The following is a 288,358-nucleotide window of genomic DNA, read 5'->3' as shown; positions in this document are numbered from 1 at the left end:
GACAATACCACTATGCCACCACCTCCCCTAGGACACTATCGTGAGGAGCTCCTGCAGTGATGTCCTGGAACTGAGATGACTGACCTCCAACAAGAACAACCACCTTCCTTTGTGCTAAGTACGACTCCAACCAGTGGAGAGTTTTCCCCCTGATTCCCATTGATTCCAGCTTTGCTAGGGCTCCTTGATGCCACACTCAGTCAAATGCTGCCTTTGTGTCAAGGGCAGTCACTCTCACCTCACCTGTGGAATTCAGCTCTTTGGCCCATGTTTGAACAAAGACTGTAATGAGGTCAGAAGCTGAGTGACCCTGGCAGAATCCAAACTGAACATCAGTAAGCAGGTTATTGCTAAGCAAATGCCGGTTGATAGCAGAGTCGATGACCCCCTCCATCACTTTACTGATGATAGAGAGTGGACTGATGGAGTGGTCATTGCCCGGGTTAGATTTGTCCTGCTCTTTGTGTACAGGACATACCTAGGCAACTTTCCACCTAGCTGGGTAGATGCCAGTGTTGCAGCTGTACTGGAACAGCTTGGCTAGGGGCACAGCAATTTCTGGAGCACAAGTCTTCAGTACTATTGCTGGAATATTGTCAGGGCCCATAGCTTTTGCAGTATCCAGTGCCTTCAGCTGTTTCTTGATGTCACGTGGAGTGAATCGAATTGGCTGAAGACTGGCATCTGTGATGCTGGGGACCTCTGGAGGAGGCCGAAATGGATCATCCACTCAGTACTTCTGGCTGAAGATTGTAGCAAATGCTTCAGCCTTATCTTTTGCATTGACATGCTGGGCTCCTCCATCATTGAGGATGGGGATATTTGTGGAGCTTCCTCCTCCAGTGAGTTGTTTAATTGTCCACCACCATTCATGAGTGGAGTGGCAGAACTGCAAGAACCTCAACCCTGATGGACAATTGCAAGGGCTGAAGCTCTTCCAGTGTTATCTTTGGATCCCCATACCTGCCTCACTCGCAGTCACACTCCCCTGTCCCTGACCATGGATCAAATTCTGTACGTAGCCTAAGCAGTGTGACTGTCTCTTGGAACAAAGTGCCCAGGTAACTTTCCCCCTCCCTGAGGCATCACAGTGTCCAAAGCTTAGACTCCAGCTCATCAGTTCTGAGCTGAAGTTCCTTAAGCTGCAGACACTTAATTCAGATGTGGTTGCCATGTATCACACAGGTATCCAACTTCCCACATGCTACAGCTGCAACACATTACCTGCCCTACCATCTTAATTGTAGTTTATTTAACTAATTAAGTTGAGAAATATATTATTCAGCAATTTCTGCAGTTATATCAAGTGGTTTAACTTGATATATTAGCTTAAGTTATCTTATAATATCCATTTTATAATAGCTATTGTTAAGCGGTAAATATTCCGGACAACTGGTGTTTCCAGATTTTGGAGTCCGGACTGGAAAGGTTACAGTGTAATAGAATAAAAAAGTAAGCTCCTACCTGGTTTGCAACTGTATCACATGATTCAAACTGCCCCAATTTTGTAGCATGTTTCTCAGACTGTCGTGAATGTTAAAAGAATTGATATATTTTGTAAATATTATATGCATATGTTCTTGGCACATATTGCATAACTGTTCTTTTTTTGCAAGATAAAGACTGGGAAGATATTCGCAAGATGCCTGAATACCCAACTCTGCAGAAAGACTTCAGGAGGACAACGTAAGTTTTGGAGTCCCCACCAGTGTCTGATTCTGGTGTCTGGGATGGATATTGCACAATAATGATGTGCTGAAGGACATTCACAACACTCACAGAGTGCTATATTTCCTATTTTCTTCAGTGGGAAGCAGATTGTTCTTGTTTTTGGAGCTGCTTTGAGGAAATTTGAACCAGTTTTTGCTGAACAGACCTTACAAAATCTATGAAACAGCAAAAATATAAGAAGTTGCTATGGAGCTTTGCTTCTCATGTTTGAAATTCCAGAAAGTTATCCAAAACAAATACTGCTAAAATGTATTAGTATTCCTCTGCAATCCTGAGGAAATTAGAGTCTCTTCTTCTCATAGGCAATCTATTTCTCCATGCTGAAAATGCTCATTTTGTAAAAAGTTAGCTTTTATCAACAATTTCCTATCCAGTAGCACTGACAACAATAACTCCTGCTTTGCACACTCAATACTGTTTTGTCTTTAAGGTACAGTAATGTAGTATTGTTAAACTCCTGACAGCCAGTTAGTGAAGTAGGGGACCAGTAGCTTATCTTTATTCAGTTTTAGATTTTTTAACGGAGTGAAACATTACAAGTGCACAGCACCAAACTCTATTTCACTACCAATGTCATTGACTATCTCTTTATATGTCATTGACTACCTCTTTAGATGTGCCCAAACAATTATCCAATCAATGCCCTGCTACCTGTATTTACTTAACCTTAACTTATACAATTAGCAGTTATGATGCTAAACTAACTATGCATAGCATGTTGTGAAACTGTATTCGATAAATCTGCTAATTTGTCAATTTGTCAACTAGCACCAGAGAAAATGACCATTCAACTCAACTGGTTCATTTCGTGCCTTTTGGTGAAGGGAACACACTTATCCAGCCTGGTATAAATGTAACTCCAGTCCCACACTAAAATGTCCTAAAAAAGTAATCGCTGTCACAGCTACACCTTCTCAAGATAGCTAGGAAAGGGGAATAAGCTGAGTCTCCTACATCACCCACATTGTGAGAACAGCATTTTTTAGAAAAAAAACATTATTTGTTTCTATTTCTTCCTTCCTAGCCACAAGGAAGAATATCAGACTGACTCTTTCATGCTATCAATTTTCTAAGATTTTTTAGAAGTTTTTTATGACTGAAGCCATTGTAATTTGTTTTCATCAGAACTATTGTAATGGGAGTTACAACAAATAATAATCAATAAGAAAAGACCTTTGTGTGCTATTTTGCTTTCTCTTCCTTTAATTTGGTTTCCCCAGGCCCTACACTATACCTTGAATAAGAGGGAGGGCAAGCATTTGTGGCTGTTAAACAGCTGAGAGATGTGTGAGTGTGCACCAGATTTATCATCTGCTTGTTTTTGGTTTGCTGGTGATGTCACTCACATGGTGAAGAATGGTAAACAATGCAATTAAATCATTATTTTCTGAGCAAATTATCTATGCTAAATATTGCTTTGTCTTGTCCAGTTGGAGCTAAGTAGGCAAGGAAGTCTAACTTGTTGATCTTCTCTTATATTCAGCTATGCTAACAGCAGCCTCATTAAGTACATGGAGAAACACAAAGTCAAGCCTGACAGTAAAGTATTTCTTCTGGTGAGTTTTTCCCGCAAGTGTTTTCCAAAGAATTGCTCAAAAGGATCTTTGTTATGGTGGACAAATGGGAAAGCCTTGTGGAGATTCACCCTTTAATAAATGTTTCATTTATATCAGGAGTAGGAAATGTCCATAGAGACCAGGGAGCCAAAATTCCTGAATAACAGGCAGAATAGAAGTTTGAATCCCACCAGCAAATTTTGAGCTTGACCTTGGCAGAGTACCTGAGAGTCTGAGACCAGGGCAGGGTCTGGTAAATATATAAATCGGGCAAGTGTCCACTACAAAATGTGAGCACCTTGAGTTCCTGATAGAGGTAGGAGAGGATGACAAAGCACTGGAAATCTACCAGGTGGAGAAGCTTGTATAATCAGCTAAAAATGCCAGCAGTGGAAATTAGCATCATTTATGATCAAATTGGCAAAGGCAGCCTGGAGGATGAATTCATATAGCGTATTTGGGACAGTTTCTCAGAACAATACATTTGGAACCAATCAGGGAGCAGGTTATATTCGACCTGGTGATGTATAATATGGGGAGGTGCGTTCATAGCGCAGCCGAACATGTTGATTATCAACCTGTAAATTCTTCCAGTACACCTATAGCAGGCGATAAGACTCGTGGTCAACCATGCTTGATGCAAGAAGCCAAAGCAACATGAGGAAACTTTTTCATTCAGCAAGTGGTTAAGGTCTGGATGCACTGCCTAGGAGTGTGGTGTGGAGGCACGTTCACTCAAGGTATTCAAAAGGGAATTAGACTGTTATCTGAAAAGGAAAAATGTGCACAGTTATGGGGAGAAGCCAGGGGAATGTCACTAGGTGAATTGCTCATTTGGAGAGCCGGTGCAGATCTGATCAGTCATATGGCCTCCTTCTGCGCTGTAACAATTCTGTAATCCTGTGATCTGTCTTCAAAATAGAAGGCAGAAAAACCGTTGCAAGAATAGTAGAAAATCAAAAGGCAAAAGGGAGGGAGGAACTTATAATGATCACGATATCTAGAGAAAAAGTACTGGGAAAAGTAATGGGACATAAGTGCAGCGATGCAACAAGTTCCCTGGACCTGATGGCTTGCGTGCTAGGGCCTGAAAAGAAATGGCTGAAGAGATAGTGGATGCATTAGTGGTAATCTTCCAAAATTCACTAGATTCCAGAAAGATCCCAGCGGATTGGAAAAACAGAAATGTAACACCACTATTGAAGAAAAGAGGTAGACAGGAAGTAGGAAACTATAGGCCAGTTAGCCTAACACCTGCCATTAGGATGACAGTAGTACAATAGAGAGAGATGACCTTAGTTCTAAAGATCAAGATGTAGAATCAGTTTAGGTAGAAATAAGAAATGGTAAAGGTAGGAAGTCACCTCTGGGAGTAGTTTATAGACAACCCCCCTAACAGTAACCACACTGTGGGACGGAGTTCATAGACTGTTTTCAGGACAACCTCTTAGACCAGCACTTGTTAGAGCCAATCAAAAACAGGCTACACTAGATCTGGTAATGTGCAACAAGACCGGGTTAACTAAAGACCTCATAGTGAAAGCATTCACCTAGGTAGCAGTGATCGTAACATGATTGAATTTCGCATTCATTTTGAGGGAGAGAAAAGTGGGTCTAAGACTAGTGTTTTGAACTTAAATAAGGGCAATTATGAGGGTATGAAGACAAAACAGACAAAAGTGAACTTGGAAATTAGGTTAAGGTTTAAGTCAGTAGAGATGCAGTGGCTACATTTAAGGAGATATTTCGTAATACTCATTCCAGTGAGAAAGAAAGATTCTTAAGTGAAGGACGTACCATCCGCGGCTAACTAAGGAAGTTAAAAATAGTATCAAGTTGAAAGAAAAAGTGTATAATTCCAAGGAGATTAGTGGCAGGTTAGAAGGTTGGATAGATTATAAAAAACAGCAAAGGATAGCTTAAAAAAAAGGGGGAGAGATTAGAGCATGAGCAGACACTAGCTAGATATATAAAAACAGATAGTAAGAGTTTCTACAGGTATTTAAATAGGAAAAGACTAAGGCCGCAATTTTCCAGCCCCGTCGTAGGCGGGACCTGCCGTGGGCGAGGCAGCGCCCCAGCCAGAAGTCCATTGACTTGCGGCGGGACTAGAAGATCACGGTGGTGGGCACGTGCGGAAAATCCCACCCTAAGTAAAGTGAATGTTGGTCCTCTACAGAGTGAGTCTAGGCAATTAATAATGGAAAATAAGGAAATGGCTGATGAATTAACAGATATTTTGCATCTGTATTTGTTACAGGACACAAATAACATCCCATAAATAAGTGTGCATCAAGAGGTGAAAGTGAGGGAGAGCTAAAAACAATTACAACCACTGGAGAAAGAGTACTGAGTAAATTATTAGAATTAAAAGTTGACAAGACCCCAGGTCCTGATGAACTTCCAAAATTCCCTAGATTCTGGTAAGGTCCCATCAGATTTAAAAATAGCAAATGTAACTCCTCTATTTAAGATAGGAGAGAGATAGAATGTGGGGGGAGATGGTGGCATAGTGGTAATGTAGTAATCCAGAGGCCCAGGCTAATGCTCTGGGGATAAAGGTTCAAATCCCATCACAGTAGCTGGTAGAATTTGAATTCATTAATAAATCTAGAATTGAAAGCTAGTTTCAGTAATGTTGACCACAACAACTATCATCAAAGAAAACCTGCCATCCTTACCCAGTGTGGTGTACATGTGACTCCAGGTCCACAGCAATCTGGTTGACTCTTAACTGCCTTCTGAAATTGCTGTCCAAGCCACTCAATTCCAGGGGCGATTAGGGATGGACAACAAATGCTGGCCTGGCCAGCAACACCCACATCCCATGAAAGAATAAATTTTTAAAAAGGAAATTACAGGCCATTTATCTTAAAATCTGGCATAGGGAAAATGCTGGTATCTATTATTAAGGAAATTCTAGCGGGGCACTTATAAAATCTCAATGCTATCAGGCAGAGTCAACATGGTTTTCTGAAAGGAAAATCATGTTTGACTAATTTATTAGAATTCTTTGAGCAAGCAACAAGCAATGTGAATAAAGGGGAACCTGTGGATGTGCTGTACTTGGATTTCCAGAAGGCATTTGACAAGATGCCATATCAAAGGTTACTGCACAAAATAAGAGCACATGGTGTAGGAGGTAACATATTGCCATGGATATCGGTCATTTTCAGGTTGGCAAGATGTCATGAGTGGAGTGCCACAGGGATCAATGATGTGGCCCCCACTATTTACAATCTACATTAATGAATTGTATGACGGGACCAAATGTATGTTTGCTAAATTTGCTGATGATACAAAGATAGGAAAGCAAGTTGTGAGAATACAAATAGTTTGCAAAGGAATGTAGATAGGTTAAGTGAGTGGGCAAAAAATTTGCAGATGGAGTATAATGTGGGAAAATGTGAACTCGTCCACTTTGGCAGGAAGAATAAAAAAAACAGCGCATTATTTAAATAGGGAAAGATTGTAGAACTCTGAGGTACAGACGGATCTGGGTGTCCTGGTATATGAATCACAAAAAGTTACTATACAGGTACAAGTGATAGGAAGGCAAATGGAATGTTGTTGTTTATTGCAAGGGAAATGGAATATACAAGTAGGGATGTTCTACTACAGTTGTATAGGGTATTGGTAAGACTGCATCAAGAGTACTGTGTACAGTTTGGTCTCCTTATATAAGAAATGACATAGTTGCATTGGAAGCAGTTCACAGAAGGTTCACCCAACTGGTTCCTGGGATGAAGGGGTTATCCTATGGGGAAAGGTTGGACAGGTTGGACCTGTACCCATTGGGATTCAGAAGAATGAGAGACGATCTTATTGAAACATATGAGGGGACTTGATAGGGTGGATGCTGAAAGGATGTTTCCCCTTGTGAGAGAGATTAGAACTAGAGAACACAGTTTAAAAATAAGGGGTCTCCCATTTAAGATGGAGATGAGGGTAAATTTTTTCAGAGTGTTGTGAGCCTGTGGAACTCCCCCATGGAGCAGAGGAGGCAGGGTCATTAAATATTTTTAAGGCTGAGTTAGAGAGATTCTTGATTGACAAGGGAGTCAAAGGGTTTAGGGAGTAGGAAGGAAAGTGGAGTTGCAGCCACAATCAGATCAGCCGTGCTCTTATTGAATGGCAGAGCAGGCTCCAAGGGGTGAACGGCCTACTCTTGCTCCTAATTTGAATGTTCGTATGTACGAATAAAATAATAGCATGGATAGAGGATTGGTTGACCAACAGGAAACAGAGAATCAGGATAAATGTGTCACTTTCAACTTGGCAAACTGTAACTAAAGAAGTGCCACAGGGATCAGTGCTAGGGCTTCAACAATTTATGATCTATATTAACAAATTAGATAAAGAGACTGACTGTATTGTAGCCAATGACGGAGGAGGGTGAAGGGCTGAATGGTCGAATTGCAATCTTTTATAGTATTTCAGTTTTTGAAAATACCCCTGGACCCCACTTCTATCTCTCCATGTCCAGATACTGGCATCTTACTGGTGTCCAGGTCTTTAAGACCAAGAGCAGGATTTTCTGGCCCTACCTGCTGCCAGGATCGTCTGGTCCGGGTAAAAGTCGATGGACTTTTGGCTGGGCTGCTGAATTTCCCGTGGTGGGTCCCGTCATGACGGGGCCAGAAAATCCTGGCCAAAGGAGGGAGGAGCAGCAGGAATTGCTTCAAGTGATACCGCCTGTAGAAACACGCTCTGGGAGGCTTCTTAGTCAAACAAAACAAACTTTATTTTCACGAGAGCTTCTGTGGCTGCTTGTATCTCGCCAGCTCCTCATACAACCAGTTCCTAGGAAACTTCTCCCATAGAATTTATTCCCCTGTGCTAGCTACACATTGGTTGAACAAATCACGTGACCCCTACTAAGTCGAACTGATCTTAAAGTGACAATGATCACATCCCTTCCCCCTTAACTCTTTTGTACATCTTTTCAATTAACAATTGCTTTATACATTTGAACCAAGAATTTTCTGAATTCTAGAAATAATTACATATGTCGTTAGCCCGCAGTTCAATTACACAATACGTACAATAGATCCCCATAGTTATAAGTTAAGTCTTTGGGGTGGTTTTCGAATTTCTGTTGAGTGGCGTAGTTCGACATGTTGTGAAGCTTTTACTGGATCGACATTTTCTGGAACTGTACAAATGGGTACCTCCTTTGGTACAGACAATTCATTATCATTAACTTCCAGAGGTTGTCCTTGACGTTTATTACAGGTCGACCAGAATCTTCGGTGCACACAGGTTCGCCAACACTCGGTGGCAACACTGACTGCGGAAGTGCCTCTCTGCCCCTCAAGTGGTCAATGTGCTTCCGAGTGATCCGTCCCTCTATCCTTACTTCATATGAAAGAAGTCCGGGTCTCAGAGACTACCCTTCCGGGAATCCACCTAGGACTGCTAATGAAGTTTTTCACGTACACATTTTCATTAGTCAAGAACTTCCTAGCTCTACTATGAGAATCATGACTTGTCTTCTGATTGCACTGACTTGACTCTACCCTCCCCTGCTAATTTGCAAACACAAGACTTAACCTCGTCCTGGGACACAGGATCAATGGTCGAGAGTCGAGGAGAAAGTTAGGGCCATAAAAGAAGCGCCTAGAAATTCTAGTGACCTAGAAATTCCTACATATAAACAGGAACCAGCTGGGTGACATTGCATTTTCAAAACAAGATAATTTTTGAATAACTTCAAAGATACAAAATTTTGATAGTCAGTACCTCCGGAAGACAATGCCCCTATATCCGTGTGAGTTGTAAAACATTTAACTTGATGCATTGTCCACATGTTTAAATTTCACTACGCTTCTAACTAATTGTTATAAATTAAGAATGAGGAATTGTTATAAATTAGAAAATGCACTAAACTAAAAAACAAGGGAACTGACTGACTAGCATGCTATCCTTTTAGCTCTGACAGCCTAGGTGAATGAGTTCAAAGTCTGTTTGCCAATTACAGGGAACCTAAATGAAATGAACCTGGGTTTTCGCAAGGAGCAACTGTCCACATATATCAGTCTGTAATTTTACATTGAATTGGCAAGCATTGAGAGAGACAGAATTATATGATTGAAGTTATAAAAGCCTCAACAATTATGGTAGAAGGGTGCCCTTTTAGATTTCTGCTTGACAGAATAGTTGCAGGGTAGATTAATTATTAATAATTTTGATTAAAAAAGTATCCTTATGAACTTGAATTTAACAATTATGGAGAAGAAATTTGTTCACATGAAGTACCACTACAAAGACTTAGGTCAGTTCCCCAGGGGCAAAATAGTGCTGTGGGTCATTGTCTGCATAGCTTTCTTCATTCATATCATTGAAGAAAGCCCCGTGTAAAGCTACTTGCGCAACCTGTATGGCTGCCTGCCACTAGGAAGTCAGTGTGGTTTTTGTAGCGCTTTGAGGAGTGGAGTGACACTGTACAAATGAATTGCTTCTCCTACAAGATTAAAAAAAAACTTTTTTTAAGTTTACCACAAGGCTGCTTACTCTCAAAGCATCACTTTCCTGGTGGTTTAAAAACTAGATACAAAAGTACCATATTTTGTAATTTGACTTCTGCTCTGTGAAAGCAGTGAGCAGTTATTGTGTTCACTTTTGGAATAGAAAATAATTTTTACTCTGTATCTTAATGGTAATTTGCCTGCTTTATGATTACAGAATGCTGTAATTGATTAGAGTTGTGACAAAAGATCATCAACCTATAATGTTAACCCTAGCTCCTTGTCACTGTAGATGACCTGCTGGGTGTTTCCACCATTTTCTGTTTACTTTTCAATATTTTCAGCATCAGCAGTATTTTGCTCCCCCACCACCCAACTTCCATCTTAGTTTAAACCTGGATGTTGCATTAGAGACGATTATTGATGCTTTAGAATTGGTGTTTGTGCTTCTGGTTTCCCGACGCAACCATTATAGATAGTTCTAGCTGTAGCTCACTAAAGCAGTAAGCCTTGACATATCAAGGCTCCACTCCACTGGAAGTGACCATGAGTCACAAAATATGGCATGCAGGTGAGGTACTGTAGTTTTTCAGTGAAGAAAAATGCTACAATTATCAAAACTGTGCTGGTGACAAACACAGCCATTCTTGTACATACATATTTTATTTAAATGAGTCCCAAACTGGAACTTGCAGATAACTCATTGGCAACGCATTGGCCCATTTCTAACTGGCACTGCAGTAAATTGGCAGTCTGGCTGTGGAATTAAACCTCTTAAAAGGTAAGTATTAATTTTGATTTTGGTTGGAATTTTTTGAAACTTATTTTGTTTTATTTGCATTTTCATTGGAGACCAACCAATTGGCAATATGTACTGCAGGCTATGAGAGTCACTATTTCCTTTAAGCTTCATGCCATTGGACTGTTCAAAGCCTTTTGTGATATAGGCCACAGATGCATCAAGCAAATTACATGGGTCTTGTTTTAAAGGGGCAACGTATTCATCACTCCGGAACAGAGGTAGAGGCATTACCTCAACAGAACATAGGGCAGAAATTTTCACTCAGTGGGCAGGCATGTGCCCGACCCGCTCCAGCGTGAAATGATGCATGTTGACGTCAGCTGAGTGTACCAACATCAAGGCGCAGTCGTGCAATAGTTTGGGCGGCAGGCGGGCACGGAAGCCGGCAGTGCACCCGCCGACAATTATAAGGCCTGTAAAGACCATTAAGTAATCAATTAAATTAAAATTTTCGCTGCCCATCCAACCTGACAGTTGGAGGGCAGGCGAAAAGGCTAAGCGGCCTTTGCATTTTTTTGGAAACCTCATCCATGGGCAGGATGAGGTTTCCAAGAGCAAATAAAAATAAAATAAAAACTTTAATTTTTCATTAATAACATGTCCCTGCTCAGGGGATATGTTTCATTACTGTTTTATTTTATTCTATTTTTTTTCATATGTCTTCATCTCCCTGAGGCAGCTCTGTGCCTCAGGGAGATTATGCAGCCCTCACTCACGCACATGCGCGAAGTTCGCGCTCGGCCAGCTCGTCCCCCTCCCCCCCTGTACATGCAGCGCTCAGCACTGCCACTCGCGTTTCACGCTGGGCGGACCTTAATTGGCCCGCCAATGTGAAATCGCGGTGCGGTCCTGATCGCGGGTGGCTTCCCGACCGCCCCCACCGAGCCCACCCGTCAAGGGCAAAATTCTGCCCATAGAGTTTTCCTTGCTGTCAAAATTCCCAAAAGTGCAGATCATTATCAGATAGCAACTAAGGACTGTACGGAGCCTGGTGTCACTTTTGGACAGGCAAGGTGTACAGCTTTCTTCTGGGGAAGGTGCCCTGGAATGCCAAACAGGGCAACTACCCCATACCAACCTCACACAGCAACATGCCTACTTTGCCAACCACCAAACAGGAGCATTGAGTGCTGTTTTGCATCATCGCTTTTATATATGGACTATGTTTGTGCCTCAATGTTGAGTTTCTTCTCTCTTCATTTTTACCTAGTAGATGTATCGTCCTGCTGCTTACCACCACCTTTCCCTTCCCCTCCATTACTCCTGTCTCCTGATTACAATTCCTGAAGGCTGACCGATCTTTGAAATCTACTTTTCTATCTGTCTGAAGTGTGGGAATAATATTTGCCTTAGCGTGTGGCGTAAATGGGCTCCCCTTTGAAATTTGAGCTGCTATCCAGATTTTCCACAAGCCCATCAGGTTAGCTGCTGGTGCAAATCCAATTCAGTGTTGGAATTTCAAGTAGAGTATAAGCTTCAGGATCATTTAAACACAAATATATTTATATTTGTTGCTCCATCAATCAAATCTAAATGTAGCTGACCAAGTTTCATGAATACTGAATTAAGTCTAAACAATGAAGTACTATTAACAATAAAAGAAAACTGCTAGAAATATAAATATACATTTGAAAAGATGAGAAAATCTAGATTTTCCGTTCCAACCTTGCAAGGATTCTTGTTTATCTTTTAGTTTTCAGGTCTAATAGAGGGTATATTCAAATGCTAACCTGCCATTACAAAGACCGATGAACCTTTTGTGTGTTCTCTGTTTTTGTTTGACTCGACTGTCTTAGATCATCTGCTACTGAAGGCCTCATCCATGCTTTTGTTACCTCAACTAATCCAACGCACTCCTGGTTGATCTCCCACATTCTGTCCTCCGTAAACTTGAGGTCATCCAAAACTCTGCTGCTCATGTCTTAATACACAGCAGTCCTGCTCCCCTATCACCCTTGTTCTCGCTACAATGGCTGCCGGTCAAATAATGTCTTGATTTTAAAATTCTCACCCTTTTTTTCAACTTCTTCCATGGCCTTGTCCCTCCCAATCTTTGTAATCTCCTCCAACCCCACAAACCCCCAGAGATATCTCTGCTCCTCTAATTCTGGCCTCTTGTCATTCCCAATTCTAATTGCTCTACCATTGGTGGCTGTTCCTTCAGTTGCCAAGCCCTAAGCTCAGGAATTCCTTCCCTACAACTCTCCACCTGCCTGCCTCGCTTTCTTCCTTTAAGATACTCCTTCAAACCTAGTTCCTTGGCCAAGCTATTGGTTATTTGATCTAGTATCTCCTCATGTAACTTGGTATGCATTGTTTACTTCGATATTTTCATACTTTGTTTTGTAATAGTCCTGTGAAGTGCTTCAGGATGATACAATATGGTAAAGGCACGATATAAATATATGTTATTGTTGTTTGATTTCATACATTTGTAGCTTGCTGGCCGCTTTTTATTAAGAAGATGATTTTAGTGGTTAATCATCTTTTCTTCATTTTGTACCATTGAATTTTTCCACTTTGAAATGGCCTAAACATCATTTTTCAAACTTTTCTTTTGAGTACGGAACAAATGCAAATGTTGCCACACACCCAGGGACAGCCAGCCAATTTTTATTCTTTCATGGGATGTGGGCATCGCTGGCCATGCCAGGATTTTTATTACCCATCCCTAATTACCATTGAAAAGGTGGTAGTGAGCTGCCTTCTTGAACCGCTGCAGTCCATGTGTTGTAGGCACATCCACAGTGCCGTTAGGAAGGGAGTTCTGGGATTTTGACCCAGTGACAGTGAAGGAATGGTGATATAGTTCCAAGTTAGGATGGTGTGTGACTTGGAGGGGAACTTGCAGGTGCAGCTGTTCCCATCCATCTGCTGCCCTTGTCCTTCTAAGTAATATAGGGCGTGAGTTTGAAAGGTGCTGTCAAAGGAGCCTTGATGAGTTGCCGCTGATGGTACACACTGCTGCCATTGTGCATCGGTGATGGAGGGAGTGAATGTTTAAGGTGGTGGATGGGATGCCAATCAAGCAGGCTGCTTTGTCCTGGATGGTGTCGAGCTTCTTGAGTGTTGTTGGAACTGCATTCATTCAGGCAAGTGGAAAGTATTCCTACTTGTGTGTTGTAGATGGTGGACAGACTTTGGGAGTCAGAAAGTGAGTTACTTGCTGAAAAATTCCCACCCTCTTCCCACTCGTTCTTGTAGCTACATATGGCTGGTTCAGTTATGTTTCTGATCAATGGTAGCCCCCAGGATATTGATGGTGGGGGAGCTTTGCGATGGTAATGCCATTGAATATCAATAGGGAATTGTTAGATTCTCTCTTATTGGAGATGATCATTGCCTGGCACTTGTGTGGGAGAATGTTCCTTACCACTTATCAGCCCAAGTCTGAATGTTGTCCAGTTCTTGCTGCATATGGACACGGACTGCTTGAGTATCTGAGGAATCACGAATGATACCAAACATTAAAATATTGACTTGTATTCAAGGACCCTGTCCTAACTTTCAAATGGCAGTCTTATCTTCCAAAGATAAAACGGCTATCATTTGCAGAAAATGTTTCTTCTTATTAATATGCAGCTATAGAATAACAATTTAGCAGATCAACAAACAAAGAAATATGACAGCAGAGGGACAGAAATCTGCTTTACCTTGTGGACCCCAATGGTGTTTCTCATTGACCCTTTAGAGTGCAGGGAATCACTGTTTAGAAACCACAAGACTTGTCACGTTTTTAAGAGCAATGCTTACAAGGATGCATTTATTCCCCATCCTTTGCTGTCCAGAGAAGCTGGTGGTGGCCTTCTTGAACTTCTGTAGTTCTCTTGGATATGGTGCTCTGTACAAGAACTAAATTGGCACAGTGTAACAAAGGTTTGTGTTCATATACTGTAAGTGTTTAAGTTGGGTCCCTAACCTACTCTTTAGAAACAGTTTAACCCAATTTTGCAACTGAAAATCTATATCTGACTAATTAATACAAAACCATTATTTTGAACCTTGAACATAATTGTTTTAAATTTCACCCTTTTCTGCACAAGAATGTGAAGTCCTACTTCTGGTGTTGCACAGACCTCATTACTAATGCTTACCTGATTCTTGTTTCAGCTGCAAAAACTCCTGACTATGGATCCAACAAAAAGGATCACTTCTGAGCAAGCTCTACAGGACCCGTACTTCTTGGAAGAACCTTTACCAACTACAGAGTAGGTTTATCTCTTGACTTTGTGCAAAAGGAAAGACAGTTACCGGTATTTATGTTTTCAGGCTTGATGCAGTTAATGTAAATTGCAAGCTGTTATTACAAGGACCTGTTAGTTGTTGTGAGACGATTGCGAGAATTATTAATATCTTCATAGTTTAGATGCAGCATTGTGATGGAGTCTGTTGGGACATCAGCTCTGTAGATTAGAATCATATTGCACAGAAGGAGGCCATTCAGCCCATCGTGCTTGTGCAGGATTGCATATTTGCTTCCAACCTGGTACAGCAGTGAGGCACAGTGAGGGAAAATCAGTATATATGCTATCAATAACCCCTGCACATATGGATAACTGGTGAGTGTGGGATCAGGCACAGCTGTGATAACAATATGGTTGAAAGCCCCTCACTGCACTCATCATCAAGGTTCACACAATAATAGTCACTTAAGCAAAGTACAGGGTGGTGCCTGGTGAATGTGGCATTAGACCCAAGCAATGAGTTAACACCTCCAGTGGGGCAAGGGAAGGTAGAAGATTGATGAGAAAAACAAAATACAATAAATATTTTTTACATTTTGTTCAAGAATGCGCTTGGTTTTTGGAAAAACAAAGTTCACTGTTATCAATTATTCAGACTGAATGGGACCAACATTTTAGGATATGTGAAAAATATGGATACCTAAACATAGATAATTCTATATTAACACAACAGAATTGCAGTTCACGTTTCCGTTAAATTGCAAAATTTTGAATTGCATTTACACAATACCTTTCTCCCTTCTTGAACATTTGCTACCTAGATTGGATTTACATTGAAATCAGTAACAAGCCAATTTTGTGGTAATTTACCTGGGGACAAATTTTCCCTCCATCGGGGGAAGTACGGGAGCGGACACAGGCGGGCTCACCTCCGATCGGTGCCCCCCAACCGGGGGCATGCCGCCATTTTACATGGGCGGGCCAATTAAGGCCCGCTCAGCGTGGCGTCCGCCAGGAAGCGCTATGCTGCCTCAGCCGGGAGTGCGCTGTTTCGCGCATGCGTGCAGGCTAAGCACTGCCTCAGGGAGATCGGCTCAGAATTAACATTTTTAATAGAGATTATAAAAAAATTTCCCTGACATGTGACACTGTCATATGAGTTGGGACATATCCATAACTTTTATTGAACGATTTGATAAAAATTTAAATACTCTCATGAAACCTCATCCCACCCGTGGATGAGGTTTCATGCTTTTTCCGAAGCCCGCCAGGGCTCCTGGCCTGCCCGCCAATCTTAAGGTTGGATGGGCAGGTCCATTAATTACCTTAATTAGTTTTTCAATGGCTGCAATAGGAAGTTGACAGGTCGGTGAGTGCGCAGCTGACTCGGCTGCGCCCCTGCCGACCTGAAAATGGAAATGACGCGGGGTGACGTCAGGAGCTCCACCCAGCCCCACCCCCGCTCACCGACCGGAAGATCCTACCCCTGGTCTCCACCCAATACCCCAATTTCCGGTTTGCACATGCACAAAGCTGCAAGAAATAGCTCTCATGTGGGCGAATTATGTGAATCAGAGAAGTCAGAATTTGCCATCTGCTCTGGATATTTTCTCTTCTCTTTTAAAATGCTGCACATTGATGGGAGAGAATGCAGCTCTTATTATTGACCCAGTACTAAGGCTTGCTTTTTTGACCCATCTCTGGTAGGTTAAATATATTTTCCTTTTCTTCCTCCCAGTCGTATTCATCATTCAGGCAGACCAATAAGTCATTATAACATGACTATATAAGTACACTATATTCTTGCAGCTCCATAGTCTGTTCTGAGACTAATAGCAAAGTCTTTGCCTCCAAAGGTGTTAGTGGGAGGAAAACCAAAAATAGTTTCCTAGCTTGGACTTTACATTTTAAAATTTAAAGCGTCAATGAATTACTGATCCTGTCAATATGATTCCTAGTCACATTATACCATTAATATCTTTCTCCTTGTCACTTTTGAATGTATCTGAAAGTCTTTCTCCATGTTGTTCTGGAAAATACTCCCATTTCTTTCCCTAAGGAAGTGATATGCCTTGCCATACCATTTCTCACACCACACTGCTGTCAGAGTCTATCATATTAAAAAAAAACATGCAATTCGGTTTGTTGATGTAAATTGAACATTGTTTTTGATATGTATGAGTAGAGCTCATGCAGAACTGATTTATTTATAGATAATTACTTTTAAAGTTTAGAAAACATTATTGAAGAGAACACAGGAAGGAAAGGACGAAATATGTATATATTTTTAAAAGTCTATTATATGGTTCAATTAATCAGGAATGTGCAGCCATTCAACCCAGGGTTCCAGGCTCTGTTTCTTATCCACTGAATGTCACTACAATAGCAGCTTTGCTGCCTTGATAAATTCCAACTCCTTTGTTGCCTGTCCTGTTTCTTCCACTCCTCTGTATGTTATAATCCCTTCCTAAGAGCACTGTGGGTGCACTTACACCACATGGACTGCAGCAATTCAAAAAGGTGGTTCACCACCACCTCCGCAACAGCAGCTAGGGATGGACAATAAATGCTGGCCAAGCCAACGACTATCGCCTCCCATGAAAGAATTTTTAAAAATCCTTTCCAAGCATCTATTCATTCTTTTTTTCCAGTTAAATTGTGTGGTCCACTGATGATTCCTATAAACGTGAATTGGGTTCCTCCTCACTTCAAATCTCTTAATCATGCTACTTTGACATTGTGACAAGTGTCCAAAGGAAACAAGAGATTCTCTAATTGATTAATCAACTGCAGTTTCAAGGCCTGTTTTGGCCACTCTCCATGGTCCAAGTCAGTGCAGATTTTCTTAATAAAAGGTGCAGGCTATAATTTATTTGCTGGCATTCCTTATGAAAAGCATGGACTTATGAATACAGACCTTAAACCTAATGGGCTGAATTTAGTGCAGTCCGCTGGAGCTGGCAAAGGAGGGGAGAATCATGCCGGAGGCCTCATATCAGAATTCTGGCAGTGGGAAAAGTGTGCACGTCAGGAAGCTACCAACACAGGAAACTCGCCTGCTAGCGGCTGGAACCTCATTGAAATAATTAATGGTCCACTTGAATATGATTTGTATGCAATGCAACAGTATTTAATGCTGTTTCAAGAATTCAACTCGTACGGGTCTCCCGTGCCTTCAGTAAACCACCCAGTGAAAGCTGGTGACTTATAAGTGGTTTCCCTGACTCACCATGAGAGGCCTTTTTGCTTCCAGGAGATTGAGTCAGTCTAATGGATCGACCTAAGCGACTCTCTTGTTTTAAAAAGTTGCAGACCTGCGAGGCTAACTCAGCAGGTTTGGCAGCATCTGTGGAGAGAGAAACACAGTTCAAATTTTGAGTCCAATATTCAAAATCCAAATGTTCTCTTGAGTTCCGAAGAAGCATTATATTGGACTCAAAATTTTAACTCTGTTTTTATTTCATAACTCCAGCATTCGCATTCATTTTTATTACATTGTGAGTTCTTTCAAGATTACAGTAGCATATACACCTGTTGCTGGAGAGCTTACTAGTGTTATGAAAGCCCACTTACCATGAGAAGGGGTCAGGAGCTCCAAGTCCCAACAGACGTCGGAGTTTCCACAGATGCGCAGACCAGGAGTGGGCTGCAAATGCGCAGTTCTGTGTTTTTAAGTTCTTTGGCCCCAGTGAACCTGTGCATGAAGGAACAGTGCAAAATTTGGGTTATGTGACTGGGAGCAGAGCACCATCAAAGGCAAGAGTCCCAGGCAGGGTTATGTTAAAAAGAGAGGAGATGAGAAAGAGGCTCCAAATAGGAGAAGGGCTGCAATAAGCAAATTTTAAGTGAAGAGAGCTCAGAAGAAGCCCTGGCAATTGAAGAGGGGTCGAGAAAGGCCCTGAAGATCCGAGGAGGCAGCAGAAGTTTGGTGACTCTGTGCTGCGGGCCATTGGCGTGAAGGTTATCCCTTTGGAGCAGTAGTGTTCTGTTCAGCACAGCAGAATAGCTGAAGTTGTGCTTCTGAATTGGTGCTTGAGTGCAGACTCAGGAATCCAGGAGAATGGAGTTGCAGGAGACAAGTTTGAAAGCCTGTGAGGTGGGCCATTGTTGAGTCCAAGTTGGAGCGACTTTTGCAGAGAATTCCAAGGCGAGATCTTCGAAGGTGCAGACTGGAATCCCTTGTGAGAGAGAGATTTTTTCAACAAGATTTGTTGACTCACAGTGTTTACTGACGTCTGGGTGGGTTGTTGAGAAATCCATGGACTCTGTCTTGGTCGCATTTGGTATGCAATGTGGGTGTTTGACCACAGTTTGTCTGTTAATTCATGTGTGCCTTTATATTAACCCTGAATGTTAAAGTATAAGATAGTTATTGTAAATTATTTTATCTTTCTGACCTTGTATAGTAAAGTTTATTTTTGTTTGTTCAAAATCCGTGCAATCTTGTGGCTTTATTCTCTGAGCAAGTGTCTTGAATCTCAAACTTTGTCTACTTTAAACAAAGTGTTATTGGTCCCTAACCAATCTTACCAAACCTTGGAGGTCTGGTCTAGGATCATAACATAGTACGTCTTGCAACATCTGTGTCATGTGACATATGACATCATCCTGTCTGATGATATATGCAGTTTATGGCACCATCTTCAATGGTGCGCCACTCCCAGTCACATGACCCAAGTTTTTGCACTATTCCTTCATGCACAGGTGCACTGGGCCCAAAGAACTTAAAAATACAGAACTGCGCATGTGCACCCACTTAAAGGTAAACTACAGCATTTGGTACCTGCCCCCCACCACCGCAACCGGTCACCCTTTCCTTGGGCCCTTTTATCCTGCAAACATAAGGGGAAAGCTACTGAGGTTTCAAGTGAAGCTGAGGCGAACACCTGTTGCCGGACTGCCTCTTTTCCATGAAATGTCACGATGTCCATCTGTGCCTCCAACTCATGCTCTCACAAAAGGTGGGTGACATGGTGCCCAAAAGCATATTTAACATTGGAACCTTGAGTGGGGAGGTTCTTCCAATGGGACCGAGGGTCCACAAAGGAAGTCTCTCCCCCACCCCCCGGCCGGACACCAGCCCACATAGCTAAAGCTGCTGGGTTTCCCACATGGCGTGGGCCTCCCCTTGCAGTGGGAAAAACACTGGTGGTAGAAGGATGAGGCCCTTAAACGGCTATAACGTGGCCATTTCAAGGCCTCAGTATGTCCATGGGTGAGTAGGCCACTTCCCCCGCACTCCCCTGCCCCAGTTAAATTTCAGACAGATCTCTGGGACAGACAGGTAGGCAGCGGGAAGGCTACCCGCTGGATTTTACATGCTTCCGGCCTTCAAACCCGCTGGCAGAGGAGCGTAAAAACCAGCCCAATATTTATGGCTTCAAAAAAGTAAGATTTTGTGTCTTGTGCATGGCAAAGCTTAACTTATTTTTTAAAAAATGTAAATATTGCACTAATACCACTAACATCTACTCTCCAAAACACCAAATCCTGGTCAGGCACTTCCCAGGTCTCTGCCATTGTCACATTTGGATTGCCTTCTGGGAGTTGTGCAAGAAGAAAGGTAAATTTAGGACATCAAATTAAACCATGGCAGCAGGACATGAAGACACAGGTTCAAACCAGTAAAAAGGAAATTTAGAATTGATGTCAGAAAATTAAGTTTTCACAGTGTTCAACATGTGGAATAGATTACTGAGTAGTGTATTGGAGGCAAAATCTCGATATTTAAGAAATCTCTTCTTCCCTTAGACAGTCCCTTGGGATCAAGAACGACTTGCTCCAACTCTGGTTTAATGGGTTCTGAGATGTTGGATCAGTCCAAAATAATTAGATATTATCCAGGGATAGCACATTGTTTTTCTGGACAGATGAGCTATGATGGGCCAAATAGCCTTCCACTACTGTATTGGGTGTGATTAATGAGAGTGACCTGGGTGTTTCCCCTCCATTTCTTTTTTTCTATCCATAGTGCATGATCTCTGTCCAGTGCCATTTAGATTTGATTTTTAATGTTTGATTTTTGTTTGAAAATTGAGGTTCTGGGGATGAAAAGCATCAAGTGATGAATAAGGTCAGAACTGCCAATGGCAAATTATTAATATAATCAAAACTAATTCCCAAATAGTCAGGAATGGTATCATTTGTGTAACATGACCTGGTCAAAATTGCAACAGTAAAGAGAACTGTACAGCATGGATTGTTTTTTAATTACAAAAAATACTGCTCTTGAAGCATACTACACTTCAGTTAGTCTCCAATTATGTGTTATAGTGCATTTGTAACCAAGGCAACAGGTTGGAATTGGGAGAAACGGTGGAGACTTGGGAACTGGATAATGCCTAGTAGGCTTTGTTTCAGCTTGAGCAGTCAAATTTAGAATTGTTTGCAAGTGGATTAGGAGGCTCTACCCTGTTTGTGCATGTGCATGTGTATGAATTGATGTTATCTCTTAATGCTTTGGTGCTAAATATCACAGAGGAGGGTCTCGGGAATATATTAGCAGTGCAGAGCTAAACATCCACTCAAAGCCCAAATTATAGTTAGCTATGAGCAAGATTTGCTGAGAAATACTGACCAAGAAATTCCCCAGTACAACTTTTGGTATGTACACAGTCAGCTAATCTCAACCAAGTCAGCCGAGTAAGTGCAATACAATTGGCTACAGAGTTCCTAAATTAAAGAAGAGAAAAATAAGCTGCATTTCCTGCTCCTGAATTGCAACCAATGCTCGAAGTCAGCATGTTTAAACATCTTGTGAAGATGTCACCAGGGCCTGAATTTTACCTTTGGCGGGTATGGCGCGCGATTGGCAGGCCCGGGAACGGCTAGGAGCAGGACCATCGACCATGATCGGCCCCCGACCGCAATTTCATGCTGGCTGGCCAATTAACGGCTAGCCACCATGAAACGTGTGCTGAAAAGCTCAGTGCTGCCGGGGTGTGGGTGGGAACAGGCCGGGTGATGATGTCACCGCGGGTGCAGGTGAGCGCTGTGAGAAAGCTGCCTGAAGACAGACGATGATGAAATAAAGGTTTAAAAAGATGCAAAAAAATGTTAATGCATCATAATCGAGTACCTGAAAATATACCTCACAAAGTGTTGTCCACAGATATTTAATTTTATTTTATTTCATAACGGAGATTTCATCCCACCCTTGGATGAGGTTTGATGAAAAATGTAAAGGCCCCCTGGCCGATTCACCCGTCCGCCAACTGTACGGTTGAACGTGCCGTGAAAAATTGGAGCCAATTGTGCCATTATTGGGCTTAATCGCGTCCTTAATTGTCGATGGGCGCACTTACGAATTTTGCATGTGCCCACCGAGTGAAATATCGCGCGAGTGCGCAATGACGTTGGGACCCTCACCCTACATCATCTCACACGATTTTATGCCTGATCGGGTTAGGCGCACCCACCCACTTGACATAAAATTCTGCCCCAGATTTCGCTGCAATAATCCCCTCAGCTGAATTAAACACATAAATTGCTGGAAATACTTAGCAGTCTGGCAGCATCTGTGGAGAGATAAACAGAGTGACCGTTTCAGGTATTGACCTTTCATTAGATCACGACCTAACAAATGTTGGGTTGGATTTCCCCGAGATTCCTGACCCCATTCCAGGGTTTCCGATTTTCAGCAGTGACTTTTACGGGTGCAGGCTGGTTCAGGCCATGAGCCCGCACCCTGCATCCCCGAGCTGGCCAGCCCCTGTGCTGGAAAAGGCATGTCCTTGTCATCCACAATTTTCACGGAGTCGTGCCCACTTTTCCAAGAATAGAGAGGTGAACCATAGTCTGCATGGGATAACCGGTTGAAAGGTAAGTTCAAAGGGTCCTCCTCACACTCCCCATGCCAAGCCTCATTATGCATTCTTGGCTGAGAGCCCAGACATCCATTAGAGTACTGAAACACCGCAGGGAAAACATTGCTTGATTGACAGCTCTGGCTCTTTGATACAGAAGATAAGGCTGAAGCATTTGTAACAATCTTCAGCCAGGAGTGCAGAGTGGATGATCCATCTTGGCCCCCTCCGGAGGTCCCCAGCTTCACAGATGCCAGTCTTCAGCCAACTCAATTCACTCCACATTTAGTTATTTATTTTTTTAATTCATTCATGGGACGTGAGCCAGCATTTATTGCCCATCCCTAGTTGCCCTTGAGAAGGTGGTGGTGAGTTGCCTTCTTGAACCGCTGTAGTCCATTGTATCAAGAAACTGCTGAAGACACTGGATACTGCGAAGGCTGTGGGCCCTGACAATATGATCAGGCAATTGTGCTCTGGAACATGCCACGTCCCTAGCCAAGCTGTTCTAGTACAGCTACAACACTGGTATCTAGCCGGCAATGTGAAAAATTGCCAACATATGTCCTGTATACAAAAAATAGGACAAATTCAACCCAGCCAATTACCGCCCCATCAGTCTACTCTCGATCATCAGTAAAGTGATGGAAGGGGTCATCAATAGGGCTATCAAGCAGCACTTGCTTAGCAATAACCTGCTCACTAATGCTCAGTTTGGGTTCCGCCAGGATCCTCTTCCATCATAGGGTTAGAAGTGGGGATGTTCACTGATGATTACACAATGTTCAGCCCCATTCGCAACTCCTCAGCTACTGAAGCAGTCCATGTCCAAGTGCAGCAAGACAATATCCAGACTTGGGCTGATAAGTGGCAACCAACATTCGTGCCACACAAAAACCAGGCAATGACCATCTCCAACAAGAGAGATTCTAACCATCCCCGCTTGACATTCAATTGCATTACCATTGCTGAATCCCCCACTATCAACATCATGGGGGTTACCATTGACCAGAAACTGAACTGGACTAGCCATATAAGTACTGTGCTACAAGAGCAGGTCAGAGGCTAGGAATTTTGCAATGAGTAACTCCCCTCCTGACTCCACAAAACCTGTCCACCATCTACAAGGCACAAATCAGGAGTGTGATGGAATACTCTCCACTTGCTTGGATGAGTGCAGCTCTAACAACATTTAAGAAGCTCAACACCATCCAGGACAAAGCAGCCCGCTTGATTGGCACCCCATCCACCACCTTAAATATCTGCTCCCTCCAGCACTGACACACAATAGCAGCAGTGAGTACCATCTACAAGATGCACTTCAGCAACTCAGCAAGGCTCCTTAGACAGCACCTTCCAAACGTGCGACCCCTACCACCTAGAAAGACAAGGGCAGCAGATGCATGGGAACACCACCACCCGAAATTCCCTGTTCTTTCTCTGTCACTGGGTGAAAATCCTGGAGCTCCCTCCCTATCAGCACCATGGGTGTGCCTACACCAAGTGGATTGCAGCGGTTCAAGAAGGTGGCTCACCACCAGCTTCTCAAGGGAAATTAGGGATGGGCAATAAAAATGCTGGCCTTGCCTGGCCCACGCCCTGTAAAAAGAATAGAAAAAGAGATTTTGAAGAAAGTGGAAAGTTATTAATGAATTTTTTTAAAGCTTTAACATCTAGTATTGTCACTGTTGCGTTCATTGGTTCTATACAGTGTATAGAACATTTTAAACAGCCCGCCTCGGCACCCAGCAGCCCCTGTTACTCTTGGGTCAGCTGGCCTCACTGAAGCCCACACCTGCCCCTCCCGCCCCCCAGGAATGAAAATCCCTCGTTTGTGCGTACTTTCTCCCAAGGCAGGCTGGCCAAACCAGGAATTTTCCCGACTTCTGCTATCCGCCTCGAGGAAGAATATCTAGCCCATTAACTCTGTTTCTCTGTCTCTTCAGTTGCTTGACTACCAATATTGACCATCGAGTCACACAAGAGTATGGTAGCTGCTCGCACTGGGTACTAAACACCAACAATATCTTTGACACCTTAAACTAGCATGGAATCAACTTCAGAAGGGAGGTAGAGGGAGAAAATTGGCAAGATAAAGAAATAACTTTTAACATATCCTGTAAGCACGTTCCCAGGTTTCAGTATGTAGAAGTTGACATCACAGAACCCCATCTATGAGATCCTCGATGAACCTATAAAATGTTTACAGTAATTAGTGTTTTTTAATTAGAACTTCAAGCGAATGAAAAATGCAATAGTAGGTAAGATCAGCTAATTGAAAAAAATGTAGGTTGAGCAATGGAAATGGCTCAGCACTGACCTCGGAAACATCTCCTTCAAAACCTCTTAACAAGCATATGAACGTAGATCATGACTATAGTGGTAGAGTAATGTTTGGGTATTTTGTACCCTGTGTACTGTAAATACAGCTATTTTCCACAGACTCTGTTTTCTTCATTTCCATTGTTTTGTTTTTTGGAAGAACTCTACGGAATAGCAAAACTGTGTATGTGGTTGTTAATAAATTAGAAAAGATTTAACTGTTAATTGATCAAATCCTAAGATTGCTTTGGTGTTAGATATGACCAATTCAAACAATTTTGAGAAAATAATTTGCAGGGGAATGCAGGTGGTAAAATAAGAAGACCAGGTCAATAAATGAAACCTGCAGACATTGTTACAGACATGTCCCATATACGCCAGCCATCATTGTTTCAAACTGTTTGTTAGCGTTTTATGCCCACTTGTTTTATGTGAAGATTTATTTTCTTGAAAACTGATTGCACCTGCAATTTTAAGATAAGGTGCATGTTCCCTCATGTGTGTATTAAATATGTTTATTTGCAAATTCTTGTCACTGCACTTGAAGGAAAAAAAATGGTGAGTGAAGTTGGTAGGGTGCTGCATTTTAATTAATGTAAAGAATTATGTTGAGATTTCCACTTAGGATTACAATAGGCTCCAATATGCCAACTTGCATGAAAATAAGTATTAAAAATCATAATGTTTTGATGGGGTCTCACGCTTCAACATTTACATTCCCCCTTTAGTCATTTCTGACAAGCTGACATTTAAAAAAAGTCTTAAGAGCAGATTAATTAAATTTAAGACTTCTACAGATCCTTTTAAATAGCAGTGAGCAGAAGTGTTCTTTGTTGACGTATACTTTGTACACATGGGGCAGAATCGTCCCAGATTTGCACTGTGTGGTAGTGGGCGGGAAAAACGATGTTTTACCCATCAGCCGCAATAACAGCTTTTCACGCCGTATCGTCCTAAACCCACTGCATTAACTATGCATTCCCGGGATACACGCCGTTTCCATGACGGGTAGGCTCCAATTTGCCTGTCATGCTACCACCTTGCGCTTCATCATGCCAGGTGCCACATTTAAAGTACAGCCACGCTCAATGCTATCAGCCCAGGACTGCTGCAAAGAAGACATGGCCCCGAAAGGCAAGAAGACTGCAGCCCTCGAGCACCGTTTGGACACCATCGAGGTCCGGTGTGATGTCCTCTACCTTCTCTCTGGCTGCAGGAAGGGCAGCAACATTACCACTTGGGCTTAGTAGGCGATGGCAGTGGTGATCAGTGCCAGTGCTGCACAGAAGAGGTTGGCCATCCAATACCAGTAGACGATGAATCATGTAATCCGTGCAGCCAGGTATGGTAAACATCTCATCACTCTAAACTCACATACTCAAGCCCACCACACATGCACTGGCATCTCACTCACTGCCAGCTCAAGGGACATCACCACCCATTCTCACACACATACCCTCACATGTCCTCAACTCCTCTGGAGACTGCCTCCTCAGCCCTCACCATCTTGAGGCCACTTACACAGATCAATGTGTGCCCCCACACACATCCTGGGTCACCTTCCTTCCCCAGTATAGCCCTTGCCCTGCAGCCACTTCTCCCCCTTCGCCAAGCAAGGCCTAGCCCTGCAGCCATTGAAAAGCTACATATGGCTGATCTGGTAGGTGGGGACCTGCCGTGAGTCCCCTTAAAAGTGATGTGGTGCTGTCTGTGAAGCCTGGTGCTGATGACTGCGAGTGCTGACCGAAGCAAGGTAGGCAAACAAACCTTGAAGTCCCGAGCGAAGTGCAGCCCGCCAGGTGCACGGTCGCTTATGTGCTGTTGTGAAACACGTCGGCGTGCTTTCCCGCCGATGCGGGCGGATGATCCAGCAGGGGGGGGCACAATTCCAGCGGGCTGGCCTGATAATGATATGCAGATGTATTACAATGAGGTTCCCAACGTCCGATGACGGGAAACATGGCCCGCCATTGGCGGGCTGAGCAGACGATCGCAAACTGGTTTCACGCCGTCATGAAACCGATTGCGCCATATTGTCCGCACACGCCACCAAATGCGCCCGATGCCAGCAGGCACGGAAAATCACAGCCATGGTAAAAATCACTACAGATGAATCAAAGTTGCACAGAAGCATCTCACATACATTATTCCTAATAACTGCTCTGAAGAATCTGTACTTCACTCAATCTGCATCATCTATGGATGACCTGAAATAATTAGTTGCAAGTTAATGTATCAGCTGAACATTCTTCCTATTTCTGACAATAGCACATTTTATCACGAAGGAGTGCAAGGTTTTTATTATTATTATTATCATCATTTCTTTCTCTGCATACATATGACCATTAAGGTAAGTTGTAATAATCCTGGGTATTTTTTTTGATTTAACAGTTATTTTAACCCAGACCCCACTAAGTCATCTGATATTGCACACTTGCCTACTTGAACCTAGAGAATGTAATGGATACCTGTTCCCCAGATATCTATTAGTGCCATTGAAAACCTTCCTGTGAGAAGCTGCTTGATAGCAGATCCTACCCAAGATAATAGCTTTGGATTTTGTGAGGAGGTATCTGTTCTGTACTTCAACATGTTGGCAGAGCAGAGACTGACCATGTAGTGAATTATTTGCTCTGTCTGTGGAATGTGCAGTGGGTCAGCATTCTCAAATGGAAGTCCTGGAAACCGAATACAATGCATATGCTGACCCATGCTTCTGAAAGGTGTAATATTTGATCCTCTGGTAGCTGTTCATTGCCTGACCCTGTGAACAATAGAATTGTGTATTGTATATCATGAATACTCACTTCTGACGATTTTTGAAGAACATTGAATAGCAAAGCATCAGTAAACATGTGAAATACTTGTTTATAATCATTTTAATGCCTTGACATAAAGCTGATGTTTAACTTTAGTAATTCCAGTTGATGATGTAAAGTAAGTACATTTTCTCACACAGAAAGGAATTTTCTTAAGGGAATGAGAAAATAATAGAGATGAATGCAAAGGTTAAAAGCAAATAATTGTGTTACGCAATTGCGATTGTCATTTATTTGACAAGTTTTCATCAAGTACTTCATTTCCCAATGCCTCAGTGAACTTATGCAATGAGTAACCTTACAGAAAAGTTAGATCTCAATTCTTATCTCTGGTCTGTGCTCAGTTGGGTAGCAGGAGCTTTAATTCCCTGTAGGATTCTGGGTTAAGGTTGGGAAATTCTTCAAATAAATTGCTCTTGGTTGCTGGAATGTTAACACACATGGAATTTGAGTAAGGAAATGATCAGGCTCACCCAGCCCAGTCATTGAATTGCCTGCTAACATTCGTTGTAAGGGATCAAACAGGAATAATGACCACTTAGATGAGGTACTGGAAGGAAACTGACGCCTTTGGAACCATACCCCAACAGCAGGTCACCATCTTCAGAAGAGGAATGGCAGAGAAAATTGGTAAGGAGAAATATAGAAAAAAAATGACATTTCTAATTGTTGAAAAAGAAATTCCTGACCAAATCAATCTTTAAAGGTAATCAAACAAGTTCCAGGAGACTGCAATAACATGGGGACATCCCCCAATATTTTTTATATTTATGGTGGTCACTGTTAGGAGGTCGTCTAGGTACCAGTAATCATGGAAATAGGAGCAGGGGTAGGCCATTCGACCCCTTGCTTGCTCTGCCATTCAACTAGATCATGGCTGATCTTCTACTTAATGCCATTTTTCACATTGTTCCCATATCCCTTGATGTCTTTACTGCCTAGAAAAATATTGATCTGTCTTGAACACACTCTACCCTCTGGGGTAGAGAATTCCAAAGATTCACCACCCTCTGAGTGAAGAAATTCCTGCTTATCTCAGTTCTAAATGGCCTACCCTTATTCTGAGACTGTCCCTTGGTTCTAGAGCCAAGGCAAACATCCTTCCTGCACCTACCTTGTCAAGCTCTGTAAGAATTTTATGTTTTAATGAGATCACCTCTCATTCTTCTAAACGCGAGAGAATACAGACCCAGTCTCCTCAATCTCTCATCATAGGACAACCCCGCCATCCCAGGAATCAATCTGGTGAACCTTCATTGCACTCCCTCTATGGAGAGTATATCCTTCCTTAGGTTAGGAGACCAAAGCTGTATGTAATATCTAGGCGCAGTCTCACCAAGGCTCTATACAACTGCAGCAAGACACCTTTATTCCTGTACTCAAATCCTCTTGCAATAAAGGCTAATATACCATTTGTCTTCCCAATTGTTTGCTGCACCTGCATGTTCACTTTCAGTGACTCATGAACAAGGACATTCAGGTCTCTTTGGGCATCAACACTTCCCCATCTTTCACCATTTAAGAAATACCCTGCATTTCCATATTTCCTATCAAAGTGGATAACTTCATATGTTTTCATATTATTTTCTATTTGCCATTTTCTTGCCCACTCACTTAGCCTATCTAAATCCCCTTGAAGCCTCTTTGCATTTTCCTCAAAGCTCACATTCCCACCTAGGTTTGTGTCATCAGGAAACTTGGAAATATTACACTTGGTCCCCACATCCATATCATTAATATAGATTGTGAATAGCTGGGGTCCAAGAGGCTGATCCTTGCGGTACCCAACTAGTCACAGCCTGCCAACCTAAGAATGACCAGTTTATTCCTCTGTTTTCTGTCCTTTAACCAATCTTCAGCCCATGTCAGTATATTACCCCCAATCCCATGCACCCCAGTTTTGTTTACTAACGTCTTCATGGGACCTTATTGAAAGCCTTCTGAAAATCCAAATACACCACATCCATAGGTTTCTCTTTATCTATTCTGCTAGTTACGTCCTCAAAAAACTCCAGTAGGTTTGTCAAACATGATTTAATTTTCATAAATCCATGTTAACTCTGCCCAATCAAATCATTATTTTCTAAGTGTTCAGATATCACATCCTTTATAATAAATTCTAGCATTTTCCCTACTATTGATGTCAGGCTAACAGGTCTGTAATTCCCTATTTTCTCTCTCCCTCCTTTCCTAAACAGTGGGGTTACATTTGCCACCTTCCAATCTGCAGGAACCATTCCAGAATCTGTAGAATTTTGGAAGATGACCACCAATGCATCTACTATTTCTACAGACACCTCTTTCAACACTCTGGGATGTAGATCATCAGGTCCAAGGGATTTATCAACTTTCAGTCCCATTAGCAGTTCAAGAAGGCAGCTCATCACCGCCTTCTCAAGGGCAAGTAGGAATGGGTGATAAATGCTGGCCTAGCCAGCGATGCCCACATCCCATGAGTGAATAAAAAAATTCTCCAATACTACTTTTTAACTGATACTAATTTCTTTCAGTTCCTCATTCCCACTAATCCCTTGGTTTTCTAGTATTTCTGGGAGGTTTTTGTATCTTCCATCATGAAGACAGACACAAAGTATTTGTTTAGTTTCTCTGCCATTTCCTTATTCCCCATCATAAATTATCCTATCTCTACCTGTTTTGGGCCCGCATTTATCTTTGCTAATCTTTTCCTTTTTACATACTTATTGAAACTTTAACAGTCTGTTTTGGGAAAATTGGGATGTGTTGATGTCCAAAGGGATCTGGATGTTCTTGTTCATGAGTCACTGAAAGTGAACATGTAGGTGCAGCAAACAATTAGGAAGGCAAATGGGATGTTATCCTTTATTGCAAGAGGATTTGAGTACAGGTGTAAAGGTGTCTTACTGCAGTTGCTAAGTGAGTGGGCAAGAATATGGCAAATAGAATATAATGTGAAAAAATACAAAGTTGTTTCTTGCTAGTTTACTTTCATATTCTATTTTCCCCTTTCTTTATCAATTTCTTGGTCCTCCTTTGCTGAATTCTAAAAAGCTCCCATACCTTAGGCTTACTATTTTTTTGGCAATTTTATAAGACTCTTCCTTTGATTTAATACAATATTTAATTTGTTAGCCATGGTTGGATCACTTTTCCTGTTGGGTTTTTTTGCCTCAATGGAATGTATATTTGTTGTAAACAATGCATCTTTAAATGCTAGCCATTGCCTGTTTACTGTCATACCTTTTAATGTAGTTTCCTAATCTAGCAAGCCGATTTGCCCCCCATACCTTCATAGTTTCCTTTGTTTAGATGTAAAACCCTAGTTTCGGAATGAACCGCATCACTTCAAACTTTGTGTAAAATTCTATCATTATGGTCACTCTTCCCTAATGGCTCCGTTACAACGAGATTATTAATTAACCCTTTCTCATTGCACAATACTAGCTCTGAAATAGCCTGTTCCTATGTTGCTTCCTCAACAAACTATTCTAGAAAACCAGCATCCATTCCAGGAATTTGTCCGCCACAGTATTAGTGCTAATTTGTTTACTCAGTCTATATGTAGTCATGTCCCCCATGATTACTGTATTACCCTTGTTACGTGCACTTTTAATTTCCTCATTTATACCGTGCCCTACATTACCACTAATGTTTAGTGGCCTATAAATAAACCCCAGCAATGTCTGCTGCACCTTTCTATTTCTTCGCTCTACCCAACAGATTCTACGTCTTGATCTTCTGATCCAAGATCCACCCTCACTAATGTATTGATCTCATCCTTTATTAACAGCGCTACCCCACCTCCTTTTCTTTTTTGCCTGTCCTTCCTAAATGTCGAATGTCCTTGGAACATTCAGTTCCCAGCCTTGGTCACCCTCTAGCCATGTCTCCATAATGGCAATTAGATCATAGCTGTTTACTTCTATTTGTTCCATAAATTCATCTACCTTGTTGCGAATGTTGCATGCATTCAGAAAAAGTGCCTTTAATTTTGCCTTTTTCTGTATTTTCACCCTATTTAATGCTGGCCTTTGTTTCTGCTGCCTTCCAATTTTGCTTACTACTTTTCTTCCTACCGTTACCAGCTTTGTTGCTGAATTCCCTCTCTGCTTCCCATGCCTCTGCCAAGCTTGTTTAAACCCTCTCCAACAGCACTAGCAAATCTCCCAGTGAGGATGTCGGTCCCTGTCCTGCTAAGATGTAACCCGTCCACCTTGTACAGGTCCCACCCCCAGATCTGGTTCCGGTGTCTCAGAAATCTAAAGCCTTCCCTCCTGCACCATCTCTCCAGCCACGCATTCATTTACTCTATCATCTTATTCCTGTACGCAATACACTAGCATGTGGCACTAGTCTCAGGAGTAATCCTGAGATTACTGTCTCTGAAGTCCTGCTTTTTAATCTTTCCTAGCTCTCCAAAATTTGCTTTCAGAACCTCATCCCTATTTCCACTTATGTCATTGATACCAGTGTGGAACACGACCTTGGCCATTCACCCTCCCCCATAAGAATATCCTGCAGCTTCTCAATGACATCCTTGATCCTGGCACCAGTGCGGTGGGAGGGGGGGGGGCAACATACCATTCTGGAGTCATGTCCGCACCCTCAGAAAGGTTTGTCTACTCCCCTAACTATTGAATCCCCTGCTGCTATTGCCTACTCTCCTTCCTTTCAGCATGTGCAGCTGAGCCAGCTGTTGTGCCACAGACTTGGTTGGCTGCACTCCTCTGAGGAACCATCACCTTCACCAATATCCAAAAGGGGAAACCGGTTAGTGAGCGAGATGGACTTAGAGGACTCCTGTACCACCTGCCTGGTCCTTCTAGGCTGCCTGGCAGTCTCTCTGCAAGTTCTCTCTTAACCTGCAATGTGACCACTTCCCGTAACATGCTGTCCACGTCATTTTCAGCCTTGTGGGTTTGCGACAGTGACTCCAGCCATCACTTGAGTTCCGAAACCCAGAGCTCAAGTTTCTTCAGCTGGTGATACTTCCTGCACATGTGGTCATCTTGGCCACAGGAAATGAACACTACTTTCCACGTGTTACAGAATGGGCATTCAACGTGGCCAAGCTGCCCTGCCATGTCTTAACTTTACAGACTATTTATTATAAACCTGGAGACTAAAAACCTAGATCCTACTGCTCCTAATAAGCTGATAGTAAACCTTACTAGTACTGATAAAACCTTACAATTACTACTAAATTACCTGAGTTTTGAAAGATAAATGAGAAAAATACTCAGCAACCCATCATGTACCTGTGTCCCTGTGACATCAAATTTTGAATTTTGCTCAGAACATGGCCAGCCCACAGACTGAGCCACCTAGCTCTTTTAAATTGGTCCACTGCTCTCTACACTCTTTTAAACTCAAAGTTAAGGTAGCTACTTAAATGAACAGTAGCTCCTCCCTCACTGCACCAAATTCCCTCATTCACCAAATTCCCAAGCTCAAACTCTGTGACTGGCTATGAGTCAGCACTACAGGCTAGAGAAACTAGTTCAATCTAATTACCTAATTAACTAACTACAGCTGCCTCTCTTGTAAGGAGCTTGTTTGTCCCTAACTAAGATCAGAAGAAACTTAACTTTAACAGTAAATTGTAGTTGAATCCTAAATGCAAACTAGACTAGATTTTAGAAAGAAATTAACCCTTCAAATTCCCTCACTCACCAAATTCTCAAGCGCTCACTCTGTGAATAGTTGCACTCAGTGACCAACTGCTATCTTCATGCTTGCTTATAGCAAGCATGAAGAATTTTTACAGAGAAGTCACAATCACTTCTTGAGCTGGAAAGTTGTCCCATGGCTCTGTGTAAAGAAATGCCTCCTGACATCTAACCTAGTTAATAGTTATGTAACTCATACTTGTGTCTCATGGGCCTGCATGATCTGTCAAACTTAAATAATCTATCCTTTCATTATTTTAAATGACAATCGAATCTCCTTGAGTTCTATACTTTTATAGAGTAAGAAGCCTAAAGGCGTTAAACTAGGTATAAATCTAGAAGCCCTCCTCTGAACCATTTTCTATACTTTTTATTCTAATATTCTAGAAGAATAACCAAGGTCTCAATTAAAGACAGTATAATGTTTTTGTTTAGTATTTGTTTTTCCTGACAATACGATCTAGCACTGTATTCCTTTGCAACAGCCTTGTGGCACTGGTCAGTATTGGAAAAATATCTACATAGCATAAGATAACCTCATGACATTTTCTTCCTACTCTTACCCCACACCACAAGACACATAGGCTGGCTTTTCACACTCCCCACCACCCCTTACCCAGGATGCAGGCTGCCAGGCAGTTGTCATCAATTCAATTCAATTCAGTTCCACTTTATTGTCCATTTGGAAATTAATTTCGGGTACGTTGCTCATTAATTTAAAAATTACATATAACTGAATAATAACAGTAAAAAGAAAGGAAATTACCCAGCCACGAAGGTCTAACTTTAATTAAAATATTTATGAAAAATGATTCCAATGCATTAAAATGATCAGTCAGTCCCACCATGAGTGCATATCTTCATCCATACATCAAATGTCTGTTAAAAGTTCTTATAGAGAAGGTCACAAACTATTTTCCTACATCTGAGAGATTTTAGCCTTTTCCCTGAATGCAACCAGCAGTAATACTGAAACAGAGTGATTCTCAATGTTCATGACACTACTTTTGTCAAAATTCTGAGAGCAGATTTTGTCAAGAAAGATCTACTTTTTAAATACCCTACATGCCTGGTTCAGTAATCCTTGTACCCTTAAACAGTCAGCTTTCCTTAGACCACAGTACCAGGAGAGACATCCAAAAGGAATAGCACTCTCAACATCAGCCGTATAGAAGAGTTTCATGTTTGTGGGATCTACTTGAAAGGATTTTAATTTTCTGAGATAGTATAATCGTGTATGCTCCTTGGCCACCACATCTGTACACCAATCCCTCCAATTCAACTTATCATCTATTTTGATATCTAGATACTGTAGTTAGTAACTATTTCAATTTCCACTCCATGAATCCTCACAGGGATAATATCATTAACTGGCTTTTCCCTAAAGCCTATAACTAATTTTTTGTCTTGTTTTCGTTCAATTTAAGAGAATTGTTTTCAGACCATTTTACAAACTTCTTCCACAGGATGGAATGGCAGGGGCACCATGCATGTCACCTTCCCACCTCCTCTGGTATTCTACCAGCAGCAGGGTAAGTGGCGGGCAGCCTGCCTACCTGCCCTTGCGCCAACTGAGGCCCTTCAGTGGCCAATTAATGGCCACTTAAGGGTCTCCTCCAGCACGGCCCACTCGGGCCTGCCTGACCGGCCCTAGCAAGGCTGCCCCACTTACTTTGACCTCCAGCAATGCTACTGTTCACAATAGCCACTGTTCCTGTGCTACAGGGATTGGAGAGATGATGGTCATTTGTTTGGCCTGCAGTTCTTGGAGGTGGGACATTCTCTGTAATGGGGGCAGAAGCTACGACCTCAGACAATTAACTGCCTGGCAACCATAAAATCTGGTCATGGCAGGCTCTCTCCCAACTTTTCAGATATTGGTCGAGGCCACCGCTTCCAGGTATAATTCAGCCCATAACTTCACTCATGCCTGTATTGTTAGCAATGACATTTCGCCCTCCCAGGTTTCCTTCCCTCCCACCATGTAGGAAGCATTGACTTCCAATTCAGATCTCCCCACCGCCCCCAGCCATTTCACATTAAAAGCACAGCTAGGGATTTGGATAACCGGAAATGAAAAGATGATTTAACGTTAGCAATAATAAAATACAGTCAAATATCATTAGAGCAGGTTTTTTATAGCTGACAAATGGTTCTCATCAAGCGTTCATACTATCAAAGTTTAAGCCTTTGTTCTGATTATAATATAGTTTAAAATAGGACTAAGATCACATTTTTTCAAGCTGGTAATGATAAAGTTTACAGTAACTTGGTTTCATTGTACATTTTTACAGTGCAGAAGGAGGCCATTCAGCTCACCAAGTCTACACAGGCTCTCTGAAAGATCATTCTACCTAGTCCCACTCCCCTGCCTTATCCCCGTAACCTTACACATTCATTCTTTTCAGATAGCAATTCAATTCCCTTATGAACACCTCGATTGAACTTGCCTCCACCACCCTCTCAGGAAGTTCGTTCCAGACTCTTAACCCCACCGGGTGAAAAAACTTTTCCTCACTTCACTATTACTCCTTTTGCTCATCATTTTGAATCTGTGCCCTCTAGTTCTTGATGCTCTCTTGAGTAGGAACAGTTTCTCCCTATTTACCCTGTCCATACCTGTCTGGATCTTGAATACCTTTATCAAGTCTCCTCTCAGTCTTCTTTTCTCTAAGGAAAACAGCCCCAACCTCTCCAATCTATCCTCATAGCTATAGTTCTTTATCCTTAGAATTATTCTTGTGAATCTCCTCTGTACACTCTTCAATGCCTTCACATTCTTCCTCAAGTACATTGCCCAGAACTGGACGCAGTACTCCAGATGAGGCCTAACTGGTGTCTTATACAAATTCAACACAACCTCCTTACTCTTGTACTCAATGCCCCTATTAATAAAGCCTAAGGTACTATATGTTTTATTAACTGCTGTTCACCATAGTTTATTTTGACATCTGACGTTGCACAATAATGTCCGTAACAGCATAGTGCAATGGGAAGTTATGTTCGATTGGTTACAAATATTTGAATATGCTATTTAATGTGTGCTTTATTTCTGCGTTTGAGTTTTAAAAATATATGTAAAACCAGTAAAAATGATATAATTTTTGTGCTGCTCCTTGCAAATTTACAATTTTTTTTTTAATCTTAGTGTCTTTGCAGGTTGCCAGATCCCATATCCTAAGCGAGAATTTCTAAATGAAGATGAACCAGAAGAGAAAGGTGAAAAGGTAAGAGAAAAAGCAACATATAGAACTCGCAGCTTAACACAAATCTAACTAAAGTCAGCCTAACCTTTGTATCCTTGTGATGCACTTTTCAATGAACATCATTTTATTCATATTTATCTAGATTTCCAAAAGGCCTTTGATAAGGTACCACATAACAGACTAATGAATGAGGTCAGAGCACAGGTTTTCAGGGGTTAAGTAGCAGAAAGAACAGCTTGCTGACTGCAAGACAAAAAGATGAGAGTAGAGGTAATTGGTAGCTGTTCAGAGTGGCAGAAGGAGGAAAGTGGGGTTCCAAAAGGATCAGTAATGGGGCAAATGTTGTTCATAATTGACGTAGACCTTAGAATCAAAGACACGGGGCAATTTTACAGCCCCCTGCAATGGGCATGTTTTCAGCTGGGGACATGTAAAATAGGTTGCATGGGTAGCCCACTGCTTTCCTGCACACTCCCAACCCTGTCCTCATAATCTGGTCTAGGATTTTGCCCTCGTTGGGCGGGCTTGGCCGGGGGCGACCTGGAGTGGTTGGGAAGCCGCCCGCAATCGGGCCGCGACTGCGATTTCACGCTGGCGGGCTAATTAAGACCCGTCCAGTGTGAAACGCGCTACAGTGCTCAGCACTGCCTGTGTGGAGGGGGGAGGAGGGCGAGCAGGGAACCTTGCGCATGCGTGCAGGTGCACACAGGAAAAGCTCCCTGAGATACAGAGCTGCTTCAGGGAGGTGAAGAATAAAAAAAATTAAAAATAAAGAATTTTAAAATGTAAAAAAACGTGTCCCCTCATGTAACTCTGTCCCATGGGTAGGGACATGTTATTAATGAAATGTTAACATTTTAATTTGATTTTTAATAGCTGTTGGAAACCTCATCCTGCCCGTGGATGAGGTTTCCTAAAAAGTCCAAAGGGCGCTTGGCCTTTTCGCATGCCCACCAGCCGTAAGGTTGGACGGTCAGCGAAAAGTTTAATTCAATTATAACTTTAGTGGCCTTAAGAGGCCTGTTAATTGTCAGTGGGCGTGCTGCTGACTCCCACACGCGCTCACTGACCGAAATATCACTCAAGTGCACGGTGACATTGGGACGGTCGCCGACGTCATCGCGCTTCATTTTACCCTTGTTCAGGTCGGGCACATATCTGCCCGACGAGCAGAAAATTCTGCCCCTTGGGTGGAGCACTGGTGTGGGTAAGGCATCCACTAGGCCGCCTGCTCTTAGACCTGTTGAGTACTTTAACTACCTAATTAAATGGCAGTTAATGGCCTCAATCCCCCTTCATTGCCATATGCTGGGCAGCGGAAAGCGGGTGAGAGTGGTAAGGCCACTTTTACACTAAAGTTGATGAAAGGCCAGGAAGTGGGTGGGGCCACCTCCTGCACATTAGGAGCACATTGCCCACCTGAAGATCATACCATCTTACCTCACTTGTGTCTCCTTGCCTGGCTTCCAAAACGCACCCCTTCACCCCACCCCCCCTGCCCAGAGTGCCCGATCCCTCCCTGCCCAAGAAACCTCACACTCACCTTCACCAGTTCTGGCATTGTTGCAACTGGTTGGCTGGCAGCTTTCGAGGGCGGGACTTTCTTCCACTGAGGGGTGAAAGTCCAACCCTCAGCTTGTTAAGGCCACTCACAGTGTATTGCCGCTACAGGGCTGCCTTTTTTAAAGTCTGCAACCGATTTTTCTTCAGGTAGTGAGGCGAAGGAGGTCCACAAGGACAACACCAGAGTTATGAGATTATACCTATAAGGAAAGGTTGATCAGTCTTGGCCTTTTTTCTCTTAAAAAGAGAAGACTGAGAGGTGTCCTAATACAGTAGAGGCTTTTAAAATTATGAAAGGTTTTGATAGAGTACACACAGAGAGATCGTTTCTAATTGTGGGGAAAAGCAAAACTAGAGGCCACCAAGATTAGATAGCCACCAAGAAATCAAATAGGGAATTCCATAGAATCTTTTTTTACTGAGAGTGGTGAGAATTTGCAACTCGCTACCACAGGGAATAATCGAGGTGAGTAGTATAGATGCGTTTAAGGAGAAGATAGATAAGCATATGAGAAAGAAGGGAATGGAGGGTTATGCTATTAGAGTTGACGTGGAAGGATGAGAGAAGGTACAAATGGAGCATAAACTGGGGCATGGACTGTTAGGCCACATAACCTGTTTCAGTGCAGTATATTCTATAGTATGTCCTCAATTAACGTTGTCCAGTTTAACATTGTTTCACTTTCACATCGGTAAGTTAGTGTGCCCTGTAATCTCAATGAGCATCACAAGATTAGTCTTAACGTTGTTTCCCAAGTACCCGATTGGTGCTACTTTGGAGTGGCCTCCCCTGCTCTCTAACACTGACTGGCAGCTGTCCCCGTGCCTGACCTCTGACTTGCAGCCTCCCCTTTTCTCAGCCTCTGATCTCTTCCCATTCTGATCCCAGACTTGCGGCCTATCCCCAATGTAAAGTATTTCCTGCAAGTGGGGACATTTTCAAAAAAATTTGGACCATAACAGCTCCAGCTTGGTACTTCTGCACTATCGGGACTCACTCTTCCACAGCCCAGGGGCCCTGGCATTGGATTGGACCTGGATCTTGAATGGGAATGTATGTTCAGGAGAGGGAAGCGGAGAGAGGGTGAGTCAGGGAATGGGAGGTTTGGGAAGAGGATGTGTCAGGCATGGAAGAAGTCACAAGTCAGAGCTTGAGGAGAAGTCAAGGCTGTAAATGGGAGGTTGGGGAGGGGAGGGGAGAAGCTGCAAGTCGGAAGTTGGGGGAGGAAAAGGCTGCAGGTCAGGGAGGGAACAGGCCGCAAGTCAGGGAGCGAACAGGCTGCAGGTCAAAGGGTCAAAAGGAGGAGAGGCCACAAATTGGAGGGTTGGGGAGGGGAAGGATCTGCAGGGAGTGGGAGGTTAGGGAAGCAGGATCAGCGGCGAGTAGGTGGTATTGTAAGTAAAAAATTACATTTTTTGATAACTTTTAAAATAAAATAAATTTTAAAATATTTCATTTACCAATGTAAAGTATTTCAACTTACAGGGTACAGTATAATGTTTTAATGTTTTCTTTCTCATAAGGAAGGTCCTACAGAACCTAACTCCAGTTTTAACATTGACTCCTATGGGAACCTATTGCACTTAAAATCTTTTCACTTAAAATCATAATTTTCTGGAATGTAACCACAACTTTAAGTGAGGACTTACTTGTATGTCATTTTATGCATTTGACTAAAAGCCATTGCCTGAATGTTTAAAATTAAATCTCCATTATGAATCTGATATAGGTATTGTATACTTTTATCTTCTAACTTGAAAAAGTTAACAATTTTTGTGTTTAGTGCATAGATGAATCTATATAAACACGAATGCAAGTTCATTGATTAATTCAACTAAACACGTCATACTATGACACTTAGGACATTAAGGATATTTTCTTTTAATTGTCTAGATTGCTAGAGATTTAAGGAATGGAAGGTCAAGGTTTACTACATATTTGTTTACATTGAATAGAATTAGTTGATAAATAATATTATTCTTAATATTGTAAAACGATGACATGCTGCTAGGGTTTAAATATAGAAAATGTATCATCCACATATCGGAAATATGCAAGTGCGTCCGCATTAGAACGGGCTGCCCAAGACGTACAAAAGTGTTATCCCTTTACCCCTATCTTATCTATGACCGGTTCTGTACAACATGAATTGGCCAAATGTTGGATGAATCATTACAACTAGTTTTGAACAAGTTTTCCAAATACACGGTGAAGGATTCCTTCACATTTGCGAAGGCCATACAGAATTTGCATATCGATAGCAATGCTGTGTCCACGTGCTGATTTGACATTGCTAGCCTATTCACCAATATTCCACTTAAGGAAGCCAAAGATATTTGCACTGCAGCACTATATCATGGCGATCTAGACTCGCCACCATTGTGTGAACCAGCATTCGTTGAGCTTAGGAACTCAGCAACTCACGCAGTTGAGTTCAGCTTTAACGACACCATGGATGCCCAAATAGATGGTGTTGCCATGGGATCCCCTCTAGGCCGAGCTCTCGCAAACATCTTTGTTGGGTTCCATGAGAAACATGTCTTTGATGGAATGACACCTAACCCCCACCCTTTGCATATTTCCGATATGTGAATGATACGTTTGCTATATTTAAATCTGTGGCAGCATTTAATAATATCCTTGCATGTCTCAATGAGCTCCATCCTGCGCTCAAATTCAAGTTTAAAATGGAGCAGTCAAATTAATTCCCTTTCCTTGATGTACTAGTTGAGGGTTCTCTACCACGGTCTACCACAAGCCTACCTTCACTGGTCAATACACGCTTTGGGATTCTTACAGTTCCATGTGCTATAAGGCTAACCTTATCGGTAACCCAGTAAATAGGGCTAAAGACACTGCTTACCATGCAAGCTTGATGCTGAAATAGGGCGCATCAGAGATATCCTGGAGGTTAATGGCTACCCTGATCAGATCATTTCACGTTGTATATTGCGCAAACTCATGAACAGACCTAAGGCCATCACTTTTGGCCCTGAAAAGTACCCAGTCTGCCTCAGATTACCCTGGAAGGGCAAGGTATCTCAAAAATTTGAGCAACAGGTGAAGCTAGCTGTTTCACACTGCTACTATGCAGTAGCAACACGAGTGGTAATCGCCATTAACAGGATGCTACTGTCAAGCCAAAAAGACATTCTGCCTATCACACAAATGAGTAATGTGGTATATGAATTTCAGTTCCAGTGTAATGCTAGGTAGGTGGACCGTACGTCCCAAAGACTGGTGGATCGTATCAAACAGTATGTCCCTTCCACTGTTCATAACAGGCAAGGTACAGACCGTACTCAACCAGCCCGTGCTTGCAGAACTCAAAACACAGTGTCCAACATTAGATGTGATTCCGCAATTGGACAACATTCGCTAAATAATCCTCAATGTGCTAAAAATTACGCTGACAACCAATTTAAGATTGTCAGTCAGGCTTGCAGTGTGGCACATTTGCGTGTACTGGAAGTGACATATATTAATACACAGGGCCTTATTCTTTGCAGACCAGAAAGAACATGTACACAGATTGGGCTGAATTTTCCGTTCGTCGGGCGGGCGGAGCTGAACTAACCGCGCCACCATTTTGCATGGGCCCAGTGTGACGTCCGCAGGGAAGCGCTATGCACTTCCTGTGTGGGCGGGGGAATCCCTAAAATTGAGGGTGCGCTCTTTTGCGCATGCGCACGAAAGAGCGCATTCATCTCCCTGAGGCTAAGTGCTGCCTCAGGGAGATCGGCTTTACTTTCAACAATATTAAAAATAGAGAAAACAAATTCCCTTACATGTCCCCTCATGTGACATTGTCACATGAGTTGGGACATGTTCATAATTTCCATAATAACTTTATTAAAATTTTAAAAACTCTACATGAAACCTCATCCCGCCGGTGGATGAGGTTTCATGTTTTTTCTAGTTGCTGCCGGGTCTCCTGGCCTGCCGGTCAGCCTTAGTGTTAGACGGGCAGGTCCTTTAATTGCTTAATTGATCCTGTCAATGGCCTCATTTGGCTGATTTTGCTGCGCGCCCGCCTTCCTGAAAATTTAAATGGGGCGGGGTGATGTTGGGAGTTCTGCCTGATGTCATCCCGCATCATTTTATGCATCGGTGAGCGGGCCCCGCCCCCGGCTCACCAACGGTAAAATCCTGCCCATTGCATCTGTTTCAGCTAAACAAAATAAGTGATTGCCATTCACTGGTTCATTCTTTAGGGCAATGCCTTGACCAGTCAGAGTCAAGCTGCCTGGTTTAAATTTCAAACAGTGCTTGGTAGTTAACTGTGAGTCACTTGGTAGTTAACTGGTGCATTCTCCATGGCAACGCCTCTACCAATCAAAGTCCACTTGCCAATCAATTAGTACTCTCTTCTCATACAGCATAAAGTTGTTGCTTCCCCTAACATTGATATTCTTGTGATTGTCCTGATAAGTGCTGTCATGAAAGTATAATCATTTTCATAACATTTTTCTGGTTTATTGTAAAGTAGGTTTATGGGGGGTTGTGTTGTTCTGCCTGTGTGTGAGATTTAATTGCATTTTGTAGCCAAGCAGACTGCACATTGATGTTATCAAAAGAAGTAAGGTGTAGAAGTCTTCAATATGCTAATGAAAAACATGGTTGGGGTCTTAGCATGTAAGGTGTAAAGGGAATTTGCATTTTTAGATAGATGAAGGGGGATTTGAATTTCAAAGAGGTTAATGAGAATAGTAGTAACATGAAAAGATTTATATTATGAAAAAGGTAAAAGTTCCAAAGACATATTAATCATTTACATATTAAAAAGGGAGAAACATGTATAAAGGAGAATGAGGCTATGTGTCAGGAGAAAGCATTGTAAGATCTAATAGAAGTGTGCGAAGCCTCCAACATTTGTGCATAAACCTACAGAAACCAAAGCTGGATAGAGCCATTTTGAATTCCACTGTCCAGGGTATTGTGTTGCTCTGCTGGATCTGTTCAAAATCTAAAATCTATTTTTGGACCGTTGCCTTAAATGCAGTGTAACGGGGGGCCAGGTTAATTAGGGATATTAGGAGTTATAGTAGTAGTTTGTAGTTCTTTGAATGTGCTTGAAATCTTCTCTTGTTAATAATTATTTTAGTTTGTTAAAAAAAATCTCTAAAGTCTTGGTGGACTTATCACTTCTGAATGCAGGGCATGCATCTCAAAATAAATACAAATTGCAAAATCGTTGTGATAGTGCAATCAAGTTTCCCTCATGGATTTGATCTGCCTGGCATGCATCATCTGCTTCATCGTAACAGTGCAAGATGAAAAGCTTTGACAAAATGTCTTTTTTCAGCAATACTCAAGTTCTGTACTACCAAATGACTATAGGAATATATTTCAGCCAGAAGACTGACTAAGAGCTTAGCTATTTGTGAAATTCAAGCTGAAAATTAAAACTGAGGCTTAAGTTTCATGAATGGATTTCAGAAACTTGTTTTTTTAGAAATATATGCCATACAGAGGAACACCTTCAATGGCAAATAGACAGACTCCCTCAAGCCATTAACAAGTTTGGTTTGACCATGAACATCAGGAAGAGAGATGTCATGGTCCAGGACATTACCATTTCACCATCTATCAGCACTGACAATGTGACACTGGAGGTTGTGACAGCTTCGCATACCTAGGCTCTACAATCAGCAGCAATCTGTCACTTGATACTGAAATCAACACATGTATAGCAAAAGTTGCAGCTATTTGTGTCCAAACTGAGTAAGAGAGTGTGGCACAACAGCAAGCTGACTGAGAACATCAAGCTGCCAGTCCACCAAAACTGCATCCTCAGCACACTTCTCTACAGTAGTGAGACATGGACAACTGATGCTAGACAGGAGAAAAGGCTGAACAGTTTTCACCTTTGCTGTCTCAGATGTATCCTCAGCATTTCTCGGCAGGGCAAGATCACCAATTCAGAGGTCCTGGATTGTCCTAATTCTATCAGCATACACTCATTGCTAAACCAGTGACATCTGTGCTGGCTCAGCCACATTCATCAGATGGATGATGGCCATGTACCCAGTGATCTTCTGTATGGTGAACTAGGCACTGGGTCACGACCTCCTGGGCCTCCATACCTCTGCTACAAGGACATCTGCAAGTGAGATATGAAGATGGCAGAAATTGACACTGACAACTGGGAAAATGGCTGTGACATCTGGAGGCTGAGTATTTGGAGGGACATTGGAAGAGCGGAGCAGAAACAAAAAGCTCAACTGGCAAATAAGAGGGTCCAGAGAAAACAGAGACCAGCGAATTGTACACCTTCTCAGCCCACTGTCTTCCTCTGCAGCAAATACGGCAGAGACCGCCATGCCAGAGTGGGGCTCCCGAGCCACACCAGGCGACGCTTAACACAGAGTTGACTATCACAGCGCAAACCATTGTCTCACAAGACAGAAGGTTGTCAATGAGCCAATTAAAAAACCAAAATTAACTGATTTTGTTTCCAACGACTGCTCGCATTGTGGCTTCTGCCAATGTTGCCTGCCATCCTGCCAAAAACTATACTGTGCATTTAGTGTAATTCATACTTTATTGAGAACCACCTGACCTCAGGACAGCATATTTTCCTGTGAGCACTGCTAAGCAGATAGATATCCCCCATCCTTGAGGAACAAGGCAGATGATGAGAATGGAGCATACATTCTTGATTATTTCCAAAAGATAAGGTCATACTGTAAAAGTTAAAAAGGCAACAAGTGACATGTGTTTCACTTTGCCATCATAATTCTTTCAGGATGCAAAACAATTGCAGTGAAGACCATGTTATGGCAATAGCATCTTATCTTTGTTAACCCATATTGAGTAAGCAGGAGCTTCATATGACTGGAACAAAGTATCTGATATTTCCACAGTTGATTTAGAAACAATAAACATTGTGTCAGTGGTTTTCTGTTGAAATACAGTACTGTTTATCATAGAATGGTTGCAGCAAAGAAGGAGGCCATTTAGCCCTCCAGCCCTCTTATCCGTGCTGGTTCTGCAAGAGCAACTCAACTAGTCTCACTTCCCCTCCCTTTCCGTGTAGACCTGCAATTTTTTTCTCCAGTTGCTTATCCAATTCCCTTTTGAAAGTTACGATTGTATCTCCCTTCACCACACTCTCAGGCAGTACGTTTCAGATCCTAACCACTTGCTGCAGTTTTACCTTGTGTTGCCATTGTTTCTTTGGCCAATCACCTGAAATTGGTGTCCTCTGGTTCTTGGCCCTTTTGCCAAAGGTAACTATTTATATATATCTATCTAGATTCCCTCATGATTTTTAATACTTCTATCAAATCTCCCCATAACCTTCTCTTTTCTAAGGAGAACAATCCCAGTTTCTCCAATCAATCCACGTAACTGAATTTCCTCCTACCGTGAATTATTCTCATAAATCTTTTCTGCACCACCTCTAAAGCCTTCACATCCTTCTTAAAGGGTAGTGCCCAGAATTGGACATGATACTCAAGTTGAGGCCGAACCAATGCACAAGCCCGACCCCAGCTTCCGGTTGCCCGCCATTTTAATTCTCCACCTTGCTCTCACGGTGATATCTCCATCCTCAGCGTGTTGAATGCTCCAACGAAGTTTCACGCAAGCTCGAGGAACACCACCTCATCTTTCGATTTGGCATTTAACAGTCTTCTGGACTAAACGTTGAGTTCAAAATTTCAGACCATAAACTTGGTGTTGTTTCTGGATATATTTTTTTGCATGTGCTAATCTTAATCTTGTTTTTCAAGTTTTTGCTTTTGGACACAGCTGTTCATTATTCAGCATTTACATCCACTCTGGACAAATCTTTTGTTTCTTTGTGAAAGCCATTACCATTTGCTTTGCCTTTTCTACCATGAAATCTCTTTTTTCATTCTTTCATGGGACGTAGGCGTCGCTGGCTAGGCCAGCGTTTTTTATTGTCCATCCCTAATTGTTCTTGGCAAGGTGGTGAGCTACCTTCTTGAACTGCTGCAGTCCATGTGGTGTCGGTACACCCACAGTGCTGTTTGGGAGGGAGTTCCAGGATTTTGACCCAGCGACAGTGAAGGAATGGGTATATATTTCCAAGGTTAGGATGATGTGTGGCTTGGATGGGAACTTGCATGTGGTGGTGTTCCCATGTATCTGCTGCCTTGTCCTTCTAGGTAGTAGAGGTTACAGGTTTAAGGTTCTGTTGAAGGAGCCTTGGTGAGTTTCTTCAGTATATCTTGTAGATGGTATACACTGCTGCCATTGTACATCAGTGGTGGAGGGAGTGAATGTTTAACGTGATGGATAGGGTGCCAGTCAACTTGGCTGCTTTGTCTTGATTGGTGTCTCAAGTGTTGTTGGAGCTGCACTCATCCAGGCAAGTGGAGAGTATTCCATCACACTCCTGACTTATACCTTCTGGATGGTGGACAGGCTTTGGGGAGTCAGGAGGTGAGTTACTCGCCCCAGAATTCCCAGCCTCTAACCTGCTCTTGTAGCCACAGTATTTATATGGTTGTTCCGGTTCAATTTCTGGTCAATGGTAGTCTTGTGGGATATTGATAGTGGACTGGATTTTCCACACCCGCCCACCACCGCGATCTTCCGGTCCCACTGCAAGTCAATGGACTTCTAGCTGGGGCACCACCTCGTCTGCAGCGGATCCCGCCCGCGACGGGGCCAGAAAATCCCGGCCAGTGGGGGATTCAGTGATGGTAAAGCCATTGAATGTGAAGGGGAGGTGGTTGGATTCTCTCTTATTGGAGATGGTCTTGCCTGGCACTTGTGTAGCGCGAATGTTACTTGCCACTTATCAGCCCAAGCCTGAATGTTGTCCAGGTCTTGCTGCATATTGGCACGGTCTGCTTCAGTATCTGAGAAGTCGCGAATGGTGCTGAATATTGTGCAATCATCAGCAAACATCCCCACTTCTGACTTTATGATGGAGGGAAGGTCATTTAATCTCTCCTGCCCTCTACCTTACTGCAGACCTTCCCAATTGTTCTTCCTCTACCACTTTTCACTTGCATAAAACCTATTACATTTCTATCTTCCTTCAGTTCTGAAGGAAGGTCCTTGACCTGAAATGTTAGCCCTGTTTTTCTCTGCACAGATGCTGCCTGACCCAAGTATTTCCAGCATTTCCTGTTTTTATTTCAGATTTCCAGCATCCGCAGAATTTTATTTTTATTGCAATGGCTCTTCATAACTTCCTTATGCCTCTATTTGTGAAGGGCAGTTCCTGTTCGCCTTTTTAGCCACTTTCTCAACCTGCCCTGCCACCTTCAAGGGTTTGTGCACGTGTACCCCCAGATCCCTCTGTTCCTGCACTTACTTCAGAATTTTGCCCTTTGGGCTGGATTTTACCAACGCTCTAGGAACAGTCTTGGAGGTGGGGGAAGGGGAACTGTAAAATAGCGAGGGAAGGCGGCTGTGTTGTCCATCGTCTTCCTGCCATCATGGCATTTTGCCAGTGGCAGTGAAGGTGGAGGATAGCCTTACCGCCCAGAGGGCAATTGTGCCACTTGAGTGACCAATTAAGGGCCTCTTCCTGCTGCCACTGACATTTTACCAGTGACAGATGGGCCCTCTACTGCATGGAGAATTTGACTTATGAACCCTGGCTGCCTCCTTGTGGGCTCAGGAGGGACCCTCCTATGCCTGTTGCCTTCACCAGCCTCACTGAGCCTGCCTGACTGGCCCTGGCAACGCCCAATCCCTCACACCTTGTTCCGAAGGTAGCATCCATTGCTGTGTCACCCAGCTGGGTCCAGTTCCAGCACTGGCCACCACTCAGGGTGACCAACCTTGCCAGATTTCCCGGGACCGACCCATACTTGAAGCGCTTGTCATGCATCCCGGGTTGTCTGCATGCGGGGCAATATTTGTCCTGCACTCTCGGTCTCTGGATTTCGTGCATTGCAGCAAACTCCCATCCTGGTGGCTTGCTCCCACATTACCACAGACTTCCCAGCAACCCAACCCCTGCTCTCACAGCTTCGGCAGTACCCACACCCCAAACACCTGGCAGCATTTTCCCCCCCGCAGGTACAGGTTTGCCAGCAGCAGCACCTGCCCCTTTGCCACTCAGGCCCAACAGCACCAGCACTTACCTCCCTAATTTGGGGTCAAGCCCCCATATCGGGCCCTCCAATTATCCTGCAGCTCTTGGAGGCGGCCTCTCATCCCTATAAAGGGGCAGGAGACCTGATAGCAGCTAATTAGTTGCGAGATGGGTCTAAAATGTGGCTGGGGCAGGACCCCTCACAGCGGAGGCAGTGTCGTCCTCGGCTTTCTGACCAGTCATTGGGGTCCCCCGCCACCCTGACATAACAATGCTGCTGCAACAATGTTTTGGAAGCCCATTATTTTAAATTGCCTCTCCAAAACTAGAGAATTTAAATTGCAAAATAGTTTGAGGCTATTTCATAATGTGAGAATCAATCAGGAATATGATATGACATTTTTATCCCATCATCTAATCCTTAGGTTACTAAAATGGAGAATTTCAGTGAACTAACAAGAGCTGGGTTTATTGAAACTGTTCAACAGAATATCACAACAAAATTCCTCAAGTTCAATGGAATACATTTCATCTCCAACTGCTTGTTCTGCTGAATCTAAAAGTCTCCCCTAACTTCACCCCACCCCCGCCACCACTGTCCCATTTAATCTGCAGACAGCTTTCGATTTTATCAGCAAGAAGAAGACACGAATGTCACCTCCCCTGCTCATTTTCTTCATCCTATTAGCTTGCATCCATGTGCTTTGGGTTTTCGCACGACTTTGGTCCAGTTAAAGAAATGTAAAAGATGACAGTAATTTAACAATTTTTTACGTTTCACTTTTATCCGTTTGATCCTGTGAAGATGTTCAACTCAGTGAAGTAAAAACCGTGACGAGGGCTGCAAATCAGTTATGGACAGGTCACCATGGTCAGCAGAGATGATCTTCGGTATTTGGGAAGCCCATGTTCTTCTTTAATGGCCAGTAAACAGCTGAAGTTCAGTTATTTCAGCCTGAATCCACATACTGATGTGGTTATCAATTCAAAGCCTGGATGTATTCCTTGAGTTTGACTCACTTAATGTCCCAAAAGGGTGTCATATTCAGTCTAATTAATTTGATTAGTATTCCAAGTATTCCAAAAGAGTCTGATCCTGAGTATTAAAGAGTTTGAAAGATATTCCAGGGACGAGGAGTCTATGAGAAATGTTTTTGCCCTGTTTGACTTATTTCCTCATAGTTTGGTATCTATTGGGTAATCTCAACTAGTGGTTTACATAAGGAAATAGAAATATAATGTATTTGAGGGAGGTATATGCTTGGGCAAATCTAAGGAAAAAGCTCTGCATTGCATCCAATCTGTGCTTTTCCCAACCCAGGTGTTCTTGATGCTAAGAGGAAACTAACATCCTATTGAACAAAACGGTATTGCACAGCACATAAATGAATAAGAAATATATTTGCTTTATTAACATGTCGCTAAATAGTTATGTTAGATGACTTGGCAGGCCCAGCTAGCTTTTAGTTTGTGGTTTCATGTTCACCAAGGTACTGAGTTCCTGTAAATAAGTAGTACTACGTTTATGACATTCTTTGCATTCATCAAAGTTGTAAAGATTGCCTGATTAGACATCTTATAGTTTCAAATGTAGACACATGTAAACTTGCATCATATGTTGTTGAAATGTACTCCAACAGACCTTTTTATCATCAGTATATGTTTCACAACAACTGCCCCATTTCTACTGCTGCCACAAGATTGTAGCCACCCATTCAGGTTATCCTCCCAGCTTTCTGCACTAAACATTCAAAATTCTTATATTTCCATCACAAAAATTTGTAATTATTGAAAACGCAGCCATCTTCTTCTCGAGAGGGAGAGGTCTCGTCCATATGGGACCTCAAACAAGTCCTGATTCTGAACGGGCGGACAACTGGACCACAGCAGCAATCTTCCAAGCGACAGCCTCCTTAATGGCCACAGCCAGGCCGACAGCGGACTTGCACTTCACACTGATGGCCCAATCAGAGGGCAGCGGCTCTGCAGCTTCCGCAGCACTTGGAGGCGGGCCTTCTTCCCTTTAAAAGGGACAGGAGACCTGATGGCAGCTAATTAGTTGCAAGATGATCTAAAATGAGGCTGGGGTAGGTCCCCAAGCACTACCAAGAAAGGTTGCTTAGGCTGCAAGGAGAACAAGAGGGCGCCTCCATTTTATTTGCCCTTACAGGGGTGGCAGGCAGGCTCTGGCGAACAGAAGGGGCCTTTGGGGTGACTGCCTTGGTTCATGGAGTATCCGGTTCAGAAGGTCCCATCCTGGAAAACCGCAGAGACATCATTTCCTTGCAGTTGGCTGTTTCCCCATGCAGTAGTGGGCCACTCCGCCAGCGGCCTGTGAAGATTGCCCTCAATTGGGCATTTAATTGGTTAAATTGACTGAGCTGCTGTCGTTCTGACCACTGGTAAAATGATTGCATTGGCCGCCTTTTAACCCATCCCCCCACCCCCAACCAAGGATGCCACCTGGGGGCCAGTAAACCTTTGCCTCCATGTGCAATGGTGCCATGCTACTAATAATAAAAGCTTAAGTGGATACTGGAAATAAATTTGGAATATAAACAGAAAATGCTGCAAATACTCAGCAGGTTAGACAATGTTTGTGGAGAGAGAAACAGTTAACATTTTAGTTCAATGTCATGAAAAAACAGCTTCCCAGGTAGCAAAGAGCGTATTGACAAAAATGTTATGCTGCCTGAACAATTGCAAAGGAGAAAATAGCAGATGGTATTAAAGGTAAGGTAGGATTCAATAATTTGCTTGTACTGTAGTTTTGCAGTGTGCCAAGGTTACTGTTGCTCTGAAATCCACACAATTAATATTGCAATGTTGATTTCAGACCAGAGAGAAGCAGAAAGATAATAGGTGGGGCAGTTGATAGTGTTTCAGGAAGTCATTTGATATTTTTCAACACAGCATACTGATTGTCAAGGTATGTACCCATAGGAAAAAAGTCAGAGGATTAGGCTGATTTGATGCATGGCTGGAAACTAGACATCAAAGGATGCTGGAAAGTTGGAGGCCTTGAACTGTAAGCTGGTTGCCAATGGAGTCACATAGGGTTCATTGTTTATATTTTAATAAATGATCTATAGGGCAGAATATTATCCATGATGACTTAAGTTTGCAGATTTCACTAAATTAGTGCAAAAGCCAATGACGCTAGCCAATGTGTGATATTCTGAAGCAAGCTGGGGTGGAATTTCCTGTGGAAACATTGTTGGGAAGTTACACCCAAAGCTAAGTCCATTCATGTGCCCATTTTGCCGATGTCCATCTACACCTGAATTTCCTGCTAACCTTATTAATATAATCCATAAAAAATTGAGTTCAAAAAAGCAGAAATCAGCACAACCATTAGAGCTCGAGAAAAGTGCCGAACTTAGTATCATATATTTATTTTTAAAGCCATCGAACTATCATTCATGCATACGTTTAAGAGTATGTGATTATGAAATCTTTTCAATTTTTAATGTGGCTCACACTGATGCCATAGAACTGCATTCAAAAAGCCAGTCTTTGCTAGGATAATACACAATAAATGGGAGGATACTGAGAGGTGTAGAGGAAGTGAGGGACCTTGGAGTAATATACACAGATCCCTGAAGGTAGCAGGACAGATCGATAAGGTTAAGAAGGCATACGGAATCCTTTCCTTTATTAGCCGAGGTATAGAATATCAGAGCAGGGAGGCTATGCTGGAACTATATGAATCATTAATTTGGCCACAACTTGAGTACTGTGTGCAGTTCTGATCACCTCATTACAGAAAGGGTGTAATTGCACTAGAGAGGGTACAGAGGAGATTTACGAGGATGTTGCTGGGAGGATAACCTGAATGGGTGGCTACAATCTTGTGGCAGCAGTAGAAATGGGGCGGTTGTTGTGAAACATATACTGCTGATAAAAAGGTCTGTTGGAGTACATTTCAACAACATATGAAGGTATAGTTGCAAGTTTACATGTGACTACATTTGAAACTAAGATATCTAATCAGGCAATCTTTACAACTTTGGTAGTTGTTTGATACTCACTGGAAAAATGCAGCTATGCGGAAAGATTAGATAGGCTGGGGTTGTTTTCCTTGTAGCAGAGGAAGCTGATGGGAGATTTGATTGAGAGATGCACAAAATTGTGAGAGGCCTGGATAGAGAGGTCAGTGACTCGGGGCCATAGATATAAACGATCGGTAAAAAGATTAGAGGGAGATGAGGAAAATCTATTCCACCCAGAAGATAGTAGGGGTCTGGAACTCATGCCTGGAAGAGTAGTAGAGGCAGAAACCCTCAACTCATTTGAAAGGTGTCTGAATATGCACCTCAAGTGCCGTAACCTGCAGGGCTATGGAACAAATGCTGGAAAGTGGGATTAGGCTTGGTGGCTTGTTTTTGGCCAGCATAGATATGATGGGCAAAGTAAAATCAAATAAAAAGAGTTTAAAAATAAGGGAAACATGTCCCCAAATGTGACTCAGTCACAAGAACGGGGACATATTAAAAATGATGTTTAAAAATTTAAATTTTTTTAAAAATTACTGTTGGAAACCTCATCCCGCCCGTGGATGAGGTTTCCTAAAAAATCTAAAGGCTGCTTGGCCAATTCGCCCACCCGCCAACAGTAACGTTGGACGGGCAGCGAAAAATACTGCTTAATTAATTAATTAATGGGCTTAATTGCCCTCCTAATGGTCGGCGGGCACGCTGCCAACTCTCGCACGCACCTGCCAACCGAAATATTGTGAGAATGCGCAATGATGTTGGGACACTTGCCCGAGGTCTTCGCGCACTATTTTATGCCCAATCGGGTCAGGCGCATACCCGTCCACGAATGTAAAATCCTGCCCCATGATTCTATGAATACAAACTATTACTTCAGAAATTGAGGTAAAACAGCAAAAAATTACTGTTTCCTGCTGTGCCTAAAATCTTGACCTTAATTTTACGTCCATTTTGAACCTGTATAATTATAGGATAGCTCTTTAAACATGGGCCATGTTACATTCAGGCGCAAAGATCAATAGACGTGTGTAAAAGCACGAGGAAGAATGGGTGTGCGAAATACCCTTGTGCCCAAGTTTCCTCAATCTTTTATAGTAAGTATTTGCTTTATGTTCCTATTGCACATGTCTCTGGGTACAAATGCGCAGAAAATTCCAAAAAATAGGCAACTTATTTAAGTAGTAAGGTGATAGACTTGTGGAACAGATTACCATTAAAGGTAAATGGAATAGAAAACCATGGCAGTCTTTAAAATTCCTATTAGGAAAGGCGATACAGGATCCAATAAGGGCAATTGATATGAGGTTTGAATGCGTATGCTATTAATGAGTAGTCTTCTGCCAAAACATTGTTGCATTGTTATTACAGCATGTAGGCGAACTTGCACGTACTTAGTTGTTAGCAAGCAACATTTGCAATTTTTATCTTCTAGGTCTCAGACACAGTCAGGCCTCTAGAATTCAGAACCCTTATATTGATGATTACAGTCAATGATGAAATTACTGTGTATCTGCTGTCAGTTGTGTTTCTTCAATGCAAATCTAAGATAACGTGTATATATTATCAGGGTTATAAGTTTGTTGGGGATGCAGATAGATTAATTAACCTGTACATTATCTTGAATAACAGAATCAGCAGCAAACCCAGCAACACCAGCAGCAGACAACACAACAGAATCAACAGCAACAGCAAGCACCCCAGCAACAAAGCAGTACACAGACAAATGGAACAGCTGCTGGAGGAGGAGGTGGTGGAGGAGGAACTGGAGGAGGCCTACAGCATAACCAGGACAGCAGTCTCAACCAGGGACCTCCAAACAAGAAACCACGATTAGGTACATCAGCTACAACTTCTGGTGGATCTGCCATGCCAACCGATTACCAGGTAATTGCGAGTTTGGTGAGTGTTGCTTTTCAAAATTGCAATAAGAGTCCCTCTCACACTAACTAACATTTTTTTTTCGGAAAAACTTATGTTATTGTTATTACTTGCAAACAAGAAATTGTACAGCAGTAAACATAGCAATGCATTGTAAGTGCACTTGGATCAATACCTTGAGAAGAATATTGATCAAAGACACCAAGCAAAGTTCTAACCCCTTCATCTTAACTCCTTGTCAAGGAACATAAGAACAAAAGAAATAGGAGCAGGAGTAGGTCATTTGGCCATTCGAGCCTGCTCTGCTATTCATCAAGGTAATGGTTGATCTTCTATCTCAACTCCACCTTCCTGCACTATCCCCATATCCCTTAATTCCCTTAGTACCCAAGATGTTATCGGCCTCTGTCTTAGATATACTCAAAGACTGAGCATCCATAGATGTCTGACGTGGAGAATTCCAAAGAATCACAATCCCTTTAGTGAAGAAATTACTCCTCATCTCATTTCTAAATAGCTGGTCCCTTATTCCAAGAATGTGATCCTGTGTTCTAGATTTCCCAGCAGGGGAAACATTCTTTTCAACATTTATAATGACAAGCCGCATAAGAATTTTATATCTTTCAATTTGATCAATTCTTATTCTTCTAAACACCAAGGAATATAGGCCAGGTCTACTACTGCCCTTTACGTCAAGGCAGCATTTGACCAAGTGGGGCATCAAGGATTCCAAGCAAAATTGAGGTCAATGGTAATCTCTACACTAGTTGGAGTCATATCTAGCATAACAGAAGATGGTTGTGGTTGTTGGAGGTCAATCATCTCAGTCCTGCACAATTTCCTCAGGGTGGTGTCCTAGGCCCAACCATCTTCAGCTGCTTCATCAATGACCATCCCTCCATCAAAAGGTCAGAAATGGTGATGTTCACGGATGACTGCACAATGTTCAGCACATGGCTCCTCAGATATTGAAGCAGTCTGTGCTCATATGCAACAAGACCTGGATAAAAGCAAAATACTGCGGATGCCGTAAATCTGAAATAAAAACAGAAAATGCTGGAAAAACTCAGAAGGTCTGACAGCATCTGTGGAGAGAGAAACAGAGTTAATGTTTCGAAAACGTATGACTCTTCTCTAGAGCTGGATAAAATTCAGGCAAATAACATTTGCGTCACACAAGTGCCAGGCAAAGACCGTCTCCAACTAGACAGAATCTAACCATCTTCCCCTGACATTCAATTACATCATCATCGCTGAATCCCCTACCATCAACATCCTGAGGGTTACCATTGAGCAAAAACTGAACTGGACTAGCCATATAAATACCGTGGCCGCAAGAGCAGGTCAGAGGCTGAGAATTCTGAGGTGAGTAACTCACATCCTCAGTCACCAAAGCCTGTCCATCATCTATGAAGCATAAGTCAGGAGTGTGATGGAATACTCTCCACTTGCCTGGATGAGCACAGCTCCAACAATACTCAAGAAGCTCAACACCATCCAAGTCAAAGCAGCCTACTTGATTGGCACCCCATCTATCAGCTTAAATATTCACTCTCTGCACCACCGATGCACAGTGGCAGCAGTGTGTACCATCTACAAACAACAGGACCTTCCAAACCTGTACCTGTACCACCTGGAGGGACAAGAGCCGCAGACACATGGGAACACCATCACCTGGAAGTTCGCCTACAAGCCACACACCATCCTGACTTGGAACTATATTACCGTTCCTTCACTGTCACTGACTCAAAATCCTGGAACTCCCTCCTTAACAGCACTGTGGGTGTGCCTGCACCACATGGACTGCAATGGTTCATGAAGGCAGCTCACCCCCACCTTTTCAAGGGCAACTAGGGGTGGGCAATAAACGCTGGCCCAGCCAGTGAAGCCCACATCCCGTGAATGATTGAAAAACACCTAGGGGTATTCCATTTACGCTGGATATAGCTAGCTTCTGGTAATCTGCTCAAGTGGAGTGTTATTCAGAAGCTCTATTCCCTACTGTCACAGATGCTTTAAAGGGTGATTCCCTAAAGTTGTCTGTGAACAATGTATTTGTAGATTTTTGTGTATTTTCTTACCAGTGGAATGAGAAATTACTCTAAAATAACCCAGCAGCAAAGCCTTTATACTTAAAAAAAAATGAAAAGGTTAGTTTATTACACTCTATTCCTCTGGAAGTTTTTTTTATTCATTCAAGGGATGTGGGCGTCACTGGCTAAGCCAACATTTATTGCCCTTGAGAAGGTGGCTGTGAGCTGCCCTCTTGAACTGCTGCAGTCCATGTGATGTAGGTATACAAACTGTGCTGTTAGGGAGGGATTTCCAGGATTTTCACCCAGTGACAACAAAAGAACAGTGATATAGGGTAGAATCCCCCCCCCCACCCCCCCAATCAGGGGGTTTGTGCGGGGGCGGGCGCGGACCCAATCGGCGCCCCAAATTGGGTCTGCGCCGCCATTTTACGTGGGCAGGCCAATTCAGGCCTGCCCAGCGAGACGTGTGCCTGGAAGCGCTGTGTGCTCCATATGCGGGTGGGGGTGTTCCCTGATTTGGGAGTGCACTCTTTCGCACATGTGCATGAAAGAGCGCAGAAATCTCCCTGGGGCACAGAGTTTCTAAAGTTCATTAAAGGAGAAAAAAATCTTTATACTATGTTCCCCCATGTGAAACTGTCACATGAGCTGGGACATGTGTATTAATTTCATTTAAAAAATTTCCAAGATTTCAAAAACATCCATGAAAAGGTTGGACGGCCAGCTTTCTCAGTAGGGTTAATTAGTTAATTAATGGCCTTAACAGGGCTTTGACAGTTTGGCGGGCACGCAGCTGACTCGGCTATGCGCCCGCCGAACTGAAAATCTAAATGATGTGTGGTGATGTCAGGGTGCACGCCCGACACCACCCCGCGTCATTTTACGCCTGGGCGAGTGGGCCCCGCCCCCGCTTGTTGAACCGAAAATTCTCCCCATAGTTGTGATATAGAATACTCTCCACTTGTCTGGATGAGTGCAGCTCCAACAACACTCAAGGAGCTCGACACCATCCAGGACAAAGCAACCCGCTTGATTGGCACCCCTTCCACAAACATTCACTCCTCCCACCACTGATGCACAATGACAGCAGTGTGTACCATCTACAATAAGCACTGCAGGAACTCACCAAGACTCCTTGGACAGCACCTTCCAAACCCGTGACCACTACCATCTAGAAAGACAGGGGCAGCAGACACATGAAAACACCACCACCTGGAAGTTCCCTTCCAAGCCACTCAACATCCTGAGTTGGAAACATACCGCCGTTGCTTCACTGTCACTGGATCGACATCCTGGAACTCCCTCCCTAACAGCACTGTGGGTGTATCTACACCACATGGACTGCAACGGTTCAAGAAGGCAGCTCACTACCACCACCTCAAGGACAATTCAGTATGGGCAATAAATGCTGGCCTCGCCAGCAACGCCTACATCTCGTGAATGCGTACAAAAAAAATCTTTCCATATAGGACAACCCCCTCATTCCAGGAATCAGGCTAGTGAACCTTTGTTGCACTCCCTCTAGCTCAGCTATGTCCTTTCTTAGGTAAGGAGACCAAAACTACACAGTACTCCAGGTGTGGCCTCATCAGTATAAATGTAGTAAGACCTCTACTTTTATACTCCGATTCCTTTATATTTTTGTTTGTTATTATTAAATTAGGGGTATGTGGGCGGCGCTGGCTGGGCCAGCATTTATTGCCCATCCGTAATTGCCCTTGAGAAGGTGGTGGTGAGCTGCCTTGTTGAACCGCTGCAGTCCATGTGGTGTAGGTACACCTACAGTGCTGTTAGGGGGGGAGTTCCAGGATTTTGACTCAGCAACAGTGAAGGAACAGTGATATATTTCCAAGTCAGGATGGTGAGTGGCTTGGAAGGAAACTTCCAGGTGGACATGTTGCCGTGTATCTGCTGCCCTTGTCCTTCTAGATGGTACTCTCTGCCTCCACCTGCACCTCAAGCAAGTGTAAAGTGCCCTCATCATGTGCACCGACAATGCAGCCGACGATCTAACGCCCACTGAGGTGCTGATGTCTGCGCTGGTGCCTGGTTCAGAGAGCGGGTGTGATGCAGGTGCAGATGAAGCCCGACGGCCCTCTGGCGTCAGGGATGGCCCTTCGGGGTCCTGTGATTGAGTGTGTGCTGGCGAATCTAAAGGACAACAAGGAAGTGTCATTAGTTAAAGTCATCACACTGTCACTGTACATGCCAGGCATCCTGGTGAGACAGTGGAGATCTGTATCATGGTGCCATCGTCTTTCAATGATCAATGGGGACCCCAGGTTTGAGGTTCCCATCAATGAAGAGACTACGCTGGAATGGTTGCACAGGCCGCAACTCTCACCTTATGCGCACTGCGCTCTTACCTTCGTCTGACACCCCAGCCTATCCACGACCGGGTGTACAGGGAACTTGCCGGCTCTCCAGCTCACGGGCATCCTGCTCGAAGCTGGTTAGCAGCAGCAGGTTGGGCGGATCTCTGCCGATTTGTTACCTCTCCAATTGGTTATGGCTCGTCTTCTCCTGAAAGAACAGAGGAGCTTTGCTTAGTCTACTCTCTACCTCCAGCGCCATTGCAGCCTGGCCAATCCCACCTGAGGAGCACCTTGCAAGGCACATCCGAGTTGTGAGCCCTTGAGCCACAAGGCACTCAGTCCAAGCAGCCAGGGCTCACCCCCTTGGCCAGCTCCAGCATTAACAGTTGGCACTCAGACTCTAACACCCCTGAGCTTCACGGGCAGGGGCGACAGCCAGCCCTTAATATTTTTGCACACTGATCCATACCAACATGATACTCACCCTTCCTGAGCGCAGCAGGTCATTGAACCCATGTGCACCGCACCACGCCATGGCTGCTGACCTGTGCTGCCACCTCCTCCCAGGTTTTTTTCATCAGGTGTGGTGGCCTCCTCCTTCCGTCCCTTGGTACAAGGGTGTCCCTCCTGGCAGCCACCTCCTCCAGGAGCACAGCGAGGCACTCGCCTGAAAAGCGGGGGGCCGAGTGCCCACTCGACCTGCAGCCTTGCGTCTCCAATTGCTGCTGAGGCCATAGGTACCGTCTCCGCAATGCAGACAGTATGCTCCTTCGCTGGCAGCCTTCAAGGGGTTGCTGTGCCGTTTGTAAACTGTCCGTCAGGTCGCCATTGGACCCGGAGCATGACACGCCCTGCCCGTGCCTGGCCCTTCCTGACCATTGGGAAGCTGCATTTCACGCTGGGCAGGCCTTAATTGGCCAGCCAGCATGAAATTGCGGTCATGTGCCGATCACGGGTGGCAGTCCATTTCCCAGCCGATCCCAGGCCCGCCGATTACACACGCCCACTGACCTGAAAATTCAGGCCCCTAGAAAATAGGAGCAGAAATAGGTCATTTGGCCCTCTGAGCCTGCTCCTCCATTCAATATGATCATGATTGATCCTCTAACTCAATGCCGTACTCCCGCTCTCTCCCCATACCCCTTTACTCGTTTAGAGTCTAGAAATCTATCTGTTTCCTTCTTAAATATATTCAGTGACATGGCCTCCACAGCCTTCTGTGGTAGAGAATTCCACAGGTTCACCATCCTCATCTCAGTCCTAATGTCCTACTCAGTACCCTAAGACCGTGACCCCGTGTTCTAGACCCCCTAGCCAGAGGAAACAGGATCCCTGCATCCAGTCTGTCCAGCCCTGTCAGAATTTTGTATGTTTCAGTGAGATCCCCTCTCATCCTTCTGAACTCCAGTGAATACAGGCCCAGTTGAACCAATCTCTCCTCATACGACAGTCCTACCACCCCAGGAATCAGTCTGGTGAACCTTCACTGCACTCCCTCTATGGCAAGTATATCTTTTCTTAGGTAAGGAGACCAAAACTGCACAAAATATTCCAGGTGTGGCCTCACCTAAGACATCCTTGCCCCTGTACTCAAGTCCTCTCGCAATGAAGGCCAACGTACCATTTGCCTTCTTAACTGCTTGCTGCACCTGCATGCTTGCTTTCAGTGATTGGTGTACAAGGACACCCAGGTCTCTTTGTACATCAACATTTCCCAATCTATTACCATTTAAATAATGCTCTGCCATTCTGTTTTTCCTAACGAAGTGGATAACTTCACACTTATCCACATTATACTGCATCTGCCATGTATTTGCCCAATCACTCAACCTGTCTTAATCGTCTTGAAGCCTCTTGACACCCTCCTCACCACTCACATTCCCACTGAATTTCATGTTTTCAGAAAACTTGGAAACATTACATTTGGTTCCCTCATCCAAATCATTGATATATATTGTGATTAGCTGGGGCCCAAACACTGATCCCTGCAATGCCCCAGTAGACACCGCCTGCCACTCCGAAAAAGACCTATGTATTCAAAGAACAAAGAACAAAGAAAAGTACAGCACAGGAACAGGCCCTTCGGCCCTCCAAGCCTGCGCCGATCATATTACCCGTCAACTAAAACGTTTTGCACTTCCGGGGTCCGTATCTCTCTATTCCCATCCTATTCATGTATTTGTCAAGCTGCCTCTTAAACACCACTATCGTACCTGCTTCCACCACCTCCTCTGGCAGCGAATTCCAGACACTCACTACCCTCTGCGTAAAAAACTTGCCCCGCACATCTCCTCTATAGTTTTCTCCTCTCACCTTAAATCTATGTCCCCTAGTAATTGACTCTTCCACCCTGGGAAAAAGCTTCTGACTATCTACTCTGTCCATGCCACTCATAATTTTGTAAACTTCTATCAAGTCGCCCCTCAATCTCCGTCGCTCTAGTGAGAACAATCTGAGTTTCTCCAACCTCTCCTCATAGCTAATAACCTCCAGACCAGGCAGCATCCTGGTAAACCTCCTCTGCACCCTCTCCAACACCTCCATATCCTTCTGGTAATGTGGCGACCAGAATTGCACGCAATATTCCAAGTGTGGCCTAACCAAGGTTCTATACAGCTGCAGCATGACTTCCCAGCTTTTATACTCAATACCCCTGCCAATGAAGGCAAGCATGCCATATGCCTTCCTGACTACCTTATCCACCTGCGTTGCCACTTTCAGTGACCTGTGGACCTGTACACCCAGATCCCTCTGCCCGTCAATGCACTTAAGGGTTCTGCCATTTACTGTATAATTCCTGCCTGTATTAGACCTTCCAAAATGCATTACCTCGCATTTGTCCGGATTAAACTCCATCTGCCATTTCTCCGCCCAAGTCTCCAACCGATCTATATCTTTGACAATCCTCTTCACTATCTGCAACTCCTCCATTCCTACTCTCTGTTTCCTGTCTGTTAACCAATTCTCAGTCCATGCCAATATATTACCCCAATCCCATGTGCTTTAATTCTGTGCACTGGCCTCTTATGTGAGACTTTATCAAAAACTTTTGGAAAATCCAAATACATGGTATCCACTGGTTCTCCCTTATCTATTCTGCTAGCTACATCCTCAAAAACCTCCAGTAGGTTTGTCAAACATGATTTCCCTTTCATAAATCCATGTTGATTTTGTCTACATGTTTTCTAAGTGTACTGTTATCACATCCTTTATAATAGAATCTAGCATTTTCCCTACTACTGACGTTAGGCTAACTGGTCTGTAATTCCCTGTTTTCTCCCTCCCTCCTTTTTTAAATAGTTGGGTTACATTTGCCACCCTCCAATCTACCAGGACTGTTCCAGAATCTACAGAATTTTGGAAGATAACAGTCACTGCATCCACTATTTCCATGGCCACCTCCTTTAGTACCCTGAGATGTAGATTATCAGGCCCTGGCGATTTATTGGCTTTCAGTCCCATTAATTTCTCCAGCACTATTGTTTTAGTAATACTAATTTCCTTCAATTCCTCCTTCTCACTAGGCCCTTGGTTCGTTAGCATTTCTGTGAAGTTATTTGTGTCTTCCTCTGTGAAGACAGAACTAAAGTAGTTGTTTAATTGCTGTGCTATTTCCTTGTTCTCTATTATAAATTCTCCTGTTTTGGACTGTAAGGTTACCTACACTTGTCTTCACATCTTTTTCTTTTTACATACTTAAATAAGTTTTTACAGTCCGCTTTTATGGTCCCTTCAAGTTTACTCTCATACTCTATTTTTCCCCTGTTAATCAATCTCTTGGTCCTCCTTTGCTGAATTCTAAACTGCTCCTAATCCTCAGGCTTGCTCCTTTTTCTAGCAGCTTTATACGACTCCTCTTTGGACCTAACAATATCCTTAATATCTTTTGTTAGCCATGGTTGGGCCACTTTTCCTGTTGTGTTTTTGCACCAGAAAGGAATATATGACTGCTGCAATGCATACATTTGTTCCTTAAATATTAGCCATTGCCTATCCACCTTTTAATGAAGTTCTTCAATCTATATTAGCCAACTCACACCTCATACCTCACCTGCCAAACAGTTCCCAACTCCAGACTGAGCTGGTGTGAACCACGTCACCTTCAGAAGCTGACCCAACTCCGTCAAAATTGCATGGGGTCTGAAATGTCCACTTGCAACGGAGCCAGCAAAATCGGGACTGCTGTGTGCTGGTTCACTTCCTGCGCCACTGAAAAATGCCAGCGAAAGCAATGGGGGCGGGAATCCCGGATTGGGTCCCATCCCACCATGTATTTTGCTGGCCCACCCCCATTCTGGCACGGACAGAGGTATGAAAATCCCGCCCAAGGTATCTATTTAATGTCTCTACCATTTCCTTATTACAGATTATAATTTCACCTGTCTCTGCCTTTAATGGGTTTGTGTTTACTTTCACTAATTTCCTTCTATTATAAACCCATAGAAATGGTTATAATTTGTTTTTATGTCTCTGGCTAGTTTACTCTCACATTTTCATTTTTCTTTCCTTTTCAATATCTTGGTCCTCCTAGGCTGAATTGTAAAATGCTCCTAATCCTAAGGATTACTACTCTTTTTGGAAAATTATAAATTTCCTCCTTTGATTTCATTCTATCTCTTGTTAACAGCTGTTGGACCACTTTTTCTGTGGGGCTTTGTGCATTAAAGGAATGTATATTTGTTAGAAATTATGTATTCATTCATTAAATGATAGCCATTGCTTATCAACCATAATATCACTTTAATATAGTTTTCCAATCTACTTTAGTTAATTTTCCCCTCATGCCAACATAGTTTGCTTTGTTTAAATTTATGATCCTAGTTTCGTACTTAACTGAATCACTTTAAAACTCAATATAAAATTCTATCATACATGGCCACTCTTTTCTAGAGGCTCCTTACTACAAGGTTATTCATTAACCCTTTCTCATGGCACAATATTAGATCCAAAAATAGCCTGTTCCCTAGTTGGTTCCTTGACATAGTGTTCTGTTCTATAAAACTATCTTGTATACATTCCATGAATTCATCCTCCACAGTATTACTGCAATTTAATTTACCCAGTCAATAGGAATATTAAAATCCCCCATGATTACTGTTTTACCCTTATTACACACACTTCTCATTTCCTGATTTATCCTCTGCCCTATTCAACAACTACTGTTTGAGGAGCCTATAAACAACTTCCACCAATGTTGTCTGCCCCTTGCTGTTTCTTAGTTAACCCAAACTGATTCTACTTATTGATTTCCTGAGTTAAGATCCTTTACCTTTACTGTCTTCAACCCATCCTTTATTATCAGGTCTACCTCGCCTCCTTTTCATTTTGCCTATTTCTTCTAAACGTTAATGTTTCTAACCTTGGTCGCTTTGCAACCGTGTCTCCGTGGCTATTATTTGTGCTATTAATTCATTCAATTTGTGCTGAATGCTTTGCATTCAGATACAGTGCCTTTAGCTTTAACATTTTTCTAATTTCCCCTGACCTCACTTTAGTCACTAATGCCATATTACATTTGTCACTCTCGCTGTCCCTTCCTCACCCACTCTGGTTATTTTTACATAAAATGCTGCTCTGCTTTAGAGACTTAACAATTCCCTTCTGCTTTAGAATGTAACCTTTCCTGAATCCTCCCATTTCCATTGTTACTTTAAAGCTCCGTCGACTGCCCTAGTTATTCGATTTGACAGGACATTGGTCCCAGCTGCAGAGAACAGTATCTGTTCCCCTGACTTATACTGTCCCCAATCACTACCACATTACTTTCCATTCCCCCACTTGATTGGCCTTCTGCATCGTTTTACTGTGGTCAATTTGTCCATCCATCCTGCTGTCTTTGTTCATCCACACCGGTGGCAAGTAGCTCATAAATCAAAGTCAAGGGTTGAGGCCCCTCCATCACTACGTCCTGGATCTCCATACCTGCTTGACTTGTAGTCACATCCGCCTTTCCCTGACCATTGACCAACTGTAAAGTTCTGTTTAACCTAAGGGGTGTGACTGCCTCCTAGAACAAAGTGTCCAGCTAATTCTTCTCCTCCTGATGCCCAGAAATATCTGCAGATCGAACTCTAGCTCAACAACTCTGAGCTGACGTTTCTCAATGTATAGGCACTGACCGCAGATACAGTTGTTCAGGATTACAACACTGTCCACAAGCTGCAATATGCTGCAGTGCGCGCACGATCTGCCCTGCCATGGCATGTCTATCTAACGTAACCTTATTTAGTTATTTGATAAATTAATTAATTAATTTTTAAAATTAAATTGATTTTAATTTTATTAATTAATTGATTTATCTAGTTTACGTTATTAATCTAATGCAACAAAGCATAGCAAGCTCCTAGCTTAGAGACAAAAGAAAAGCACTCATGAGCTAATGGAGGATATAAAAACATAACATCCTTCCCCCCTCTGCACTGGATTCCTACTTGTACTAAATTCCTGACTTTAACACTCTGTTAACAAAGCACTCACGACCACTTTGTGCTCCATCATTTGGGCCTGAATTTTTCAGTCAGCATGCGGGGGCGGGCCCGACACGCCAGCGCGTAAAATGATGCGCGATGACGTCAGGCGTGCGTCCCGACGTTATCACGCTGTCTCGCGATGTTTTGTTCGGTGGGTACGTGCCAGCGTTGGCTGCTCGTCCGCCGATATTTAAACAGCCTATTAAGATCATTAAGGAAGTAATTAAGGTCAACTTTACGCTGCCTGTCCAACCTTACGGTTGGCGGGCAAGCAAAAAGGCCAAGCAGCCTTTACGTTTTTTAGGAAACCTCATCCACGTGTGGGATGAGGTTTCCTAAAGCATTTATTAATTAAATTTTATAAAATTCTGAAATATAAAAACATGTCCCATCTCATGTGACACAGTCACATAAGGGGACATGTTTAATTACATTTTGTATACCATTTATTTATTTCAAAATCGCTTCAATCTCCCTGAGGCATGATTAATTGGCCTGCCCGCGTAAAATGGCAGCGTGGAGCCAATTGCAGGTGGCTCTGCAACTGCCCTGCCCGCCTGCTCCCGCTGAGCCCGCCCGCTGACTGAAAAATTCAGGCCCTGAAGTTTATGCCCATGAGTCAATGATGACTAAATATAGCTCATTGAGCTGTCTTACATCAAGCAGTTTAGTTATAAACAGTTGCTTGGTCGTACAAAATTTAAATATTGCTGAAAAGAGAGATGTGTTGCCAAAACTTTTCATTTTGCACTCATCAGGACAAATGTACGAAAGCCAATTTCAAACGATCATAACAATTTAAACTCCAGGAGAAAACGTGTGCTGATTGGTAGGCAAGCTGACTCTGGCCGAGGCATTGCCATGGCGAAAGCATTGGGGTACAATAGGCTCCCTGAACCCCCGGGTAATTCAAACAAGGTGCAAGACTTGAGCATATTCTTCTGTTTGTAGAGAACAGGCCCTTATGTATGAATGTCTGAGGTTTCTAGCAAGCATAAGTGAGCTACATTAGAATCTTAACTGATTATCTCAAATCGATTTTAGTGTGACTATTAGCACATTCAAGATTGTTCAGCAAATGTTTGCCCAATTGCGGAATCACATCTAACAGCAGACATTTTGTTTTGGATTTTGCAAGAATGGGCTAGTTGAGTATGGTCTGTAGTCTGCCCATTGCAAACAGCTGAAGGAAAGTGTTGTTTGATTCAATCAGCCAATTGTTGGGACATGTGGCTTATGTACCAGGCAAAGCAGCAGCACTGAAATTCATACACAACATTGCTCAATTGTGCTGGCAGGCATCAACTGCACTATCCTCATCTACACACCTGGTCACCTCCTCAAAAAAATTCAATCAAATTTGTTAGGCATGACCTCCCCCTGACAAAGCCATGCTGACTGTCCCTGATCAAACCATGCCTCTCCAAGTGGAGATAGATTCTCTCCTTCAGAATTTTCTCCAATAGTTTCCCTACCACTGATGTGAGACTCACTGGCCTGTAGTTCCCTGGCTTATCTCTACAACCCTTCTTAAATAGCGGAACCACATTAACTGTCCTCCAGTCCTCTGGCACCTCACCTGTGGCCAGAGAAGAATTAAAAATTTGGGTCAGAGCCCCTGCAATCCCCTTGCCTCCCTCAGCAGTCTGGGACACAAATCCGGACCTGGAGATTTGTCCACTTTTAAGCCTGCCAACGCCTCCAGTACCTTGTCGCTCCCCATATCAATTTGCTCAAGATATTATAAAAATATATATTGAGGTCTTGGTCCCTCACAGTACTCGAAGTCTCGGAGAAAAAAAACATGGACCAGAATTTTACATCCTGTGGGTGGGGACGTGCCTGACCCGCCCAGCCGCAAAATAGCGCGAGATGACATCAGGCGAGCGCCCCGACATCATCGTGAACTCATGTGATATCTCGCTCAGCGGGAGCACGTGGTATTCAGAAGCATGCTCGCCAACAATTAAGCGGGCCATTAAGCCCATTAAGGAGGCAATTGAAAGCAATTTTTCGTAGCCCGTCCACCTTTATGGTTAGCAGATGGGCCAATCGGCCAGGCAACCTTTACATTTTTGCTCAAACCTCAACCCAGGGTGGGATGAAATTTCCATAGGGAAATAAAATAGAGATACCTGGGGACTTTTTTCATCAGGTATGCTTTCAGGTGCTTGATTGTGCTACGTGGACATATTTTGCAACATTTTTGTTATTTCGTTTATTCTGTGGAAGTCTGCAGCTCCCCGAGGCAGCTGTCTGCCTTCAGGGAGCTCAGTGGAAGCGCTCACCAACACCTGCGGTGACATCAATGCCTGCCCTCTTCCCTCCCCCACTGGCAGTGCTGAGCCTTTCTCAGCGCGCGTTTGATGCTGGCCGGCTGGCCCTTAATTGGCCAGCCAGCGTGAAATTGTGGTCGGGGGCCCATTTCCCATCTGCTTCCAGGCCCGCCGATCACGCGCACCTGACGAGCAAAAAATTCAAGCCATGAATTTAATTTCTTTTTTTTTATGTGGTCTTATGAAGGAAGAACAGGAAGTGAAGAAAAATGCATTTGTTCTCTCATTCACACTGACATGTCAAACACACAGCTAGCAGGACCATTGGCAGCTCCCTGCTGCATTTTTCTTTCACAGTTTAAACCTGGGTTAGTGCATCAGCAAGGACATCTCGGGAAAGCTGAGATGAGTAATGTTTAGGTGACCTAAAAAGATTCAAAACCTTTCTTTATGGGAGAGTCTATTTCCTTAGTATTCTGAATTTCCTCTGTTGGGGATCAGGCACAAGCAAAGCCATCGTTTTCAGAACTCAATGTCTGCCCAAACCCTGATTAAGTATCTTCTAAAGGGTCTGCAGGTTTTACATGGTGGTTAGCACACAGGGGATGAGTAATAGTCAAGCTGCTCTGGGCTATCTGCAGGGGAATGCTGGGTATCTCCCTCTGTGAGTGCCAGGTCTTTTGATCATAGAGCTGAGCTGCTCTTGTCCAGCCCAGTTCATCCCTGTCCACCTTGGTAACCTGTGGGTTCAGCTCTTCAAACCCAGGGGCTGTTTTTAGGCTGATGGTCAGGAGATTGGCATGTTTTATTGGGGCTTTGGCCTCTTTCAGGGATTCTGCTTCAGTATCCAGCTCGGGCGCTAAGCACAACTGGGGTGTTCCAGGTACTGTCGCTAGGTGCTATGGGTTGGCACAGAAACAAGGGGGCAATCTGCCCCTGGGCTTGGGCTAGCCTTTCTGGGCCCAGATGATAGGGAGACTGCCTTCTGGAAGGTGTCTCTCCTACGACCATACCAGGTAGGTCTACAGTGCTGCAGTCTGGTGTGCTGGTATGAGTCATTTTAAATGTAGTGGGCAGCTTTGTCAGGTTGCTTCATTATTCTGCACTAAGGTGGGTGAGTATGGGATCCAATCTGGTTGGAATCCCTCTGCTGGTCATATGGGTTGTAGACTCCATGGGGAGAATTTTATGAATGTTGGGCGGGCCGGTCGGGAGCGGGTGCGATTGGCTGCGCGCCAACATTTTACATGGGTGGACCCACCCAGTGTGACGCACAGCCGGTAGCGCTCAGCACTACCTGTACGGGCGGGGGGAGGAGGGAGTGTTGGGGCGCACGAAAAAGCACAGAAATCTCCCTGAGGCATGGAGCTGCCTCACGGAGGTTAAGTACGTAATAAAAGGTCATAAATAATAAAGTTAAACATTATGTTCCCTCATGTGACAGTGTCAAATGAGCTGGGACATGTTTATGAATTGTGCAAAAAATATTTATTTATTTAATAAAACCTTCAGGAAACCTCATCCCACCCGTGGATGAGGTTTCCTGAATAACGCGAAGGCCGCTTGGGCTCTTTGCCTGCCCACCAACCTTAAGGTTGGATGAGCAGCGTTGTTAAGTACTTTAATTGGGTTTTTAATGGCCTTAATAGGCTGTTGACAGTTTGGCGGGCGCACAGCCACCTGTGGGGCGTGCCTGCCAAACGTAATAACTAAATGACATGCGCTGACGTCGAGATGCACGCCCGACATCACCGCGCATCATTTCATGTGTCAGCGTGCCGGGCCTGCCCCCACACACCGACGTCAAAATTCTGGCCCATGTATTTTGGATCACTGCTGCCCTCTGGTGGATGGTCAGCTCTCACTGTACCTTCCTGTGGTTTTTCAACTAAGTGAGGCATCACCCTCATTCTTTCAGGGTCGGTTTGGGAACTTTCCTGGCCCCCATTCAAATTTGCTATAAAGCTGTCGGCAAAGACAATCATTGGCTTCCTAGCTGGGGCCTTTAGCTTGGGAGTGGGCGCTATCCTAACTTGTTCTCTGTCCTCTGGAACACTTCTGCCCTTAAGTGGAGGTGCAGCTCTGGCTGTGCTCCCTCGTGGCTTTTCACCTGGGTGAGGCATCTCACTCCCTATCTGCTCATCTGGTTGGGGACTCCCTGGGTCCCTATTAAATTTGGAAAGAAGGTTTCTGCCAGCCATACTTCCAACAATTCCTTAACCTTTTCCTTTCCTGGTTTAATAATTTGCCCTCCTTCAGTATTTTCGACTACGTGGGGCATCTTTCCTGGCTCTGGGACTTCCCTGTTTAATTCTAGGATATTCTGTAAGTCTGTTTTACATTCTGTTGGCCCTTCCTGGACCTCCTTGGCCTGGCTTTGGCCTTGTTACATTCAAGGAGCTCTCGCTCAATGGTTAAGGATTTTATTTCACCCATTTGGGCCTCTGAACATTCCCCAGCCTTCTGCACTCCTGCAGATTTCTACTGCTTGACGTTGGCCTCTTTTCTTTCGCTGGCTAACACTTGCTGCCAGCCAAATTTTTTCCAAGGAGGAAATTGATCCCTGTTAGGAGTAGTTCAGGGACAGCTCCCACTGTAACAGGCCCTGAAACAAGGTCACACTCCAGGTGAACCCTATGGAGGTGGGGAGAACACAGATGCTCCTCCCACTCCACTGAATGGGCTTTAGCCTTCAGGGAGGACTAGGTGGGTAGGTTTAGGTTCACTCCGGCATTAAGGACTGAGTGGTCCCCGTGGCCCGAAACAGTACAATGGACTTGCTCACATTTTGGAACGAGTAGGGGGACACTGTTCCTGAAAGGACAAAACTCCGGAAGCTCTCTGGGAATTTGTCCAGCTCAGACACACATAGTGCAATGCTCTCCAGAGGATCCCTGCCTGCCCTGCCACACTACCCATCGGGACATCCTTCCAGGGTCTGCTCATGTGGAGCCCTATTAGACCTACAGGCTTTCTTCACAATTTCCTGCACTCAGGTCTGGAATGGCCTATGTTTTTTACAATAGGAACACACCGTTTTGCAGGCGTTCTCCTTTCAGGCTGTGGGAGGTCTTCTCGCACCTTGTTTTGTGCTTTCTTTTCTGGGTGGGGGGTCTTTTCTATCTAGGTCACCCGGCTTATCTCTCCAATGTTCATGGGAATGGCTTGGAAAGGGTCTGCCTGGGTGAGATAATAGCTTTCTGCTGTTACTGCTGTATCCAGAGCTGTGAGGATTCTCTGATCATCCAAGTGTGTCCTCAGGCTGGAGGGTAAGCAGTTTTTAAATTCTTCTATCAATATCAACTCAGGCAATCCCTCATAGGTGCATGGAATCTTTAAGGACCATACCCATCGATCAAATACGATTTCCTTCAGCCATTCAAACTCGATGTAGGTTTGTGTGGGCTTCTTACGAGCATTCCAGAATTGCTGGCAATACGTCTCCAGGTCTAACTTGTAGGCACTTAGGATGGCAGCCTTGGTCTGCTCATAATTCATGGACTCATCTCTCTCTCGCTCTCTCTCTCTCTCTTGCACTCTCTCTCGTTTCCTTTGAGCTACTAGCTCCATTTCCACTTCTTGGAGCTGGAATTCTCTTTCCCTTTCCAGTTCCCTTGAAATCTGTCTTTCTCCTTTTCTCTCTCTCTTTCTTTCTCCTGAGTCTCTCTTTCTTTCTTCTGAGCCCCTCTTTTTCTCTCTCTTTTTCTCTCTCCTTAAATTCTAGCTGCATTATGAGCTTTCCCAGCTCTAATTCGGCTAGGGGAAGGGATTAGGAGCTATTTTTGGGCTCTTCTTCTCCCTGCTCAGTCGGATACGTGAGATCCAAGTGTTTTACCAACAACTGGATCAGTTTGCTTCTCTTTACTTTACTGGGTAATTTTAACTGTACCTCCCTAGCTACAGCTCTCAATTGCCCTGTGATAAGGGATGCTAATGTTTCGCCATTCAGGTCTCCTCGTTTGACCCACTTCTGGGCATCAAAAGTTGCCATTTTTTTAGTGTTAGGGAAAAGGAATTTGCTGTGGTAACTTACTGTGTTTTAAAACTCATTCTCACCATCGGGTTTTTCCTTTTGGCTTCCAGTTGTCTGTTTATATCAGATTTGGCTCATGTCTTAAACTTGGATTCTGGTCAAATTCAAATGGGTGATCCTGGGTTTGAGCTCCTAATTTCTGTTATGGACTGGAGGGTGGATTAATTTAAACAGCGCTAATTTCTCCTCTCATCACCCATCCGTAAACAGAAAGGTGTTTTGGTTTGTTTCCCTCTTTATTGGTATTTCCCAACTCCTTGGATTTGGTGTGATCCAATTTGCTATTAATAACCCCACAGCAAACTCAAGATAGGATGAACTTAAAGGGTTAGTTTATTTGCACACACTCAAAATGTGGAAAGGAAGGTCACAATGTTAACTTGTTCAATAAGCCAGAAGTCTATGTCACATGACCCCTCCCCCCACCTCTTCAAACGGTCTCCAACAAAGGGGAAGGCGATGGTATAGTGATATGTCATTGGACTAGTATTCCAGAAACCCAGGGTAATGCTCTGGGGACCTGGGTTCAAATCCTGCCATGGCAGATGGTGGAATTTGAATTCAATAAAAATCTGGAATTAAAAGTCTAATGATGACCATGAAACTATTGTCGATTGTTGTAAAAACCCATCTGGTTCACTAATCCCCTTTAGGGAAGGAAATCTGCCACCCTTACCTGGTCTGGCCTACATGTGACTCCAGACCCACAGCAATGTGGTTGACTCTTAAATGCCCTCTGAAATGGCCTAGCAAACCACTCAGTTGTAACAAACCGCCACAAAATCACAAAAAAGGAATGGAACCAAACCGGACACCTGGCATCGACCGAGGCACTGGAAACGGCAACGGCAAACTCAGCTTCCTGTCGACCCTGCAAAGTCCTCCTTACTAACATCTGGGGACTAGTGCCGAAACTGGGATAGCTGTCTCACAGACTAGTGAAGCAACAGCCTGACATAGTCATCCTCATGGCATCATACCTTACAGATAATGTCCCAGACTTCACCACCACCATCACCATCACCATCCCTGGGTATGTTCTGTCCCACCAGCAGGACAGACCCAGCAGAGGTGACAGTACAGTGGTATACAGTCGGGATGGAGTTGCGCTGGGTGTCCTCAGCATTGACTACGGACTCCATGAAGTCTCATGGCATCAGGTCAAACATGGACAAGGAAACCAATCTCCTGCTGATTACCCTCAGACACCCTCACTTCTTCAGCTTTACTCCTCCCTCCTTCCCAACTCCTTCCTCTAGCCTTACTTCTTCCTCCCACTGGACTCCTCCCCCACTCTGAACACCTTCCCTTACACCTTCCACCCTCCTGTACACCTACCTCCCCAGTTGCCATCTTCTTCCCTGTTACCCACTCCTCCACCCGTACTCCCTCCACCCCCCCACCAACCTCACCCCCCAACACCTTCATTCCCCCACCGCCCAACCTCAGCCCCGACACCTTCATTTGTGCCCCCTACCAACACTTTTTCCTCTCCCAGTCGATCCTCCTTGACCAAAATCCGTTGTGAGCATCAATGGTGACTTTCCAACTTCTGTGAGCTGCTTCACAGCAGAGCCATGTCCATGAGAATCAACCCAGCATGTCATGGACTTTCCTCCAGGATCCCATTGCTGTCAGTCTCCAGCATCTTCTGCTCCTCGGATGTCCACGATGTGAGCAAGGCCCTAGCAATAAGTCCCGACTTCTGCATGTCACAGTCGTCAAGACGTGTTCTATACCGGCGTGTTTTCCTCCTGATGTGGGTGGACAATCCAGCAAGGGCGGGGAGGGGGAGGGGATCGATTCCAGCGGGCAGGACTTATAATGATATGCTGACGTATTACAATGAGGTTCCCAATGTCTGATGAATGCGGGGAATGTGGCCCGCCATTGACGGGCTGAGCGGACAATTGCTAACTGGTTTCATGATGTCGTGAAACCAATTTTTGGCCTTCTCACCATATTGTCCGCTCACGCCACCGAACTTGCCTGGCATCAAAGGGCACAGACAATTCCACCCACTGTTAGGGGACCTATAAACTACACCCACAAGTGACTTCCTGGCTTTGTTATTTCTTATCTCTACCCAAACTGATTCTACATCTTGATCTTCTGAACTAAGATAATCTCTCACTATTGCACTCATGTCCTACTTAATTAACTAGCTTCCTGTCCTTCAACAATGTCAAATACCCTTGAATATTTAAGTCCCAGCCTTGGTCAGTCTGCAACCACATCTCTAAAATGGCTATCAGGTCATGCATATGTATTTCTATTGGTGCCATCAATTCATCCATTTTGTTATGAATGCTGCGCGCTTTCAGATACAGAGCTTTTAATTCTGTCCTTTTATTATTGCAAACTCTGGCCTTATACACCGGTGCAGTCTTAAGTTTGTATGCGCTGTCCCTTTCTGCCACACTCGGTTATCGTTACCCTGCTTTAATGACACCTTTGCTCTTTAATTTGCCAGGTCTCCCCTCACGTGATCTCTCCCCCCACTATTTAGTTTAAAGCTCTCTCTACTGCCCTGGTCATATGACTTGTCAGAACACTGATCCCAGCATGGTTCAGGTGAAGAAAGTCCCAACAGTATAGAGGAGGGGTGGGACAAGTAGAGCTGGATAAAGGGCCAGTGATAGGTGGAGATAACCAAAATATGTCACAGACAAAAGGACAAAGAGGTGTTGAAGGTGGTGATATTATCTAAGGAATGTACTAATTAAGGGTAGAAAGCAGGACATAGCCCTAGTGGGGGTGGGGTGGGGTGAAGGAATCGAAAAAGGCTAAAAGGTAGAGATAAAACAATGGATGGAAATACATTTAAAAATAATGGAAATAGGTGGGAAAAGAAAAGTCTATATAAATTATTGGAAATAAAAAGGGGGGGAATCAGAAAGGGGGTGGGGATGGAGGAGAGAGTTCATGATCTAAAATTGTTGAACTCAATATTCAGACCGGAAGGCTGTAAAGTGCCTAGTCGGAAGATGAGGTGCTGTTCCTCCAGTTTGCGTTGAGCTTCACTGGAACAATGCAGCAGGCCAAGGACGGACATGTGGGCATGAGAGCAGGGTGGAGTGTTGAAATGGCAAGCGACAGGGAGGTCTGGGTAATGCTTGCGGACAGACCGAAGGTGTTCTGCAAAGCGGTCACCCAGTCTGCGTTTGGTCTCTCCAATGCAGAGGAAACCGCATTGGGAGCAATGAATGCAGTAGACTAAATTGAGGGAAGTGCAAGTGAAATGCTGCTTCACTTGAAAGGAGTGTTTGTGCCCTTGGACGGTGTGGAGAGGGGAAGTGAAGGGGCAGGTGTTACAGCTTCTGCGGTTGCATGGGAAAGTGCCGTGGGAGGGGGTTGAGGTTTTCTTCCTTAACGAGGTTTTCCACCCATGGTGGTTGACAGGGCCCTCAACCGTGTCCAGCCCATCTCCCGCGCATCCGCCTTCACACCTTCCTCTCCCTCACAGAAACATGATAGGGTCCCCCTTGTCCTCACTTATCACCCCACCAGCCCCCGCATTCAAAGGATCATCCTCCGCCATTTCCGCCAACTCCAGCATGATGCCACCACCAAACACATCTTCCCTTCCCCCCCCCCCCCCCCCCCCGGCGGCATTCCGCAGGGATCGTTCCCTCCGGGACACCCTGGTCCACTCCTCCATCACCCCCTGCACCTCAACCCCGTCCCACGGCACCTTCCCAAACTGGAGGAACAGCACCTCATCTTCCGACTAGGCACTTTACAGCCTTCCGGTCTGAATATTGAGTTCAACAATTTTAGATCATGAACTCTCTCCTCCATCACCACCCCCTTTCCGATCCCCCCCCTTTTTTTCCAATAACTTATATAGATTTTTCTTTTCCCACCTATTTCCATTATTTTTAAATGTATTTCCATCCATTGTTTTATCTCTACCTTTTAGCCTTTTTCGATTCCTTCACCCCACCCCACCCCCACAAGGGCTATCTGTACCTTGCTCGTCCTGCTTTCTACCCTTAATTAGCACATTCCTTAGATAATATCACCACCTTCAGCGCCTCTTTGTCCTTTTGTCTGTGACATTTTTTGGTTATCTCCACCTATCACTGGCCCTCTATCCAGCTCTACTTGTCCCAACCCCCTTAAACCAGCTTATATTTCACCTCTCTTCTATTTTTAATTAGTTCTGTTGAAAGGTCATTTGGACTCGAAACGTTAACTGTGCTCCTCTCCGCAGATGCTGCCAGACCTGCTGAGGTTTTCCAGGTATTTTTGTTCCCAACAGTATAGCTCCCACTTTCCCGATACTGGTGCCAGGGCTCCATGAATCGAAACCCATTTTCCCACATCAATTTTTGAGCCAAGCATTCAACTCTCTAATTTACCCTACACCAATTCGCTCATGGCTCAGGTAGAAATCCAGACACCATTACCTTTGTGGTTCTGCTTCTTAATTTAGCCCCTAGCTGCTCATAGTCCCTAAAAGGAAATCTTTCCTAGTTCCATCTATGTTGTTGGTGCACTGGTGAAGCACAACTGGATCCTTCCTCTCCCACTGCAAGTTCTTCTCCAGCCCAAGCAAATGTCCCAAACCCTGGCATTGGGCAGGCAATACAACCTCCTGAACTCTTTCTCTCACTCGCAGAGAACTGTCCCTACCCCCTTGACTATACTGTCCCCTACTACCTATTTACTCCCCCCACTTTAATGGTTCCCTGTACCACATGCCACGGTCCGATCACTGATCCACCCTTCAGCCCCCGCTATCATCCATACAAGCTGCAATAACCTTGAACCTGTTGGATAATTGAAAAAGCTGAGGCTTCTCCACTTCTATTTCTTGATCTCCATACCTGCCTCACTCACAGCCACACTCCCCTGTCCCTGACCATGGATCAGATCAGAATATCCCATCCTAAGGGGTGTGACTCCCTTCTGGAACAAACTTTCCAGCTAACTTTCCCCTTCCCTGATGCATCACAGTGTCCGAAACTCAGCCTCTTGCACATTCACTCTAAGCCAAAGTTCCTTGAATGGTAGATACCTACTGCAGATGCAGTTGCCGTGGATCACACTGGTATCCACTAGCTCCCACTTACTGCAGATGCAATACATCACCTGTCCTGCCATCTTTATTGTGTTTACTTAATTAATTGTTTTCTTAGTTAAATTTTTGTTAATGGCTCCGGTCCTGCTTGTGCTTATGTTATTATTTCACTTAATGTTCTACTTACTCCGCTTGAAATACAGTAGCTTAGATAAGATAAAAAGAGAAAATATTCTGAATCAGCTACCTGCTTCTCTGTGAAGTTACACCTCAATTTTTTTTCCAAACGTGGCTCTGAACCTACGGACTGGCTTCTAGCTAATTCTCCATACCCTGCTCTGTCCTTTCTCTTCCCCAACGCTCAGCAAGAGAAGTCTCGCTCTCTCTGGCGCTGTCTATATCCCATTTCTGTCCTCGCTCTTTCCTGCCACTCACCAAGTAAAGTCTCGCTCTCACCTCTGATTCCTGGTAACTTTCAAATAACCCTTCCTGTTATGTTTTACGATGGGGTTGCTTTGCTCGCGAACCGGTTGCACACTTACCTGTCAGCAGGCAAGTTGAGGGCTCGAAACGTTGACTGATTTCTTCTCCGCCGATGCTGCCAGACTTGCTGAGTTTTTCCAGGTAATTCTGTTTTTAAGTTGATTACAATACACTGCAGACGCAGAGACCAATATGAAATGAAGCACATGCTATTTTTTTACACAAACAACAGAGCACTAACATGATGTGTGCTTCTCCAGCCAGGCCCCACTCTAGACTAATATTAACGTGGTAGCCCACGCTGCACAGCTATTGGGTCTCACAGCACATGTCAATCCACTCACCTTCTCTTAAAGGTGTATTACACCTCAGATTACCACACTTCCTGAAAGCATTCCTGTGTAGGCATTGGATGAGGGCAGAATTGCCCATTCCTTCCTTCCTTCCCACATTCACCATCCAGACTTTCAAATGGAAACTGGCCAGGCGGATGGTGGTACCTGTGGAATTGTACCTTAGCTTAACCTGCTGGCTTAAGGAAAAGTAAGATACTTTTGACAGTAAAAAACAATATCCCAGTTACATTTGAAAGCTCATTTAAACTGAGTTTTCACTCAAGGGCACTGAGCAAACACAAGGGAGTACAGGAGACAAAATAGATTGTTTCATATTGATTTGCATTCAAACTTGGACATTTTTAGTTACTTAATACTACTGTTATTTCAAATTATTATCTAATCTTTCGTTTAAAGTACTTCTGGTTCAGCGCTAACTGCAGATCAGCATAGAGCACATGAAAACATAATGCAATCTTGACCTGTTTATGAAAGAAGCTTTGCTGTGATTTGTTTGTTTGATAGTTTACTTCTGTTACTACCTCTTAGACAGACTAATCTTTTGTGCCTTAAAAGTTTCTGTTAAGTGAGTAAGGAGATATATTCACAAGTTACAACAGTGAAATGCAAACCATCTCTAATGGACAAAAAGTACAAGTCTGTCGAAGTCTAATTCCTTTGAGTCCTTGGATTTAAATTTAGCATAACTTATTTAATTTATATGTTTTTAATTTTTGCAGTAATTGACCACTTGATCATTGCCCCCAGATTACCATTGTCCTAATGGCCAGGATTTTGTCAGGCCAATGTGACTTTCGCCCACTGGTTGGACAATCAGCTGGGAACCCTGCCATTTACATGGGCAGGGCCAGTACAATCCACTAGGCAAACTTGGCAATTGCCTAGGGTGACAAATTTGGGGGACAGCAAAAAACTGCCAGCTTTTCAAAAAGAAAACGGAACTGACCGTTCCGATTTTTTATTTAAAGCCAGCCAACGAGCCATGAAGCTGCCCGCAGGTCTGTCAGGTTTTTGTAACAAAAAACAAAATTAACATTAAAATGACAGTTGCTGAATGCTGGAACTGACTGCAGGATTGTGATTGGAGGAACAGCTGCTGCTTCTCCAACCAAAGAATCTGTATATGGAGGAGCAGTAAAAGCGACAGAGAGGGAATCCATGATTGGAGGAGTTGAATAGCAAGCACGGGAGAGACAGAATCTGTGACTGGAGGAGCAGCTCCCTCTTTCCCGCGCTCGCTGCTCCTCCAATCACAACTCTGGCCCGTCCCAGGAGACTTTCAGCTTGCCCTGTCCCACTGCCAGGCCGCCAATGACAGTGGCTGAAGTGAGGACTTTGCCATCTCGCTCTCGGTCCCTCTGCTCCTTGGGAACCTTACCCCTGTTGTGCAGCAGTGTTGCAGTTGGCAGCAACAGCGAAATCTTCGCCCAGTATAGAAGTACTTGTTCTTGGAATAGGCCCTCTTGTTAATGTTGAAGCAACTCTCCATATGGACTCAGTGCCTGCATTGTGCTTTAATTTGAACTATTACTTTAAACTATCAGTTACTGAATAAGTTATCAGTGACTTTAGTCATTATTCTTATTAACGTTTAGATTTCAGATTCCTATCTGATCTGTTAATATTGGTAGTTTAAAAGTGAGACTAAGAAAAACTAAAGGCATTATTCACATAAGGTGTATTTAAAGTATTTTTACAGTATGCTAATACCATCGGCCTAGAGGACCTGCATGTTGGGAGTTGGCAGCACTAGCACAATATAAAAGCGGCTTCAAAATTTGAAGTTAAAAACATTGTCCACTTAGTTTCAAGTGATGTTTAATAGCTTCTTTCATCAATATTCCCTGTGCCCTGTCCATTGCATTGCTGGTCAGTGATTCCCTTTATTGTATGGATTTGCTTCATAGAATCATACTCAAGGAAATTATAGTCCTTTGCAAATGCAGCATGCTCTGATTTCTTGGTACTAAAGGAATCTCATGTATCTGTATGTGTGTGTCTTTGTGCAAATGTGTGTGCTTGTTTGTTAATGCAAAGTCCCTGCTAAGTAATTAAATGGGTCATGTGGCATCATGGGGGTGTGGGGAGGGGTGCACAAGGCTGAAGTTCACCTACGGTGCCTAATACTGTTGCACCAGCCCTGTACATGGGGGAGGCCAACAGAATCAAATGCCTTTCAGGAACTTAAGTGGCCGCTGTCAGGCCTTCCCCGTGACTGAGGTCCCCAGCGACAAAAGTCATGCCTGCCAAGAGCTGCTAGCCAATCACAGGCTGGTAGCTCCTCATGCTCCCAGCATCAGTGGGAGCAGTGGTAGCTGGAAGCAATATACCTATCAGAGGCCCAGGGTCCTCCTGGGACCCCAGACCAAAGGGGAATGAGGGTAGGATGGAACCATGAGAGAAAGCAGGGAGAGACTCCGAGGCAAGGGCAGTGATGTAGCTTTCAGCGGCCACAATTGGGGACAGAGTGCTTGGCTATGAGGGATCCCCCCACCCCCGCCCCACCAGGGTTTGCTGGGCAGCCTTCTGAGGTGCAGGAAAGCCGTGCAGCCCCCATTTAATCCCTGAGCCACCCCTAAATTGCAGTGGCCTCAAGGATAATGGGTTTCAAATGACTCATTAATGAAACTAATTGACATCCTGCCAGGAATCCTGCTTCAAACTCTTCCGCCCTCCCACCTAATCGGAAGAGGTTTTGCCGCCACTGGGCGACTGACACAAGGCCTCTCCCATACTTATGTGGGCCCATATATCATGTTTCCCGCCATGACGGGTTGCATTCAATGCAACCCATTATGATTCAGACACAATGAGTGTACAGTGTATTGTTATTTTCTTTGTAAGACACACATCAGAATGCATTTGAAAAAGGTTTGGGCAATCAATTTGTTAATGAGTTCTTTGAGGCTCAGCATGCTACCTATACAGCTCACTATTTAAGAGTTGATGTAATCAGTATTGTTATTTGTGTTACTTAACTTTTTTTAGCAAGTGAACTGTGATGTGTGGAACAAAAACAAAAATACCTGGAAAAACTCAGCAGGTCTGACAGCATCTGTGGAGAGGCGCACAGTTAACGTTTCGAGTTCGTATGACTCTTCACCAGAACTAAGGAAAAATAGAAAAGAGGTGAAATATAAGCTGGTTTAAGGGTGGGGGTGGGGGGGGGGACAGGTAGAGCTGGATAGAGGGCCAGTGATAGGTAGAGATTGCCAAAAGATGTCATAGACAAAAGGACAAAGAGGTGTTGACCGTGGTGATATTATCTAAGAAATGTGCTAATGGTGACATTAAGGGTAGAAAGCAGGACGAGCAAGGTACAGATAGTGAGGGTGGGGTGGGGGGAAGGGATTGAAATAGGCTAAAAGGTAGAGATAAAACAATGAATGGAAATACATTTAAAAATAATGGAAATAGGTGGGAAAAGAAAAAAATATATAAATTATTGGAAAAAGGGGGATCAGAAAGGGGGTGGGGATGGAGGAGAGAGTTCATGATCTAAAATTGTTGAACATAATATTCAGTCCGGAAGGCTATAAAGTACCTAGTTGGAAGATGAGGTGCTGTTCCTCCAGTTTGCGTTGAGCTTCACTGGAACATTGCAGGAGACCAAGGACGGACATGTGGGCATGAGAGCAGGGTGGTGTGTTGAAATGGCAAGCGACAGGGAGGTCTGGGTCATCAATGACATCTTTTTGTTTTTGTTTCGGATTTACAGCATCTGCAGTTTTTTGCTTTTATCTGTGATGTGTGGAAACTTGGTTGACTCTAATCTGCCCTCTGAAGTTGCCTAGCAAGATATTTAATTATATCACTGCAACAGAGAGAACTGGGGATATAGGTATGCAAAGCTTTGAAGGCTCAGGACAAGTTAAAAAGACATTTGGGACCCTTGGCTTTATAAATAGCAGCACGGAGTGAAAAAAACAAGAGTTATTCTAAACTTTATAAAAGGCTAGCTAGATTATTTTCTGTTACTATTATGCCTAAATATTATCATGTCTACTGGACTACTGTTATTTATCTTTTTAGTTACCCAAATATTTTGGGTGTGAATTTAATCTCCAAGAGCTACCCCCATTGGCACCATAGGGGCCTAGTGCTGCTTTGCTGGGACTCAGCTGCTTCTTCCATGGTGTACCCTCTTTAGAAGGGTGCCCATTCTATTGGCAGCCTGTGAAGGAGTGCTATCCTGATGTCACACAGCCTAACTGGCAGGATACCTAATTTGGACCACCGACGCCCAGGCAACAAATTTGTGTGTCACTCTGAAAACAACAAGTGCTAAGTTGCAAGATGGCACCTGCACTAATGTTCTTTAATGGGCCAGGCACCCAAAATGCAGGTACGGCAATTTCTAGAAACTGCTATTTCAGAGTTTCTGGAAGTATTCTGGAGTGTTTTTGAAGGTTTTGTGGTAAGTTCCTGGATTTGCCAGAGAGGGTTGCTGCATCCTTGCAGGGAGGGCAATGGATTAGGGGATTTGTCCACACCAAGGATAGAGAGCACAGAAGGAGGCCATTCGGCCCATCATGCCCATACCAGTCAACAAAAAGATCTGACTACACTAATCCCATTTTCCAGCCCTTGGCCCATAGTCCTGGAAGAATGTGGGAGCAGCAGCAGCTATACTCCTTGGTCTGCAGCACAACAGGTCAGATAGGAAAAAAGAGACTGCGGAGGGAACAATCTTTGCGCAGTGCCCTCCTCCATGCTCTTGACAGCAACAGAAGGCTGTCTGGCAGGCCAGCCAATGTACCTAGCATCCCAGCTTGCATACCCGTCAGCACTGTCCTATGTGCCGTATTGAGGTCCTCATCTCAGTCTCTACAGCAGAGCATGTTTGTAACCTGGCCCTCTGGTGGGCTGGCAAGTGAATCATTTCCCTCTGGCCTAGCTGCAGCCCACTTGTACTCAGTGACTCACCACATGCTGATCCAACTCTATACTTGTCTCCAAGGTACGTGCAGTGCCAGTATCTGAGCTGATGGTTACAAGTGTGATATTCGGTGTTGGTGCCTTTTCATCAGTGCTATGCTGTTTCTCTGTCTCGGTGTGTTGTTGTGGCTGGGCAGGCAGCAGCTCGTCTAAGTTAGAAAGCAGGAAATCAGAAGATGAAGGTTGATGTGAAGGAAGGGGGCAGCAATGGGGTGGGAAACAAGAGGTATATGTTCACACCATCAGCAAGTCACTCAGCATGCCATATAGCAGGGTGAAGGTGTGCTGGAGTTGAGAAGGAGCGTAAAGCAGGAACATATTAAATCTTTATTTTTAATAATTTGTGGGATGTGAGCGTTGCTGGCAATGTCAGCATATATTGCCCATCCCTAATTTCCCTTGATTAGGTGGTGGTGAGCCGTCTTCTTGAAACACTGCAGTCTATGTGGTGTAAGTACAGTGCTTTTAGGGAGGGAGTTCCAGGATTTTGACCCAGCAACAGTGAAGGAGCGGTGATATAGTCCCAAGTCAGGATGGTGTGTGACCTGGAAGGGAAGTTGCAGGTGGTGGTGTTTCTGTAAGCCTGCTGTCTTTATTCTTCTAGGTGGTAGAGGTCATGGACTTGGAAGGTGTGTAGATGGAGCCTTGGTGAATTGCTGCAGTGTGTCGTCTTGTACATTGCACATAGTGGCAGCAGCATATACTATGTTTATGATGGTGGATGTGGTGCCAATCAAAGCGGGTTGCTTTATCCTGGATGCTGTTGGTCTTCTTGAATGTTGTTGGAGCTGCACTCATTGAGGCAAATGGGGAGTGTTCCATCACACTCCTGACTTGTGTCTTGTAGATGGTGGACAGGCTTTGGGGAGTCAGGAGGTGAATTACTTACCACGGAATTCCTAGCCTCTGATTTGTTCTTGTAGCCACAGTACTTATATTGCTGCTCCAGTTAAGTGTTTGGTCAATGGTGACCGCCCCCCCCCCCCCCCCCCCCCCTCACCCATCTCCAGGATGTTGATGGTGGAGGATTTAACGATGATAATGCCATTGAATGTCCAGGGGAGATGGTTAGATTCTCTCTTGCTGGAAATGGTTATGGCCTGTTTCTTGGGTGGCATGAATGTTATGAGCCACTTAGCAGCCCAAGCCTGAAAGTTGTTCAGGTCTTGCTGCATATGGATTCAGATGGCTTCCATATCTATCGAGTTGCTAATGGTATTGAACATTGTGCAATCATCAGCAAACATCTCCACTTCTGACCTTATGATGGAGGGAAGGTCATTAATGAAGCAGCTGAAGATGGTTGGGCCGAGGAACTCCTGCGGTGATGTCCTTCTGCTGAGATGATTGACCTCCAACAACCACAACCATCTTCCTTTATGGTTATTGGCCATATTGGCATAGATAGAAGATTGGCTAGCTAACAAGAAACAAAGTTGGCAAAAATGGGTCTTTTTCTGGTTGGCAGGATGTGACGAGTGGTGTGCCACAGGGATCACCGCTGGGGCCTCAAATTTTTACAATTTATATAAATGACTTGGATGAAGGGACTGTAGGTATAGTTGCTAAATTTTCTGATAACACAAAGATAGGTAGGAAAGTAATTTGTGAAGAGGATGTAAGGAGGCTACAAAGGGACATGGATAAGTTGTCAGTGGGCAAAGATCTGGCAAATGGAGTATAATGTGGGCAGATGTGAAATTGTCCATTATGGCAGGAGGAATATAAAAGAAGCTTATTATCTAAGTGGTGAGAGATGTAGAGCTCTGAGATTCAGAGGGATCAGGGTGTCCTAGTGCATAAATCACAAAAGGCTAGTATGCAGATACAGCAAGTAATTAGAAAAATTAATAGAATGTTATTGTTTATTGCGAAGCGAGTAGAATACAAAAGTAGGGAGGTTATGTTTCAGTTGGCATTGGTGAGACCACATCTGGAGTACCGTGTACAGCATTGGTCTCCTTATTTAAGGAAGGATGTAAGTGCGTTAGAAGCAGTTCAGAGAAAGTTTACTAGACTAATACCTGGAATGGGCGGGTTGCATTATGAGGAAAGGTTGGACAGGCTCAGCTTGTATCCACTGGAGCTTAGAAGAGTAAGAGGTGACCTGATTGAAACCCTTAAGATCCTGAGGGGCCTTGACAGGGTGGATGTAGAGAGAATGTTTCCTCTTGTGGGAGCATCTAGGACTAGGGGTCACTGTTTAAAAATAAGGGGTCGTCCATTTAAAACAGAAATGAGGAGAAACTTCTTTTCTCGAAGGTCATCAGTCTTTGGAACTTTCTACCTCAAAACACAGTGGAAACAGAGTCTTTGAATGTTTTTAAGGCAGAGGTAGATAGATTCTTGATAAGCAAGTGGGTGAAAGGTTAACGTGGGTAGGCGGGAATGTGGTGATGAGGTTACAATTAGATCAGCCATGATCTTATTGAATGGCAGAGCAGGCTCGAGGGGCCAAGTGGCCTACTCCTGCTCCTAATTTGTATGTTCGTATGTGCTAGGTATGACTCCAGCCAATGGAGCGTTTTCCCCTGATTCCCATTGACTTCAATTTTACTACGGCTCCGTGATGTTACGCTTAGTCAAATGCTGTCTTACTGTAAAAGGCAGTTACTCATGCCTCATCTCTGGTCCATATTTGGACCAAGGCTGTAACGAGGTCTCAAGCTTAGTGGCCCAGGTGGAACCCAAATTGAGCATCGGTGAGCAGGCTATTGGTGAGTATGTGCCAGTTGATAGCACTGTTGACAGCAGCTCCCATTGCTTTGCTGATGATCAAGAGTAGACTGATGATATTACAGGCACTGTCACTGCTGGAGGTATGCAGAGGGACGAAACATGGATGTGAGACTGGCAGCATCGGTAGATATGAGGGTTATTTGGGGTATCTGGATCTTAGGCATGAATCCTGAGTGCTAGGGAGTGTTACTGGATGAGTAATGGTGGTGGTGCATTGAGCAGCATGAGGGATTGGTGGTGTGAAGGGAGATAGATGTCATGTGAAGATGCATTCACTGAGAATTGACCTCTCTGGCCACCAATTCCCACTTCCTACTAAGTGTAGTCCTTGAGGCCTCCTAGTGCCTTTTGGACCCATGCCCATGACCACCACTAATGCCTCTATTGCTGCACCTATCTACCTGAAACCCTGGACTGAATTTTTTTGCTGTAGGTCAAGTCCCTCCACCGAAGCCCAAAGCGGGAGTGGACCCTGCTCCATCTGGCGGTGGGTTGTTAGAATGGCATCTTGCCAATGGCAGTCAATTAAAAGGCTGTTGTCCAATTGAGGATGGCAGCCCATCCACGAGGGCAGCCAGGCCAATCAGAGGGCCCCAGATTAGCGGGCTTGACAACACCTCTGCTAACACTGGCCACTGCTGAGGCTGTGGCTGCAGGATGAAAGTGCCTCAATGGCAAAGCACTTTCAAAAAGCAAATGGGTTTTTGTCAGGAAGCCAGGGTTAGGCAGGGAGGCCTCGGGGAGTGTTGGTGGGGGAGGTTGAGTCATGGTACACCAATGTCGCTATTGCCACTCCTGCAGTTATTGCTGCCAAGGGAAGCTATGGAGTGTCTTATCAAGGAGGGTCCCCAGGAACCCATGGAAAGCTGCCAGGGTTTACCTGACAATCTCCTCCATGTGGTGGGGGACTCTCCTTATGTGCACAGACGTGGGAAGTGCCTTCATTTGGGCCCTTAAGTGGCTCAATTGGCTGCCATTGAGTGGCCAAGCCACTGAATTGCCAACCGCTGGCAAATGTCATGCTGTTGGGAAGATCTAGGGCTCCCTGCTCAAAGCCTTCCCCTGCTATATTGCCAGCCTTCTGGCCTCTCAACCTGTCTCCATAGGCCAGGAAAATTCAGCCTCCTCCCTCTACCATTTTCTATGTTTCAAATTCAAGCAACATTATTTAGTCCAGCGTCCCTGTAAGAGGAACAGCCAGCTTTGAAGGAGAGCAGGCTGCCTGTGTCACATGCTCTCAGCTACACTGTTTGGCACCCCCATGGATCATGGAGGTCGTCGACAGAATGAAGAAGATGCCAGCAGCTTGGCCCTTTGCTATGATCATGGTAATAAGGTAGTAGCACCAAATTTGTGTGCTACCCACCTGTAAAAGATCGGCGTGGGCAGATTGTGTAGCGTGCATGCAAAAACAGGGCAAAAGGATTTTTAGCCTATTTCATCTACTGCATTACCCTTATCTACCAATTCTGTTACAAGTTTTGATATAGAATGTGTCACTACAGGCAGTGTATTCAATTTGCCAAATTTTAGTTCTTCTGTCAAGATGTGACACGAATTGCTCTTTGAAGCATGAGTCTGACAGTCTCATCACAACATCAATTTAGGGTATTTAGTGTAACCATCACTCAGTGATTCATGCACACAAGATCCTTATTGAGGCATTCCAGAAGGTTTCCTTATTAATATAAGGTGTGTCACGGTTAAAAAAATTTAAAAATGGAAACCTTTTCTCCAGTCCGCACAGTTCTGGTTTTAAAGGAGGCGGATTATGAGGTGGGGTGGAGGGGGAATACACATGTGACCAACACACTCTCAGGAGATGAGTCCATCACTAAAATATTTTAAAGGAGCCTGTGGATTGGCAATCTTCCAATAGCATTGACCCTATCCCATCTCATCTAAGAGTTAACTCAGCATAGACCACAGATTAATCTTGCAAGATCCTTGGTCAGTATGGCTCAACTACCCTGGAGAAACTGGAGAATGTAGGGGGAGTTTTATGGAGTCTGCAAGACGGGAATTATGGGATGACTTAATTAGGCGGGTTGTGAAATCGCAACTTCCCAACAGTGGGTTGAGATGCAAAGATAAAGTCAGCGGCGTGTTTGTGATGTGTTGAGTTTCACACTTGCCTGCGGCGAGTTGATACTTGTAATACATTTGCATGCCAATGAATACTCATTAGCATGAAACATTTTTTAATTGCGCCCTACCTTCAGGATAAAATCAGCAGCACACGAGAGTCTTGTGGCACCCAGTTCCGGCATAAGGGAGGGGAGCAGGAGAATGGCAGCTTGCATGGAGGCTGGCTGTCGGCAAGGGTGTCTGTAGTGTGTTGTGGAATGGGATCGGGGAAGTGGAAGAGGGACAGGGGATGGGGTCGGAGGCATGGAGTTTTGAAGTGGTAAGGGCCTGGCGTCCTGGGTGTGGTTGGGGGGCAGCGGAGGTGGGTGGGGGAACCATAGGTCAAGGTAAGAAAATGAGGGGCCTAAAGGGCGTTGTCCAAATGTGTGTCCATCCCCAGGGTGTTGGCTGGTAGAGTCCTTGTGGGGCTTTGAGTTCCCCTACATCATTTCAATTATCCCTGTTGGGATTGATCTCGGGCTATATCCTTTACAATGTATAGAATGAGGACTAACTGAGCTTGCAAGTTCAGCCATGTCCTACAGAGTGGCCAGTATAACGCTAGATACTAATATGAGCATTCAATAAAGTGTGAACAAAAAAAACACAACATTGTTTCTTCCACAGTGAAGGGGATGTATCCATCAGTGTGTGCCAACCATGTAGCAAGCCAGTACATTTAGGTCTCTGACTAAGCTAGTTTCAACAGATAACGATGATGCCAACACGAATAAAGTGAAGCCAATGTAATGTGAAATATTCACAAGCGAAATTTAATTTTGAAAAACATCCGTGCCACCTTTGTGCTCTAAAGTCCTATGTTAATGGCAATGGAGTTGTGCAGGAATGTTGTGGCCGTGGTGAAGCGCCTCCCTGTTGGTCCAGGAGGCTCTTTTGTAACTTGCCCATGCCTGCTGCATTGTCAGTTGTTGGTAGATTTGACCACTGAAAAGCTTCCCCCGCCGTGTGATCACGTGTGCCCCGGACACACCACTGGCGCCTTCAATTTTAATCGTAATCTTGTGGAAAATGGAACAAAGCCAGAGAGTGGAGTGGCGCACACTTCCAATTACACTGTCGGGAAGGGCACACTGTTGACAAAGTTCCCCCCACCCCCCCATACATGTGTTATTATACAGTGCTTGTGGGAAGAGTGCATTGATAAATCCTGCCTTCTGGAATATGCTATGGGAGCAGTGATAGGTTAAGGCAGCTTTATTTGTCTTGGTTTCTGGGAAATTAAATGGGTGTGGTGACATGGATCTAGTGATCATTTTGTTTGTGTCATTTCTCTTCACTCGATAGCTTTTCTGGGTCGAGGGAATGGGAGCTAATGTGGTAGTTTGAGCTGACTGAGCCTCCAAAAGAAGATTTTCTCCAGTTCCCTGGGGGTGGGGGGGCTGCATATTATTTGTTGCAATTGGCACACATTCTTATGTTTCACATGTTCTTCTGGGGATGGGCCTGTTGCATGTTCTTGCAATAGCCTTATGACATAAAGGCAAGAGTGCAATGTTTGTATGGGGTGAATTTTCCTGTGGGCACCAGCATGTTTCAGTAGCTGGCTTAGTTTTATGGGAGGTGACCAATTAGTTGGCTGCCTCCAGCATCCAATTAGGGATGCAGGAGGGCTAATGGAGGGACCAAATGGAGGGCCGTTGCACAGCCCCAGTGGAAAAGTGAGCGCTGCTCAGGCACACAGAGGGTGAGAGGGCACCACAAAATGGAGGTGCTCACCTAAAGGTTCAAATGGTGTCCTATAAATAGCGGCCTGAACCATCTCAGGGATCAGCGTGCAGGGAAAACAGCTCTAAAATGCTGCATATGGGCTGCATACAACCTTTCTGCTTTCTTATGCATAAATCAGCAAGATCATGTGCTGTCACTCCACCTCCTGACTGAAGTTGCCCCTGATGCGTTGCAGGGCTCCTGATACTGTATGCTGTTGGGAAAATGTCATTGCTTTTTTTTTATGGGATATGGGTGTCGCTGGCAAAGCCAATATTTGTTGCCCACCCCTAATTTCCCTTGAAGTCAGTGGCTTCATTTCAGAGTCAAGCACATTGGTATGGTCTGGAGTCACATATATGCCAGACCAGGTAAGGATTGCAAATTTCCTTCTTTAAAGGGTATTAGTGAACCAGATGGCTTTTTACGACAATCGATGATTGTTGCCATGATCACCATTACTGAACCAGCTTTATATTGCACATTTTATTAATTGAATTTAAATTCCACCAGCTACTGTAGTGGGATTTGAACCTATGCCCCCAGCGGCATTAGCCTGGGCCTCTGGATTACTAGAGTAAAGTGGAGAAGAGTCTGAAGAAGAATCATATGGACTCGAAATGTTAACTCTGTCTTTCTCTCCACAGATGCTGTCAGACCTGCTGAGTTTTTCCAGCATTTTTTGTTTTTGTTTTTGTGTCCTCTGGATCACTAGTCCAGTGACATTACCACAACATCACCGTCTCCCCATCCCTGTGCCAGAGTATGGTCTAATTACCCTTTAAAATACCCTAATTAGCTACCCACCATTGACAAGAGGGTAGCTGTTGCCGCTGGGATCTCACATCCAGGAAAAATGCAAAGAGGCGAGAATAAGTCAGTGAGCTGACCCAATGCACTTTGATCAGAATTTCCACGCTTCCCACCTCCAAAGCCACCCCCCACGTGGCTGGGAAAATTAGGGCCATTAAGTCTTTAATGAAGAAGAACTTCCCAACTTGATTCACTGGCATGATCACACAAAAATGGACACTGCTTCATGAGGAACACCCAAATTTGATGTACTTATCTCCACTTTAGTCTAGTAAACTCTGGTTGCATTTTTGTAAGTACAATTACTCATCTTTATAAAACTGAGGAAAACAAATGGAGTTTGAAAAATCAGCTGACTGTTGGAATTTGTTTGAAGCTATTTGGTTATATTTTGGTTTCTGTTAATGTTAAAAAAAAACTGGTTCCACAAGTCCTTGGTTTATTTTTAGATTCAAATTGCAATGACAGTTTCGAGTTTGATTGATATCGAGAGTAAAATGTCAGCCCTTGAAAATACACTAATCAAGTCAGGAATCATTAGAAGCAGACAAGAGTCACTCCCATTTGAACCACTAATAATCAAACAAAATACTCCAATTCTGAATTCCCTGTTCACTGCTTTTTAAAAAAAAAAAATTCTCAAATCTCCTATAAAATACATCAATCTCTGAATACTAGATAATTTTCCATATAGTCCCCCTTACTAACATCTGGGGCTCATGCCAAAATTGGAAAGCTGTCTCACAGACTAGGCAAGCAACAGCCTGACATAGTCATACTCACGGAATCATACCTCACAGATAATGTCCAAGGCATCATCATCACTATCCCTGGGCATGTCCTGTCCCACTGGCAGGGCAGACCCAGCAGAGGTGGTATACATTCAGGAAGGAGTTGCCCTGGGAGTCCTCCACATCAGCTCTGGACCCCATGAAGTCTCATGGCATCAGGTTAAATATGGACAAGGAAACCCTCTGCTGATTACCATGTACCGTTCCCCCTCAGCTGATGAATCAGTGCTCCTCCATGTTGAACACCACTTGCAGGAAGCACTGAGGGTGGCAAGGGAGCAGAATGTACTCTGGACAGGGGAGTTCAATGGCCATCACCAAGAGTGGCTTGATAGCACCAAAACAGACCAAGCTGGCTGAGTCCTAAAGGACATGGCTGCTAGACTGGGTCTGCAGCAGGTGATGAGGGAACCAACAAGAGGAAAAACATACTTGACCTCATCCTCACCAACCTGCCTGCTACAGATGCATCTGTCCATGACAGTATCAGTAAAAGTGACCACCACATAGATCTTGTGGAGATGAAGTCCTGTCTTAACATTGAGGGCACTCTCCATCGTGTCATGTGGCACTACCACCGTGCCAAATGGAATAGATTTTGAACAGATCGAGCAACTCAAGACTGGGCAACCATGAGGTGCTGTAGGCCATAAGCAGTAGCAGAATTGTACTCAAACACAATCTGTAACCTCATGACCCAGCATACCCCCCACTCTACCACTACTACCAAGCCAGGGGATCAACCCTGGTTCAATGAAGCGTGCAGGAGGGCATGCCAGGAGCAGCATCAGGCATACCTTAAAATGAGGTATCAAACTGGTGAAACTACAACACAGGACTACTTGCATGCCAAACAGCATAAGCAGCAAGTGATAGACAGAGCTAAGCAATCCCACAACCAACAGATCAGATCTAAGCTCTGCAGTTCTGCCACATCCAGCCGTGAATGGTGGTAGACAATTAAACAACTCACTGGAGGAGGAGGCTGCACAAATATTCGCATCCTCAATGATGGGGGAGCCCAGCATATCAGTGCAAAAGATTAGGCTGAAGCATTCGCAACAGTCTTCAGCCAGAGGTGCCGAGTGGATGATCCATTTTGGCCTCCTCAGGAGGTCCCCAGCATCACAGATGACAGCCTTCAGCCAATTTGATTCACTCCATGTGATATCAAGAAACGGCTGAAGACACCGGATACTGCAAAGGCTATGAGCCCTGACAATAGTACAAAAGACTTGTGCTCCAGAGCTAGCCATGCCTCTAGTCAAGCTGTTCCAGTACAGTTACAACACTGGCATCTACCCAGCAAAGTGGAAAAGGTAAGTCCTGTAAATGTCTGGCACTTGCTTAGCAACAACCTGCTCACTGACACTCTGTTTGGGTTCCGCTTGGGCCACTCACCACCTGACCTCATTACAGCCTTGGCTCAAACATGGACAAAACTCCCGAGGTGAGGTGAGAGTGACCGCCCTTGACATCAAGGCAGCATTTGACCGAGTGTGGCATCAAGGAGCCCTAGCAAAACTGGAGTCAGTTGCAATCAGGGGTGAAACTCTCTGCTGGTCGGAGCCACACCTAGCACAAAGGAAGATGGTTGTGGTTGTTGGAGGTCAGTCATCTCAGTTCCAGGACATCACTGCAGGAGTTCCTCAGGGTAGTGTCCTAGGCCCAACCATCTTCAGCTGCTTCACCAATGACCTTCCTTCCATCATAAGGTCAGAAGTGGGGACGTTCACTGTTGGTTGCACAATGTTAAGCACCATTCACGACTCCTCAGATACTGAAGCAGTCCATGTCCAAATGCAGCAAGACCTGGACAATATTCAGGCTTTGGCTGACAAGTGACAAGTAACATTCGCACCACACAAGTGCCAGGCAATGACCATCTCCAACAAGAGAGAATCCAACCTTCACCCCTTGACATTCAATGGCATTACCATCGCTGAATCCCCCACTATCAACATCCTAGGGGTTACAATTGACCAGAAACTGAACTCAACTAGCCATATAAATATTGTGGCTGCAAGAACAGGTCAGAGGCCAGGAATCCTGCAGTGAATAGCTCACCTCCTGTCTCCCCAAAACCTGTCCACCATCTACAGGCACAAATCTGAAGTGTGATGGGACACTGTCCACTTGCCTGGATGAGTGCAGCTCCAGTAACGTTCAAGAAGCTTGACACCATCCAGGACAAAGCAGCCCACTTGGTTGGCATCCCATCCATAAACATTCACTCCCTCCATCACCAACGCACAGTAGCAGCAGTGTGTACCATCTACAAGATGTACTGCAGAAACTCACCAAGGCCCCTTAGACAGCACCTCCCAAACCACTACCATCTAAAAGAACAAGGTCAGCAGATAGATGGGAACATCACCACCTGGAAGTTCCCCTTCAAGTCACTCACCATCCTAACTTGGAAATATATCGCCGTTCCTTCACTGTCACTGAGTCAAAATAATGGAACTCCCTCCCTAACAGCACTGTGGGTGTAACTACACCACATGGACTGTAGCGGTTCAAGAAGGCAGCTCACCACCACCTTCTCAAAGGCAATTAGGGATGGGTAATAAATGCTGGCCCAGCCAGCGAAGCCCACATCCTGTAAATGATTAAACAAAAATTAACAAGGTGGGGGATTGGGACAATATGGTGTGAAAAGCTGCCCTTGTGGCCAGCGGGTAAAACATCCTCCTTCCCCCCCTCCATCTCACTTTGTGCAAATCTGAGTCGATTTGGCCCTGTCTCATCACATTGAAATCAGCCTTACGTAAGGCTTTGTAACTGTTTCACATTTCTCCTGTTCAAAATGAGGTTGAACGAAATCAATGTTCATGCACCATTAGGCTGTTAACTAAATCTGGCTCATTGCTAAATCTAATGTAAGAGTGCCTTAGAGATAGTTGGAAAATCTACCACTTTGAATCTGTAACTGTGTTCACTTCCCTATATTTAGATACAGCAATGCAAGTTATGGACAGCTGAATGGTCCCAGTCACTATTCAGCAATACTATAAATAACTAATGGACTTTGCTTTATTCCTTAGAATAGTGAATTATATATGACTCTATCTCTCTATTCCTGCTATTGTGAACCCTCAAACTGAACATATTGTTGATTCCCCTCTCCCAGTGAACATAGGAGTACTTCAACAACACCAAAAGTGCTGGAAAAACTCAGCAGGTCTGACAGCATCTGTGGAGAGAAAGACAGAGTTAACCTTTCGAGTCTTCGGAATTGAAGAAGAGTCTTACGGACTCGAAACTTTAACTCTGTCTTTCTCTCCACAGATGCTGTCAGACCTGCTGAGTTTTTCCAGCACTTTTTGTTTTTGTTTCAGACTTGCAGCATGCATAGTATTTGCCTTTATTATAGGAGTACTTCAACTGGCAGAGCATATTCTAATAAACCTAAATCCGGCCTGCAGGCCAGGCAAACCTGGGAAGTTAACCATTTGATTCTTCACTCGAATGTCAACCAGCTGTGGTAAAACTAGTTGTATTGACCTTACATTTCTGTTTGTTTGCAGCACTCTGGCACACGTCTGGGTTACCAAAGCAATGTACAGGGTTCTTCCCAGTCCCAGAGCGCTACAGGATATTCTTCTTCAACTCAGCAGAGCTCTCAGTATTCACACCAGTCCCACAGGTACTGATCGGCACTGCTGGCAGAAAGGACTTCAAAGGAAAGCCTTCAGCAATATTACGGTAGAAGGTTCCAATGAGAGGAACCCAGTGAACTTGCCTGATGCATGTAAATTTTCTTGTATTCAGAAGTATAAACTGGGATTATATAGCGAAAATTATTAGAGAAAAAAGTGTTCACAAAATAATGTTCTGACTGTCTGGAAGTTTTCAATTACCAATGCCACTGGGAAGGTTCCAGTCAAAACCATTTCTGTGAAGTTGTGTGTAAATATCTTTTGAAAAGCAAGAAAATAACTTTGAACTCAGCAGTTGAATTCTTCAATTAAGGAGCAGGTGAAATGCGTTCACTGTTTTTAGAGCACTTTTTGATGCAGTGGCAGGGTTTCCTGTTGCTTGTCCTAAGATCTAAATGTAGGAATTCTATTTTCTAGGCATACAGCTTAAAAATGTTTAAATCACACACATACACCATTAATCAGTTAACTCTTCAAGCACTATTCAGTATCATGTGACTGTTTCTATGTTCTTAAACCTGTACTTTTAATTGGGACTTTTTTTCATTTTGCTGCATATCTGAAATGTTCTGCAGATATATAATTTGGAAAGGCTTTCTTTATTTGCCCTGTGTAAAAGTTTCAGTTTTAATAATGTTAAGTGTAAAAGGTTTCAAAAAATGACCTTGGCAGCAAGTGTGAAAATCATTCTTTATTGTTTTAATCCTGAAGTGCACAGCCCAATGTGCACATGAAACTTTCAGCTTTAGTCCACATAATCTGCCTGTTGATTACACTGAATGTTCCCAGCACTGCAGGCTAAATTTCGGTCTTTTGTGTTCCCAGTATAGAGCTTCATGCATCTGGAGCACACATGCAGAATGTGGGTGTGGAGGACAGCTCCCTGATTGGTGGGGTGAACAAATTTCTATCCATGAACTGTGGGAGGAAAATTGTGGAAGCTGCAAAGTAGTTGCACCAAGTTGCATAACAAAAACAAAAATACCTGGAAAAACTCAGCAGGTCTGGCAGCATCTGTGGAGAGGAGCACAGTTAACGTTTCGAGTCCGCATGACTCTTCAACAGAACTAAGGAAAAATAGAAAAGGGGTGAAATATAAGCTGGTTTAAGGAGGGGTGGGACAAGAAGAGCTGGATAGAGGGCCAGTGATAGGTAGAGATAACCAAAATATGTCACAGACAAAAGGACAAAGAGGTGTTGAAGGTGGTGATATTATCTAAAGGAATGTGCTAATTAAGGGTAGAAAGCAGGACGAGCAAGGTACAGATAGCCCTAGTGGGGGTGGGGTGGGGTGAAGGAATCGAAAAAGGCTAAAAGGTAAAGATAAAACGATGGATGGAAATACATTTAAAAATAATGGAAATAGGTGGGAAAAGAAAAATCTATATAAATTATTGGAAAAAACAAAAAGGAGGGGGAAAATCGGAAAGGGGTGGGGATGGAGGAGAGAGTTCATGATCTAAAATTGTTGAACTCAATATTCAGTCCGGAAGGCTGTAAAGTGCCTAGTCGGAAGATGAGGTGCTGTTCCTCCAGTTTGCATTGAGCTTCACTGGAACAATGCAGCAAGCCAAGGACGGACATGTGGGTATGAGAGCAGGGTGGAGTGTTGAAATGGCAAGTGACAGGGAGGTATGGGTAATGCTTGCGGACAGACCGATTTTGTTTTCACTGGCCCTCCATCCAGCTCTTCTTGTCCCATCCCCCCCCCACCCCTTAAACCAGCTTATATTTCACCCCTTTTCTATTTTTCCTTAGTTCTGTTGAAGAGTCATGCGGACTCGAAACATTAACTGTGCTCCTCTCCACAGATGCTGCTAGACCTGCTGAGTTTTTCCGGGTATTTTTGTTTTTGTTTTGGATTTCCAGCATCCGCAGTTTCTTGCTTTTAACCAAGTTACATGCCTGAATTGCTAATATGTGCTTCCATTAAACAAAACACTGGCCGAGATTTTAACTCAGTCAAAACCCAGCCGCTTACATAGAGTTAAAATCACACCTTCTGTGCCTGGAGCACCAAATTGTAAATATAACCAACCCTATATTTCTACCATATCTTTTAAAAATTCATCCCAGTGTTTCTCCCCTATCTTCATAACAATGTCTCATCTCTTTGAGCCTCCAGTTGGCTAGTTTCTCAGGGAATCTTTAGTTTAACGTATTTTCACCTTTGTCTTTCCTTCTTGCTATCAAACACATAAATTTCAGATTTTGTTTCACTTCCAGCTGCAGAATACAAATTTCCAGTGTTCTAGTTGTCTATGTCTGTGTGTGTGCCTGTGTGCGTGTCTGTGACTGACGCTGCTAATAGCCATATCTCAAAGAAGTTAATTGTATGCCTGGGTGTGGTTGCAAGGCTACAAACTAACTGAGGTACACAGAAGGCGCAATATATGAATAATGCTTGAAACCTTCTTCTAAACTGAAGATTAGGTTAAAGTTCTGCTATCTTGTTTTTTTTCTAGTGTGTATGGTTTCCAACGTTCATAGAGTAAAATGTTTACTTTTTTGAACTTTAAGGGCTTCTTATTTTGGGGAATGTTTAATATTCATGCAGTTCTAAATGAAATTCACAAAAGTGTAATCACTGTATGCATACCATTTACCATTGGAAAACAAAAGTAGATGAAGGGAAATTTCTATATTTGTGTTAATTTAATGCCAGTAAAATGCCAGGTTGGTAAATTGACAAACTGCCATTTTATCTATTATATCAGTGCATCTTAACAATTGGAGTCTATCTATCTTTAGACAGTAGCTGGCTCCCACATTTCTATTTATGCTATTACGACATCTTGAACTTACTACATGCACAGATTTGCATCAAATGTACATATCTGATCATGTAATATTTCTGCCTGACTCTTCACTAGGGGCCCATTTGTGAAACCACAGGTAATTAACTTGATTGTTGACTTAATTTAAGTACTGCTTAAAAGCCAGGTTCACAATTTTGTAGCTAAGTCTTCTAAAACAAAGTGCCAAGAGAAATGAGAAGCAGAATAATTATAGAAATACATCCACTATTTGTTGACTATTTTGGAATGGTGTCTTATCAAGTTTAAGAAACAATTGATTCAAGCATTCAGTATCAATGATTTGCATTATTTGATAACTTTAGAATAACTGTATAAGGCAAAATGTCCTTAATACCTTATTTTCACCTCCATTGTTTGACAATATTGACCTAAAGGCTGCAGATGATATTTCATCTGGTCACAGTCCTGTAATTATGTTGGTATAGAATAAAACATTTCTGCCATCTTCAGCAACATTTTATTCAGTTTTATTTAATTATTTCAAATATTGCTAATTCAGTTAATTCGCATTAACAGTTGATTCATGTTAACTGTCCATCATTTTGTTAATCAGTTCTCTAAAATTAATAGCCAGAAAGGGCTTCTGGTCCTTTTCATGTTGATTTATTCATACTATTAGTAAAAGACATGGGAAGATATACTTCAAAAGTAATATTAACTATTCCTCATTTACCCAACTCCAGTATGTAAATACACCAGTTCCATTCTGGATTAAAGTTCAGAAAGATGATTATAGCATGAGGTGGTCAATTGCCAAGTGTTTTAATCAGCTTCCAGCTTCCATGCACCATTAACTCATCTATGAGATTGTAGATCAGGCCTTTGATAGATCAATCTGACAGAGTGTGTTACTTTCTCATTTTTCTACTGTTCAAGTCAAATGTGGATCTTTGCTGAGAATTTGTGATCAGCAAACAATGTAATCAATAGATTTTATTAACTATTTTCTGATAGTTTGTGATCTTTTCAAAACATTATTAGAAACATTAAGAGGCATTTTGATTATCAACAGGCCTATCTTTGATGAAGAAACAAACTTAATTTGAGAATTAATCAGCAGCATTTCAGACTGCTCAGGGAACTATTTAAAAAAGTACAGGCCATGGAGAACGACTACCTGTGTGTTGTCCACCTAGCTAGACATTGATACTGAGGTTAAATGTTTGACAAGTTGCAACAGTTAAGACATAAACAGAATTACCTGGAAAAACTCAGCAGGTCTGGCAGCATCGGCGGAGAAGAAAAGAGTCGACGTTTCGAGTCCTCATGACCCTTCAGCAGAACTGAGTATAGTTAGGAGAGGGGTGAAATATAAGCTGGTTTAAGGTGGGAGGGGGAGAGAATTTGGGGGGTGGGGTGTGGTTGTAGGGACAAGCAAGCAGTGATAGGAGCAGATAATCAAAAGATGTCACAGACAAAAAGAACAAAGGGGTGTTGAAGGTGGTGATATTATCTAAGAAAATGTGCTAATTAAGAATGGATGGCAGGACACTCAAGGTACAGCTCTAGTGGGGGTGGGGTGGAAAGGCTGACAAGGTATTACAGTTGTAGATTTAAAAATAATGGAAATAGGTGGGAAAAGAAAAATCTATATAAATTATTGAAAAAAACAAAAGGGAGGGGGAAGAAACGGGGGAGGGAGTTTAAGATCTAAAGTTGTTGAATTCAATATTCAGCCCAGAAGGCTGTAAAGTGCCTAGTCGGAAGATGAGGTGCTGTTCCTCCAGTTTGCGTTGGGCTTCACTGGAACAATGCAGCAAGCCAAGGACAGACATGTGGGCAAGAGAGCAGGGTGGAGTGTTAAAATGGCAAGCAACAGGGAGGTTTGGGTCTTTCTTGCGGACAGACCACAGGTGTTCTGCAAAGCGGTCGCCCAGTTTGCGTTTGGTCTCTCCAATGTAGAGGAGACCGCATTGGGAGCAACGAATGCAGTAGACTAAGTTAGGGGAAATGCAAGTGAAATGCTGCTTCACTTGAAAGGAGTGTTTGGGCCCTTGGACGGTGAGGAGAGAGGAAGTGAAGGGGCAGGTGTTGCATCTTCTGCGTGGGCATGGGGAGGTGCCATAGGTGGGGGTTGAGGAGTACGGGGTGATGGAGGAGTGGACCAGGATGTCCCGGAGGGAACGATCCCTACGGAATGCCGCCGGGGGGGTGAAGGGAAGATGTGTTTGGTGGTGGCATCATGCTGGAGTTGGTGGAAATGGCAGAGGATGATCCTTTGAATGCGGAAGCTGGTGGGGTGATAAGTGAGGACAAGGGGGACCCTATCATGTTTCTGGGAGGGAGGAGAAGGCGTGAGGGCGGTTGCGAAGTTAAGAAGACATGTTGAACTATTCCTACTGTGCATCATACTTTGTAGTGCAAAGACTGAAACCTGACTTTGCTGCATCTGCAAATATTTACATTATTCTGTATGCTGTCTTTCATGCTTATAAAATACTCTTTAAAATCCATCACTATTCTCAAAAGGGCTTGTGAATTAATAAACTCCAGTTGATAAATGCTGCAGTATGTTCTGATGAAGGGTCATCACCACCTCAAGCGTTAACTCTGTTTCTCTCCACAGATGCAGAGTATTTCAAGCATTTTCTCTTTTTATTTCAGATTTCCAGCATTTGCAGCAGTTTGCTTTTGTGTTGCTGCAGGATGCCTGTTCCTTGCTGCACTTTCAGTATTGACAGTATATTTAGATATATGTTCAAAAGAGTGAATTGAAGTAGAATTGTATGCCTATTATTTAATTCAAATTATCTCAATTTTAGCCAATAGTTTTCCACTTCACTGTGTTATTTACATTGCTTACTTCAAATTCATTTTTAGGGATGGTGGTGTAATGGTAATGTCACTAGAATGGTAATGCAGAGGCCCAGGCTAATGCTCTTAGGAAATGGGTTCAAATCCCACCATGGCAGTTGGTGGGATTTAAATTCAATTAATAGATCTGGAATATAAAGCTCATCTCAGTAATAGTCTCTGTGAAACTATCATCAGTTGTCATAAAGACCCAGCTAGTTAATGTCCTTTAGGGAAGGAAATCTGCCATCCACCACCCTTACCTGGTTTGGCCTGGCCTACATCTGACTCCAGACCCAGTAATGTGGTTGACTCTTAACCGTCCTCTGAAATGGCCCATCAAGCCACTCAGTTTCAAGGGCAACAAATGCTGTCCTTGCCAGTGACACCCACATCCAATGAATAAAGAAAAAATATTATTTGATAATTCAAACTTTATTAGCATAACAAATGACTGAACCATTAGGATTAGATTATACTTACAGTAATCTGTTTGTTGTTGTCTTTACTGATTTTACTGGTCTCTCTACTGATACTAAGCATCCTTCAATAATCAGCAATGTGAAGCCGTGATTTCGATCTTCTTCCTCCTTATAAGTTAGAAAATGAAAGAATAATGTAATGTAGACTGTACATTTAATCTGATTTCTCAACCCTTGGGTGCAATTTAATGCGCCCCCCCCCGCCCATTGGATGCAAATTCCAAGACGGGGGGTTTATTGTTGTTTGATCTGGCTTGATTAAGTCCAGGGTGCTAAGCCTGATGTTCAACCAGCGGTGATCGGGGTCTCACCAGGCAGGGAGACCAACAAGCAAACCCTGTCAGGGTTGCTTGCAGCCTAGTGGGGAGGGGTCCCTCATTCAAAGGCATTCCGCGCCTGATTGAGGGACCCAGCATTGGGAAGGGGGCTCACTGATAGCTATGCCCCTGCCCTTTCCTGAAACCCCCCCTTCTCAGCGACCCCCATCCCACTGTCACTTACCTTTCTCCAGGGATCCCATGATGAATGCTGATGAAGGTTGATGATGATCAAGTGAATTACCAACAGCAGCTACTGCACCAGTGAGGGAGGAGGTGGTGGGGTGGCGGGGCCGAGTTAGAAAGATTTTATGAGTCCCTCGCCTTCAAAGCCGCTGGCCAGAGGGCTGTTAAATTCGGCCGCATGATTGGTCCAGTATATTTTGTGCCATTGCAGCAACATTGATTAAAAAAAGCTGCATAAAGCTTTGTGTTGGCTATCCATTTTAATATCGGGTTATTTTTTTAAAAATCAATTTTTCTCAAGACTCATATGGTTCTTCAGGGACATGTGCAACCATGTGCATTAAATTTGTGCTGAAATAAGTTACTTGATGGTGCTTAAAGAGTTAACTGATTACAAACACAATCGTCCAGATACTTAGATTCTTGCACTAACAGTACTGACTTTTCAAGCTCGATTAATGGGGTGCTTTTGCAGGGTTGGAGGATTCGGTTACACTTATGCATGTGGTGTTTCATTAAGCATTTCTGCTGATAGTGTAAAACTAAATTACAGAGTAGCTTGAACATACAAGACATTTTATTTTTTGGTTTAATGCTACTGGGCATGTTAGAATTTAAACATAAACTACCCATTTCAGTGGATCACAAGAACTAGTGAAACTACGAGCAACTTGGACCTAAATTTTCACAAGTTTCTCATGCCATAACTTTGGCAAGAGATCAGCTGAACCACTTGAAAAGCAATGTAAACGGCCATTTGGATTATTTGTCCAGATGTTCTGGTAGTCTTCCACCAGAGAATCCCTGTGGAAATTTCAGGCTTCCTATCATTAAATGTCTTTGTCAAATAATTATGGTAACATTGTGTTATAAAATGTGTTTTTTTTTTAATATTGTCTCAAGCAGTGAAAAAAATGCTGTTCATTTTCCTCCCATGACTGAATATAAACTCCATATATGATTCCTTTATTCAATTCTTTCATTTTATGAGACCTTTTTACATTTTCGAAATTTAGTTTTAACATTTAAAAATGTAAAGTGTGAAAAGCGATATCTACAGTACACCATTTAAAAAATCAAACCATTGCAAAGAATTATGATTAGCCTCACCACTTCTTGTTTTCGTTGAGAGGAGGAAGGAACATATTTATAAGCACTTGAGATTGATCAGTAGTTGGCTTCACCCAATAGTGCAATAGTAGGAAACACACGACTATTTTCTTTCGACTGGATAGTTATTACAATGGGTTTGAATATATCTGGCTCTGACAGGTATGGAGATGCCCAGAATTTTAGAAAGAACTCCACAATTGAAACCAGCATTGAGGCTGGATAGGAGCAGGGATGGAGACTGTTACAATTAGAACAGGAGAGAGATTCTTTAGTGCTATGACAGTGAAAGCAATGTGGAACCCAGAAAGTAGATTTGTTCGAAGGCAGTCCTAGCACAATGTCCAAGAGGGAGTCCAGAGTACTGTAGTACCAAAGTAAAGCTAAAGAAGTTCCTTTTGAAAGGATTATAATAATTTTGGCTGTGCTACTGGGAAGGAAAGCCAGATATAACTTTGCCCCTGCTCTTAGGAGGGCTTGCAGTGACATGGACACTCTGGCCAAAGTCCTGACATTTTGCATTATGCAACAAAGATGAAGCCAGCAGATGTGACACCAGCAGTTCACATATCCCAGGTTAAAGAACAATATGACAGGTAAGATTGAATAGCTTAGAAACAGAGAAATTGTTTCCTCTTATGGAGAAATCACAAACGAGTAGAGATGAGCCTCATTATGCATGCTTAGCTGAGAGCCCAAATTTCCATAAAGACTTTATTGAAACAGGTGCACAGAAGAAGGGAATGCATTGCTTGATTAATTAATTTACAAGCCTTTTTTCTGTGACCTATTTAGTTTCTAGATCACTGTTTAGTTACACAAGATAAAGTGGTGTTGAGTGCTTATTGTTTCTGTTTTGATACTTTAAAGATCTGATTGATTGACATTTTTATAGGGTTATCGCAGCACCAGTTTTTTAAAAGCTTTTCCCAGGAGATGCATACCCCAACAATGGTGCCAGGAATGCAGGGTACAGGCTCACTGCCTGCACCCTTCTCCTGTGCCAGTGAAAATTGTGGGTGCCAGGAATGAGGGCGGGAATCCAAAAATCAAGTCCTATCCACCATTTCTCAAGGTCTGCGGAGCAACCACGACTCTGTAAAATTTTGTCCCCACGTAAGGAGTATTAGTCAAATGGTAGCAGATGAATCTTTAACCCGTTCCTTCAACTCAACATCAGATAACCTTTCATATCAAAGGACAGCTTATTTGAGCTTCTTTACAGTAACTAGTTCAAAAGTAAACTAGGCTAGACAAACACAGTCAATCCCAGCTGGAACACTACACCACTGAGTAAATTAGTTATCCTTTTCCCAGTGCCATCAAAAATTAGGGCAGACTCAGTATACCTGAGCTAATGTTACTTCATTAACAACACAATTATATCCATAAGATCATGAAGCAGCACATTGAGTATTATTAACTGGCAAAAGGTCAGAACTTACAAGCTCCAACATAAGGTGGAATCTTCCGTTGGTGGCAAGGGTCTTGTCTGCTGGAGAGCCGGCAAGAGACCCATGCTGGTCTGCTGGACCTTATGCCAATCAGGCAGATCCAGTTCACCAGCGGGCCTTCCTCCAGAATCCAGGCAGAAGTTCTCCTGGCCAAGAATTGCCAGCCAGTTCGAACAGCCCCACCTCCCCCCACATCCCAGGACCCAAGAGAAAAGTAATGTTTTTTTTTCGTGGGGTGGGGATCGCAGTGAGAGCAGGACAGGGGGTGGTTCTCAGTTGGTATCCCGTTGCTCATGCCCTCAATCAGGCACTGAGTGGCTTTGCTCAAGGGAACCCGTCCCCGGTGACAAGCGGCCCACACTCTGGAGCTGGGTTAATCCCAGCAGTGGCGGAAAGAGGCCCTTAATTGGCCACAAGGGTCTTAATTGGCAGCAGAGCAGGAAGGTCGACCATGGGCCTTCCCGCCCAGAACATAATCCTGATAGAGGCAGGAAGGCAACAGGGTTTAAATACACCACCACCCCATCTAATTAAGTGTTCTTCCTGCCCCCAAGCTCGCCACCTCCGGGAAGGTAGATTCTACCCGTTGTTTATTAATATGATGATGACAGCTGAGTGTTGGCTGGGCTCTATTTATTTGCTAATTGGAGCAAGCTGCTAATTGCAAGAATACTTGTTAGAATTAGGAAAGCTTACAGCACAAAAGGAGGCCTTCAGCCCATTGTGCTGTGATGAAGGAGCTTTCTAATTTAGTCTCACGCAATCCAGCATTTTCCCCATAACCCTGCAAATTAGTCCTCCTCAAGTACATTTGCAGTTGTCGTTTGAAAGTTCCTATAGAATCTGACTCTACCATCCTTTCACCTGGTGTATTCCAGATCTTAACAACCCTCTGTGTGAAAAGATTTCTCCTCATTTCCCTTCTAGTTCTTTTCCCAATTATTTTAAATCTATGCCCTCTGCTTACCAACCCATTTCCCAGTGGAAATGGTCCCTCTCTACATGCTCTATCAAAACTCCTCATAATCTTGAATATCTCAATTAGGCCTCCCCTTAACCTTCTCTACTCAGAGAATAATCACAGTTTCTCCAATCCCTCTATGTAACTGAAGTTCCCTTTACCGTGGTACCATCCTGGTCAACCCCCTCTCTCCCCTCTCCACATTCTTAACAACCTTCCTGAATTGTGGAGCCTAGAGTTGTTAGGTATTATGTAAACCTCCTAGTGTGCTTAACATAGTTCTTTGAGTCATCCTAGGGTACTGTATAATGTCATTTTTAAGGTCACTTTCCCAACAAAGTGCATGAGGCGTGTTTGAGGCCTCATCCATTGTAAATATCAAAGGTGTTGATGGGAGCTATAACTTGAACATGAGAAACCATTATGCACCACGATGCTCACTGGAGCTCCAGCGCCAATGGCGGCTATTATCACAATCGGAGAGGTGATTTGGCGACAATTGGAGAAATGAGGTTTAGCTGCAATTGCCTTGTATTCAACTCCCACAAAGAAAGCTACCATCAGACTTGATATGTTAAGTAATATTGCATAAATACCTGTGACCTCCCTTCCTCTCCCTCCCAACCTCTCTAAGGAGACAGCACACTCTTAAAAGTTACAAAAAGGTCCTTTTGGTAATAAAGTAAAACCCCTCAATGCCAGGACCTACATTGTCTCTAATTGAAATTTCTCATAGTTAATATGAAAACCAAGACTTTGAAAGATACATGGATTGCCTTGTTAACTCATTAAGCAGATCGATGGGAAGGCCAGACCCAAAGAGAATTTGGGAAACCTTCTAATATAGGAATCCTGCTCATTGGGTATGAAAGCAGACTATCCAGTCACCTTGGCAAAACTACACTCATCTCCAAAAGTCCAACCTTCTGAATTCCTTCGCTCAAACAGGATTTTTCCTTATTTTTTTGCTCCCAAGATGTGGGCAGTGCTGCCAAGCCCACATTTATTGCTTATACTTCTTTGTTTTAAGGTGATGGGGCCTTCTCCTTGAACCTTTATTGTCCTTGTGGGGATAGTGCTCCCACTACCAACCACAACAACTTGCATTTTTATAGCACCTGTAATATGGTAAAATGTCTGGAAGCACAGGAGCTTTGTCAAGCAAAATTTAACCACATAAGGAGATATTAAGGCACGTGATCAAAAGCTTAGTTAAAGAGGTAGGTTAAGGAGCACCTTAAAGGAGGAAATGGAGAAAAAAGAGTTGGAGGTTTAAGGAGGGAATTCCAGAGCTTAAGGCATAGCCACCATTGGTGGAGTGATTAAAATGGGGGTGCTCAAGAGACCTGAATTGGAGTAGGCAGATATCTTCAAGGGCTGTAGGGCTGGAGGAGGGTACAGAGATGGGGAAGGGTGATGCCTTGGGCAGATTAGAAAACAAGGATGAGAATTTTAAAATGGAGGTGTTGCTAGACCAGGATAGGTCAGCGAGCATGGCTGATGGCTGTGTTAGGTAGGGAATACTAGGTTATTGACTTAGTGTTATGATCCCAGCTGATGTTAATATTGGACAAGTCAGATCCCAGAGTGAAATCTGGTTTGGTAGATCCTAACTTTGTTTTTTTTTTAAACCGTGGAGGTCAGTTACTGAACGGATTCACAAGAGTCTGCCAGTATACTGTTAACACAAAGAATAAAACATTTATTAAACAAGAAAACATGAACTATATTGCACTAGACAAAAAGGTTGGAAAATGATTCAAACTCACACTATGCCTTTTATTCCAGCAACCCTTACAGACACAAAATCCCAGTGAAGATTTACCACTGTCTCAACACCAAGGTTTCTTGCTTGGGTTAGCCCAGTTTCAAACAGTTTACTTCCGGCGGACTGCTGTGCATTCACTAGATGCTTTTCCTCAGCTGGTATTTTTCCCTGAGACACCCAAAACCTGCAATCTAAACTCACTATTACTTCAACTTCAGAGCAAACACATGAGTTCCCTAAACTCGGTTCCCCAGCAGACTTGCAGGACTTATTATTAGAGAGATTAGACCTTCAGCCTGCACTCTCTAGTATTCACACACTAACTGACCGCCCTTCTGTGTTTCCCTGTCTCTCTGAGTGTCTCTGGATCCCTGTCACGAGGCAACAGCACAGGTTTTTCTACTTTTTTTTAACTTCACTAAACTACTAATGCCTTGATAACCCATCGCTTCACTTCAAGAGTTGTAAAACCTCATTAAAAATGCATGCATACAAACAGGTTCCCAGACTTTCCGGCACACAATTCACAAAAACCTTTTAATGAAACTAAAACCAGGTTTCACTTTACTTAACACCCAAATACAAAATATAAATTAAACTTAAAGCTATACATTGTTCCTAACACTTAGTGACAAGGAAAGAACAGCGATGTATGTTCAAGTAAAGAGGAAATGTGCCTTGGAGATAGATGATGGTGTTCCATGCATTGTCCTCCTTGATGCTGGAAATTGCAGAGAATGGAGGTGCTGTTGAAGTGACCACAGTGAGTTGCTTCAGTGCATCCTGTAGATGCTACAGTCACAATGCTTTGGTGATGCAGGAGTGGGTTATGGTTTATTACCCCAGTGACAGGGGTGTTAATACCCTTGGATGGTGTTGAGCTTCTTGTGTAGTGCTGCACTCACCAATCCAGGTGCCTGGTGAGTATTTCCACTGTCTAACTTAAACCTTGTAGATGGTGGAGAGACATGAAGGGTCAGGAGTATCCAGCCTGTGCCTTGCTCTTGTAGCCATGTTCATAGGTCTACGTAAGCTTCTTTTCAATGGTGATCTCCAAGATGTTGATCCTGGGGAATGTAGCAATGCTGATGGTACTGAAGACTGATTTCAGTTTGTTCAAGACGGTCATTACCCAGAAGGTGATGGGTGCCAATTGGCTGCCTTAGCTTGATCCTACTTCTTGTGAATAAGACATGCCTTTGAAATCTTCCACATTGTCAGTTAGGTGCAAGTGTCATAGCTGTTATGGAACAATTTTGTCAGAGGAACAGTTAACTCTGATGCCACATGTTTTCAGCACTACAGCCAGGATGTTGTTAGGGCTCAAAATCTTTACTGTGTCCAGTGAACTCAGCTACTTATTAATGTCATGTGGAATGAATCAAATTTGAAAAATGCTGGGCATCTTTAATGGGGAACTTGGGGCGGGGGGGAGGGGGCGGCCACATAAGATCATTCATTTCACAACTTATCTGAAGATACTTGTAAACACTTTAGATTTGTCTCTGCTACTCATGCTGGGCTCCACCAATGTTGAGAATGGGAATGCTCATGGAATTACTTCCTCTTGCGAGTTGTCTTGTCCATCACCATTCTCAACTGGATGTGGTAGGGGTCTACAGTACTCTGCTCTAACTCATTGGTTGTGGGACTATTTAGCTCTGTATATAGCCTGTTATCTTTGGTCTTTAATATGCAGGTTAACTCTGGTGTAATAGTTTCATTAGGTGGATACCTCATTAAGGATTGACAGGTTACATTACTGAGGTGATGAGCTCAATTTTACATCTTTATGAATGCGACATTGAGCATTTGATGAGAGATTCCATTAGGAGTCTGGTGGAGCAAACAACGAGTTACCTTATCAGCAACATTGTATTGTAATGCTGCAGTTATATTTACCTTACAGTGTGAGTCAGTGTGCCTTGGTCTAAATATTGTAATGCCAGCTGGGTTGTATTTGCTATTTACCTTCTCTGTATTGGAGAAACAGTCACACATGAGAAAGGGACATATGTAATGCATGTTGTCACATATTCTGTGTATGTTTGTCAAATCATGGTGGTGGGAATGTTTCATAATTCTGAGAACTCGCTGCCTGTGTCACCAGCCAACATAATTTGACCTTATCGACCAGTCCAACTACTGTCAGTCTGAGGAATCTCATTAATATCAATAAGTAAGTGTAATGGTAACACTAAAATGCACCATAATGTTGTGACATGCAGTCAGCTCTGGCATACCATGTTAGATTGGATTTGTGGATGCTGGGGGTCAGTGGAAACTTTCAAGACTGAGAGCCATAGATGTTTGCTGGGGCAGGGTATCAAAGGATATGGAGCAAAGGCAGGTAAATGGTGTTGAGGTACAGATGATGGAACAGGCTTGTATCAGGTCTTGTTCCTTTATTTATTCATTCATAGGATGTGGGCTTTGCTGGCTGGGCCAGCACTTTTGCCCATCTCTAGTTGCCCTGGAGAAGGTGGTGGTGAGCTGCCCTCTTGAACCACTACAGTTCATGTGGTGTAGATACACCCACAGTGCTATTAGGAAGGGAACTCCAGGATTTTGCCCCAGCGACAATGAAGGAACGGCGATATATTTCCAAATCAGGATAGTGAGTGACTTGGAGGGGAACTTCCAGGTTGTGGTGTTCCCATCTATCTGCTGCCCTTGTCCTTCTAGATGGTAGTGGTCGTGGGTTTGGAAGGAGCTGTCTCAGGAGCCTTGGTGAATTCCTGCAGTGCATCTTGTAGATGGTACACACTGCTGCTATTGTGCGTCAATGGTAGAGGGAATGAATGTTTGTGGATGTGCTGCCTATCAAGCGGGCTGCTTTGTCCTGGATAATGTCAAGCTTCTTGAGTGTTGTTGGAGCTGCACTCATCCAGGCAAGTGGGGAGTATTCCATCACACTCCTGACCTGTGCCTTGTAGATGGTGGACAGGCTTTGGGGAGAACAGCCCTGTCTGAACAGTTAAGAATGATACTGCCTGCAAGCCTTCAATCGTGTTGTATATACAAGCAGAGCACCATGGACACATTGATAAACACTCAGGCTAACAGAGGCACTCAAACTGTATGCTGGTCTCAAGTAGCTGGATTGATCCAGTACCTAAATTGTTCCTTTGAACACATACCACATAGAACATGTAATTTTTCTTTTCAATAAATCTATCAAGCTCCCCTTCCCCAGCCCTGTAGCCACAACTTTATTTTGTTTAATTTCATCATATGGAATCATATATAGAATCATAGAATGGTTACCACACAAAGGAGGCCATTCTGCCCCTGAAGCCTGTGCTGGTTCTCTGCAAGAGCAATTTAGCTAGTCCCACTCACTTCAAGCCTTTCAGACACCTCTGTGATTTTTTTTCACTTCAGGTGCTTATCCAATTCCATTTTGAAAGCCTCCACTTCTCTGCCAGGCATACTAGATTGTAACTACTCACTGTGGAAAAAAATGTTTTTTCCTCATGCCTGTGTCCTCTGGTTCTTGACACTTCTGTCAATGGGAACAGTTTCTCTCAATCTATTCTGTCTGGACCCCTCATGATTTTGAACACCTCTTTCAAACAGAAACATAGAAAGATTTATATCACAGCAGAAGGTTATTCAGCCCATGGTGCCTGTACCGGCAATCTCCTCTCAAACTTCTCTAAAGAGAACCTCCCCAGCTTCTCCATCTACCACACAATTGAACACCCTCATTCCTAGAACCATTCTTGTAAATCTTTTCTGCAGCCCCTCTAAACCTGTCACATGCTTCCTCAAGTGTGGTGCCAGAATTAGACACAATACTCCAGTTGAGACTGAGCCAGTGTTTTATAGGAGTTGGCCATAACCTCCGCTTTTGTACTCTACGCGTCTATTTAAAAAGCCCAGGATCCTGTATACCTTTCTTAACCACCTTCTCAACAATTTGTGCACGTATACCCTCAGGTCTCTGCTCCCGCACCCCCTTTAGCATTGTATCCTTTAGTTTATGTTGCCTCTCCTCTTTCTTCCTACCAAAATATATCACTTTGCACTTTTCTGCATTAAATTTCATCTCCCACTTGTCCTCCCATTCCACCAGCCTGCCTATTTCCTCTTGAAGACGATCACTATCCTCCTCACGGTTCACAATACTTCCAAGTTGCAAATTTTGAAATTGTGCTCCATGCACCTAAGTCTAAGTCATTAATATATATATCAAGAATATATGCAAACTCAAATAACTCAGTTTAACAACAAACCTTTGTGAAAAGTATAATTTTCTAAGAAAATTGTTGCTGTTTCCAGGTGATAGATTGTCTTTACTTTCAGCAAATGGCATAACAGAATAAAATATCTTCAAAGCGCTAGCACTTTGCTGTGTCCTAACTTTCAAAAAAAGAATATTTTATTACTTCCATACTATTTGCAGACAGAAAATGATATTCAGTGTGTTACTGACGCTAAGATCACACCACATGAAATTCTCAATTTCTTCTATGCACTAAGGAATTTATAGCACTACCCAATAAGACAGTTTTCCCACCTTGAATAGCGAATTTAAATTTGTTGAGACTATGCAGATGAGACTTTTTTTATGATAACAGTTTTCAAATCACTGGAGGAATAACCTTTTGCATGTGGCCATTTCTCCTGCCACATGATGTCCATACAGTAAATTCTGCTGGTGCTGAGCACAAGTAGGAAAGAAATGTGAGATTGCTCAGGGACTGCTTGTGCCCTGCAACAAATTCATGTTTGCACTTGTGCATTATAAAGTAGAAATATGTCCCATTGTATTCCTGCATTACATTAATACGCTGCTGCTATTGTTCATTGGGTAACAATCTGGTAGCAGGTACAGGGCACAGCTGTTCATTCACTCACAAAAAAAGGTTTCATAGCTCAGTGGTTCGGTTTTAAACCTGTCAAAGTACAATTATGGTACACAGTCTGTAATTTAATATCCTGTTCCCCTGATGTTTACACCCTGCATTTCTGAAAATGCACCACTGTGGCACACAATCAAAGTGTAATGGCTTAAAAAATGTAATCACAGCTCGAGACAATGCCTTCTGATTTCAGCTGTACAGAAATGTATTTCTTAGAAAAGCTACCCACTACATGGTTTGAAACTGCTCGGTAAGCATAACCATAGAGCAGATCGGGCAGCCTATAATGAACTCTACAACAATCTCTTAAAGATTCTAGCTGCACAAACAAATAGATTTCCACAAGTCTCCCTTTCATCTTTTACCTCAGCAGTAGCCTGCTTATACATAACTGGAGCAGCTAAGGCTTTCAGAAATAAAGCTGTGTTTGAATTTCAGGCATATTTGTAAAAAAAAAACAAAAGTTTAAAAACAAAATCAATTTAATTGCAATCATTTTTTAAAAATTAGTATTCTACTTATTGAGATTGACAGTAGAAATATTATTTTAGAAAGCTTTTCTCGTATATTTTATAGATCAGACAAGCACTACTTACAAAGGCAAAAAAAATTTGGAAGGTATTGCCCTGAGACAATTTTTTTTAAAAAAAAGTTAATTTGTTTATAGATTAATAAAATATGCTGTGTATATGCTACGATATTAGTACTAACCTACAGAATAAAGGACTTCTCTGCTTTGGCTTAGTTTTTCCTTAAAGCACTGTTATCTCTATAATCCTCCAGATAAATTATTCCAGTATATTTAATTTTTTTATTAAAGTAATTGTCGTATCGGACACTAAAAACAAAAAGAGTGTTTGTAGTGGAAATAAGGGCATGATGAACTTCATCACCATCAAAAATTACATTTTGAATCACAAATTACTGAGCATTTGGAAATGACATTTGTTTCTTTTCCCAGCTTTCCCTTGTAAAGGTTATGTGCGTATCATATTTCCCCTTTTTATGTATTAGCAAATGAATATGAACATTCACCTTAGTTTAACTACTGTGTAATGTATCAGACGTGTGAATTTCTGAAGCTTTGTTACTGTGATTTCATAGCTTTCAACAATGGCAATACAAAGATATCATCGTGAGAATAGAAAAACTTCACTGGAATTATAAAGCATATTATTAATTGCTTTTGGCATTAAAATGTAAAAACAACTTTGCTGATTTAAAAAAAAATGACTGTTATAACTAACTTGGAAACAAGCTCTGTGAATTTATTTTATATCCTCTGTTGTAATAAAATGCTTGCTTGCTACTGTTTCTGAGTCTGAAAGTTATTGGAAGTTGGGCTATCAAGCTCAGGTAAAGGACCCTGCATGTCTTTATACCTTGGTGCTCCTGCTTTGTGTCTCATTAAATCGTCATATCGCACGTGGTAACTTTCTGATTTCAATCAGTGGAAGAACCATGGAGAATGAAGGTAAGTCTCCACAGAAAGGAAATTAAAATGAGAGGGAGAGCTGCTTCTTTGCTGCTTTTGGCAAAGATTTGTTATCCAGTTGTTTGTAGCCTCTCAGCCAGGGAAAGACTGAATAGGCTGAAATTGTTTCCTCTAGAAAAGAGGGGTGACCTAATGTAGATAAGATCTTTCCTATTGTGAGGGGCTCCCAAAACTAGGTATTGTAGGTATAAGATGGTCACAATAAAGACTGTAACGTAGGAGAAACTTCCTTAGCCAGATAGTGGTTAGAATGTGGAACTTGGTACCACATGTAGCAGTCGAGGTAAAGGCATTGATTCCTTTACGGGGAAGCTAGATAAGTACACAAGCAAGAAAGGAATAGAATGAGATGAAGTAGGTTGGGTAGAGCATTAAGCACTAGCACTGACTATTTGGACCAAATGGCCTGTTTCTGTAAGTTCAACGTAATGGAGAGACCAAGGATAAACCAGTACACAGAGGGGAAAATAGTATTTTAATTTTCTTTAGAAAAGTAATTATAGCATAATAAATTGATAATGTTTTGAAATTTTTTAGTTAACAATCTATCAGCATTGTATATATTGAACCAGCTTTGTTTTGCTTATTGCAGAATGGCAAGGGCCAGCAACATTTAGTTGCAGCAAAATATGAATGATTTGCAAGAGGGAGTTGAAATATTTCCCTACTTTACAACAGTGACTAACGACAGTGGAGGATTACACCTTTTAAGGGAAAATGGGTAAAACTATTGGATTGTGTTTTTTTCAACAGGTGCTGCTTGGTAGTGGAGGAGTCAGTGGCCCAGCTTGTATGGAACTCCTGCTGGAGGAGGAAATGTGGTGGTAAGACAGGAAGCAATGATCGACAACCAAAGCATGAGAGCATTGATTTTTTTTAAATGACTTCGCTTTTTAAACAAAAGTTAGTGTTTGTTTTTTGTTGAAGTTCCTGACCAAAGTTGGAAACTTCCTACTTTAGACGAGTGGAAATGGTGATTTTGGCCAGAGGACTTTTCCAAGGTAGGAAACTAACAGCACTTTTTCCCCCTTTTTTGGCATTTAACTAAGTTGCTCCTCACATGGAAGCTGTTGGTCTGATCATGTTTTGTGTTAGGATTCATTTGTCACCGATCCCAGCTTTTAAACATTGAGATGTTTCCTGTAGCAACATCGAATCTTCACACACAGCAAAGGCACAAAGACCTCAGGGACAACAACATTCTGCTTTACGCAGAAGTGAAATTCTGCAGATTCGCTGGAAATTCCTCAAAAATTTGTTGTCCAAGAAATAGAACTAAAAATACTTCAATAAAACCTGCTAAATTAATTCACTCACAGCTAAATAAAGGAGCCACAAGAAAGAACTGTCCATTATTAGGTCATCAGCAGCTGAGAGAAAAACAGTTTTCCACTTTTCTTACCCAGCTTCAGCATTGAGATATTCAGTAACGCCCAGCAGGAACAGCACCAACCAGCTGTTTCGTACAATTGCTGATTCGTACCCAGCCATGTCCCAGAAATGGAAATGAGATGATGAACCAGTTTTAGTGATGTTGGTTGAGAGATGAATGTTGGAGAGAGAACTCCCTGTTCATTTACTACTTCCTGCTGAGTGAAACACGAGCAGGTGTTTAATGACCGTTGGTTCTTCAGATTGCCAGGAGGGGTGAGGCCTCATATCTTTTCATACCACACCTTGTACAGAGCATAGATATAGGAATGGACTGTTGGGGTGATGGTCTGTTTCTGTACCGTATACTCTATGTTGCACCCTATCACTGCTTTTCCTGAGTTGTGGCTATGTTGCACAGGCCTTTGATGTATGCTCAATAGCAACAGGGTCTTTTTCGATTGCAACAATCTCCTTTCGTAAACTCCGCACTGCCGTGGTGAAAAGCCTGTGTTTTAAAAACCCATAGATTGGAAATTTGTTGGTGTAGTCCTGGCTTACTGTTGCTTCTCAAGCTGCAATATGCTGTCAGCGCTCTGCTTTATTAGAATGGCATGAGGAAGTGCATCTCCCACATGTGCTGAAAGATCCTGAATTTAGCTATCCCAGTGTCGCCCAGCCTGCAGCACCAGAATTGGAAACTTGAATCTTGCAGGTCCAGCCCAGGGATTCGAGCATCACTGAACATGCATCATACATAAAGCTGCAAGGCAAGACCTGAACCTATGCTAATTAAAGGGTCACATGTTGCTGCCGATGGGCTATCACAGAATCACACAGTGCAGAAGAAGCCCTTCGGCCCATCGAGTCTGCACCAACAGGTGAGAAACACCTGACCTACCTACCTAATCCCATTTACCAGCAGTTGGCCCATAGCCTTGAATGTTTTCAGTTAGTTTTGCTTAGGCAGCATGAGTGGAAACACTGTGCTGGGTCCTTGGTGGGAACACAGCTGAGGAGGGGCGAGGACTACCTCACCCAGGCATGGGAGCAGTAATTGCAGAGCCTGCTGGTCTGTAACATGACCAGGAAATGGAAGGGAGGAGACAGAGAGGGGAAGCTCTGTGAGGAGAGAGGCGGGAGGTAAACCACAGACTTTAATCTCCAACCTGAATGTTTAACCTATTCATAACATCTTATATTACCGATAAACATCGGATGGTTTAGATTACAGTAATCATCACTGCAACTTTTTTCGATCCGAGAAATTGGCAGCAAATTGAACAACATGAAATGAGCTAAAGAGTCAATACTGAGATGAAACACACAGCGCAGGATCGGCAATATCAGAAGGATCATCACCATCGTTTCTCTCTCCACAGAAACTGCTTCATCTGCTGAGTATTTGCAACATTTACGTTGATATTTGAGACATTTAACCTGGACAGATCTGTTCTCGATCTACAGAAATTGGTTCCTTCCAATGAAATTAATTCATTGCTTGAGATTGCACCGTGTCCCGTTCCACAGCCAGTCGAAAGCTGCTCAACAGAAGTTCCTGTAGGTTTGGCGTGAACTCACAACCTCGGCATTACACATGCCTCAATCCTGCCATTAGTGTAGCATGTGCTAACTGATTGTGCCATGAGAGCAAAGCAGCGCTCAGTTGCACACACGTTTTAAGTTGTATCATTTTGTTAGAGGCACTAAGTTTTTTTGATTGAATGGCAAGAGACAAGGTTATATGATCGTGTGCAGAAGTAGTCACGTGACTGAAAAAACTGATGAAATAACCAATGGGCTTTGGGTTGTGTCTGGGGATGGGGGGGCCGTTGGGGGGGGGGGCACCAAAAATGAAGCTGAGCACAGGGCCCCACTAACTAAATCTGCCACTATGCTGCACCACCTGGTCTTCTTGTCAACACTGCTGGGTCCTCCTGCTGCCAGCAGCATGGAGAAAGGGAAGCAGCACGGGACCACCTGGCCCAATGCTCCAATCATTCAGATGAGGTGGCTCCAGCAAATTCGCATGTTGCCCACCTTGATCTGAATGGGCTCAGGCAGGTCGCGAATCGCAAAATCCCGTGTCCAAAGATCAAGGCTGTCCAATTTCTAGCTCAGTGTGTTCTAAACTTGTCAACTCTCCACATTATCCAACTGACTTATTTATTTAATAATCCATACGTTTCTATCCTTACAGTACAAAATGTCTTTGGTCCTTCCTGAAGTTTATCCTCCAAGGTATCCACCTTGTAGGTGAACACATGCAGAAGCTATCAGCTACTCCAAGGGCAGGATTTTCTGGTTAAAAACAAAAAGCTAAAAGCTACTGCGGATGCTGGAAATCCAACACAAAAACAGAATTACCTGGAAAAACTCAGCAGGCCTGGCAGCATCGGTGGAGAAGAAAACAGTTGACGTTTCGAGTCCTCATGACCCTTCGGCAGAACTGAAGTATAGTTAGGAGAGAGGCGAAATATAAGCTGGTCTAAGGTGGGGGGCGGGGGGAGAGAGAAGTTGAGGGTGGGGTGGTTGTAGGGATAAGCAAGCAGTGATAGGAGCAGATAATCAAAAGATGTCACAGACAAAAGGATCAAAGAGGTGTTGAAGGTGGTGATATTATCTAAGAAAAGTGCTAATTAAGAATGGATGGCAGGATACTCAAGGTACAGCTCTAGTGGGGGTGGGGTGTAAAGCCGGAAGGCTGTAAAGTGCCTAGTCGGAAGATGAGGTGCTGCATTCGTTGCTCCCAATGCGGTCTCCTCTACATTGGAGAGACCAAACGCAAACTGGGCGACCGCTTTGCGGAACACCTGCGGTCTGTCCGCAAGAAAGACCCAAACCTCCCTGTCGCTTGCCATTTTAACACTCCACCCTGTTCTCTTGCCCACATGTCTGTCCTTGGCTTGCTGCATTGTTCCAGTGAAGCCCAACGCAAACGGGAGGAACAGCACCTCATCTTCCGACTAGGCACTTTACAGCCTTCCGGGCTGAATATTGAATTCAACAACTTTAGATCTTAAACTCCCCCTCCCCACTTCCCCATCCCGTTTCTTCCCCCTCCTTTTTTTTCAATAATTTATATAGATTCTTCTTTTCCCACCTATTTCCATTATTTTTAAATCTACAACTAATACTTTGTTAGTCTTTCCACCCCACCCCCACTAGAGCTGTACCTTGAGTATCCTGCCATCCATTCTTAATTAGCACTTTTCTTAGATAATATCACCACCTTCAACACCTCTTTGATCCTTTTGTCTGTGACATCTTTTGATTATCTGCTCCTATCACTGCTTGCTTATCCCTACAACCACCCCACCCTCAACTTCTCTCTCCCCCCGCCCCCCACCTTAGACCAGCTTATATTTCGCCTCTCTCCTAACTATACTTCAGTTCTGCCGAAGGGTCATGAGGACTCGAAACGTCAACTGTTTTCTTCTCCACCGATGCTGCCAGACCTGCTGAGTTTTTCCAGGTAATTCTGTTTTTGTTTAGGATTTTCTGGTTGTTGGGTGGGTGTGGTGGACGGGCCCTGGAGCAGCCAGGAATCGGTGCGCTGCCCACGATCGGCCCCTGACCACAATTTCACTGGTAGTGGCCAATTAACGGCCAGTCAGTGTGAAAGACGCTATGAGAAGCTCAGCGCCTCCGGGGTGAGGGCAGGAGGGCGAGCGCAAAATTCTGCGCATTTTTAAAAACACATTCACGGGATGTGGGCTTCGCTGGCTGGGCCAGCATTTATTGCTCATCCCTAGTTGCCCTTGAGAAGGTGGTGGTGAGCTGCCTTCTTCAACTGCTGCAGTCCATGGGGTGTAGGTACAGACACCGTGCTGTTAGGAAGGGAGTTCCTGGATTTTGACCCAGTGACAGTGAAGGAATGGTGATATATTTCCAAGTCAGGATGGTGAGTGACTTGGAGAGAAACTTCCAGGTGGTGGTGTTCCCCTCTATCTGCTGCCCTTGTCCTTCTAGGTGGTGGTGGTCCTGGGTTTGGAAGGTGCTGTGCAAGGAGCCTTGGTGAATTCCTGCAGTGCATCTTATGGATGGTACATACTACTGCTACTGTGTGTCGGTGGTGGAGGGAATGAATGCCAATCAAGCAGGCTGCTTTGTCCTGGACGGTATCAAGCTTCTGAGTGTTGTGGGAGCTGCACTCATCCAGGCAAGTGGAGAGTATTCCATTACACTCCTGACTTGTACCTTGTAGATGGTGGACAGGCTTTGGGGAGTCAGGAGCTGAGTTACTCATCGCATGATTTCTAGCCTCTGCCCTGCTCTTTTGGCCATAGTATTTATATGGCTAGTCCAGTTCAGGTTCAGGTCAATGGTAACCCCCAGGATGTTGATAGTGAGGGATTCAGTGATGGCAATGCCATTGAACGTCATGAGGCGATGGCTGAATTCTCTCTTGTTGGAGATGGTCATTGCCTGACACTCGTGTGGTGCGAATGTTACTTGCCACTTGTCAGCCCAAGCCTGGATGTTGTCCAGGCCTTGCTGCATTTGGACATGGACTGCTTCAGTATCTGAGGAGTCACAAATGGTGCTGAACATTGTGCAATCATCAGCGACCACCCCCACTTCTGACCTTATGATGGAAGGAAGGGCATTGATGAAGCAGCTGAAGATGGTTGGGCTGAGGACACCACCCTGAGGAATTCCTGCAGTGATGTCCTGGAGCTGAGATGACTGACCTCCAACAACCGCAACCATTTTCCTTTATGCTAGGTATGACTCCGACCAGCAGAGAATTTTCCCCCTAATTCCCATTGACTCCAGTTTTGCTAGGGCTCCTTGATGTCACACTTGGAGAAATGCTGCCATGATGTCAAGGACAGTCACTCTCACCTCACCTTAAGAGTTCAGCTCTTTTGTCCATGTATGAACCAAGGCTGTAATGATGTCAGGAGTTCAATGGCCTTGGCAGAACCCAAACTGGGCATCAGTGAGCAAGTTATTGCTAAGCAAGTGCCGCTTGATAGCACTGTTGATGACCCCTTCCATTACTTTACTGATGATCAAGAGTAGACTGATGGGGCGGTAATTAGCCGGGTTGGATTTCTCCTTTTTATGTACAGGGCAATTTTCCACATAGTCGGTAGATACTGGAACAGTTTGGCTAGGGGGTGGCAAGCTCTGGAGCACAGGTCTTCAGTACTATTGCCGGAATATTTTCAGGCCCTATAGTCTTTGCAGTATCCAGTGCCTTCAGCCGTTTCTTGATATCACGTGGAGTGAATCGAATTGGCTGAAGACTGGCATCTGTGATGCTGGGGACCTCCGGAGGAGGCTGAGATGGATCATCCACCCGGCACTTCTGGTTGAAGATTGTTGTGAATGCTTCAGCCTTATCTTTTGCACTGATGTGCTGAGCTCCTCCAACTTTGAGGATGGGGATATTTGTGGAGCCTCCTCCTCCAGTGAGCTGTTTAATTGTCCACCACCATTCCTGGCTGGATGTGACAGGACTGCAGAGCTTAGATCTGATCCGCTGGTCGTGGGATTGCTTAGCTCTGTCTATCACTTGCTTCTTATGCTATTTGGCATGCAAGTAGTCCTGTGTTATAGCTTCACCAGGTTGATGCCTCATTTTTAGGTATGCCTGGTGCTGCTCCTGGCATGCCCTCCTGCACTCTTTATTGAACCAGGGTTGATCCCCTGGCTTGATGGTAATGCTAGGGTGGGGGATATGCCGGACCATGAAGTTACGGATTGTGTTCGAATACAATTCCTACCGATACTGTCATGGACAGATGCATCTACGGCAGGCAGGTTGGTAAGGGTGAGGTCAAGTACGTTTTTCCCTCTTGTTGGTTCCCTCACCACCTGCCGCAGACCCAGTCTAGCAACTATGTCATTTAGGACTCGGCCAGTTCGGTCAGTAGTGGTGCAACCGAGCCACTCTTGGTGTTGGATATTGAAGTCCCCCACCCAGAGTACATTCTGCGCCCTTGCCACCTCAGTGCTTTTTAAAGTGATGTTCAACATGGATGAGCACTGATTCATCAGCTGAGGGAGGGCGGTACGTGGTAATCAGCAGGAGGTTTCCTTGCCCATGTTTGACCTGATGCCATGAGACTTCATGGGGTCTGGAGTCGATGTTGAGGACTCCCAGGGCAACTCCCTCCCGACTGTATACCACTGTGCCGCCACCTCTGCTGGGCCTTTCCTGCCGGTGGGACAGGACATACCCAGGGATGGTGATGGTGGTGTCTGGGACATTAACTTTAAGCATTATTCCGTGAGGATGACTATGTCAGGCTGTTGCTTGACTAGTTTGTGAGACAGCTCTCCAAATTTTGGCACTAGCCCCAGATGTTAGTAAGGAGGACTTTGCAGTGTTGACAGGACTGCAATTGCTGTTGTCGTTTCTGGAGCCTAGGTCGATGCCGGGTGGTCTGTCTGGTTTCATTCCTTTTTTTGTGACTTTGTAGTGTGAGGGAGCACGCACTGAAACCTCCCTGAAGGCAGGGAGTTGCCTCAGGGAGCTGAACAATCTTAAGATCAAAAATAAAGATTTTTAAAATATGAAAAAAATGTCTCGACATAGGACTCACTCACAATAACATGGACAGAATAAATACTCTGCCCAAAAATTTATATTTCTTCTTTATTTATTTGTGGAAACCTCATCCCACCCGTGGATGAGGTTTGCTAAAGCCTAAAAGGCTGCCTGGCCGATTTGCCTGTAAGGTTGGGCAGGCAGCGAAAAATACGTTTAAATTAATTGATTAATGGCCTTAATAGGCCTCTTAATTGTTGGGTGCGCTGCTGCCAACTCTCACACGCGCCCGCCGACCGAAATATTGCGCGAGTGCACGATAGCGTCGGGACGCTCGCCCGATGTCATCGCACAATCGAGGTGGGCGGGCACTCATCTGTGGGACGTGAAATCCTGCCCCGATTTGATCGTCGTCTATCTTTGTAATTCCAGCTAGGAGCTGCCCCCTTTATGAAGAAGGAAACCAGCAAGTGACCTAAAGTTTCCCAGTGACATTGAAGAGCACAGTTGGAAAGCTGTTCACGACTCTCATGATGAATTGTAGTGCCACTCCAAACCCTGTGCAAATGCCATATGATTGCAAACCTTCAATTAGCCCAGAGTCGAGCAGATTAGGGAATTAAACGTGTGTCTCAAAGAGGGGTGTGGGAGGAAGGGGTTTCGAATCATGGGCCATTGGCAGCAGTAATGGGGAGAATGGGAACTTTTCAGTTGAGATGGGCTCCACTTAAACCAGAAGTAGAAAACAGCAAATGCTGGAAATACCAGATCAGGCAGCATCTGTGGAGAGAGAAACAAAGTTAACGTTTCCGGTCGATGATCCTTCATCAGAACAGTTAACTCTATTTTTTTCCACAGGTATTGTCTTGATCTCCTGAGTACTTGCAGCATTTTCTGTTTTTACTTCAGGGGCAGGATTTTCAGGTCGGTGAGTGGGCCTGGCGGGTGGGCACGGTGGGCGGGCACGATGGGTGGGCATGGTGGGTGGGCGGGCACAGCGAGCGGCACGGTGGGTGGGCATTGTGGGTGGGCACGGCGAGCGGGTGGGCACAGTGGGCAGGTGGGCATAGCGGGCAGGCAGGTACGGTGGGCAGGCAGGCAGAGCGGGCAGGTACAGTGGGCAGGCACAGCAGGCGGGCACAGCGGGCGGGCATGGGAGCAGCCAGGAAACAGCCTGCCGCCTGCGATCGGACCTGACCGCGATTTTACACTGGTTGGCTGGGGTGGGGTGGGGGTGGGGGTGAGAGGAGTGCCAGTGCAGAAGTCTTGCACCTGCCCGGGGAAGCACACACTGAAAGCTCCCTGAAGGCTGGGAGCTGCTTCATGGAGCTGAAGGATTTTAAAATCTAAAGTAAAGGTTTTGAAAATCGGATAAAAATGTCGTCACATTGGACTCACTCAGATGAACATAAACATAATAAAAATTATGTCAAAACATTTTTATTTTAATTAATGTCGGAAACCTCACTCCTCCCATGGATGAGGTTTCCTCAAAAATGCAAAGGCCACCTGGCCAATTCGCCCGCCCGCCAATCGTAAAGTTGGACGGGCAGCAAAAAATCTGCCTTAATTGCTAGTAATGGGCATAATAAGCCTGTTAATTGTCGGTGGGCGCACTGCCTGCTCTTGTGTGCCAGCTCATGGGATGTGAAATTCTGCCCCAGATTTTCAGCATCTGCAGTTTTTGGCTTTCGTCCACATAAACCAGGCTGGGTTATAAACATAAACTGGCAAATTGTACATCTAGGAATGTGGATAAAGCTTTAAATGAAAAGGATGGGGGCGGGTTGGGTGAAGGGAAATTATCATGGAGAATGAGGAAATGGCAGAGACATTGAACAGGTATTTTGTGTCTGTCTTCACAGTAGAAGATACAAATTTCATACCAGAAATAAAGGGTAACCAAGGGGCTAGTAAGAGTGAGGAACTTAAAGTCATTAACATCAGCAGAGAAAAAATATTAGAGAAACTTAAGAGGCTAAAAGCAAACAAGTCCTTCAGGCCTAATGGCCTACACCCTCGGGTTTTGAGATAGTGGGTGCACTGGTTTTGATTTTCTAAAATTCCCTAGATTCTAGAATGGTCCCAGCAGATTATAAGTTAGCAAAGATAATACTGCTATTCAAGAAAGGAAGGAGAAAGAAAACAGGAACCACAGGCCAGTTAGCCTAACATCAGTCATCAGAAAAATGTTGGAAGCGACTTTGAGCAAGTCTTAACAATGCACTTAGAAAATTATAGTCTGATCGGACAAAGTCAAGATGGTTTTATGAACAGGAAATTGTGTTTGACAAATTTATTGGTGTTTTTTTGAGGACATAACTAATAGGGTAGATTAGGGGGAACCAGTAGATTTAAGGCGTTAAATAAGGTGTCAACAAAAGGTTAATGTGCAAAAGGGTTGTGAGGTTTTGGAGAGGAGATCTTGTGGCATAGTGTAGTCTCCCTACCCAAAGCCAGAAGCTCTGGGTTTGAGTTCCACTCTGGGACTTGATGATCAAGGAAGTTATGTTAATAATGAGGCCAAACTGGTTGATTATCAACATACAAATCCTACCAATACGCCTATGGCTGACTGTAAGAGTGGAAGAATCTCCTGGTCAGCCAGAACCATGTGGTCACTGCAGCACAACAGCCTCTCCACATTATAAGACTCTAGGTGTTGGTTCTTACTATGGGATGTACTCCATGGCAAGTGATCTCCTTGCTTTGCAGGACTACTAGGGAGAGAATATTTGGAATTCTCTACACCAGAGAGTTGTGGATGTGCCATCATTAGACATATTCAAAGCTGAAATAGATGGATTTTTGATCTCTCAGGGAATCAAGGGATATGGGGAGCAGGCAGGAAAAAGGAGTTGAGGCAGAAGATCAGACATGATCGTACTGAATGGTGGAGCAGGCTGGAGGGCAGTATCGTCTACTCCTGCTCCTATTTCCTATGTTTTTATGTGAAAGGAAGTACAGAGCACCAACTGTGAAGGACATTTGTTTTGCAGAATCAGGCTGTGTAGCGCAATGGACTGACAGGAAGCAGTACAGAAAGTTTACAGCTAAAGTGACAAACCTACATCTTGAGATTGCTTTGGAACTCAGCACATGCAGTTTCTGGCTAAAGAGTGTCCCTGAACAAGATTAGTCAGCTCTTCAGCAGCGACGGCATGCCATGAGTCCGGTTTGTAGCTGGAATGATAAGGACATGACGAGTGGGGAAGATTAATAAAAATCAGTTCCCTGACCTCAAAAGTGATATAAATATTGCTTTGCTAATTCAGATAGCGTTTCGCATCTGCAGGCAACCAAGGACACTGAAGTGTTGAATTTATAAATTAAAAATGTGAGGGCTAAGTGTAGTAAAGATGGAAGAAAGTTGCATCAGTTATCCTGAGGGGAATTATATACAACTACAGTTGATTGCAATTTTCTTTTCATATTTGTCAATGCATGTGCTTTTTCTCTTATTGGGTCACCTCAGCTGTGGCTGCAAGTATGCTCAGCTATGTCTGTATTCTCTTGTTATTGTCCGTTTGTACTCCCACCCATGTGTCTGATTTTTTCAAATGGAGGTTCTCAACATGCAACACTGATACAAAGGGCTTCTTGTGTTATTTGTAAGTTTGTTATATTGGACAGGAGTCAGTGAACTCTATAACTAGCTTCGTAAGGTCACTATCAGATACAAAATAATATGTTAATTTTTCCATCTTCGAACGCAAACTGTACATTTGGTGTTTAGCAACATCAAATTATAAACAGGTTGTTTTAATTTCAGATGCAATGATCATTAATGGCATGTGCCTAGGCTGCCACCTACTGGCTAGTCAGGAACATTCTGGTTCCACTGCACACATGTGCTGTCCTTGTGGGCTTAACATGGCTGGATATTAGGAGGCGCCATAGACCCCGCCCTCCCCGGCTAAAACATCCGGGCAGGAACCTGCCCACGATCCTGACGGTTGTCCTGCAACAATTTAACACCCGGAGCAGCGTTAATTGCTTTAAGGCGAGACTTTCGCCCCCTTCTTGGGAGGACTTATAGAGCTTCTGGCCAATCAGATTGGCTGGCAGCTTTGTTGTCCCAGCAGTGCCACCAGAAGTGTTGGTCACTGCTGGGACTACAGGCAGTTCCCAATGTGGAGCTTGGACTGACAGCTTAAGTCCAGGGTTGGCTTAAGTACTACAGAGAAGGGGTTGGGGGAGGGGTGGGGACCAGGTTCAAGAGGCCAGGGGGATGGATTAAGAGGGTGACCTTGACGGAGTTAGTTGCCTTCACTGGACCCAAGGGGACCCTCAAAAGAGAACACCCCCCCTCCTACCCGACACCATATGTGTAGCTAAGTGGCAGGGCTTCCTGCATGGCGTGGGCCTCCTCCCACTGTAGGTAAAATACTAGCAGGGCTGGTGAGGCCTTTAAGTGGCCACTAACTGAATACTTAATCGGGCCCAAGGGCAGGCAGCCACCTGGCACTTCCCCACCCACCGTAAAGGTTCAGATAGGTCGAGGTGGGGCGGGCGGTGGTAGGTGGCAGGAAGGCCGCCTGCTGGATTTTACACACACACTAGCCCCCACCCCAGAAGCAAAGTCAGCATGGAGCCAATCACTCCACACCAGGCCGCCCCACAATTATAATGCACTGCGGACAGGCTAAACCAGGGCAGTGTGGTGCTTCTGCCCCTCACTGGGTATGAGGTCCCGCCCTCGGGAGCTGCCAGCCAATCCAATTGGCCGGCAGCTCCACCAGTTCCTGCAGTGCCAAGAACACATTAGAGGGTGCTTTTTAAAAAAAGCGGCCTGCCCACTCCCGCTCGACTGCCCACGCCAACTGTATTATGGGATGAGCTCAGGGGTGGGTGGGTAGGTGGTGGGTTAGGTACCTGGCCTATTTTATGTACCCCTTGCTGAAAACACGTGTGGCAGCACCAGGTAAAATGCAGCCCCGTGTTTTAAAACAGATTTAATGAAAATATTAGCTCTCAAGTTTGTAGAAGGATGTGCAAGTTTTTAAATTCTGTCACCCAGACCAGGCCTGTCATCTTATTGTCTGAACAAAATGTTCTTCTCCGATAAGTTTAAACATTTAAAATTAATTTAATATATTTTATTTCTAATTTTATATTCCTTTCCTGCAGCATTTAAAAAATGATTTTGTTCTTTGCTGCAGTTTCCCCCCCCTCCCCCTGGGCCAGCCTATACTGCTATCTTTTTGACCCTTCTGTCCAGTCAAGCACTGCTCCTCCCCTCTCATCTTTCAGCCAAGTACTTACTTTGTGGTTCATGTTCTGGTCTGAACACTGTTCCCCTCTCCAGTTACTTTCAGGTCACTCCTGATGAGCTAGTCTCTTCCGCCCCCTTTCTAGGCCCCACATATTGCTGCTTCTCACCGAACTTTATCCATTAGCAACGACCTACCCTGTCACGTCCTACTGGGTCGAATACAACCATTCTTCCCAGTCCTTCAGTGTCACTACTGCTTCAATTTGCCTGCAAGCTTTTCCCTCAGCTTCCTTGCTGGTCTACACTCTGCTGCTTTATTGTTAAGATTATAAATACCCATACAAATGGTGCATATATAAACATATCTAAAACATGAATATACTTATCAAAATCTAAATATCAATAAATAAGTTTTCTTCACTTCAATTTGGAGTTTTTATTCAGGCCTTTCACCCTATTTTTAGTTTAAAATCTAACCTGAAATCTTCCTCCATAATTTCTGATAATTTATACAGCTACAGGGAAAGCCAAGTTAAAAATAGTTCCAGCCTGCTCTCCCTTCAGGTGTATGATTAATTTATTAATGCCCACTGCTTTTATTTCATTAATACATTTTGCAGTAGCTATGGTTTATTTCTTACTTTTATTAAATTTGCTTAAGCATATGGATAAAATGCCCACTGCTTCTATTCAATTTATAAATTGTGTCTGCATTGGGGGTGGGGGAGGCCCATACCTTTTATTTAAATAATTAAATTTTCAAGGATATTGTACAGTTCTTCTAACATTCCATTCATAATCATTTTATTACAAAACCCTTTAGACTTTGCAGATAAGTGCACGAGGAGCTGTTAACTAGCATATCAACAAATAAATCAGCCTATCATGAAAATATAATAATTTTCATAATGTTATTGGATTTATTGTAAATTAGGAATAGTGGGGTCTGAATAGTCTGTGTGTGTGTGTTATGTGGGGGGACTTAATTGAATTAAAGACAGCTGGTCTGAAGGCTTTGATGTATCAGGAGAGAAGTTAGGTTTGAAATGCTAAAAAAGTAAACATGGCTGAAGTTTTAGAATGTGAGGTGTAAAGGAAAAATTTGCATTTTTAGGTAAACCACAGTAGTTTGAATTTCAAAAGAGGTGGTGAAATGTTACACTGAGCCAGAAGAAGCCAGTGTGTTTATTTTTCTCAAAGCTTACTGATAAAAAATCTTTCATAGCACCAGTTTTATTATTAGAAAGGTAAAGTCCAAAGACATATTGAAACAATGAAATTTGCATTCAATGGGGAAAATATGTGTAAGAGGAAGGCATTCTAAGATCTTATAAGTGTGAAAAGCCTCCAGCCTTTATGTACCAAGCTGCTGCCTATCAGAACTGAAGCTAAGAGAATTCACTGTGAGTATCCCTGTCCAGGGCATTGTGTGCTTTGCCTGGGTCTGTTAAAATCTATTTTGTTTTTACTGTTGCCTTAACTAAGGTGCAACTGGGAGTTAGATTGATTAGGGGAGCTAGGAGTTATCATAGTAGTAATTTGTAGACATTTGTATGTGTTTAAAATTATTTCTTTTATGATTAAATGTTTAATTTAGTTTTGTAAAAAACCTCCAAGACTTGGTGCACTTATTACTACTGAATTCAAAGTACACATCTCGAAACAATAATACAAATTGCAAAACAGTTGTGGCAGTTTCAAGTTTCCCTCTGGGATTTGAGCAGCTTAGTATTTACCATTCGCTGTGCCATAACACAGCCTTTGCATCACAACTGATGCCATGATGAATTTATTTGCTGAAATTGCAGCTGCTGTTTGGAAAAATGATATAAAAAGCTGCCAGGTAACACTTTTAACTCAGCCTTTTACAAACATCTCAGTACAAAACACCTTATCTTAAAAATCATTCACTTGGAAATGTGTGTATTGCTCTCAATATTGAGCCAAAACAAGGAGATAATTCTTCCACTCAATAAATCATTAGTGCGACTGCACGACAAATGCTGTGTGCTGGTCTGGTTGCCAAAGTACAGAAAGGATATTGCAGCTACTGAAAGAATGTAGGAGAGGACAACCAGAATGATTGAGGGGCTGGAGGGTTGGATTACATGGAGTGATTACATAGGGAAAAATATTCCTCCCGTTGAGGGGGGGAAGCGTGGGAGTGGGCGGACACACCTCCGTTCGGTGCCCCCAATGGTGGGGGGGTGCCGCCAATTTACGTGGGCGGGCTATGCGCTCCCTGTGCGGGCAGGGGGGGGAAATTCCCTCAGCCGAGAGTGCGCTCTTTCATGCATGTGCGCGAACGAGTGCACAGATCGCCCTGAGGCTAAGTGCTGCCTCAGGGAGATCAGCTCCGCTTTAAAACTTTCATTAAACATGTTTAAAAATTTTCCCTGCCATGTCCCCTCATGTGACACTGTCACATGAGTTGGTACATATCCATGTTTTATTGAAACCATTCTTAAAGATTTAAATACCCTCATGAAACCTCATCCCATGGATGAGGTTTCATGCATTTTTCCGAAGCCCGCCAGGGCTCCTGGCCTGCCCGCCAACCTTAAGGTTGGATGGGCAGGTCCATTAACGACCTTAATTACTTTTCCAATGGCCTCAATAGTTTGTTGACAGGTCAGTGGGTGCGCAGCTGATTCGGCTGCGCCCCCGCCAACCTGAAAATGGAAATAATGCAGGGTGAAGTTGGGAGTTCCACCTGACATCATCCCGCGTCATTTTATGTGTCGGTGAGCGGGCCCCGCCCCCGCTCGCCGACCGGAAGATCCTGCCCAAAAATTCGGCATGTTCTCACTGGAGGTTGAGAGGTGAGGTAATTGTTCTTATTAGGATTCTGAAGAGTCTAGATAATGTAGACCATGACAAGCTCTTTCACCTTGTCCAGAACTGTAGAAGCACAGGGCATGATTTGCACTGTCAGTGAACGAGTCATCAATCTATGGAAGAGGATGCTTAATGAAACAGTCAAAGCAGTTAGTTTTGATTCATTCAAATACAAATTTGATGGATTTCTTTCAGAAATTAATATTTTGGGTTACAATAAACAGTAATTTCAGACATGGCATTGGGCAGGTGCAGCATGCTTAGGAAGAACAGGTGACATTGCCCTGTGGTTCTCAAAGCTCTCCACGCCACTGGGATTTTTCTTCGGTCATGCCTATGTTTGCTGTAGACTGATTGACAGATATTAATTCATCCTGAGATAGCCACAGGCATCGGGGGCTGCACTCATGGAAAGCAGCTATTCACATTGCCTGAAATGAAGGAGGCAAATATCTTCATTGAATGTGCATCCCAGAGGACCAAGATTGTTCAGCCTATCAAGCTTGTTCCACCATTCAATAAGATCGTGGCTGATCTGATTGTGCCCTTTACGCCACTTTTCTGCCTTCCCCTTTGTAGATCAAAAAACAAAAAAGTACCTTCTCATTTTAAAGGATCCTTCCCATCATTGTGATTCCTGCTCTCTCACCAACACAAATCTATGACTAAACTATGATTGGCACCAATGGAAAGTCCAACAGCTTTGGAGGCACATCGACACATCAACACATAGACTCCGACAATTTTGTGGTTTCCATTCAGTTGCTTTCACAATTCTCACAGCTGCCCATCCCCTGCCCCCACCACCCCATCTCCAAGCGGATACCTAGACCCTCTTCCATGAGGGCTGCTGTGGATCCAGCAGTGACTCCATTTTCCTTCACTCCTTTCTTTGCTGACGGAGTGCAACACTGCTCCAAGTCTATAGCAATGAAGCCTGAGGCCCAATATCAGGGATGCCCCAGCTCTCATCATTCTGGGGCAGGGCCTGTACCCTGCACCATCCCTCTATCCCCTGAAAGCCCTTGAATTTCTAGGCCAGTGACTGTAAAAGAAGCACAGCTCTCCACATAAACCATAAGGATAGATGTCAATCAAGCATAAAAGCTAGCACTGGATCTTCTTTTAAAACTCTGTTTATTAATACAAAGCATCCTAGGCAGAACAAAATGCAGACACTTTAGTATAATACATGTAACTTCACCTTTGATGATCTTTATGGATAAACTACCATTGGCAGAAATGGAAAGTCCAACACTTATGAAGACACATTGGCTGTCCTGGCAATGCTGTGGTTTGCATCCAGTTGTTTTCACAATTCTAATTTATGCCATTAATCTGCAACAAGGCTGGAGTATCACTCCATGCGATGCTGCTCTCATACTGGATCTCAGCTGGGCAGTCAAAACAGAACTGCCTCTTGTCAGTATCATCAATGGTAGATTCATGTACAAGGGGAAATGATTTAAGTATAGCAGTAAGACCACAGTTAACCAGAAAACTAAAGGCTCTCTGGCCTACTCTTGTGTCATTTCTTCAATTGCATCTGCAAGTTTCTGGTACTGCTTCAGTTCATTGTAGATGTGTATGGAGATCCGAACATAGAGCTTTCCTGCCAATGCTTTAACTGGCACCTGATCAGAAACAAGAAGATCAAAGTTTGTAAAACAAATGTTGTCAGTCAGAAAAGTAAAATGAGTTGCAATACAGTGTGGGTAGCAAAGAGTGAATACCGGCTAAATGCAAAATTAATGTATAATATTCTCTATTGAAATTTGTATGAATAAATAGAAAATATACAATGGAAAAGCAGCATAACCATTTTTTTCAAATTGAATTTTTTTTCATGTATTTTTCATCCCTTGAGCTGGGTAAGAGATCGAAAGAGGTAACCTATTTACATGCTAATGAACAGAAAGATCTGTACAGGCTGACCCTTAACTGTGCTTCAGTTTCCCTTTCTCACTATAAGGACTTAAAGCAATTTTGCTCCCCTAGTGGGAAGGTTGAGAACATATCGCTGTAGGAAGAACTTCTGAGACAAGCCTGTCCTTTACTTCATATTGGCGGCATTAAAAGAATAACAGTAGCCTGCACTTTCCGTGAAGAGAAGAATCTAGACCTAGAGAACTACTGGCGAATTTTAATCCAGCTTCAGGAAGCAGCACTTTTCTTTGTTGCAAACTAACACGTAAAGGCTTCTCTAGGGCACTGACTTTCAGAAAAGTCTGAATAAGGCTAATTAATTAATAAACTTGCCAGGCTGGTGATAGGTGCACACAAGGCAATATGGATGTAGACAAGTAAATTTTCCAGAGTGATAAAATATACTAAACAATGTGCAGAAATCAAGCAACAGTATGAAATAACGAACCAATAGCTAACCTACAATTAATGCATCAGCCGACTGAATAGTGATGGTGAGGGATCTTCCTGCTAGTTAGCATCACATTGTGCTGTGTGAGTTCATCATGTGGCAAGAGAAGCAGTGGGGCATTTGAGCAGAGAAATGCTGGAAATGTTCGGGGTTGGTTACCTACAGGAGCTCAGGCCTGAGGGTCTTGGATAGAGATCACAGCATCTCTGCTGCTGCCAGGGCAATCTGACTAACCTGGTTTTGTCCATTGGTTGCTGGGGTGAGGGAGAAGCTGACATGCTGTCATCCTGAAGAGCCATTCCTATTGTGCCACTGCCAGTCCCGGAAGACTCATAACATCCACTGATCTATTTCTCATCTACATCTATCCTTGGCATTATCATTGTGAAACATATACTGACGACACACAGCTCTATCTCACCACCACCTCTTTGGACCCCTCCACTGCCTCTGATTTGTCACACTGCTTGTCCAACATCCAATATTGAATATGTAGAAGTTTCCTCTGATCAAATATTTGGAAGACTAAAGCCACTGTTTGGACCTCACCTCAAACTCCTTCCCCTGACCACCATTTCCATCCCTGGCACCTGGCTTAAGTTGAGTAAGAGTGTTTGCAGCCTTGTGTTTGACCCTGAGAAAAGTTTCTGGCTACATGTCAACACCATTACCACAGCTGCTACTTCCACCTCTGCAACATCGCTTGACTCCAACCCTGCCTCAGCATATTTACTGCTGACACCCTCATTGTTTCTTTTGCCTTTGTTTCTTCTAGACTTGACTATTCAGATGCTTTCCTGGTTGGTCTCCCTTCGTTCACCCAACGTAAATGTGCAGGTCCAAAACTTAACTGACCATATCTAAATTTGTGCCAAATTTAGGGGCGATGTGGGGTTATGAACAGAAGTTTGCTTTTATAAGATTAACCATTGAGGAGATATAGAAAGTTTGAAAGGAATTTTTTTCTAATGTATTATAATATATTATTATAATTTTAGTATTATAATTTTCAATTTTATTTCATCCCAACATGGTGAATACTGGGTAAGTTGGCATGGAGGGTGTAAGGGCCATGGGGTTGGTGGGGAGCATGAATTGACATGAGTTAAGTTGCCATTGGGGCTATAAGGAGCCATGTGGTGGGTGGGGTACATGAGTTGACATGGAGGATATAAGGGCATGGGGAGTGGATGGGGTGTTGATGGGTTGTGAAGGGTGACGGCTGAGGTACCTAAAATTTAACGGAACAACTGGGACAAAGTCCCAGAGAACTGAGGTGGGCCTTTTAGCCAGCCTGCCTCAGCACTTGGCCGCCCCTGTGGATGTCTCCGATCTGCTTCTGAGGCTGGCAGGCCTGACTCTATCCCGTACCCACCCACCCCTGGAGTGAAAATTGGGTCTGACGGGCACTTTCTACCGAGGTGGCTCTTCCAAGTCAGAAAATTTCCTGACTAGAGCACCTGCCCCGGTAGCAAAAATCCAGCCCACAAGGGCCCTTAGCTGCCCTCAAGGCTAGGGAAGAGAACGTCGCTCATCTCCCACTGGAATGTGCCTTTGCAAAGAAGGTCTGGAAGGGGAGACAGTGGTTATTATTGAGGCTTATCCCAAGCAGCTCCGTAACGCAGGACTTTGTGCTTTATGGGCCGATTGAAACTTGTTAGTCTTCCAGTACAAAGACCAACTGGCACATTTCAAGATCCAGAACTATGTGCTGAGGGATGTACTAAAGCTCAGGGCAGCCGCCATAAAGGCTCAATGGAGAAAGGTCACAGTCTAAGGCCCATAGTACACCAAGGGGCTGGAACCTGTGGTAAAACCCCTCTGCTGTATGTTTGACATGAAATGTATATTGTAAATATGACCTGCAATTGTAAGTGTAGTGAGGTACCTCAGAGTGCCATATATTGTATTGAAAGAAATGGAACTATATTGCACATTATGTAATCAATTAAACTATTGTGCAAAGTACTATTACAAATTTTATGAATAAAGTATTTTTTAAAAAACCTTTCTTCAGCAACATGAAGAGGAACAAAGGTTACAATGGTTTCCTTATAATCAGAGTTTTCAAGTGACTTACAGTGGGAAAGGAATGTTGGAGAGGGGGAAGGAGGGAAGGGCCTGCCAAGTCTCTGGGATGTGCCTCAGTGTGTGTGTTTGTGAGTGGAGGGGGTGGGGGGGATGGTAGGGGCCACTTTTAATGCCTCAGTGATTATGGAGGTTGTTGACTGTTAGAGGGAGAAGATGGAAGCCAAGAGAGGAGGAGGGGGAGGGATAGGATTATGTTGTTTCCTCTTCTTCCCCATTTCACTGCCAGGATGTTGCTTACTCAAGGCCAACCTGTGGGCTGGGCTCTTTATTTCTCATGCTTTGTTGATAAATTCCATTCTAATTCAAACTTTCTCTACATTTTTAAAGTGCTTTTGCTTTCTCATGATCTTTTCAGACTTCTTTTTAAAACTGTTAACTATTTGGGCGCAACCTGGGTTTGTATTTTTTCCTTAGGTGATACCCTCACTACAATGCAACCTGCTCACTGGTGTTCAGTTTGGGTCCATCATGGACATTCAGCTCCTGACCTTGTTAAAGCCTTGGTCTAAGCACAGATAGAAGTGCTAAATTACAGAGGTAAGGTGAGTGTGACTGCCCTTGACATCAAGGTAGCATTTGACCAAAAATGGCATTAAGAAACCCTAGTAAAATTGAAATCAATGGGAATCAGGGGGAAAACTCTCCATTGGCTGGAGTTATACTAAGCACAAAGGAAAATGGTTGTGGTTAATGGAGGCCAATCATCTCAGTCCCAGGACAATGCTGCAGGAACTCTTCAGGCTCGTATCCTAGGTCCAACCATCTTCGGATGCTTCATGAATGACCTTCCCTCCAACGTAAGGTCAGAAGCAAGGATGTTTGCTGATAATTGTACAGTGTTCACTACCATTCACAATTGTTCAGAGCAGTCCGAGCCCACTTGCAGCAAGCCCTGGACAACATTCATGCTTGGGCTGCTAAATGGTAAGTAATATTTTGCGCCAGACAAGTCCTGGCAATGGCTATCTCCAACAAGAAAGAGTCTAATCACCTCTTCCTGACATTCATACCATCAAAATCCTGGGGGACACCATTGACCAGAAGCTTAACTGCACCAGCCACATAAATATTGTTGCTATAAGAGCAAGTCAGAGGTTGGGAAGTCTGCGATAAGTGACTCACTCCTTAATTCCCCAAAGTCTACCAACTATCAACAAGGCACAAATTGGGAGTGTGATGAAATACTCTCCACTTGCCATTGATACTGCGTCCACAGCCTTAAACAGTTACTTCCTCTATCACCAGTGCACAGTGGCAGCATTTCGTACCATCTATAAGATGCAGCAACTTGCCAGGCCTCCTTCCATTGCACTTTTCAAATACACAATCTCTACCATCTAGAAGAATAAAGGAAGCAGACAAATGGGAACACCAGCACCTGCAAGTTCCCCTTCAAGTTGGACAGCATCCCGGCTTGGAAATGTATTGGTGCTCCCTCATCGTCGTTGGATCAAGTTTTTCGAACTCCCTCCCTAACAGCACTGCAGGTGTACCTGTACCACATGGGCAGTAGCGATTCAAGAAGGTAGCTTACCACCACCAACTCAAGGGTAAATCAAGATAAGCAATAAATGCTGACCTTGTCAGTATTGTCCACGTCCCAAAAATGAATAAAATAAAAGTTTTATGTTTACAGTGCCATATACTGGTGCAGTACTTTTACAATTTGGCATTGGCTCACAATTTGTAAAGATAATGGATTTTGCTGAAAAGAGAGACATGTTGCCGAGGCTTATCGTCTTATACTTGTCAGGACAAACACAAGCTGATGAGCGCATGATGAAAAGCTTCGGCGACTTGTCTTTCTCTTTTCAGCAATATTCAAATCCTGTATTGCCAAGCGACTGTTGATAATAGATGTGTAGTCTTGCCATTTGATAAGAGTCAAACTCATTTAATATGCTAGCAATCTCTAATATAAATTGTCTTTTCCAGACAGAATGTGTGTGAGAGACAAGGGAGAAAGTAAAAGAAAAGCTTGACTGCTGATCTGATTTTATATCAATTATTTAAGGTTGCAGGGCAGGTTGAGAGCATGGTTAATAAAACACACGGGATCCTGGGCTTTGTAAATGGGGACATAAAGTACAAAAGCAATGAAATTATGATAAACCTGGAGAAAACACAGGCTTAAACAGGAGTGTTGTATCCAATTCTGGCACCACACTTTAGGATAGATGTGAAGGCATTAGAGGATGCAGAAAAGATTCACAAGAATGGTTCCAGGGACAAGGAACTTCAGTTACATAGATAGATTGGAGAAGCTGGGGCTGTTATCCTTAAAGAGGACAAGGTTGAGAGGAGATATGATAGAAGTGTTCAAAATCACAAGGGATCTGGACAGAATAGATAAGGAGAAACTTTGTGGAAGGTTCGAGAACCAGTAGACACCTAGTTAAGGTGATTGGCAAAAGAAGCAATGGTGACGTGAGGAAAAATATTTTTATGCTTTGAGTGGTTAGGGTCTAGAATACACTGCTTGAGAGTGTGGTAGAGGCAGATCCAATTGTAGCTTTCAAGAGAATTTGATCATTATGTGAAGAGGAAAAAACTGCAATGCTATGGGGAAAAGACAGGGGAGTGGCACTAGATGAACTGCTTTTGCAGAGAGCTGGAACAGACATGACGGGCTGAATGGCCTCCTGAGAGGACTCTGAGAGGACACCCGGGCAGGTTTGGGGAATGGGGGGAGCACCCTGATGGACAGATGGCCTAGGATTCATAGAGGGAGGCACCTGCCATGGGCCTCATTCACCCAGGTCTTGCCACCCCCATTGAGGAGAAGGGGCAGCTGAGAGTGACAGAATTCCACGTTCTAGCAGGGGCACACCACCAACCTTATGACCGGAAAGAGAGTCAACCTTGAAATGGGCATGGCACAGAAGGACATAGAGGGGTGCATCAATAGCCACATGCATGTAGAAAAGCCCCAGGAGAGAGTCTACTGCCCAAGGCTGAACTTTCTCCACATGTCCAAGTGGCAGTGTCATCAAAGACTGCAGGCCTTCACTGATCTCTACACCATGCTGCAGAACGAATTGAGACCTATGGGGTTGATGGACACTCAATGCCAGTGGCCTTGAAGATCACCGTGGCTCTCAACTTTTGCCCTTTGTCATATTCCTAAGACATGGAAGAGGTCATAAACTGTTTCAATCAAAACTTACTTTTTTGCTTATTTAAGAAGTTGACTTTGCTGAACAAAAAGATGGCTGCTATGGGTCACATGATTCACATATTGGCTACAATTTCTGGAAGTTTCCAACAGCAGTTACAGGACAAAAGCTCAACCCTCATCCTTGTGGAATCTCACACCTCTCATTGTGAGGACACATTACCATCAACAAAACCAGGCACTAGCAGACGATCTGTCTCCCCAGCCTAGTCCTATAACAAAGGGAGAGCCATCAAAACTCATTATACCTGCAGAGATGCTAATAGCCACCATCTATCCCCTAAGGTGAACAATGAATTTTGACCAAAGGCACAGAAACTGCTTGTTAGCCTGCAACTGACTTATTAATGGGCAACATCACACAACCCAAATTTCTGGCTTTTGGAAAGTTTTAATTTTTGGCTCGTCGGGCAGGTGTGCACCCGGACTGAACGAGCGCAAAATGACGTGCAATGGCATCGGGCCAGTGTCCTGACATCATCACGCACTCATGCAATATTTCGGTCAGCAGGCATGTGCAGGAGTCAGCAGCGACAATTAAGTGGTCTATTAAGGCTCTTAATGAACTAATTGATGGAAATTTTTCGTTGCCCGTCCAACCATTTAGTTGGCGGGTGTGCGAAAAGGCCTTTCCATTTTTGGCGAAACCTCATCCATGGGTGGGATGAGGTTTCGACCAGTGATTTAAACATTTTTTTATACGTTTCAAACTCATCTGTAACATGTCCCTGCACATGTGAAAAGTTTCTTTATTTTTTATTTTAAAAATCTTCAGCTCCCTGAGAGAGCTCTGTGCCTCAGGGAGGTTTTACTGCGCGCACTGCACGCATGCGTGAACTTCCATGCTCGGGCTCCTCCCACCCCTGCCTTGGCAGCGCTGAGTGCTGCAGGGTGCGTTTCATGCTGGCTGGACGTTAATTGGCCAGCCAGTGTGAAATCGCGGTCGGGGCCCAATCGCGGACCGCAGTCCGTTTTGTGGCTGCTCCCGCTCGCCTCCGCTGAGCCTGCCCGATAACTGGAAAATCCCGGCCAATATTACATTTTCTAGACTCACAACTTGGTCTGCTGTTTAACCTCCAGCCTGCAAACGCCACAGCAGGAGTCCAGGCTGAGCAGCAGCCTGCATCAAGTCTAAGCCTCCTCGAAGTCTGTTTCTCTGGAAGATTCCTATGATCGCCTGCTGAACAGACCAAAAATCTCTGTATACCAACCTCACCTTGCTGTGTCACCATCAACTTTAAAGGAATTTTGCAACTCTTGCTTCAGCTAACTGAACCCGCCTGAACTGTAACTCCTCCACGAAGGACCCCCTCACTGGACTCTGACTTTCTGAACTCTGGAAATCACGTGAACTGATATCTACATCTGTGATTCTTTTTTTCCTTTTAAGTTATTCACAGTTGTAAAAATTCCTCTTTCCTATCTTTGTATTGTGCACTTGGGGTGGTGTATGAAGTTGCAACCATTCTTTGGGTTTGAATCTGTGAATAGCTATAGTTCTGATTTAACCCTATAGAGTTTGCTGTGAGTCACTTTGACCTCACAAACAGAGGGTTTGACACTAGATGAGTTGCTCATTTGGACAGCCGGTGTAGGCGCAATGGGATAAATGGCCTCCTTCTGCGCCGTAACAATTCTGTGATTCTGTGGTGGCCACACTGCAGTTGTACATTGAGTGAATGAAACCCTTCCTGTTCACCACAGCCTATTTCAAAAAAATAAAATGTCCCTGCTTACGGACAGACAGAAAGTAAATAAAATAAAGCAAATAAAACTCAGGTTTGCCTCTCTTCCCTGTCCATAACACCCTTAAATCTTTCCAGGGATCCACTGAGAACATGTGTGGGACCCATCAAGGAGGAGACCATTGTCATGTTCATGAGGGCTGGTGACCATGTGCGCCACTGCACTGATCTGGAAAGTCAGGCATTGGGTTTGGGGCCATTGCTAGATTCCCCAGGTGCAGGGTGTCATCGACTTCACACATGTGGCACACACATAGCAATCAAGGCTCCCACAGACCAGCCAACAGGAAGGGTTTCATTCACTCAATGTACAACCGTGGTGTGGCCACCACAGAATCACAGGATTGTTATGGCACAGAAGGAGGCCATTTATCCCATTGCGTCTGCATCGGCTCTCCAAATGAGCAATTTATCTAGTGCCATTCCCCTGCCCTCGCTCTGTAATCCTGCATATTCTTCTTTTTCAGATAACAATCTAATTCCCTTTAGAATGCTTTAATTGAATCTGCCTCCACTACACTCTCAGGCAGTGCATTCCAAACCCTAACTATTCACTGTGTAAAAAAGTTTCTCTTTTGCTTCTTTCAATCCAGGCCTGGGAGGCGGGGCAGCGGCAGTCAGAGCCACCGGAGCACAGAAGAGGATTGCCATCCAGTGCAGGAAGAGGATGAATGGTCTCATCCATTCTGCCAGGCCAAGTTACTCTTCTCATCACTATCAACTCTCACATTCACAAAGCCATCACACATCCACAGGGATCTCACAGCTGAAGGGACTACACCACTAACTCTCACACACACCCGCACATCTCCATCAGGCTCATATCCTCTGAAGCTCGTGTCCTCATCCTGTCCATGGCTCTGCTCACCACACAATCATTCCATGCAGTGCCATACATCCTGCTCACACTCTGTCCCTCTGTTTTCACACAGGAGAAGCTGGCTCACAACAGCAGGGAGAGGTCCCAGACCGGGGGTGGAGTGGTCCACATTAGTGCATGCACTGCTGAGCATTTTTCAAAATTCTGAAGATTCCCCGACCTCCTCCTTCCTACTCTCAGGGTGCACGTCTGTATCCGAGTCCCCTCCAACCACCCTCGCCATCCCTTCTACCGTTACTGATGCACCCTCACCCTTCCATCCTACCGGCTCCTCCTGCCCCCTCTCATAATCACCATTGCCTCTTACCACGCCCACCCTCAGTTTGCTCCCCAGGAGGCAGTCATTGATTCCACAGACCCCTCCCTTGCATTTTCACCTGGACAACCACCTCCACCTTACTCCCTCCCCCACCCTTACTCCCTCCTCCACCACCCCCCCCACCCCACCCCACCCCCACCCCACCCCACCCAGACACCTTCCTTCCCCCTCCCAACCTCACCCCACCGACACCTTCGTTCCCTCCTCCCAAACTTACACCCCCGGTACACTTTCCTCCCCCATTCATAGCCGGACCTTCCTCTCCCCGCCCTTCACCGATCATCCGTAGCAGCCCATGGCCAGGACTATGATGTTCCAAAGTAGACTCGAAGCATCAACAGAGATCTCCCACCTTCCGAGAGCTGCTTCACGTGGAGTCATGTGTATGAGGATCCACCCAGCATGCGATGCACGTGTTCCTCCAGGGTCCGATAGCTGTAGGGCTCCAGCATCTTCTTTTCCTTGGATGTCCGCAATGTGAGCAAGGCCCTAAAGGTAAGTCCTGACTTCTGTACTTCACACTTGTCCAGATGTGTTCTGGGCCAGTGTGTTTTCCCACTGGCGTAACAGTAAATCAGGCGTAAGGGGAACGATTCAGTTTGGGCTTTACTCTACATCCCATCACCGGGATGCAAATCATGTTCACGCCGGCCTCCAGTGGCATTCATGGTCCACGGACACCATCGGATGATCCTGCTGTGATTTCACGCTGACGTGAAATCGATTTCTGCTCCTCGCGCTGAATTATTCCACCCCCATGCACCATGATGCCTGCTGCCAATGGGACCAGATGATTCCACCCAAAGCAGTTGTTTAGTTTCTCTGCCATTTCCATATTACCCATCATAAATTATCCCATCTCTGCCTGTAATGGGCTCACATTTGTCTTTACTAACCTTATCCTTTATCCTATAGAAGCTTTTACAGTCTGATTTTATGTTCCTCGCTAGTTTATTTTCATATTCTATTTTCTCTTTATCAATTTCTTGGTCCTCCTTTGCTGAATTTTAAAATGCTCCCAATTCTCAGGCATACTTTTTTTTGGCAACTTTATATGCCTCTCCCTTTGATCTAATAGAATCTTTAACTTCTCTTGTTAGCCATGGTTGGATCACTTCTCTTGCTAGCTTTTTGCATCTTAATGGAATGCAAATTTGTTGCAAACCATGTATTAATTCTTTAAATGCTAGTCATTGCCTGTCTACTGTCATACCTTTTAATGTAGTTCCCCAATCACCTCAGCCAACTTGCCCCTCGTACCTTGCTCATCCACCCTGCAGCCACCAATCTTGTGTGTACAGGTTGTAAGCACCTCAGACCTGTTGGACAATTGCAAGGGCTGTGGCTCCTCCACTTCTACCTTCTCGATCATCTTACCTGCCTCACTTGCAGTCACACCCTCCTATCCCACTGACCAAAACAGAAAACTCTATCCTCCTGGAACAAAGTGTCCAGGTAACATTCCCCCTTCCTGATGTCGTAGCGTCTGCAGCTCAGCCTCCAGCTCAATGACTCTGAGCCAAAGCTCTTCAAGCTGCAGACACTTACTACAGATGTGTTTGCCCTGGATCACAATGGCATCCGCAGTTGCAGCACATCACCTGCCCTGCCATCCTTATTGTTTCTTAATTAAGTAACTAATTAATTATTTTATTAATTATTAATTAATTCTGAATTAAATTAATGCCTCTCTCACCCCACTTACTGTGCTAATTTAAACCTTAGTAATCCCATAAACACTATCAGTTAAGAATAAAGGAAATAATGGACACACTAGTTTCTTATTTCCATTCTGCTAGTGTTTTTAAATCAATTATAAGGAAGCAACTTTCAGGTTATTTAAAAGTTTACATTCTTCTAAATTCCGGCTCGATACAGATAGTCCATAACAGCAGTTACTCACCAACCAATCCAGTTATGGCTTTCCTGTGAGGGTACTTGGTGAATTTTTTTCTCTCAAACGAAGCTGAAGCTGCGTTCCTTTGCAGGTCCGACTCCCTGCTGCTGCTCCTCCCAGCTCCCTCTGAGCAAGTGACTTCTCAGTGAAGTCTTGCTCTTTACACCCTGCTCTCCTCGCTGAAGTCTTGCTCTTTACACCCTGCTCTCCTCGCTGAAGTCTTGCTCTTTACACCCTGCTCTCCTCGCTGAAGTCTTGCTCTTTACAACACCTGCCATGGGTCAACCCGAGCAAACAGACATAGCGGCAGGAGTTCCTCAGGGTAGTGTCCTCGGCAAAACCAGCTCCAGATTCTTCATCAATTACCTTGCTTCCAACATTAGGTCAGAACTAGGGATGTTTGCTGATGATTGCACAACTTTCAGCATCATTCGCAACTCCTCAGACCTCAAGCAGTCTGTGCCAATATGCAGTAATACATGGACAACATTCATGGGCTGATAAGTAGCCAGTAACATTTGTGCCACAAAGGTGCCAAGCAATGATCATCTCCAACAAGAGAGAATCTAACCATCGCCCCATGACATTCAATGGTATTACCATCACTGAATCAACTATCAACAGGGTAGTGATATTGTTGCTGAACTAGTACTCCAGAGACCCAGGATAATGCTCTGGGGACCCGGGTTTGAATCCTGCCATGGCAGATGGTGGAATTTGAATTCAATAAAAATTTGGAATTAAAAGTATAATGATGACCGTGAAACCATTGTCAATTGTCGTAAAAACCCATCTGGTTCACTAATGTCCTTTAGGGAAGGAAATTTGCCATCCTCATCTGGTCTGGTCTACATGTGACTCCAGACCCATTCTTAACTGCCCCTCTGAAATGGCCCAGCAAACCGCTACAAAGCCTCAAGAAAGGAATGAAACCGGATGGACCATCCGGCATTGACCAAGACACTGGAAATGACAATGGCAAACTCAACCCTGTCAATTCCTCCTTACTAACATCTGGAGGCTAGTGCAAACATTGGGAGAGCTGTATCACAGACTAGTCAAGCAATAATCATCCTCACGGAATCCTATCTTGCGGATAATGTCCCAGGCAGCACCATCACCATCCTGGGTATGTCCTGTCCCACTGGCAGGACAGACCCAGCAGAGATGGCGGCACAATGGTATAAAGTCGGGAGGTAGTTGCCCTGGGGGGCCTCAATATCGAGTCCAGACCCTATGAAGTCTCATGGCATCAGGTCAAACATGGGCAAGGAAACCTACAACTGGTTGCCACATACCTCAGCTGATGAATCAGTGCTCCTCCACTTTGAGGAAGCACTGAGGGTGGCAAGGGTGCAGAATGCACTCTGGGTGGAGGATTTAAATGTCCATCACCAAGAGTGGCTCGGTAGGACTACTACTGACTGAGTTAGCCAAGTCCTAAAGGACATAGTTGCTAGACTGGGTCTCCGGCAGGTGGTGAGGCAACCAACAAGAGGGAAAAACACACGACCTCACCCTCACCAACCTGCCTGCCACAGATGCATCTGTCCATGACAGTATCGGTAGGAGTGACCACCGCAAAATCATTGTGGAGACGAAGTCCCGCCTTCACATTGAGGATACCTTCCATCGTCTTTTGTGGCACTATCACCGTGCTAAATGGAATAGATTTTGAACAGATCTAGCAACTCAAGAATGTGCATCCATGAGGACCATGCTGTGGACCATCAGCAGCAGCAGAATTGTACTCGAACACAATCTGTAACCTCATGGACCAGCATATCCCCACTCATATCATTACCATCAAGCCAGTGGATCAACCCTGGTTCAATGAAGAGTGGAGGAGAGCATGCTAGGAGCAGCACCGGGCATACCCGGCATGAGGTGTCAACCTGGTGAAGCTATAACACAGGACTACTTGCATGCCAAATACCATGAGCAGCAAGTGATAGACAGAGCTAAGCAATTCCACAACCAACCAGAGCCTAAGCTCTGCAGTCCTGCCACATCCAGTCATGAATGTTGCTGGACAATTAAACAACTCACTGGAGGAGGAGGCTCCACAAATATCCCCATCCTCAATGATGGGGGAGCCCAGCACATCAGTGCAAAAGATAAGGCTGAAGCATTCGCAACAGTCTTCAGTCAGAAGTGCAGAGTTGCAGAGTGGATGATCCATCTCAGCCTCCTCCGGAGGTCCTCAGCATCACAGATGCCAGTCATGAGTCAACTCGATTCAATCCATGTGAGATCAAGAAACAGCTGAAGGCACTGGATACTGCAAAGGCTATGGGCCCTGACAATATTCCGGCAATAGTACTGAAGACCTGTGCTCCAGAACTTACCCCCTGTTCCAGTACAGCTTCAACATTGGCATCTGCCTGGCTGTGTGGAAACTTGCCCAAGTATGTCCTGTACACAAAAAGCAGGACAAATCCAACCCAGCCAATTACTGTCCCACAGTCTACTTTCAATCATCAATAAAGTACTGGAAGGGGTCATCAACAGTGCTATCAAGCGGCATTCGCTTAGCAATAACCTGCTCACTGACGCCTAGTTTGGGTTCTGGTAGGGCCACTCAGCTCCTGACATCATTACAGCCTTGGTTCAAACATGGACAAAAGAGCTGAACCCCCGAGGTGAGGTGAGAGTGACTGCCCTTGACATCAAGGCAGCATTTGACCGAGTGTGGCATCAAGGAGCCCTAACAAAACTGGAGTCAATGGGAACCAGGGGGAAAACTCTCCGCTGGTGTCAAACCTAGCACAAAGGAAGATGGTTGTGGCTGTTGGAGGTCAGTAATCTCAGTTCCAGGGCATCACTGCAGAAGATCCTCAAGGTAGTGTCCTCGGCCCAACCATCTTCAGCTGCTTCACCAATGACCTTCCTTCCATCATAAGGTCAGAAGTGGGGGTGTTTGCTGATGATTGCACGATGTTCAGCACCATTCACGACTCCTCAGATACTGAAGCAGTCCATGTCCAAATGCAGCAAGACTGGGACAATATCCAGGCTTGGGCTGACAAGTGGCAAGTAACATTCGCACCACACAAGTGCCAGACAATGACCATCTCCAACAAGAGAGAATCCACCCATCGCCCCTTGATGTTCAATGGCATTACCATCACTGAATCCCCCACTATCAACACTCTGGGAGTTACAATGACCAGAAACTGAACTGGATTAACCATATAAATACAAGAGCAGGTCAGATGCTGGGAATTATGAGGCGAGTAACACCCTGACTCCCCAAAGCCTGTCAACCATCTACAAGGTACAAGTCAGGAGTGTGGTGGAATACTCTCCACTTGCCTGGATGAGTGCAGCTCCAACAACACTCAAGAAGCTTGACACCATCCAGAACAAAGCAGCCCACTTAATTGACACTCCATCAACCAACTTAAACACTCACTTCCTCCACCACTGGTGTACAGTGGCAACAGGGTTTATCACCTACAAGATGCACGATGGTAACTCACCAAGGCTCCTTCAACTGCACTTTCCAAATCCATGTCCTCTTCCACCTGGAAAGACAATGGCAGCAGGTCATTGGGAATACCACCACCTGCTGGTACGCCACCAAACCACACACCATCCTGACTTGGAACTATTGGTGGTATTCCTTCACTGTTACAGGATTAAAATCCTGGAACTTCCTTCCCTGTGGTTGTACCTGCACCACATGCACTGCAGTGGTTTAAGATGGTGGCTTACCATCACCTCCTCAACAGCAATTAGGGATGGACAACAAATGCTGGCCTTCCTGGTGATGCCCATATCCCATGAAAGAATTGATCGATACAGAATGCCTCATAAATGGTGTCATATATCTTGGTGGTCTGCTGTGCATTACACATCCTTGCACTGCAGAGAGGGCAGGTGCTGAACAAGGGGGACTCCACTGATCATGATCCCTCTTCCAACAATGTGCATGTGGAGGAGCCTGCTGACCAGGCGATGCAAAATGAAGCATCCCGCGGACCACATGCATGGTGAAATAAGATATCTGCACGGGAGGCTAGGGACGCCCTAATACATAGCCATTCCTTTGACCTTTGTGCTCTTTTAGGTACATTCCAATAAAGCCTTACTTTTAATCAGTCTTGCTGTTGTCTCCTTCAGTCAGCACTCAGTTGACCAGTGCTCAGGTGCACAGTGGTAAGGCTGAGGAGCTGAACAGATACGCCTTAGTTCACCACTTCAAGCCCATTGAGGGAGGAAGGGTGTGCATGCGATTTTAAAGGGAACCAAGAGTTAGAATGAGAAACACATGGCTATGCTGGTGGGGGGCCCAGCAGTCCATGATGTGGGACACATGGATACCACCTACATATGGCCACTCTTGGGATCCATTGTGGGGGACGACAAACACAGACAGGTGCCTCTCACTGAGATGCAGGCATATCTGTGACAAAAAATGTTGCTGCCTGACCCCATTGCCACTGACTAGGTGGTCACTCCCTTTGCATCAAGCGCTCCCTCTCACGTTACCAACTAGGAGCCCCAAGGGGAAAAGAGTTCTGGAATACTCACCTTGGAGGACTGAAAGAGGTCATTGACAATGCTCTTTTGACACTCAATCCAGGTTCTGGGATGGTTGCTGGCAATCACCATCCAGGTTTGCTTTGTCAGGCGGGACCCTCTCCTCCTGCCACCCCTTGGGTAGAGGATCTCCCACGTTGCCCTTACAGCCCAGAGGAGAAACTGGAGGAAGATATTGCTGAACCATGGGGCCACCAGGGGTCTTCCTTCTGAAATTATTGGTGATGCCTTCTGGTGAGCTCCTTGGATGCTTTCAGACTTCAGTAAGCAGCAACAGCAGCAGCAGGATGGTTGATGGCAACAGTGGCAAAGTGCCTCAAGGCAGCAGCAGCAGGACAACGCAAGGCAGCAGCAGCAGGACAACCCAAGGCCATAGGAACAGGAGAACTCAAGGCCGCAGGAACAGTAACGACCAAGATGTTCAGGCAGTAACAACAGTAAGGCTGGCAGCCGTTTAAATATGGTGCCAGCAACAGTCAGCTGACGCTGACCTTGCCACCCGCATTGCTGCCTTGGAAATGAAGGCTGCTGTGAGATTGTGTGCAGCTGGCCGCTAACTCACAAACAGAAAAGGCACCTGCTTCCATGAGTATGACTTGCGCCAATGAGATAAAATTTGCCCTCTGATTTCCACAGGTGATTGACTTCCAGCCCAGTTCTTCCAACCCATTGTCACACTTTAAAACAAAATTGTTTTTGGAATGTAGGTGAATGACATAGTCAACAATGAACACTCAAGTACAAGAGCTGCACTGCTCCACCAGAACATTTTACAGAGAAAACTTACAACTGTATCATCTTTCGTTTTTGAAATTATTTATATATCTATGAAAAATTTCAATCACTGTTTCCTCTCCATTCCAACTGTCCCTTCTTCATATCTCACTCACCAACCATTCTTAAACTCACGGTTAATGGTAGAAATGGCATAAGTATTAATTGCTCAATTTTTACTGATGACCACTAGAAAACTTGCGGACCGGGCCATTATGTGACAATTGAACTTCAACATTGATAAATGGGAGATCATGCACATTGGTAGGAAAAGCAGAAACAAATCACCAACAGCTTAGAAAATAATAAACTGAATGGGGTAGAAGAGCAAAGTGATCTATCAATACAGGGCACTGAGGTCAGCAAAGCATTTAAAAATGCTAACAAAGCACTGAGTTTTATTTCTAGGCATGTAGAATTCAGAAGGATTAAAGTCATGTTAAACTTGTATAGGACACTGGTGAGATTACAATTAGAGTACTATTCTCATTTCTGGCTCTGTGCAGTAAAAAGGACCTTGGAGAAAGTGCAATAAAGATTTATAAGAATATCACCAGAATTGAGAGATTACAGCTATTGGAAAACATTCAACAAGTTGGGGCCTATTTCTGTAGCAAAGATAGACTTAAGAGGAGTAGCACTCTCATCTCTGAGTTAGAAGGTTTTTAAAAATTCTTTCATGGGATGTGTGAGATTATCGGGTCATGATCACATGACTGCATAAGGAAACTTTCTGTAAGCAAATTGGCTGCTACATTTCCTACCTTATAAGAGTGACAACTCTTCAAAAGCACTTTGTTAGCTGTAAAGTGCTTCGGAATGTCCTGTGATTGTAAGGCACTATATACATGCAAGCCTTTTTTTTCCTTTTAGGCCTCATAGAGGCCTTTAAAATTATAATTGAATTGGACAAGGCAGGTGCAGAGAAAATGTTTCCATCTGTGCGGCCATAAATATAAGATAGTTACAAATTAATCCAAAAGGGAAATAGGGAGAAATTTCTTTACTCAGAGAGTGGTGGGAACTCACTGCCACAGGAAGTGGTTAAGACAAATTGCTTAGATGCTATCAAAATAGAAATTAGACAGATACATGAAAATTAAATCGAAAAATATGCTGAAAGGCTGAGATCAGGTAGATGGAATGGAAGGAACAGCAGCACCAACCAGTTAGGCCAAACAGCCTGTTTGGAAGCTGTCTTATTTTATTTTAATACAATTTGTTCTCTGCTTTTACATTGCCATTCAAGCTATAAATAAACTTGTGACTTACCTATAATTTCCTATGTTACAACAATGTCTACACTTCAAAAGCAATTCATTGTCTGTAAACAGCTTTGGGATATCCTGAGGTCATGTGGGTGTGAGCCACATCCTGTATGTTTTGGACCCACTCTCAGACCGAGGATTAATTCCCAAGTAATCAGAAAGATATAGCACTAAAGCTGCATATATTCACACTCACTCGCCTACATAGTGCAATGGTACAGTACACATTTTAAACAATTGCGCCACTTTTATGACCAAATTTTGCAGTGTTCCTTTCCCATCCTTCACAGCCCTACCCAGTCTTTTCAAACCAAGTGATCCGCATTGGTGCATGTACCTCTACTTCCCATAATGCTCTGCATTGATATATTGGCTGAATCTTAACTCCCAAAAATGTATGGGTTCGGGTCGTGTCAGAGGTTAATATGCAAAAAATCTCAAACAGGAACTGAACCCACCTTGAACCTGCCTAACTCTGGTTTGAAAGCAGTCAGGATGAGTGGTGTGTGGCAAGTGGGTTGGTCATTTAAATATAATAACACCTTCATTTTAACAGTTATCCTATTTTTAACAACAGGCTGCAGGGTTACCTCAGCCTTCAGAAACTTGGCAGCTGAAAGAAAGTAAGATGGGCTGAATTCATGAGGTGATTGTCTTTATGGCATTGTTTGTGGGCCAAGAGGACAAGGGGTGTTCCTTCCAGACATGGAAAACTACCCTAAATCTATCTCCCAATGAGCTGTCAGGTTCCAACCATTAGACCCCCAAACTAGCATCTGCTCCCCTTGACTTCTATCGGAACATCCCAGACCACCATTGCACCCCTTCTCCACAGTCCCCACCCCATGATCTTTTTCACTTCCCCAATGTGTCTACCTGCTGCTGTAGGCTTCAGCTTTGATAATCTGGCTTCTCATCAAGCTGTCTGCAGGCAGGACCCCTACAGAAAATAAGTTGAAGCAGCCCTGCAGTTAAACACTGCAAGACACTTGAGACACCCATTCTTCCAGATTTTACAACCTCACAACGATTTCTCCCACTCCACACAGAACTTGCCTCTAGGCTAAAATCAAGGTCACTGCCTCAGTACTCACACAGAGCACTTTCATATTCTGTCATTTTGAAACTACCCACCTCATCAAATTTATTCAGTTGCTATTAACATGTAATAGCAAAAATTAAGAATTTACTCATTACATTTACATTTCTCAGTAAATTTTAATACTTATTTACTCACTACACACATGAACAATTTTTCAGCAATCAATTTCACCCGAACAGTAACCTTCTTTTAATTTGTAGCTTCACCTCATGTTTTGTTGCGATTGTGTTTGACAACATCGCAGGAAATCAACTGGTAATACATTAAAAATGTTATGTGAACACTCCAGGTGCTACACTTTGTTATAGAGGCAAAAAAATTAAAATACTGTGTGCTGATGCACATTTCAGTCTCTACTGTGCCATGACCTTTCAGCCTGTGTGCACTTAGTACCGAACAAAATAGTTCCAGTTTGACCTGCAACCAGCTCTGGCATCCATTCTAAGAATGCACAGCAAAAACGCATTTTGTGTAGGGGATACACCAACATTTCAGCAACAGAATTCTAAATTGTGCCTTAAATCATATAAAGCTTCTATGCTTAGAAACCAGTGCATTTTAAATTTTACATATACTTAAAAAAAAACCTGCTCCAGAGTTAAATACTCAATTTATACTCTGATTTTGTGTCATAAATATTAAACAACAAATTAAATCAATTTGAAGTAATGAAAAATGATTGTGTTGTGACTTTCAATGCTCATAAACATCAAAATGTAACAAATGCCCCCAATAATTGCTTAAACTGGAATTTTCAGTTCACTCTGTTTAAGCTGTACAGTTCTTTTTTAAAAATTCATTCATGGCATGTAGGCTTCGCTGGCTGGGCCAGCATTTATTGCCCATCCCTTGTTGCCCTTGAGAAGGTAGTGGTGAGCTGCCTTCTTGAGCCGCTGCAGTCCATGTGGTGTAGGTACACCTAAGTGCTGTTAGGGATGGAGTTCCAGGATTTTGACCCCGTGACAGTGAAGGAACGGCGATATATTTCCAAGTCAGGATGGTGAGTGACTTGGAGGGGAGCTTCCAGGTGGTAGTGTTCCCTATCGCTGTAATATTGCTAGGTATTCCCATGCCACTTGAACTATCTTTTGTTATGGAAAATTTGTGTAATGAAGCTGCAGACTGTGCTGAACTATGCAATGTACAAGTGCCACCTATGGAAAAGCTTTACCTTGGCTGTAGCCCACTTGGTTGGGAAGCAAAAAGTGTGGCAAATCCAGCAGCTTTTAAAGGTCTGTAGTTGGTTAAAGAGCATAATGACATAAAAAATAGGAGCAGGTATAGATCATATGTCCCCTTGAGCCTACTCCACCATTTAATACGATCATGAATGATCATGGCCCTAACTCCACTTTCCTGCCTGCTCCCCATACTCCTTGATTCTCTACAAGGTATAAAAGCTGTCTATCTCAGCCTTAAATACGCTCAATGATACAGCATCCACAACCTTCTGGGGTAGAGAACTCTAAAGGATTCACAACTCTTTGAGTGAAGAAATTTCCCCTCATCTCAGTCCTAAATGAATAGCTCCTTATCCTGAGACTGTGCCCCTGTGTATTAGATTCCACAACTAGGGGAAACAAACTCTTGGTGTCTCCCCTGACAAGCCCCTTCAGAATCTTGTATGTTTCAATGAGATCACCTTTCATTCAAAATTCCAAAGGATCTAGACCTAATTTGCTCAGCCTCTCATCATAGGACAACCCTCTCATCCCAGGGTCCAATATAGTGAACCCTCGCTGAAGTACCTCCAGTGCAAGTATATCCCTTCTTGAATTATGGAGACCAAAGCTACACACAGTGAGCGGAATTTAGTTCCTGCGATGGGGGTCCTCCCCACCGGTTGCAAAAATTGGAGCGGGTGGTGGGGGAGTCCAGTGTCACTTCTGTCCAGGAGGCCCGACGCTATTTAATTGCAATCAGGCATTTAACTGGCTAGCATCCGGCCTCCCACTAAATTAAAGCCTCAGTTGGCTGGAAATCCCATCCTGAGAGCTGCCAACCAATCAGAGGTTGGCAGCTCTCCATTGCTGGCAGTGTCACTGGATTGGTGCTGGTAGTGCTCTGAGGCTTTCACAAGGGATCTTCGCTGGATACCTGGAGGCAGGTGAGTGGGTTGGGATGGGGGTTGTGGGTAAAAGGGGAGGGAGGGTTGTTAGATGCAAGGGCAGGGAAATGGCTTTCAGTGGCTCCCCCCACTTCCCAATGCTGGGTCCCTCGATCGAGCACTGAGCGGCCCTAACCGCCCTTCCTGACCCCAGTAGGTCACTGACAAAACAGGAGCCACGAACACCATGTGAATCCCATTAAATTCCTGAGCCAACATTAAATCCTGAAGCTGGGACTCGGACATGGGTACCCCCGCCCTATTCTCCCAGCACCCCTCCCCCACCATTGTTGGATCAGAAAATAGTTAACTCACAAGGAGCTCAACTGCTAATTATCAGTTAACCCTAACCCATTTGGATGTAAAAAAAAAAGGATAACAGATAAGGCAAGTTCTCTCTGTAGAGTTTTATGCACCAAAAATCAAACTCTGTTGGAAGAAGCCAGTCTTTAATCCCTTAGTCTTACAAATAGGTATTGTGACAGGCAGGTATTGTGACTTTATCAGTGGTAACAGAGGATGGTTCCTGCTTATAAATAAGATTGGAAATTAAACTTTCTTCAGACAAAACTCTGTATTTGGAGTTAAATTTGAGAAGAGTAATTTGGATTAACTTTGGAGAATGGCTGAATCAAGATGTCGAGTTTTGGGGTATGATGACCCACCGATGTTTTGAGAGTGAAGCCTATGAGCAATTGAAGAATGAAGTAACTATGCAGACACAGGTTATGTCCTTGCCAAAGAGAAAACAAGGAATGGCCTTGGCACTTTCGTTACCATACAAAAGCAAAATAAGATGCAAAGTATTTTCAGAGTTGGAGCCTGGGTGTTTGAACATGGATGAAGGTTTGGAAAAGTTATTAGATTTTATGGATAGATCTATTGGAAAGATGGCTTATTACGTGCTTATGAAGTGTGGTCAGATTTTGACAAATTTAGCAAGTTGGAGGATCGTTCCATAGAAGATTACAGAATGGAATTCAGTAGACTATATGCAAGATTTCAAACGTTCCATCTAGAAATTCCCCAATCAGTGCTGGCATTTAAGTTACTAAACTGTGCCAAGGTATCGAATATGGACAGACTTCTAGTTTTGACGGGACTTAAATTTGCGGAAAGGCACACAATGCTAGAACAGATGCCAGAAAATCTAAAAAAAACCTTCAAAAAATATTCCTTTCCAGCAGTGTTCATGGCACAAATGGGTCATTTGCCAGTAAGACAGAAAATGGAGGATACAATGTTAACAGGATGGCGAGATTGTCTAGAAACAGGATGCAGGTGTAAATATGAAAGGAGATTTATAACTAGAAACAAAGAGGGCAGAAACACCTTTGGCAGTTATGGCAGGAGAAAAGAATTGGGGAATTACAACAAAAGGATGAACCCCAGAAATGCCCTGGGTGTGGTTAATCGATGTTTTAGATGTGATTCAAAATGCCATTTGAAATAACTGTCCTAAACGATATAATGTCTTCGAAATTAAACATGAGACAGAAGACTCAGAAAAAGAAGAGGGAGATATTGACCAAGGAGAGGGCACTGTATTGTTACAAGAAGTTTCACCCTGGTGATGAATGTCTTGGTTGCAGAGTCCTTCAACTGTGCGGCGCTAGATAGCGGATGTACATCTACAGTCTGTGGAACTGACTGTTTAAAATGCTACCTGGACGCCTTAAATGACAAGGACCAGAATAAGGTTAAGGAATTTGAGAGTTCCACCAGTTTTAGATTTGGAGATGATAGTACCCTAAAATCTTTAAAAAGGGTAGTGATTCCCTGTAAGATAGCTGAGTCAATCATTTTATCAGTAGGGACATAGTGTTTAGCGAAACACCATTACTGTTGAGCAGGCCATCGATGAAGAAAGCACAAATGAAGCTGGACATGGAGAATGACAAGGCTATTGTATTTGGAAAACCTGTGGATTTGCAATTTATGCAATCTGGACACTGCAGTATTCCTCTAATGAAACCTAACTTTTCTACTAAGGAGATTAAAGAAGTGTTATTAGCGTCAGGGGATAGGAATTTAGATGACAAAGCTAATTGTGTTAAAATTGCACTGGCAGTTTGCCCACCCTTCTTCACAAAGATTAAACATTTTGCTAAGGGACAGAGAGTACACTAAGCTTAGAGGAGATATGTGATATTTGTAAGAAATACGGAAGGACACTATCACGGCCCACAGTGAGGGATTTCAATGAAGCTGTGGCGATGGATTTAAAGGTGTGGGATAAAGAAAATAACTTTTTTATTTTACATTTCGTAGATTTGGCCACAAGGTTTAGCCAGTCAACAATCATGCACTGTAAAGAAAATAATTGTGGATCAGGTGATGGAAAAATGGATAGGGACTGGATTGGGAGCACCGGCAAGATTCCTCACTGATAACGGAGGGGCAATTTGCTAACGTTCAGTTTCGGGATATGTGCGAAAACATGAATATAATGGATATGAATACAGCAGCAGAAAGCCCTTTTGGTAACTGTGTGAAAGGAATCACGCGGTGATAGATAAGTAAAATATGGGCAGATAGTCCAAGCTGTAAATTAACATCAGCTCTACCATGGGCTGTCCATGCCAAGAATTCGCTGCAGGTGGTTGCGGGCTATAGTCCATATCAGTTGGTTTTTGGTAGAAAGCCCAAAATTCCTTCAGTCCTGAGTGATCATCTTGAGAGGGAACTACGATTAGGTCTACCTTTCCTGAGCATTTAAATGCACTACATGCAGGTAGAAGAGCGTTCCTTAAAGCCAAAGTTTCAGAATTTGGTGAGCTCTAAGACACCATGTACGACCATCAAAAACTATTTTTAAGCAGGAAGGCATAGTGTACTATAAAAGAGGACTTAATGAGTGTAAAGGCCCTGGAAAGGTTATAGGTAAAGATGGTAAAACGGTCATTTTACAGCATGGGAACTAGGCTTTTGGGTACATTCATTGAGGTTAGTTGGCGCAGATTACAAATTTGCGGGTCTGGAAGGGGTTGTAGGAAGGGATGAGGAACCATGTACTTCTCAAACCCATGTGTTGCATGATTGTGAGGACCAGTTTGGTGAGGTTGACAGGGTATCTGAACATGGACACAGTAATTCAGACAAACAAGATGAGGCAATTTGTCCCAGAGGACAACTGCCAAAAGCTGGCACTAAAGTTACATACTTGTCAGAAGGGGTTAGCCAATGGAGGGATGCACTGATTGTAGGTAGAGCAGGGAAGGCCACAGGAAAATAGGAAAACTGGTTAAATGTACAAGAAAGGGCAGGAGGTTAGGCCTATGGGTTGGGAACATGAAGTACAAAAATGGAAGGCACGGAAACGTAGTATCAGATTGGACAATGGGTCTGCGAGTGAATGTGCCTCTAGGAAGAGATCACGAACAATTGAAAGAACATCTATAAATAGGAGAGGCAGATCAGGCAGTAACAGCCTGGAGCATGACAGAAGGCAGAATAAAGGATGTAGCTTAAGGTCAAGGAATATGGCACAGACCAGTAATGCTACAAGGAGCAGAAGCCCATGTGATCGAGAACTCTTAGCAGCTTCAAACAAATTAGATGATAAATTAATAAAGGATGCCAAACAGCAAGAACTACATACACAGTTAGAAAGAATTTGGGGTATACACAGAGGTGCCAGATAGGGGGCAACCAACTCATAGATAGATATACACAGTAAAGGGGCTTCCTGATGGGACTTATAAAGCTAAAGCCAGGCTAGTGACCTGAGGTTTTAAAGAAAAATTGGGTGACAAGGATATCAGTGGATTCACCTATGGCAGGAAAAGCTATTCTGAAGATCATCTTGGCTCTGTTAGCTACAAATACAAAAAGAATACAAGTCAACTGATATTAAAGCTGCCTTTTTGCAGGGACACCAACTTCAAAGGGAAGTTTTCTTCACCCACCGAAGGTGGCAAACGCAGAAGGGACACTCTGGAAGCTAAATGAATGTGTATACGGTTCAAATGACACCTCCAGAATTAGGTATTTCATACGGACTCGAAACGTTAACTGTATTCCTCTCCGCAGATGCTGTCAGGCCTGCTGAGTTTTTCCAGCTATTTTAATTTTTGTTTTAGGTATTTATCAGTCAGGTCAGTTTTGTTAAAGTTGGGCAGTCTTCAGCTGGAAGCAGATGCCTCCCTCAGGCACATGCTGGGTGCAGTGGAGGCCTGCAGTGAAGTCCCCTGTTCTGCAGGCCCCAGCAAGCAAAGTCACCAATCCAGTATGGAAGGCGGTGGCAGTGGTGGTCAGTGCCAAAGCCCTGCAAAAGAGGACAGCCACCCAGTGCCAAAAGAGGATTAATGATCTCTTCCGTTTCGCCAGGGTAAGTCACTCTTCTCAAAACTCTCAACCCTATCATACATCCACAGGAATCTCACTTACTACCAGTTGAAGAAACATCACCATGCACTCTCTCACACACACACACACACACACACACACCTTCATCTGCCCTGCGGATCGTGTCCTCATCCCTTCCATGGCACCACTCACCACCCACACGTGCCAGGCATCCTTCTCATCTGGCCTGACAGGCATCCTGCTTGCACTCTCTTCATCTGTCTTCATGCAGGACAAGCTGGCACACAATAAAAGGCAGAGGGCACAGACTGGTGGAGGAATGCCTGACATCAAGGTCCTCACAGACTTTGAAAATAGAGTCATCCAGCTGGCCGGTGAGGATCTGCACCGTTCCTATGCTGATGGTGAAGTCGGCGGTGCTCAACCAAGTGAGGATCCAGCAGTGCAACATCCATTAGACAACCATGCTGTGAGTGAGTTCCCCTGTTCTGCAGGCCCCTGCCATGCACTGATTATTGCTCCTTTTTTCGCAGGCACATCTAGGAAGCAGCTGAGGGGGTCCACATGCCTCGATTCAAGCCCCAAAGACACCTTGGAAGAAGAATCTGATGACGCCCTAATTGAAGACCCATCACAGCGCTCACCCACACCCTCCACCAGCGCAGAGACACACCTCAGTGGGACCTAGTTCTAAAGTAGCCTTAGGGGTCACAATCTGGTGAGCACATCGTGCTGGCTGATCCACAACAGGACCTGGTTTTGGAATTGTTTAGCTTTGCCTATCGCTGCTTATGCTGTTTGGCACACAAGGAGTCCTGTGTTGTAGCTTCACCAGGTTGACATCTCAATTTTAGATATGCCTGGTGCTGCTCCTGGCATGCCCTCCTCACCTCCTCATTGAACTAAGGTTGATCCCCTGACTTGTTGGTAATGGTAGATTGGGGGATATGCCGGGCCATGAGGTTACAGGTTGTGGTTGAGTACAATTCTGCTGCTGCTGATGGCCCACAGCGCCTCATGGATGTCCAGTCTTAGAGTTCCTAGATCTGTTCAAAATCTATCCCATTTAATATGGTCGTAGTACCACACAGCACGATGGAGGGTATCGTCAATGTGAAGATGGGCCTTCATCTCCAAGGACCGTGCGGTGGTCACTCCTATCAATTATGTCATGCGCAGATGGTCTGGCACAACACTCACTTGACACATTAGTGATGTCTGCACCTCGATGGTGCTTGCCATTACTGTCAATGTCGTGGACAGGTGTCAGAGTTGTCATTCTCTCTATGTGTGCTCAGCATCTTTTTGTGGTGCGGCACACTTTCATGCTTTTGCCCGCAGCTCTGAAAATGTTTTCTCTGCAGATAATTATCCAATACCCTTTTGAAAGTCACAATTGAATCTGCCTCCACCACACTCTCAGGCAGTGTATTCCAGATCCTAATTACTATATGTGTAAAAAATGTTTTATCTCATGTTGACTTTGGTTATTTTGCCATTCATCTTAAATCACGGTCCTCTGGTTCTCAACTCCTCTGCTGCTCTGTTCAGATGCCTCATGACTGTAAACACCTCTATCAAATCTCCTCTCAATGTTCTCTTCTCTAAGGAGAGCCACCCCAGCTTCTGCAATCCACCTTTGTAATAAAGTCCCTCTTACCTGGAACCATTCTTGCAAATCTTTGCTACATCCTCTCTAATGCCTTCAAATCCTTCCTAAAGTGTGGTGCTCAAAATTGGTCACAATACTCTGATTGAGGCTAAAGAAGTGTGTTATAAATGTTCACCATGACTTCCTTCCTTGGCTTTGTATTCTATGTGTCTATTTACAAAGTCCAGGACCACATACGTCTTATCACTGCTTTCTGAAACTGCCCTGAAACCTTCAATGACATGCGCACATATACCTCCAGGTCCTGTGCTCCTGCCCCCCACTTTTGTATTGTAGCTTTTATTTCATATTGCCTCTCTTTATTTTTCCTCACAAAATGTATCACTTGAAATTTCTGTATATTAAATTTCATCTGCCGCATGTCCACCCATTTCACCAGCTTGTCTATGTTCTCTTGAAGTCTACCTCCACCCTCCCCACAGTTCAGAATACTTCCTAATCACCCCTATTCCTCCTTTTACTACCCTTTTATCGAAGACTTTTGGTTTCTCTTTTATGTTAACTGCTGCTCTCTTCTCATACTCTTTCTTTGTCTCATGTATTTCCCTTTTCACTTCCTCTCTGAACTTTCTATTCATATTGTCTGGCCCTCACTTATATTATCAACCTGACATCTGCACCAGTTTTTCTACTTCATCTTACTCTCTATGTCCTTCATCATCCAGGGAGTTCTGACTTTATTTGTCCTACCTTTTCCCCTGGTGGGAATATACTGCAACTGTACTATCTACTCTGTATAGGCAGCCCATTATTCTGTTACTGATTTTTGATTCAAATTTACTTATACCAGATCCATTCTCACCTGTGAAATGCCTTTCACTCTGTGTTGATTACCTTGCCTTTGTAGCAACAAGAGAATATGCAGCAAAGAAATTGACAAAATAAAGTGAGGGGGAGCGAAAGAGTGCACAAGTGAGCAGCAAAAAGCTTGTCCATCCATTGTGTGGCAGAGTGAATGTGGAGAGTGGTGATGTGAGCAGCCTCTGCTGGCAGAAAAAGCCTACTGCACCTGGTATTCCCAGGCTGTCTGCCATCCAAGTACTAACCCAGTCTGCTTAGCTTCTGAGATCAGGCATTTTCAAACCATTATAGCTGCAAGCATCTATAACCTGGCTTTCTCTTAAGGCATGCAGTTCAGTTTTTTTTGCTAGCTTATAGCTCATATAATCATACAGCACAGAAGTATTTTGGCCAGATGGAGATGTGAGGGTGTGTGTGAGAGAGTGAGTGGTGATATCCCTCGAGCTGGCAGTCAGTGAGGTGCCAGTTAAATTGTGATGGGCTTCTGAATGTGTGAGTTTAGAGCGATGAGATGGTTGCCTTATCCTGGCAGCACAGATGAGATCATTCATCCTCTTTCTGCACTGGATGGCCAACCTCTTCTGTGCAGCGTTGGCAGTGACCACCACTACCACTGCCTCCCAAGCTGGAGTGGTGAGATTGCTGGACCTCTTGTGGCCAGAGCAGGGGTGGAGGACATCATGGCGGGCCTCCAAAAGGCATCGCAGTGACGGGTCACTGAACTCTTCTTGGCTTTCAGGGCCACGTCTTGACTGGAGCAGTCCTGGGCTGCAAGTACTGAGAACTGTGTGGGCAGCTGCAGTTTAGATATGGCACCCGGCGTGAGGAAGCAGTGAGGTGACAGCATGGCGGGCAAATCAGAGGCTGCCCTCCACCGAAACCATGTGTTTCCTAGGAATACATAATTAATGCGACAGGATTGGGACGATATGGTGTGAAAAGCTGCCATTGCAGCCAGCGGGAAAGCATTCTTCAGTGCAAATCTCGGATGATTCCGCCCCATGACTTTTTATAATAACAGAAAGTTATAAATTTAATAACAAAACAACCAAAATAAACCTAATTCAATTCACTGATTTTCAACCCTACCATTGAAGCACAGCTTCAGGAAGGTGAGATCCAGTGCTCACAAAGAACCAAAACTATCTGATTCTTGTAACACAACACATAATACAACAGCACAAATCACAGGCCAACATGAACACTCCCTCCCTATAATTCGTGCAGCTCTCTCCTTCTCTCTCTCTCCTAGTTTGCATTTCTGTCCCCTTCCCTCTCCAATTTGCACTGTTATCTCATGTCTCTAGTTGCTCTGTCAGGACTCAGTTTCCAGGTAATTTTGGTAGTAGCAAAACTCAGCTCAACAGAGTACTTACTTAACTTGGGGAATTTGGTGAGTGAGGGAATTCAGTGCAGCAGGGCAAGAAATGCTGTTCTGGACCCTTACGGAACAAGGAGTGGTCTGAGTGAGGGAGTGGGAGACAGCAAAACCTGAGGGTTGAAGTCTTGAAGCATTAATTAGGTAAGTAGGTGGTGATTGGTTGGTGAGTTTTAAGGATTCTTTCTTTTTCTAAACTGGGGCAGCAGTTTGAACTAGTACCAGGGAGACATAATTATTGTATTAGATTTAGAGCTTAACTAGTTAAACTACTTGATTTAACTACGAATAATCGTTGAGTGATATCTCAAAACTTGAAACCCTAATTAGTTAAATAAAATACAACACCGATGGCAGGGCAGGTGATGTGTTGCAACTGTAGCATGTGGGAGCTGGTGGACACCAATGTGACCCACAGCAACCACATCTGCTGTAAGTGTCTGTAGCTCAGGGAACTTAACCACAGAGTTGATCAACTGGAGTCCGAGATCCAACACTATGTTGCATCAGGGAGGGGGAAGTTCTCTGGACAGTTTGGTTCAGAAGGCAGTCACACCCCTTAGGCCAGATACATTAGGTTTGGGCCATGGAAAGGGACAAGAGGGTGTAACTATGAGTGAAGCAGATTTGGGGATCTAGGAGGTAACACTGGAGGCTCTTGCAGCCCTTGCAATTAACCAACAGGTTTGAGGTTCTTGCAGCTAGTGTGATAGATGAGAACAGGGACTCTAGGGGGGATGAGTGTACTGACCATAACACTGTGGTATTGGGAGCCATTCAAGTGGGGGGAATAAAAAGGAACTGTAGCAGTAGTAAGGGACAATATAGTTAGGAGGGTAGATACTGTTCTCTGAAGTCAAGAGTGTGAGTCCCGATGGCTGTGTTGCCTGTCTGGTCCTAGGGTTAAAGATATCCCCTCACAGCTGGACAGGAACTTGGAGTGGGAGGTGAATGACCAACAAACATACAAACATATGAATTAGAAGCAGGAGTAGGGTACTTAGCCCCTCAAACCTGCTCCACCATTCAATAAGATCATGGCTGGTCTGACTGCAACCTCAACTCCACATTCCCGCCTACCCCTGATAACCTTTCACCCCCTTGCTTATCAACAATCCATTTACTTCAACCTTAAAAATATTCAAATATTCTGCTTCCATTGCCTTTTGAGGAAGAGTTCCAAAGACTCATAACCCTCTGAGAGAAAAAATTTCTCCTCATCTCTGTCTTAAATGAGTGACCCCTCATTTTTAAACAGTGACCCCTAGTTCTAGATTCTGTCACAAGAAGAAACATCCTTTCCACATCCACCCTGGCAAGACCCCTCAGGATTTTATATGTTTCAATCAAGTTGCCTCTTACTCTTCTAAACTCCAGTGGATACAAGCCAAGCTTGTTCAACCTTTCCTCATAAGACAACCTGCCATTCCAGGTATTAGTTTGGTAAACCTTCTCTGAACTGCTTCCAATGCATTTACATCCTTCCTTAAATAAGGAGACCAGTACTATACACAGTACTCCAAATGTGGTCTCACCAATGCCCTGCATAACTGAAGCACAACATTCCTACTTTTGTCTACTGCATTCGCTGCTCCCAATGCGGTCTCCTCTACATTGGAGAGACCAAACACAGACTGGGTGACCACTTTGCGGAACACCTTCGGTCTGTCCGCAGCATGACCCAGACCTCCCTGTCGCTTGCCATTTCAATACTCCACCCTGCTCTCGTGCCCACATGTCTGTCCTTGGCCTGCTGCAATGTTCCAGTGAAGCTCAACGCAAACTGGAGGAACAGCACCTCATCTTCCGATTAGGCACTTTACAGCCTTCCGGACTCAAAATTGAGTTCAACAACTTCAGACCATGAACACTATCCTCTATCCACACCCTTTTTTTTCAAAATTCATTTTTATTTTTTATCTACTTATTTTTATTTTTATTCATTTTTATTTTCATTCATTTATTCATTGTTTTATCCCCCTTTCTTATACCATTTTCGATCCCTCTTTTCCCCCCACCCCTCCCCCACCCCCACCCCCACCAGGGCCACCTGTTACTTGTTCATGTTATTCTTTTCAGGGTGCTTACCCTTGTCCTGCTATTATCACATTCTGCTTTCTTACCTTTATGCCACTATCAGCACCTTTTTAGCCCTTATCACTGCCATTAACACTCCCTTTGTCCTTTTGTTCATGATATCTTTTTCAATCTCTTCTTGGTCCCCACCTATCGTTGGCCTTCTTTCCAGCCTCGACTGCTCCACCCCCCTTAAACAGTATAAATTTCATCACATTTCTACTTCTCTAGCTCTGAAGAAGGGTCATATGGACTCAAAACATCAACTGCTTCTCTCTCCACAGATGCTGTCAGATCTGCTGAGTTTTTCCAGCATTTTCTGTTTTTGTTTCAGATTTCCAGCATCCATAGTATTTTGCTTTTATTCCTACCTTTGTATTCAATTCCCCTTGCAATAAATGATAGCATTTTATAACATTCTATTAGCTTTCCTAATTACTTGCTGTACCTGCATACTAATCTTTTGCGATTCATGCACTAAAACACCCTCTGATCCCTCTGCATCTCAGAGCTCTGCAGTCTCTCACCATCTGGATAATAAGCTTCTTTTTTATTCTTCCTGCCAAAATAGACAATTTCACATTTTCCCACATTATACTCCATTTGCAAGATTTTTGCCCACTCAGTTAACCTATCTATATCCCTTTGTAGCCTCCTTATGTCCTCTTCACAGCTTACTTTCCTACCTACCATTGTGTCATCAGCAAATTTAGCAACCATACCCTCGGTCCCTTCATCCAAGCCACTTATGTAAATTGTAAAAAGTTGAGGCTCCAGCACTGATCTCTGTGACATTTTGCCAACCAGATGATGGCCCATTTATGCCTACTCTGTTTCCTGACAGCTAGCCAATCTTCTATCCATGCCAATATGTTACCCCCCACACCATGAGCTTTTATTTTCCACAATAACCTTTGATGTGGCACCTTATCAAATGCCTTCTGGAAATCGGATACCAAGGGCATAATTAGGAGGTTCTGCTGAGGGACAATGAGCAGCTGGTTGCTAAATTAAAAAGCAGAATAACAAAGGCAATAATTTTCTTTTATTCATTCATGGGGCATGGCTGTTGCTGGCTAGGCCAACATTTATTACCCATCCCTAACTGCCCTTGTTCAGAGGGCATTTAAGAGTCAACCACATTGCTGTGGGTTTGGAGTCACATGTAGGCCAGATCAGGTAAGGACAGCAGATTTGCTGCCCTAAAGGACATTAGTGAACCAGATGGGTTTTTATGACAATTGGCAATGGTTTCATGGTTGTCATCATCCGACTTTAATTCCAGATTTTTATTGAGTTCAAATTTCACCATTAGCCGTGGTGGGATTTGAATCCTGGTCCCCAAAGCATTACACTAGGGCTCTGGAATACTAGTCCAGCGACAATACCACCATGCTCCCACCTCCCCCTTTAGGATTACTACCTGAGCCAAGAGTAAATTGGCATTGGATAAATAAGATTAGAGTTGAAAGCGTGGCTCAAAGATTGGTGTAGGAGAAATGGGTTTCGACTCATGGGACTCTAACATTAGGGGAAGAATATTATGCTCGTCATGCGGGCGCGCGCCCAATATGCCAACCATAAAATGACGCATGATGACGTCGGGCGTGTGTCCTGACGTCATTGCGCACTCGCATGATATTTTGTTCGGCGGGCGCGCGCCGGAGTCGGCTGGCAGGCAGGCGAAAAGACCAAGCAGCCTTTACGTGTTTTAGGAAACCTCATCCACGAGCGAGATGAGGTTTCCTAAAGCAAATAAACATTAAATAAAAACTTTATTTTGGAATTAAAACTATGTCCCATCTCATGTGACTTAAGGGACATGTTTTATTAAATTTTTACTGTATTAATTTTTTTTAAAAGCGCTTTAATCTGCCTCAGGGAGATTGAAGCGCTCTTTTGCACGCATGTGCGAATTGCATGCCAGGTCCAGGTCTCCCTCCTCCTCCCGCCTGCACAGGCAGCGCTCAGCGCTGCTACTCACAATCCACGCAGGGTGGGTCTTAATTGGCCTGCCCGCATGAAATCGTGGTGCAGGGCCGATTGCGGGCGGCAGTCGGCTCCCGACCGCCACCGCCGAGCACTCCCGCCAAGGGCCAAGTCCTGCCCTAGGACTGGGAGAAGAGGGATCTGTACCAATGGGACACTTAAACTGCCCTGGGTTCAGTGTCCTGGCAAGGGTTCATATGAGAGGAGATTTAGAAAGTTAATGAGAAAGGACAAGGCAATTGAGTAGCGATAATGGGGAATGATAACCAGATAGGAAGGGTCAGAGTGTACAAACAATAATACACAGCAAATAGTGTCAGAATCAGGAAAAATGGTAAAGGCAGAATTAAAGGCTCTTTATCTGTATGCATGCAGCATTCATAACAAGGTGAATAAATTGATAGCACAAATTGAAATAATTGGGTGTGATAAGATAACCATTAGAGAGTTGCGGCTGCAAGGCAACCAAAGCTGGGAACTGAATATTCAAGGGTATTTGACATTTCAGAAGGGTAGGAAGAATGGGAAAGGAGGTGGGGTGGTAGCTCTGTTAATTACAGTTGAGGTCAATACAGGTAGTGACAAATTATCTTGGCTGGATGATCAAGATGTAGAATCAGTTTGGGTGGAGATACGAAATAACAAGGGAAAAATGTCACTGGTGGGAGTAGTTTATAGACCCTGCTAACAGTAGCTAGCTGCACTGTAGGGCAGAGTATAAATCAAGAAATAATGGAGGCTTCTAAGAAAGGTACCCCAATAATCACGGATGATTTTTATCTTCATATAGATTGGATGAATCAAATTGGCAAAGGTAGTTTTAGTTGAGAATGAGTCCATAGAGTCTATTTGGGACAGTTTCTCAGAACAATATGTTCTGGAACCTATTTAGACTTGGTAATGTGTAATGAGGCAGGATTAATTAATAATCTCATAGTAAAGGATACTGTAGGGAAGAACGATCATGGCATGATAGAATGGCGGAGTAGGCTCAAGAGGTGAAATGGTCTACTCTTGCTCTTACTTCTTTTGTTATGTTCTTATGCCTCAAGGATGTCATCCTCATAGCCGACAATCAAGTGATGTTTCCAAATAGTAGGGAGACTAGTGGGCTCATACATAGAAAAACATAGAAACACAGAGAATAGGAGCAGGAGTAGGTCATTTGGCCCTTCAAGCCTGCTCCGCCATTCAACATTGTTTGGTTGTAAGCCATGATACCCAGGGTACTGCACATGCAAAATCTACGTAAACAAGAACTCTTTCTCCCATGCCACCAGCAGCAGCAGTCAGGAGCAATCACTCATTGTGGTAGAGTCCCATCCAAAGTGGGAGGGTTAGCACCCTTACCCACCCATACCACGCTATCTTTCTTTGTACCCACATGTAGTTCCCCGTTCCCTTACCTCCTGTTTAGAACTACAGTGTCACTATTACTTATTCCTTATAAGGAAGATTTCAGGCGTGCCCAGGCAGCTGCTGCTATCTCAGCCATGGCATAGCAGCATGATCTCACTCACAGGGGATTTAAATAAACATTAACCCATGGACGTATCAATTATACTTCTGGTAGGTCAATTACACTTCTGGTAAACATATATTAATTTAAAAAGACCACTGGTCAGAAACTGTCCAGATAAAAATCCTGCACTATTACCTGTAAAAATGAAAGTCAGAAAAATTCATTCAGGTAGAGCCACTTAAAACGGCACTACGTAGACTATGTCAATTCCCCAGGAACTCACAGCGCCAAGGGGCTGCTACCTGTGTGGCCTACGCAGGTTTCCTCAATGGCATCAATGGCCTTTTGTTACATGAAAAAAGGACAACTAAAATATTTTATGCTGACAATGTGAAAAATAAACAGGAATTATGTGATAAATATCATCTACCATACCTCAATGTTATACTGGCTGTAAAGGACATTCTGGATGATCTCTGCCTGCTCATAATTTGCATATCCATTGTTAAGTAGACATTCTGGGAGTCGAACACATGCCATAGAGCCAAACATTTCTCTTGGGGCCAGCAATCCAGTTTTCCAACGATTCACTAGTAAATCCACTGAGGAAAGACAAAAAGGTTACTTGGGTATTTTAATATTAACTGCAAATCAGTTCTATTTCTACACACACAAAGAGATGGAAATATGAACAAGTACTTGTGCACAATAAAAAGGAAGGGAAAAAGTACTATGAACATACACACAGATTAGAAGAAAAATCATTGAGAAATGATTTCCCAACCCCATTTCTATCTTGAACCTTCCTCTACAAAAGAAGGAAAGATGAACTAAATGTGCTCTAAAGAAGAGTCACACAGGCTCAAAACGTTGACTCTGTCTTTCTCTCCACAGATGCTGCTAGACCTGCTGAGTTTTTCCAGCATTTTCTGTTTTTGTTTCAAATTTCCAGCATCTGCAGTATTTTGCTTTTAACTAAATGTGGATTTTGATTTTACACAATCTGAACGTCTGAGCTGCAGGTTTTAATTAGGTGACATTGTAAATGTCACAGGACATTTACAAACCAAATAAAAACATAAAAACGCTCGAAAAACTCAGCAGGTCTGACAGCATCTGTGGAGAGAGAAACAGGGTTAACGTTTTGAGTCCGTATGATGCTTCTTCAGAGCACTGAAGAAGAGTCATATGGACTCGAAACATTAACTCTGTTTCTCTCTCCACAGATGCTGTCAGACCTGCTGAGCTTTTCAAGCATTTTCTGTTTTGTCACGACTCACTGGGAATAGTGTGCTGTCATATCATGTCCCATTGCTAACCGAGCCGTGACAAATGTGAGAAGTTTAATCAGACCACCAGATTGCCCCAATTCTACCTAACTGTTTAATTTAGGTTAACAGAATACGAGCACCAGGTTTGTAAACTTAACAATTAAATAACTGTTTATTAAACAAATTGTCTGTAACCAGTGGCAAAAGAAAGAAATATGAACTAAATTTTAACTCTAACTTAAACCACTATACACAAACACACACACACACACACATATGACACACAAAACATGGATTTTAAGGGTGAGATTCAGTTCAATAGTACCAATCTGGAATTCAGGATTAGATGGGTTGTCTTTGATTGCTTTCTTCCAAATTTCTTGCAGGATGTTATGACTAACACGAGGTGGTCTCCCAGCACTTGCAGTCTGAGGTTCTCTGGTTGAAACTTGCTTTTAATGTCTCTGCAGGTGATTTTTCTCCTTTTCCTCCTGACGGGTTTCTCATAGAAAGTAGGTACAGCAATATGAGGAACAGCCATCTAGTTACTATGGCAGGATTACTGAAGTCTTACAAAACACAGGAGAGATTCAGGTCTTTTCTCTTTTCAGGCTAGGAGTTGATCTACTGCACTAACCTGACACAGAACCTGGCCATTTGGTCAGGAGCCAATCAAAACGCTGTCGCTAGGCAGTTCCCTCTTAAACCAGATCTCCGTTCCAGCACTATTCTGTCCAGCCTGGCACACACTGTTCTAGGAGATAGCAGCATTGTAGATTTTCTTCTTCCTGCTTCATTGAACCTCTTTTAAACTGCAGCCATGGTAGTTTTTAAAGCCACAGTCCAATCTTAAAGCCACAGACCAAAAAATAAAAATATGTTCTTTACAATTTTTATTTCAGATTTCCAGCATCCGCAGTATTTTGCTTGTATTTTGAAACCAAGATTGTAAACCAAGATTCCCGGTGCAGTACCCTTCTGTCACACCCAAAACTGCTCCTGGACAGTGCTAGGGGAGGGAATAATAGCCCGCACAAAAGCAAAATCACAGAGATGCTGTAAATCTGATATAAAAAACTAAAATGCTGGAAATACTCAGCAGGTCAAGCAGCATCTGTGGGGAGAAGGCTAATGGAATGCTATCCTTTATTATGAGAAGGATTGAACATAAAAGTAAGGATGTTATGCTTCAGTTATACAGAGCATTGGTGAGGCCACAGCTAGAATACTGTGTGTAATTTTGGTCTCCTTATTTAAGGAAGGATGAAAATGCATTGGAGGCAGTTCAAAGGAGGTTTACTAGATTGATAGCTGGAACGAGTGGGTTGCCTTATGAGGAAAGGTCGTACAAACTGGGCTTGTTTCCACTGGAGTTTAGAAAGGTGAGGGGTAATTTGATTGAAGTGTACAAGATCCTGAATGGCCTTGACAAGGTGGATGTCGAAAGGATGTCTCCTCTTGTGGGTGAGTCCAGAACTAGGGAGGCACTGTTTTAAAATTAGGGGTTGCCCTTTTAGGACAGAGATGAGGAGAATTTTTTTCTCTCAGAGGGTTGTGCGACTTTGGAATTCTCTGCCTCAGAAGGTGGTGGAGATGGGGTCAGTGAATATTTTTAAGGCAGAGGTAGATAGATTGTTGTTAGGCAAGGGAATCAAAGGTTATTGGGGTTAAATGGGAATGCGGAAATTGAAATACAAGAAGATCAGCCATGATCTCATTGAATGGCAGAGCAGGCTCAAGGGGCTGAATGGCCTACTCCTGTTCCTATTTCTTATGTCCTTATGTTCTTAGAAACAGAGTTAACATTTCAAGTCAATGCCCAACATCAGAATTCTGATGAAGGGTCACCAATCTGAAACATTTTTTTATTCATTCATGGCTAGGCCAGCATTTATTGCCCATCCCTAATTGCCCTTGAGAAGGTGATGGTGAGCTGCCTTCTTGAACCGCTGCAGTTCATGTTAGGGAGAGAGTTCCAGGGTTTTGACCCAGTGACAGTGAAGGAACAGCGATATATTTCCAAATCAGGATGGTGAGTGGCTTGGTTGTAGGTTTGGAAGGTGCTGGCCAAGGATCCTTGGTGAGTTCCTACAGTGCATCTTGCAGATCGTACACACTGCTGCTACTCTGCGTTGGTGGTGGAGAGAATGAATGTTTGTGGATTGGGTGCCAATCAAGCAGCTGCTTTTCCCTGGATGGTGTCAAGCTTCTTGAGTGTTGTGGGAGCTGCACTCATCCAGGCAAGTGAAGAGTATTCCATCACACTCCTGACTTGTGCCTTGTAGGTGGTGGACAGGCTTTGGGGAGTCAGGCAGTGAGTAACTCGCTGCAGGATTCCAAGCCTTTGACCTGCTCTTGTAGCCACAGTATTTATATGGCGAGTCCAGTTCAGTTTCTGGTCAATGGTAACCCCAGGATGTTGATAGTGGGAGATTCAGCGATGGTAACGCCATTGAATGTCAAGGGGCGATGGTTAGATTCTCTCTTGTTGGAGATAGTCATTGTCTGGCACTTGTGTGGTGTGAATGTTACTTGACACTTGTCAGCCGAAGCCTGGATGTTTTCCAGGTCTTGCTGTATTTGGACATGGATTGCTTCAATATAGTGCTGAAAATTGTGCAATCATCAGCAAACATCCCTACTTCTGACCTTAGGATGGAAGGAAAGTCATTGATGAAGCAGCTGAAGCTGGTTGGGTCAAGAACACTACCCTGAGGAACTCCTGCAGTGATGTCCTGGAGCTGAGATGATTGACCTCCAACAACCACAACCATTTTCCTTTGTGCTAGGCATGACTCCAACCAGTGGAGAGTTTTCCCCCTGATTCCCATTAACTCCAGTTTTGCTCGAGCCCTTTGATGCCACACTTGATCAAATGCTGCCTTGATGTCAAGGGAAGTCACTCTCACCTCACCTCTGGAGTTCAGCTCGTTTGTCCATGTTTGGAGCAAGGCTGTAATGAGGTCAGGAGCTGAGTGATCCTGGCAGAACCCAAACTGAGCATCGGTGAGCAGGTTATTTCTAACTAAGTGCCGCTTGATAGCACTGTTGATGACCCCTTCCATCACTTTTCTGATTATCGAGAGTAAACTGATGGACATTAAACGACCAGGTTGGATTTGTCCTGCTTTTTGTGGATGGGACATACCTGGGTAATCTTCCACATTGCCAGGTAGGTGTCAGTGTTGTAGCTGTACAGGAGCAACGTGACTAGGGACGTGGCATGTTCTGGAGCACAAGTCTTCAGTACCATTGCTGGAATATTTTCAGGGCCCATAGCCTTTGCAGGATCCGTTGGCTTCAGCCATTTTTTGACATGACATGGAGTGAATCGAATTGTCTGAAGACTGGCATTCATGATGCTGGGGACCTCCAGAGGAGGCCGAGGTGGATCATTCATTCGGCACTTCTGGCTGAAGATTGCAGCAAATGCTTCAGCATTATCTTTTGCACTGATGTGCTAGGCTTCCCCATCTTTGAGGATGGGAATATTTGTGGAGCCTCCTCCTCCAGTGAGTTGTTTAATTGTCCACCACCATTCACGACTGGATGTGGTAGGACTGCAGGGCTTAGATCTGGTCCGTTGGTTATGGGATCGCTTAGCTGTGTCTATTGTATGCTGCTTATGCTGTTTGGAATGCAAGCAGTCCTGAGATGTAGCTTCACCAGGTTGGCACCTCATGTTTAGGTATGCCTGGTGCTGCTCCTGGCATGCCCTCCTGCACTCTTCATTGAACCAGGGTTGATCCCTGGCTTGGTGGTAATGGTAGAGTGGGGGATATTCCAGGCCATGAGTTTACAGATTGTGGTTGAGTGCAATTCTGCTGCTACTGATAGCCCATAGCATCTCATGGATGTCCAGTCTTGAGTTAATAGATCTGTTCGAAATCTAACCCATTTAGTAATGTGGTAGTGCCACACAATAAGATGGAGGGTATCTTCAATGTGAAGACGGGACTTTGTCTCCACAAGGACTGTGCGACGGTCGCTCCTACCGAAGCTGCCATGGACAGATGCATCTGCGACAAGGCAGTTTGGTGAGGAGGAGGTCAAGTATGTTTTTCCCTCTTGTTGGTTTCCTCATCACCTGCTGCAGACCCAGTTTAGCAGTTATGTTCTTTAGTACAAAAACAGAAAAACAGAGCTCTGAAGAAGGGTCATACAGACTCGAAACATTAACTCTGTTTCTCTGCCACAGATGCTGCTAGACCTGCTGAGTTTTTCCAGCATTTTCTGTTTTTGTTTCAGATTTCCAGCATTTGCAGTATTTTAATTTTATCTTAATGTTCTTCAGTACTCAGCCAGCTCAGTGACTAGTGGTGCTACCGAGCCACTCTTGGCGATGGTCATTGAAGTTCCCCACCCAGGGCACATTCTGCGCCCTTGCCACCATCACTGCTTCCCCTAGGTGGTGTTCAACATGTGAATTAAATTCAGCCCATTGTTTCTGACAAAGCTGTGCCATGCTGTGCCACAGACTCAAGCTCATGTCTGCAGCTCCCTACAGAGTGATTTCTGATTTCAGTCATATTGTTGGGGAAACTGCCTGAATACTAGCTACCTAGTGCTACTCTAGTATACAGCCTTTACATGATAGGGGCAAAAGTAGTGTTGGCTACTATTTTGAGCCTTTAATCACTCTTGCAGTCAGCTATTGGTGGTGTATCTCTGGAGTAGGACATGAATCAGGACTGAAAAGGTTAGAAGCTATCTTATTTCTCAAGAAAAACCACTATTGTGTGCTAGTATGGTATGTTCTTTACTTTGTATAATTACCTGAAAATAAGTTGTGCCATTTGAATTAAGTGAATTTGGTCATAATGGCTATTCTTACTGAGATAAAGCACTTTAACAATTTATATCTTAGTTTGTCACCAAGGCCTGAATTTTCAGCTCGGCGGGCCGGTATTTGGCTGGGAATGGAATGCTGATCATGACCAGCCCCTGATCATGATTTTGTGCTGGCTGGCCAAATAACAGCCAGCCAGCGTGAAGCGTGCGCTGAAAAGCTCAGTGCTGCCGGGGTGGGGGTGGGAGGAGGGCGGGTGATGATGTCAACATGGGCAAGCGCTGAGGAAGGCAGAGAGCTACTTCAGGGAGCTGCAGACTGAAAACCATGAAATAAAGTTTTGAAAATCAGAAAAAAAAATGTCCAAACATCACAATAATTCACCTGAACATATAGATGATAAAAATGCTGCCCACAGATTTTTATTTTTATTTTATTTAATAATGGAAACCTCATCCCACCGTAGGATGAGGTTTGATGAAAAATGCAAAGTCTGCCTGGCTGATTCGCCCGTCCACCAACCGTAAGGTTGGATGGGCCACAAAAAATCGGAGACAATTGCGTCGTTTGTGGGCTTGATTGCCCTCGATTGTCGGCAGGCGCGCTTCCGACTTTTGCATGCGCCCACCGAGCGAAATATCGCGCAAGCGCAAGATGATGTCGGGATGCTCGCCTGACATCATCTCGTGCGATTTAATGCCTGATCGGGTCAGGCACACGCCTGCCCGCGGGACATAAAATTCTGCTTGGTGCAAATTAAATTAGGCCACAAGAAGTACTGTTGTTTTTTAAATGAATTCTTGGGATATGGGCATCGCATTTATTACCTCTCCCTGAATGCCCTTGAGAAGATGGTAGTGAGCCACCTTCTGGAACTGAGCAGTTTGTGTGGTGTAGGTACACCCACAGTACTGTTAGGGAGGGAGCTCCAGGATTTCAATGTAGCGATGATGAAGAAATGGCGAGATATTTCCAATTCAAGTTGTTGTGTGACTTGGAGGGGAACTTGCAGGTTGTGGTATTTCCATGCATCTGCTGCCCCTGTACTTCTGGTGTAGAAGTTGTGGATTTGGGAGATGCTGTGAAGAAACCTTGGTGAGTTACTGCAGTGCATCTTGTAGATGGTACACACTGCAGGCACAATGGTGGTGGAGGGAGTGAATATTTAAGCCAGCAGAAGGGCTGCCAATCAATCGGACTACTTTTGCCTGTCCATCTCCCTACCTCTCCCTCCTCCTGTAACTTGTTTGTTAAAACCTACCTCATCTGCCCTCATATCTCTTTACGTGGCTCAGTATCAAATTCTGTTTGATAATGCTCCCTTGAAGCACCTCGGGATGGGTTACAAAGCTGAAAGAGCTATATTAATGCAATATGCTGATACTACCACAAAAATAAAATGCTCAGACCACATGCAGAGAAGTGCCATTGTTTCTCTGTCAAACTCAAAGTATAATAAAATCACAAAAATGAAAATGCCCTGCACCTACACCACTGGGGAATATTTTACAAAAAACACAGAATAAACAATTTTGTTAGAGCTATACGCGTATTCATTCTAACTCAGCTGGCTGTCCTTCCCTTGAGATAAGATAAAGACGTAGGTATGATAGTGAGTTTATGACATTTTTCTGTTGGGTCCCCATGAACTCATAGATGGCAAAATACAGTTGCATGTACACCAAAATGGTTGTTTCTTTCCGCAGTTTTCTCTTTCTGTAACTTCAGTCTTACCTCTTGTTGCAGTTATGTCTCTCTCTCTTTGCTATCTTTTCCTCCTCTATTGATAATTCTTTCTCTTTCTTTTTACTGTCCATCATTCTTTTCCTCTCTTTTTGATATCTTCTTTTTGTATTTTTGCTTTCTCACTCTCTCTTTGATAGCTTTCTTTTTTCTCTTCTTCCCTCCCCTGTACCTTGCTAACCATGCTACTTCCGTGAATCAGCAAGTTACAGAGAAAAATTTAATAATCATAAAAATATCTGTATAAAATAGAACATCAAGAGAAATGGACAATTATTAAAAACATTTAACAAGGAAATAAGGAAATGTGATGTGAGAGCTTAGCAATCTAAAAGTGTCATGATTTTTAGCATTGTCTTTGAATGATCAGCACATTATTTGAGCTCTGAAGGCTGCTCATACTGCAGCTTTATATGGTTGAACTTTCCCATGGTTAAATGAGTAACCTCTGTTTGACCCCTTGCAGGAATAAGGAATGCCTAGATAAAACCAGCCTAATGTTGCAACTGAGCTTTTTTCCCCTGAAGTTCTTGACTAACTTACAAAATACTTCCCATTGTTAATTTATCTCATGATGCTGCATAAATTGTCAAGTGGGCGTTTTAAAAGAAAGAACTAGCATTTATTAAGTGCTTTTTATGACTTCAAAATATCGCAAAATGCTTCCTAGCTAATGAAGCAGTTTTGAAGTATAGTCAGTCATATGTATGAGAACACAGCAGACATTTGCACAGGCCAATGTCATGGATTAGTAACAAACAACTAGATAGTGTGTTTTAGTAGCATTGATAGAGAGAAAAATGTTGACCAGGAGATGAGGAGAACGCCCTTGTTCTTCTTCAGATACTGCCATGAGATGTTTCACGTTCATCTGAAAAGGAACTGGGTCTTGATTTAATGTCTCATCCGAAAGATGGTGCCTACAACAGTACAGTACTCCCTCAGTACCGCATTGAATGTCAGGCTGTGCTGTGTGCTCACGTTTCTGAAATGGGGCTTACTAAATAGCATTAGCAATGAACTATTGGATCTTCAGTCTGGAATTTACTGATATAACTTTTTTTCCCTCATGGAATTATGAACTATTTCAGTAACAGAACCTGCTGTTTTATTCTTGGAACCTAACATTTTTTATATATTGGCCCCAAATTCCTGAAGGTCTACCACTGGTGTAAATGTACCACAAAATGAAACCGCGTAAATCACACCTTCAAGCCAGAGAGTCTGCCCCAAATTTTTAAATTTGCATGACTAGCGAACACCAGCCCCACCTCGATCTGATGGCCCGTCAGGACTGCAGAACCTTGCTGGAAAAAATTCGATAACCTCACAAAGCCTGGCATTGGGCACTCTCTTTTTCCTCTTTACCATTGGCAGTAACACACTTTTCAACTTCTTAAAACAACACTTCTACAACCACCTCACACTGCACTACGGTATAGGGTAGCTCTAACTCTAAAACCTTCATTATGGCTACTCTCCTTGCATCAAAACTATCACGCACAATCTGAAAACCCAATGGCCTGGACTTTCATCTGAGTCAGGAATTGCGAGTTGGGCCATTTCCCAACACTGACATCATTTTATGATACTGCCCCCTGCCTTGCAGTACCCACCCATGCTATTTTCTTCATAGGGTGGTGGGGGTGGGCTGGAGTTGGGGCAACTGCCTCCTGAAGCACGTCTGAGGGAGGAACGGAGGCAGTCAGGTTAGAAGGGTCATCAGCCCTATTCTGTACATGCACCCTAGCCCTCACCCCATACTCCCCCACCCACCTCACCATGCCCGCTCCTTACCTCTATACCCTCTCCATATCCCATACTCCCTCCATAATCCCCAATGCCCACCCACCTACCCTCATGCCAACTGAACTAGTATCTACAGTGGACAGAACTCATGCGTCCTATATAACATTGGGAAGGCTTTGAGATGCTCATGAAAGTGTCAAAATAAACTAACACTCATTCAAACTCCACTTGAAAAAGACTTTATCCTATTAGGGGGTCATAAATCTGTCAAAATAAACAAACAGTAATTAATAAACCTTTTCAAAAAACATAATCCCTGAGGAGCTCATAAAACTGTCAATTTTTTAAAATTCACATTCCATTTGACAAATGTAACAACAACCACTGCTGAGCTTAATCAATAGTGGGGTTTGGAGCTCAGCCAAACTTTCATAATGAGATTCCACTGTGTCAGCAAATCCTCAAGAGCTGAATACGTTAAAGGCTTTGAAGTAGTGGAATGATGGCCATTTGTTGCATTGCTTCAAAGGCTGAACAGATGGCTGACCTGTCAATCAGTGGAAAGATCAAAGCACAAAGTACAATTGACACAGTAAATCTGAATCTCACCATTGTTCAAGGCAGAAGAGCACTTTATCCAGTGGATAAAGCACACTAATGTTTCTGAAGATTTTTCCACTTTCACAATGCTGTTCAATTTAATGGTCGAATGTTCACTTACCTTTTCTAAACAAAGCCCCATCAAATATCACTGTATTAAGAATATATTTAACTTATATATCACTACAACATTATGACATGTGAAGTTGGCAACACTCATTGAACTTAACTGTCAAAGGTTTCCGGCTCCAGACTAGGGTTTTCTTATGGTTCACAACTCACCTGAGGTACTGAGAACCATGACCCCCCCTACAAAAATAGGCCCAACTCCATGAAAATATCAGTGGAATATAAAATGCCAAATCCCTTTAATGGAACTGGCAAGTTACTGAGTGCTGTGTGTGGGTTCACTGCCTGCACTCTCATCCCATGCCACTAAAAGGAGCCTGCGACAGGATTGGGGGTGGGAATCCTGGAATGGGGTACTGCCCACCATTTTTAAAGCCCAACATGGATTGAGGCATGAAAATCTGACCCCACATCTCTAACATCACCTCTCCCATGTCACCTGGTATGCAATACTCATCTGCTAGCTTTACTCGCAATTACTTTCTTTTTACAGGGCAAATAGCACACAATGACAATGAAAGATAGACTCCTAGAGGGGATATCCCTATATTCCATCTGCTCACCCACTTGGAGGAAAAGCCACAGAGCTTCTGAAATGGCAAGGTCAGCAGAACTGGAAGAGTTCAGATTGCAGAATGAGTTGGACAAAATATCTACATGGGCAGAACAATGGCCGATGAAATTTAATGCAGAAAAGTGTAAGGTGCTGTATGTGGGAAGGGAAAATAGATATGTGTACTTTATGAATGGCATTGAAATAGCTATGTATAAAACTAAAAGCAATCTCAGAGTCTTAACAGACTCTGCTAAACATGTTGAACCAATACAGAGCATCAACCAACAAGGTCAATAGGGTATTCAATGCTATAAGAAAATCAGCAGAATGTTAATCGGCCAAGGTAATGATCAAACTTTGTAGTACCCTTGAATATTGTTATCTATTTGGATTGCCAAGAAATGAAAAAGAGATTTAGCTGCTTGAGTCTGTGAAGAGAACAGCTACCAGGCTGATCTGCAGCATCAGGGGCTGTATTATGAGAAAAGACAGGAGAATTTTGGGTTTTGTATTTTTAGAAAGGCATCATCAAGGATGTGATCTTGAAGAGATAGAGAAGATTGTTAAGATTATAGAAAATGCTGACCTGGAAGTAGCACTGGGGATACATGCTCAGATTAGTAAAAGGTAATTTTAGATCAATTATCAAGAAATTCTTCTTCATACAAAATGATCAACATTGGGATAAATTTCCAGAAAGAAGTAGACCCTGGAGTTGCTGAAGAAACATTTTGATGTTACAATTGGTGGGAGGCAGTAGTTGCTTTGGACCTCTGGATTATGTTATGGCTAATTAGTATAACTACTGCCTCTTCTACCTTCCTCATCCTTTCTGAATATGTTAGAACCTGTAATATTTAACTGCTAGCCCTGTTCTTTATGTTAGCTTTGTTTCAGTTCTCTCTGCTATATCTGTTTCCTCGCTACTTATTATTGCCCTTAGTTCTTCTGTTTTGTTTTGGATGCTATGCACGTTATTGTACAGGCAATTTAATTATTTCTATTAATTGTTCCTCTGACTTTATTTTTAACAGTTCATTTATACTTAGGAACAGATACAGTTGTAGTACCTAACTATTTATGTTACCCTTAGTCCTCACCTTGGTCTGACCTTTATTCTCATCTCCTATTTCCTTTATCATCAAGAAAACTGCGTCCATGGGACAAGGTGTTGCATCTCCAACCCGATCACCCCAAATTACATCCCACTGGAAGTGGTTAGCAAATTCTGCTACCATAGGCCCACAGTGATAGACAATCTGTCCCTTGATGCAGAGCTCAATACAAGCATAGGGAAAGCCAATTTACAAAACGCACATGGGATGACACCAAGCCAACCCTTAGGACCAAGCTGATGGTTCTTAAGGCCTGTGTCCTCAGTACCTTGTTGTATGGCTGTGAAACATGGACGACTTACAGCTACAAGGAAAAGCATCTCCATAAATTTCCATCTTCACTGTCTGTGGCGCATTATGGGTACAAAATCACAAATGCATCAGTCCTCTCAAAGGCAGAGCTCCCAGGTGTGTTGGCACTAATCAAACAGTGACAGCTTCAGTGGATCAAGCATGTCCGCAGAATTGGAAAAAAAAACACAGGTTATGCCATGTCAGGCATGTATCCTTCACAACCCGTCTTTTTTGTTTTATAGATGCTGCCATGCATTTCCAGTATTTTTAATTTTCATTACAGTGATCTATATCAGACATACAGATGTATGCATGAGGTCAAAATAGACCACTATCAACGCTCCGCTCACGTATGAATAATGGTGACTTGAACAAGGTTGGACACAGGTATCTTCAGGAGAGCAGCAGAGAAAACTGGTGGGAATAGCTTTTAAAAAGCAGTCAGCAGTGACTTAGCAAGACCCAGGAGGAGGATTAGTGGTGCAGCGTGGAAACCTATATCTGTATAAGTGGATGCCAACTGAGAAGTGACCATAGAATTAGATTTTGGTACTGACAGGTCAAGTATATTAATAACTCTCACCAGCTTGGGACACAAGGTCTTTGATATATCCTCGAATTCTCTCCAAACCCACAGATTCCCAGAAGTCCAACACAGTATGAAGAGCCAGGAAAGCTGTGTAGTCTTTTAAACCTGAAATAAGTCAATTGTTTTTCAAAAAAATACTAAACAATAACCTAACCAGGTCATTAATTTTTGAACTTCAATTTACAAATTGCTATTTCAAATGAAAGATTGTGATTGTTGAACTATTTGTTCTTTGAAGTCAGATGCAATATAGGGCAGAATTTTCTGTGCCCACTGGCGGCGGGCATCATGGCGGGCATGAGCAGACAATATGACAGGAAGATCAAAAATTGGTTTCGCGATGTCATGAAAACAGTTTGCAATCATCCGCTCCACCTGTCAAAACTGGGCTACGTTTCCCGCTGCCGCACGTTGGGAACTTCATTGGAATACATCTGTATATCATTGTAAGCCCAGCTCACCGGAATCATCCCCCCACGCTGGATCATCCGGGCAGTCGGCATATTGCGCAACTGAACATAAACGACGTACACCTGGTGAGCTGGACTTTGCTCGGGACTTTGAGGCTTGTTTGCCTACCTTGCTTCGGGCAGCACTCGTGGTCGTCAGCGCAAGGCTTCGCAGGCAGTACCATATCACTTTTAGGGTGGCTCACGGGCAGGTCTCTACCTAATAGATCAGCCGTAAGGCAGGGGCGGCTTTTCAATGGCTGCAGGGCTTTGGCTTGCTTATGGAAGGGGGAAAAGGGACCTCAGGGAAGGGAAGAGGCTGCAAGGCTCGGGCATTACCGGGGAAGGGGGGTATCCCAGGGCGTGTGTAGGGACACATGTTGATCTGTGCAAGTGGCCTCAAGACGGTGAGGGCTGAGGAGGCAGTCTCCAGAGGAGATGAGGCCTGATGAAGATGTGAGGGTGTGTGTGAGAGAGTGAGCGGTGATGTCCCTTGAGCTGGCAGTGAGTGAGATACCAGTGAATGTTTGATGGGCTTGAGAGTGTGTGAGTTTAGAGTGATGAGATGGTTGCCTTACCCTGGCGGCACGGATGAGATCATTCATCCTTTTTCTGCACTGGACGGCGAACCTCTTCTGTGCAGTGTTGGCACTGGCCACCACTGCCACTGCCTCCCAAATCGGAGTGGTGACACTGATGGGCCTCCTGAAGCCAGAGCAGGGCTAGAGGACATTGTGGCGGGCTCCAACTGTGTCCAGAAGGCATCCTAGGGATGCGTTACTGAATGGGGGGCTGCAGTTGTCTTGCCTTTCAGGGCCATGTCTTCAGTGCAGCAGTCCTGGGCTGGAAGCACTGAGAGGTGTGCGCACAGCTGCACTTTAAATATGACGCCTGGCGTGAGGAAGTGGCAAAGTGATGATGCGGGGGCGAATCGGTGGCTGCCCGTCAGGGAAATGGTGTGTTTCCTGAATATGCATGATTAATGAGGCAGGATTGGGACGATACGGCGCGAAAATCTGCCATTGCGGTCAGTGGGTAAAATGTCCTTTCTCCCACCCACTACTGCACTTATTGCAAATCTGGGATGATTCTGCCCATAGTAAAAATCGTCATTTATGAATTAAATAATTGCCAGTCAGGCCCTATTGGGTAAAATGCGAAGGGAACATGTAAATGCGTTGGAGGCGGTTCAGAGGAGATTTACTAGATTGAAACCTGGAATAAACGGGTTGTCTTCTGAGGACAGGTTAGACAGACTGGGCTTGTTTCCACTGAAGTTTAGAAGAGTGAGGGGTGACTTGATTGAAGTATATAAGATCCTGAACGATCTTGACAAGGTGGACGTGGAAAGGATGTTTCCTTTTGTGGGTGAATCCAGAAGAAGGGGCACTGTTTTAAAATTAGGCGTTGCCCTTTTAGGACAGAGATGAGAAATTTTTTCTCTCAAAGGATTGTGTGACTTTGGAATTCTCTGCCTTCGAAGGTGGTGGAGGTGGGGTCATTGAATATTTTTAAGGCGGAGGTAGATAGATTCTTGTTAGGCAAGGGAATCAAAGGTCATTGGAGGTAGATGGGAATGTGGAATTCGAAATACAAACAGATCAGACATGATCTTATTGAATAGCAGAGCAGGCTTGAAGGGCCAAAAGGCCTACTTCTGCTCCTATTTTATATGTTTGTATGTTCATAACATATATAAGCTGTAAACACATCAGTCTGTGAGGAAAATGTAGACTCACCTTTGATCTCGCAATAGAACATTCAAAACTCAATATGCTTTTCTACCATCACCTCAGCACTTCCTCACTCCGGATGCCATACTTAAAGCACACCAGAGTGCAATATTTTGCTTTTATCTTAGGTAAGAAAGTAAGTTGTGAAGAAGACATAAGGAGTCTGTAAATGGACATAGGTAGGTTAAGTAAGTGGACAAAAATTTGGCAGATGGAGTATAATGTGGGAAAAAATAAACTTGTCCACTTTGGCAGGAAGAATAGAAAAGCATAATATTATCTAAATGGAGAGAGATTGCAGAACTCTTGAGATACAGAGGGATCTGGGTGTCCTGGTACATGAATCAGGAACAGTTAGAAAGCGGGTACAGCAAGTTAGTCGGAAGGCAAATGGAACGTTGTCGCTTATTGCAAAGAAAATGGAATATAAAAGCAGGGGTGTTTTGCTACAGTTGTATAGGGTATTGGGGAGACCACATCTGGAGTACATTGTATGGGATGTGGCTAGTTTTGGTCTCCTTATTTAAAAAAGGATATAAATGTGTTAGAAGCAGTTCAGAGAAGGTCCACTCAACTGATATTGGGATAGGTGAGGGTTACCTTACAAGGAAAGTTTGCACAGGCTCGGCCTATATCCATTGGAGTTTAGAAGATTGAGAGGTGATCTGATTGAAACATATAAGATCCTGAAGGGACTTGACAGGGTGGATGTTTCCTCTTGTGGGAGGGACTAGAACTAGGGGATACAGCTTAAAGTAAGGGGATCCCATTAAGACAGAGCTGAGAAGAATTTTTTTCTCTGAGGGTCGTGAATCTTTGGAACTCTCTCTTCCCCAGAGAATGGTGGAGGCAGGGTCATTGAATTATTTTAAGGCAGAGGTAGATAGATTCTTGACTAACAAGGGAGTCAAAGGTTGTTGGGGGTAGGCGGAATGTGGAGTTGAGGCCGCAATCAGATCAGCCATGATCTTATAGATTGGCGGAGTAGGCTCGAGGGGCCAAATGGCCTGCTCCTACTCCTAATTCATATGTTTGTATGTCTGTATATGCTGGGTGATCTAATAGCCTATAATGTATTTTTTCCAAGTCAAGAATTGCCTACTTTTTTTTAATATTCATTCGCAGGATGTGGCTAGGCAAACATTTATTGCCCATCCCTAATTGCCCTTGAGAAGGTGGTGGTGTTTTCTTTCTCTGGAAGAAAGCATTAAACTGCGAAAAAAAGAACAGTGCTTCATGGATTTGTAGTTGGAGGTAAAGTGGTTTCAGTTATATAACCATGGTGGATCTCCAAGACAAATCAGAAAAATGTCAAGAAGTCAGTTGCTGGCTTTAAGGCTAAAGTGGATACTGCTCATAATGGAAATTTAGAAGTTCCATGCTGGAATCACAAGATTTTACACTACAGCTATCCAGAAACTGCTAAAGAAATTACCAGCAATAGACAAAATTGTTGAGGTCCTGGGACAGCTATATTTGTCTAGAAACCTACTGCATGATTTTTTTTGTTATTCATTTACAGGATGAGGGCTTCACTGACTAGGCCAGCATTTATTGCCCATCCATAACTGCCTCTTGAGAAGGCAATGGTAATGGTAGAGTGGGAAATATGCTGGGCTATGAGGTTGTGTTGTGCCACAATTAACAATGGAGGGTCTCCTCAATGTGAAGACAGGACTTCATCTCCACAAGGACTGTGCGGTGGTCACCCCTACTCATACTGTCATGGACAGATGCACCTGCGGCAGGCAGGTTGGTGACAATTTTGTCTGTTCCTTCACCACCTGCCGCAAACCCAGTCTAGTAGCTATGTCCTTTAGGACTCAGCCAGTTCAGTCTGTGGTGGTGACTCTTGATGATAGACATTGAAATTCCCCCACCCAGAGTACATTCTGCCCCCTGCCACCCTCAGTGCTTCCTTCAAGTGGTGTTCAACATGGAGGAGCACTGATTCATCAGCTGAGGGGGCATGGTATGTGGTAATCAGCAGGAGATTTCCTTGCCCATATTTGACCTGATGAGACTTTATGGGGGATGGAGTTGAGGTTGAGAACTCCCAGGACAACTCCCTCCCGACTGTACACTGTGCTGCCGGGTCAGGACAGGATCAGCGATGCTGATGTCTGGGGCAAGATATGTAAGATATGATTCCGTGAGTATGACTATGTCAGGCTGTTGCTTAACTAGTCTGTGAGACAACTCTCCAATTTTGGCACAAGCCCCCAGATGTTAATAAGGAGGACTTTGCAAGGTCAACAGGTCTGAGCATCAGCTGTTGTCATTTCCAGCCCTCAGGTTTCATTCCTTTTTACTAACTTAGTAGAGGTTTGATACAACTGAGTGGCTTGCTAGGCCATTTCAGAGTCATTACTTCAGATCTGGAGTCACATGTAGGCCAGACCAAGTAAGAACAGCAGGTTTCCTTTCCCAGGTGGGTTTTTATGATAAAAAAACAATGGTTTCATAATCATCATTCCGAATTTTTATTGTCTTTATTGGGATTCAAGCCCTGGTCCCCAGACCATTACCCTGGGTCTTTAGATTATCAGGCTAGTGACAATACCCCTACACCACTGCCACCCTTTTGATGAGAACACAATTAGCCCACTCACGTGATTTCCACCTGTAATGAAATCTGATGATAAAAAGCTAACAATTGTCAGTAAGTGGAATCAGTATCAAGTAGATTCTGAACTGCTTGATTTCCAGGTGTGGTAACAAAACTGGAAGGAGTGGTGGAGAAAGTGCTGGATTGTAACAAAATGGGAGCACAAACAAAAAATGGTATGCAGCTTTTTGGAAAGTGTTAACCTTCTGATTGTCTTTTATGATCAGGCTACTCTGGAGCATGTTTTCTCTTTAACATGGAGAGATCAAATCATTTTCTGGTCTAGATTGTGGAGCCAAGTTTTATCTGTTACACTCATAAGAAAAGTGGATAGAATGGACTGCTGTGATCTGGAATCTTTCCAAAAGCCACTGGAAGTTCAGCAGGTGTTATCTGAATCAGTCATGATAACCTTAAATTGAGGTACATGGCAATGTGGTGATAACAAGTGAGACTTTTTAAAAGTTATTTGGAAAGCATTTCAGGTGCTGTAGTATAGATGTTATAGAACTCTGACCTATTAGAGATTAAGTAAGCCATTGATGAGGTTTGGAAACCAACTGCCAACTGGTTTATGTCTGGACAAAAAGGAACTTATGATTTTTGTGGCAAGTCTCTTGATTTACAAGTTGATGGGGCTGGCACACCAGACACACTAATGTGTTCTACATACTCATGAGTTCACAAAATCCTCAACAAAACAGTTTTAGTGAGCACAAAGCCAAGATATGCTGCCTGCCAAAAAGAAAAGGTCAAATGCTGAAAATGCTAAATTACATTTTTAAGGAGATGTTAAACTATTACATTGTTCCAAGTGGTGGAAGGAGAAACTGTTTTCAGAGTGTGGGACATGGAATTTATCCTACTCGTGACCTGACTGCAAATTGTGGATCACTCATGAACTGTTTGTTAGAACTGATCCCTCTTAATAAGTCCAATATCCTAAATGTACAAACACATTGGACTGAATTTTCTGGTGTGTGTTGACCAAATACGAGTCCCAAGCCTGAGGCAGTCAGAGTCCAACAGCTTGTGCAATCTACTTGGAGGCAGCCACTTAAAAGACTGCCTCCTGGCACCTGTCCAATTAGGAATGGTGGGTGGGCTGCACAGCCAAGAGGGACAATTGGAGGGCATGAGGCTGTGGCAATTGCCAGTCCAACAGGAGGGAAAGGCACAGCCTGTAGGGAATTGCAAGGATATCTCAAAATGGAGCTGCTTTCTGAAGGCTTCTAAAACTTTTGAAATAACTGAGGCCACAGCTGCCAGGCTGTGGAGGGGTATTCCCACTGCTTTGGGAGTGGAGAGGGGGGGGGGGGGGGGGTGGGGGGGAGGTGGTTATTAAAGGAGGTCTCAGTGGTTCCCAGAGACCACCTCCAGGCAAGAGTCAGCTTTGGCTTCCACGCAGCACCCATACACCATTGGAGAAACTGCAGATAACAGGAAGTGGACCACTCAGTTGGATTTTTAAAAATTCTTTTACAGTGGGCATCACTGGCAAGGCCAGCATTTGTTGCCCATCCCTAATTACCCTTGAACTGGCTTGCTAGGTCATTTCAGAGGGCCACCACATTGCTGTGGGTCTGGAGTCAAATGTAGGCCAGGTCTCCATCTCTAAAAGAACTTAGTGAACCAGATAGGTTTTTACAACAATTGATAGTTTCATTTATTCCAGATTTACTAATTAAATTCAAATTCCATCAGCTGCTATGGTGGGATTTGAACCCATGCCCCCAGTGCATTATTCTGGGCTTCTGAATGTCCAGTGACATTACCACTACATCACTGCCTCCCTCAATTAATAATGAGCCCAGCAGGTAGCCCTCCTCTCTGAGATGCTGCCTCTGGAAAAAAAGCAGAGAGACAGCAACATATCAGGCAACAGGCATACTGAATGTGGAATTACCAGCACTCCTACCTCCGGCTCCATGGCAAAATCCAGCTCATTATTTAAGCATTGGGTATGAATTTAGAGTCAGATACAGTCTATTGAAATGAATGGAAATAAAAATCTGGCCATTTCTATACTAGGTGGATGATCTAGAACAACAGTTTTAAGCCTGGGCAGCATTGAAAATTTACTCCATGGACATTGGTTAAAATTACCAAGATCAGCCATGACCCAACGAAAAGGCAAAAGGGACCGAGGGGTTGAATGGCATGAATCAGCATGGAATAATAAAAGGTAAGGCCATATTTGGCCAACTTGTAAAATTCTGTGAAGAATATTATGAAGAAATAACAGAGAATAGACAAAAGAAATGGGTCAAATGTAGTTTATATTCAACTGTAATGGCACTTCTCAGCATGGATAATGCATTGCTTTTTAAATGCTGAACCATTATATAACATAATGTACCATGTATTATCTGCTGCTAAGATATAAATATGGTTCATTTTTCCTATTGTTTTAAGGAAAATAATTGTTATTTATACAGGACAGCAGAAGGCGATTGGAAGGTGCGTTTGAATTTTTAGCTCCTGCTCAGAAGGGGCTAGCAAAATGCCTCTAATATTTTCTCTTTTTTATACTTGTTACACTTTGAAGTGTGAAAATCAGCCTATTCTGAAACAAATGGCTTACTGAGGCATAGTCACTGCCGGCCATCTGGTGACATCCTACATGACCATGGCAATGGATGGGAGAGAAAAAGCGTGATAGTCAAGACCAAACCTATCCTTCTCCAACTTTTGACGTACACTGAACTTTTTTTTGTGTGTACTTAGCTTGGAGTTGCTGAGGCCAACAGTAACAATGTCTCAGTCATCTGAGATTGGCTAATTTAGCACCAACAAAGACTCAAATACAGCATTTTCTGCGGTTGTATGATTCAGCATGTCATATGATCCGCCTTTACGAATGTAATAAGTTCATGAGCTAGTTGGTTGAGGGACTGTTTATATTTATTTGCAAACAACATTTGCAAAAGCATCTTATTGGAAATATCTGTTCACAGTAAATATGTTGTTGAATGTCTGCTTTACCTGTCCAGATGTACTCGGAACTGAAGCCAAAGCCGAATCCATGTGAAATCACAAGTGGCTGCAAGCAGTTTTGGAGCTCTTGCTTTACATACAAGAAAGCACAACCTTTTGGACTACAGAACCATTTATGGCAATTGGATGTATAGTAATCAGCACCTAGAGAGCTGAGATACAGAATTATTGTAATTAAACATACTTCATTCAGCAGCAATGTAATTTTACTAAGGATAAAGTAGTGTAGCAATTTTGCTCCAAGACTGACAACCCAGAGGCCATGAGTTCAAACAGCTGTCAAACTGAGCTGGTTTGAGGTCAAGAAATCAACATGATTAAATCACCTTGAAACATAACAGCTTTCTAATAACTGGCAGCTAAAATTAGCAGTGTGGGTTTACTTGCCTGAGCTTCAGATCCATTACACCAAGTGCGTGGGCTCCATCGATAAGTACTTTCGTACCCCTATCAGATATATAACAGATTTCACTATTTAAAAAATGCTGTCCAAGTCACAGATAAATCCACATCAAAGTTGCTTAGAAATATTATTTTAATAAGGAAAGTGTAGAAGAATGACACAGTAGTATTGCACACTCACACATCAGAATTATGGTTCTTGGGGCTGAGAATGTTGCCCTATGATGTAAGGATAAATAAATCAGGCCTATACTCACTGGAATTTAGAAAAATGAGAGGTGAACACTCTGTGTTAAAAGTAGGGGAGATCACAAAATCACAGATTTGTTATAGTGCAGAAGGAGGCCATTCAGCGCATCATGTCTGCACCGGCTCTCCAAATGAGCAATTCACCTAGTGCCATTTTCTCGCCTTCTCCCTGTAACCCTGCACATCTTCCTTTTCAGCTAACGGTCTATTGAATAGTAACATTTCTCATCAACTTGGTTTCAGTTCAGTGTTTGGCTGACCAAACAGTAATGCCTGTCAAGGAACAATCTGTTTTATCTATTCCTAATGTAGAGGATATGTGAAGGTGAGAACCTTGACAAAAGGTAAAAATAGTGGGGTAGGAAAAGTAGCGATATATAAAAAAGTTAAAATTAACAACTTAGTAACCAAATTTCAGTTTCAATATATTATTCAGCAGAAGAAAACAACAACAACTTATATTTATAACTTTAACCTTTACCTTTTGTTACATTAAAGATCTCAAGATACTTTTAAAATGAAAACCAAAAACAAAGTTCAGGGAAACCAACTTTTTAGCCACTGGTGGCTATGATTTAGTTTTAGCTCATTTATAAACACACAGTATAATCTGGCATCATTATTCAAGTGAAAAATGAAAATTCTTCCTTTGATATCAGTTAATTTTGTAAAAGTGTCATCAATGAAACCACGTTGGCACTAGCGCATAAAGCAAAAGAATAGGGCAATGTTCACATTGGTTGGTTTTTAAATTAACATCTCAATCTCCGAAAGCTACAAAACACTGTTTTATTCACCTTGAGGCAAATTGTCTCTGGGAAGAATAAAGAATGCAATAAATGTTTTCAAACATACATAATTTTATTCCATAATTTTTCCTCCACAGGGTTGCCAACCCTCTAGGGGTATCCTGGAGTCTCCAGGAATTAAAGATTAATATCCAGGACACCGCTACAAGCAATCCAACGGAAAATCACAGAGGCATTAAAAACATATGCTTTTTAGTTTCTCTGAACATTTTAATTTATCAGTTGAAAAAATATTGGAGATGGGCAATAAATGGCAGTTTGGCTTGGCAGCCAAGATTAATCCAAGTGAATAAAAGAAGATTCTGTTCATTTTCTAAATGGCATGGGAAGGCTGTGTACCTGGAGCACGGACCAATGGAGGGAATGTGTGGGTGGGATGGTTCAAGGCAGAATGTCATGTGTTGCAATCTCCAGGGATACGCAAAACCACACTTGGCAACCCTATACGTCCCCGAAAATGAATTACAAAATTACTGCATGATACAGTTGGATTTTCTTATACATTACCTTTTGTGACAGATGTCAATGATTTCTGGCAATGGATTGATAAATGATGCATTGCTGGGAATGTGATCAAACACAGCCAATTTTGTCCCAGGCTGCAAAGACTCCTTCACTTTTGTAATAATCTAAAGAACAGAAAAAAAATACTGATCAAGTCTGCTGTACTCTACATTTCTCTAATTTTGAGATTAAATATTGTCTAACATTCTATCTACTAATCTCTTAGCTTGAAAAATTCAATCAAAAGAAACTTCAATCAGTGTTAACAGATGGCACAGGTCTAGAAATTGATGTGTGAGCTATCTATTTTTTTAAGGGCTAATTGGATTACTAAGACCCCAATCTGACAACCAAGAAGCATTCTTACAATTGTGGCTGCAAGTGCTTAGTTCACCTTTTGGGTAAGGAAAATCACAAGAGACATCGTATACCGATGTCTGAAGCAGGTTTGACCTGTTGTACAAGCAAATAAGGGCCCTGATACCTACTTGAGGACCCCACTCCCAGGCAGGTTTGCCCTGAGGCAGCCAGCTCCTCTGTGACCTGCATTCAGTGAAACAAGCTCTAGATGTTGCCGCCAACAATCAAGGTTTGTAAGTTACCCTGAATGTGGAGCAAGGAACAGGAGTGCACCTCTTGACTCCACGGCTCTCTGCCCCCATTACTGATTCCTGAACCCCTCATACAGCCACTGATTCTGGCCTCAATTCCTGTGACCAACCCAGGTCCTGACCCACAACCTTGAGTTCCATCAACCCCTAGACTCACAGGTTACCAAGCCCTGGTGCCAATATCTGGAGAGCCAGCTTCAGATCTTGCCTTTCTGGTGCAATGAAAGTATACTGCACAGTCAGAACTTGCCTGAATTTCTGGGACAGGATGCTTCAGCGCTTGCTTAATCTGGAGCAATTTTAACATATACACTGTTCATTCTAGTTAGACTTGGTATTGTTCTGATAATTAAAATAGACTTTCATTCAGTTTAAAGTCAATGTTTATAATTATTGTATTTAATATTTATGTTTCCACAAAATAATTGTTTCTATAGAATGCAGTCATCTGGAATATGTTTTCATAGTACTGTTAATCTTATGCCAATTTTCACGATGAAGGCTTTGGAGAAGGTACAGAGAAGGCTTACTAGGATGATGTGAGGTGATACAGTTACGGGGAGAGATTGGCGAGACCGTGATTGTCCTCCTTGAAATAGAAAAGGCTAATGGAAGCCCAAATAAAAAGTGTTCAAAATTATGACAGGTTTTGATGTAGCAAGTAGGGAGAGGCTGAGGTGGGATCTTACTGCCCTTGACTATTTTCTGAGTTGGGACCAAAGTGGGTCTTGACTCCACTGGTGATGTTGTGCGGAATGCCTGTGCGATCTTACTAGAGACAGCTAATTAAGAGTACACCTCCAAGAATGCCATCCAATGTACAATGGCGGACAGAACAGGCACTCAGCTGGCTCAATGGGAGAGCCCGCAGTTATGCCCTGCTAAAGGGTGTTGTCCAAAAATATACACAATACTTCAGCTGAGGGCTAATCAATGATTTAACATGACTTTCTTGGTTTTGTATTCTATTCCCCCCTACAAGCTTTCTTAACCACCTTAAGAATTTGCCCTGTCATCTTCAAAGACCTTTGAATATGTACCCCTAAGCCCCTTTGCTCTTGCACACCCCTTGAAATAATACCACACAGGTCATTCTATGGGTTGAATTTTACATGCTCCCGCTGTTTTCAGTGGGGTGACACATAAAATAAAGTAGGTGACCACCCAACCACCTTCCCACTCACTTCCAAGCTCACCCTCATAATATGGAGCATGGGCAGGTGCCAAAATCAGCAGCCCGCCCGCCATAGTTAAATAGATAATCAAGGGTCAATTAAGTTTGTTATCAGCCAATTGACCCTGATAATGCACTGCCCATGCCATAAAACGGTTGGCATCGGAAGTCGGGCAGGAGTGGGCTGCCCGATTTTTAAAAAATCTTCATTAGGCGGGGAGGGGATTCTATCTTTGGGGGCTGCCCTTTGCAGATCGAAGAGGCAGCCCTCCTAAGGTAGAAACCTCCCCCACCTTGCTTCCTACATGCCTACTGCCTTAAACCTACTACTTCCACCCCCCTCCTTAACCTGCCCAAATCTTCTGTGCCCAAGATCCCAGACTTTCATGTTTCCAGGGATCCATTGGGCCACCTTCTGCTACTGCCAGGACTGATGGAGCTGCCGGCCAATCGGATTGGCTGGCAGCTCTGAGTGGCGGGACATCCTCCCTGGTGAGGGCGGAAGTTCAACTTTGCCCTGTTTATCCCGCCCACAGCATGTAAGAGCTGCAGAGTTAGCTGGCATGGAGCGGGTCGGCTCCAAGCCGACTTTGCTTCCAGGGGGCAAGCCATCCGTCCAATATTCCGCCCTATGTCTCTATGTTGTTTCTCCCAAAGCATATCGTTTCACTTATCCACATTAAATTGTATCTGGTATATGCTTTTCCATTTCACCAGTCTGTCTAAGTCCTCCTTAACTCTGGTACTATTCTGTTAGCTTTTTTTTTCATTCATTCATGGGATGTGGGCTTCGCTGGCTGGGCCAGTATTTATTGCCCACCCGTAACTGCCCTTGAGAAGGTGGTGGTGAGCTGCCTTCTTGAACTGCTGCAGTCCGTGTGGTGTAGGTACACCTGTGGTGCTGTAAGGAAGAGAGTTCCAGGATTTTGACCCAGCGGTAGTGAAGGAATGGCGATATAGTTCCAAGTCAGGATGGTGAGTGACTTGGAGGGGAACATCCAGGTGGTGGTGTTCCCATCTATCTGCTGCCCTTGTCCTTCTAGATGGTAGTGGTCGTTGGTTTGGAAGGTGTTGTCGACGGAGCCTTGGTGAATTCCTGCAGTGCATCTTGTAGATGGTACACACTGCTGCTATTGTGCGTCAGTGGTGGAGGGAGTGAACGTTTGCGGATGTGGTGCCAATCAAGTGGGCTGCTTTGTCCTCACAGTGTCAAACTTTTTGAGTATTGTGGGAGCTGCACTCATCCAGGCATTCCTGACTTGTGCCTTGTAGATGGTGGACAGGTTTTGGGGAGTCAGGAGGTCGGTTACCCGTCACGCGATTCCTAGCCTCTGACCTGCTCTTGTAGCCACAGTATTTAAATGGCTAGTTCAGTTCAGTTTCTGGTGAATGGTAACCCCCCAGGATGTTGATAGTGGGGGATTCAGTGATGGCAATGCCATTGAACATCAAGGGGCGACAGTTGGATTCTCTCTTGTTGGAGATGGTCATTGCCTGACACTTGTGTGGCACAAATGTTACTTGCCACTTGTCAGCCCAAGCCTGTTTATTGTCCAGGTCTTGCTGCATTTAGACAAGGACTGCTTCAGTACCTGAGGAGTTGCAAATGGTGCTGAACGTTGTGCAATCATCAGCGTACATCCCCACATCTGACCTTAAGATGGAAGGAAGGTCATTGATTGAGCTATTAGCTCCATTGCCAGGTTTTGTATCATCTGCAAACTTCTAAACTGCACTCTCCATACTCAAGACCAGGTCATTCATACGGAACAAGAAAAACAATGCTCCTAATACTGATCCATTGTGTGTGCTTCTCTCCAGTCAGAAGAGCATCTCTTCCCCACTACTCTCTGCCTCCTAACTCTTAGCCAATTATGTACCCAAGTTACCACCGTACTTTAATCTCATGTGCTTTGATTTTCTGTATAATTTTGTTATGCAGTTCTTTATCGAAGGCCTTTTCAAAGTCCATATATGCATTAATTGCACCACCTTCAAAAACCTTCTGTTACTACATTGAAGAACTCAATCAGGTAGTTAATACCAAATCTTATTTTCTCAAGTTGGTTACCTCATTTCCTCCAATTAATCTTTGGAATACTGAAACTATTGTTTTCCGATGCTGTTCCAAACTCTGCTCCCTAGCTACCGACTCGATCCCGTTTTTATCCACCTCTGTAACATCGCCTGACCTCATCCCTGTCTTAGCTCATCTGCTGCTGAAACCCTCATTATTGCCTTCATTACCCCTCGGTTATTCCAACGCAATCCTGGCTGGTCTCCCACATTCTATCCTTTGTAAACATGACATCATCCGAAACTCTGCTGTCAGTGTCTTAACTTGCAGTAAATCCCATTCCCCCATCATTCCCCCCAACACCTCAACCCCCTCCCACAGCACCTTCCCATGCAATCACAGAAGGTGCAACACCTGCCCCTTTACTTCCCCCTCCTCACCGTCCAAGGGCCCAAACACTTCTTTCAAAAGAAGCAGCACTTCACTTGCACTTCCTTCAATCTGGTCTACTGCATTCACTGCTCCCAATGCGGTCTCCTCTACATTGGAGAGACTAAACACAGACTGGGTGACCGATTTGCAAAACACCTTCAGCCTGTCCACAAGCATGACCCGGACCTTCTTGTCACTTGCCATTTCAACACACCATCCTGCTCTCGTGCCCACATGTCTGTCCTTGGCCTGCTGCAATGTTCCAGTGAAGCCCAACGCAAACTGGAGGAACAACATCTCATCTTCCGATTAGGCACTTTACAGCCTTCTGGGCTTAACACTGAGTTCAAAAATTCAGACCATGAACTCTCTCCTACATCCTCATCCTATTTTTATCCCCGTTTTTCAATATTCATTTTTATTTTTTTATTTTTATTTTTTTTCATTTTTTTTTTTGTTATTATTTTTTCAATTTATTACCATTATTATTCATTGTTTTATCCCCAGCTTTTAGCCTATTTTCGATATTTTTTTTCCCACCACTGTCCCCTCCCCCCACCCCACCTCCACTAGGGCCATGTGTCACTTGTTCATGTTGTTCTTTCCAGAGTGCTTACCCTGGTCCGGCCATTATCACATTCTGCTTTCTACTCTTAATGTCACCATTAGCACCTCCTTCAGCCAGTACCAGCACTATTAACACCCCTTTGACCTTTTGTTTATGACACCTTTCACAATCTCTGCTTTGCCTCCACCTATCACTGGCCTTCTATCCAACTTCATCTATTCCAGCCCCTTTAAACAGTATATATTTCACCACATTTCTGCTTCCCTTTAGCTCTGAAGAAGAGTCATATGGATTCGAAACGTTAACTCTGTTTTTCTCTCCACAGGTGCTGTCAGACCTGCTGAGTTTTTCAAGCATTTTTTTTGTTTTTGTAAAAGGATAGAGGTGTTAAGTTTAAGGTACAAATTAAATAGGTTAGATCTAACATTTGTATTTATAGATAAGCTGAGGGTTTGTTTGAATATTAAAGGGGAGTCGAGAGGTAACAAGAAAAATGTCTGCATCTTGCAGTTCCATAGGTATTTAGTGGTGGGGACATTGTACTTAATTGATCCGAAAGCAAAGACAAGACAGAGACATAAAAGATTTTATATTTGGAAGGATTTGAGTTTCAAAGAGGTGTGGGACGTGGTGGTGTAGTGGTATTGTCACTAGGCTGGCTGGTATTCCAGAAACCCAGGGGTAATGCTCTGGGGATCTGGGTTTGAATCCCACCATGGCAGATGGTGGAATTTGAATCCAATAAAAATCTGTAATTTAGTCTAAAGGTGACTATGAAACCATTGCTGATTGCCATTAAAAACCCATCTGGTGCACTAATGCCCATTTGGGAAACCTGCTGTCTTTACCTGGTCTGGCCTACATGTGACTCCAGACCCATAGCAACGTGGTTGACTCTTAACTGCCCTCTGAACAAGGGCAATTGGGGATGTGCAATAAATGCTGGCCAAGCCAGTGACACCCAGATTGAAAAAAAGAACAATGGAACTGGAGATGAAAGGAGAAAAAAGGTTGTTTAGAGTTCCTGTGGAGCTGAGGTGGGAGCTGTTAGTTCTGGGCTGAGAGGATGCCGTTTATACCAGCTATCCAGTCAAGCTGCAACAAAGCAGTTTATTCTGAAGTGGATTCCACCAGAGTGGAGAGGGTAGAGTTCATGTGGTATGCCTTTATTGAAGCCACAGTTTGCCTCGTGTAATATAACTGGATTTTTTTTATAGTTAACATCTAACAGGGAGTGTTGCCTGGAAGGAGTTAATTGTAGGTTTGACCAAGTAGAGAGTCTTTGGGGGAATATTTTGTAAGACTAAGGGCGGAATCGTCCCAGATTTACACTAAGTGTGATAGTGGGCGGGTAAATTGACGTTTTACCCTCCGATTGTGATGACAGGCTTTCACGCCATATCATCCTAAACCTGCCATATTATCTATGCATTCCCAGGAAACACGCCATTTCCATGGAGGGAGGGTGGGTGAATTGGAGCCCGCCCGCCATCACCTTGCCGCTTCATCACATTTAAAGTCCAGCCGCAAGCACACATCTCAGTGCTTCCAACCCACAACTGCTGCAGGGAAGGTGTCCACAAAAGATAAAAAGACTGCAGCCCCCAGGTTCAGTGAAGAGTCACTGGAACACCTTTGGGTGTCATGGAGGCCGGCCAGAATGTCCTTTACCCCCGCTCTGGCTGCAGGATGGGCAGCGGCATGACCAACTAGGCTTGGAAGGCGGTGGTCAGTGCCAATGCCCTGCAAAAGAGGACAGCCACCCAGTGCCGCTACAGGATGAATGATCTCACCCATTCTGCCAGGTTAACTCACTCTTCTCATCACTCTCAACCCACACGCCACAAACCCTTCACACATCCACAGGCATCTCACACCTCAAGGGACAACACCACTAACTCTCACACACACCCTCACAATTCCATCAGGCTCATACCCTCTCGAGCTTGCGTTCTCATCCCGTCCATGGCGCCGCTCACCACACAAACATTCCACGCAGTGCCATGTATCCTGCTCACACACTCTTCATCTGTTTTCATGCTGGAGAAGCCTGCTCATATCAGCAGGGAGAGGTCCCAGGCTGGGGATGGAGTGGCCCACATTAGGCACCTTGCTCACTTTGAGGAGCTTGCCATTGTGATGACTCATGAGGACGTGGGTCCTGCCTGTGGCGATGGTGAGGTCGATGGCGAACACCCACCTGAGGATCCTGCACCATATCATCCCTCTCTCAACACAATTGTGAGTGCTCCCTCTCCTGCTTTTGACTCTGCTGCCATGCACTACTTACCACTACTTTGGTTCACAGAGAGCTCTGCCAAGGGACCAACACCCTCAGCCAGCCAGTCCCTCAGCTCTATCCACGTCCTCATCTGCAGCCAAGGGAAGACCTCCTCCAGTGAAGAGGTAGAAATAAGCAGCCCAGAAGACCCGTCATTGCAGAGGGAGCAACCAGCCCATAAGTGATTATGGAGGGAAAAGTTTGTGTGAGGCAGGACCTTTCAGGAGTCTCATGCAAGCACTCTCCCACGCACGCGGATCCTTCACGTTTCACATTCATCTCAAGTCCTGAACATTTTGAACGCTGCCTGCTGGGGTTCGCTTTCAGTTGTCCATCTGATCCGACCTGCATCTCCGCCCAACCACTGATCAAATTCCCGTGCAGCACCTGATCTCGCCCACCACGACTCTCATTTCACTTTCGATTTGGACAGCATGGTGCTAATTTGGTTTTACTTTTGCTCCCCCATCCTTTACCCTCCCCAGTCACCCATTTCCTCTCCCCCATCACAGATGACCCCCCCCCATCATTCCATTTCCCCTCCGTTACCTACCAGCTACAGACCTTTCCCTTTGGGGGTGTCAAGGTGAATGTGCACATTCCCTTCCTTTCTGAAAATCTCACCCCCATCTACATCCCCGACCTCCTCCTTCTCACCCGCTGCCTCCTCCTTCTCACCGCCAAGGTCCGTGTCTGCCTCCAGGTTCCCACCAACCACCCTCACTGTCCTTTCTATCGCTACCGTTGAACCCTCACCCTTTCACCCTACCATCTCACTCTGCCCTTGGTCATTCTCACCTTTCCTCCATACCATGCCTACCCTCAGTTCGCTCCCCAGGTGGCAGACATGGACCTATCTGACCCCTCCCATGCACGTTCACCTGCACATCCTCCCCCCTCTGCATCCCTTTCCCCCTCTGAACCCCTTTCCCCCACTGGAACCCCTTCCTGCCCCCAGTCCACCCGCCCCGCACCCGGACTCCCCCCACACTTAGGGAGGGGGAGGGACTGAGCCCTTCCTCCACCCTTACCTCTTCAGCCACCCTGAGTTCCTCCCTTCTCCTGGCTCCTTCCTCCAGCCTCACTTCTTCCTCCAGCCTTACCCCTACCCCACTTCCTGACTCCTTCCTCCACTCTTACTTCTTCCTTAACCTTTACTCCCTCCCCTCTCCGCACCCTTCCTTCCCCTAGCACCCTCCCCACTCGACACCCTCTCCTCCCCCCATTCTCCCTTACCCCTCCCAACCTTCCCCCGTCCTGACACCTTCATTCCCCACATCCCAACCTCCCCCCGTCCTGACAACTTCATTCCCCCTCCCAACCTCACCACCCCCCAACACCTCTTCCTCTCCCAGCCAATCCTAGCCTTTCCTCTTCCACCCCCTCAACCATCACCCATTGTGAGCATCAACGGTGACTATCCAACTTCCATGAACTGCTTCAAAGCAGAGCCATGCCCATGAGAATCAACTGAGCATACCATGGACATTCCTCCAGTGTGCTGTTGCTGTTGGGCTCCAGCATCTTCTGCTCCTCTAATGGACGCGATATGAGCAAAGCCATAGTGGCTAAGTCCCTGCTTCTGCACGTCATACTTGTCAAGACGTGTTCTACACCTGTGTGCCTCTCTTTCTTGCTTTCTTCCTTTAAGATGTGCCTTCAAAACATCTTTGCCCAAGCTTTTCGTCAGCTGACCTAATATCTCCTCACGTGGCTCAGTGTTATACTGTTTTTTATAATGCTCCTGGAAAGTGCCTTGAAACATTTCATAATGTTATATAAATATAAACTGTTGTTGTTAAACAATTTCTGCAAAGAGATTAAAAAACCAAGCTAATTAGATGGAAATGGATCCAATCTACTTAAGTGTTAATGAGGTATGACATACGTAAATGAAGGATCTGTTTCAGGATTCCTGCAGTGAATTGATGAGCGATAAGCAGAGCAGGCTCTGGGTATAATAAAGCTCGTAGCGCAATCAGACCAGGAGCAGAAAGGAATAATGCACAAATGGAGGAAGATTACACTGCATTGCTCCTGGGGAAAAAAATTACAGATGCTGCATTACTCCTGAAAAAAAGCATTCACAGGTGCTGAATAAATTACATCCTGTTTTTCTTTCTCTGGGTGTTCAAGTTACAGCATCGTAAATTTCTTTATTACATGTTTCTTTAATTTAAGGCGTGATTTTGCTGGTAATAACCTGAGCACTGTCCACCTTTGTGCAGCAGGTTCTAGAAATCTAGTGAGTTAATGCATTATCTATGAATCCTGAGGGGCGGTTATCAGGCAGCAAAAATGTAGTGCTATTTCTGACTTGCCAGCATATAGGGTGCGATAAGAGGACACATATATGGATGAGTGCTGTCAATCAACCTGATGAATTATATCAACCATAAGGATTTCTATTCTTTCAACATTGGAGGTAGGTGTCACACCCAAGGGAATCAGCTGGGAGACGGAGAGGGGTGAAGGATGTAATTTAGAGCAGGAGTTTATGGGGTATCAAGAGCACTCTGCTACACCAGGGCATTGCAACATGAATGGGTTAAATTATCTGAAGGGTGGGCTCAATATCTTAGGAAGTCCTGGAACAAGATTATGCTTAGGCTCTATGACACTGAATACAGGTTGTAGATTTGATAGTTGTTGACTCCATGCACTATAGTTCTGCTGATCCTGAATCCTGCCACTAATCTGGTTGAGGCCAGATTGAATGTCTTTGCTCACTTATGCAATTCTCATGCTCGCTCACTTCTCCTATTTCTATAAACTTTCCATTCAGAGTGAATTGGAGAGGTGAATTTAAGGTTAGTTTGCTGTATTCATTAACAACACTCCAGTGCTGAAATTTTCTTCACTATTTCTCAACAACAGTCTACATTATATAGCACCTGTAATGCAGAAGCCTTTAATGCAAAAAATGCACAGTTTTTTCACGAAGGTGTGAAATTAAAATGGATGCTGAGCCAAAGAAAGAGACTAAGAGGGTTAGCTTGATTAAAGATATGAGTTTTAAGGACAGCCTTTAAAGGAGGAAAATGTGATGGAGGGACAGATTTTGTTTAGGGAGAAAATTCCCAAAGGCAGCTGAGGCATGCTGCCTATGAGTGTAGCAGTGGTAAATAAGCTGAGGTAGTGGCACAGATGAGCAATACTACAGAGGCAGAAATAGGTAAACTATCAGGTGAACAGGATATGGAGTCAGACACTCAACTTGGGTTTAACAAGGCACCAAAGATGTGGAAAGTCTGGTTCAACATAAGAAAGTGACCAAGGAGATGGATACTGATAGTTACGAGGGTGCAATGTTTGTGTAATGGCTCAAGACCACAGCTTTGGTCTTTCCAATGTTGAGCTGAAGGCAAAAATGACTCGTTTGAGACTGAATGTCAAACAACAATATGACAAAACAAAGATAGTGGAGGGATCAAAAAAGGTAGAGCTAGGTGGCATTGGTGTACATATGGAAGTTTACCCAATATCCTCAGATGTTGCTGTCAACAGACAGCTTGTTGATGAGGAAGAGGAGGGACCAAGGATACATCTTTTCAGGACTCCCAATGTTACAGTGCACAGGTCGGGATGAGAAGACATTTCTAGAGATGCTATCTCCACTAACGGAAAGAGTGAAAGGAACAAAGTGAGTGCACTCCCACAAGAATTTTCCTGTTCTGTTGCCATAAATTCAGCAAAATCCCTGGATGAGTGGGTGATACCTTCTCAAGAGCAACTAGGGATGGGCAATAAATGCTGGCCCAGCCAGCAAAGCCCACATCCCATGAATGAATAAAAGAAATTTGCTGTGTACATATTAATTTGATAACCCTCCTCTTGATATTCCTTACCATGCAAGAGGAACCAACTGGTTTTCTGGTCTTATTCCAGTCTCTTATAAAATACCGTATTTCTAATTTGGTCTTTCCCTATACACCCTAACACTTCATCTGCATTCAGCTTCATATAGCTTCATGACACAGACCATGTGAACAACAGATCTCAAAGTTTCTCCATCTCACTCACCATTATTAGAGCCCAGCTCCCAACATTGCTCTCATGCCCCCTAAATTTCACCCTTCACGCTTCCACCCACCCTTATGCCCCCTCCATTCCCCCTCATACTCCCCAAGCCATCTCCATGACCCCACATGGTACTCCTAGTCTGGCTGGCAGTCACTTATTCCCTCTCTGCCAGCATGCTCCTAACCTGCAGTGTGATCACCTCCTTAAACATGCTATCCACGTAGTTCTCAGCTTCGTGGATCTAGCACAGTGACTCAAGCCATCACTCAAGTTCTGAAACCTGCAGCTCAAGTTTCTGCAGCTAGTGACACTTCCTGCACATGTGTTTATCTAGGCCACATGAAGTGTCCATAACTCCCCATGTCACAGGATGTACATTCCATGTGGTCGAGCTGCCCTGCCATGTCTTTACTTTACAGACTATTTATTATAAACTGGACACTAGAAAGTAGAAAGCAGAATTACTGACCAGCTACCCAGGAAATGTTGGACAGAAGAATCATAATCTAACTCGATACAACTGACCGCCCCAATCACCCACACTGACCCCGCCCACCCTCCAACTAACCTCCTGATCTCCCAACTGCCCCACTGAGCTGGCGACCAGGCCCGACTCTCCCTCCTGACCCAATCTGACTAGCTCCAACGCCTGCCTACACCCACAAACAGAACTGACTAGCCCACTACACCTGGCTACACCCCTGATCAGGCCTGACTAGCCCCTGCCACCCAACTACCTCTGACCCGATCTGACTAGCCTCCACCACCCAACTCCCCTGACCCGATCTGACTAGCCTTCACCACCCAACTACACCTGATTCGATCGGACTAGCTCCCACCACCCAACTAACCCCCAGACCAGACTTCACCCACCACCCAACTACCCCCAACCTAACCTGACTAGCCTCCACCACCCAACTACCCCAACCCGACCTGATTAGCCCCCACCGCCTGACTATCCCTGCAGGCCAGACATGACTAGCCCCTACCACCCAACTACCCCACCGATCTGACCTGACTAGCCCCCACCATCCAACTACCCCTGACCCAACCTGACTTGCCCCACCACCCAACTACCCCCTGACCTGACCTGACTAGCTCCCACCACCTAACCACCCGTCAACTAGACCTGACTAGTTCCCACCACCTCTCACCTATCTCGTAGACCAGATTTGACGAGCCTCCACTACCCGACTACCACTCATCCCAACCTGACTGGCCCCCACTACCTGATTACAACCCCCACCAGACCTGACCAGACCCCACCACCCAATTACCCACTCTGACCAGAAATGACTAGCCCCCACCACCCACCTACTCCCCCGACCCAAACTGACTAGCCCCCACCACACGACTATTCCACCAACCTCACCCGACTGCACCCAATACACCTACCCACTCTCCTACCTCACCCACCCGCAACCCTACCCACCTGGCTCCCTGCCACCCTGCCCACTTGCTACCCTGTCACCTCACCCACCTGCCACCCTACCAGCTCACCCATCTTTCTCTCTACCCACTTCCACACTCATCCATTCACTCACCCATAATGTCATAGACTCATTCACTAACACACTGAAAAACTTTGGGAACTTTAAACACTTATCAGGATACAGCAGGTAGTGCTGTAAAAAAAGGGGGCATGGCTTCTGCATTGATTCACTTCACTGTTCTCTGAGTGGATTCCTGCACTGGGGGAGTTCTTCTGCAACATGGATTGGAAGTTTTGCCAGAAAAGTTGTAAGCAGGTAAGTGGGTAGTTTTCTGTCTGATCAGTATGGGATGAAGCGGTTCCAATGTTGATCATGTGATTTGAGCAAATGTAGTTGAAATAAACTGTGTGAATCCTCTTCACACCTACTTGCTGTAACTGGTTAGGGAGCCTGTATGATTCAAAAGCTGGGTTAAGACGCCACTGGCATACAACCTGCTGAAACGTCTGGGTTCTCCACAAGCTACCGTGAGTGGGTTGGAAAGTTAAAATTCAGGTCATTGAATGAGATTGGCTGAAAAAGTTTGCATTCTCTTTTTCTTCAGACACAAAAGAATTATCTTTTGCTGTTGAGAATGATCAAACAAAAAAAAATTTGTAATTTAAACCATTCACAACCTTGGGTTTAAACTTGTTGCTATAAACAATAACTTGTTTTTAATAGTTGACTTATGAACTGTTAACTTCATTTGCTAAGGGCTAAAGCTCAGGGTATAACTGGTACAGCAAAAGTTATGTTCTTGGAAGGAAAGAACAGCAGCTACATAATGTACACCCTGCTGCTGCAATGTTCATTTTTCTGGAGACTCGTACTTCATTTGTGAATACAGCAGCAATTAAAGTTGACAACATGATCAACTATATATATATTTTGAATCATGCTTGTGGCATTTTTATAAAGGCAGTAATCTAATATTTTAAACTGAAAAATATATTGCAGAATTCAAAAAAGTTCATTATATCCGATAAAGCTTTTAACCCAATCTCAGCATCAATTTGGAAAAATCTGACCAGATGTCATACTAACAATAATGGATAAGAAATGGAACCAGCTCTTCAAACTTATGTTTTCCCTTACACCATGTCCAAATACTTTGATAACAGGATACCAGGTCTTTGTCGATAATACTTATAACCAGCAGCAGATTGGACATTAGCAAATGTAACACTACTATTCAAGAAAGGAGGAAGAGAGAAAACAGGGAATTACAGGCCAGTTAGCCTGACATCCGTCACCAGGAAAGTGCTGGAATCTATTATTAAGGAAGTCTTAACATTAAGGAATGCAATTTGTTATGGCCGAGGAGAGATGTGGGATAATTTTCCCCCACTCTCAGCTCTCAGTTGACTAAAACAAGATGTATTTTAGAGAATGAGTGTTATAGCCCTTTGAGTGCTGTGACTTTAAAGAACAGGCAAGAAACAGGCCTTCTTGTAAGTTTAAATGAAAAGAAAGGATAAACATTTATTCCTCACAATACCCAAAATGTAATTGCAACAACACTCAATCCTCACTCGTACTAGATACACACACAAGAAAAGGTGATTTCTAAAGATATAAAATGCATTTTAAAATGGTTAAAAAAACCAGGTCAGTAATCAGTCCTCAAGATGGTAGTTGAAACATCGCAGGCCTGAAGGATCTCTTCCTGGTTCTCTAAAGAGAAATGAAGGTTGGCCGTTTCTGGTGATGAATTCACACTGGCTCAACACAAACAATAGCAAACTTCTGGCTTTTCAGTTGAAATTGGTCTGTAGTGAAGAACTATAATCCCGCAGGAAAAATGAATAAAACCCAATTCTTTGCCTAAGGTGACTTTTGAGGTAGGGTCCTCCCTTATACTGGATGAGAGATGGTTTCTCTCTAGTCTTCATATCACTGACTGACCTGCCTTGGCCTGAACAAAAACAGAATTCCTCGAAACGTCAACTCTTTTCTTCTCCGCCGATGCTGCCAGACCTGCTGAGTTTTTCCAGGTAATTCTGTTTTTGTTTTGGATTTCCAGCATCTGCAGTAGTTTTTTGTTTTTATCTCTGCCTTGGCCTGTCCTTGTGGATTAATAAGATAAATTCCAGGTTTTTCTTATCACAAGCCAGCTTCTGTCATGTGACACCAGTATCGGTGCTTTCCATTGTCTACACAATGCGTTGATGGCTAAGCAATTTGCCAAACAATGGGCGGTATTTACTATCTCATCAACATTCCAGCTCTGATTATCCTCTGAAATGTCTTTATTCGAAATTCAATCTTCATGGGGCCAGCCAGTCTGGCAGCCATTGTTATTTTAAATCTCTTCCATTGATATGGTGAGGGGTAGTCACTCAGCGCCTGGGAAGGCCATTTTCATTTGAAATAACTTCCCAGAGATATGTTTAGACATGTCTGTCTCTGTCTATACAGAAACCATAAAATAAGTCACCTGACTCTCTGGAGTCCATTTTGTGAAAGTAGTGTTCAAATCCCATGTTGCTTTTTAAAAGTAAAGTATACATCTCCCAATAAACTTTATGAGCATATGACGTGACCGTATCAACTCAGAAAATCACAGTATGATCAGATAAAGTCAACATGGTTTTATGGGAGGGAAGTCGTGCTTGACAAATTTATTAGAGGTTTTTAAGGATGTAATAGTAGGGTAGATAAAGGGGAACCAGTAGATATGGTATACTTGGATTCCAAAAGGCATTCAAAAAGGTTAATATACAAAGTAAGGAAAAAAATGTTGTCTTTTTTTTCATTTAAACTTACAAGAAGGCCTGTTTCCTGCCTGTTCTTTAAGGTGGGGACTCATTGAGATGGGGATAATAAATTAGCATTGGTAGAGGATTGGTTAATGGACAGGAAGCAAAGAGTAGGGATAAATGGGGCATTCTCAAGTTGGCAGGCTAGTGGAGTGCTGCAAGGATCAGCACTGGCGCCTCAGCCATTTACATTCTATATTAATGACTTAGACGAAGGGACAGAGAGTAATGTATCTAAGCTTGCTGAGGATACACAGCAAGTTATGAGAAGGCCATAAAGAGGTTGCAAAGAGATATGGACAGGTTAAGTGAGTGGACAACAGGTGGCAAATGGAGTATAATATGGAGAAATTTGAGGTTATTCACTTTGGTCATAATAATAGAAAAAAGAATATTTTTAAAAAGCATGAAACTTGTAGATGTTGATATTCAGAAGGACTTGGTCATACTTATGCAAGGAACACAAAGTTAGCATGCAAGTAGAGCAAGCAATTAGAAGATTGGTCCATGGGATGAGAGGGTTGTCCTATTTTGAGAAGCTGTGTAAATTGGGTCTATATTCTCCGGAGTTTAGGTGAATTAGACGTGATCTCATTGAAACATATGAGATTCTGAAGGGGCTTGGCAGGGTAAAGACAGAGGTTGTTCCCCCTAGCTGGGGTATGTAGGATGCAGGGGTGGGTACAGTCTCAGTATAAGGGGCTGATCATTAGGACTGAGATGAGGAAAAATTTCAAAGGGTTGTGAATCTTTGGAATTCTCCACCCATGAGGGTTGTGGACGTACCATCTTTGAATATGTTTAAGGCTGGGATGGACAGATTTTTGATCTCTCAAGGAATCAAAGGATATGGGGAGCTGAAGCTGAAGATCAGCCATATTCGTATTGAATTCTGGAGCAGGCTTAATGGGCTGCATAGTCTACTCCTGCTCCTATTTCTTATCTTCTTATTTTCGGAACATGTTCTGACTGGAGATGCCCTCCCTTAAGGCCCAGTGACCTGCGGACCTCTCTCCACCCCTGGCCTATCCCCCGAGACCCCAACTGCCCCCTTGCAACCCCCAAGGCCTTCTCTACCCTCCCTGCCCTGGGATCCCAGACACTTACCTGGGTCTCTGGTTCCTGGGATTTAGGGCAGGAATTTACCGTCGGCGAGCATGGGCGGGGTCCACTCACCGACAAATAAAATGACGCGCGGTGACGTCGGGTGGAACTCCCGACGTCACCGCGTTCCATTTAAATTTTCAGGAAGGTGGGGACGCAGCAAAATCAGCTGCGCGCCCGCCGACCTGTCAGTGGCCAATTGAGGCCATTGACAGATCAATTAAAGTAATTAGTGGATCTGTCTGTCCAAGCTTAAAGTTGGCGGGCAGGCCAGGAGCCACGGCGGGAAGTAGAAAAAACCATGAAACCTCATCCACGGGCAGGATGAGATTTCATGTAGGGTTTTTAAAATTTTAATGAAGCTTTTTTGGAAATTATGAACATGTCCCAACTCATGTGACATTGTCACAAGAGGGGACATGTAAGGGAATTTTTTTTTTCTATTTTTAATATTTTTGAGAGTAGAGGTGATCTCCCTGAGGCAGCACTTAGCCTCAGGGAGATGAGTGCGCTCTTTTGCGCGCATGCGCGAAAGAGTGCACTCTCGATTTTAGGCATTCCCCCCGCCCGCACAGGGAGCGCATAGCGCTTCCCTGCGGATGTCATGGTAAGGTCCACCCATGTAAAATGGTGCCGTGCCTCCGATCAGGGGCGCTGATCGGAAGCGCGCCCGCACGCGCTCGTCCATCAATGTCCCCCCCCAACGGGGGGAAAATTCTGGCCTTGTGTTCCCCACCATCATAAAAATTCAGGCCCATAACTTTGTTACAATTCTAGTGGGGAAACAATAACCAAAATAACCAAATTTGTCAAGTGACTCCTCAAATAAAGAAGTTACTAACACGATTTCACTTTTTGTAACTTCTACTTTAACTCGAATCAGAACCAACATAAATTAAACACGAATTAACAGGTAAATGATACTTCAAATAAAAAGGAAAACTTCACTTTAAATAGCCAGTACAACAAAGGTGTGTCTTACACAACCACAAGCACTTGCATCACTCCCTGCACACATGAGGCACCCCTTGCAGTTCCAAAGTTCTCTAACTTGGCCTCCAATATGGAGGATCTTTCACATTCCCACTCAATTGATTCAGCCCTTGAGTCACATTCATTGGCAACCGTATTTTGTCCAAGGTCTCCTGATACAGTTAACATCAACAGGGCGCATGTCTATCAACACTGGTCATGTCAGTTCTGTTGGCTTAAGTTTCCAGAGTTCCTTTTCAACTGACCAACCAACAATACCTGGTTCACACTCTGGTCCTCTGATACAAACTCTCAGCTCTTTTGCATGCCTGAGCTATTCACAACGCTGTTAGGATACAGTCCCCTATTGCCTTCTCTTTCCCAAAAACTGATCTTTTCATAGGCAGCTTTGCCAGTTTCTCCTCACACGAATTCTATGTTCCTCTTCCTGTCTCTGTCTGCTTTCTCTTCCAGGTCAAAGATTGTCACACCCACACCGCCCCTTCCTGCCTCCTCATCCACAGTTTGAGACGGAACCAGATGCCTACAATCTCTGTATCCTATTGGACTTCAACTGCGCTTTCAACCACTTTCCATCATAAAGACTGCCAATTTCTACCTCTGTAACACAGCTCATCTGCACCTTTGGGGAGACCGTAGCATTGTGATAATGTCACTGGACTAGTAACCCAGAGGCCAAGGCTAATCACAGAATCACACAATGCAGAAGAGGCCCTTCGGCCCATCGAGTCTGCACCGACACGTGAGAAACACCTGACCTACCTACCTAATCCCATTTCCCAGCACTTGGCCCATAGCCTTGAATGTTATGATGTGCCACGTGCTCATCTAGGTACTTTTTAAAGGATGTGAGGCAGCCTGCCTCCACCACCCTCCCAGGCTGTGCATTCCAGGCCGTCACTAACCTCTGGGTAAAAAAGCCTTTTCTCACATCCCCCCTAAACCTCCTGCCCCTCACCTTGAACTTGTGTCCCCTCGTGACTGACCCTTCAACTAAGGGGAACAGCTGCTCCCTATCCAGCCTGTCCATGCCCCTCATAATCTTGTACACCTCGATCAGGTCGCCCCTCAGTCTTCTCTGCTCCTACGAAAACAACCCAAGTCTATCCAACCTCTCTTCATAACTTAAATGTTTCATCCCAGGCAACATCCTGGTGAATCTCCTCTGTACCCCGTCCAGTGCAATCACATCCTCCCTATAATGTGGTGACCAGAACTGCATACAGTACTCCAGCTGTGGCCTCACCAAGGTTCGATACAACTCCAACATGACTTCCATACTTTTGTAATCTATGCCTCGATTGATAAAGGCAAGTGTCCCATATGCCTTTTTCACCACCCCACTAACATGCCTGTCCGCCTTCAGAGATCTATGGACACACACGCCAAGGTCCCTTTGTTCCTCAGAACCACCAAGTGTCATGCCGTTCATTGAATATTTCCTTGTCAAGTTACTCCTTCCAAAGTGTATCACCTCATGCTTTTCAGGATTAAATTCCATCTGCCACTTATCTGCCCATTTGACCATCCCGTCTATATCTTCCTGTAGCCCAAGACATTCAACCTCACTGTTAACCACCCGGCCAATCTTTGTGTCATCCGCAAACTTACTAATCCTACCCCCCACATAGTCATCTATGTCGTTTATATAAATGACGAATAATAGGGGACCCAGCACAGATCCCTGTGTTACGCCACCGGACACTGGCTTCCAGTCACTAAAGCAGCCTTCTGTCATCACACTCTGTCTCCTACAACTAAGCCAATTTTGAATCCACCTTATCAAATTACCCTGTATCCCATGTGCATTTGCCTTCTTTATAAGTCTCCCATGTGGGGCTTTGTCAAAGGCTTTGCTGAAATCAATATAAACTATTTCAACTGCACTATCCTCATCTAAGCACCTGCTCACCTCCTCAAAAAATTCAAGTAAATTTGTTAGGCATGACCTCCCTCTGACAAAGCCATGCTGACTATTCCTGATCAAACCTTGCCTCTCCATGTGGAGATAGATTCTCGCCTTCAGAATTTTCTCCAATAGTTTCCCTACCATGGACGTGAGACTCACTGGCCTGTAGCTCCCTGGCTTATCTCTACGATCCTTCTTAAATAGCAGAACCACGTTAGCTGTTCTCCAGTTCTCTGGCACCTCCCCGTGGCCAGAGAGGAATTAAAAATTTGGGTCAGAGCCCCTGCAATCTCCTCCCTTGCCTCCCTCAGCAGTCTGGGACACAAATCATCCAGACCTGGTGTCCACTTTTAAGCCTGCCAATACCTCCAATACCTTGTCACTCCCTATATCAATTTGCTTAAGAACCTCGCAGTCCCTCTCCCTGAGTTCCATACCTTCGTCCTCATTCTTTTGGGTGAAGACGGATGTGAAGTATTCGTTCAACACTCTACTGATGGCCTCTGGCTCCACCCACTGATTGCCCCCTTGGTCCCTAATGGGCCCTACTCTTTCCCTGGTTATCCTCATCCCATTGATATACTTATAGAATATCTTGGGATTTTCCCTACTTTTACCAGCCAGAGCTTTCTCATATCCCCTCTATGCTCTCCTAATTGCTTTCTTAAGCTCTACCCTGCACTTCCTGTACTCCACTAATGCCTCTGCTGATTTGCTTCCCTTATACCTGCTAATGCCTCTCTTTTCCTTCTCATCGTATCCTGAATATCTCTGGTCATCCATGGTTCTCTGGGCTTGTTACTCCTTCCTATCACCCTAGAGGGAACATGTTGAGCCTGTACCCTCCCCATTTCCTTTTTGAACGCCCCCCACTGCCCTTCTGTAGATTTCCCCACAGTTAGCTGTTCCCAGTCTACCTTGGCAAGATCCTGCCTTATTTTACTAAAATCCGCTCTTCCCCAATGCAAAACATTTTTTTGCAACTTGTCTATTTCTTTGTCCATAACAAGCTTAAATTGTACCATAAAGATAAAAACCAAAAGCTAAAAGCTACTGCGGATGCTGGAAATCCAAAACAAAAACAGAATTACCTGGAAAAACTCAGCAGGTCTGGCAGCATCGGCGGAGAAGAAATCAGTCAACGTTTCGAGCCTTCATGGCCCTTCGGCAGAACTGAAGCATAGTTAGAAGAAGGGAGAAATATAAACTGGTTTAAGGTGGGGGGGGTGGGGGGGTGGAGAGAGACGTTGAGGGTGTGGTGATTGTGGAGATGAGCAGATAATCAAAAGATGTCACAGACAAAAGGGTCAAAGAGGTGTTGAAGGTGGTGATATTTGTCTAAGAAAAGTGCTAATTAAGAATGGAAGACAGGATATTCAAAGTACAGCTCTAGTGGGGGTGGGGTGGAAAGACTAACAAGGTTTTAGTTTTAGATTTAAAAATAATGGAAATAGGTGGGGAAAGAAGAATCTATATAAATTATTGGAAAAAAAAAAGCGGGGGGGGGGGGGGGGGGAGAAACGGGGTGGGGATGGGGGGAGGGGGAGTTTAAGATCTAAAGTTGTTGAATTCAATATTCAGCCCGGAAGGCTGTAAAGTGCCTAGTCGGAAAATGAGGTGCTGTTCCTCCAGTTTGCGTTGCACTGGAACAATGCAGCAAGCCAAGGACAGACATGTGGGCAAGAGAACAGGGTGGAGTGTTAAAATGGCAAGCGACAGGGAGGTTCGGGTCTTTCTTGCGGACAGATCGCAGGTGTTCCACAAAACGGTCGCCCAGTTTGCGTTTGGTCTCTCCAGTGTAGAGGAGACCGCATTGGGAGCAACGAATGCAGTAGACTAAGTTAGGGGAAATGCAAGTGAAATGCTGCTTCACTTGAAAGGAATGTTTGGGCCCTTGGACGGTGAGGAGAGAGGAAGTGAAGGGGCAGGTGTTGCATCTTCTGCGTGGGCATGGGGAGGTGCCATAAGTGGGGGTTGAGGAGTAGGGGGTGATGGAGGAGTGGACCAGGGTGTCCCGGAGGGAACGATCCCTACGGAATGCCGTCAGGGGGGGTGAAGGGAAGATGTGTTTGGTGGTGGCATCATGCTGGAGTTGGCGGAAATGGCGGAGGATGATCCTTTGAATGCGGAGGCTGGTGGGGTGATAAGTGAGGACAAGGGGGACCCTATCATGTTTCTGGGAGTCGGTAGGCTTGTAATGACTCCCACAGCTACCTCGACTACAGCTCCTCACACCCCGCTTCTTGTAAAGACTCCATCCCATTCTCTCAGTTCCTTCGCCTCCGTCGCATCTGTTCTGATGACGCTACCTTCAAAAACAGTCCCTCTGACATGTCCTCCTTCTTCCTTAACCGAGGTTTTCCATCCACGGTCGTTGACAGGGCCCTCAACCGTGTCCGGCCCATATCCCGCGCATCCTCCCTCACGCCTTCTCCTCCTTCTCAGAAACATGATAGGGTCCCCCTTGTCCTCACTTATCACCCCACCAGCCTCCGCATTCAAAGGATCATCCTCCGCCATTTCCGCCAACTCCAGCATGATGCCACCACCAAACACATCTTCCCTTCACCCCCCCTGACGGCATTCCGTAGGGATCGTTCCCTCCGGGACACCCTGGTCCACTCCTCCATCACCCCCTACTCCTCAACCCCCACTTATGGCACCTCCCCATGCCCACGCAGAAGATGCAACACCTGCCCCTTCACTTCCTCTCTCCTCACCGTCCAAGGGCCCAAACACTCCTTTCAAGTGAAGCAGCATTTCACTTGCATTTCCCCTAACTTAGTCTACTGCATTCGTTGCTCTCAATGCGGTCTCCTCTACATTGGAGAGACCAAACGCAAACTGGGCGACTGTTTTGTGGAACACCTGCGATCTGTCCGCAAGAAAGACCCGAACCTCCCTGTCGCTTGCCATTTTAACACTCCACCCTGTTCTCTTGCCCACATGTCTGTCCTTGGCTTGCTGCATTGTTCCAGTGTAGCCCAACGCAAACTGGAGGAACAGCACCTCATCTTCCGACTAGGCACTTTACAGCCTTCCGGGCTGAATATTGAATTCAACAACTTTAGATCTTAAACTCCCCACCCCCCCGCCGCCCCCCCCCCCCCCCCCCCCCCCACTTTTTTTTTCAATAATTTATATAGATTCTTCTTTCCCCACCTATTTCCATTATTTTTAAATCTAAAACTAAAACCTTGTTAGTCTTTCCACCCCACCCCCACTAGAGCTCTACTTTGAATATCCTGTCTTCCATTCTTAATTAGCACTTTTCTTAGACAAATATCACCACCTTCAACACCTCTTTGACCCTTTTGTCTGTGACATCTTTTGATTATCTGCTCATCTCCACAATCACCACACCCTCAACGTCTCTCTCCACCCCCCCACCCCCCCCACCTTAAACCAGTTTATATTTCTCCCTTCTTCTAACTATGCTTCAGTTCTGCCGAAGGGCCAAGAAGGCTCGAAACGTTGACTGATTTCTTCTCTGCCGATGTTGCCAGACCTGCTGAGTTTTTCCAGGTAATTCTGTTTTTGTTTTAAATTGTACCATGTTGTGGTTGCTATCACTAAAATGCTCCCCCACCACCACCTCAGCCACCTGTCCGGCTTCATTCCCCAGAATTAGGTCCAGCACTGCGCTGTCCCTTTTTGGACCCACTACATATTGACCTAAAAAATTCTCCTGTACACATTTCAAGAAATCCACTCCATCCAAGCCCTTAACCCTATGTCTATACCAATTAATGTTGGGAAAGTTGAAATCACCTAAAATAATTACTCGATTGTTATTATTTTTACACACCTCCACGAATTGTGCACATATTTGATCCTCAATTTCCTGCTATCTGGGGGTCTATAATAAACACCTAACAATGTGGCTGCCCCTTTTTTATTCCTAAGCTCTACCTGCAAAGCTTCATTCGATGCCCGCTCCAAGGTATCATCTCTCCTTACTGCAGTAACTGACTCCTTAACTAATAATGCAATACCTCCTCCTCTTTTACCCCCTCCCCTGTCTCGCCTGAAGATTCTATATCCCGGAATGTTGAGCTGCCAATCCTGCCCCTCCCTCAACCACGTCTCTGTGATGGCTACTATATCACAATTCCACGTGTCAATCCTCACCCTTAATTCATCCGTTTTACCTGTAATACTCCTGGCATTAAAGTAGAGGCTATCCAGCCTTGCCTTACTCCCTTGAAACTTAATGCAGCTGTACTCCCTCTAACTTGATTGTTGTATTATGATGTGTTCCTATTCTGCTAATATTCTGTGTCCCCTCCCCCGTTTAGTTTAGTTTAAACTCCTCCCAACAGCACTAGCAAACCCACCCGCAAGGATGTTAGTTCTGCTCTGGTTCAGATGTAGACTGTCCCGCTTGTACAGGTCCCACCTTCCCCAGAAACGGTCCCAGTGATCCAGGAATCTAAAACCCTCCCTCCTGCATCAACTCTTGAGCCATGTATTCATCTGCGCTATTCTCCTATTTCTGTGCTCGTTAACACGTGGCACTGGAAGTAGTCCAGAGATTACAACCCGAGAGGTCCTGCTTTTTAGTCTACTGCCTAACTCCCTGAATTCTTGATGCCTCATCCCTCTTTCTACCTATGTCATTGGCACCAACATGTACCATGACCTCTGCCTTATCACCCTCCCCCTTCAGGATGCCCTGCAGCCGTTCAGTGACATCCCGGACCCTGGCACCAGGGAGGCAACACACCATCCTGAAGTCACGTTAACGGCCACACTAGTGCCTATCTGTTCTCCTGACTATAGAATCCCCTATGACTATTGCTCTTCCTCTCTTCCTCCCCTCCTGTACAGACAGGCTGCTTGTGGTGCCAGAAGCTTGGCTCTGTCTGCACTCCCTGGAGGAACTAGCGCCCTCATCAGCCTCCAAAATGGAATATCAATTTGCGAGCGGGACCCCAGGGGAATGTTCTGGGGCCATGGGTTCAAATCCTACCATGGCAGCTGGTGGAGTTTGAATTCAATTAATAAAGCTAACTTCAGTAATGTAACCATGAGAACTATCATCAATTGTTGTAAAAACCCATTTGGTTCACTAATGTCCTTTACTGAAATAAATCTGCCATCCTTACCAAAGCCTGGCCTACACGTGATTCAAGACCCAGATCAATGTGGTTGATTCTTAACTGCCCCCTGGAAAGGCCTAGCAAGCCACTCAATTCAAGGACCATTAAGGTTGGGTAACAAATGCTGACCTTGCCAACGATGCCCACATCTCATGAAAGAATTAAAAAAAACCCTCATCTGCTAAAACCTCAAGCAATTCCTTTGTCACCTCCAGATTCAATTACTTTAGTATTGTCCTGGTCGCCCTGCTCTTAAATTTAAATGGCACCATGGCTTTACCCCCATTTTTGTAACAGTACTGTCACCATTTTTTCAATTTTCTTGTCCTTTGACTTCAGCTTCTTTGTCATCTCACTTTTCATCACTCCACCATTTGTGGAGATGCCTTCAGCCATCCAAACCTCATGGTTTGAAATTCCCTCCTTGATCCCTGTCATGAAGATTTTAATGTATCTAATATTATTGGAAAATAGTTTTCTTTTAAAATAGAGGTTTAGTCTGTGGGTGTGTCTTAATTGGATTGAAGCCAGCTAGTCTGGGTGCTTTGATATATGCTAGTTTTCAGATGTAAACAAAGAGGTGGAGTGCATTTGCATTTTTTGAATAGAGCATTCAAGAAGTGGGGTGAAAACTGACACCTATATAGTAGATACCAAGCAATATGTTTATAGGCAGGATTTTAGAAAAAAATTTCGTAAATATAAAAATATGTCCCATCTCACGTGATGCAGTCACATGAGGGGACATGTTTAAATAAACTTTTAATCCATTTATTTAATAATTTCAATAGCGATTCAATCTCCCTGAGGCAGCGCCATGCCTCAGGGCGATTGAAGTGCTCTTTTGCATGCATGCGTGAAAGAGCGCTGGCCTTGGCTCTCTCTCCTACCCCGCCCACACAGATAGCGCTGAGCACTACGGCTCGTGTCTTACGCTGGGCGGGCCTTAATTGGCCCACCCACGTAAAATGTCAGCGCAGAGCTGATCGCGGACGGCGATCAGCTCCGCAACCGACCCCACCAGCTCCTGCCGAGCCCGCCTGCCGACTGAAAAATTCAGGCCTATATTACTAATAAAATTGGTACTATGAAAGGGGTTTTATTATTAGAAGAGGCTGGTGATACAATGAGAATTTAATTCAGTGGGCGGTGGTAGGTATAACTTCAGCAGTGTTGTGTGTATACAGCAGAAGCGATGTGAGATCAAAAGGCAGCCGTAAGCCTCCAGCTGTCTCCACAGGAACCAAAGTAAAAAGAACCTCGTATGGTGAAAATACTTTGCCTGGTGTTTGGTTAAGTCTATGGGTTGCTGTTGCCTTAATGGAGATTAGTTTGGGAATTTGTTATAAGTTATAATGGTAGTAATTTGAAGCCATGTGTATATAATTAACCTGTGTAAATTAATAAAATGTTTAATTTAGCTTGATGTAAAACCTTGAGAACTGGTGGTCTGATTCCTGAATTTAGAGTCGCATCTCAAATGTAACACTTAAAATTTTAGGCTATGACAGCTGTTTAAAGTTTCCCTCTGGAATTTTTAAATAACTCAGCTGTACCAACTGCATCGGTCATAACATTCCCATTCTTATCTCTTTCTTTTTCTAAAAAGAGCTGAACTCTTTGACAAAACTTTTGGTCAATATTTCCATTTACAGCTCAAGCATCTATATTTTTCTTTATTCTATCCAAAAATTCCTGCACAGGCTATGCACAAGTAGGCCCCTTTAAATTACTGCGTATGTGTAGGCACACAAAAAAGTGTAAAGTGATGGCACACTTCACCAAATTGGCCACAAACTACAAAAAAAAAATTAGAGTGTATGTTGGAAAGCACAACAGAACCAAAAAACAATAGAACTGTGCCAAAGCTTGGTATCTGACACATCAACCCAAAGAAATCAGACCTTAGACTTAGGCCCTTGTCTGCCCTCTCAGATGGACGTAAAAGATCAGGGGAGTTATCCTGGGGTCCTGGTCAATTTTAATCCTTCAATCAACATCACTAAAATAGTTTATGTGGATATTATCATATTACTGTTTGTGGGAGTTTGCTATGCACAAATTGCCTGCCATGTTTCCTAAATACAACAATGACCACACCTCAAAAATATTTCATTGGCTGTAAAACATACTGGGACAATCAGTGGTTGTGAAAGGCGCTATATAAATGGGAAACTTTTTTTCCAATTTTTATCTCTGAGTTTAGCACACCTCAGGAATGCAGAAAGAACAGGACTTGAGCTATTGCCCGTGTAAAGTTGCCTGAAAAATAGCACCTGACTTGGTCCAAATAACGGAAATTCCAGACTTTCTTCCTGCAGTGTTGCCCCTCGTTTTTCACAAACATGTTGAAGAAGCTTTTTCACAGCACCTGAGGAACACAAAAAGATTGACTAAGTACTCAGAAGAATGAAAGAGTCATAAATTGCTGTAGCAGGGCAACAAATGGCATCCATTGTAAGTTAGATTTCAGCATGCCTGCTTAATAGTGACATTTTGCGCTACAAGTTGCTGAAATCAGAGCTAATAATTTTGTAGCGAGGGAAACCAGGCATCCGGGATCTGAGTGAGCAGGACAAGCAACTACATAGATGTTTAACCAATCAGATTAAAGGATTGTGAAATTAACAGCACCGGGACTGAGAGGAAAATGTTGATTAGAGTGGGTCTCTAATTCAATGTCAAACCAGGTACAAAAAGGGATGTGGATTAAGAGAGAGAGAAAAAGAAAAAGTAAAGAGGATAATCATTTTATTTTAGTTTTAAAATCTCCAACAATCAAAATCTAAAGGACTAAGAGTCCACACTTGTAATAGTTAATTTTCAGTGCCTGAGAGTATATATCCAATGAATTAAAATTTAATAGGTTGTTAAATGAGTACCTAGGCTGAAATAGATGAAACATAACCTTCTGTGGTGAGCTTAGTTTGTATCTACTGCGTAAGTCAGTCATATCACATTCGATGCATTTTAGTGGTGAGGCAGGCAGAGAGATGTCGTTTCTCGCTGCTAATGCTGGAGTGGCACATCTTGGACAGCAGCATTTGGATTTCTGTGTTTAACCATGCATCTGTCCTCACCTGAAGTTGTTGTAGCATCGGTGCTTAAATAATGGAGAGTGCCATGAGCCTCACCATTATGTTGACAGCAAATTATGGTCTATTATTTGGAAGATAAATACAAATAAAGTTTACAGTTGATGGAAGCAGCCATTTTCCATTAAGAATACAACTAGGGATTTGCTGGGCAGGTTTGTTTTTACCTGGACTACTGGATGGGCACTTTAGGACCGCAAAATGAACTGAGCATTGGGCGGAATTTTCCCAAAATTGCACTAAATGCAGTAGCGGGCGGGTAAAACAGCGTGCTGCTCACCAATGGCGATGGCGGGTTTTCACACCATATCAACCCGAACCCACCTCCTTATTTATGCACTACTGGGAAACACGCCATTTCCATAGCGGGCAGACTCCTCATTCGCCCGACTGCCATCACCCCGCCGTTGCATCACGCCGGGTGCCACGTGTAAAGGCCAGACTCAAGCACAGCACTCATTGCTTCCAACTCATCACTGCTGCCTGGGAGACATGGTCCTCAAAGGCAAGAAGACTGCAACTCCCTGGTTTAATGATGGGTCTCAAGTGCCTGCTGGATGCTGTGGAGGCCCTCCAGGATGTCCTGTACCCCTCTCTCTGGCCACAGGATGGGCAGCAATGTGACCAATCTGGTTTGGGAGGCGGTGGCTGTGGTGGTCAGTGCCAACACCCTTCAGAAGAGGACAGCCACCCAGTGCTGCAGGAGGTTGAATGATCTCCTCGATTCCACCAGGGTAAGTCACTCTTTTCATCACTCTCAACTCACACACTCACAAACCCAGCACACATCCACAGGGCTCTCACTCATTGCCAATTCAAAGGACATCAATATTCACTCTCTCACACTCATCAACATTGTCCTCATCCCACCCTTGGGACCACCCACCACCCACATAGGCGAGGCACATTTATCATCTGGCCCGGCAGGTGTCCTGCTTTCACTTTCTCCATCTCTATCCACGCAGGACAAGCTGGATAAGGACAACAAGAGAGAGGTCGAAAACAAAGCCATCCAGCTGGCTGGTGAGGATCTGGACTGGTCCTGTGCTGACGGTGAGGTTGGCGCTGCTCTACCAAGTGAGGATCCAGCAGTGCAACATTCGTCAGACAACCATGCTGTGAGTGATGTGTCCTCTTTCACAGGCTCCTGCCATGCATTAATTATCTGTCCTTGCTTTGTCAGGCACATCTTCCAAACGGCTGACAGAGTCCATGACCCAGGGCCTCCAATCAAGCTCAGAAAAAACTTCTGAAGAGGAATCTGGAGGCACCCTCCCTGAAGTCCCTTCACAGCACTCACCCTCCAGGAGCGCAGAGACACACACCTTAATGGGACCTAGCTTTAGAGTAGCTCCAGTATCACAATCTGGTAAGCACATCGCACTGTCTGATCCACTGCAGGTGGAGGCAGGGGCTTCCCAGGAGTTCGGCACTCGAAGGACTGCTGGAGGCCATAAATTTGCTGAGTCTGAGTCAGATGATGAGCCTCTGGATTCGGTCATGTCACAGTTGCTGGAGCTGCAAAGGCAAGCTGGGGAACATCAGGAAGGGATGTCCGCTGCACTCCTCAGATTGCAAGGCACGATGGAGGAGTCCGTCCATCTTCAGTCTGAGGTGATAGCTCCGGCATGTCAACGCAGCGAGGTCAACATTGGTAGGATGGCAATCGCCATGCAGACCTTGGTCCCAGGACTTCGCTCCCGCACTGCTGTGCGGGTTCAACTCCATCGATGATGCCATAGTTGGCCTCCAACAGTGTGGACATGAGGTGTGCCGGGCAGCTCGATCTCACTCCAGCTACCCATGCTCCTCAAGGAGTCCGCCTGGGGCTCCCGGGCACCCATATGGAGGAGGATCCGCAGGTGCACACTCCGGGCCCATCCACCCCGCTGACTCCGGGAGCGTCCAGCCCATCTGACTCCCTTCTTCCTGTGACCGTAGCAGCTCTAGCTCCGCAGGCTGAGGAGGGTGCCACTGCCACACAGCAGGACCCTGAAAGCAGGCCGGGGCCCTCCAAGTCTCGGCTCTCCAGAGGATACCTGCCAAAGTCATCATAGAAAGGGCATCACAGTCAGCAGGCTGCCTCCACCTCCACTGTGGATGTCCGGGGAGCACCAAGATGTAGCAGTAGGGTTAGGACAGTTAAGGAGAATTAGTTACACAGCCTGGACATGGGTGTTAATCATTTGTACATACTGTTCATTATTGTCAATAAACTCCCAAGAATGTCTCTCTGCCTATGGCACCTTGTTCTGATGAGCAGTGTTCTTGTCACTCAGATGTGAAGCCTTTCTGCACAAGATAAAGGCAGGTGTCTCAGTCCAGGGCCTCTTCCCTGTGCTTTGTGCAGCCTTCAGATTAAAGTGGTGGTCCGGCCTCACACTCCAAGGAGACATTACTGATGCCTGCACCTCAGCGGTGCTTGTCATTGCCGCCAGAATGTAGTGGGCAGGCGCCAGAACAGAGTTCTTTCATTCTCTCGTGCGTTCTTAGCACCTTTAAGGAGGGACTGACCCCTATCTCTTCAGAATCTGTTACCACTGATGCTGTGCTCCAGCTCCTGAAGGGCTTAGGTGCTGAAGGTGGACGAAGCATCAGATGATTCTAAAGTTTCATGCTGCGTCTCTATGATATGACCCTGATCACAGAGCGCAAGTGAGCTGCCCTCGGCCAGGCAGGAGTCAGACATTCTCAGAGGCTGTGTGAAGATTTATGGGGTGTCCTCAATGTACGTCGTTATCATCTTCCTGCAATCAGGCGATGAATAGGGCCTCCACCACCTCTCCATGACAGGAGCATTCTCACAGCGGGTATTCACGCTGTCATAAGCCAGACTGGAGTCAGATGTTCACAAATGCGATGTAAGGAACTATGGGGTCATCTCACTGCATGTCGTCATCATCCTCCACAAATTTAGCAGCTATGAGGGCCTCCTGAGTGTGCCTGTCTTGTCTAGCCAGTGCAAGGGCCTCATCCTTGTTATCGTCGCCTCCGAGGACCTCCTCAGCCTCATCCCCATCGGCAGCCTCCTCATCGGAGGAGACATGCAGCTCCTTCATCTCCTCCTCAGCCAGCTTGTCTCCCCATTGGAGTGCCAGGTTGTAAAGGGTGCAGCAGACGATAACGATGAGTGACACCCTCGGCGGACTATATTTCAGGGCTCCACCAGACCAGAACCTCATCTTCAGCATTATGATGGACTGATCCACCAAGTTACAAGCTGCTGCATGAGCCTCATTATACCATCGCTCTGCTGCAGTCTGAGGCCGCCGCATGGGTATCATCAGCCACGGCCTCTGTGGGTAGCCCTTGTCTCCGAGGAGCCATCCCTGTAGCTTCTGTGGACCCTGGAAGACTCCAGGGATCTGTGACCAACTGAGGATGTAAGCGTTGTGTGCACTCCTTGGAAACCATGCACACACCTGCAGGATGCTTTTCTGGTGGTCGCACACCAGCTGCACATTCAGCGAATGGAAGCCCTTGCAGTTGATGTAGTCCACCGTGTGTTGCGATGGAGATCAGAGCAGCACATGAGTGCAGTCAAGCGCACCCTGCACCTATGGGAAACCTGAGAACTGGGCGAATCCAATTGCTCTTGCATCCTGGCTGTCCTGGTCCCAGGCAAAATGCGCAAAATTGTGTGACCTCGCAAAGATGGCAACTGTGACCTCATGGATGCATTTGTGGGTGGAGGCTTGAGAGATCCCACAGAGGTCACCTGTGGAGCCCTGAAAGGAGCCACTGGCATTAAATTGAGCACTGCGGTCACTTTCATAGCCACTGGCAGTGGATGCCCTCCAAGTCCCCATGGTGGCAAATCCTGCAGTAACTGGGCAGAAGTGAGCGACCACTTCCCTAGACATTCGCAGTCTTCGGCATCACTGGTTCTCAGTCATCTGCAGGAATGAAAGGAGGGGTCTATAGACCCTAGGTGTCACTAGGCGCCAGCTCGCTGTGGCTTTTGGGCAGTGTGTGTGGGAGCCCCAGCCGCCCCTTCTTCCTCAGGTTGCTGCTCCTGCCTCTGTGCAGCCAGGAGACTCAGTCAGTCTCTCCTCCTTCTTCTTCACGCTCTGTAGGCCATCAGGCATACAGTTAGTTCATCAGGCTCCATGATTCTGATGTACTCCTCCTGCAGGATGAAAGAGAGAGACATGTGGTTAGCATGAATGTACTAGGAACCTGTCCTGGATAAGTGTGTTGGCCCCTTAACACTTCCCAGAGAGTGCTGGCCACCACTTGGATGGCCAGAGATTAGTGCGCTGCATGGCTGCCCTGTTAGCTTGAACCATGGGGGAGACTGGTCCAAACCAGGATGCTGACATTGCGAGGGGTTGTGAGAGCCTCCAGCAGTGACTGCTACATGGCCAGCTTTAGCGAGGAGATTATACAACGTGTGCAGTCCAACTGCTCTGCAATCCACCAAAGTGCTCATGAATTTGCAGTCTGTGCCAGGGGTGGGCGAAGGGTTAGCTCTGGAGAATTTGGTGGCACTTTGATGCCTCTGCATTGCTTGAGTGGGCAGATAAGCTAGGAGCCCGACCCCAATCATATCAATGTGGCTGCGTCTGAACTACTTCAGTTGCAGAGGAATGGTCGCTTTCTATAGGTTTCCCGAATGTGTGGCCACTTCCCTCGCCCACCCTACTCCTCCACCCCGAATGCTTGTGCGCTATATTCAACAACAGGGCTGCCCTTGCCCCCCAGCTCTGCCACCAATCGCCTCAACGGCAAGGGTGCACTTGCCCCCCGCTTCCCCTTCAAAAGTCACCGCAGAGGCAGGACGGCACCTGCCCCCGGTACCCCATCACCCTCAAAAGTTGCCTCCGAGGCAGGGCGGCACTTAACCCCGACCCCTTGGCACCCCTGGAGCCTGCAAAGCAACAGGCGACCATGGCGAGCTCCGCAGAACATTGCTGTGCACTCACCTCCAGTTCACCCAAAGTGCAGGCCACCAAGTGCATGTTGCCTCTGTGCTGTTGTGAAACATGTCAGCGTGCTTTCCCGCCGACGTGGACGGACGATCTAACGGGGATGCAAGAGTCTGTCGGGATGGCCTGATAATGATATGCTGATGTGTTACAATGAGGTTCCCGTCATTGGAGGGCTGAGCAGACAATTACGACCTGCCTTCCCGCCGCCGTGAAATCGATTGCGCCATATTGTCCGCTCACGCCACCTATCACACCCGCCGCCAGCGGGCATGGAAAATTCTGCCTATTATTACAATCATTATTATGTTTTGAGCAGGAGAAAACCAACAGCCTGGCCATCAAAATACCCTCTTTTCCCTGTAATATAGCTCTACATGCATAATTCATAAATGTAATAATGCTTTGTCTTTTTAGATGCCAGGAACTTGTCTATTCCTTTGCTAACAGCCTTAGTTTCCCATTTCACCACTCAGTAGCAGTTTGGTCCAGATTTCAGCACATTTTCTGAAGAATTCTGGGTGAATGCCTTTTTATTTAGCTTTCTTATCTTTATATTTCTCTTGTTCTGGAGTTCTGAATACCATATCATAACCTATGTTTCCAACTTAATGAACTCCTTCAAAATCATGTCCTTAGTCTATTCTCAAATAGGTATCCCATCAGTTTTAATGACTCAATTCTCAAGATTTTGATATTAAACCTGGAGTCTCTTGAATCCTCTCCAATAATGTGATATCCCAACTGAAAGAGAAGCCTCAAAAGTAGACATTATAGGGAAGAAAATGGCTCTGGCTTGTCCAGTTTACTCTCTCTTTGGGAGTTAGTGACAATGTTAGAAATGCAGGTTCCTTTAAGGGTAAACCAGGACAAGCGTCAGAGTGAATTGAGAGCATGTGATGCTCATTGACGTCTGTACTTAAGAGCTGGGTTGTGTATCCCAGTCAGGGTGTTTTGCTTCTGGGCAGGGAAAGGATCGGAGAGAGAGCGAGAGATATTTGTACTGAAGTATAGTTTAATAATGAAACAATTGTAATTCACAGAATGTCTCCTGCTGCCTGATTCGGTAAATAGACATCCACCTCCAATAGACAGTCTGGACTGCTTGCTTTACCTGGGCCTTACAAATGTGCTTGCTTTACCTGGACCTTACAACAACCGTGTCCTCAAAAATTTAGCCAGAAATTTCCTGGTAATTGGCAGAGCCAGTACAACCAGGTCTTTGCTGTTTTCCTGGGGCAGGGTTTGGTGGGTAGGGGGGTGGGGTTCTAACAGTCTCCCACCAAAATTACAACAGGGGAATTACTGAACTCTCCAAGGAATTTAGGGATCAATAAATGACAAAAACAAGCTTTGTTTTTTATCGAATAACATCAGTTAGAATTTAATTAAAACAGAGTGTACATACCATAGGTCACATTTAGCATGAATACTGTGTCTCCCTGCTTCAGGTCCTGACTTCTTACAACACAGTTCATTGCCATGGTAACATTTGGTACCAGCACTAAATCAGAGGGAGAGCAACCTAAAATACAGCAAAAATAACCTCAAACAGATGTAGACAGTTATAGAAAATTGTCAAAAATATCAAAACAATGTGAGACAGAAACAGAGATATTATTCAATATATGAGAGCGAGAGAAAGAAAAATATAATATTTCATACCCACAAACTCAGCTAATCGCTTGGTGACAAATACCAGATGAGGAAGCAGCTCTCTGTCATAAAACCGGAGTGGTTGTCGTTCAATATGTACTTGCCATTCCTGTAGGAGAGTTTGAAATAAATAAGTAACTTCTGTTCTTTTGAATGCCATGATCATTTAAAACAAAGATAAATAAAAATCTGTGTCACGGACAGAATTTGTGTGTTTTCTTATTGTATGTGATCAAAGTGTTTTGTGTGTGAGGTATAGAATAGTTTTTCCCAATTTAAACAACTTCAGCAGCAAGCTTTTTTGTGAGCTTCAAAGGAAAGAAGGTTATTTGTTATCCAACACTTGCCCCGGGGGTTTAAAAATATGATGTCTCACCCACAACACTATCACTCACACAAAAGATAGGTACAGATGAAGAAAAAAACAATACAATTACAACTCAGGATTATTTCAGTCTCTTCCATAGCAAGCCTGTAGTTTCTTAGATGAGTTGATGATTTGGCTGAACTGAAGGTCTTGAAAAGCAGACGATTCTCAGTTAGCTACAAGGCTTCTTGTAGTTGAATTGCCAGGAGGTTGGTTTTCAGGTGAACTTGAAGTTGGAACACGCTGGAGAGAGTCCTTACCCCACTTTCAAGGTATGGCTATTGATTACCTTGGCTGCTTAGTTGACTACAGCTGGTTTATAGCTTTCTGTTAGTCTCTCTTGGTCTCTCTATCTCAGAACATTTTCTGTTGTTATTATCAAAAGCAGGCAACAAACATGGCTGTCTTACCCATGTGACCTTTTACAAGTCCAAAGTCCTTTTCCAAATAAGGTAGTATATTAGACCAATACACATCCTGTGTTGTGACTCTTCGCACCTTGAGAGTTTGAGACAGCCAAGGTCTTTGTGTTTGGATGAGTGCCATCACAATACAATGAAAAGTTGATGGACAATTTCACAACTGTCTAACATCTTTTGAGTTCCGATGTCTCTCTTATCCATGTTGAAACATGGAGTTGAGTTGTCTGCAAACTCCATTGTCTGTAGGTTTTGATCCATCCTTAAACAATGAGATGAGTGTGAATTTCACAAGTGGTTGTGAGGTTCCTTCTCTCAGGCCCATATTTAATCAAGTATTGGCCTCAGACTCTATTGTCTACAGTTCAAATGTCAAAAGTCACATGGCATGCTGCAGACTCCTTAACAGCTTTTGCGTTTACTTTTTTAAAAATATAGCTTTAACATTTGTAATATCTTCATTCCTATACTGGGCATGACACCCAAAATAATAACAGAAAATGCTGGACAATCAGCATGTTAGGCAGCATCTGTGGAGAGAAGGAAAGAGTTAATGTTTCAGAGCAATGACTTTTTTATCAGAACTGGGAAAAGTTTGAGATATAATAGGCATTAAGCAAGCACAGAGGCAGGGATAGGATGAAGGGTAGAAAAACCTTGTTATGCAGGGAATTGGGAAGCAAGTATACAAATATACACAGTGCTCTGCAGTGGTTGGAAAGCTCATTGCTTTCAGAGACAGTACCTAATGTGGTGCTGTACAAGTGGCACAATGATACAGGACTACTGGTTACATGAGTTAGAACCAGCTGCTTCACACATAACATTGGTGAAGTGGCCTTCTTTTGATGGGCACTGATCTATAGAATAGTCTCAGAAACACTCCTTTATTTCCGACATCACAAAAGTGGCTATGCATTGAAAAAAATAGTTCTGAAAAGTGCTTTGGGGTGTTAATTATTTATCAATAGTGTTTAATCATATGTAGGTGGAAGCATTAATTGAAATTTCACTTAATTGAGCACATATAAAGAGACACTTGGACTCCCAGGCCGCTTGTGTTTTCTGCAGCCTCAAGGAGTCCATGGACCATGTTTACATAGGTTGCCATAGGTTACAGGGCCTCTTTAGTTATCTAAGGAGGCTTCTACTTAATTTTTGGTTGCACTTCAGCCCCACACTCCTGCTCTTGGGTGCAGAGGGGGGGCGGGCATGTCGAAGGATTTCCTCGTGGGTCTGCTCCTGGACGTGGTCAAGGTGGCCATTAACAGGTCCAGGCAGCGGGCTGTGGAGAGGTCATTGCGCCCAATTGCCTGCCTCTCTTTCGAGGTTATGTCCGCGCCTGAGTGTCCTTAGAGAGGAGCATGTGGTGTCTGCTGACACGCTGGAGCCCTTCTGTGACCGGTGGGCACCGTGGGGGTTGGAGTGCATTATCAACCCTCACAATGGCAGTTGAATTTAATTTGTTAAGTTTCCTTTAAGAATTTTTTTGTCTTTTGTTACACTGCCCCTTGAAAAGATATCCCCTTAATTGGTTAATTTAACCATTTATTAATTTGACCTTTTTTACTCATTTGCTAATTTGTTTATTTGATGTCCTCAAAAGAATATAAAGAAACACTCATTGAAACAGTGGTGTGGTTGAGTTAGAAGGCATAAGCTTTGAATTTCACTCTGTAAATAAATGTAAATACAAGATTGGATCTTGTATCAGCCTTCACCGAATGGCTTTCCAGAGTATAACATGGGATTGTCCTGAGGTTGTGAAAGATGGTATCGATATGCAAGTTCTTTCTTTCATGGTTGTCTTGTAACCTTTATCCAAGCCAGTTGAAACCCAGCATGACTGCAATAAGGAATTTGCACTCCAAAGCTCCACTGCAGCAGCTGGGGTACTCACGATTAATGATTCTACTGTGCCTGTGGCCAGTCACTATGACGCATAGGTATTGCCATATTATCAATGACAGCCTGCAATCCTTACAACTGTTGTCTAGCCAAACAATATCAACTTCCAAAGCTGTATGTATGGAAGCAAATAAATAATCAGCATGGGCACAGTATAGTAACATTTTCTGTCGGAAAACAGTGCTGTAAGATCATCACACAATTCAAAATGCTGGACCCCTGTCTTAGAGCAGATCAGTCATTAGTCCCCATCGCTGCAGTGCCTTCATCACAAATAGTTTTTGCATCTGTACTTCAATCTCATCTTCACTTATTTTCTCCTGTGTTGGCATCCTTCTATTTACGAGAGATGATGGACGCATAGCAAGCAATTGATTTAGGTGGGTGTCTTCATTTGGTGCACCTTTGCTGATGGTTCTGAAAGCCAATCCTGGAGAAGCAGGTTCTCCCAGAAGCACACACATGAAGCTGCTAAGTGACGTTGTGGGTTGTTGTTGCCTGTTGGTGTTTTGGTGTTGGTGCATGTTGCCAAGCTGCTGTAGCCACTGGTGGTCACGGCAGTGGACGCCAGCCCACAGCAAGCGTCACCATTTCCCTCTTTCACAAGCTAGTGATTCCCAGGTGCAATAGTCAATGTTTAGAGCCTTCATGTCACGCTTGTAAGCATCCTTGAAGAGGAGCCTTGGGCACCACACTCATCATCTGGCTCTAGCTATCTCACTGTACAGAAGGTCCTTGGGTATGGAAACGTCTGTGAACATGCCTAATCCACTGAAGCTGCTCTGAGGAAGATTCAAAGCGTTGACTCTGTTTCTCTCTCTACAGATGCTGCCAGACCTGCTGAATTTTCCGGCATTTTCTGTTTTATACCACTGAAGCTGCCTCTGTTCGATTAGTACCAATGTACTTAGGAGCTCTGCCTGTGAGAGGACTGCAACATTCGTGATTTTGTCCTACCAGGATATACCCATAAGACAGTGAAGATGGAAATTTAGTGAGTTGCTTTTCCTTGTAGCTGTAAGTTGTCCATGTTTCACAGCCATACAACAAGGTACTGAGAACACAGGCCTTATAAACGATCAGCTTGGTCCTAAGAGTTGGCTTGGTGTCATCCCATGTGCGTTTTACAAGTCAGCCAAAGGTAGTAGCTGCTTTCCCTATGCATGTATCGAGCTCTGCATCAAAGGACAGATTGTCCACCACCGAGAACCCAAGGTAACAGAATTTGCTAACCACTTCCAGTGATTTAGTAAGATCAGGGGCGGTAATACAATGTCTTGTCCCATAACCACTGTTTTATTGACGCTGATAATCAGACAGAGCAAGTTACAGGCATGGGAGAGACAGTGGCTAAGTTTCTGTGTGGGCGACTACCGCAACATCATCAGTGTAAAGGAGTTCTCTGATCAGGAACGCGATGTGTTTTTGTCTTCGCTTTTAGTCTTGATAGATTGTAGAGCTTGCCGTCTGACCAGTGTGCAAATAAACTCCTTCCATACCTGCAGCGAAGGTGAAGGTCGGGAGAATGGAGAAGAAAATATCAAATAGAGTGCGGGCTAGAGCCCTGTTTCAATCCATTTTTCACTCTAAAACTGTTGGGAGTGGAGCCATAAAACTATACAGTGCAGTGCATTTTGTCATGGAAGGAGAGGATGAGACTGAGGAGCTTTGGTGGACAGCTAAATTTTCCCAAAATCTTGTAGAGCCCTGTTCTGCTGAAGCCGTTGAATGCCTTAGTGAAGTAAGGTAAAGGGGTATGCCCTACATTTCTCTTGTAGCTGGTGTACAGAGAAGATCATGTCCACGGTAGATTTGCCAGTGCCAAAACCACACTGTGCTTCCGGGTACACTCTGTCCACAAGTGGATGGAGTCTTTAAGAATGACACTAGCGAAAGAGTGCGCTAAAGAGTGAGGTTCCTTTGTAGTTGTTGCAGTCTCCTCTGTCGCCTTTGCGTTTGCATTTGATTTTGCTATTATGCATCTCCTGTGGAATGGTGCCTACCTTCCAACATAGAAGGAGAAGATCATAAAGATGTGGAATTGATGTGAATTCCCGTGCTTGAACAGTTCGGCTGGAATTCTGTCCTTGCCCGGTGCCCCTCTGTTTGCTAGGCGGTCTACGGCCTTCTCAAGTTCACGTGATCAGGGTTCTTCATTTAACTCATCTAAGACAGGAAGTTGCAGAAGAGCATCGAGCGTGGACTGGGAGATGTCCGGCTCACTGCAGTATAGCTCACAGTAGTACTCAGCCCAGTGGGACATCTGTTTACTTCTGTCAGTGAGTACTTCACCATCTGCCAACTTCAGGGGAGCGACTTTGATGATGGTAGGGCCAAGCGCCCTCTTAATCCCTTCGTACATAGATCGTAAATTTCCACTGTCACAGGCAGTTTGGATTTATTGACAAAAGTTGATGTGTATCTGTAGCAATGTCTCTTTTAAGTGGTATTGGCGGCATTTGGTACTCAGTTGAGTGGTCACCCTGGAGACTAAGTTCTCTCTTTATTTCTGGAGAGAGAAATTAAGACATTGTGGAACTGATCAACCAGCATAAATGAAGTGGTAACAGCCTCAACATGGTGCTGGGCTGCACACCATCCTGCTTTCATTGGTGCTCTTTAAATGGATGACTAGAACGACTAATTGTCCAAAGACTGGACACAAAATCTAGGCTGACACTCCAGTGTAATGCTGAGGGCATGTTGCCAATTTTTGGATGATATGATAAACTGACATCTTGTCTGCCCTCTGGTAGACATAAAAGCTCTCTTGGCACTATTTCAAAGAGGAGAAGATATATTCTGTTCCGGTATCCTAGCCAATATTTAGCCTTAAACCAAAATCACTAAACCAAATTATCTAATCATTATCATATTACTTTTGTGGGACCTTGTTGTGCACAACATTGGCTGCCGTGTTTCCCATATTAGAACAATGACTATACTTTTAAAAAGTACTTAATTGGCTGTAGAGTTCTGTAAAACGTCCTTAGGTCATAAAAGGTGTAATATAAAAGCAAGTTGTTCTTTTTATTGAACTTTGTAACAATTATTTACATTTCAGAATTGCAGAATTGTTACATTGCAGAAGGAGGCCTTTGGCCCATCGTGTCTGCACCGCTCTCCGAATGAGCAATTCCCTTAGTGCCATTCTCCTGCCTTCTCTCCGTAACCCTGCACATTCTTCCTTTTCAGATAATAGTCTAATTCTCTTTTGAATGCTCTCAGACAGTGCATTCCACACCTCTTTTTCTTTATTCTTTCATGGGTGTAGGCGTCACTAGCAAGGCCAACATTTGTTGCCCATCCTGAATTACCCTTGAATTGAACATTTCAGAGGGCAGTTAAGAGTCAACCACATTGTTGTGTGTCTGGAGTCACATGTAAGCCAGATCAGGTAAGGATGGCAGATTTCCTTCCCTAAAGGACATCAATGAACCAGATGGGTTTTAATGACAATTGATGGTAGCTGTCATGGTTCATTTACTAGTTCGACTTCCCTGATTTTATCAATTGAATTTAAATTCCACCAGCCACGGTGGGATTTGAATATCAGCCAGGGCCTCCTGCTTACGAGCACACTGCGCCATCATATCATCTTTCCACTTGCTCCGTGAAAATGTTTTTTCTCATATTGCTTTTGCTTATTTTACCAATTACTTTAAATCTGTGCCCTCTCTTCTTGTGGTAATAGTTTCTCCCTATCTACTGCATCCAGACCCCTTATGATTTTGAATACCTCTATCAAATCTCCTTTCAGCCTTCTTTTTCCCAAGGGAAACAGTCCTAAGTTCTCCAATCTATCTTAATGACTGAAGTTCCTCATCCCTGGAACCATTCTCATGAATCTTTTCTGCACTTTCTCCAATGCCTTCACATCCTTATTAAAGTGTAGCACACAGAACTGGATGCAATACTCCAGCTGAGGCCAAACTAGTGTCTTATACAAGTTGAACATTACTTCCTTGTTCTTATATTATATGCCCTTATTAATGAAGTCCAGGATACTGTATTATTTATTAACTCCGCTCTCAACCTGACCTGCCACCTTCAATGGCTTATGCACATATACACCCAGGTCCCTCTGCTCCTGTTGTACCCTTTATTTTATATTGTTTCTCCATGTTCTTCCTACCAAAATGAATCCCTTCACATTTCTCCATATTGAACATCATCTGCCACCTGTCTGCCCATTCCACCAAGTTGTCTATGTCCTTTTGAAGTTCTACACTTTACTCCTCACAGTTCACGATGCTTCCAAGTTTTGTATCATCCACAAACTTTAAAATTGTTCCCTGTACACCAAGGTCTAGGTCAATATATATCAGAAAATGCAAAGGTGCCAACACTGACCACTGGGGGACTCTACTACAAACTCTTCTCCAGTCTGAGAAACATCCATTAACCACTATTCTCTGTTTCCTGTCACTCAGCCAATTTCATATTGATGTTGCTACTTTCCTTTTTATTCCATAAGCTATAACTTTGCTCACAAGTTTGTTATGTGGTACTGTATCAAATGCTTTTTGGAAGTCCATGCACACCACAGTAACAGCATTGCCCTCATCAACCCTCTCTGTTACCTCTTCAAAAAAAAATGTTTGTTAATTAGTTAGCAAGTTAGTGAAACACAGTACATGCTGGTTTTCCTTAATTAAACTGCATTTGTCCATGCGACTATTAATTTTGTTCCGGGTTATTGTCCTAGAAGTTTCCCCGCCACCTAACTTAAACTGACTGGCCTGTAGTTGCTGAGCTTATCTTTACACCTTTTTTGGAAAGGTGTAACATTTACAATTCTTCAGTTCTCTGGCACCACCCGAGTTGGCTGAAAAATTTTGGCCAGTGCCTCCGCCATTTCCACTCTCACTTTTCTCAGTATCCTTGGATCTGATCCTGATGCCTTATCCACTTTAAGTACAGACAGCCTATCCATTACCACCTCATAAATTTTATACCCTTCCAGTGACTAAATTACCTCCTCTTTCACCATGGCCTGGGTAGCATCATCTTCCTTGGTAAAGACAGATGCCAATTATTCATTTAATACCTCAGCTATGCCCTCTGCCTTGATTCATAAATCCCCTTTTTGTTCCCTAATTGGCCCTACTCCTCTTTTTACCACCCTCTACCATTTATATGCCTATAGAAGGCTTTGGAACTCCCTCTTATGTTAGCTGTCAGTTTCTTTTCCTTCTCCCTCTTTGCTTCTCTTATTTGCTTTTGCACCTCCCCTCTGAACCTTCAGCCTAGTTCTCAATTGTGTTTTCTACCTGACGTCTGTCATATGTACACTTCTTCTTTATCCCAATCTCTATCTCTTTTGTCATCCAGGAAGCTCTGGCTTTGTTTGCCCTACCTTTCCCTTTTGAGGGAATATATCTTGACTGTGTCTGCACTTTGAAGGTAGCTCATTGTTCAACTACCGTTTCTCCTGCCAACCTTTGACTCCAATTTATTTGGCTCAGATCTGTTCTTACCCCATTGAAGTTGGCTTTTCCCCAGTTAATTATTCTTACTCTTCAGGCTGACTTTTCCACAGTCAGCCAGCCTTACCATTATGGCCAGGATATTGAGGTCAGCGAGTGGGGGCGGGGCTGCTCGCTGACGTGTAAAATGACGCAGGATGACGTCGGGCGGAACTCCCGACGTCACCCCATGTCATTCCAATTTTCAGGTCGGCAGGGGCGCAGCCGAATCAGCTGTGTGCCCGCCGACCTGTCAACGGCCAATTGAGGCCATTTAAAAAGTAATTCAAGTAGTTAATGGACCTGCCTATCCAACCTTAAGGTTGGCGAGCAGGCCGGGAGCCCTGGCGGGCTTCAGAAAAAACACGGGTGGGATGAGGTTTCATGAAGATTTTTTAAAATTTAATAAAGGTTTGAATAAATGTGATGGACATGCCCCAACTCATGTGACAGTGTCACATGAGGGAACATGTCAGGGAAATTTTATGTTTCTGTATTCACCATTTTTGAATTTGGCGACAATCTCCCTGAGGCTGCACTTAGCCTCAGGGAGATGTGTGCACGCTTTCGTGAAAGAGCGCACTCGCGGCTTAGGGAATCCGCCCTCCAACCCGCACAGGGAACGCATAGCACTTCTTGGCGGATGTCACACTGGGCAGGCGTTAATTGGCCCGCCCACGTAAAATGGCAGTGCACCCCCAATTGGGGGCGCGGATCGGAGGCACGACTGCATGCACCGCTCCTGCACTTCCCCCCGCGATGGGGGGAAAATTCTTCCCTATGATACAATGATCACTGTCCCCTAAATGTTCTCCTGCTGTCACTTGATCCATTTGGCCCACCTCATTTCCAACAGCCAGGTCTCACAATGCCTCCTTTCTCACTGAACTGGAAACATACCACTGTAGAAAATTTTCCTGAACACACTCTAGGAACTTCTGTCCCCCTCTGCCCTTTACATTAAGACAATCCCAGTCTGGATTCAGATAATTAAAGTCCCCCATTATAAGTATACTATGGGAAGAATTTTTCCCCCGTCAGGGGGGAAGTGCAGGAGCGGGCACGTCCGATTGGTGCCCCCGATTGGGGGCGCACCGCCATTTTACGTGGGCGGGCCAGTTAAGGCCCGCTGATCGTGACGTCCGCCAAGGAGCACTATGTGCTCCCTGTGCGGGCGGGGTGGGGGCGATTCCCTCAGCCGAGAGTGTGTTCTTTCGTGCATGTGCACAAAAGAGCGCACTCATCTCCCTGAGGCAAAGTGCTGCCTCAGGGAGATCGGTGCCAAATTCAAAAATGGTCAGTGCACAAAATTAAAATTTCCCTGACATGTCCCCTCATGTGACACTGTCACATGAGTTGGGACATGTCCATTCACTTTCATTCAAACTTTTATTAAATTTAAAAAAAAACCTACATGAAACCTCATCCCGCCCGTGGATGAGGTTTCATGCTTTTTCTGAAGCCTGCCAGGGCTCCCAGCCTGCCCGTCAACCTTAAGGTTGGATGGGCAGGTCCATTAACTAGCTCAATTACTTTTTAAATGGCCTCAATAGGCCGTTGACAGATCAGCAGGTGCACAGCTGATTCGGCTGCGCCCCCGCCAACCTGAAAATTGAAATGATGCGGGGTGACATCGGGAGTTCCACCCGACATCATCCTGTGTCATTTTACGTGTCGGCAAGCGGGCCCCGCCCCCTGCTCGCCGACCTCAATATCCTGGTCTATAATTTTTGCACCCCTCCATAAGTTCCTTGCAAATTTCTTCCTCTGCATCCTTTCCACTAGTTTGTGCCTACAGACTACACCAAGCAACGTAATTGCACCGTTTTTGTTTCTTAGCTCTAGCCAAATTGATTCTGTCTTTCACCTTCTGGGAGATCCTCTTTCATCGGCACTGCAATGGTCTCCTTCATCAATGCTGCCGCCCCTCCCCCTTTTCTTCCTTTCCTACCTTTCCTGATCACCTTGTATTCAGGAATATTTAACACCCAGTCCCACCCTTCTTTGAGACAGGTCTCTGTTATAACCACAACATTGTTTTTCAACATGGCAACCTGCACCTGAAATTCACTAATCTTATTTAACACACTCGGTGCGTTCACATAAATGCACAGTAATCCTGATTTTGACTTTATTACTTTCTCCCTTACTCAGAACCTGCCTATTAACTTATCATTCCTTATTCTAGTACTATCTATCTCTCCCAGTATTCTGTGCATCTTGATATTCCTCTCTGATATTATCTCCTGGTTCCCAGGAGTTAATATCAGGGAGGATATTATTAGATATTAACCTCTAGGCAGGGGTATTGCAAGTTAATTTAAAGCCTCCCCAATAGCACTAGCAAAACGCCTGCAAGGAACTCAGTCCTGGCTCTGATTAGGAGCAACTTGTCCAGTCTGTACAGGTCCCATTTCCCCCAGAGCCTGTCCCGATGTCCCAAGAATCTAAAGCCCTCCTTCCTTCTCCATCTTTCCAGCCACACATTCATCTGCTTTATCCTATTTTTATACTCAATTGCACGTGGTACTGGGAATAATCCAGAAGTTACTACTTTTGAGGTCCTGCTTGTTAATTTCCTACCCAGCTCCCTAAATTCTGACTGCAGGATGACATCACTCTTTCTGCCTATGTCACTTGTACCTATGTGGGCCACATCTGCTGGCTGTTTACACCCCCCTCTCAGGGTTGTCTGCAGCCACTCAGTGACATTTTTGACCCTGGCACGGAGGACGCAATACACCATCCTGGGTTGGCACCTGCAGCCCCAAATTGCCTATCTATTCCCCTAACTATCGAATCACCTATCACCATTGCTATTTCAGTCTTCCTTGTAACCCCTTGTACAGCTGTGCCACCTGTGGTGCCATGGACTTGGTTCTGGCTGCATTCCCCCGATGCACCATTACTCTCATCAGTATTCAGAACTGAATACTGGTTGCAGAGTGGGATGAACTCAGGGAACTCCTGCACTACCTGTCTGTTTCTACTTGACTGCCTGGTGGTTACCATTTCCTCTCTCCCTGCATACTCATGTAGGTGACCACATCTATAAATGTGCCATCCGTGAAGCTCAACCTCACCGATGCTCCACAGTAACACCAGCTGCTGCTCAAGTTCTGCAACCCAGAGCTCAAACTGCTGTAACTGATGATATTTCCTGCACAAATAGTTATCCAGGACACGGGAAGCATCCTGGAGTTCCCACATAGCATAGAATGTGCACTGTAGAGGTTGGAACAGCCCTGCCATTTCTCTGTTAGTTAATATCCTTGCTACTTCTAATAAACCTTACTACTGTGAATAAACCTTTATCAATATTCATAAATGTTACTACTGTTAATAAACTACCAATACTAATAAAGTTTACAAATACTTAATACACTTTACTAGTAGTAATAAGCCTTATTTTAAAAAAAGATAGGTTAGACCCACCAATTAATTCCCTAATTTAGATAAAATAAATAGGAGATACTCAACAGCTACCATAGGAAATAATCACCTACCTGCTTCCCTGCGATGTCACACCTCAATTTTTCTTTCTGAATGCAGTCTCTGATTGGAAGCTGCAGGCAGTTACCTGTTTATATCCCCGTTCCTGCTCTCGCTCTTTACTGTTGCCCATTGACTGAACTGTCGCCTTCTCCGTGCTGTTTATATACCACTCTTGGTTTTACTCTTTCCCACAGCTCGCTGACCGAATTCTTGCCTTCCCCATGCTGTTTATATCCCCGCTCCTGTTCTTGCTCTTTCTGCTGCTCACCAACTCTTTGATTTGGGTGGCTTGCTGGGCTACTTCAGAGAACATTGAGAATGAACCTGGGGCAGAATTTAGCCTATGTCGGGTGGGCTCAGCAGGGACGGTCAGGAAGCCAACCGCCGCCCGCAATCCGGCCCGGACTCGATTTCACACTAGCAGGCTAATTAAGGCCCGCCCAGCGTGAAACGTGTGTGGCAGCGCTCAGCGCTGCCTGTGTGGCGGGGGGGAGGAGAGCAAGTGGGACGAGCATGAACTTCGCGCGTGCATGCGAGTGTGCGCTTCATAATCTCCCTGAGGCACAGAGCTGCCTTAGGAAGATGAAGAGGTATATAAAAAAAAATAAAGAAAATGTAATGAAACATGTCCCCTCATGAGCAGGGACATGTTATTAATTCAATTTTAAAACTTTTATTTCTATTTACTTTTGGATACCTCATCCTGTCCATGGATGAGGTTTCCAAAAAAGTACAAAGGCTGTTTGGCCTTTTCGCCTGCCTGCCAACCGTAAGGTTGAACAGGCAGCGAAAAATTTCTTTCAATTAACTTTTTAATGACCTTAATAGGCCTTTTAATTGTTGGCGGGCGCGCTGCTGACTCCAGCGGGTGCCCGCCAACCGAAATATCGCACAAGTTTGCGATGACATCGGGACACTTGCCCGATGTCGTCGCATGTCATTTTATGCTCGGTCGGGTTGGGGCCGTGCCTGCCTGCCGAGCTAAAAGTTTTACCCCTGGTAATTTGCAGCACAGAGGCAATGAAAAGTGATCAAGAGAGATGGTGAACTTAAGATCTGTGAGTACTTGGTGCATTTGTGAAAGCTGACCACATATTTCTGGATGATGCTGCCGAGTGTCTCGGAACAAAAAATTGGGGGGAATTCAAGCAAGGCATTGCAGAAAGATCTATATTTCACTGTGAGGCAACAAATTGTTCAAGAACCTTAGAGAGAAATTAGAGTTTGTAAATGGAACAGTGGGTTTTGAAGTGGGTGTCCCACAGACTAGAAGCTGCACACTACGGGATTAATTGAGCTAAGAAGGCAACTGGTATTGTTGTGCAGATTGCTGGTCGTGTGTGGAGGTCTTCATGAAAGAAATGGCACAGTTGTGTCACAATTTTAATGCAACTGAGGCAGTGTTCCTCTGTCACTGCACATAGCTAGGCCTGAGAACATAGACTATTATGATATGTACCAGCAGGACCTGACATCATAGGCTTCCCTTTCTTGCCCTTATGCTCCTCCGTAGCCAACTGGAATAATAGTGGAGCACTGAATTCAATACTCATAGTCGGCAAAGTGGTGTAGGTTTCAACTCATCTACATAGCAGCTTATCCAGTACAGGTACACAAATTGTAGCAACAGCAGTTTTTAACATGAGTTAGCAACATGCCACACGTGATGTAGTACCTGTGAAATATTTTAAATGTTTACCACATAACTACTTATTAGTAGTGATAATTAGCTTAATTGAATTAGCGCAAGTCTTCAGCACTGTAGTGCTTACAGCTGCTTTTTCCAAACACCAATTAGACAACATTCAGCTATTTTCTACTGCCAATAATTCTTCCCTGCAACCCAAAATAGAGCAAGTTTCTTTGCAATGTCAACTATAGTCCCTTGGCTAATAGGCTAATAACACTGGGATCTCACCTGGGCAACATCCAGAGCATCTTTCAAAGAACCGCCAAAAGCACCGTGATTAATAAATATTGTCTCCTGTGTCAAACAAAGACAGTTGATTACAAAGCATTACTGTAAACACACATCTTGTTTTTCTTATAACAGAATCATAGAGTCTTACAGCAAAACAGGAGGCCGTCCAGCTCATCATGCCTTCAAAAGAGCTTTCCAATCACTGTGATCCCATCCCCTTGCCCCTTCCTCATAGCCTTGTAAATTTTTTTCCCTTTAAGTATTTATCCAATTCCCTTTTGAAAGTATTATTGAATCTGCTTCCATCACCCTTTTAGGCAGTGCATTCCAGATCATGACAACTCCCGACACAAAAAACTTCTCATCTCTAGTTCTTTTGTCAATTACCTTATGAATCAATGTCCTCTGTTTATTGCCACTGGAAAGAGTTTCACCAAGTTCAGGTTAGTAATAGGTTAGTAATTAAGTCCTATAGTGCAGAATTGCTCTGCAGAACCACAGAATTCCAGTCTTACATTTCTTTTCTCCCTTCATCCTGCAGTTCTCATGCTAGCTCATTCTTCCAATCTACTATACTTAGCTGCCAATCCACCCCAGCAGTGGAGGACAAAGGCTCAGTTGAAGAAAGAAGAGGTTGAGGAGGATGAAGACAGCCTGAGGTCTTTCTTCATCTTGTTGCAAAAGGTGAGAATGATGAGGAGGAGAAAAACCAGCTCATGCCACACTCTCACTTGATTCAATCCACCCCTCAAAGTCTTCACCAAACCCCTCAAGGTATAATCAGAGACTTTCAGGCTTTCAAGTCTGGGAGCGGAGGGGCAGGGAATTTGACAACATGGCAGTCACATGACATTAAATCACATGGGCACTGTACTCTTTGCTGGCAAGTGCGCCAAGCCATATCACTGGTAGTGAAGCTGATTTGCTGAAACTGAAGATGGGCAGCATGCATAAAAATACTTTCAGCCTCCCTGAGTTGCAAGCAGCAGCGACCAGGAGATCAATCACTCAACCTGGGAGACTCACGGGCAATCCAGTCGGGTTGGCAACCCTAAATTACTATAACAAAAACAGATTAACTTACTTTACATCCATTAACACATTTTTAAAAAAAACTTACTTCCCAAGTTAAAGACAATTGAACTGAAATGGCGAAAGACAGGACAGGTAAATATTTGCCCTTTGGACTGGTTGTATGTAGTGCACGAAAATATGTTTCTCTATCTTTCAGGCATTCTTGGCTCATGTTATCATAATCCTCTCTTTCTTCAAAATTCCGAGTCCTCCTACTCACAGCACTAGCTCCTCCACCACCAACTTTTTCCTTGGGTAGAATTTTACGCTCCCCGTCAGTGAGTTTGTGAGCATAAAATTCCTCAGATGGACTTCCCGCTGGGATCCCTGCTGCCCTGACCTCTCTGCAATTTTACACTGGGGCAGGCGAAGCCTTGAACAGCCCGCCTGCCCTTACCCCAATTGAAGCCGTCAAGTGGTTAATTATTTACCACTTAAGGGCTGTTTCTCACTCAGCCTCAATTTTTAGGCTGGCAGAAGGGGTTCCAGGGTTTGAAGGAAGCCCGAAAATAATTGGGTTCAGGCCTCAAGCGGGAAGGGGGGGGGTGCGGGCGCCTCCATCAGCAGCCCCCTTTTAACTTCAGGCGCCACTCCCTTAAGGTCTGGTATCCATAGGACCTCCCTCCCCCACTCCTTCTCTGCTGACAACCCAATCCCCTAATGTCCACACCCCCAGGCCTCCCCTACCCCCAAAAGTTGCCTCTTCCTGGAATCCCGGGACTTAAGCTCTGAGACTCCATGCAGTCCCAGTCTTGTCCACTGAAGCTTCTGGCACTGCAGGGATTAGAGAACTGCTGGCCAATCAGATTAGCCGGCAGCTCTCTGAGGCAGGACTTCGTCCCAAGTGAGGGGCTGAAATCCTGCCTTCAGCCAATTAATGCTCGTTGGAGTGTAAAATCGCTGCGGGGCAGACAGTGTCAGCAGGTGCGAAACCCTGCCATCCTAAAAATCCTGGCCCTTGTGTAGTCTACAATAGCTTCTTTTCTGAAAGCAAAGACAGCTAGGATGTTATGCATGCACGGACAGTGCATAATAGGAACAGTTCTCCTGCACATGTCATCAATAGCATCGCCTGGGATAACAATGATTGATTCTGGGCCACTCCCAAGCAAACCAGGAAACCCTAGCTGGACCAAAAGCAGGCCCACCATGAGGTCCTCTGATCAGTTATCTAAGCACATCTGATCACCCAAAATAAACAGGATCAGAGAATAATTAAACTAAAAGCGTAGATGCAAACCACTCAAGTAATCATAGAGGGGGCTTCAACCCCTGGAAGTGCACATTAATGTGGACATAATATTTGATCCTATTTCAAGTAGGGTGATGGAAATTGTAGGATTGCAGTTAGATCATAGTCTTGATCCCTGACAGCTTGATCCAGGCCATCTAATCTGTTAAACACTTGGTTAAGTACACCAGAGAGAGGAAATTCAACAATTGGATGTTAAATGAATGTTAGGGGAATGAATTTTGGGTCAAGATTTCATTTGCCTGATCTCCCTGGAATTGTGTCACTCGACATATTGGTTTGTGCGCTTTAGTTATCCAGGCAGATGCCTGTAAGCAGCGAGGGTCTCATTAAAATAAAATCATCTGTTTTATAAACTAGGCACATAAAGTCAGCGTCTGCGCCCTCCGTAGAAGGGCCATGATATGGGCTGATCCTGGGTTGTCCTGTACCCTTGTTCCTACATATATGTGTTGGTGAACTTCTCAGTGCTAACTCTAACCACTCTAACTGTCCTTGATCCTCAGAGTGCTGGCTCCTGGATGCAATGACCTGCTTCACCATCTCTACCACAGGTGCCAAGCAACTTGTCTGCGCAACCTTTTACAATCTGAAGGGAAGAACGGGTCTGTCCTCCTGGTGACCTCCTCTACCAACATCTCCAAATTAGCATCTGATAAGGTGGGAGGTTGGGGGAGTGTTGGGGGCATGGCGGTGGCAGCCTTTCTGCAGGATCTGTACCATTGTTTCTCTTCTCTTTACCTCCCCCATCCTACCCCGCCATGTCTTATGATTTCAAGAAGGAAAATTCAGAATCATCCTGTCTTGTTTCGGTTATTTTGCCTGCTCAACTTTAGTGCAGATGACAATGGTGAAAGAGCACCTCTCCTCACCTGCACCACTTTGATGGTGTCACTGATACCCAAATTCCCTCCCAGCTGCATCAAAAAGCTGCTAACCCATAGCCCAAGTAGTGTTAGCAGCTTTCCAACCTTAACTCAATGAGGCACAAGCACCAGCTGTGCCTCTCCCTCATACGATCAGGCACACGTTCCGATCACGATGCCAATTTCCCTCCGGAAACAGGCTTGAGTTGAATTTTTCCACCCAGATGTCTTGCAATATTGTGAGATAAATGAGTTAGAGAATTAAGATCACCAAAATGATCGGTCTGTTCAGGAAAACTGACAAACGAAAAGTGAGAGAACAAATAGAAGAAAATCCTAAAAAATATATAATCGTTTGTCAGGAGAAATCCTACCTCCTCAAGAAGGAAATGCTTTTTCCTCATCTCTTGACCAAATGACGGTAAATTTCCATTTTCATACAAAAACTGAGGTAGGTCAAATGGCAACGAAGGAGGGACGTAATTTCCTGCCTAAACAGAATAGGAGTTTTAAAATTCATCAACTATTTGTAACCATGGATTCAACTTCCATATTTGATGCATCAGTGCATTTAGCAAGTGATTAATGCAATATTTGTCAGGGCTGCCCAATAAACTATCTTTTCTATGGAATGCATGGGTCAATATGCCTGAACATTTAAATTGTTCCATGTGGCAGGATTTGCCACGGTCTGGGAAGTGACTGATGGCCTTCGTACTTCTCTATAGAGCCATATTTAAAGGGTTCTAATGTCAGTATACAGCTCATGTGCAGCTATCGCCACAAGATCACGCAAGTGATTGCAAGATTCCCTCACAGCATTTGATGCCTTCAATTCCAAAGTAGTCAGGCATCTAGTGAGTAAAAGGTTGTCTCTTAAGGGACTAGGCAAATCTGCTGTTGTCTTGGCTCATATGCCCTTTGCACCACTGCAGCCCAGAATTAGTACAGTGAACTGTTTGCCTCCACCAAAGGCATCTTTGAGCACACAATGGGCAGGATGAAACAGTGGTCCCAGAGCCTTGATAAGACCAGAAGCATTCTGCTGTACTAAGCTACCGAAGTGTGCTTGGTCTTCATTGTGTGCTACATATTCTACATCCTGGCAAGTGACAAAGGCATGAACTTGGAGGACCAGTAGCAAGAATTCTCCATAGTGGAAATGCAGAAGGACTGTGAGCCATAGGCTGTTGCAATCTGTTAGAGCCATTTGGCCAACAAAATAAATATATTTTTTTGAAAAAACAACAGATTCTGATTACCATGTTCTCAGACCCATGATTATCTACTCTAGTAACATCAGCCAAAAAATTTGTTTGCCCTGATTTTTGGACACAGGAGTCATGATTTGCAATCTGCTCATGCCAGTTCTAGTAGAGGTAAGTAGCACGTAAAGTTGTTGCCACCTCATTTACCTGATAGTAGCGAAGGGCAGTGCATCTAGAGGTTGGCTATCTCTGTTCACCAGGGAGTTGATTAGCATTGTGCTAATAGCACATGGTGCAGCCAGCCTTGTATTCTTAAAGGCAGTCTGTCCCTCTTAAAAGGAAATTGCACAGATTTACAGGAGGCTGCTGCTGAATATTATGGCCATAATCTTTCAGTATTCCCTAGGCTCAGGGGAGATGCCAGCGGACTGGAAAATTGCAAATATCACGCCCTTGTTCTAAGAAGGTTTTAAGGATGAGCCCAACAATTACAGACCAGTCAATTTAACTTCAGTAGTGGGGAAGCTTCTGGAAACAATTATTCAGGGTAGAATTAATAGTCAAATGGAAAAATGTGGGTTGATTATGAAGAGCTAGCGTGGATTTCTAAAGAGAAAATCACGTTTAACTAACTTGCTGACGTTTTTTGAAGACGTAACAGAGAGGGTTGATGAGGGTAATACTGTACATGGATTTTCAAAAGACATTCGATACAGAACACAACAGAGGGACCTGGGTGTACATGTGCATAGATCATTGAAGGTGGCTGGACAGGTGGAGAGAGCAGTTAATAAAGCATATAGTATCCTAGGTTTTATTAATAGGGGCACAGAGTACAAGAACAAGGAGGTTATGTTGAACAGATATAAGACACTAGTTAGACCTCAACTGGAGTACTATGTACAGTTCTGAGCACCACTTTATAGGAAGGAGAGAGTGGAGAAGAGGTTTATAAGAATGGTTAAGGGATGAGAAACTTCAGTTATGAAGATAGATTGGAGAAGTTGGGACTGTTGCCCTTGGAGAAGAGAATGCTGAGAGGAGACTTGATAGAGGTGTTCAAAATCATGAGGGGTCTGGACAGAGTAGATAGGGAGAAACTGTTCTCGCTCATAAAAGGATCAGAAACCAGAAGGCACAGATTTAAAGTGATTTGCAAAAGAAGCAAATGTGATGTGAGAAAAAACTTTTTCACAAGTGAGTGGTTCGGGTCTGGAATGCACTATCTGGAAATGTGGTGGAGGCAGGTTCAATTGAGGTTTTCAAGGGAAGAGCAGTCGGAGAGGTGGACCTGCGGGAGATACATGGAGCGGGGAGGGAATAAATACAGCCCAAGGAGCATGGACTACATCACTCACCTTGAAGAAGAGCAGTTGGAGAGGCGGACCTGCGGGAGATACACAGAGCGGGGAGAGAATAAATACAGCCTGGGGAGCGCAGCCCACATCACTCCCCTTCGGGAAGAGCAGTTGGAGAAGCGGACCTATGGGAGATACACAGAGTGGGGAGAGAATAAATACAGCCCGGGGAGCTTGGCCTACATCACTCCCCTTTGGGAAGAGCAGTCAGAGTGACGGACCTGTCAGCTGCTCGGAACCGGCCCACGCTGAGTACGAGAGGAGAGTGAAAAAAAAACTGTGACATCACAGGAATGAAGCAATTGACTGGTTGAAGAAGAAGCTAGCTGTTTGTTGAGTATCTGATGAGTATCTAGTAAGTGTTTAAAGTTTATTCTATTCCTAATGTAGGAGCTGTACTTTTTGGTAAGCTTTATTAAGTAGGATTTAAAAGTTTGAGTGATTTAAAAGTTTAAGGTTAAGGCATGGCAGGACAGCACGGTCAAGTGGAATGCCCATCCTGTGGCATGTGGGGAGTTGTGGACACTTCTCGTGACCCAGACGAGCCCCTGTGCAGGAAGTGTCACCGGCTGCACAAGCTTGAGCTCTGTGCTTCAGAGCTTGAGCAGCGGCTGGAGCCACTGAGGTGCATCCGTGAGGCAGAGAACTACGTGGATAGCACGTTCAGTGAGGTGGTCACACTGCAAGTTAGGGCAAGCAGGCAGGTAGGGAATGGGTGACCGCCAGGCAGTCCAAGAGAAACAGGCAAGTAGTGCAGGAGTCCCCTGAGGTCCTGCTCACTAACCAGTTTTCCATTCTCGATATCAGTGAGAGTGATGGATCCTTGGGGGAGTGTAGCAACAGCCAGGCCCATGGTACCATGGGTGGCCCAGCTATATAGGATGGGCGGAAGGAAAGCAAAAGTACAGTGCTTATAGGGGATTCTTTAGTTAGGCGAACACACAGGCATTTCTGCGGCCGTCAATGTGACTCCAGGATGGTTTGTCGCTTCCCTGGTGCTAGGGTCAAGGATGTCACAGAACTGCTGCAGGACATTCTTTTGGGGGAGGACGAACAGCCAGACTGGTCCAAATTGGTACTAATAGGTAGGAAGGGGTTGTGGTCTTGCATTCGGAATTTAGGGAGCTAGGTAGAAAATTAGCCAGCAGGACCTCTAAAGTAGTAATCTCCAGATTACTCCCAGTGCCACGTGCAAGTGAGTAGAGAAATAAGAAGATAAGACAGGTGAATGTGTGGCTGGAAAGATGGTGCAAGAGGGAGGGCTTTAGATTCCTGGGACACTGGGACTGGCTCTGGCGGAGAAGGCACCTGTGCAAGCCGGCTGGGTTGTACCTGCAGAGCCAGGACTCAGTTCCTTGCGGGTCATTTTGCTAGTGCTGTTGGGGAGGATTTAAATTAATTCAACAGGGGTGTGAGAACCAGGAGAGAATATTAGAAAGTAATACCAGGGTACACAGAATGTTGGGAGAGGCAGATAGCACTAAAATAGAGAATAGTAAGTTAATAGATGGAGTCGGGGTAAGGGAGCGAGTAATGAAGTCTAATTCAGGATTACACTGCATGTATGTGAATGCATGGAGCACAGTTAATAAAATAGGGGAGTTACAGGCACAGATTGCCTTGTGGGATTATGATGTTGTGGTGATGATGGAGACCTGGCTTAAGGAAGGGCAGATCTGGGTGCTAAATATTCCTGGTTACAAAGTGTTCAGAAAAGATAGGAAAGGGGAAAAAAGGACGAAGGGAGGTGTTTTTGGTTAAGGAGAGTATTGCAAAACTGGAGAAAGAGGATGTGTCAGAGGATTTAAGGACAGAATCGATTTGGCTAGAGCTAAGGAATAAGAAAAGTGCTATTACATTGCTCGGTGTAATGTATAGACGATCAGCTGGTGGGAAGGATATAGAGGAACAAACCTGCAAGGAAATTACAGAGAGGTGTAAACATCATAGAGTAGTTATAATGGGGGACTTTATTTACCTGTGTATAGACTGGGATAGTGGTAGTGTAAGCGGCAGTGAGGGACAAGCGTTCCTAGATTGTGTTCGGGAGAATTTCCTACCGCAGTATGTGTCCAGTCCAACAAGAAAGGAGGCACTGCTAGACCTGGTTCTTGGGAATGAGGGGGGGTCAAGTAGATCAAGTGACAGTAGGGGAACATTTAGGGGACAGTGATCATTGTATCATAAGGTTTAGGATTACAGTAGAAAAAGATATTGATCAATCCAGAATAAGAATAATCAACTGGCACAGAGCGGATTTCAATGGGCCGGATAGACTAGAACCAAAGATTGGTGGGAAAAACAATGGGTTACCTTCAAAGAGGAGATGGTTTGGGCACAGTCAAGGTATGTTCCCTCAAAAGGGAAGGGTAGGACAAACAAATCCAGAGCTCCCTGGATCACAAAGGAGATAGAAATTAAGTTAAAGAAGAAAAAATGTGCATATGACAAGTCAGAGGTAGCAAATACAATTGAGAACCAAGCTGAATACAGAAGGTTCAGAAGGGATGTGAAAAAGCAAATATGAGAAGCAAAGAGGGATTATGAAAAAAGACTGGCAGCTAACATAAAAGGAAATCCCAAAGTATCCTATAAGCACACCAATAGTAAAAGGGTTGTAAAAGAAGGAGTAGGGCTGATTAGGGACCAAAAAGAGGATTTACACATAGAGGCAAGAGGCATGACTGAGGTGTTAAATGAATACTTTACATCTGTCTTTACCTACGAGGTAGATGCTGCCCAGGCCAAGGTGACAGAGGAGAAAACTCAGTCACTAGAAGGGTTTAAAATTGATAAGGAGGAGATATTGGATAAGCTGTCGGTAGTTTAAATTGATAAGGCACCGGGACCAGATGAGATGCATCCGAGAGTATTGAAGGAAGTGAGAGTGGAAATTGCAGAGGCGCTGGCAATAAGCTTTCAATGTTCCCTGGATTCGGGGAAGGTGCCAGAGGACTGGAGAATTGCAAACATTACACCCTTGTTCAAAGAAGACTGTAAAGATCTGCCCTGCAATTACAGACCAGTCAGTTTAACTTCGGTGGTGGGGAAACTTTTAGAAACAATTATTCGGGATAGAATTAAATAGTCACATGGAAAAATTTGGATTGATTCGAAAGAGTCAACATGGATTTGTTAAAGGAAAATCATGTCTAACTAATTTGCTGGAGTTTTTTGAAGAGGTAACAGAGATGGTTGATGAGGGCAGGGCCGTTGATACAGTGTATATGGGCTCCCAAAAGGCATTCGATACAGTGCCACACAACAGACTTGTGAGGAAAGTTATAGATCATGGAATAAAAGGGACAGTAGCAACGTGGATACAAAATTGGCTGAGGGATAGGAAACAGAGAGTAATGGTTAATTGGTATTTTTCGGGCTAGAAGAAGGTTTGTAGTGGAGTTCCCCAGGGGTTGGTATTGCGACTCTTGCTCTTCCTGATGTATATAAATGATCTTAGATTTCGGTGTGCAGGAGACAATTTCAAAGTTTGCGGACAACACAAAACTTGGGACAATTGTAAACTGTGAGGAGGACAGTGTAGAACTTCGAAAGGACATTGGTGGAGTGGGCAGATAGGTGGCAGATGAAGTTCAATGCGGAGAAGTGTGAGGTGATACACTTTGGTACAAAGAACATGGAGAGACAGTATAAAATAAAGGATACTATTCTAAAGGGTGTGCAGCAGCAGAGAGACCCGGGTGTATATGTACATAAATCATTAAAAGTGGCAGCACAGGTAGAGGGAGCTGTTTCAAAAGCATACAGTTTTCTAGGCTTCATTAATAGAGGCACAGAGTACAAGAGCAGGGAGGTTATGATGAACCTATATAAGACACTGGTTAGACCTCAGCTGGAGTGCTGTGTACAGTTCTGGGCGCCGCACTATAAGAAGGATGTGAACGCATTGTAGAGAGTGTAGAAGAGGTTTACGAGAATGGTTCCAGGGATGAGACACTTCAGTTATGAGGAGAGATTGGAGAAGTTAGGAATGTTTTCCTTGGAAAGGAGAAGGCTGAGAGGAGACTTGACAAAAGTTTTCAAAATAATGAGGGGCCTGGACAGAGTAGATAGGGAGAAACTGTTCCTGCTCGTAAATGGATTGAGAATCAGAGGGCAGTTTTAAATTGTTTTGCAAAAGAAGCAAATGCAAGGTGAGAAAAAACTTTTTCACGCAACGAGTAGTTAGGGTTTGGAATGAACTGCTTGGAAGTGTGGCGGAGGGAGGTTCAATTGAGGCATTCAAGCCGGCATTGGATTATTATTTAAATAGAAACAATGTGCAGGGTTACTGGAAAAAGGCAGGAGATTGGTACTAAGTTAAAATGCTTATTTGGAGAGCCGGTACAGACACGATAGGCTGAATTCCCTCCTTCTGAGTTGTAACAATTCTGTGATTATTGTTGCAATTCTAAACAAGGAGAATGTTACACCAGGGCAGAGAGAGGCCTTCATGATCACAGGCAGCAGCTAGAGGCTTTAGTGGTGGAGGTGGACAGGAAAAGAAACTACATGATTCCCTGGGGCAGCCAGGAGGCATTCAAGGACAGTCCTCAGAAGGTATTGGAAGCTGGTGGCCAGGGAGGTCAAATCCAAGCATCTGGACCCGAGGACCTGGCAGTAACACGGCAAGAACTCTAATGACCTTGTGTGAATGGTCAAGATCCCAGTGGTGGGAGGGACTGGAAAATTCCGCTCTTGGAGTTATTTACGGCACACGAGGCCATTTGCCCATCGAGCCTACGTTTCTCTGTATGCAGCATTCCACTAAGTCCCATTCCCCTGCTCTATTCTCCATTGCCCTACAAGTTTACAATGTTAAACTTATTGACATTTTCTTTCTTTCTTCACCTCCCAGCTACAATTTATTTTGAAAAACTTGAATGTTTCACGTATTCACCAGCTTTTAAGAAATTATGCTACATCAACTATATAAAACTTTTGGACATTGTTATAAGATCAGGAAGCTGTGATAATGATTATGATAACAGTTTAGAATAGCTTGAGCATTATTGTAGTTATTGTGGCAGCAGTGGAGCACTTTCCAAATCAATTTTCCTTCAGAGCAGTCTGCACATCAAAACTCCTATTTAAATATTACAATTTTTGAGACTGCTTTAGCATAACTCTTTTCTAAATGCTGCAATTAACTCATATTCAATCACTATATTACATTCTGCAAATTGGCTGTTTTGTTAGAAGAAATTCCTGGTTTTCATTGCAAATATTCTCTATTAGTGCCTTCAGAATTATTAAGCTACAATGTAAAAAAGCATAATGATTAATTGTTTCCCCTGCCAAAAATCATATGTAAAAATCTAACCTTTAAAGTTCCAAGAAGTTCTTGCACGTTGGATGAATGAAATGACCCAAAGTCTCTTCTAGCAGAGGTCACTAGTTCAAAAAAGAAAAGATTTGCTTATAAAGTTACAGAGGTATAATTATCCAAGGTAACACCTACATTGTTTCAATAGCTAATCTGTTTTACAGTTGGAAAGCTGGTTATATTTAATTCATTCAATCAAATGGTCGGCTGGGGTAAAGCAGTGAGAGTGGAGCTGGGATAAAGCTGGGATGAAAGAATTATGCAGCCATTCTCCATTTAAGGAATACTCTGCTTTTTTGTTCTTCCTGCCAAAATGAACAATTTCACATTTTCCCACATTAAACTCCATTTGCCAGATCTTTGCCCACTCACTCAACCTATCTATATCCATCTGCAACCTCCTCGTGTCCTGTTCACAACATACTTTCCTACCTATCTTTGTGTCATCTGCAAATTTAGCGACCATGTCTTCACTCCCCTCATCTAAGTCATTGATGTAAATCGTAAAAAGTTGAGGCCCCAGACAGACCCCTGTAGGACTCCACTCATCACATCCTGCCAATCGGAAAAAGACGTGCTTTCTGCCACAGCCAATCTTCTATCCATGCCCCCTACACCATGCGCTTTTATTTTCTGTAATAACCTTTGATGTGGCACCTTATCAAATGCCTTCTGGAAATCAAAGTGCAGTACGTCTACAGGCTCCCCTTTATCCAATATGCATGTTACTCTTTCAAAAAACTCAAATAAAATTGGTTAAACTTGATTTTTCTTTCACAAAACCATGCTGACTCTTACCTATTGTCTTGAACTCTTCTAAGTGCCCAGCTATAACCTCTTTAATGATCGATTCTAATAACTTCCCCACAACAGACATCAAGCTAACTGGCCTATAGTTTCCTGTTTTCTGCCTCCCTCCCTTCTTGAATAGAGGGGTTGCATTTGCTACTTTCCAGTCTGATGGAATCTTTCCAGAGTCTGGCAAATTTTGGAAAATGAACACCAACGCATCTGCTACCTCATTAGCCACCTCTTTTAAGACCCGAGGATCAAGTCCATCAAGACCTGGAGACTTTTCAGCCTGCAGCTCCATCAGTTTGCTCAATACTGCGTCCTTGGTGATTGTAATTTCACCAAGTTCCCCTCTCCCTTCCACCTCCTGATTTACAACTATTACTGGAATGTTTTTGTATCCTCTATAGTGAAGACAGGAGCAAAATATTTATTCATTTCATCCGCCAATTCCTAATTATCTACTATTAACTTCCCATTCTCACTCTCTAGAGGACCAACACTCACCTTACTTACTTTTTCCCTTTTTAAGTACCTGTAGAAATTCTTGCCATCCGTTTTTACATTTCTAGCTAGCTTCCTCTCATACTCTAATTTCTTTCAAGACAGGAGAGCAAAATAGTAATATGAGAAATGAGGGTCAGAGAATGGCAGGAAGGGACAGAGAGAAAAAACCTAAGAATACATCAACAGTCAAGACTAGGTGTTACAAAGGTAACAAAAAAACAAAACTGAAGGCTCTCTATTTGAATCCACATAGCATTCATAACAAGGTAAATTAATTGATGGCCCACATTGAAGTTGCCAGGAATGGGAAATTTTAACTATGAGGCAAGATTGGATAGGCTGAGCTGTTTTCTTTGGAACAGAGGAGGCTGAAGGGAGATTTAATTGAGGTGTATAAAATCACCAGGGGCCTAGAGTGGAGAGGAAGGACCTATTTTCCTTAGCAGCGTGGTCAATAACTGGGGACATAAATTTAAAGAAATTGGTAGGAAAAAAAGAGAGTTGAGGAGAAACTTTTTCATGCAGAGGATGGCAGGAATCTGGAACTCACTGCCTGAAAAGCTGGTAGGGGCAGAAATTGTCATCACATTTAAACAATTCTTGAATACACACGTGAAGTGCCATAATCGATGAAGTTGTGGTCCAATAGCTGGAAAGTGAAATTAGCTCTTTTTCTACTGGCATAGACACGATGGGCTGAATAGTCTCTTTCAATGTCACAAATTTCTATGAAATACTAGCTTTATAGTTATTACAGATGTCAACCTTAGAAAATTTACTGCCAATTTTTAAATGGTCTTTGCATTGAACCTACTGCCTACCTATGGGTTGCGATCTTAACCTGCTCATGAGTATTCAAAAGGGACACCTGTCAGATTCTTCCAGGATACTCATTGGACCTATGCGAATTTAGCCCTGGAGTTAAAATCTCTCAGGTCCTGTGCTCCAGATGATAGGATGGTTTCCCTCCACCTCAATCCCCATTCGCATGATTTCCCACTAGGCCCAGTTGCCTAGGCCCCAGGACTCTATTTTTGTGCCAAAGTTAATCTCAAACAGTATACGGTTGTAATATATCTCAACCCTGTCCTGCCTTAGCTTATCTGCTGGTGAAACCCTTATCCATGGTTTTGTTACCTCTAGATTTGATTATTCCTAGACTAATCCAATGCAGTCCTAGACAGGCTCCTGTGTTCTACCCTCCTTAAACTTTTTAAAAATCCTTTTATGGGATGCAAGCAGCACTGGCAAGGCCAGCATTTGCTGCTCACCCTTAAATGCCCTTGAGAAGGTGATGGTGAGTCACCTTCTAGAACTGCTGCATCCATCTGGTGTAGGTACACCTAGTGATGTTAGGAAGGGGGTTCCAAGGTTTTGACCCAGCGGCAATGAAGGAACGGTGATACAGTTCCAAGTCAGGATTGTGTGTGTGTTTGAGGGGAACTTGCAGGTTCCCATTTGAGTTCATCCAAAACTCTGATACCTGTCTCCTAACCAAGTTCTGGTTATCCATCACCCCTGTGCTCACTGGCCTACACTGGCTCCTGGTTAAGTGATGGCTCAATTTTAAAATTTTCACCATTGTTTTCAAATCTCTCCATGAACTCCCTACCTCTGCAATCTCCTTCTGCCCCACAACCCTCCCTGATAATTGCCTCCTCCAGTTTGGATCTCTTGAGCATTCCCCAATTTAATCACTGCCCGCCCCCCCAACCCCACATACCCCCTCGCCCCCAAATTTGTGGCTGTGTATTCAGTTACCTGTGCCCCATGTTCTGGAATTCCCTCCCTGAAACTCACTGCCTCTCTATTCTCCTTTAATATACTTCTTAAAAGCACCTCTTCATCCAAGCTTCCAGTACTCTGTCCTGATATCTCCTTACATAGCTCGGTATCAAATTTTGCTTTATAATGCTCCCCCTCAAGGAAAAATTAGTTGAAAACAGTCGAAATGCTGTGAATGAGCTGCTTGTGAGAGGTGCAGTTGAAAGGATGGCGAGCAAAGCAACAAGGGCTTGGTGATCGGGAGGAGATCAGGAAGCAGTGGGTGGGAGGCGAGTATGGGGGAGAGTGGGAGCGGCCATACTGAAGAGCGGGAGGGAGGTGGCCATAACAGGGAGAGCAAGGCAAGTACCAGAAGGGAGGCAAGAAACACTGCAAAGTGGCCTGGAGGCAGCGGCAAGACCCACAAAGTGGTAGCTTGGAAAGAAGCAGCAATATGGCTGCAGAGGAAGATGAGAGATCAGAGCTGGAGGAGGTACTGCCCACTACTCCATGATTGGCCAACTTTACTGAAAATCGCTTGCTGATTGGCCACAGTGATTGTCAATCAGCAATGTGTATCCCACCACCCCCTCCTCACCTTTGGGTGTTGCATTCTGGGTGGTGAGAGGGAAAAATAGTTCTTTTGAATTTTCTCTGAGAGGATGGGGCAAGAAAAGAGTTTTATTTTGCAGCTTTACTGGAGACAGGTCTGAGGCTATGGGGCTGTTTTAATATAATTTCTTTAAACACTCACATAACAGCCTGGATTTTCATCCTCGAAGCAAGGAGAGGGTGTTGGGAAAATTCCCATCCCAGTCCACCCACCTTGGGAGAACGTGCCCCCGCAAGGCGGGATCTTTATTGCTGGGGGGTGGGTGTGGGCTGGAGTCAGGCCAGCCGACCAGAGAAGAAGTGCGTGAGACTTTGTCCTAGTGAAAAAAGACACAAAGCCCCTCCAGCCCTCACTCCTCACACCCTCTTCACCCTCCGAACACTCTCCATGCCCCATCCATACCGCCTCAAGCCCCATCCACTCCCTCAGGCCCTTCATGCTCCCTATGCCAGGCTCTGCCCTTCCAACCACCCCTTCAGGGCCCTCATGACCCCTAGGCCAGGCTCTACCCTTCCACCTACCCCCTCATGCCCTGCATGCCCCCTATACTAAGCTCTGTCCTTCCACCCACCCCCTCAGGCCCCCTATGCCAAGTTCTGGCACATCTATGCCTATTGAGCCAATGTACATGTTCTAGAACCAATGAATATCACAGTGTAAAGTGGGATGTGCAAAGTAAAAGCTTTGACAAAATGTAATCCTTTGATCAGTTTCCCCTATGCTTGAAAAAAGTCTGGACAAGTTAATAAAAGTATCAATCATCCAGGCTCTTTGACTTTCAAAAACCACAAACACTTGAAACCAGTTATGTAAACAAACATTGTGAAATTGACTGCAGAGATTAGAGAGCCTGAGCTGTCAATCAAACAATATTTTCTCTGGGGAGAAGGCATTCTTTATTCTAATAGATGTCTCTGTTGTCTCAGGGGCCTGAGGGGGAGGGTAGAAGGGCACAGCTTGGCATAGGGAACATGAAGGGACATAGGGAACATGAGGGGGACCTTTTAGAACCATAGAACCATAGAACACTACAGCACAGAAAACAGGCCATTCGGCCCTTCTAGTCTGTGCCGAAATATTATTCCGCCTAGTCCCATTGACCTGCACCTAGTCCATAACCCTCCAGACCTCTCCCATCCATGAGCCCGCATTTACCACGTCAGATGGTAGCTCGTTCCACACTCTCACCACTCTCTGAGTGAAGAAGTTCCCCCTAATGTTCCCCCTAAACCTTTCCCCTTTCACCCTAAAGCCATGTCCTCTCGTGTTTATTTCTCCTAATCTAAGTGGAAAGAGCCTACTTGCATTTACTCTGTTTATACCCCATATAATTTTGTAAACTTCTATCATATCTCCCCTCATTCTTCTATGCTCCAAGGAATAAAGTCCTAACCTGTTTAATCTTTCCCTGTAACTCAACTCCTTAAGACCCGGCAGCTAACCTTTTAAAAGTACCACTCATGCACACTAGGGTTCACAACTTCTCTAAGGGGCCATAAACCATGACTCTTTAAAAACCTGGCCTGACTCCATGAAAATTGCAAAAGAGTACGACATGCCTTTCGCCACAATGTAGCCAGCCAAGTTGGGAGTGCCGGATCCGGCTCCTGACAGGAAGCAGCCCACACCCTTCAAAGGCACTCCCAAAAATCGCACTTCCTGGGAATGGGGTCAGGAAACCCGAAATTAGGGCCCGCCTGCTATTTTTAAAGGGTTTCCAAGTTAACCAGGCGGTGAAAATCCAGGCCACTATCTCTGCTCTTTTTTCACAGTTAGACCCTTTTTTTGTTTAATTCTCCAATGCCTGTCTGAGTTTGCCTGAATTCCTTGATCAACAGTACATCGAATTGTACATCACATCAGTGACTAATCATAAGTCCCTGCATGCTGCGATGGATCCTGTCAAACAGCGGTGCACTACAAGAGGTAGAGTAGAAAGTGGATTTCAAGTTCTAAGCTCATTCCCAAGCTCACAGGTAGATTTAAAAGGTATAAGGAAAGTTTCTTTTGTTGAAAGGAAAGAGAAGATTTGTGAATCTTATAGTACTTTGTCTTGAAACCATTTGCCTGTTATATTGTCCCAAATGACAAGACAGGTAAATCTAAAATGTGCCACATAATGTTGTTATACCGTAATGTTGTTCTTGATCCATAGACACCAGTGAAGAGCTCAGACTGGGAGTACAGAGCGGCTCAAGGTGCGGGTGCCTTAGATTGTGGATAGCACTGTCGAGGGCAGTGGTGACAATATCCTCTGCACTGACAAGGGTGAAAAGAGCACTCGAAGATGCAAATGCAGCCAGGGTAAATATTATCTCATTGATTTCCATTGTGAATTCTTTATGTGATCTCAAATCAAAGCTAGAAGATTTCAAAACTATTTTCTCTCTGGCAGAACTAAGGAGAAGTCTGCCTGAACAAACTCCTGAGAGTAACAATGGAAGACAGAATGACTGCAAGGAAAATTTGATACAATACAGCCTCCCAGTCCAAGAAGCAGTAGCTGGAGGCTGTGAACCACAAGCCACAGGAGGAAATTGTGGAACTGTCAAAAATAGGTGAGATACAACTGTTATTTTAATGTTACGTAGTATATGTCTTCCTGTGACTGATGCAGGTCTGTCTAATAGGAAACAGATGATAAAGTGAGCTGGAATTGTGCAATGGCCTCCCAACTCTGATATATGAATGATGCAAATTATTTTTCATCATGTTGTCAGGCAAGGTGTTGCACTACCAGTACCACACAAAGAAAGCTTGTTGGACATGCCTCCACCCCAAGAACCACCCAGATAGAGTCAGCACACCCCCTATCTGGTGCACAAAGAGTCCAGTGAGCAGTTGTACACTGCAATTGATGGCAAGGTAATCATTATCAAATGTTTTGAAAATTAATTTTATGTTGGTTTCGGCAAAAAGTGACGGATCATTATGACAGCAGGTGCATTGTTAAACTTGCTTCCATCACCAATGACTTGTCATTCATTGAGCCTGAACTGTTGAATAACCTCATGTAGAGTCTGTAGTTAATCTGAGTCTGTATTATCTTCCAATTTTACATATAAAATATTGATTATGTCCCTGATTTTACTTACAGGTAAAATAGCCAGGTAATGTTGAGATAGGTAGGTGGTGGTGCAGTGGTATTGTCAATGGACTGGTAATCCAGAGGCCCAGTGTAATCCTCTGAGGACCTGGATTAGAATTCTACCATGGCAGATGTTGGAATTTTTTTAAAAAATTCATTTACGGGATGTGGGCATCGCTGGCCAGCATCTATTGCCCATTCCCAATTGCTCTTGAAAAGGTGATGATGAGTTGCCTTCTTGAATCACTGCAGTCCCTGTGGTGTAGGATATGACTCCAGGCCCACAGCAATGTGATTGACTCTTAAATGCCCTCTGAGATGGCCTAACAAGACACTCAGTTGTATCAATCTGCCAAGAAGTCGACTAGGAACCTAACCGGACTGACCACTCGGCATCAACTTAGGCACTGGAAACAACAATGGCAAAGTCAGCCCCGTCGACCCTGCAAAGCCCTCCTTACTAACATCTGGGGGCTTGTGCCAAAATTTGGAGAGCTGTCTCACAGACTAATCAAGCAACAGCCTGGCATAGTCATATTCATGAAATCGTACTTTACAGATAATGTCCCAGACACCACCATCACCATCCCTGGGTATGTCCTGTCCCATCGCAGGACAGACGTCTAATGGCATCAGGTCAACCATGGGCAAGGAAACCTCCTGCTGGTTACCATGTACCATCCCCCTTCAGCTGATGAGTCAGTACTCCTCCATGTTGAACACCACCTAGGGAAAGCACTGATGGTGGCAAGGGCGCAGAATGTGCCCTGGGTGGGGGACTTCAATGACCATCGCCAAGAGTGGCTCGGTAGCACCACTACTCACCGAGCTGGCTGAGTACTAAAGAACATTAAGATAAAATTAAAATACTGCAAATGCTGGAAATCTGAAACAAAAACAGAAAATGCTGGAAAAACTCAGCAGGTCTAGCAGCATCTGTGGAAAGAGAAACAGAGTTAATGTTTCGAGTCTGTATGACCCTTCTTCAGAGCTCTGTTTTTCTGTTTTTGTACTAAAGAACATAACTGCTAAACTGGGTCTGCAGCAGGTGATGAGGAAATCAACAAGAGGGAAAAACATACTTGACCTCCTCCTCACCAAACTGCCTTGTCGCAGATGCATCTGTCCATGGCAGCATCGGTAGGAGTGACCGTCGCACAGTCCTTGTGGAGACAAAGTCCCGTCTTCACAATGAAGATACCCTCCATCTTGTGTGGCACTACCACATTACTAAATGGGTTAGATTTCGAACAGATCTAGCAACTCAAGACTGGACATCCATGAGATGCTATGGGCCATCAGTAGCAGCAGAATTGCACTCAACCACAATCTGTAAACTCATGGTCTGGCATATTCCCCGCTCTACCATTACCACCAAGCCAGGGAATCAACCCTGGTTCAGAAGAAGTGCAGGAGGGCATTCCAGGAGCAGCACCAGGCATACTTAAAAATGAGTTGTCAACATGGTGAAGCTACAAGTCAAGGCTACTTGCATGCCAAACAGCGTAACCAGCATGTGCTAAACAGAGCTAAGCGATTCCACAACCAACGGATCAGATCTAAGCTCTGCAGTCCTGCCACATCCAGTCATGGTGAAGGGGGCTCTCCAAATATCACCATCGTCAATGATGGGGAAGCCTGCAGATCAGTGCAAAAGATAAGGCTAAAGCATTTGCAACAATCTTCAGCCAGAAAAGCCGAGTGGATGATCCACCTCTGCCTCCTCCGGAGGTCCCCAGCATTACAGATGCCAGTCTTCAGCCAATTCGATTTACTCCACGTGATATCAAGAAACAGCTGAAGGCACTGGATACTGCAAAGGCTAATGGCCCTGAAAATATTCTGGCAATCGTGCTGAAGATTTGTGCTCCAGAACTTGCCGTGTCCCTAAACAAGTTGTTCCAGTACAGCTACAACACTGGCATTTACCCGACCATGTGGAAAATTGCCCAGGTATGTCTTGTACACGAAAAGCAGGACAAATCCAACCTGGCCAATTACCACCCCATCAGTCTACTCTCCATCAGTAAAGTGATGGAAGGGGTCATCAATAGTGCTATCAAGTTGCACTTGCTCATAAATAACCTGCTCACTGATGCTCAGTTTGGGTTCTGCCAGGATCACTCAGCTCCTGACCTCATTACAGCCTTCGTTCAAACATGGACCAAAGAGCTGAACTCAGAGGGAGGTGAAACTGACTGCCCTTGACATCAAGGCAGCACTTGACCAAGTGTGGCATCAAGGAGCCCTAGCAAAACTGGAGTCAATGGGAATCAAGGGGAAAACTCACCACTGGTTGGAGTCAAGGAAGATGGTTGTGGTTGCTGAAGGTCAATCATCTCAGTTCCAGGGCGTCACTGAAGGAGTTCCTTAGGGTAGTATCCTAGGCCCAACCATCTTCAGCTGCTTCATCAATGACCTTCCTTCCATCATAAGGTCAGAAGTGGGGATGTTCACTGATGATGGCACAACGTTCAGCACCATTCACAACTCCTCAGATACTGAAACACTCCATGTCCAAATGCATCATGACCTGGACAATATCCAGGGAAATATCCAAGTGGCAAGTAACATTCGCACCACACAAGTACCAGGCAATGACCATCTCCAACAAGAGAGAATCTAACCATCGCCCCTTGATATTCAATGGCATTACAATTGCTGAATCCCCCACTATAAACATCCTGGAGGTTACCATTGACCAGAATCTGAACTGGACTAGCCATATAAATGCTGTGGCTAAAAGAGCATATGAATTAGGATCAGGAGTAGACCACTTGGCCCCTCAAGCCTGCTCCACCATTCAATAAGTTCATGGCTGATCTGATTGTAACCTCATGTTCCTACCACTCCCTTGCTTATCAAGAATCTATCTAGTTCTGACATAAAGATATTCAAGGACTCTGCCTCAACCACCTTTTGTGGAAGTGAATTCCAAAGTCTCACAACCCTCTGAGAGAAAGCATTTCTCCTCATCTCTGTCCTAAATGGGCGACCTCTTATTTTGAAACAGTGACGCCTGAGTTCGAGATTCTCTCACAAGAGGAAGTATTCTTTCCAAATTCACCCTGTCAAGTCCCCTCAGGATCTTACGTGTTTCAATCAAGTTGCCTCTTACTCTTCTAAACTCCAGCGGATACAAGCTTAGGCTGTCCAGCCTTTCCTCATAAGATAACCCGCCCATTCCAGGTATTAATCTAGTAAACCTCTCTGAACTGCTTCTAATGCACTTATATCTTTCCTTAAATAAGGAGACTAATACGGTACACAATACTCCAGATGTGGTCTCACCAATGCCTTGTATAAGTGAAGAATAACCTCTCTACTCTTGTACTCATTTCCCCTTGCAATAACCTATAACATTCTATTAGCTTTGCTAATTATTTGCTGCACCTGCATTCTAGCCTTTTGTGATTCATGCACTAGGACACCCAGATCCCTCTGCATCCCAGAGCTCTGCAATCTCCCACCTCTGTTTTATTCGTCCTGCCAAAATGGACAACCTCACATTTTCCTACATTATGCTCCATTTGCCAGATCTTTGTCCACTCACCTATCTATATTGTTTTGGTTTTTTTATTTGTTGATGGGATATGGCCATCACTGGCTGGGCTAGCATATATTGCACATCTCTAATTGCCCTTGAGAACTGAATGGCTTGCTTGGCCATTTCAGGGGGCACTTAAGAGTCAACCACATTGCTGTGGGTCTGGAGTCACATGTAGGTCAGACCAGGTAAGGACAACAGATTTTCTTTCTTAAAGGACATGGTGAACCAGATGGGTTTTTACGACATGGGGTCATAATTAGACTTTTAATTCCAGATTTTTTATTGAATTCAAATTTCATCATCTGCCATGGTGGGATTCAAACCCAGGTCCGAACCTGGGTATCTGGAGTACTAGTCCAGTGACAATACCACTATGTCCCCACCTCCTTAGGTCCTCTTCACAACTTACTTTCCTACCTACCTTTGTGTCATCATCAAATTTTGCAACCATACCCTCAGTCCCTTCATCCAAAACATTTATATAAATTGTAAAGAGTTGAGGTCCCAGCACTGATCCCTGTGGCACACTACTCATCATATCCTGCCGACCACAAAATGAGCCATTTATGCCTACTCTCTGTTTCCCGTTAGCTAGCCAACCTTCTATGCATGTCAATATGTTACCCTCTACACCATGAGCTTTTATTTTCCGCAATAACCTTTGATGAAGCACATTATCAAATGTCTTCTGTAAATCTATGTACAGTACATCTACCAGTTCCCCTTTATCCACAGCACCTGTTACTTCTTCAAAGGATGCCAATAAATTGGTTAAACGTGATCTCCCTATTGCAAAGCTATGTTGACTCTGCCTGATTACCTTGAATTTTTCTAAGTGCCTTGTTATAACTTCTTTAATAATAGCTTCTAACATCTTACCTATGACAAATGTTAAGCTAACTGGCCTATAGTTTCCTGCAGGTCAGAATCCTGTAGCGAGTAACTCATCTCCTGACTTCCCAAAGCCTGTCCACCATCTACAAGGCACAAGTCAGGAGTGTGATGGAATACTCTCCACTTGCCTGGGTGAATGCAGGTCCAACAACACTCAAGAAGCTCGACATCATCCAAGGCAAAGCAGCCCATTTGATTGGCATCCCATCCACAAACATTCACTCCCTCCACCACTGATGCTCAGTGGCAGATGCACTGCAGGAACTCACCAAGCCTCCTTAGACAGCACCTTCCAAACCCATGACTTCTACCATCTAGGACAAGGACGACAGATGCATGGGAACACCACCACCTGGAAGTTCCCCTCCAAGCCACACAGCAACCTGGCTTGGAAATATATCGCCATTCCTTCACTGTCACTGGAACTCCCTCCCTAACAACACTGTGGGTGTACCTACACCACTTGGGCTGCAGAAGTTCAAGAAGGCATCTCATCACCACCTTCTCAAGGGCAATTAGGGATGGGCAATAAATGCTCACCTCACCAGCGACACCCACACCCTATGAATGAATAAAAGAAAATACCACAGGGAATGTGGACTAAAGCACACAGCCAAAGGTGGAATTCATTATTCGTAAAGTCTTTGGCTGTTGGCATCTGTGGGTCCGACGAACTGAAGGGCAGGCTGTTTTATTGCAGGAGCATAAATGATACAATTTCTCGCAGCAGCAGGTTGGCTTGGAAGCCACTTGTCTCCTGTTTTGGAAGTCCCCGACTAATTTCTTAAACTTTTTCTCTTACTTTACGGCATGTTTCTCCCAGACCCAGGGGAGGAAGCTTTCAAGAAAGAGCTTGAAAAAATAAATAATATCCAAGCAGATTCAGGACCTCAACAAAAGACAAAAATCCGGTGAACCATTCAATGTGTAAATGTAAATGATGCTTAAGTTCAGCATTTTGATTAACTGCTGCAATTTAACATTTCTGTACTTTAACTATTTTTTTTGTTTCTCCACTGTTTATTTGATTTTTGCTTCATATGTTTTGTGTTTCATGCATCACAATAAAACTTGAAGCTTACAGTGCAGTCCAGTGAAGTTATATTTCACTGGCCCACAGCACACACAGACAAATAAGTTTTTTTTCATATTTTAGTGATATATATGTAAATGGAGAGGGTGAATTTCTTTTAATAGATTTTCTCTTTTGCAAGTTTTGAATACTTAGCTGCAGGGTGACCTCTATGTTTTTAAGGGATTGTCCTTTGACTGTTTGTCCCATAAGGTTTGCCTTATTTGTCCCTTATTTTGTAGGATAGCCTGTGGAAGGCTGAAGAGACTCCAAGGTGACTTTGTGATTTAGTTGGTCTGGAGTTGGCCAGCAGAGATGACTCAACAACATAACTTGTAAGTTTTAGTTGATAATCCTGCTTCCTCAAGACCCCTCCTCTCCACTCCTCTTAACTTCCTCCACCTCCACGCTTATCAACACCCTGCCCACTGCTCTTACAGTCAGCAACATGCCATCCCCCACACACCACCCCCCACATCCTAGTCCCTAATGTGTTCATTTATTGCAGTTTACAGTGCTCCTTTTTTTATTTCATAAGAGTTGGTCACCCTGGTCTCAAATGGAACAAATTGGGCCAGTAAATTTAACCAGGCTAACTGATCACAACTGGAACCAACTTGACAGCTCAACAGGAAACAATTCAACTGGCCAACTGGGAACAATACCGAACAATTAGAACAATACAACTGGGATCAGTTCAAACTAGCCAACAACCAGTTTCAATTTCCATTTGAAAACTGAACCAGTTGAGAACTGATTTTTATTCCTGGGCCTGGATAACATTATGGAACATTTTATGATATTAAAGGCGCTATAAAAATACAAGTCGTTGCTGTTGTTGCAGAGGGACCGCTGAGACTTGTATGCACACCCCACATTTTAAAATTATACCTGTGTCCACAGATTTCACTCTAAATATAACCTGAAGAGAGAATAATAAATATTGTAAAACGTTCAATTTAGAGTCTTAGACAAGGTCAAAGGGCTGCCCTTTAACTTGATATTGATCACTTTCCAAAAACATGCAGCAAAAAAATTGCAAAAATTCATGATATTTTGTATATAAATAGAACTGTTCATTAATCATTAAACCTCTCCCTCCCAGGGTACACTTTGTACTTGTGAAAATCATGACAATTATGGATAGCTTCTTGGGAGCAAGTTACTCCAAGCATGGTTGGCAACATGCAATTGTATTCGTAGAACATTCCATGGCAGGGATCCTTGAAGGCAGCTAGAAATACATTTCAGTACTAGTTGGAGAGGAATGAACACAGGCCAAATTACACAAAGACTGTGAACAAGTCTGCATCAGGTCTCTCAATTCCAATGCACGTACTAACTGCAATATTGGCATTCAACTTACACAGCTTTAAATACAAGAGTAATGTATATATTGATACCAACACACTGTACAGAATGTCATTAACTGCATTACAACATTGAATGTGCTTCATTAAAGTGTTGTAACACACTTTGGGACAAGCTAGGAACATGAAAGGTGCTATAGATTTGCAAGTCTTCCTTTACTTTAATATTTTACATTCTGCATATATACACACTCTTTTGTGTGATACTCTTAATTCATCTGACACTGTTTTCATCATTATCACTGCCAGCTTTTTATTTTTCTTTCACATTGCTGGCCAGGTCAGCATTTATTACCCATCACTAACTGTCCTTGAGAAGGTGGTAGTGAGCCACCTTCTTGAACTTCTGCAAACCATGTGATGTAGGTAAGTCCACAGTGCTGTTAGGGAGGCAATTCCAGGATTTTGACCCAGTGATAGTGAAGGAACAGCGATACAGTTCCAAGTCAGGATGGTTTATGGCCTGGGGGGGACCTGCAGGTGGTGGTGTCCTCATGCATCTGCTGTCTACCACCTGGTAGAGGTCAAGGATAGGTAGGTGCTGTGCAAGGAGCCTTGGTGAGTTGCTGCAGTGCATCGCATAGACTGCACTGCTGCCATCAGTAATGGAGGTAGTGAATGTTGAAGGTAGTGGATGGGGTGCCATTCAAGCGGGCTGCTTTGTCCTGGATGGTGTCCATCTTCATGAGTGTTGTCAGAGCTGCACTCATCCAGGCAAGTGGAAAGTATCCAATCGCAATTCTGACTTGTACCTTGTAGATGGTGGACAGACTTTGGGGAGTTAGGAGGTGAGTTACTCACCACAAAATTCCCAGTCTCTGACTTACTCTCGTAGCCACAGTATTTACATGGCTAGTCCAGTTCAGTTTCTGGTCAATGGTACCCTCCAGGATGTTGATAGTGGGGGATTCAGCAATGATAATGGCACTGAATGTCATGGGGAGATGGTTAGATTTTCTCTTGTGGGAGATGGTCATTGCCTGGCGCAAGTGTTACTTACCACTTGTCAGCCCAAGCCTGAATGCTGCCCACGTCTTGCTGCATATGGGCATGGACTGCTTAAATATATGAGGAGTCGAGAGTGGTGCTGAACATTGTGCAATCATCAGCAAACATCCCCATTTCTGACCTTTTGATGGAGGGAAGGTCATTGATGAATCAGCTGAAAATAGTTGGGCCGAGGACATTATCCTGAGAGACTCCTGCAGTGACGTCCTAGGATTGAGATGATTGTCCTCCAACAACCACAACCATCTTCCTTTGTGCTAGGTATGACTCCAGCCAGTGGAGAGTTTTCCCCCGATTCCCATTGACTCCAGTTTTGCTTGATGCCACACTCGGTCAAATGCTGCCTTGATGTCAAGGGCAGTCACTCTCACCTCACCTCTGGAGTTCAGCTCTTTTATCCATGTTTGGGCTAAGGCTGTAATGAGGTCAGGAGCCGAGTGGCCCTGGTGGAACCCAAACTGAGCAGCTGTGAGCAGATTATTTCTGAGTAAGTGTTGCCTGATAGCACTGTCAGTGACAGAAACATAGCCATCATACTTCGCCCATATTTTATTTATTCTTTCATGAGAGGTGGACGTTGCTGGCAAGGCCAGCACTTGATGCCCATACCTAATTGTCCTTGAGCTGAGTGGCTTGCTAAATGATTTCTTAGGGCAGTTAAGAGGCAACCACATTGCTGTGGATCTGGAGTCACATGTCGGCCAGACCAGGTAAGGATGGCAGTTTTCCTTCCCTAAAGGATATTAATGAACCAGATGGGTTTTTAACAACAATTAACAGTAGTTTCATGGTCACCATTCCTGGGGCTAGTCTTCAATTGCAGATTATATTAATTGAATTTAAATTCCACCAGCTGCCGTGGTGGGGATTGAACCTGTGACCCCAGAGCATTAGCCTGGATCTCTGGATTACTAGTCCAGTGACATTCCCACTAGGCCCACCATCTCAGATTGCTTTATCCAGCCAAGTTTAGCAGAACAAAATATATCATTATAGTGCAGATTCTTTGGGAGTTTATTAAAAGAATGAAGCTACAAGGTTCATAGATTAAAACAAAAGAATTTTGCTACACCAAAATCAAAGAATATGAATCCTCCTAACCACACTCTATTTTAAATAAAAGCAAAATACTGCAAATGCTGGAGTCCTGGAATAAAAACGGAAAGTTCTGGAAAAACTCAACAAGTCTGGCAGTATCTGTGGAGAGAGAAACAAAGTTTTGAGTCCAATGTAACTCTTCCTTGGAATTGCCGAAGAAGTCACTTTGGACTCGAAATGTTAACTCCGTTTCTCTAATATTCTTTAGCTATGGAAGTTTGCATAGAAAACTCTCTCTCTCAGCTTGGCTATACCAGAAGTTCAACTCACTGTTAGGAGTTCTTCAGTTAATAACTGTTTTACTCTTTTTCAGCCTCCACACAAAATTTCAACTGAGTTTTGTTTGAGAGAGATGTTTTCTCTTCTGCAGCCAGCTTGGTCCAAAAACTCAAAACTAAACTGGTTGAACACAGAACCATTCCCTACAATTAACTTGTGTTGACCTTTATTGTTTAGCTCCCAGGAAACCTGGTCACATGATTATTTACTGTTATCCATCTGCCTTACCATAAATCTCCTTTCAATGAAACCTAGTTCTTAAAGGGACTATCACTCCACATAAAATATAGATTTCTTCCCAAAAGCACATGGGCGATCACATACTGAACTAATAATGCAGAGGCCCAGTCCAATGCTCTGGACACACAAGTTCAAATCTAATGTGAAATTTAAATGTAATAAATTTGGAATAAAAAACTAGTGTCAGTAATGGTGACTATGGAACTACTGGGTTGCCTTAAACATACAAAATAGGAGCAGAAGTAAGGCATTTGGCCACTCGACCCTACTCCCCCATTCAATAAGATCATGGCTTTCCACCCCACGCCCACTAGAGCTGTACTTTGAGTGTCCTGCCAACCATTCTTAATTAGCACATTCTCTTAGATAATATCACCACCTTCAACACCTCTTTGTTCCTTTGTCTATGACATCTTTTGATTATCTGCTCCTATCACTGCTTGCTTGTCCCTACAACCACCCCCCACCCCCACCCCCCTCCCCCCACCACCTTAAACCAGCTTATATTTCACCCCTCTCCTAATATTACTCAGTTCTGTTGAAGGGTCATGAGGACTCGAAATGTCAACTCTTCTCTTTGCCGCCGATGCTGCCAGACCTGCTGAGTTTTTCCAGGTAATTCTGTTCTTGTTTTGGATTTCCAGCATCCCCAGTAGTTTTTTGATTTTAAGATCATGGCTAATCTGTTTGTGTTCTGAATTCCACATTCCCATCTACTGCCCAGATGGTAAAAAACCATCTGGTTCACTAATGTCTTTCAGGTAACGAAGTCTACGATCCTTATCCAGTTTGGCCTAAATGTGCCTCCAGACCCATAGCAATTTGGTTGACATTTAACTACCCTCTGAAATGCCTAGCAAGCCACTCAGTTGTATCAAACTGCTACAGAAAAGTTGAAAAAGCATAAAACTGGATGGACCACTTGGCATCGGCATAGGCACACTCTGCCCAGATGACCCTGCAAAATTGTCCTCACTAGCATCAGGGGACTTGTACCATAATTGGAGAGCCGTCCCACAGACTAATCAAGCCACAGCCTGACACAGTGAGACTCATTGAATCATAGCTTACAGCCACTGTCCCAGACTTTTCCATCACCATCCCAGGCTATGTCCTGTCCCATGAGGCACAGTGGTACACAATTCGGAGGGAGTGGCCCTGGGAGTCCGCCACATTGACTCTGGGCTTCATGAAGTCTCACAGCATCAGGTCCAACAAGGTCAAGGAAACCTCCTGCTGATTATCACCTCCCTCAGCTGATGAATCAGTACTCCACCATGCTGAACAGCACTTGGATGAAGTACTGAGGATAGCAAGGGTACAGGATATACTTCAGGTGGGGGACTTCAATGTCCATCACCAAGAGTGGCTTAGTAGCACCACTGCTAGCTGAGTCCTGTAGGACATACCACAGCTACCAGACTCAGGTCGTGAGAGAACCAACAAGAGGGTCCTCATCCTCACCGATCTACCTGCTGCAACACATCTGTTCATAACAGTACTGCTAGGAGTGATCACCGCACAGTAATAAAAAACTGGAATTAAAAGTCTGATGATGACCACAAAACCATTGTTGATTGTTGTTAAAATCCATCTGGTTCACTAATGTTCTTTAGGGAAGGAAATCTGCCATCCTTACCTGTTCTGGCCTGCCTGTGACTCCAGACCCACATCAATGTGGTTGACTCTTAAAATGCCCTCTGAATGAGGGCAATTAGGGATGGGTAATAAATGCTGGCCTAGCCAGTGACATCCACATCCCATGAATGAATAATAAAAAAGGAACTGGAGTCACACATATAGGCCAGGCTGAATATAAATGGCAGGTTTCCCTTGCTGGAGGATGGTAGTGAAGAGGCTTAGGGATCATGATTATTGATCTTATCTTTTTATTTCCACATTTTTTTTATTAACAGAATTCCAATTCTCAAACTGCTGAGGAGGGGGTTTCACTCCCGTTCTCTGGATTATTAGCCCAAGCATCTGAATTATTGGTCCTGCAACATAACCACAACATACCCATAATAGGTGTATAGAAGCATCTGGTAGACCTTTGGATACAACCTTCTTATACTGCTGCCATTAAGGAGAGAAATTGCTTGTTCAAGCAGACAAGACATCTGTCATTTGCTTTTTTAAGTCTTTATAAAGCAGATTACCTAATTTGGCTCATGTCATCTTGGAATGATATGAAAAGATAGATGTTCAGGGTTGTTTTGATCATCACAGCCACTGGCAATACAGTGCGTCCGAATGAGTTTGGCTGCAAGTCATTATGCTGTATGTGACACAACTCAGTTAATAGCAGTTCCTATGAATTTCAGCCAAGTTAATAGTCGGAGTTACACATATTTGTGTCAGTAAGTGCAAATGACACCATGATTCGGTACAGACAGTTTCTGGTGAATACTGTCCAGTTTGGTGTGGGGATGGGCCCTATGTCTGAAGGAGCTAGGGAAAAATGAAGCCATGAAAGGATTTAATTTTTAAAAATTCATTCATGGGATGTGAGCATCTCTGGCTAGGCCAACATTTATTGTCCATCCCCAATTGCCCTTGAGAAGGTGTTGGTGAGCTGCCTTCTTGAACCACTGCAGTCCATGTGGTGTAGGTACACTCACAGTGCTGTTAGGAAGGGAGTTCAGGATTTTGATCCAGCGACAGTGAAGGAATGGCAATATATTTACAAGTCAGGATGGTGAGTGACTTGGAGAGGAACTTCCAGGTGATGGTGTTCCCATGTGTCTGCTGCCCTTGTCCTTCTAGATGGTAGTGGTTGTGGGTTTTAAAGGTGCTGTCTAAGGAGTCCTGATGAGTTCCTGCAGTGCATCTTGTAGATGGTACACACTGCTGCCAGTGGTAGATGGAGTGAATATTTGTGGGTGAGGTGCCAATCGAGCGGGCTGCTTTGTCCTGGATGGTGTCAAGCTTCTTGAGTTGTTGGAGCTGCACTCATCCAGGCAAGCGAAGAGTATTCCATCACATTCCTGACTTGTGCCTTGTAGACGGAGGTGAGTTACTCACTGTAGGTTCCTAGCCTCTGACCTGCTCTTGTAGCCACAGTATTTATATGGCTAGTCCAGTTGAGTTTCTGATCAATGGTAACCCCCAGGACGTTGATAGTGGGGGGATTCAGCAATGGTAATGTCATTGAACATCAAGAAGCCATGGTTAGATTCTCTCTTGTTGGAGATGGTCATTGCCTGGCACTTGTGTGATGTGAATGTTACTTGCCACTTGTCAGTCCAAGCCTGGATATTGTCCAGGTCTAACTGCACTTGGACATGAAACACTTCAATATCTGAGGAGTTGCGAATGATGCTGAACACTGTGCAACCATCAGCAAACATCCCCACTTCTGACCATATGATGGAAGGAAGGTCACTGATGAAACAACTGAAGATGGTTGGGCCTAGGACACTACCCTGAGGAACTCCTGTAGTGATGTCCTGTAACTGAGATGCTTGACCTCCAACAACCACAACCATCTTCCTTTATGCTAAGTATGTCTCCAACCAGCGGAGAGTTTTCCCCGTGATTCCCATTGTCTCCAGTTTTGTCATGGTGCCTTGATGCCACACTCGGTCAAATGCTGCCTTGACGTCAAGGGCAGTCACACAACAACTGTTGAAATTCCAAAGCCAATAAGTCAGTGAGGAATAGATGAGCCGAACTGTGCAGGATAGTATACGAGCAGAAGAGTTTTGGATGAATTCAAGTTTGCAGAGGGTAGAAATGGGAAGCTGGCTAGGGAGGCTGTGCAGATGATAAAGGCATGGATGCACATTTCAACAGCAGATGGGCTTGTAGAGGCGAAGACGGGCAACATTTAAGAGGTTTAAGCAGGTGCACCTTGCAACTGTATAACACAAAATCAAAAGCTCAGCTCGAGATCAGTCAAAACCACCTTCTTGAACTGCTGCAGTCCATGTGGTGTAGGTAAACCTACAATGCTGTTAGGATGGCAGTTCCAGGATTTTGACCAAGCAACAGTAAAATAAGAGTTTAAAAGTTTGTAAGTGAAAAAAGGTTTGCATCTCTTCCAGAATAGGTACAGTGACAATATTGCAAGTTTAGTGCAACCTGGTTTGTGATTATTCCATTCTACTGTCAATTGGGTCCCACTATATTCAAACAGGTGGAATGATCTGCAACAAATGGCACTCAAACAGAAGCCACAACTGAGAGTAACTTCCCCATCACTATCACTTTCTCAAAACCTATTACATTTCTATCCCTTTCCTCAGTTCTGATGAAGAGTCACCGACCTGAAACATTAAGTGGAACTTTCCATTTATGGGACTAAGTGCGGTGGCATGCGGTTTCAGCAGCAGCCACCCCGCTGCTCAGAATGTCGGGATCTCACGCCCGATTCCACGCTTGGAAGCTCATTAATGCAGAGGCGAGTATCAGACTGAATCACCTGGTGGGTTGGGAGCTGAATCATCCACCTGCCGTCAGCTGGCAGGGTCGAGGTTCTGGGCACTTTATATAAATGCTAGTTGAACACATACATCTCTCCAGCCCACCTGTCTCCAGGAGACTGTTACAGATGTCCTCCATGCACATGAAGAAAGCCATAAGCCTCAAGAAGGTAGCACCCCACTTCACCCACTAGGTTGAGGCCTTATTCAGAGGAATGAGGGTGCACAGGCATGTCCTGTATCCCAGGGATGCATCCAGGAAGCAGATCAGCCTCACCGCTCCGGCCTAGGAGGCCGTCGCACAGGAGGTCAGCGCTGCTGGTAACCAGCGCCCAAAACGTTATCCAGTGCAGGAAGAGGATGAGTGATCTCATCCGCTCTGCCAAGGGAAGTCATCCTTCAACTCCCTCCAATGTCAAACTTTCATCATGGCATCATGCACCCAAATGGCTACTATCTTTAGGGATCTCACACAACCATTAGCGGGGGACACATTTCACCACTCGTTCTCTCACGAAAACTTTCACATCACCACCATCCCATGTATCATTTTGCTTACACTGCATCCTCCAGCCCTTCTAGGGAGGGTTCACCACACACAGGGAACACGCATCTCACCCAACCTCTGCTCCATTCCTTCTCACCATGTGCCTTTCTTTCGTCTTCAAACAGGGCAAGCTGGCACACAACGGAAGAGAAAGAGCGCAGACTGAGGGAGAGACGGCTGACATTATTTTCCTCATTGAGTTCAAGGAGGCTGCAACTGAGCTGGCTGGGGAGGACAGGGATCGCTCCTATGACCCTCTGGAAGTGGTTACCAACTCAATACAACAAGCGGCGGAACATCAGGTGGCAATTTGACAGTCACTCAACAGACTAGAGCGAACAATGGAGGAGTCCGCTCACGTTCTGTCTTATGTCATGACTCTGACATGCAAGCACCCTGAGGTCACCATGGGAAGGCTGGCAACCACCATGGAGACCTTGGTCCAGCAGGTCTTGCCAGATTTGTTCTCAGCTCTGCACTCCATAGCTACACACCTTGGTGGGCACCATCAAGATGTAGGCAACATGGGGACGGGGCACCTTGACCTCCCACCAGGTGCATCATCTCAAGGAGTAAGGGCGGGGCCCTCAGGCACCCACTTGCAGGATAAGCGTCAGCCGGACACTCTGGGGGCCTCTTCTCAGGAAACTCCAAGGATGTGCAGCCGCTTACAGTCTGCTCTTCCTATGACCCTGCATCCGCTCCAGCTGCTCAGGTCACCGAGAGTGCATCTGCCCCTGAGCAGGAGACCATTATCAGACCAGGGCCCTCCAGCCACTAGAGATCATCCACCAAGGTTATTGCAGACATCAGGATAGACAGCAGTCGGCAGGCTACAATCAGCAGGCTACCCCTACCCCTGCTGAAGATGTCGGGGCTGCACCCAGAAGTAGCTGTAGGTTTAGGAAAGTTAAGAAGTTTGATGTCACTTTTGGGTCACAGGTGTGCTACCACTATAAAGAAATTGCACTTTTGTGAATACATTTGATGGTTATGTTAATGTTGTGGTCAACTGAAAGCATTGTGATTTTGTACATTGGAATCTTCTTATGTCAAGGTTTAGCCATCCTCCCATTCTGATAGTGTCCACTGTGAGATTAACATTCCTGTGATGTCAACCTCACTTGAGTAGTCTCCGCATCTTTGTTTGATATCAGGGAGAAGTGTTTAAATCTTTACTTGATGTGTGTGATGTAAGCATTCTGAACCTTTGTTCCTCAAGGAACACCTTTGAGTGAGGACAGCTCATCAGCGTTGATATTCTAGTTGCATTTGTGTTACCTCAGTGGTAGTGGCTGAAGATACGACATGCATGGGAGGAGGAGATCCCTAGTCACATCCTCATCTCACTGCCAGCAGTGTTTGCATCGTTATATGGTGGAGAAAGCTTCAAGTCCTCTTTCATATTGCTCTTGTTCCTCAATGGACTCAGTTCCCAGAGTCAGTGCATTCACAGGGCACTGTGGACAAAAGCAGAGATCATTTCTGGTGATTCATGAGGCCAAAATGTGCAAGTGTGAATGTAGGACTCATTCTTGCTGCAAGTGTTTGGACATACCTTGAGATGAAAGAGAATGGCATTGAGGGCTAGGAGAGATGTGGCCCATGTGCCCTCCCTTAACTTTACTCTTCCTGGAACCTGTCAGCAATTAAAGTGTCAAGGGCACGTCTGCCAAGTCTTGCATTCTCCATGATGTCATCATATTCACACTGACCCTCAGCAGCCTCCTGAGGTTACTGGGCCTCCAGATCTTCATCCTCCGATGAGCTCTCATCCTCTTCCATTTCACCCTCTGGCAAGGGATCACCTCTTTGCATTGCCAGATTGTGAAGACAACAACACACTGCGATGCACTGGTGTGATCAGCCAGTATTTCAGTAGGTACCCCTTATCCACAAGCAGCTATCTCTGCAAACGTAATGGCCCCTTGAAAATCTCAGGGGCCTGGGAGTGATGCAGGATGTAGGAGTCATGGGAACTCCCAGGATACTTATCACAAACATGCATTATGTGCTTCTGATAATCACACACCAGTTGTACATTGATGGAATGGTAGCCTTTGTGGTTTATAAACATTAAGGGCTGCTGCCATGGAGCCTGTAAAGCCACATAGGTGCAGTCTATTTGCACCATGCAACCTTGGGAACCCTGAGAGGTTGGCGAAGCTGGTTAATCTGGCAGCCTGGCTATCGTCGCCCAAGGCACACCTGACATAATGATGTGCTTTCCTGCAAAGGGCATTTGTAACCTCCTTTATGCATTGATGTATTGCGGACTGAAGGCTGCCGCACAGGTCCCCTGTTGACCCCTGGAAAGACCCAGAGGCAAAGAAATTGAGCACTGCGGTCACCTTCAAAGCCAATGGCAGGGGATATCCTCCAACCACACCTGGCATCAGGTCTTCACAAAGAATGTGGCATGTGTGATGTACCAGAGCTCGGGACAAGTGCAGACGAGCCCGGCATTGTCTCTCACTCATCTGTAAATAGGAGACTCTTCTACATTATACGCTAGGTCTGGCGATTTGCCTCCATTGTCTGGGTCTCTCCTCCTGACCATCCAGTTCATGGCCTGGCTTTGCTTGACCATGTCCCTCAGGCGGAGCCTCCTGCTGGAACTGTGCTCGGTGTCACCTCTCCCTCCTTCACCACCTCCATTGCATTAAGACCCTGACAAAGGCAGCATTGAGCCCTGGATCCATTTGTGCTTTTGCCTTCTCTCTGAAATGAAACATTGAAGGCATTAATGAATAAAGGGTCAAGAAAATGAAGCTCTGAATATGAAACATATGGCGTAAGGGTCTATAATTTTTCCTGCCCTACTTGCATGGTGGTTGGTGCAGCCTTGTCCCTGAGATGCGAGCGCACACGTCAAGGTGAACAAGATGGAATCCCAGATATGTAACATTTGGAGCCCTGTGGGGGATGATAAGGTGTAAATGAGATGAATGACCCAACCCAACTCTGTGCTCCAATCTCTGATGTGGCATAGTAATGACCAATCAATTGTTCATGGTCAATGAGTGGATGCCCTTTGGCCTCTTAATGAATGCCAATTCTGGTGAACATGTGACAGGCCTTCCTTGATGGAATGCTATATATGATGCAGCTGTGCCTCCTTCGCTATTGCCTACATTCTCAGATTCTAAATTCCTGTGTGTTACTCTTGAGATGCAGCGACTGTGATGTGAAGCCACTGAATTCTGAGTACTCCTTTAATAGCACTAACAAAGGCATTGGCTTTCAGTGGCTTTCTTCCCAAGGCGATCTTCCTCCTTTCTCACTAAGCAGTCTCATGTTCACTCTTGCGGCACCAACAGGTTAGAGGATGCCCCCAGAATGGGCCCCTTAGCCCAGCAGTATGCTCCCCCAACAGTGCCTCAGACCCCTCCCAATTAGATTCACTGGTACTTTTAATTTGTGACAGCGTCATTGCTGTGGTGCAGCAAGTTAGTGGTTCTCCACTATTACTTCCAAAACGCAATTCGACACTCCCTCTCTCACTGTCCGTCTGCCTGATATATATACCTGGAACCTCACAATGTGAAGGCAGAACTCCCTCCTATTGTTCTCCAACCTCTCCCAATAATACTGGATCTCACAGTTGTTGTGGTGGGCATTCTTACCCTCCCCTCCCATCACTTGTGACATGCCTATGCCCCATGTGGACCTCCACCCACCCCATCTATTCCAGAGTCTGCGTGCATCCCCTTCCAGTCAAACATGTGTTATCCCTTTAACCCCCTTGAATGTCAGCATTTTATGTTCCATTGTTGGGCTCCAGCTTCCAACCCGCGGTCTACCCTCTGCCTTCCACTGTTCCCCATCCTTGCCCTTCTGCCTTCCATCATGCCCCCTTTCCCCCATCACACCCCTTGCATGGCCCTCCTTCCCCATTATCCTCCTTGTGTTCACCCTTTCCTCTTCACAATCCTGGCACAGCCTTCCTTCCTCATTAGTTGTTTTCATCATCCTCACCTTCCCCTCACACCCCACCCTTGGTCAAAACATTCGTTGCTGAAAGTGGAGTTCTGCCTGTGTGCCACTGCACAATGGTGTCCTTGCGGACAACGGTGTCAGCCACCGGGTGGAAGACCCCTGCACTCCCCAGCCCTGGCCGCAGTACTGGTTAGGGTTTGAAAGTGGAGGCCTGCATGAGTACTGCAGCATAGTGGTGTCCTTCTGGACAATGTAGGCAAAGAGCAGGAGCAGACCAAACCCGCAGCCCCAGCAGAGTGGCATTCATCGCAACAAGACCAGCGCAGTGCTATGGCAGGTAGGCTATGTATGTTGCACTCATCACGAAGAAGCTGAGGTCCGACATGTGTATGCCACTCCTTTTCAAACGGGTTTCAGGCTGACATAATTTCCCGCTGTTAAGGTTGGAAGGCATCATGAGATTTCAGCAAGCAGCTGTTTTAATGAGTGTTCATGAAATGGTAATGAATGCAAATGGCGTTCACATCACTAGGCAGCAGGATAACCAACCTGCCGTCGGCAGAATCACAAACTACTTTTATGCCAGCGGGTTTCCAACTTATTGACAGCTGCTGGATTCTCCACTCCCGCCCACCACGAAACCTGCAGCAGGAAGGATGGGAAAATTCCGCCCATTAACTCTGTGTTTCTCTCCAAAGATGCTGCCTTACCTGCTGAGTGTTTCCACCATTTTCTGTTGTTATTTCAGATTTCCAGCACCCGCAATATTTTCCTTTTATTTAGTAAATGGGCGTAGTTTTCCCTTGCCTTAGCCAAAATCAGAAGTCAGCATGTGGCTGCAAGCCAGCATCATATTATTACAATATGCGGCTTCAGGAAATCATCCCGTTCTGTCTTAGCTCCATACAGATTATAAACATCCCCCATCATATGAAGGCGCTTGTACTTAGAATCAAAAATAAGAACATAGTTAACCAGCAAACATAGAATTGGTTATAAGTGATAACTGTGGTCTCTCAAATCTCAATCCCTACTCTGCACTTTATTGATACTGGTGCCTGAAATATGCTGGTATGTTCCTGGAAACCATAATCTGTAGATATCTGGTAAAGTTGTATTCACTAGAATGCTTCATGTTCGAGAACTGGACATAGCAATTCACAGAAACTCATAAGGTTAGTGCAGCAAACAATCAGATTGTTAAGTTTGTTAATGTTTGTGCCAAGGCCTAAGCTTCCATCAGGGGAATTGTATCCCAGCAATGCCAATCAATTCCTTATAATGCAATCGTCTGCACTAGTTAATAGTTCTTTAATATTAGTTATTACGTTGTTTGTATTGTCACATGATCTATGTGTCACTGAGTAATGCTTGTGAGCAGTTTCCTCCCAAGCATAGATTTCCACTGTAATGAGTATGCTAAATACAGTGATTTATTCAGTGAGAATATAGAAATTGAAGCACAGCAGGAAAGAAAGAAAAAAGACTTGCATTTAGATAGCGCTTTTCATGATCAAAGGATGTCCCAAAGTGCTTTATAGCCAATGAAGAGCTTTTGAAGTGTAGTCACTTTTGTAATTTAGGAAACACAGCAGCCAATTTGTGCACAGCAAACTCCTCCAAACAACAAAATGATAATGACCAGATCGTGTTTTTGTGATGTTGATTGAAGAGTTAATACTGATTGGCCAGAACACCAGGGATAACTCCCCTTCTACTTCAGAATAATGCCGAGATCTTTTATAGCCATCCGAGAAGGCAGACAGAGTCTCAGTTTAACACTTCATCCGAAAGACAGAACTTTCAACAGTTCAGCACTCCCTTTGTACAGCGTTGGTGCATCAGCCTTCATTTTTGTGTCTATGTCCTACAATGGAACTTGAACATACAACCTCCTGACTCAGAGGCGAGAGTGCCACCAAATGAGCCACAGAAGAGATGATGGAAATAAAATAAAGTGTATGGAAAACGAAAGAAATCTGCAGGTTCAGAATGACAATATATTGAAGCCATTACAACAAAGTTCAGTGGTGGTGAGTAAATTAAATCAGATATCGGGATATTTGGAAAGGTCAATATTGATTTGAAATAATGAGGTTATTTAAATATCATTAATACAATACACTTCCAATAAATACATGTATATTTCTGGTCATCACAATACAAAAAACTGTTAAAAAAATACAGACGTGGGCAACATGAATGATTGAACGGGTGCAGGGATTGGATTATGAGGAGCAATTATGTAAAATGGGCATGTTCTCACTGGAAAAGTGAAGGTTGAGAGATGGTACAATTGGTGTTTAGGAGTCTAAAGGAACTATACAATGTAGACCATGACAAGCTATTTTACAATGTTCAAACTTGTAGGAACAGAAGACAGCCTGTGCTTCAAATGCAAAACTATTCTGTGCAATCATTGTTTCAGTGAGCAAGTCTAACAATCTATGGAACAGACTTTCTGGAGAGATGGTGGAGGCAGGTAATGTTGATTTATTCATGTGTAAATTAGATTTGTTTCAGAACATATATTTATGGATAAAGTAAATAAGTAATTTGAGCCATGACATTTGGCAACTTTAGCATGCTTGGGAAAAACAGGTGATGTAGGACCTATTATTCCCAAAGCTTTCCACCACTTGGGGGTTTTACTTCTCTTATGTCTAGGCCTGTTATTGATAGCCATTTCTAATTGATAGCCATGATTATCAACAACTCTATTATTGTTGCATCATGCAACTACCAGGGTGGTAGAATGTGAAATTTTTCATTGAGCAATTCCTATGTAACTCATATGCTTACCAGACAAAATAAGAGCCCATGGTGTAGGAGGTAACATATTAGCATGAATAGAGAATTGATTAGCTGGAGACAGAGAGTAGGTGTAAATAGATCATTTTTGGGTTGGCAAGATGTAACGATTGAAGTGCCGCAGGGATCAACCGTCTACAATCTATATTAATGACTTGGATGATGGGATCGAATGTATGGTTGCTAAATTTGATGATGACACAAAGGTAGGTAGAAAAATAAGTGTGAAGTGGACATAAGGAGTCTGCAAAGGGACTCTGTGAGTGGCAAAAATTTGGCAGATGGAGTGTAATGTGGGAAAATGTGAACTTGTCCATTTTGGCAGGAAGAATAAAAAAAGCAGCATATTATTTAAATGGAGAGAGATTGCAGAACTCTACAGTACAGAGGGATCTGGGTGTCCTGGTACATGAATCAAAAATAGTATGCAGGTGAAGCAAATGATTAGGATGGAAAATGGAATGTTGTCATTTATTGCAAGGGGAATGGAATATAGAAGCAGGGATATTTTACAGCAGCTGTATAGAGTATTGGGGAGACCATATCTGGAGTACTGTGTACATTTTGGTCTCCTTATTTAAAAAAGGACCTAATTGCATTAGAAGCAGTTCAGGGAAGGGACACTCGACTGACTCCTGGAATGAGGGGGTTGGTTATCTTATGGGGGTTCGTTATCTTATGAGGAAGGGTTGGACAGGTTCAGTCGGTATTTATTGGAGTTTAGAAGAATGAGAGGTGATCTTATTGAAACATATAAGAGCCTGAAGCAACTTGACAGAATGGATTCTGAAAGCATGCTTCCCCTTGTGAGAGAGATTAGAACTAGGGAACACAGTTTAAAAATAAGGGGTCTCCTCCAGAGAGTGGTAGAGGCAGGGTCACTGAATACTTTTAAGGCTGAATTAAATAGATTCTTGATTGACAAGGGAGTCAAAGGGTATAGGGCAGGCTTGTCCAACTGGCGGACCACAGGCTGCATTGTGGCCCGCATAATCCCTTTATGTGGCCCCCGGAGCCACCGTTAAAAATGCCACTAAGATAGGTCAGTAAAATTAAGGATTTTGCAAGGAGCTGTTCCTCCAATCACAGGCTGTTCCTTTCCCACATTTGCTGCTGATAGACTCACTTGTGCGTCGATCTGCAGCAAACCAGGGAGAGAAACAGTCTCAGATTGGAGGAGCAGTGAACACCAACAGTGGTCAGTGTGCTGAGGGCTGCCGGGGCCCAAGGCACCGAAGGTGCAGTGGGCCCAGGGTGGGGTGGGGGTGAAGGTGTGGCAGGCCCGGGGGTGGCAAGTGGGGTGGGGTGCACAACCCTTGTCCTTCTAGATGGCAATGGTTGTGGGTTTGGAAGGCGCTGTCTATGCAGCCTTGGTGAATTCCTGCAGTGCACTTGTAGATGGCACACACTACTGCCACTGTGCTTTGGTGGTGGAGGGAGTGAATGTTTATGCATGGAGTGCCAATCAAGCGGGCTGCTTTGTCCTGGTTGGTGTTGAGCTTCTTCAGTGTTGCTGGAGTTGCACTCATCTAGGCAAGTGAAGAGCATTCCATCACATTCCTGACTTGTGCCTTGTAGATGGTGGACAGGCTTTGGGGAGTCAGGAGATGAGTTACTCGTTGCAGGATTCCTAACCTCTGACCTGCTTTTGTAGCCACAGTATTTATATGGCTAGACCGGTTCAGTTTCTGGTCAATGGTAACCACAGGATGTTGGTAGTGGGGGATTCAGTAATGGTAATGCCATTGAACGTCAAGGAGCGATGATTAGATTCTCTCTTTTTGGAGATGGTCATTGCTTGGCACTTGTGTGGCATGAATGTTACTTGCCGCTTGTCAGCCAAAGCCTGATTATTGTCCAGGACTTGCTGCATTTGGACATGGACTGCTTGAGTATCTGAGGAGTCGCAAATGTTGCTGAACATGTGCAATCATCAGCGAACATCTGTGCTTCTGACCTTATGATGGAAGGTCATTGATGAAGTAGTTGAAGATGTTTCGGCTGAGGATGCTACCCTGAGGAACTGCTGCATTGATGGCCTGCAGCTGAGATGGTTGACATCCAACAACCACAACCATCTTCCTTTGTGCTAGGTATGACTCCAACCAGTGGAGAGTTTTCCCCGATTTCCACTGATCCCAGTTTTACTAGGGATGCATGATGCCATGCTCAGTCAAATGCTGTCTTGATGTCAAGAGCAGTCACTTTCACTTCACCTCTGGTGTTCAGCTCTTTTGTCCATGTTCGAACCAAGGCTGTAATGAGGTCAGGAGCTGAGTGATAATGGAGGAACCCAAACTGGGCATCAGTGAGCAGGTGATTGCTAAGCAAGTGCCACTTGATAGTACTGTTGATGACCCCTTCCATCATTTTACTGATGATCGAGAGTAGACTAATGGGGCGGTAATTGGCCAGGTTAGATTTGTCCTGCTTTTTGTGCACAGTACATACCTGGACAATTTTCCATATTGCCGGGTAGATGTCAGTGTTATAGCTATACTGGACCAGCTTGGCTAAGTGAGCAGCTAGTTCTGGAGCACAAGTCTTCAAAACTATTGCTGGAATATTGTCAGGGCCTTTGCAGTGTCCAGTGCCTTCAGCCGTTTCTTGATATCATGTGGAGTGAATTGAATTGGCTGAAGAGTGGCATCTGAGATGCTGGGGACCTCAGGAGGAGGCTGAGATGGATCATCCACTCGGCACTTCTGGCTGAAGATTGTAGCAAATGCTTCAGCTTTATCTTTTGCACTGATCTGTTGGGCTTCCCCATCATCAAGGATGGGAATATTTGTGAAGCCTCTTCTTCCAGTGAGTTGTTTAATTGTCCACCAGCATTCCTTGCTGGATGTGGCAGGATTGCAGAGCTTAGGTCTGATCCGTTGGTTGTGCAATCACTTGTCTCTGCCTATTGCTTGCTGCTTATGCTGTTTGGCATGCAAGTAGTCCTGAGCTGTAGCTTCACCAGGTTGACACCTCTTTTTTAGGTATGCCTGGTGCTGCTCTTGACATGCCCTCCTGCACTCTTCACTAAATCAGGGTTGATCCCCTGGTTTGTTGGTAACAGTAAAGTGGGGGATATGCCAGGCCATGAGGTTACAGATTGTGGTTGAGTACAATTCTGTTGCTGATGACGGCCCACAGTACCTCATGGATGTCCGATTTTGAGTTGCTGGATCTGTTCAAAATCTATCCCATTTAGCATGGTGGTGGTGCCACACAGCATGATGGAAGTTATCCTCAATGTGAAGACAGGACTTCGTCTCCTGAAGGACTGTGCACTGGTCACTTCTATCAATACTGTCATGGATAGATGCATCTGCGGCAGGCAGGTTGATAAGGATGAAGTAATTTATGTTTTTCCCTCTTGTTGGTTCCCTCACCACCTGTCTAGCAGCTATGTCCTTTCAGACTTGGCCAGCTCGGTCTGTACTGGTGCTACTGTGCCACCCTTGGTGATGGACATTGAAGACCACCACCCAGAGTACATTCGACGCCCTTGCCACTCTCAGTGCTTCCTAAAAGTTGCGCTCAACATGATTCATCAGCCGAAGGGCGGGGGGTGGGTGGCAGGTGATATGTGGTAATCAGCAGGAGGTTTCCATATACATGTTTGGCCTAATGCCATGAGACTTCATGTGTTCCAGGGTTGATGTTGAGAACTCCCAGGGCAACTCCCTCCTGACTGTGTACCATTGTGTCATCACCTCTGCTGGGTCTCTTCTGCCGGTGACACAGGACATACCAGGGATGGTGACGGTGGTGTCTGGGAAATTATCTGTAAGGTATAATTCTGTGAGTATGATTATGTTAGCCTGTTGTTTGACTAGTCTGTGAGATAGCTCTCCGAATTTTGGCACTAGCCTCTAGATGTTAGTAAGGAGGACTTTGCATGGTCGACAGGGTTGAGCTTGCCATTATTGTTTCTGGTGCCTAGGTCGATGCCTGGTGGTCTGTTCAGTTTCACTTCTTTTTGTTGACCTTCTAGTGGTTTGGTACAACTGAGTGGCTTTCTAGGCCATTTCAGAGGGCATTTAAGAGTGTAGTGGGTCTGGAGTCACATGCAGGCCAGACCAGGTAAGGGCAGCAGATTTCCTTCCCTAAAGGACATTAGTGAACCAGATGGGTTTTTACAACAATGGTTTAATGGTCATCATTAGACTTTTTGTTCCAGCTTTTTATTAAATTCAAATTCTACCATCTGCTATGGTGGGATTCAAACTTGGGTCCCCAGAGCATTACCGGCAAAGGGTGGGGTGGGGGGGGGTGTTGTGAGAGACAAAATGGATGTGTATGTGGGTGCGTGTGGGAGAGAGCACGTGAGGGAGAGAATGTGTGTGTGAGAGACAGAGTGTGTGAGTGAGTGAGTGTAAGAGTGAGTGAGTGCGAGTGTCAGAGTGTGTCAGTGAGTGTGTCATTGATGAGTGAGTGTGTGTGTGCATGTGTGTGTGTGTGTGCGTGTGTGTGAGTGAGTGTGTCAGTGAGTGAGTAGAAGAGAGTGAGTGTGTGGCCCGAATTTTATGCTCCTCCACCGGTGGATTTTTAGGTGTGGTGGGGGGGTGCAGGTGGAGCATGAAATTCGAGGGATGGGATTCATTCTGGGTTCCAGCCTGCCCCGACCACGCTGGGCGGGCAATGCCTCAGACGGGAAGCCACCCTTGCCCCAATTGAGGATCTTAAAGGGCCAATTATTGGTCATTTAAGAGCGGTTTCCCATCCAGTCTCAATTTTTAGCTTGGCAGGAGGATTGACCTTACGTGGGGAAAGCCCAAAAGTCAACAGACTTATTTCTCAGGCAGGAAGTGGGGGAGTGGGGGGGTGCCTCCATCAGAAGCCCTCTTCTGAAGTTGGGCGCTCTCCCTTAAGGTCTGGTGCCCTCGGGACCTCGCTCCCCCCACCCGGCCTCTCCCCCAAGACCCCGATCATCCCCTTCACACCCCTCTCAGGCCATCATTACCCTTCCTGCCCTGGGACGCCTTGAACTTACCTTGGGCTCCAGTGCCCAGACTTAGTTTCAGGTGTCCTCATGCAATTCCTGTTCAGCTCTTGTCGCTGCAGGGACTGGAGTGCTGTGGGACTTCCTCCCAAGTGAGGGGCGGAAGTCCTGCCTGCAGCCACTTAATGCTCATTCGAGTGTGGTATGTCTGTGGGGCACTCAGAGTTGGTGGGGATGTATTCCCCACTGACTCTTCCATTGGCAGGAAGTGAGAGCCCACCATCCGAAAAAATTCAGACGTGTATGTGTGTGCGTTTGTGTGTGTGTGAGAGAGAGTGAATGAGTGTGGGAGAGTGAGTATTTGAGTGAGTGTTTGAGTGTATGTATGTGTGTGTGTGTGTGTGTGTGTGTCTGGCTCACTCCCAGTCTTGGAACTCTCAGTCACCCTCACCCCTGCACACCAACACATACTCTCACCCACTCTCAGGGTGAGTGAGTAAACACCCTGACACTGGGACTGAGCCAGACATGCACACTCTCACCCTCTTACAATATAATTGTCATTTTTATTAATGACTCTTTTTTAAAAAAATCAATTTATTGCTTTGACATTGCTTTATTTTTGCTCAACAAGTTGCTTCCTTTCTTCATGTTCAACTTTTTTTTGAAATTCATGTATCTTTCTGAAATCTGCTCATTGATCCCTCGAGTGAATAAAAAATGGAAATGTGGCCACCCATACTAAAGAGTGGACAAGCCTGGTATTGGGGATAGGAAGGAAAATGGAGTTGAGGCCATATATGATCAGCCATGATCTTATTGAATGGTGGAACAGGCTCGAGAGGCCAAATGGCCTACTCCTGCTCCTAATTCGTATGTTCGTATAGACTTCAAAACTATCATAGTGGATTTCCCTTGACACTATCAAATGCTTTTTTTAGTTAAGTTAATAAAATTTAGTACCACTACAAATTGCTATCCTTTGCTTTTCTCAATGACATTACGAAGAGTAAAGATTTGGCTGATGCAAGAATTTCTTACAAAAACTAAAGTACTCTTCTTTTAGTCTCCCATCAAAGGACATCCTATTGAGGATAATGATACAGAAGAGTTTGCCAGGGACAGAAAGTAACGTAATATCACACTAGTTGTTACAATCATTTCTGTCTCCTTCCTTGGAAAGCTTGACAGTGATTTCTTTGTCCAAACTTTAAATATTACATTTCTTTCCCACACTAAATTAAATAGATGTAGGATGGTAGTCAGATTTTCATCTTCACGCTCCTTTCGTACTTCGGGACAAATGTGATCCTCTCCTGGTTATGTTCCTTAAGTTAGTTATGGTAAAGCTTAAACAAAAACAGAATTACCTGGAAAAACTCAGCAGGTCTGGCAGCATCGGCGGAGAAGAAACTGATTTCTTCTCCGCCGATGCTGCCAGACCTGCTGAGTTTTTCCAGGTAATTCTGTTTTTGTTTTGGATTTCCAGCATCCGCAGTAGCTTTTAGCTTTTTGTTTTTATCATGGTAAAGCTTACCTCATTCATGCATTGTGATTTCTACAATTAACATCCAGTTCAGCAAACTTTTTGGTAAAGATTAGCCCAACAGCTATAGGCTAGTGAGTTTAAATTTGGCGGTGGGGAAACTTCAAAACAAGAGACAAAATTAATAGTCACATGGACAAATGCGGGTTAATTAAGAAAAGCCAGCATGGAATTCTTGAGGGAAAATTATGTTTAACTAACTTGCTGGAGTTTTTTGAAGAGGTAACAGGGAGGTTTGATGAGGGCAATGCTGTTGATGTGGGGTACTTGGACTTTAAAAAGGCATTTGATACAGTGCCACACAACGGACTTGTGAGCAAAGTTATAGCTCATGGAATAAAAGGCACAATGGCAACACGGATACAAAATTGGCTGAGTGACAGATAACAGAGAATAGTGGTTAATGGATGTTTTTTGGGATGGAGGAAGGTTTGTAGTTGAGTTCCCTAGGTGTCAGTGTTAGGACCTTTGCTTTTCCTGATATATATTGGCCTAAACCTTAGCGTACAGGGCACAATTTCAAAGTTTGCATTATGAACTGTGAGGAGGATAGTGTAGAATTTCAAAAGGACATAAACAATTTGGTAAAATGGGCAGACAGGTGGCAGGTGAAGTTAAATGCACAGAAATGTGAAGTGTTTCAGTCTGGTAGGAAGAACATGGAGAAACAATATAAAATAAAGGGTACAATTCTAAATGGGGTGCAGGAGCAGAGGGATCTGGGTGTATATCTGCTTAAGTCATTGAAGGTGGCAGGAGAGATTGAGAGTGTAGTTAATAAAGCACACAGTACCTTAGGCTTTATTAATAGGGTCATAGAGTACAAGAGCAAGAAGGTTACGTTGAACTTGTCTAAGACACTAGTTCAGCCTCAGCTGGAGTACTGCACCCAGTTCTTGGCACCGCACTTTAGGAAGGATACCAAGGTATTGAAGAGAATGCAGAAAAGATTCTCGAGAATGGTTCCAGGGATGAGGAACTTTAATTTTTTTTTAAAAATTCATTCACGGGGTGTGGGCAGCATTTATTGCCCATCCCTAGTTGTCCTTGAGAAGGTGGTGGTGAGCTGCCTTCTTGAACTGCCGCAGTCCTTCTTGTGTAGGTACACTCACAGTGCTGTTGGGAAGGAAGTTCCAGCATTTTGACCCAGCGACAGTGAAGGAACGACGATATATTTCCAAGTCAGGATAGTGAGTGACTTGGAAGGGAACTTCCAGATGGCGATGTTCCCATCTATCTGCTGCCCTTGTCCTTCTAGATGGTAGTGGGCTTGGGTTTGGAAGGTGCTGTCGAAGGAACCATTGGTTAATTCCTGCAGTGCATCTTGTAGATGGTGCACACTGCTCCTACTGTGCGTTGGTGATGGAGGGAATGAATGTTTGTGGATGTGATGCCAATCAAGCAGGCTGCTTTGACCTAGATGGTGTCAAGCTTCTTGAGTGTTGTGGGAGCTGTACACATCCAGGCAAGAGGGCTTTTCCATCACACTCCTAACTTGTGAATTGTAGATGATGGACAGGCGCTGGGGAATCAGGAGGTGAGTTACTTGTCACACGATTCCTAGCCTCTCACCTGCTCTTGTAACTACAGTATTTATATGGTCAGTGCAGTCCAGTTTCTGGTAAATGGTAACCCCCAGGATGTTGATAGTGAGGGATTCAGTGATGGTAATGCCATTGAACGTCATGAGGCAATGGCTGGATTCTCTCTTGCTGGAGATGGTCATTGCCTGACACTTGTGTGGCACGAATGTTACTTGCCACTTGGACAATATCCAGGCTTTGGCTGACAAGTCTTGCTGCATTTGGACATGGACTGCTTCAATATCTGAGGAGTCTTGAATGGTGCTGAGCATTGTGCAATCATCAGCGAACATCCCCACTTCTGACCTCATGATGGAAGGAATTTCATTGATGAAGCAGCAGAAGATGGTTGGACTGATGACACTACCCTGAGGAACTGTAGCAGTAATGTCCTGGAGCTGAGATGACTGACTTCCAACAACCACAACCACCTTCCTTTATGCTAGGTATGACTCCAACCAGTGGAGAGTTTTCCCCCGATTCCCATTCCTGATTCCCAAAACTCCAGTTTTGCTAGGGGCCCTTGATGCCACACTCAGTCAAATGTGGCCTTGATGTCAAGGGCAGTCACTCTCACCTCACCTCGGGAATTCAGCTCTTTTGCCTATTTGTGAACCAAGGCTGCAATGAGGTCAGGAGCTGATTGTATCTGGCGGAACCCAAACTAGGCATCAGTGAGCAGGTTATTGCTAAGCAAGTGCCGCTCGACAGCACTGTTGATGACTCCTTCCATTACTTTACTGATGATGGAGAGTAGACTGATGGGACAGTAATTGGCCGGGTTGGATTTTTCCTGCTTTTTGTGTACAGGACATACCTGGGCAATTTTCCACATAGCCGGGTAAATGCCAGTGTTGTAGCTGTACTGGAACAGCTTGGCTAGGGGTGTGGCAAGTTCAGGAGCATAAGTCTTCAGCGCTATTGCTGGAATATTGTCAGGGCCCATTGCCTTTGCAGTATCCAGTGCTTTCAGCCATTTCATGATATCACGTAGAATGAATCAAATTGGCTGACAACTGGCATCTGTGATGCTGGGGACCTCTGGAGGAGGCCGATATGGATCATCCACTCAGCACCTGGCTGAAGATTGTAGCAAATGCTTCAGCCTTATGCTTTGCACTGATGTGCTGGGCTCCCCCATTATTGAGGATGGGGATATTTGTGGAGCCTCCTCCTCCAGTGAGTTGTTTAATTGTCCACCAGCTTTCATGACTGGATGTGGCAGGACTGCAGAGCTTAGATCTGATCTGTTGGTTGTGGGATCACTTAGCTCTATCATTTGCCGTTTATGTTGTTTGGCATGCGTGTAGTCCTGTGGTATTGCTTCACCAGGTTGACACCTTATTTTTAGGTATGCCTGGTGCTACTTCTGGCATGCCCCCCCTGCACACTTCATTGAACCAGGGTTGATCCTCTGGTTTGATGGTAATGGTAGAGTGGGGGATATGCCAGGCCTTGAGGTTACAGATTGTGTTCGAGTACAATTCTGCTGCTGCTAATGGCTCACGGTGCCTCATGGATGCCCAGTCTTGAGTTGCTAGATCTGTACAAAATCTATCACATTTAGCACAGTGGTAGTGCCACACAACACAAGGGAGGGTATCCTCAATGTGAAGGTGGGGCTTCATCTCCACAGCAGCTGTGCAGTGGTCACTCCTACTGATACTGTCATGGACAGATGCATCTGCAGGTTGGTGAAGATGAGGTCAAGTATGTTTTTCTCTCTTGTTGGTTGCCTCGCCATCTGCCGGAGACCAAATCTTGCAGCTATGTCATTTAGGACTCAGCCAGCTCAGTCAGTAGTGGTGCTACCGAGCCACTCCTGGCGATAGACATTGAAGTCCCCCACCCAGAGTACATTCTGCGCCCTTGCCACCTTTGGTGCTTCCTCCAAATGGTGTTCAGCATGGCGGAGCACTGATTCATCAGCTGAGGGAGGGCAGTATGTGGTAATCGGCAGGAGGTTTCCTTGCCCATATTTGACCTGATGCCATGAGTCTTCATGGGGTCTGAGTCCATGTTGAGGACTCCCACCTGACTGTATACCACTGTGCCGCCACAGTCTATCCTGCTGGTGGGATAGGACATATCCAGGGATGGTGTCTGGGACATTATCTGTAAGGTATGATTCTGTGAGGATGACTATTTCAGGCTGTTGCTCCCAATTTTGGCACTAGCCCCCAGATGTTAGTAAGGAGGACTTTGCAGGGTTGACAGTCTGAGTGTGCCATTGTCGTTTCCGGTGCCTAGGTCAATGCCAGGTGGTCCGTCTGGTTTCATTCCTTTTTTGTGACTTTGTAGCAGTTTGATACAACTGAGTGGCTTGCTAGGCTATTTCAGAGGGCATTTAAGAGTCAAGGAGTCACATGTAAGCCAGATCAGGTAAGGACGACAGATTTCCTTTCCTGAAGGGCATTAGTGGACCAAATGGGTTTTTACAACAATGGGTTTTTAATTGCAGATTAAATTTTTACTGAATTCAAATTCCACCATCTGAGCGTTACCCTGGGTATCTGAATTACTAGTCCAGTGACAATACCACTATGCCATCGCCTCCCTTATATACGACAGATTGGAGAAGTTAGGACTGTTTTCTTTGGAGAAAAGAAGGCTGAGAGGAGATTTGATAGAGGTGTTCAAAATCATGGTGGGGGGTCTGAACACAGTTCATAGGGAGAAACTGTTCCCATGAAAGGATCAAGAACGAGAAGGCACAGATTTAATGTAATTGACAAAAGAAGCAAAATAATATAAGAAAAACCTTTTGCACGCAGCGAGTATTTACGGTTTGGAATACCTGCCGCGAGTGTAGTGGAGGAAGGTTCAATTGAAGCATTCAAAAGGGAATTATCTGAAAAGGAAGAATGTGCAGGGTTGCACAATGAGGGCAGGAGAATGGCACCAGGAAAATTGCTCACTCGGAGAGCCAGTGTGGCAATGTTGGGCCGAACGACCACTTTCTGCGCTGTAACAATTCTGTGATTCTGAGTTAAAGTCAATCCTACTGTCTAGAGGTAATGTGTTGAAGATTTTGTGGAAGTTTTCTGCCCACCTCCTCTTTATATCTTCTGGTTTGGTGACAAGCAAAGCATGCTTGTTTTTGACGGGACCATCACTGGAAATGTATATGGTCTCCATCTGATATTGTGATTGATGTTGCGCTGAGAGATTCACCTTGCATTAAATTTGGCATGGCTCAGTGGAGAAATCAGGGTCCTAAACTTTGCAGATGACATCTGCCTCATTACACATTTCTTATATTTTTATTAAAGAAAGATAAATGAGCTTGCAGACATGGATAGAAAAGTTGGATTATATATTAATGGTGCAAAAACACAGATCATGAAACATAATGTTGACTCTGATAAAAGAATAATTCTAATAGGTAAACAACAGCAAATTCTGCATTCTTTTGCCTACTGTTAATTACAGCGTGATGCAACATGATGGAGTTTGCATATCTGATGTCAAAACTCACCTGGAAAACCTAGTGGAGCTTTTTAGACACTTGAATCAACCCAGAAATCAAATGTAATTAGTGAGAAAAAAAATCTAAAAAATGTAAGATGTGTTGGCTGTGCTCCTAATTTGGATTATAAGTGTGGCGGACCAACAAAGCCATCAAAAGCAGCTCACCATCTTCTAATATATATGCTGCAATGACTATTTGTTATCAGGTAGTTTAAAAAAGTGACAAATGCAAGTGTATATCAGAGAGCACAGAAACCACCAATGACTAGAAGTTGAATTTTCCCACAGATTTTGGAACCCTGAAGTCAGGACCAAATGGAAGTCTTCTTATGAATAAAGGTTAGACAGGCTGGGTCTGTATCCATTGGAGTTTAGAAGATTGAAAGGTGATCTTATTGAAACATATAAGATCCTGAAGGGACTTGACAGGGTGGATGCTGAAAGGATGTTTCCCCTTGTGGGAGAAACTAGAACTGGGGACACAATTTAAAAATAAGGGGTCTCCTATTTAGGATGGAGATGCGAAGAAATTTTTTCTCTCAGAGGGTTGTGAATATTTGGAACTCTCTTCTCCAGAGAGCGGTGGAGGCAGGGTCAGTTAATGTTTTTAAGGCAGGGTAGATAGATACTTGACTAACAAGGGAGTCGAAGGTTATTGGGGATAGGCGAAATGTGGAGTTGAGACCACGGTCAGATCAGCTATGATCTTATTAAATGGCAGAGCAGACTTGATGAGCCAAATGGACTACTCCTGCTCCTAAATCGTATGTCTGAATGTTTGTAAGTCCTGAACTTGCACTTGCCAGCAGCGGAACTGTCAAAGGGATATTCCGGAGGTGGCTTTAACTTGGCCACCTCCAAGCTCGCCATCCAATTAAAGATGACAAGTGGTCTTCCAATGCTGCCGGACCTATCAGGGACCAGCAGCTCTGAAGTCTTGGCAGTACCACAGGAAAGGGTGGGTGGTGCTGAGGCAAGTAGGACATCAAGTGGATACATGAGGCGTAAGCTTAAAATCAAAATTTAAAGGAATCAAGCAGGCAGGCTCCTCAGATCAGAGGGGGAACCTTTCCAGAATGCCCACTGGGGCCATGGGGCCTGCCTCTCCTGCCCGCCACTGGAAAAAGTCCCGGGGCCAGGAAAATCAGAATACTGAACTAAATTGGTCACATTCTGAGAATGCTGGACAGCAAGATTCCTAAGCAAACATGTAAATGGATGTTATAAGGGAAAAGAGCTAGAGGCCAATCAAGAGGATCTCTGTGCAACACAATGATGCACCTGAAGTGTGCCTGCAACTTTGCCTGCTACAAGCAAAAGCCCAAGCCAGGATTGCATGGTGTCAATTCATTACTATTCTGTGCACCTCAGTGGAGCAGGAAAAATGATGATGATGACAACAATGACAATGACTGCAATGTTACAATTCCTGAAGAAAGAGACATGTTGAAGCTTTTTGTCTTTCAAAAATACCAGTATAAGGGGAAAATAACAATTTATACTGTATGAGTTTATACTGCACTGTATGGATTTATATTGCACTCTCTTCTCATACAGTATAAATTGTTGCTTTCCCCTTATATTGGTATTCTTGCGAAATGTCCTGATGGGTGCAAGACGAAAAACTTAGACGTCTCTTTTTTCATCAATGCTCAAGTTCTGTATTACCAAACAACTATTTGTTACAATGCCATTGGAATTTTAGCACTAACCTTGGGTATCAGGTGACTTTTCAGCAACTGTGGTTTTCAATAAATCTACTTTATCTGTCAAATTCTGTAAGGCAGTTGACTCCATCCTCCTCAGAGAGCGAGTCGATACTGGAAACAGAGTGAATGAACTTTGAAGGATTTCTGAAAATCATGAATTCAGAGCTAATCTCAAACTTGGACACAGGTGGGACAGAGTAGAGCCAACTATGTTCGCCTGGTTTACATAGCATCTTTCATAGCCTCAGGGCGTCAATAAAGTATTTTTTGAAGTGTCATCACTGTTGTAATACAGGAAATGTGACAGACAATTTATGTACAACAAGCTCCCACAAACAGCAAAAAGTTAATGACCAGATTACCTTTTTTTTTGTGATGTTGATTGAAGGATAAATATTGGTCAGGACACGGGGATAAATTCCCAGCTATGAAAGCAAAATATTGCAAGTGCTGGAAATCTGGAACAAAAACAGAAAATGCTTGAAATACTCGGTAGGTCTGGCAGAATCTGTGGAGAGAGAAACAGTTAACATTTCAAGCCTGTGGCCTTTCATAAGAACTCATGAAGTTCCAGCATTTTCCAGCACGATAATCGATGATAGCTTCATGGTCACCATTACTGGGACTAGCTTTCAATTCCAAATTTTATTAATTGAATTTAAATTTCACTGGTGGGATTTGAATCCACGTCCCCAGAGCATTAGGCTGGCTCTCTGGATTACTAACAAGCAAGGTGGAAAAAGGGGAACTTGTAGATGTGCTATATTTGGATTTCCAGAAGGCATTTGATAAGATGTCACATCAAACGTACTACACAAGATAATATTATATGGTGTGATAGATACATAGATAGATGGGGTAGCATGGATAAAGAATTGGTTAGCTAACTAAAAGCAGAGCATAGGGATAAGTGGGTCTTTTTCAGGTTGGCAAGCTGTAATAAGTGGAATGCTGCAGGGATCAGTGCTGGGGCCTCAACTATTTAGAATCTACATCAATGATTTGGATTAAGGGACCAAATGTATGGATGCTAAATTTGCTGATGACACCAAGATAGTTAGAAAAGTAAGTTGTCAAGAGGAGGTAGAGAGTCTACAAATGGATATAGACAAGTTAAGTGAGTGGGCAAAACATTTGGCAGCTGATGTGGGAAAATGTGAACTTGTCCACTTTGGCAGGAAGAATAGAAAAGCAGTATACTATTTAAATGGAGAGAGATTGTAGAACTCAGTGGTATAGAGGGATCTGGGTGTCCTGGAGCATGAACCACAAAAGGTTAGTGTGCGGGTACAGCAAGTGATTAGGAAGGCAAATGGAATGCTGATGTTTATTGCAAGGGGAATGGAATATAAAAGTAGGAAAGTTTTACAGCAGTTGGTGAGACCACATCTGGAGTACGTTGTACAGTTTTGGTATCCTTATTTGAAAAATGATGTAATTGCAGTTCAAGAAGGCAGCTCACCACCACCTTCTCAATGGCAATGAGGGATGGGCAATAAATGCTGGCCTAGCAAACGATGCCCACATTCCATGAATGAATAAGAAAAAAGCAGTTCAAAGAAGATTCACTAAACAATTCCTTTGATGAGGGGCTTATCTTATGAAGAAAGGTTGGAAAGGTTGGGCCTATACCCAATGGAGTTTAGAAGAATGAGGAGTGATCTTATTGAAACATGTAAGATCCTGAGGGGATTTGATTGGGTAGACACTGGGAGGATGTTTTCACTTGTGGGATAGACTAGAACCAGGAGACACATGAGAGGTCTACCGTCTAAGACAGATATGAGGTTAATTTTTTTCTCTCAA

At 44.2% G+C, this 288,358-nt stretch overlaps 2 protein-coding genes and 2 long non-coding RNA genes across 7 annotated transcripts in view; 2 read left to right on the top strand and 2 right to left on the bottom strand.

The window, feature by feature from the left end:
* The window catches only part of cdk19 (cyclin dependent kinase 19), a 282,538-nt gene extending 170,674 nt beyond the window's left edge, over positions 1-111,864 (top strand). For both annotated transcript variants that reach the window (XM_078542611.1, XM_078542610.1), the window contains 7 exons: positions 1,617-1,686; positions 3,215-3,287; positions 14,667-14,764; positions 36,483-36,561; positions 53,753-54,007; positions 93,663-93,781; positions 99,218-111,864. In XM_078542611.1, the coding sequence (XP_078398737.1) occupies positions 1,617-1,686; positions 3,215-3,287; positions 14,667-14,764; positions 36,483-36,561; positions 53,753-54,007; positions 93,663-93,781; positions 99,218-99,323 (800 nt within the window). In that variant the 3' untranslated portion in view covers positions 99,324-111,864. The remainder of the gene's footprint in view (positions 1-1,616; positions 1,687-3,214; positions 3,288-14,666; positions 14,765-36,482; positions 36,562-53,752; positions 54,008-93,662; positions 93,782-99,217) is intronic.
* LOC144680986 (uncharacterized) lies at positions 54,001-113,661 on the bottom strand. The gene is made up of 4 exons (XR_013576657.1): positions 113,450-113,661; positions 58,404-58,560; positions 58,032-58,188; positions 54,001-55,086 (listed from the first exon to the last, which is right to left on the bottom strand). It is a non-coding gene; the product is annotated as an uncharacterized LOC144680986 (long non-coding RNA).
* A 15,470-nt stretch (positions 113,662-129,131) lies between these two features.
* Positions 129,132-286,665, bottom strand: LOC144680977 (uncharacterized). Of its 2 annotated transcripts, XM_078542600.1 has the most exons (13): positions 286,556-286,659; positions 245,312-245,382; positions 237,797-237,913; positions 234,228-234,293; positions 220,662-220,761; positions 220,405-220,521; positions 213,250-213,344; positions 186,529-186,650; positions 184,949-185,008; positions 184,550-184,713; positions 176,769-176,879; positions 164,375-164,541; positions 129,132-129,607 (listed from the first exon to the last, which is right to left on the bottom strand). In XM_078542600.1, exons 1-13 carry the CDS (start codon positions 286,638-286,640, stop codon positions 129,491-129,493), a joined length of 1,392 nt encoding a protein of 463 aa, XP_078398726.1. In that variant the 5' UTR covers positions 286,641-286,659; the 3' UTR covers positions 129,132-129,490. The 2 variants fall into 2 exon arrangements, with proteins under 2 accessions (XP_078398726.1, XP_078398727.1); XM_078542601.1 differs by lacking the exon at positions 245,312-245,382 and having other exon boundaries at positions 286,556-286,665.
* LOC144680978 (uncharacterized) lies at positions 250,573-257,600 on the top strand. Of its 2 annotated transcripts, none has more exons than XR_013576655.1 (3): positions 250,573-250,979; positions 251,386-251,548; positions 257,346-257,600. It is a non-coding gene; the product is annotated as an uncharacterized LOC144680978 (long non-coding RNA). The 2 variants fall into 2 exon arrangements; XR_013576656.1 differs by having other exon boundaries at positions 251,146-251,548.
* Positions 286,666-288,358: the final 1,693 nt, after the last annotated feature.

This window comes from Cetorhinus maximus, chromosome 5 (assembly GCF_964194155.1).
Source record: "Cetorhinus maximus chromosome 5, sCetMax3.hap1.1, whole genome shotgun sequence".
Classification (NCBI taxonomy): Eukaryota; Metazoa; Chordata; class Chondrichthyes; order Lamniformes; family Cetorhinidae; genus Cetorhinus; species Cetorhinus maximus.
This window is presented reverse-complemented; position numbering and strand designations above follow the sequence as displayed.

Excerpts from the sequence above, each read along its gene's own strand:
- LOC144680977 (XM_078542600.1), bottom strand. The coding sequence starts at position 286,640 with ATGGAGTCAACTGCCTTACAGAATTTGACAGATAAAGTAGATTTATTG. Across the intron at positions 237,914-245,311 it reads AACTTCTTGGAACTTTAAAG|GCAGGAAATTACGTCCCTCC; the intron begins GTTAGATTTTTA and ends TATTCTGTTTAG. Across the intron at positions 213,345-220,404 it reads CATGCTAAATGTGACCTATG|GTGCTGTGAAAAAGCTTCTT; the intron begins GTATGTACACTC and ends TGTGTTCCTCAG.